We start from the raw sequence: 288358 nt of genomic DNA, 5'->3' as shown, positions 1-288358 counted from the left end.
CCTCTGGCCTATATATCAACTAAGCTGTAATATCAAAACAGTTCCTTTTTCGATGGCCCACGGTTCGGAAGATCGCATTCGTTGGTTCTACCTGTACCCAATAGAAATGAAACAAAACATCCTCACGATTTTACCTGCAAGGTAGTGCATAAAACCTGAACCTGGTAAGGAGCTGCGAATGGATAGATTGGCTTTATTATGGAGCACGCTGGAGCTGGGGTTGGTATCGGGAATCAACACACGCACAGCACAGGATGTGGCGGCTTGCTGCAAGGTGTCTGTAGTTGCTGCTGTTGCCCGACTCCGTACCATTCGTTAAAATGGGCGGTTTGCGCGCCTGATTTTTCTCGTTGTTCGCGTTGTCGTCGTCCTCGACGCTGCGGCGTCGTGATCTTTTGCGTTCGCGCTTCGACTGATTCTGCCCCGCCATGGCGGCAGCAGCCGCGCGAGGATAAATAATGAAAAGCTCCGGAATTCATCTTGATAATGAGAGTAATCAACGGGTTGCCCTGTAATTAGGATCGGGCCTTTTTAGTGGTGCCGATTTGCCGACTTGTTTGCGAAGAGATTCGCGTGGAATACGTGGTATGGAAATGCGACGCAACGCGAGGACCCTTTGGAAAGGGGTCCAAATTTTGTACCTATGAGGAAATTTATTCGACACGGTGAACGAGCGCAGTTTTTACAGAATTAAAAAACTTCGAATGTTTGGATCTGAACATATGGTTGGGATGCGCGACACTCTAATCCGCAGATCTATTCCAATTTGCATATTAAAACAAATCACGGAAAACGGAAAACCTATCCATGTTGGATTGCGATTCTAAAACAAACCAATATTTCAGCTCGCATCAAAGTCACACCAGCGAAAACGTTGACATTCTCATTCACCGAGCTGTTTGCAGAGGCATCAACTCGGCGGCTGTTCGGTTCGGGGGAAAAAATGTCTAAGCTCACACCAAAACGCTATAAAAGAACATTTTAATAAATTGTACATTCCAATTTGCTACGAACCGATCCTGGTTTCGGATTGTGTGCACTATGTGCAACAAAGATTTAATTTATTGACAAAAGTGAGCGACTGGGTCTGCAAACTTTCAATTAACCCGTTCCCGAGCAGAGGAGAATAGCAAATTAATAACTGTGAAATAACATAACCTGTTTTTATATCTTGTTTTGACTAATTGATTTATCTTTATTTGAGAGACTTTCAGCCCTTGGCTGGTTCGTCTCTTTATATCTTGTTTTGTTATTATTATATTATCAAGACATTGCTTCTCCATAACATCTTTTGTTGGACAATCTTATTTTGTTATGATCATGGTATTGGTATGCATTCATCGAATAACATATGAATAATATGTTTTGTTGTAAAACAAGTTTAGTTATTATTGATCCATTGAAATCCTCGAATAATTGATAATCAATAGTACAACAATAACATGTTTTGATTTCAAAACTACATCATTCGAGATTTACATTGTTTGAAGCAATCTGTGATGGAGAGCTTGTGCATATTCTCTCATCAGTTACACTTTCTCTTTTTTGTGGCATTACATACTAACTGTAACAGAGCCGACTTCTCAGCTTAGTATGTCATAAGAACTTTGACAATTATGATCTGTTTTTATTTGTTCCATTTTTGTTTCAGTTACGAATACAGATACAAAGTAAACATAAATCAGCGGAGATAAATTCAAGCGAACTTTTTCCAAAAGAACATAATGCCACGATTCCAATAACGCTAATGAGCCATTTTTGGAGACATTTGATCAATTGGCTTGATTATTGACTTGTTATTGAACCAACAAAACATGTTATTGAATTGGTCTTCCAGGAACATTTTTTGTTATGATATTTGTTATTTTGCCGCTTACGACAGACAAGTCTATAACATAATATGTTATGGTAATAACATAAAACATTTGATTATATCATTTAGTTATTTTGCAAAAATAACGCATTTCATTATGCTGTTGTTATTCCCTTTTGCTCGGGTTAACACACAAGGTGGCTCGCAATTTGAATCTTCAAATAAATTTGTTATAAATTATCAAGTTTCATTGTCATGATTTTATGATAGTATGACAAGTTTATGATGTAGTTCCAAATATAGTCTAAAAGATAGGTTCTTAACATCTAATAATTTGTATATTGTGAGGCAAGTACTATGATATACCATGCCCAAGGAAGTTAAAAAAAGCTCCCGACCGGAACGGAAATCGAACCCTCCGTCTCTGGATTGGCAATCCAAAGCCTTATCCACAAGGTTAACTGGAGACCCCTCAGTAGGATCATGCTGAAAGTATCTAGGTCTAATTTTCGGTAGGTCTAGGATATTTTCGTAAGAAATTCAAATATAACGTTGCAATTTTTTCATCAATTTATGACATTCTCGTAGCATATTTTCCCATAACTTATACATGGCTCGTTACATTATAAATAAATACCTTTCCCCCACATGAAGTACTCCTCGCAGGAATCTCTAGAAAATTGTTTGGAGGAATTCAGCCTTAGATAAATTACTGGAGAAATCACATAGCAGGAGTATCAGAAGGAATAACAAGAGAAATCTCTCGATGATCGCTGGAAGAAACTCCTGTAATAATATCGGGAAAAATCTCTCGATGGATGCTAGAAGAAACCCCTGTAGGAATCTTGGTATAAATCACAGAAGGAATCCCAGGAGAAACCCGGGGAGGAATCCCAGGATGATCCCGGTAAGAATTTCTAAAAAAAAATCCCGTCAGAATTACCTGATGTAATTCTAGGAGCAATCCATGAAATAATCCTTGTTTGATCTCTGAAGAATCGCAAGAGTGGTCCCTGAGAGAATTCTGAAGGAATCTCAGAAGAGACTTAGGTATTCCTGGATATATCATCAAATAAATCTCGGAAGGATTTCCTGAAATTCCGTGGAGAAATCCCTAAGGGAAATTCGAGAAGAATCTATCGTGGAAAAAATCTCGAAAGAAATCCCTGGGAGTATCCAAAAGAATACAGGATAGAATGTGGAAAGAAGTCCCGGGAGTAACTTCTGAAAGAAGCTCGGGAGTAGCCCCTAAAAGAAACATTCTTGAAAGAATCCTTGAATCAATTTCGGGAGGAATTACTGAAGGAGCTGGAAAAAATCAATTAAGAAATCCCGGGAAGAGTTCTGATAGAATCTTGGAAACCCAGGAGAAACGACTTAAGAAATCCTAGGATAGAAAATTTTCCTTACGGAGCCCCATGTGAAATTGTTGAAGGAATCCCGGATGAAATCTGTTGGGGTATCCCTTAATCAAGGAGGAATCACCAAAAGAATCCATAAGTGAAACTTGAGAAGAATACCTGAAAAATGTTGAAAGGAATCCTGTAAGTAATCTCTACAGAAATTCCATTGAGAAAACCCGGAACAAATCAATGAAGAAACTCTGGGAGGCATTCCTGAAAGAACTCCAGAAGAAAGCCCGGAAAAATCCCTGAAGAATCCCTGACAGAGGAATCCTTTCGGTAATTATCCGAAAGGAATCTCGGAAGGAGTCCATAAAAACATCCTAGAAGGAGTCAATGAAGGAATGCCTGATGGAATACCGAAAATATTTTTAAAGTAATCTCGGAAGGAATCAATGGACGAATCCCAAGTGGAGTTACTAACGGAATCAAAAAAAAACCTGGAGAAATCCTTTAAAGCAAAATTGTAATCATATCCTCATTTTTGGTTTTTGATTTTTGGAGATCAAGGTATCTCCTGATTTTTTTTACCTGGTGGAAAATATTTTTCGTTTTTGCAGGAACCATTTTCAACCAAAATTGGGAAAAAATCGATGAAAGAGTCCCTGAAAATGCCAAAAGATTTTTTTAAATAATCGCGGGAGAAATCAATGAAGAAATGCCACGAGGAATCCGTCAAGAAATCCTTGACGGTAACCCAGTAGCCATTTTCAAAAAAAATCCCGGGATAAATTCTTAAAGGATTCCCGTGAAGAACCAATGAAGGAATCTAGAATGGAATTATAGAATTCCGGAAGTAATTACTGGAAGAAATTTTAGATGAATACTTGAAGGGATCCCAGGAAGAATCATGAGTGGAATGCCGGGATGAATCCCGGGAGAAATCCTGGGGCGAATCCCTCTGGATTCTTAGGAGGAATTTCAAGATTAAGCCCGGTAAAAAATTCTGGCTTCAGTCCCCTGAGGAATCCCAGAAGGTATCTCAGAAGAAACACTTGGAGGAACCCCTGGAAGAATGAAAATAATCTCTGGAAAAAATTGTAGAGAAATCACTAGAGTTGCCTTGCAAGTATCCCGCAGTAGATATCCCAAGAGAAGCCATGTAGGAAAATAGATGAGATGCAAAAGTAATATCAGAGGATAGCACAAGGAGACTTTCATAGAAAACTAGCTGTCCCGGCGAACTTTGTCTTGCCAAGCTGTGGTGGTTTGACAACTGTTGAGCTCATAACATCACTGCACTCTAGATTGGTTTCATTTCGGTCGTGTTGATTTCCTTCCCAGCTCATGAAAAATCAGTTCTTTGTCAATTTTCTTACTTTTCTAGTTGATTTTCGTAACTTTTTGTACATATAAACACAGCTACCACGAATACGAATCGAACCATGCAAGAGTCATGCTGATTGGTTCATCCGCTCGTAAGTTTTGTTGCCTCAAAGGGATTTCAAACTCATTTATATATATATAGATTGAAGGGGTTTCATCGGGTCTGGGGATGCTTTGGGGAGGTTTCAGAGAGAGTTTTTCGCTGTTCAAGGGGCTTCATATGGTTTTCAAAGGAAGTTAAAGGAAGAAGAGTAATAAGAGTACAAGGCAGAGGTAGATTGGATCGCAGAGAAAACAAAACATCCTGTTTTCATGTGCATATGATGGTGCGTGTGCGAGAACAGAAAAGGAAGCATGCTTTTAGTTGGAAGTTAAAGCTATTTATAAATGGAATCAGAGTGGAAAGCGTTCGGATATTTCCGAACTGTTTCAATAAGCGCCTATAGATGGGTGGCTAGCAATGGTAGGTATCAATCAAAAGGTACGCGCTCGGAGCTTGTGGATATACGAGTGCTATTTTTAAGCATGTTTTATGTCGGTCCGACAATAGAGAGAGAGAGAAACATGCGTTTTTTTGTGTCATTTTTTTTTTTACGAAACGATTTCAAGCACTCTACAAATCTTTTCGTTGCAGAAAACAACCAATGACATAAGTAAACTAGATTTTCAGGGTAGGTTTCCCTTTTAGAATGCATTGCTGTCCATGTATTTTTTTTTCCAAAGTTTCTCCCAGGAATTTTTCTTGGGTCTTTTTCAGAAGCTTTTCAAGAAATTACTCAAAAGATTCAAGCATTTCTGTTGGAATTTCTACAAAGATTCTCTCAGGAATTTCTGCAGAATTACTCCACAGTCTATCCCATGGCATTTTTGAGGATTTTTTCAAGAAATTCTTAAATAAATACCTTTGGCAGGTTCTCCAGTTCTTCCCGGTATTCTTTCAAAGATTCCTCATAAAAATCTTTGTACCGTTTTTTCGAACCCTTCAAGCAGAATACCCTCTTCAAATGAGTGTAATCAGTACCTTTTAATTTCGCCCTATTTTGCTTATCCTTTGACAGGTACGCATATTTCGACTACCACTTGTAATCTTCCTCAGTGTCAGTTATCCACAGTGGATTATCCAAATGTAATGTTTCTTTTAAAATTATTTAGAAAAGGAATTCACCTCCACTGGGCTTTTCCCTGCTCTTAAAAAATGGAATAAAAAAAAGTTCTCCTGCAGAAGTTTATCAAGCATTTTTTTTTTGAATTCCATAGCTCTTTCACGAGTGTCGGTAATAAAAAGATTTCTTAAAAAGTTTCTTCAGGTATTCCAGAGGCATTCATCTTGAAATTCCTTCAGAGATAGTTTCAGAAATTGATTTCTGGTTATTTTTCCACAGAAACCCCTCCAGATAATTTTCATAAATTTCTTCTACGAAGCTCCAAAGGTATCACCAAGAGTTTACCAGGGATTCCTTTAAATAATCCTCCAGGAATTTCTTTAGAATTTTTAGTATTTTTTAGATTTTGATTTTTTCAGTGAGATCTTCTTCAAAATCCCTGGATGAATTCCTGCAAAAATTTCTTGATAAATCTTAGGAGATCCCTGAAGAAGTTTCAAAAGGAAGCCAAGCAGGAATTTCTGAAAGAAATCATGGAGCCGCAGTGGAAGTTCTCACAAATGAATCTCTAGACTCTAGAGGAATATCTGAAGAAATGCCAAGGAAATTTTTTAAGGATCCCCTGGAGAATTTTTGATGTATTTGTTGGGAAAATACCAAGAGGAACTCTTCGGAAATTTATTGATGGAATTCCTAGAAAAGTCTATTGAGGATTTCTTAGGAAAAATCCAGGAGAAATATTTCAGTACTATTTTTGTAGGATTTTCTAAAAATACTCCTTGAGTAATCTGTGGACGTATTTTTAGAGGAGTTCTCTTAAGAAACGCTGAGATAAGCTTTTGTAAATATGCCTTGAAAAAACTTTTGAAATATTTCTAAAAGATCCGGTAGATATTTTTTGGTAAAAATCTAAATAAACTCCTTACAAAATCCGTTAACAAATTTAAAGAGTTAAATTCGAAAAAGAGTTATATTACGAGAATTTCCAGATTCATGGGAAAATACGCGGAGAAACTGCACTGGAAGTAACATTTCTAGATAAATACCTGCATTATTTTTTGAATGAGTTACTGTAGAAATTCCTAGAATTATCTCTGGTGGTTTTTTAATGGATTTTTCGAAGGGATACCTGTACGAATTTCTGAAGGAATCTCTGGAAGATTTTCTGAACAAACCACTGGAATATTTAATATTTATGAAGGATTCTCTGAAATAATTTCGGCAAGAATTCCGGTGGAAAACTCTGAAGGAATCCGTGCAGAAATTTCTTAAGGGTTTTCCAAAACGAATTAAAAAATGTAATCCCTGGCGGAGTTTAAGACGAAACCATCACAATAAGTATTGAAAAAAATTCTGAAGAAACTCTTGTGCTATTATTGAAATGGAACCCTGTAGATATTTCTTTAAGAATCCCTGGAAGAATTTCGGAAAAAAACTACGGAAGGAGTTTCTGAAAGAAACCTTGTTACATTTAAATTACATTTAAAGATAGAATTTCTGGAGTTATTTTATAATATATCCACAAAACAATTTTAGAAGGAATCCATCGAATATTTCTTAAAGGAATTCTTGAATTTTTTTAGAGGAATTCAAGAAAGAATTTCTAAAGCCATCTCTGGAATAATTTTTAAAGGAATTCTGAAATTTTGATTTTCTGGAGGAACTGCTGAAACTATTTCTGAAGGAATTAGATTCGCTGACAGAATTCTCGCACGGATTTCTGAAAGAATCTATGGAAGAATTTCTGAGAAAAACTATGGAAGTTTTTCTAGAGGAGTTCTTGGAGAACTTTCTAGAGGAAATTCTGAGGAAAACTACGAATTTCTGAAGCAATTTATGAAAGATTACGCGGAAGATTCGCAGTCTAAGGCTGGCTCATTGACATGAAAGTTGTTTTTATTTTCAATTTCCTTTTATTTGTGAATTTTAACTTGAGCTTATTCTTCACAAGATGAAAGATGAAAGAACTTTCAAAACGAATTCGTGGTAGACTTGCTAAAAGGTATTGAATTTCGATTTTTGTTTAAAAAAAAGTGTTAAATATCGGCAACAATAAAAGTGAGAGGTCAAGTTGTTTTTTTTGTTAAAATTTTTGTTAGTTTTTTTGTTAGATTTGTTAAATATAAACCTTTGTTGTGTTAAAATGAAAATAAATAAAATATATGTTAGTAGAATTAGTTTTTCATGCAATTATTTAAAATAAAACCTTGTAAATATTAGTAAAGTTAAAAAAATGATTTGAGAACCACTGCTTGTAATTTAAATTCAAAATTCTATCAAACCCAATGATATACCCCTAGTTTTAAGACTGTTTTGGAAAGGGAAGAAATGTGAACACGATAACACTAATCTGATGAAATAAATTACCATGATGGAAGGAGGGGGGGCGGGGTGAAAGGAGAAGGATGAGAGGAGAGTGAAGAGCGAGGATTTTGAGCGGGAGATGAGGATGATGGGATCCAGAGTAGTTACTATAGGGGACTTGAGTTTGGGATAGCAAAGAAGCCACACGTTTTTTGGAAAGAGTGCCGCCCAAGTGGAAGGAGTGCAGCCCGTGTAAAGAAGTGTGAAGTGCCGCCATTACGAACCCGTGCCAGGGTCGAAAACCGATTGTGACCTCTTCCTAGACCGATCGGCAACGGTCTACGGAATTAGTAAGAAGCCTGCCAGTATTATAGCCCTTCACCCTACGGCGCACGGCGTGCATCTCTATAGGCCATGCATCCCGCCCAAGCGTCGCCACGACGGCCGATATTCAGCGTTCGACCACCAACCCGGAACCCAGCCGAAAGCTAACCGGCGCCCGAGGCGCCGTCCTCTCCGTTCTCTCCGCGGCTCCACACGCCGCGACGACCAACATGTGCTCCTGCAGGTACGTCCTCTCCTCTCCTTCCACCGACATCAACACCAATGGGCCCCAACGATGAACAAATTGTAAAACTAACCCTTAACGACCCAGAATATATGTAGGTTAACTCAACTTATTCTTTTATTATATAAAAGCAAGAGAATTTCTTCTAAACGGTTAATTTGGCCTCCCCTATTGTTCGCCGTTTGTTCAGTTGGCAGGTAGAAAAATCCGCCAACCAGGTTGCTCGAGTTTCCCCCTGGTCAATGCCGACCCTGAGGGACTTCAAAGGTGAGCTGGCCTGGGCGTATGGACGCCGATGCCACAGGACGCGTGGAGCGTCCCATCGGTAGTTACAAAAGCCATAGAGAAATTTCGGAAGAAATCCAAGAAAAGGTTCTAGAGGCGTTCTGATAATAATTTCTGGGGTAATCTGTAGAAAACTTTAAAGAAATTTCTGTAAGAAACTATAAACCACAGACAAACAGACGTAACACTTGCGAAATTTCCATCGACCACGCTTTTAACGATCATATTAAATTTTCATAGTTGTGGCTTTCACAACCAGAGGCGCGCGCATCGTTATGTGTTTGACGTTTCACACTAGCGCCTTCTGTTGACGATATTTCACAACACAGTGATTCGTGCAACTTTTACACCAGGTGATGGTAGTGTGACTGGGCGATGGATTTCCAAGGTGTTACGTCTGTTTGTCTGTGTATGAACTTTCTGATAGAGGTCTTGAAGAAATACTGAAAGAAATCTGTGTATGCTTTGCTGGCAGAATTCCAATAAAAAAATCTCTGCTAGATTTTCTAAAGTAATCGCTGGAAGAATTTCCGAAGAAATACCAAAACTTATTAGGTATATAAGTACAGGAAACTTACTAGAGAAATTTTAAATTTCGATCCACAGTACATCCGCTCGACAAAGCTCACCACCCGTACCTCCTCGGAGTTGGAACACAGGCCGGAAACAAATTTATATTTTATAAACTCTCTGTAGCAGCGTGGCAGCGCAGCGCAGACAGTCGTGCACACTGACTGTAGCAGATTCACGCTCTCGTATGCAAATTAGAAAGCCAACACACGCCCTGACGCCTCTCGTTCTAATTTGCCTAAACAAACATTGATTGAAATGTTGTCGTTTGTCTTGTTTCCGGCGCGAGCCGGGTGGTGGCGGTGATGGTGGCAGTTTGGTGCCATTGTGTATCGGAAATGGGAATGCCGGGTGTGTGGTAAGGACGCGGACAGACTGTGACGAGTGCCGGAGACCGTTCCTGTGGGACGACAAGAATGGCAGTTTGGTCTAGCTGCTAGGATTATTTGGTGAAATTGATGCAGTGTTGGCGATTTTCATTAAGTTTGAGAATTGACATTATGAAAGGAATACCACCATCATCAAACAGATACTTGTTTTTCATCTACTTAACCAAAACTCAACGCAAAATTGAATAGCAGGTACGGTATTGCGTTTATTAATCTTGTAAGCTTCCCTGGAAAATCATTCTTGTCCATGATTTTTCATGTCATTTTATTTTGAGAGATACTGTCATAAACCGCCTTGAGGTGAGTGAACAAATGCTGCGTTGGAACCTAGTCGTCAAATTTTTATCTGCATTTTTAGAGTTTTAAAATTTGTAAGGTTCCAATTCCATCTAGTTTACCAACACTTCCCATCTAAAACCTTGTCATCTGTCATCGTTTTCCGATCCGGTTTCCATCGTTCGTTTCCATGAGACTAGTTGGAGTTGCATCCACACTACTCCCAAACCCCATTTTCCTACCCCAATCAGGATCGGTGCCCATCAGATGTATGGAACCACAAAAATTTTCTCCATTTTCGCAAACTCGCCTCGTTCGCTTTTCGCAGAACACCATTTGCCTGCCCGCCCATCAATGCCAGAAGCCCTGCAGTAGGTAGACGAGACGAACAAGCGAACCACGGACGATCACCGAACGCCAACCAACTAGGCAACACCGTCAGGCATCCGGCGCATTGTACATACATGCATGCATACCCTGAGCACCCCTAAAATGACATATTACGATATATTAATTTATGTATGCAAATTAATCAAAACATAAATTTCCAGCATTTATTTGAGTATCGGTTGCGGTGGTCCTCCTCGTGCCGGCTGGCATCGATGAATCCCGTGTGTTCTTACTCGAGGGCCATGCAGTCAGTGTTAGGGTGAGTCAAACCGTTCGCAGGTATCTCAGGTGTAATTTCCTAGGTGCCCTTAGAAATGGTAGAGATTTTGGAAAACAACGCTTCATGGGGAGGTAATGCTGCAGCATGAAACCCGGCAGAGCATAGAACGATATAAAAAGAAGTGAAAGCAGCAGACCCGTCTCTTTCGAGAGACACGAAGAAGCGACTTTGGCAGTGGTGACCACCCGGCGTCCATTTCGCTCCTCATCCATATGGCCTGTAGGCAGGCGCAGCGTACGTTCGCAATTGTTTGAGTCCACCTGTGCGACTCCCATCCCTAGTATGGATTTGTCTAGGTATGGTCCAGCCACTTGTCATCCGAATACTACCCCACAGTAAAAAAGCGAGCCAACATCTCTGACCCCCATTGTGCGTTGAACCCCATTTTGACAGCAAAAAGTTTGTAAACAGTAAACTTTTCTGGACCAACACTTAAAAAGCGCGTAATATTTTCCACAACAAAAAAGAAAATTTTCGAAAATACTAGGAGAATTATGAAAAAATCTAATTCTCTTAGCTGAAATATGTTACAATAAATAAAAACGTGTTCAAATTAGGCCGCAATTGGGGATGCAAAGAACTTTATTGTTATAGAAAAAATATCACTCGTAAACTACGCCTAAATCAAATGTTTGGCCTGAAACAGATGATGACTTCAAAAACATGGCCGCATCGCAGCCGGTTGGTATGGTCGCATAGCACGCACGCGAAAGCACCGCTACCAGCTTAAACCGAGTAGGTCTCGCTCAAGGCGGAGCGCCTCCCTAAATACCTTTTTGTTGATGTCTTTCACCTACGAGTGCTTGGCCTTAGCCTAGCCACCTCTTCCTCTACCCGCTGCCTGCTGTACAACGAACCACCAGGTGATCATTGTGACTGTAGCCATCGTCTACTCTCCAGTTCGACCTACTTGTTAGGCCAGGACTACAAAAGGTAACGTCGAAAATCGACTTTTTGTTCCGACTTTCGGTACCAGTGGTGTCATCTAGGTTACTCCAAGTTACTCACTGAATAAGCAGCTCTTCAAACAAAAAAACTGCCAGTATGAGCACCCTCGCAAATATAAGAAAAACGACCTTTTTTATGCTTTCATACATATACGGAAATAGTTTCTCAGAAAAATAAGGAATTGATTCCGCTATTGATGTATATTTTTATGTATTGTGTTCACCCAAAAAAATCTCCTGAAATGTCACAACGGGCTCTTTGAAAACTCTATCAAAGTTTCATTTGGAAATTTTATCCAGGCATTTCTTTGGTTTCTCAACTCTTCAGAAATTCCTCCAGTTATTCTTCAGAAAATTCTTCAGGGAATCATTAAAAAATTCTAAAATGTTTTTTTTCGGATGTAGCTCTGAAAAATCCTCCAGGAATTCTTCTATGGATTCCGAAATTCTGATTTTTCTTTGGAATTTTCTCCAAAGTTTTCTAGAGATTAATTATTCCAGAAATTTGATTTTTTTAAACCTTCCCTGTATTAGTTTCCTTATCGTTGCATAAAGTTCTTTGGAAAATACTCGCAGAATTTGTTTCGGGATGTCTTCCATAGATTTCTTTAGAGAATGTCCTTGAGAACAGCTCCCATGCTTCGCTTCAGAATTTCTTCTAAAATTTCCACAGAAATTTTCGTTATAGGACGCCCCATGGCTTCCATGGGTTTTCTTAAAAAAAAACCCTCCTTACATTGTCTCAGGAATCCGTAAGATAATTCTTTCAGGAAAGCATCCACTCTTTAAGAAATGCATTTAACGCATTTCTTTAAGAAAATCATTGGTTCCCCCAAAAATTTCTCCAAGGACTGCTTTCGAAAATTTTCCACAGACTCCTTCAGACATTTTTACACAGAATACTTCAAAAACTCTTCCAGAGAATCGTTTAGAAATTTCCTTGAAGATTCCTTTGAAGATTCTTCCATAAGTTTATCCAAGGATTCCAAGTCTATGGAAAACATCTATGGACTTCTTTCTTAATTAATCCATAGTTTCCTTCAGAACTTACTCCAGGAATGTTGTTTTAAAATTGGTCTTGAAGAAACTCCTTCGGCTATTTTTTTTTGATATTCATCCAGAAAATATGAAAACTTCTCCATGGCTTCTTCAAATGTTCACTTTCCAAGAACTATTTTAGGTTGATTTCTATGGGTCCCTTCTGTAATTGCACCAGAAGTTACTGTAGGAATTTTGCTGAGGATTTGCTTTAAGAGGAAACAAACTATCTTCGTTTAGTAAAAACTCAAAAGCAGTTTTCTCGCTGAAATCTCAACCAATGTTAATAAAAATTTATCACTGCACTCTGGTCACCATCTGGATAACAGTGAAATAATTTTCAATGTCGGTTTTGTTACTTAGAGGAAGAAAACTGCTTTTGAATAATTGATGATTGCTGATGACTGAATGATGGTTATTTGAGCCTTAAAAATGGAAAATTCTCCAGGGATTGCTACAGATTCCTTTGGAAATCATTTCTAAGAAAGTTTAATTTTTTTCTATTGGTTTTATCAGTTTTTTTTTCAGTAATTCCTTTGGGTATTTCTTCAAGAATTCAAACAGAGATTTGTTCAGAAATGGTTCTGAAGATTTCATTAAATATTCCCAGAATGTGCTCAGAAATTTCTGTAGGGATTTATCCAGAAAATCCAGCAGGAATTTTTACATTATTACTTTCTGTGATTCAGGTAGGAATTCTTCTTGAGATTTCTTCAGGAGTTCAAACAGAGTCTCCTTCCATATTTCCTCCAGATATTTATCCGGCATGTCTTCTAAGGGTAACTCTAATAACTTCATTAAGGACTGTTTAATAAATTTATTCAAAAACATTTTCAAGAATTCTATGGAAATTCCTATAAAAATATCTCAAGAGTTTTTTCTAAGGATCTTTGCAGACGCTTATCTATGCGTTACTCCAGATATGTAACATTTTTTTTTTCAAAAATTCGTCCACAGATTTCTACAAGAATAATGTCAAAAGGTTTAAGGAAAAATTGGTTAAGGATTTTTCTTGGAATTTTCCGAAAAATTCTTTTTTTATATTTTTAGGAAATCTGCTAAATGAAGAAATACCTGATGGAATCTGGCATGTGATTCAATCACTTATTTCTGTAAAAGTTTTTGGATTAAAAGTCGGAATTTCCAAACCAAACTCTAGGGGAGTTTCAGAAAAAATATCTGAATCTTTGTGAAAAAATGTATCCTGGAATATCATCTTTTGAACAAACGTGTTGAGGAATTCTTGCAGAAATCCCTGGAGATATTCCTAAAACAAATTCTTTGGAAATGACTGACTGTTAACGATTGTAATTCACGAGTATTTCCCTAGTTTTACGGCTCTTTCAGTCTATTTTAAGCAGCTAAAACGCCTTTTGCATCTACTGTCCTACGTTTCGGTGTGTATTTCACCTTCTTCTGTGCCTTATTAGCTGTGGCGTTTCTGAAAGCCGGGCAGCTTGAGCCTCCCGCTGGGCTCTTGCTGTTCACGGATTTCCTGGAACAAATTAAACACTTAGGAGGATTCGTGCAGCCTTGTGCCTTGTGGCCTTCACCTCCACATCGCCTACAGAGCTTGCTCCTGTCAGGCCCTTTACAGTTCCATGACTTGTGTCCTAGTTCCAGACACCTAAAGCAAGCTCTGGTGGCTCATGTAAGGTCAGTGGGCACAATGACTAGCCCACCTTGAGCTTTCCTATTATAACGGTATTGTTAGAGTCCCTACCGGGCACTTGCGTTGCCGAACGGTTGTTGTGGCTACCTGCACCTTGTGACGCCCTCGGCAAGGAACTCTTCCGCCAAAGTTTTGTAGGCGGCATCCTTGCGTTCCTTGTCGCGCTTCAGCTCGTGGATCGTTCCACTTGCACGAGTACGTCTAATACTTCGTACACGTCGGTTGCCAGTTCCACAAGCCTTGCGTCGCTCCTCATCGCCTTGAAGACTTCCAAGTACCCTTCACGCACTTGGCACCTGCACTCCTAGGTGCCTAGAGGCCTGGTATCTATTCGCTTTTGTACCTCTTGCGGTTTCTTCTTCTCCTTCTTCTCCACTATGCTCCATAGGGCGTCCTCCCCCTGACCCTCCTTAACTGGTGGTTGCTGAAGACCTACCAATGGTCGCAATCGCCTGTTCCCATCGATGTGGAACGAATCCTGTCTTTTCTGGCCCATCTTTCCCAGCTTTTCGGGACGCCTGGCTGGGGTACGACTTTCGGAATTAACAACCGCCTAACCTTGCGGGCACCGTCTGGTAGCTCCTCACCTGACGCCTGCCTCACACGTTTCTGCAAATGCTTGTCATAAACGATTGCGTGCGCCGCACTTTTAGGGCTACCTGCAAAGGCGAAGACCTCCGTCAGGAAAGGCTTCGAATTCTTCAACTTCACGGGTACTGCCACTGCCGCAGTTGCCATGGGTTCATCATGGTCTTGCTGGGCCGCGATCCATAGAAACTGAGGGTTCGAAGAGGAGTGTCGGAAAGTGACATACGAGAAGAACGTAACCAAAAGCCGGATGCTAGTGTCTGGTATCCAGAACTCCAGGAGAATAATAAGTGGTATAAGGAAACGAGAGCAGCCGAGAAAAGAATCCACCACAGAAAGAAGGGGCAGTATGAGGTGAATGTCATTACAGAGATGCCAAACAGTATGGAACAAAATGATATGCGGAAATTTTACTTAACTGATGTCATGTGCAAAAACAGGCAAAATTAATTGGCTGACTAATAAAACCATGATAGCTGTCTGGAGGAGAGAGCGCTTTAACTCTTTGTTCAAAGGTGCTGACGTTCTCACCACTGGCGATCAGATCAAATTTTAGTGAGGGGCCGTACACAAATTACGTCACGCTCTTAGGAGGGAGGGGGGTTTGCAGAACGTGACGACTCATACAAAAAATATGAGGTCCAATACAAAAAGTGTGACATGAGGGGAGGGGGGTTGAAAAAGGTCTTCAGTTAGCCTAGTGATCAAGGCTATGGATCGCCAATCTGGAGACGGCGCGTTTGATTCCTGTTCCGGTCGGGAAAATTCTCTTGACTCCCTGGGCATAGTGTATCATTGTACTTGCCTCACAATATACAAATTCATGCAATGGCAGGCAATGGAAGCCCATCAATAAATAACTGCGGAAGTGCTCAAAGAACACTAAGATGAAGTGAGGCAGGCCAAGTCCCATTGAGGGCGTCAAGCCATAAAGAAGAAGAAGAAGGATCGCAGAAGGATGTGCGTGCGAATGTCTGCATCCTCAAATCGTATGTCAAGTTTCTTGATGATTCCTCAATGATTGCAATTTATCCGGGTAAATAAAAAAGTAACTGTTGCTGCTACCGCACTGCTACGCCATTAGGCAGGTACTTAAATGGACAAAGTGGGAGACAAAGATCGAGTAATGGCGCTTAAGCCTAGTCTTTGGAGCCTGGACATAAGGGTTAAATTCCTGTGTCCCATCTTTGGAAAAAGAGCACCGATGGAGTGACATTAACTTTCTCAACAAAGTCACTCCCAAAGTATTTACTTCACAATTATACTAGATACTTTGCTGAGAGGTTAAAACAAGATGTTCCCGCTCTATAGCTTTATTGTGGCATCAATTTCCACAACAAGACGCTGCACAGTATAGGCCTGGCTTCTTCAATGCTTGTATTACATCTCCAATGTGCTGCAAGTTTTGATAATGATTGAAGTAGTCGATTCTATCATGTTTCAGGATTCTTTCAATGAATGGCTGCGTATGTGTAGATTAGATTAAACTAGACGGGAGTAAGCAGCTGCACGAAATACTTTACCTTACACCCAAACCTGTATTTAGGTTATGGTTCATTTTCTAAATGGATTTCAAGGTTGCAAAGAAGTTTGAGAAGAGGCTATCAGGTGCAAAGGGGAAGGGGGTTCAGGCTTCCAGATGAAATAGGTGTCGTCTTACAAAATAAAATAACAGCCTGAGAAGCCTCAAAACATCAGTTTCTAACTATAGTCGAGCACACCAGGTTTCCAGGCGTTTCAGGGCGCTTCAGGAGGTTTAAAAGGGATTCCACAGGCCTTAAGATGAATTTCACGGGGGTTTCATAGGTGTTTCAAGACTTTTTAAAGCGTTTCAATGCATTTCAGGGAGTTTCAGGACGTTTGAGAGGTAGGAGGCTTCGAAGGTTCTCAGACTAGTTTTAACATAGGTATCATGGAGGTTTCACAGGCGTTACAAAGCGTTTCGAGGCGTTTGAGTACGTTTCAGGGTGTTTCAGTAGGTTTCAGAGGGGTTGTAGAAGTCTTCAGAGGCTCTCAGGTGAATTTCTCGTTTCAAAGCGGTTCAATGCATTTCAGGGCGTTTAGGGGGTTTCAGAGGCTCTCAGGTGAATTTCACGAAGGTTTTATGGGGGTTTTAGAAGCGTTTCAAAGCGTATCAACGCGTTTCATGACGTTTCAAGTCGTTCAATACGTTTCACGGCGTTTGGAGTTTTTATGTGTGATTTAGGGGGCTTCAGAGGCTCTCAGGTGAATTTCATGGAGGTTTATTGGGAAATATAGGCCTTTCAAAACGTTTTAAGGCATCGCAATGATGCGTTTCAATGCGTTTCAGGGCGTTTCAGAAGGTTTGCAGCGTGATTGAGGGGCTTCAGAGGCTGTATGAGTATGAACCTTAGTCATAAAGCTCTTAGGATCAACCAAATAAGTTAGTAGATCTGATTGAATTAGGCTGCGTAAGCATGAATTTCATTCAGATTACTCCAATAGATAACTGAATAAGCTTGTAGGTTTGATAACCTACAGCCGAGGAAGTTCTCGGATACCCGTATATGAGCATTGTGGTGGGCTCAACTTAAAAAGAGCATAGGCGCCTGAGGCTGTAAGAGTATGATCTTAATACATACCGTCTACCCTCGTTGGATTGACCGCATCTAATCTGAACACTTTTTAATTTGACCCCCGCTAATCTGCACATCGTTCAAACTAAAAATGGTTCAAACGTCATTCTGCTCATGCAACGGGGTGAAATGGAACGCAGAATCAAAACAAAACAGCAAAAAAGGTTACCATCAGTGTGTTTTTCGATGCCCACAGGGTTACTAGAAGTTCAAATTAAAAAATTAGCCCCGATGGTTTGCATGAGGTGTCGTTCAAACCAACGGGGGTAGACGGTAATGCTATTATATACAACTAGTAGCTCTCGTAGATTCTATGACCTTTACTAAAGGGAGTTCTTGGAGTCTCTTAAAGAATCATTGAACTTAGCACTGGATAGATCATAGTTACCTGATGCTGTGTGGATGTGATCCTAAGACAACAGATTACGTTGATAGACCCGATGACCTATACTCAAGAGAGTTCTTGGAAGTCCTCAAACAGAAAATGAATGGACCACTTGACAGCACATAGTTACATAGGACTGTGCAAGCATTATATCGATTCATAATGCTCCAATAGATCACTGATTACGCTCGTAGAATAGATGGCCTAAAAACTTCAGGGAGTTTTCAGATGCTTTTGAACTTTTAACTCTTAAACACACCGAAACGCTCCTGAACTCTTAACTCTGTTTTTTTTCGTGAACCAACTTTATCATTGATCTTCAGTCCTCTGACAGCTTCAAACATAATCAAATTCCGTTTTGGTAACCTAACCATAAAATATGGCAGGCGTTAGTGGGCTGGTTACGTATGAATGTACAGCCCATATACGGTTTGGAGGGATGAAAACTGAAGGAACAGCATATAAGACCGTCGAAGATGGCGTTCTACTATAAGCTTGTCGTTGTAGTAAGGTATGGAAATGACCCACCCTAATCTTCCGACTAACTTTTTCACCCTAGCTCTCACATAACACCCTGTCCTGTTCTGCATACTTACTCGATCGGTGTGTGCCGTCCCCTCTAGCTGTCCAAACTCAGAGACCCAATCAACATCGCCAGAGTTTGGTGCGAAGCAACGTCGACGACGACCATCCATGCCGCCGTGCCGTCACGTTTTTCGCCACAAGGGGTGAAATTTTCTCGCTTCCAATTTTGAACGATGGTGCCGATATGCGAGCGACATTTCGCGGAAGTTATTTTCCAATTGGGCTTGGGCCGCCCCGTCGTCGTTGGCGTCGTCGTCGTCCTAGGAACACGTGGTGGGAGAAATGTGACAAAAGCCGGGAGTGAAATTTGTCAAAGCCCCGGAAAATTGCGATTCGCGAAGAAGATGGAAAACGTGTGAGATGCGGTGCCGACGATCGATGTGCGGGTTTTTGGCGGAGCCAAGGATGGGGGAGGGGAGATGAAGTTTTCCAAACTGAAGGAGCAGGAGGGGCGGTGCGAGTTTCACATCATGCGATGTGTGCCTTGAGGGAGCGTGAAAATTTTATCGATTCGGGCAGTGTTGATTTATGGGAGGAAAGCTTGAGTGGCAGAATGGAAATTGTGAGAACTTGCGTCTATAAATAATTTCAGTATTTATTGGAGCTTATTTTCAGATTGAATATTTTTCGTAGGTGTTTTGGAATGTTTTGCAAAAAGATGACTGATTCATTGTTCTTGCGTGTTGTTAGATTTCATATGATGCGCCTGGTCATTTACATTTTCTCCATTTTACATTTGGGGGGATAAGACTAACTTTTTGTGCTATTCGCTAATCAAAAATCAACAAAAATGGAGAAAATTCTAAAAATTGTGGAAATCAAATCTTTTTTATATAACACTAGTTTACAAAATAAAAAGAAAGTAGTGAACTTCTGCCAACGATCAACATTTTTGAAGCACAATAATTGTTTTAGCGCTCATTTCGAAACCGTGCTTCAAAAAATTTTAAGTAGAACAGATTTTGAGTTTTAGCTCAATATCGAGTTTTACAACTTTTTACATACATACATTTATTTGTTCAACATCATTAAGACAAGACATAATCAACAATAGTACGCCACAATACTCGGTTTGTGGCTGCCGCTCTCCATCTTCGGTCGCGCCCAAAGCTCGCCAAGTCACGCTCCACCTGGTCCGCCCATCGTGCTCTCTGCGCTCCACGCCTTCTTGTGCCAACCGGATCCGTTGCAAACACCAGCTTTGCAGGGTTGTTGTCCGGCATTCTTGCAACATGCCCTGCCCAACGTATCCTTCCGGCTTTGGCCACCTTCTGGATGCTGGGTTTGCCGTAAAGTGCAGCGAGCTCGTGGTTCATTCTTCTCCGCCAAACACCGTTCTCCTGCACAATCATCTTATGTATAAATATTGTGTATTATTTGTGTTGAAATGTTATATAGTTTTGCATCCTTCAAATAAAAACATTACAACCATTCCATTGATTCGAACTGCTGCTTCCGAATGCCGGGGAGACGTCCGTACGTCATGGGAACAAACGAAAATGGAATAGGTACAATGCCACACAGACAAACCGCGTGCAAGCAAAATTGAAATTTCAATGACGTTTAGATTTACACGTTTGGTCCACGTTCTTGAATCGTGTATAGGTTTCAACCTCGATGTAATTTTGTGTTTATTTTCATGCTCCAAATATGTGCATGAAAATAAATTTAAAAATACATTTTTGTTTTAACTGTGCAGAACATCGAAATGAATTTCATGTAATTACAGCTAAAAGCGTCATCAAACCACACAAACCGTGTTTCGTTATTTCGTTAAATGAAGTCGTTACTCCCTGCACGCCCGGTAGCCGGAACAATGACATTTTTGTTGATTTTGAGCTGAGAAATTTGTGGTATTATTTATGGAATGGTTAGAAACATTAAAATAAATCGGAGAAAATTGAGTTTACTTTGGAATTTCATACAATTTGTATGTGATAAACAATTAGTGATAAGCTTCGAGCCTCGTTTACTAGAAAGCGTATTTTTGTCACTTACACTGCTATGTTTCTAACCTCTCAATTGTTGAGCACAGGCATTACTTACACAGTTAGCATGACTGCCGGATTTCAAGGGTATTCCAGTTCCGGGGGTGTTGCAGATGGCCTCAGGAGGTTGCTTCTTCACACGGCTTCTGGAAGGGCGAACGGAAAGGTCAAGGAAATATCCGCCATAAGATGGTCTCAGATTCTACTTCACATTTTGCAACAAAAACCTATCACTGTGTATGCTCACTTGCAGTGCATATGCTGATTATTTTTCTTTATCTTCTGTGCAATAGAAATCGAGATTACCACCTTCAAAATCGTGAGGCAAATTGCTAGAAAGAGAGGGAAGATAGGAAAAACAACACGGTGTCCCGTATCACCTTAAGAGGCGTGCCAGGGGTTTCAAGGAGTTTCAGGGATGTCCCAAGGCGTTTCAGGGGTGTTACAGGGGTATTCCAGGGGATTTTAGGAGCGTTGTATGAATTTTAGGGGCATTACAGGATTTTTAAAAGGGCTTAGGGATGTTCTAGTGGGGATTTCAAAAGGTTTCAGGGGTATTCCAGAATGTTTCAGGGGCTTCAAGGGGTATCAGGGGCGTTCCAAGGTATTTCATATGCCTTCTAGGACTTTCAGAGGTGTTCTAGGGAGTTTCAGGGACAATGCAGGGGCGTTCTAGGCGTTTTCAAGGGGTTTCAAAAACGTTCCAGGGGTTTGAAGTGGTATCAGGCATATACCAGGACTTTCCATGGGGTTTAGGGGTGGTCCATGTAGTTTCAAGGGGTATCAGTTGCAGTCCAGTGGATTTCAGTGGAATTTCAGGCAATGCAAGGATGTTCTAGGGAATTTCAGGTGTATCTCAGAGGGTTTCAGGGGTATTCAAAAATTTTCAAATGGTATCAGGGGCTTTCCAAGAGATTTCAGCAGAGTTCAGGAGTTTCAGGGGCATTTCTGGGGGTTTCAATGAGTATCAGAGATATTCCAGATAATGTCATTGTAATTCTAGGGGATTCAGGCGCTTTAAGAGTGCTCTAGAGTTTCACGAGAATTCCAGGGGTTTTCAAGGTGTTTTGAAGGTGTTCTAGGACTTTTATGGAATTTTCAAGAAGGTTTCAGGGGTGTTCCAGAAGTGTTCCTGTGGATTTCAAGAGCGTTCCAGTGGCTTAAATAAGGGGTTTTAGGAGTTTCCCAGTGGATTTCAGAATGTTCCAGGGGTCTTTGGGAGTTTCAGGGTATCCCAGGAGTATTTCAGGAGATCTAAGATGAGTTTCAGACGGATCAAGGACGATATTCTTGCAGGTTACTTTCTACAAGTAACATTTCATTCTGAAATCCCTCCAGGAGTTGCTTTAGAGAATCCTTAAGGGGTTCTTTCAGAAGTACCTAGTCCCTTCAGAAGTTTTTTCAATAGTTCCTCCACTCCTCCAGGAATTCCTTTTGAAACAATTTCAGATCCTTTGAGAAGTCTTCCTTTTAGATTTTCTCAAACGTTCCTCCAGGAGTTCATTGAAAAAAATCCAGGAGTTCCTGCAACAGTTCTTTTGGGGATTTCGATTAGAATTTCTTCAGCTGTTCATCCACGAGTTATTACAGGGGTTTCTCAAGGGGTTCCTTCAGGGTTTCATTCATGAGCTCTTTCATCGATTCGTTTAATTCATTCCAGTAGTTCCTTCCAGAAATTCCTGCATGTTTTCAGGAATTCTTTCAGATATTTCTTCTGGAGATCTTTCTGAGATTTAACGAGGAGTTCCTTCAGGTAGGAATTTCTTTAGGGCTTTCTCCAAGAGTTCTTTCAGTGGTTAATCTAGGAGTTAAATCAGGGATCGTTTCACGAGTTCCTTCAGGGTTTCTTTCGAATGTACCTACATGAATTCTTTCAGAGATTCCTCCAAGAGTTCCATATAAGATTTTGCCAGGAATACTTTCAGATATTAAATATCAACTATCAACAATCAAACAAACAAATCAAATTTTGTTAAGATGTTCCTCGAGAGATGTCTCCAGGAGTTTCTTCACCGATCCTCTCAAAAGTTCCTTCAGGGATATATTTATGACTTCCTCTAGGGACACTTCAAGGAATTTCTTCAGTGATTTCCCCAAAAGTTGTTTAAGGATTTATCCAGGAGTATCTATAAAGGTGTTTCTTCAAGGATTCGTCCAGGAATTCACTCCAACAGTTCCTTCAGGGAATATCAAGCAGGAATTCTTTCAGGAGCTCCTTCACGGTTTTCTTCTTTTGTCTTTAGGAATTTTCAAGGGATTCCTCTACCGTCTACATCCGTTGGTTTGAACGATACCTCACGTAAACCAACGGGTTCATTCTTAGCAACCCTGTCGGCGTCGAAATAAATACACATTGCTGGAAATTTTTTTTGCTGTTTTGTTTTGATTCTGCGTTCCGTTTCACCCCGTTCCACGAGCAGAATGACGTTTGAGCCATTTTTAGTTTGAACGATGTGCAGATCAGAGGGGGTCAAATTAAAAAGTGTTCAGATTAGATGAGGTCAAATCAACCGGGGCAGACGGTAGTTGTTCTATTTGAGATTACTTCAGACACCTCGAGACATTTCTCCAAAAGTTCTTTTAAAGATCCCTGAATGGAATCAAAACAGACCACCGGTAACAGTCAACATTCCTGTGGGAAGAGGATCGAGACGCTACCTACAAATTCGTTGACAACATTCTTCACCATAGAGGAACTCCTTCTCAACAATATGTCAAATTGAAATCTACTTCAAAATCGTTCCAAGCGTAGCATGAATTTTATCAAATTACATTAGATGTCTCTTCAGAGTGTCTTTCGGAATACGACGTTGTTCTATCTCATGTTTGGCAACGGTGTTCAAACCTTTCAAATCATTCGACATAATCAAATGGCTTGCATTCTTATAAAATATCTGTTGGGCTATTGGAAACTGTGTGGTATGAACAAAGATTAGTGGCATTCCCTTTGGATGTCCTTCCCCTAGAAAGTGTCGATGACAATCAGCACCATGACGAGGTGGGTAGAGTGATGCTACCTCATTGATGGGTGGAGCTTTGGCGGAGCAAGTCGCCTGCATAGGCTATTTTACGAAACAACAACAGTGTTGATATTGATATTAACACTCACGGGCTTGGGCGCAACCTCCTGTCAAATTTTCATTCATGAAATGAGCGATCAGCTGATCCGAAACGTCTCGTAAAATGGCTCATTGCCAAGTGATTCTACTGTAGTTTGCAAAGATGGCTGGGAACCAAGGGGCGTGCAACTCTAAACTTTTCATAGTAGAGCAAAATACTAAAAATACTATCGAAATACTAAATACTAAAATTGGAGCAAAACAGATCAAAGAGCCCTGTTTTTTGGTTGCCTTGATTTGGTTATGATGACAAGTCAGAAAAGCTGCTCTCATTGTGATATTTTTTATCACAAAAAACAATGAAGAAACGAGGGTGAAAACATTCGACTGACCCTTCCAAACAGCCTGCCATTTTCTTTATGGACCCGAGGGTTTGAGGTTTAGTCCGCAATTCTCAGTTATGAACTATTCGTGGGTTGTAATACATATTCTCAGCCGTATTGTCAATGCATAGATGCCGCAAGGCCAATAATCTAATTGAAAGTAGTGTTTGAGATTTTTTGAACAGGTACGCTCACCGAGGAACTGCTTCTTTTAAACGAATGGCAGTAAACTGGTCAGTGTTCTGTGATTTCATTTCTAAGCAGGAATTGCCACTCCCAGAAAATGAACAGACGATGCAACTGATCAATTAAGGCTTTATTTAATCAACTATATGATAATAGTACGGTGTTAAGTTGCTCTTCTTTCAGCCATATTCAACACTTCGAAAAGAATCTCTGGATGTCTCATACCCGAAATATCCTCTTAGCTTGCAAGCGTCTTCTTATCACTTTTAGCGTTGATCATTGGAGTAATTATAGTAATAACTGCAATTACAAACTTCGTCATGAAATATATCTAGTAAAACACGGCATATAATCTTACCAATTGTAAAAATTCATTTGCACAACGCATAACACAATCCAAGGTCCGATTCGAAAATTCACATCACTCGTTTGGGCACAACAAACTGACGGTTTGACAGCTCATGGCGACTTATAGCAACATAGCAACCAGGTCAATCGTTGTTGCTTCGATTTGAAATATTACAAATACTAAAAACCACAGTACCACTAGTCAATATTTGTAAAAGTTTAGAGTTGCAGGCCCCTTGCTGGGAACAGATGTTTCCTGTGAGTTATCCCGAGCAGATGAAAATATCAAAATATGAACAACTGAATCACAAAACCTATTTTTATATCTTGGTTTGTTATTATTAACTTATGGAGGCATAACTTTTCCATAATAAGTTTTGTTGGGCAATCTGATTTTGTTATGATCCTGCTGTTGGTTTATTTTCTTTAAATACCATTATAACAAGATGTTTTGTTGTAGAACAAGTTCTGTTATTATTGTATTATTGAGAGTGTACCATTATATGATCATCAATAGCACAACAATAAAGTTTTGCAATCACAACTACACCATGCGAGATTTACAGCAAAAGAAATGTTAACATTTGTTGATTTCCATACAAAAAGTTATTGTCGCGCTTATCTTTTATTAGAGTGCGGCGCCGGTCGTCCGCTCGCAAAGCACTCAGCCGCAGAGCAAAAGTAAATATGTTCCCACCCAAAACAAAAGATCGTGGGTTTTGCAAAGTGAAGGTATTTTTGGTTGTATGTTTTGTTCATCACGGCACAAGTGACTCAGAGAAATGAGTGTGCTTGCTGTCAAACCCCATATAATGGAATAAAATACTTTTAGAATCTGGTGACGCTGTTATGATTAGTAACTGTCGCGCTTATATCAGAAGCCATAGGCAGATTATCGCCATATTCTGATTTTTCTTGAGAAGCATAATATGTTTGGAGTCTATGAGCCATATCTTCGGTGTCTATGAATTGGTTAAGCTGAACTTTTGACACGGAACTAAGAATTGCTTGTAATTTTTATTTCGATTTAGTTCGATCCACTTCAGTGGAAAAAAATGTAGAATTTCTGTTGGTTGTGTTGGTTTGGAAATAAAAAAGAGAACAACCATAATCCGCCATAACTCATAAACAAAATTAATTTTGGAATTATCTCAAGGCCGTTTGGGCCAGGAAGATTGGAAGCGTACCATTCTCTTTGAATGACTGGCTTGTGAGTTATAGCGGGTTATGGCGTTAGTCATGGCTGTTTATTACTTTTTATTTTCAAAATGGAACCAACAGGAATTCTTTTTTTTTCCTCTGAAATGGCTCGAACCTAGGGATTACATACCTACCTTGCGTGGATAAAAAATCTTTGATATGATTCTGATATTATGATACATTTTGCATCCATATTGTTATCAATAACTTTTTAATTTCAAAATTTGTTATTGAAACATTGCCCGAGCAGAAGGGAATAGCAACAGCAAAATAAAATGTGTTATTTTGGAAAAATAACTGAGTAGCGGAAAGAGTTATTTTCATGTTATTTACATAACATATCCTGTTATAAACTTGTCTGTCATAAGCGGCAAAATAACAAAAATTATAACAAAAAAATGTTCCTGGAAGACCTGTTTAATAACATGATTTGTTAGTTTCAATAACAACTTAATAACAGCGGTTTTTTAAAATATTTCAATAACAAATTTTGATATGAATACGTTATTGATAACAATCTGAAAACAAAATTTGCTTTTTTTTTTCTGTTGCGGATAGGAACTCCTCCAAAGTCCCATATGCATTCAATGGGATACGTAACAATAGGATCTATTGTTAAATGTTTCATTCATAATTGAGACGCTATTGTTGTCGCAAGCGATTTATTATCGAAAACAGAGAAAAACAATAGTTTTCGTTTATTTTCCAAACAACTTACGATGAAAAACTACCGTCGTTTTGAAACCCTTTATTAAGTGGTTCATTGTTTATTAGATTAATTTACATTATTACCTCATTGATTGACACATTTATCCAAGTTAATCTAAGTGGGCTCGATGCAGTGAAATCAATACAAATAAAATGACTAAAAATAATCAATGGAATTCTTGATGACTAATTTTTTTTACATTTTTGTCGAAAATGTGTTGTTTGTCGTTGAATTCCACCAGTTGATCCAAAATGTTTCATAAAATGGCTAACACTCTATTACACTCTCTATTTTCGTATTCATACCTAACTGAAACTGGGACAAAAAACAGGTATACTTTTCAAAGTGCTTATAAAACAGAAGGCTGATAAGTTGGCACTGTCACAGTTAAAACGTAATGTCAGTAAGAAGAGGAACTGATGACAAAATAATATTTTCTCTTACAGTTCCTTACGGAATGCTGTGATCAACGAAAATCTCGAATGGTGTAGTTTTGATTGCAAAGCTAGTTATGTTGTAATATTACACAGCGTAACAAAAATTAACTTTTGGTCTGTCTCAAGAGCAAATTTATGTGGCCGCTGAATCCGAATCCGGTCTCAGATTTGCTCCAACGCGTCACAATTTTGAGCTATGCCTCAATTTATATGGCAAAATTTACGATTTTTGGCTTTTCTGACTGCAAGCTATTAAGCATGGATTTTTTTTTTAAGCAATCAAAAGTTAATTGGTCAATTAACATCTAAATTAACGACTCATGCAAAAAATTTCGTTTTACCAAATCGAATTTGATAGTTTTAAGCGACTTATCCCAAGCAAAAGAAAATAAAGAGAGAATAACATATCAAGGTATTTATCTTAAATACTACCATACCTTGATATGCCCTTCATTAGGTGGTAATAAGAGGCAAAATAACAAAAACGAATACTATTTTTTTTTATAAATAACACCTAGAAAATAACAAGTCTTGTTATTTCAATAATGAATGCATACCTAAAATTTCAAGTGCTGTATTTATTATCCCAAAGTTATTGAATAACAAACTAATAATATTTCTTGTTATTAAATGTTTCATTTGTTCGATGACTTCATGATGTAATAGCAAAGCTTGTTTTTTATTATTTTCACTGCTAAACCGACAAATACTACATCAATACCAAAGTCCGCTCAAATACCTCCATCTGTTATTGTAATGTTCTCATAACATTTCGTAGAATAGCGCAGCAATAAAAATTCCAGGTATTAGAGCACATGTTGCTCTTCACATGGTATTTGTAAGGTATGCCCTTCTGCTCGGGATGTTAGATACGATATTTCCCATACAAGTCACCCTCCAAAAGTTGCATGCAAGTTTTCATGCTGGCATAAAATTCTTAAATCTATCAAATTTGATTAGGTAAAACGAAATATTTTGCATGAGGCCGTTAATTTAGATGTTAATTGAACAATTACCCTTTTGATTGCATAAAAAAAAATGTCCATGCTTAATGGCTTGCAGTCAAAAAAGCCCAAAATCGCATATTTTGCCCTATAAATTGAGGTATAGCTCAAAATTGCGACGTGTTGTAGCAAATCTGAGCCTGGATTCGGATTCAGCGGCCCAAAATCCTTCGGAGACACATAAGTTTGCTCTTGAGACAAAAAAATGATGCGCTGTGTTAATGATCAAATATTTGTACAGTATCAATGGCACAATAATAACTGAACTTGTGCTACAACAAAACATGTTATTTAAATGTAATTTAAAGAAAATATACCAAGAGCACGATCATAACAAAATGAGATTGCCCAACAGAACATGTTATGGAACGGTGATGACTTAATAAGTTAATAATAACAAACCGAGATATAAAAACAGGTTTTGTGATTCCGTTGTTATGATTTTGATATTTTCTTCTGCTCGGGTGTATAAATTCACTGTTATTAAGTTGTTATGAAACTAACAAAACCTGTTATTCAACTGGTGTTCCAGGAACATTTTTTTGTTATGATTTTTGTTATTTTGCCGCTTACGACAGACAAGTTTATAACATGGTATGTTATGTTAATAACATGAAAATAACTCTTTACATTACTCAGTTATTTTGCCAAAATAACACATTTTATTAAGCTGTTAGTATTCCCTTCTGCTCGGGATGTAGTATTGAAACTGTCCTCAAGTTTTGCTTTTCACGCTGCTAATAGTTTAGCAGATTTAGTAAGTGCCAGCTGGCATTATACTTAGATGGTTTTCAGACGCTTGCTGAAATCTCTGCCTCTTGGAAAAGCGGCCTCGTGTATCTCTGAAAATTTGTCTTCTATTTATAGAGTTTGCTTGGATTTCAGAATTACATACATTGAATACATATTATGAAAACTTCCTTGATGAAATATTATCTTCCAATGGAGCCTCGTAGCCGTGCGGTTAGGGTCACCAAGCTTATAATCGCACCATGCTATGGGGTGAGGGTTCGATTCCCGCTTCGGGCGTTGAAACTTTTCGTGAGAATAGTTTCTTCCCCGTTTCCACTGGTGCATGCTCCGCTGTCCGTTGTCTAATGTTAAGTTTAAAACAGTCTGTACAGCCGAAAGCTGAAGACGTTGCCCGTGTCTTTTAAACCAAAATCCCTTAAAATTCCAAACGAACCCTTGTTTTCGGTATTAATTTTCAGTAATTTTTAATAAATACACCTCCTTTTGAAATTTTAGCATGAATTGTTTTGCTGGATAAGATGAGCAATGATTCCCCACAAACCCATATAGTATTGCTGAAATGAACGATCATTATGAAAATGGGTGGATAGCGAATTATTGAACTTTGATGATGAAGGAGAATACAGTCAGGTCTTTTTTTACGCGGTTTCTACTTACGCGGCCGCGTAAATGAAAATTTCATACATTTTTTTTATCGTCTTATTTTTGCATGATTCGTCGTGAAATGGTGAAACTTTTTTTACGTGGTTTTTAGAACGTGGTTTTTTTACGCGGTTTCTACTTACGCGGCCGCGTAAATGAAAATTTCATACATTTTTTTTATCGTCTTATTTTTGCATGATTCGTCGTGAAATGGTGAAACTTTTTTTACGTGGTTTTTAGAACGTGGTTTTTTTACGCGGTACGTATCCCCCGCGTAAAAAAAAACCTGACTGACATCTTGATAGAATATTTACATTTACATCAACACGTTTTTTACAATAAATATCTAATAGGGTATGTGTTCCATCATTTATCTCACGCTCCCATATTCATCCTATTCGAAAACAAGCGATTACGGCACCGATTGATTCCATTCTTTTTGTTTTCATGGGTGCTCACTTCTAACAAAAAATACAAAATAAGAAACAAAACAAACAGCGCTTCAATCCTTTGTTTTTCGTAGGATGAAAATGGGAGCTACATGCTTAAGAAGGGAACCAATACCCTATTTATAAAGAATGAAGAAAAATTGTTCATTTGAAGGTTTTCGTTATTGAACGTTGGCGGGTGCACATAACCCTATAACAATCCTTATCATCTTCTTCTACAACTTTAGCCAGCAAACGCTCACCTCTTTCTCACCCTTAAATTTTTGACGCGCAAGCTGTAAATAGCCTCCAGAAGAATGAATCACTTCCCGTTTCGGAACGAAAGAACTCCGTTCCGTCATGAGCATCGCGCGGTAAAGTGACGACGTGTATGTGCTCTGGTCTCCCCCTCTGCTGCTGTTCATGATCCTAATGTTACATTTATGATTTCCCAATCCCGGACCGAAGCGAGACGGTCGCTCCGAGTGAAAACGAATGTGAGAGAGCGGGACAGAAAACCAGCCACCCAACATAATTCTCTGATGTGGTTTCCCTTTTGTATTCTTTGGCTGTCACCATCATCATCGTCGTCATTGACACTCTCTTCCTCGGCGGTGTCCGCCGTGCGCACTGACGACTGGTCGGTCGTTGAAAGAAAACTCGTTTGAGGTTTGTCAGCTGCTGGCGGCGGCAGTCACTCACACCCACCCATACAGAAACAGAACGGAGTGGGTGAAAACGAGCGAGATTTTCGGTGGGATGGGTTTGGGTGAGAACCGTGGGCACTCACTTCCAGTGAGTGGAAACAGAAAGCAACAGCAACACAATTGGTGGGAGGTGAATGAGTGGGTGAAAGCAAACATGAAAACAAAATGGTAGCAGCGGGTGCAGCGCACTCGCGCCACTCACGGTGAGCGATAGCAATCTGTTTTTTGATGGTTTCGTTTTGTATCGTTGTTCGTTGCGCTCAGGTTGACACGCACACATTCGCATGCAGCGGAATGCGGTGGGAAGAGAAAGAGAGCGCGAGCGAACCGTGGTGCAATGCATGCAACTGGTTGCCGTTGGGAGGCGTGGCTTACAACTGGAAACTGGTTATTGTTTTGCTCTGGATTGCTTCATTATCGCTGCATTCGTAGGGCTAGGGTGTTGCTCTGACCGGAGCCGGAGCCACAGAACCGGCTCAGTTCTCTTTTGGTCTTGTGGTTCGTTGCGTGCGTGCGGTGCTTCGCTGCAACTGTATTGGTCGTTTGAAGTACGTTATCGGGCGGGTGTGGTAGGGAAGGCGAGAAACCAATGTGTGGCCGTCGAAAACCAGTTGGCAGGCAGTTCGAGCGATAGTTGAAGTTTAGTTTCGTACTGTTCGCCTGAAGGCTCGTACCTCTGCATATCGGTCGGTGTATCGTGCGTTGCGTTGTTTTTTTTTCGTAGAAGGCAGAGAGAGGGAGTTGGAAGTCTTGCAAGTGGAGCCCGGGTTGTGGTCGGTGCATAATTTCTTTTTGCTAGAGCCGTCGTGCATTTGGCGAGTGTTGATAGTGCATCGAGGTGTGCAAGGCAAACATTGCGTGTAGAGCGGATGCAATTTCTTTTCGATTTTACCGTCGGTACTTGGAACAGATATCGTTGATAGTGAGTGAAGTTACGAGACATGGTGCAGGATTCTCGGTAGAAGTAGAACAGATCGGTTGATAATCTCGGTTGAAGCGACCGTGCCAGTGATTTCGGTGTTTGGTGAAGCTTTGGAAGATTGTCAAAATTGAGAGAATAAAACGAAAACGTGAATCCTCTAGTGAGTTAAGTGGTGGCAGTAGCAGTAACACTAGTAACGGTAGTAGCAACGGCTGCATCGGTAACAGCGGCTTCACATCGAGTACGGCACTAGCGTCGGCTGCGTCGGCGTTTGCAGCAGCGGAAGCACATCACCGGAGGAAGCAGCTGGCCCACCAGGAAAGGATGTTGCTCGACACCCAAAATAACAATAACAATAATAGTGGTGGCTTAGGAGGTGGGCAGCACGGTATGACGGCTGCCAACAGTAGGAATGTGGCCGCTTCGGCTGCGGCCCTACAGGCGGCGGCTGCCGCTGCCCTAACGGCGGCCAAGGGCGCTACGGACTTTTCGATCGCGGCAATCATGGCACTGCGGGAGGGCTCCGCAAGCCGGAGCCCTCTGGAAGCAGTTTTCGTAAGTGGCAAGTTTGTTTTCGATTCCCTATTACGAAAATAGTGAGTAAGGGGTTTTTTTTTTTGGTTTTTATACACAGAAATAAAAACCAAAAAAAAAAGTGAGTAAGGTGTATGTTTCTAGCTTATAAGGTGTGAAGAACATTGGTAAATGGGTGGGGTGTAAATGAAGGAAAAGTTCCAAACGAAAAATTGTTTCCTAAGCCCAGAAGCGGGTTAAGCATCATTTTAAGCAGAAGAACTCGTTATCAATTTACTGATTAATTCCACGCGTTAACAGTTTTTGAAGTTTCAAGTTCTGTTAGATTAATATAAGTAATTATCTTCATTTTGGTGCAAAAAGAATCAAAATCGACAGCAGGAGCGCTGAAATATCGTTCAATGAAATTCAAAATCCACGGTGCCTGGAATTTGTCTACGGCAATCAACAACTTTTTATTACCTATTTGTTATTTAAGAACGTTTTAATGGTGGGAAAAATATGTTACTTTTTTCATTGGAAATTGTTTGCAGAATCTATTCTTTGTATCAAAAAATTGTTTTCTTCTGCTTGTTCTGTACTGATACCAAAGTCGAAAAAAAAAATAAAGTTAGAGGGAGAAAAAAGTTAGAAGCATTTGATCATCCTAGGCTACTTGGCAAATTCAGAGGCTGGAGGTCGGCTTTATACAGTATGCGGCAGGAAAAAATGCGAAAGTGTTTTTCAACTTCAAACCTCATTTTCGTCCATTTGAAGTTAACCAATCTATGTTTCAACGTTACAAGATTTCTAATAGGCTACTTTTCTGACAAATTAATTAAAAAAAAAAACATTTTGGCCACTAACCTTTTCAGGGTGGTGCCTGAATCTGAAGACAATAAAATTTTTCAAACCGCAGAAAAGCACACAGGTCGCTAAAGTTCGCATCTGATAAAACAAAATTTTTAATTTTCTCTACAATATCATCAAATATATGTACTTATTTCATCTGGTATGTGAAACTACATGGCTCTGGATCAGTGTGGTCTGGTTGTTCATCGAATTAGAGCTAATTTTGTTACTGTTATAGTCATTTTGTTTAATGACCATTGGGCGCGCAGTTTATTGATACCCGCTTATTAGGCTCACATTATCTCATGTTAAACATCAAATATGTTTATTTTTATTTTGCAGTGCTAGAATATAAACATTGACTGATACACTGTCATGAAAAAATAGTCATATATATCCCATATTTAGCGTGTAATAGTGCCTTGAACTTTTCGCATTTTTTCCTGCTGCACCCTGGACAGAAAAGTAATTAAAAAAAACGAAGTTTTGTGTTTTTGGACAATAAGAATTTTATGACATCCAACATACATCTCCGATGAATATTACGCTCAGTGTATTATTTTCTCTAAAAGCCCTTCAAATATTCCAACACAATATTTCAATCCAACAAGCCGTTTTTCAGTTATAGTTTTATGAAGAAGAAAATTCGTTTTTTTTTCATACGTCCTTTTTAAAAGTGTGTAAAATAATTAGTGTTGATGCAAAAGTAAATATAACGAAATCCAGCGCAATAACCAAATCTCATTCAAATTTAAAAAAAAATCGAGTAAAAGATGGCAACATTTTTCGTGTTTTGAGCTGCAAATGCTCTGGGCCCCGCATTTAAGAATCTAAGGCTCGATAAAATGATTTGTACCCGAATGAAGTTTTTAAAAATTGAAAGACGCTTGAAATATTGACAAATTTGAGTGACAAAAACAATTAAAAACTTGAACCCTCCATAAAGATTTGAAACGGATCGAAACGTCAGTATAAGAAAACACAACGTTGTTTCTGATCTACCAATCTGACTAAAAGGCCAAAATTTAAAAAAAAAAAAGAAGTACATTTTGGAACAATCGTAATCAATATTCCGAGATTGTGTAGTTTTATGTTATGGTATAATCTTTATCTTTTATATTTTCACAACTGGTGTGATGGTTAAAGCACGTGACTACCACGCCGAGGACCTGGGATCGAATACCGCTCCCGACACAAAATGTGAGATCATCTTTCGGAAGGGAAGTAAAGCGTGGGTCCCGAGATGATTTAGCCTAGGGCTAAGAATCTCGTTAATACAGATAAAAAAATTCACAAAGCTCATGTTAACATATTTATTACTTTTTTTTACCTGAAAAATTTATCAAAATAGATTTTTTGACATTTTTAGCAAAGTGGCCCACTGTGTCCTTTGGGTACACGGAGTTTTCGGAAGAAATGTCAGAAATGGCAAAATGGCAAAAACAGCGTTCTGGCCCCGTGTGCAACGCTTAAGGCGAAACTGGAAGCATTTCCTCACTTTTTGGTTTTTGATTTTTTATTAAATAACGAAGCAATATTTTCAAAATCGGTTTTCGTGCACATGTAGAGTATGGATCAAGGTATCTCCTGATTTTTTTTGTAGTGGAAAATGTTTTTCGTTTTTGCAGAAACCATTTTTGGACAAAATTCCACAAAAAAATGGTTTTTGCAAAAATGGAAAACATTTTCCACCTCAAAAAAATTCAGAAGATACCTTGTTCCATACTCTACATGTGCACGAAAACCGATTTTGAAAATATTGCTTCGTTATTTAATAAAAAATCAAAAACCGAAAAAATGAGAAAATGCTTCCAGTTTCGCCTTAAGTGCCCCACACAATACATAGGTTTGCGTGTGCGTGACAGTAGTTTGACAGATTTCCCATAGGAAAACTGTCAAAAAAACACAAACCTTGACGGAACGGACGCTATGTGTTCCAGGCCTTAGATTCATGTTATGTTGACTAAATGCATGTAGGGTAGAAATCTACTTCGTCATATGCGCTAATTCCCGTCACATCCGATGGAAAACAGCCAATAAATACAGATATTGCAACTCACCTTTGCCAATGGCCTATCAGATGGAAGAAAGAAGATGTAGGCTATCAATAACCAGCCCCTATAGCACTGGAAATCGATACTTACACGAAATTTAACGTTTCAATTTCACTGCACTTACGAGTTGAAATTTCTTTCTCGTTTTGCGTACGACGAAGGCAACTTCTGCAAAGCAGCAGCTAGCCGAATTGTTCTTCATCATCGCTCAATTTTCACTTCGCTAGATTCACTTATTGAACCAACCTTCAATTTACACCCCACAAAGGCTCCGTGGCACTTCTAAGTTGGATTTCACTGCTGTACTTTGAACACAGGGTTGAATTTGACCGACTTTTCCAATAAACACCTATGATCAAATGATAGTTTTTGACCATCCTATGTACCAAAAAGTGTCATGTAGAAGGTGTGCCGGGAATTGAATTCCGGTTGTGCCCGAAATAGACATGTACTAGAAGGAAAATTGAATTCGAGAGAGAACTATTCAACCTTTTTATTTTAGGGAAATGGTAGTCGTTTTACAATATGTTTGACATGATATGAAAGCTAATTTATGAATTTGTCATTGAAACCAAACTGGCCATGAGGCATTGGGCGAGGTGCAAGAATAAAGTCGATCATTTGGACGGTGCTGAGATAGACGGGAATTAGATAAAAAAAATCTACGTAAAATATGGCGAAGGTTTTATTCATAAGGCAATCTAGCGCTCATCACCCTTCTCTCTCAAGCAGACACAGAAGATAGAAATGTTTTGTTTAATATTTTCATACGGAAACGTTTCCGTATGAAAACAAACCTATCCTCCTCGGGAGCGAAACAGAGAAAGGAGATCAAACGTCAGATAGCCTTATATTTAACACCCTGTTGCTCTTTTATCCGTATTATGCTTGCACGCACTCTTTCAATTCAACTTCTTCGTGAGATAGAAACAATTTCCAACATTACAAGAGACCAACATTCCCACATGCCCATTGATGGTGAAACTCACGACTGAACTTCTTCTTCTTTCTTCTTTTTTTCTGGCCAACTAGCACCGTTCGGCGCCAGTTGTGTTTTACGTCGGCTGGGTCTAGGAGCTAAGCCTTAAATTCCGACGCCCCAGGGAGACAGCCACCACACCTGAGGACCCTACATATCGAACCCATCAACACATGGGCCGGGACCTACGGCCAGTGTTGGGAATACTCACTTGGGAAAAGTTATACTCACTTGCTTCTATCTCAGTCCAGAAGCATGCTATCAAAAAATGATGTTTGAAGGGCTTTTAGTTTGTGGTTGAATCTAAAAGTTTGCCGAATAAAGTAAAGGTCGCAGACGCATACCAAAACCGTGAGAGAGCTGTGAGCACAACGTGAGTATAAATTACATGAATTTTACTCACCTCGTACTCACAGTTCTCTCACTACTTTAGTATGCGTCTGCGACTTTTACTTTATTTGGCAAACTTTTAGATTAAACTACAAACTAAAAGCCCTTCAAACATCATTTTTTGATAGCATGCTTCTGGACTGAGATAGAAGCAAGTGAGTATCATTCTTGCAAGTGAGTATTCCCAACACTGCCTACGGCTTTACTTCCTATCCGAGGGAAGACGTGATCACGGATTTTATGTCTCAGAAAATCCCATCGGCGTCGACGGGAATTGAACCCCGACCGACTGGGGTGAGAGGCAACCACGCTTACCACTACACCACCGACGCCGACACGACTGAACTTGAACTTCATCTAATTAGTAAAATGACACACCCAAATGGGTAAAAAATGAAGCATAGTATCATCCCCTAATCAAAGGAAAGCGCTCAACCGAAGCAATCCATTATCATCGCGAGTGTGACAAGCTCAGCTCTCAATTAACAGTAGGCGATGATGGCTTCCCAAACATGTTCCCAGTTCAGCCAGAGCGCCTACTACAAGCAGACTTACTGCTTGTAGTGTAAACTCAGCGCGCTGGGCTCGGCTGTGATTTGTCCGCTTAATTGGTTATCATCTTCATCTTCACGCTTGGAGGCGTTTCCTCGAGAAGAGCTTCAGCTCGACAAGTGATAGATCAAATAAAGCCATAGCATTCACAGCATGGTGCAGCCTCAATGTCTCATTGTTTGTTGATTAGCGAAATGGGTGTCTGCCGGTGCCGATGCCCGTTTGGTGCCGGTTTAGTTGGTCGCGACACCGACGACAACCCCGCTAACTCACATTGCCAACAAAATGAAGTCGGTGTTGAGTTGATTTAGCGAAAATTTACCGGTTTGAGATTTAATTTAAACCAAAAATATACCATGCGCTGATTAACATTTATGAGCTTGGCTATTTCAAGGCTTGGATTCGGAAGGTACTTAACAAATCAGTTCAGTGACCCTCCCCCGCAGTGGGGCAAATGGTGGCAAAATGGACAGGGTGGACTTAAACTGCGGTTATTGCATTTCATCATGTGTCAACTTCACATAATATATAATTAAATTATAGAAATTTATATTTAGAAATAATTTTGACATATCAGGTATAATAAATAGTGTTCACAGAATTTCCATTAAATCCAGAAATGAAAGAAAAAACTTCTTCGATCAAGGATCGAAACATGCAAAATCACATTCTGATTTCGAAATCTTGCACGAAAAAAATAATAATAAAGTGGAACAATTTTTTTAATCAAAGCTGAAAAGCGCATTTTAGACTGTTTAAAATACACCTTTCGACCTCCTGAATAGAGTTTTTGCGACAGATTTTTTTTTTATTCTTAATCACTTAACCTAATTTACAGCTCTATTGTCCACTGGGGCACTACGTGAGCAATTTCAATTGACAGCTTCACTTACATTTTGTACAGCGCCTAGATTCTATTCTACTTTATCGAACTGGTTGCCTTTCTGCTGCTTTCACCTTTTCTACTTTATACCTAGTAGAATGATGAGCACATGATGATGGATTCCTTTCCAGTCCGATTGGGGGTCCATTATGAGTAGCAGTTCGCCGATGTCCAGGTATCCGGGTCCGTTTGAGCCATGGGGCTCAGAAGAGGGTCAGTGTCAGTTGCTCTCGGGGGAAAAGCAACTGACGAAAAATTGCAAGTGCCGGGGCTGGGAATCAAACTCATGACCATCCGCATATGAAGCGAACGTGTGACCAACTACGCCACGGGCCCCGGCTGCGACAGATTTTTGAAAGTCGTCTTATTGGTGAGTGTATAGAACATTTTCTTTACTTTTTTGAAAATTTTCCAAAAACATATGGTGATAGATAGGCTTTGAAATATGTTTTTTTTTAACAAGTACGAGTAAGTACTGATTTTTTCCGTCACGTTCTCTAAAATCATAAATGATCATCGGCTTACCGAGTCAAAAAATGGCGTAAAGTAATGCAATAAGTGTAAAAGTACAAAATATTATAAAAGTATATTTAACTCCAATATAATTTGATTTTATTAGCAAAAATGCTTGCTTTGAAAGTTTTGAAACTTCAGAACATAGAATTGGTATGACGTATAATAGTCTGCAATTTAGGAATATTGAAATCTAATGCTTTTATTAGAGATGAACATCCCTAGTAACATTTTTATGACCAATTAGTCTTGTAGAGGTCTAAAACCATCTACCTTTTATTATGGTTTTATGATGATTTTTAGAACCTCCTCTAGTCGATGTGAATCAATAAAAATGTTACTTGGGATGTTCTTTCCACAAATGAAAACTTTTTCAGAGTTTTACGATTATTGTTCAAATTTGATTTTTTATTTAATATGTAACATTTCATTTTCTTTGTTACTTTTGGGAACGAAATTTTCGAGTTTATTCAATTTCACTTAGGTGTCTTTCACTACATAAGAGCGAAAATGACATCTGAAGGGTGATCAAAACATACATCCTACAAAACATTATCAAATTCTGGGTTTCTACTTCGTAGGGGAATACATAGATGCGTTCAAATATTAACTTCTCCAATAACTTTCAAGGGATCTCAATTTTTTCTATCTCGCGACCCAAATTTGATTGTAGTGATATTTAGGGGCCCATCAGCTCGTAAATTCACAAAATTAGTCAAAAACAGTGATAACACTTCAAATAAATTTGGCATGTGATTTTTGTAATGTAAGTTGAACTTGTAACCCAGACTCTAGAACTGTGTGCATTGAGAATAGTAAGCTAGTCCCAAGCCCTTTTCATTGGTTCCTTGTGCAATTTTGATAGCTCTGGTCAATCACGGAGTAGCAACTACGAATTGTGTGGTATTCTATGCTCATGCTCATGTAAGTTGAACTTGTAACCCAGATATCCAGGACTCGCATAGGATACACGCGTTACATCGTTTCAAGTAGACTAGAACTTCCATTTAGGTAGAATCTATTCAGGTAAAATCTACTTAGGTACACCATGAAGCGCCTTCAAAACCCCATGAAACCCCCTTTTATTGCCCTAGAACGCCTTGAACCGCTTTGCATAGCATTGACACGCCTTTGAATACTCCTGAAATTTACGTGAAAACCCCCTCGAAAGCTTCAGAAACGCCCAGAACCCTTTTGTGTAACTCTCCTGAGAGCCTGATAAATCCCCTAAACAGCTCCCCCCAAACCTTCTCAAAAGATCTGAATTACCTTGACACGTCTCCAAAACCTCTTGGAAACACCGTCAAACTCACCTGAGAATCTAAAAAACCCGCTTAGACCCCCGTGCAACCCTTCTTCACACCTGAAACTCCCTACAAAGCTATCTGAAATTCCACATATGGCCCCCTTTTAAGCTCCTAGCCATTTGTCCTTCTTGCAACCCTGAAATACATTTAGGTAGGGTAGGTTATCATGGATTGTACCAAATTACGGGTTTCTGGAGCAGCGGAATATTTGGCGGATTTTTTCTCTCACATGGAAATGATTTACTAGGGTAAGGTCTAATGTACAGGGGATAGACAAAATGATCGGGACAGGCAAAATTTTCACTTTTCAAAAAATGTTCAACTAGCTGTTACTTTTCGAAAAGTGCATCAAATATTCCCAAATTTTCACTGTAAATTGATCAACTAGTTGTGTATCGGTGGACAAAGTTTGGAAAAGATCGAACTATTCTGCACGAAGTTATAAGCATTTTAGAAAAAGTTAGAATTATCCGATGGCTAACTTTGAGTTGTTATATCTCCGGATTCAATGAACCGAATGCAATGAAATTTTGTCCATTTATGACTTACATAATGAACTCTGAAAACCGTTTGACTTAACTTGAAATTATTAACAAGAGAAAAAGTTATAGCGATTTCATTAATTTTATGATTTTTTAGTTAATTGGTCTATTTTTAATATGCATCTCATTACTCTTTCAATGAATTGCCGCCTATGTTATTACTTTATTTCAAAACAGATCTGTATTCAAGATAATTAGAGGGAATTTGAATGAACTATAATTAGCATCTTGAATTTTGAAACGATGCTGAAATTTAAGAAAATTTGGTGTTTTATTAGAAAAATGATCTAACCGTTTTAATTTTCTTCTGTGTTAAGAATTAAAAGTTAAGTCAAAAGTTTTTCAAAGCTTATTATATAAGTCATAAATGGTCAAAATTTCAATGCATTCGGTTCATTGAATCCGGAGATATAACAGCTCAAAGTTGGCTATCGGATAATTGTACCTTTTTCTAGAATCTTTATAACTTCGTGCTGTATAGTCCGATCTTTTCCAAATTTTGTCCACTGATTCACAACTAGTTGATCAACTTACAGTGAAATTTTGAGAATATTTGATGCACTTTTCGAAAAGTTACAGCTATTTGAAATTTTTTTGGAAAAAGAAAATTTTGCCTGTCCCGATCATTTTGTCTATCCCCTGTACATGAAAGCCATGGGTATTAAGGAAGTGGAACCATTTCGGCAGGGGTACAATTTTGGGCACTATTCTGCTATAACTCAGCCAATTCTGAACCAATTGATACAATTTTTGGAACGCGATGAGATACGTAAAGTATCTAGCCGTGTACAAAATTTGAAGTCAATTGGTTTGGACTTGACTGAGTTATAGCGAAGAGTGCCCAAAATACCGGCCGCTGCCCAAGTGGCTCGCTACTTTACGTATTGTAAAATGGCACAAAGTTTGTATTTGTACTAAGAAGTCGTCCATAAATGACGTAACAGTTTAAGGGGGTATCAGAAGGCCGGCTCCAGAGGCATGTTATCCTCCATTTGGGACATTTGTGCCATCGCCATACATATGAGCCTATTTCATCATTTACCTGAGGGAGAATGGGACAAGGGATGGGAATTGGGAAAGGGAAAGGTGATGAAATAGGAAGGGGTGCCGTATAAGAAGGAATGAGTGCATAAGCGCAACGAGAGCTCATAGCTCATAACACAACGGGGTTAATCAGTGCCCTGAAAAGGACACTGTAAAACGCATAAGCGTTAAAAGAACCTATAGCTCATTGGAGGTAGCTTGCGACGTCATGCGACTTTCAATATGACATTGAAAGGCACGTCATCAAAAGCATCCTCAATATTCATGAAATCATCCAAGCAAAAACTACGTTTGAGCGAGTGCTTTCTTGAAAACGTATACAACTTTATGTAAAAGAGTCACTGTGGACATCCCAAATTGGGAGACATGTGAGTTCACATGAACAGGCATGTTAGCCAGACGAACATCACAGATGTGATAATCGACATTGCGTTTCGAGCATTTCAGAAAGAACGACGTAACCAGATAAATCTGGAACTTATTCCTTCTTTTTACAACGCACGCACCCTTTCGGGATAAAACTACAGAGTAATTTCATGCCATGAAAATACCCAATAGAAAACTACAAAAGTTCAAAACATGTTTGAAAAACTCAAATCCCTCTGGAGAAAAATAGGTTAAAGCTCCATTTGCTCCAGGAGATTTGAAGTAAGCAGAGCTTTTTAGTGCTCACTAAATCGATTCTATAGCTACAATCCTCGGGGTAGAAGCTAAAGATTCGTAGTTATACGAAAGACTGGTTTATCCGAAGATATTTAGAACCTGAACAGGTCCGAGTTCCATTCAGGAATACCTCTTGCGGTCCGCACAGACCGCAGAGGACAAGCTTCTTTCAAAGCAGTAGCTATGGTATACCACAATGAAGGGCGTTGTAATAACAAAACCATAATGAAACGCTCTTGGAGTAGCAATGGAAGCGATTTATCCATAAAATGTGATCGCAACCCATTATTACAGGTTCCCTAGCTTGTTGAGCAGGGACGCCTGAATACGCAAAGCTTGCGAAGGAACACTCCAAAGTGCAAAAAGGTCAAATGGAGAGTCCTCATCTGACACATGCCAATCAGTCAACTCATGAAAAATTCTGCTCATGCAGAGTTGGGTTAGGTGCAATTCTATGTTAAGTTAACCATGAACTGTACTACCTAAGTATTCCATCAAACTGAAGCATCTCAAATCAATGTTTGAGCTACTTCAGATGCCAAATATCAGCGAAAAGATGCTGAAAACAAGAGCTTGCTTGAAGGCATCCATAAGGAAATGTTGAAACATACTGTTAACGTTATGCTTAAATAGAGCATGCTCGAGGCACGACAGTTCATCTATAATGAAAAAAGCAAAGCTGGGTTCACAAGGTAACCTAAACAGAAGTTACCCTACGAAAATGAACTTTTTGAAGTAGATCCACTTTGAATAACCCCGCCCTTATTTAGCCTCAAATTTGAGACTTAAGAAGGGCAACTGATTATCTCGGAGAAACGCAAGGTCCACTGCACCATTGCTCCGGTTAGCGCAGTAAGGGCGTAATACTGTGGAGGACGCCCTAATTCTCCACAGGCTTCGTTTGTGGTTAGGTTTTTATTGAACCACCCTAACCATTCATTCCTTGGCACGGTAAGCATAAAGCCGCATAACACCATGAATTAGGGGTCACCTGTTTAGTGGACTCTTACCACTGGATCAGGCGGTCCGTAGTGTTATTCTTAGCCAATTGAGATAACCGCTACCGGCACTACACAGCTATCTAGGCAGATCGGGAAAAGATGTTAACATTGATGGTCAACTTCCAAACGAACCCGAACAGCCGGCTAAGGGGGAGTGGGAGTCCCTGAAATTGCTACGAACCATGTATGCATGTATGTATATGTGTATGGGAAAATAGGCTACGAGATTAAAGATTAATATTTGACTAGTTCAAACTATGATTTCTTACCCTAATAAACTGGCTCAATTTAGGCACATACTTAGTTTTGAACACCGAATTCGGTAATTTTTTGTTTTGTCAAAATTAGAACAGCTGAATACAACAAAAGAAGGATTGTTTACCTTTTGCATTCGTTTTTACAGTTCAGCTAAGTTCTGTTGATCTTTTTTCATCAAAACAGTACCGAACTTTACTCAAAAATGAAGATTACCCCCTACTTCCTTTGTACGAGTTTTCCTATACTTTAAATATTACTTGTCGCTCATTGGACCCCCCCCCCTCTCGTCCCTCTAAGTGTGACGTATATTTTATGAATGCCCCCTAACAATCTATTTGGGCAGACGCGACTGTTTACCTTAAAAGAGGTTCCAGTGTACTATTTCAAGTTACTATCGCATATCCTAGTCAACCAATGATCGTATAAGATGTTGCATAAGATGTTAAAATGGAGGCGATATCCGTACATTTTACATGCGCCTAAACGTATGCATGCATGCATATGGCGTCCACTTTATTATCTTATGGAACATCTTATCTCTGGTTGCCTGGGATATGTACGTGGGAGTGACAATTTTCATCGCATATGATGTTCTTTTTTGAACTTATTGTGATGTATCTGGTAAAGTCGTATAACAATTTGAATAAGGTGTGGCTACATCACAACAAAGACAATCGTATTAAACATGTACTGCGATGATAATACGACTTCATATGACACCATATCTTATTATGGCAGTTTAACTCGCATTGGTGTATGAATAAATTCACATATGTAAAGGCAAAAATTAACTAATATGCTACATTACATCGCAATAGTTTATAACGTAATTTGCATATGATATCGTTTCAAGTCATATAGCGTAGTTATTGACCTGTCAATGCACGTATATCACCTCAACTTTTGCAAGTTTGGGGCATTTTTGCTGCATCTTATGCGGTGTAACTTGATTTTGTTTTCTCCATTTCTTAAACATAAACAACATAGTTATCCAAAGTTTTGTTCAAACAGCATCAAATTAGGCCAGGAATCATAATACCCACGCTTTTTGCACCATTTCATTACAGAAACGGAGAATTGACCTTCTCACCATACTAAAATTCAGCTCATTACTACAAATCTAGTACTACACTGACCGTGCCCCATTGCATTGTCCGAATATTGGACTAAAATTTGGTTGTCCATAAAATACGTACAATCTAATAGCAGTGGAAGCGCGGAATGGTTTACATTCCTCACAAATCTCCATGGAAGAAAAATGTTTACAAAAGGGAGCCAAAAATTGACCTACAGAACTTCTGAAACGCTACCCAACAGTATTCTGCCTCTTTTCAGTTTGGAGTGCGAATCCCAGCCGCCGTCACTTCTCGCGTACATTATATGTCACTCATTCGTCATCGCCCGCCGCCTCGCTGATCGAAACGAGACAACTTCGCAACGAGTGACCCGGTCGGCCTGCGTTGCACCACGCGGCTCTGTAAATTAATTTAATATAGATTATCGCCATCATTAAAGCAAGAGTTACCACCGTGGTTAGTGTCCCCGGTGTTGAACTCACAATTCAATTATCCGCCCCTGTTGGTGTCGTGCTCGCTCGCTACAAATGCTGCTGCTGCTGCTGCTGCTGCTTTGGCAGCCGCAACTCAGAACGAACACGAATCAAAATGGTTGTCGTTCTTTGAGCCTGCCAGCTCGCTTCTAAGCCCACCAGTAGTGGTGGGGTGCGCACGGGCGGGTAGCAAACCAGCGATTATGCAACTCACCCCCTTGGAGACTCGCGAGCGCGTGACGCCGTGACATCCACTCCACACTCACTACTGACTGCAGTAGCGAGATCGACACACGAATCGAATTGAATGTCCTGAAGCCAGGCAACAGAAATGTCCAAGCTCGGTGCAGTCTTAGAGTGTAGTCTTTGCGGGGTACAATTTTCCAAAACAATTTCTGTCTCAATCAACTTCTTGAACCGACGGCCGACGACGACCGCTGCCGTTGACAACGGACCAAAGTCGCTGCAGGTTTTACCCGGCAGCCCAGGCTCAGGCGGTGCCGGTGTGTGTTGACTGGATAAATATAGACTCCTGTCCGCGCGCGAGGTACAAGCAAGTAGCGCCTCTAGTGGGCATGCAAACCGAGGGTAGTTTACTATGGGTCCCTCTAATAAGTAAATCTGATGGTGGTAATTTCTTCGCCATCAACTTACACTACACATGGAGATACGATTACTGGTTGTTACTGTACCTAGCTACTGCTGATTGCGTGGTTGAATGAGTTGAATGCTGGCAGCTCCAAATGATCAACACATGCAATCAAGAGACAATTGCTCGTTCTTGAGTTATTTTGATTAAAAAACTCAAAGTTTCATCGTCTCTCTCAAAGAAAGCCCCTTCACCCTCTTTGATCCTAACAAATCTATCAACAATACTATTATGCTTCATTTGGACACCATTCAAAATTTGCAATTTATTTTATACATAGTCTATCTCGTAGCTTTTCAACGAGTTCTCATTCGAAACTCCACTTATCGTATCAGCATGCCACCCACACCTGACTTGGTTCAAGTTGAAACTTATAGCTTCAATAGTGCACGCACATTCACGCACTAGTTTCTTGATCAGTGTTAATACTCGCCTCCCGCAACTCACCTTCTTATCCCACAAAGTCAATAATCCACATTTGCCGGCTGCAATTGGGGGGAAAGTGCAACCGGAGGTATTCAGTTGCTTGCAACTGATGAAGAAAACTCCCCTCAATTTCAAAGGAGCCGCTGACAAGGTGCGTGTTCCGTCGCAGCGGTAATGCCATCACTCACCGAGAGAGAAGAACACCGTCCGTCCCGTCCGTTCGTAGGGTGGTATGGTAACCTTGAAGCGGGGGTGCTGGGTGAGAAATGAATGAAAAAATAGTAGAGTTGCACATTGCATCACGTGCAATGGATATCAAGTGGCGCCGCCACTGCCTTCGTAGATACTTGCTGAACGGAGTCGGAGACGGTGGCTCTGTATTATAATCAGGTGAAACCGGCGACGATGATGGATGGCGTTGGTGGCTGCTTTTGCATATTTACATAGCTCTACACAGATCCCCTGATTTGTTCGTGTTTTTTTTCGTCCAGTGTTGTTCGTAACAGCCGACAAACAAACCTTTCAGGTCTGATTGGAGAGCTTTGCGTCTAAGAATAAAAATGTTTCTTTCAATTTTTTTAAAATTTTTCTCAGTGCCCAAATGATTAATATCGTAGCTAATATGTATCACACTTTCAAAATTCAATATTTAGAAAAAAAAAGAAATAAACCAGCATGTTGAGAATGTAGATGATTCTAATCTAACCGACAAGTTTTTTGAAAGTATCTCTGACTGAATATCGGAGATTAAAGACAGCAATCTTCATTGTTGGGAGACCGTGATTACCTACATACATACATTTATTTGTTCAACATCATTAAGACATCAACACAATACTCGGTACCTTTGCTGCTTCACGTTTCAGGCGGGTGTACAGCTCTGCCACCGTTCCAAATGTTCTACAGATGTCCATGTCGTCCGCAAAGCACACAAATTGACCGGATTTTGTGAAAATCGTTCCCCGGCTATTGAGCCCGGATCGTCGCATCACACCTTCCAGAGCGATGTTGAAGAGTAGGCATGAGAGTCCATCACCTTGTCGCAGTCCCCGGCGAGATTCGAATGAACTGGATAGTTCACCCGAAACCCTTACGCAGTTTCGCACACCGTCCATCGTTGCTTTAATCAGTCTAGTCAGCTTCCCAGGAAAGCCGTTTTCGTCCATGATTCTCCACAGCTCTACGCGGTCGATACTGTCGTATGCCGCTTTGAAGTCGATGAACAGGTGATGCGTTGGGACCTGGTATTCACGGCATTTCCTGAGGATTTGCCGTACGGTAAAGATCTGGTCCGTTATCGACCGGCCGTCGATGAAGCCGGCTTGATAACTTCCCACGAACTCATTCATTTTAGGTGACAGGCGACGGAAAATGATCTGGGGTAGCACTTTGTAGGCAGCATTCAGTGATCGCCCTGAGGTTCTCACATTCCAAATGGTCGCCTTTCTTGTGAATGGGGCAGATTACCCCTTCCTTCCACTCCTCCGGTAGCTGTTCGGTTTCCCAGATCCTGACTATCAGCCGATGCAGACAGGTGGTCAACTTTTCTGGGCCCATCTTGATGAGTTCAGCTGCGATACCATCCTTACCTGCTGCTTTGTTGGGTTTGAGCTGGTGAATGGCATCCTTAACTTCCCTGAGCGTGGGAGTTGGTTCATTTCCGTCCTCCGCTGCTGCATTGGCGTCGTCGTTTCCTCCGTCGCCGTGGGCTCCCGTGCCTACGTTCTCCACGCCGTTCAGGTGCCACCTTTCGATCACCTCACGTCCGTCCGTCAAGAGGCCTCCCTCTTTATCCCTGCATATTTCGGCTCGCGGCACGAAGCCTCAGCAGGATGCGTTAAGCTTCTGATAGAACTTCCGTGTTTCTTGGGAACGGCACAGCAGTTCCGTTGAAGTGTAGAATTAGCTCCTAAGTTAAAATACACATTAATACAAACAAAAAAAAAGCAGTTCCGTTTCTTCACACTCCGCTTCTTCCAGGCGGCGCTTTTTCTCCCGAAAGAGGCGGGTCTGCTGTTTGAGGGCTTCAAATTAGTTTCGAGGATTTCGGGGAGCTTCAAGAGAGCTTTCAGGAGAATTACAGAGGAGCTTCAGAAAGATTTCAATGTGTTTTAGTGTGTTTCATGGTGTTGCAGGCTTCTTGAGTTTTCAAAAAGGATACATGGGTCATGAGAAAAGTTTCTGGGTGTCGTAGAGGATTTGAGAGGGGTTTCAAGACGTTTCATAGCGTTTGATGTGCTTTTGGGGAGGTTCAGTGGGATTCCGGTTCGAGGCAAGTTTGGGACATTTTAGAGTACAAAATTTAAGAGGGGCTCAATGTATTTCAGGGTATTTTAAGGAGCTTCGGGGGGCTTCAGGTGAAAACTCGAAAATTACAGGGGACCATCTGGGGGTGTCAGAAAAGTTTCCGAGGGTTCGAGAGGTTTTAAGGGGACCTTAAGAGAGCTAAAGGAAGATTGCTGGGATCTTAGCGGGCTTCAGAAAAGATTCAAGTCCAGTCAAGGCGTTTAAGTGGGTTTCGGGGGTTCTCGGAGAATTAAGAAAAGTTTATAGGAGTTTCAGAGGGGTATCAATGCGTTTCAGTGGAGCCTTAGGGGGTTTCAGAAGTGTTTCAGGGGAAAATTGAAAAAAAAAAACATGTTTGTATGAATCTTTGTGAGTGTAATCCTTCTTCGTAATAGAGTGAGAGATCATCAGCAACGCATAAAGATTCGAAGACCCATGCTCAAAATAGTTCTTGGAGATCATAAACAGTCATTGAACCCACCACATGACATATAACTGCATGAGGCTACATCTTTGTTGTGCTTCAAATGATTGTAAGTTTTTTTTAATCCAAAGCCCTATACTCAATGGAGTTCTTGTACACCCTCAGATAGTTTAATAAGCTCCCCAAGCTTCTTTATTTCTCCAACTTTCAATCGCTTTGCACCCTTTAACTCTCACTCTTCCTCTTTTCTGTAAATCATATTTTAGCTTCACCTTAAGTCCCCTATCTGGTTCGAAAAAAAATGAATACCTAATATTCATATAGTGATGTTTCAATGCTGAGTCATTAGGCCGAATGGTCATCAGTATGAATTGTAATTTAACAGTTATGAAACTGGAAACGGATCTGTTTTTTGCCTTTTTCAACAATTGATGTCAATGACTATTTTAGCAATAAAACTAGGAAGATAAGCCTATGCTTAAAAAAACGAAAAACATGTGATTTGAATATCAACAGTTAAGGTGAATATATGACGAAGCCACAACTCGAATTTTCAAGAGCACTAATCTGAAGAACCGAATGTCGGTTTGCGCTGAAAAGTTGATCGATTGGTAGAGACGAACCAGCCAAGGGCTTAAAGTCTCTCAAATAAAGATAAATCAATCAATTGATCGATTGGTCACCACCAGGGGGTAACCAATCGATCCACTTTCCAGTTTAAACCGACATTCGGTTCTTCAGATTTGTGCTTTCGAAAATTCGAGGTGTGGCTTCGTTAGGGGCCGTCCATATACCACGTGGACAGCTTGGAGGGGGGAGGGGGTTAGCTAAAAGTCCACGCTTGTCCACGGAGAGGGGGGTGGGGGTTCATCAAATGTCCACGTGGACAACATTAACATATAAATTAGGAAACAAGAATCAACAAACGAAACAAATTATGTCGCATCATTGATGAGACTCTCTTCAACAGTTCTTCCATACATTTTATTTTATTATACAAAAAAAAATATGGTACTGATTCACAGACTAATTTGTTTTAAATTATTAAAATTTCTAATTACCGTGATTTCGGGTGAAATTGATCGACGTGAGGGCAATTTTTATTTGTCAAAAATAAAGCATTGAACTTAAAACAATTTGTAGAAAATTACCATCATCTGGCTCAAGGTTTATTGAATGATGAGTTTACATGTTTTACAGATAATTAGTCACATATTTCTGTATTAAATTTAATATTTTCCGAACCTGTGTGTTTGGCGATTTTCAAAGACACTTTCAAACTTTTGTTACCGTAGCTGTATCGCACATGGAATAAATATTCGAATGAATGTTTATAGCTGCCAAGTGTTCGCTAAACCCAAATTCGTCATCAAAAGTTTTATAAATATTGATATTTATGCATAAAATAATACTTTTTCTAATGTAATGACTTGTCTAGTATAGTAATTGCATACTTTTAGGCGTTTTCGTTAGATTTAATAAACTTTTAATTTAAATAATTAAGAATTTACTAAACTTGTATAAGTTTTACAAAGCTTTTCGCATTCTGGGGTAGATAATTCAGATGGAAAATTTATTTCCAGCACTTACCAAGACATTTCAATGGCTGATCAATTTCACCCCGAAACTAAAATTTCTGATTTTTTATTTTAAGTGATATTTATTGCAATAAAATGATTTGTAGTAAAAGTTTCAACCTCGTTGACTGATGAAACCCGTGGTCGTACTTGTTTTGAAGCATTGAGTTTGACCATATCGATAACTATTCAAAAATTAGAAGCCAAAAACTGTGAAAAGTGATCAATTTCACCCGAAATCACGGTACTTAGTTTTCTTCATCGAGGAATATACTGGAGATTTAATATGGAGTGTAGACCATGCAAATGTTGGTGTTTCAGTCAGATTTTTTTTTTGAAGTTCTGTATGAATTTTTCTAAGTTTCATGTCATATTTTTGAGCTACTTCAAAGTTTCAAAATACATGTAGGGATTTGCAGGCTTATCTCAAAAACGTTTTTTGTAGGTTCCTTTAAAATTTAAGATGTTTCTAATGGATATTGAAGTCTAAGCCTCGCCAATACAATTTAGTTGCTGTAAATTTTGGTTTTTGTAAGAATCTAAGAAATATAATCTTATCTCAACAAAAATCTAAGATTTAAAATTACCTTATCTCAACAAAACAATCAGACAATCATAGATTGAATAAATATTCTAAAAAAACACCATCTTCAACCAGAGGCTGTACAGACTAAACATTGAACAATCACTAACATTAGGCGATAGACATTACACGAAAAACACCCAATTTCCGTTTGACGAAAATTTTTCACCAACTGGAACAAGAATCGAACCCACCTCTCACAAACATTAAGCTGAATTAAAAACAATGTTGAAAACTTGTAGGTACCTATTTTGTGCTACTTGTTTGTATTCTATGTAAAGCTATAGAATATTTTTATTTTATAAAGTTTTCAATTATATTTAAGACATGATTTACGAAAAAAAAACTTTTCAAAATCACTTTTTCTATTTTTTTAGAAATGTGAAAAAAAAAACTTTTTTTTTCTGATGTCCACGTGGACAATGGGGGAGGGGGGTAGGGGTCAATGAAAAATCCACGCTTGTCCACGGTGGGGGGGAGGGGGTCAAAAACCATGAATTTTCTGTCCACGTGGTATATGGACGGCCCCTAATCAGATATATTAGAGCCTATTTAGATTGAAGGAAGAACACAATTAATAATTTATGTGTGGTATTGTAAATTTGACTTATTTTCCTCTATATGGGTAAAAATTTGAACCCGGTATAACTTAATTCGCCGTGAGAAAATATAACATTTTTGACCGTCGTATTAAGTATCAATATATTGTTGATAAACGTTAAAAAATTCATTCAATTCAGTTCACTGGTTTCCGAGATATGACAGTTCAAAAATGAGTTGTCTAAAAAATAGTGTTTTACCCGAACGGTTCTAACTTCGCGAAATATTAATCAATCGAGCCCAAATTTGTACCAATGATGCGCATATAATAGGTTGACAAACAGTCAAAATTTGAGATATTTTGATGCACTCTATGAAAAGTTACAGCATGTTGATTTTTTTTGTGGGAGAAAAAAAGTTGCCTATCCCAAACATTTTGGCCATCCCCTGTAGTTGGATTAATAGGCGCCATGGGGAAGTTACATTCCACCTGACACAGGTCCTTACAGGTCATGGTTGCTTCCGACAGTATCTACACCATGGTTTCCCAAACTGTGGGTCGCGACCCCCCAGGGGGGGTCGCCGGCGTTCATCCCGGGGGTCGCGAGGGACAGTAAAATATTTTACTGTAACAGACAACAAATGAGAGAATTTCTATGGGGGGTCGCGAAAACTACGTCAGCTGGCAAAAGGGGGTCGCGCGACCTGAAAGTTTGGGAACCTATGATCTACACCGTTTCGGGCATGCGGATTCTCCCGAATGCTCAGTGTGCAATAATGGTTTAGAGGAAACGGCGGAACACGTTTTGTTCGTGTACCCGCGTTTTCGCACAATGCGTGACCGCATGCTTGCCACATGCGGGGAGGACACAACTCCGGACAATTTGGTCCAGAGGATGTGTAGGGATGAGGTTAGCTGGGACACCGCTTCAACGGCTATCACCCATATCGTCTGGGAGCTACAGAGGAGGTGGCGCTTGGACTCGGGGAATGGCTAGTCCAGATGCAGTACAAGAGGTGGTCCAGGGGTTCGAAGTCGGCTTCGTAGGTCATACCGGTGCCCTGCGGTCTAGATCGACCCTTACAGCGATTAAGTGGCCGCGGAGAGGAATTCCCGGTAGCGGTGCTGTCGTGGCGTCGGCCTACTGGGTTGGATCCGAGCCCGCGGTTGGAAAGGGGTCCCCGGCAAGGATCGGGATAGGTGAGACCCTGCTGTCTGCAACCTTCAGGTGCACCTTTCTTTTGCGGGCAGGTCAGATCGGGTTGCACGTGGGCATCAGTTCTTGATGTCTGCCAAGCAGTTGAGCGCGGGCGGGGTTGACCCTGCCCGCCTTCCGAGGACAAAGGGAGTGGCGAGGACCACTTGGGAAACTGGCTAAGCGCCAGCATGCTGCCGTGATGGACTCTCCAGAGCGAGTCATCGATGTTCGTTGCTGCTAGGCTACGCAGCTAACCTTGAGGGTGCGATGTGCTCTAGCCCCTCTCTGAAGCAATACCTTCTTGGTGGTTCCGGAGAGACGAAAAGATTGGCGACTATAGGAATGAATTTTAGTGGGTCGAGGAGTGAGAAGTCCTGGCTTTTACTAGTGTTGTAGAAGACGGCCTTAACCCCACACTACCCTAACCTTCCTGTTGGGGTGTCTGTTGAGCAGATTTTTCCCCCTATGGTTTAGAAGGAAAAAAACACTCACCACCTGTCGGATATATTTATTTCAGGAAACACTGTGCGATGAGCAACAACTTCAACAAATGGCGCTAGTGTGAAAGTGCCAACGAAATCTGGGATACGTATATTGTTTGTAGATTTTTCTCACCGTGCACCGTTTCGCGAAGAAAGAACGCACAGGTGCATACACAAATTGTTCCAATTCTGGTGCAGACAGCCAGTTGACGTTATTCTGATGGCATGCGTAGGCAGGCATATGTCCTATCTAAATTGAGGGCTGTTCATGGGGGAGAAACAATGTGCGTTTCACAATAACGTTTCGTTCAGATCCAATCCATCCAACAACCGCTGCTGATGGGGAGACGACCCGATTGAGCAGCGATGATTTGCGATGACTTTATTGAACACCACCACCGGGCGTAAGTTGCGGAGGTGCCTAATCAAGTGTTGAAAATCGGCGGCCCCATCACGAAGGGGGTCGAACGCTACGCTGCCATACGCTGCTACCACTTGTGGAGTGGGAGGTGGTGCAGCACTTATAAGTGGTGGTATTCAAATGCTGTGTGGTGAAACGCCAAACGGGTTCGTTCATTGTTTGTATTGTAACATTGGTTTACAAGTTGCTTGAAAGTTAATTTATTGGCGCCGGCAAAACATTTGTTTAATTTGATTAATAGAAATATTCAATTTGCCTAATGTGGATTGCTTGTTCGACATTGGGTGGGCGGAAAGGTACCTACTAATGAATCGAAAAGAAAAACCATTACAAGTTGTAAATTGTTAAAGTAAGAGTGGTCAACACAATTCAATTAATGTTGAGAGAGGGCATGCTTTGGCTCTGGCAGCGGTTATGTCGAAAATAATTAAGTAATAAATTTGACGTGGCAATGAGTGAATTAATTGGAATTTGGAATGGGATGGTCCAGTTGCAGAGGTTAAGCTCCTTGCCTTGTACGTATCGGTTGGGTATTAGCCTTCATGTAGTACATGACATGTTTATTAATGCACTATCTTGCATAAAATTGTATAATTTGAAGCTCAATGCGTATGTTAGCTATGTTGGCAGACAATACAAGTAAATGAAGGAGCCTTGTTGCATATTATGTCCTTCAGATGTTGTAGAAAGCTTCAAATCCCATTTCAGCGTTATTGATTCAACTCATGTAGGTGCATAGTTTTTTCATCCAATATTTTATTCGAAAAAAAAATAATTATCGGATTTCGCCCACTAGAGCAGTGATCAACACGATTTTAGAAAGTTGCATTTCTTATGCTTTATCTTTAAATACCTGCCCCTACAAAAAAAAAACTAAAAGGATCCTGACAACATTTTCCCCAGAGTTTTAAATGTAACTGTTCCACAGCACACTCGAAGCTTAGCAACCCAAGCGAGTTCGAAGCAGATCGCCTCAATTATTTCGCCATTAAGCCATCTCGCGCGGTGGCTGGTTGCTCTCCGCACTTCGTACTGATGAGGTGCAATCCATCAGGAACGCGCCATCACCGCAGACAGCAGCAGCAGCCTGTACGGGATTTCCGCCATCTGTGATCCTAACTGCAAGGATCCCGGAAGGTACCAACACTCTATAATTACTCGCAGGGACATTAGAACATTCGTTGCTGATGCCACCACACTGCCACTGACTGCTGCTTCTGGCTCGGTGTGGTGATAGTGTTCTTTGTTCTTCGTCCGTCCGGCTGGGTGTTATATTCAAATTAGCTCGCTTACGCGTTCTCTCGCGCTGGCGCGGCGTGGACTTGCCAACCAACAACATCCATCAGCCACGGCCAGGGCATGGCATGGCGTCCACGTTTGTCCGTCGTGCGCGGTATACAGAGAAAAGTTTAGGATCTGTGCGGCAGCCACACGCGTCAGATGGTGAATTTGATTAACCTCAATTTTTCGGTGGTGGAAAACCACAAACTCCCTGAAAACCGATGCGCTTGCTACCGTCAGTCCGCACGGCACAGTCTAATTTTTATCGTGTGAACAGGGGTTCTAAAGCAACGAGTCTACTACTGTCTATAGTTATGTGTGAATCATGTTCATGACATAGGATATTTTAACCAAATGTGGACCCAGTAGTAGCTAAAATTTGCTCTGGACGTAAAAATTGCTTGATGTCCCGATTGAATTATCTTCACTAACACGGTTACACACATTCTTTATCTTCTTTACGTACAATACATATTATATATTATCATATACTCAATAGTGGAAAAAAGCCAAAGCCAAAATTATCATATACTCAATAGTGGAAATCCCGGAGTCCACTATTGGGTTGATGGTGTCCAATCCTATTTCAGGTGATTTCAGAATATTTTCAGGGGCGATTCAGGACGTTTTTGAGAGTTTCAAGGACGTTAAGCATTGGCGTAGCAAGCTTTTCCTTTTTCCCAGTCATTTTATTTCTCGAGTTTGTTTAAAACAGTGAGTAAGATAAAAAAAAGTGTTAGTTACATCAATTGGGTTGATGGGGCTTCCGTAATATAAGTGGATGTTGTAGGCACGTTTCCGGGTATTCCGAGGAGTTGCAAGGACATCCCAAGAGGTAACATAGCGTTTCAGGAGAATTTATGGGAGTCTCAGAGGGGTTCAGAAAGGTTTTGGGCACTTCAGGGGGTTTAAGGGGATTCCAGAAGGTATCAAGAAGGTTTCCATAGGATTTCATGCGATTTTATGGAGTATCAAAGGCATTTCGATGAATTTCAGGAGGATTTCATGGAAATTTTAAAAAAGTGCATGGTCTTTTCAAGGGGTTTCAGGAGCAGCCTTAGGGAAGTTTCAGGACGCTTCAGGAGGTTTAACAGAGCTTCAAGTGGTTACACAAAGTTTCTTGGCGTTTGATACGGATAACGGAGGTTTCGTAGGTGTTTTAGGGCTCCAGGGCCTCTCTCAAACGCTCTTGAAGTCCCCTGAAACTTTCTGAAATCCCCTGGAGCACTTCTGAAACGCTTAGAAACGCACCTTACCTTACCTGTCAGCCTGAGTGTCCTCCAGTCTACTCGGTTCATGGATGTGTGTCTCCAGTTCCGCACTCTGCGCAGGGTCCGCATATCGTCCTCTACTTGATCCGATTCTGTATCGCAACTTCTGAAAACCCTCTGAAATTCCACGAATCTAAATGAAACTGCTACGTCAGGTTGCTGGTCAATGTGGGGATGGGGAGAGTAATGTTGATTGCAATCGTTTGTTACTCGCAGACCGTTGAGTCCTGTGCACCTGCACAAGATCATGCGGATGTCGGAGTATTGTTGGTAAATGTTCAATTTTTGGCATATGAGTTCACGCATTGGTGCGTGAATGCCAGGCGTTAAGTGGTAGATTGGGTGAAGATTACTATGAAGCGGCACAATTCGCTTGGTTGTATAACTTGTATGAGTTATATGATAGATTTGCATGCACTGCGAAAGTTGGGAAGAAGGAAACGGTTTACATATACACTGGAACCTCTTTTTATGCATATGGCTGGGACTGCATAAATAAAAAATGTGCATAAATTGAAAAAGGCATAAAAAGAGGAAAATATATGCATAAATTAAGTTTGGGCTTAAATTAGAGAATCTAGTTCGCGAGAACAGGTCTTGCTCCTGGGCAGTTGAGGTGGGGCTAAGGGGGTTTCCAGAAAGTTCCCAGAGAGCCCGGAAAGGGGGTTAGAAGGAGCTTCAGGGGTGTTTTAAGGGGTTCTTCTTCTTCTTTAAGGATCTACATCCCAACTGGGACTTGGCCAGCCTCGCTTCAACTTAGTGTTCTTTGAGCACTTCCACAGTTATTAATTGAAGGGCTTTCTTTGTATGCCATTGTATATTGTGAGGCAAGTACAACGATACACTATGCCCAGGGAGTCGAGAAAATTTTCCCGACTGGAACGGGAATCGAATCTGCCGTCTCCGGATTGGCGTTAACCACTAGGCTAACTGGAGACCCCGGGTTGTTTTGAAGGATTTGAGGAGCCTTTTAAGGTTGTTCTGTCAGGATTTTTTGGTGTTTTCAGGGGCGTTTCAAGGGGCTTTAGGGGCAATTCAAGGGATCTCAGGAGCCTTTAAAGGACGTTGCAAGAGGTTTGAGGGGCGTTTTAAGGTATTTCAGAGTCTGCTCTGAAACTTCCTGAAATGCCTCAAAAAGCTCCCTTAAACCCCCCGGGGACCCCATGTAGCGCACCTGAGAGGCTTCGAAACCATCCTCCGTAACGCCTCTGAATCCCACGAAAATGTTCTGAAACGTCTTGAAATGCCTCCAAAATCCCCCTTAAACCCTCTCGGACTTCATGTAACGCACCTGAGAAGCTCCAAACCCCCCGAAAACTCCTCCGTAACGATTCCGTAACGCCTCTGAATCCCACCTAAGAGCTCTGAAACGTCCTAAAATGCCTCCAAAATCCCCCTTAAACCCCCACGGACCCCTTGTAATGCACCTGAGGGGCTCCAAACCCCCCGAAAACTCCTCCGTAACGCTTTTGTAATGCCTCTTAATCCCACAGAAAATGCTTTGAAACGTCCTGAAAAGCCTCCAAAACCCCCTTTAAATCCCCTCGGACCCCATGTAACGCACCTGAGAAGCTCCCAACCCCCCGAAAACTCCTCCGTAACGCTTTCCTAACGCCTCTTAGTTCCACAGCAAATACTATAAAACGTCCTGAAATGCTTTCAAAATCCCTCTTCGTCTCCCTCGGACCCCATGAAATACACCCCCCGAAAACTCCTCTGTAACGCTTTCGTAACGCCTCTTAATAACGCCGAAAATGGTCCTAAACATCCTGAAATGCCTTCTTAATCCCCCTTAAACCCCCTCGGACCCCATGTAACGCACCTGAGAGGCTCCTAACCCCCCGAAAATTCCTCCGTAACGCTTTCGTAACGCCTCTTAATCTCGCAGAAAATGCTCTGAAACGTCCTGAAATTCCTGCAAAATGCCCCTTAAACCCCCTCGGACCCCATGTAACGCATCTGAGAGGCTCCGAACCCCACGAAAACTGCTTGTAACACTTAAGTAACGCCTGTGCATCTCGCCGAAAATGCTCTGAAACGTCTTGAAATGCTTCCAAAATTCCCCTTAAAGTCCCTCGGACGCCATGTAATGCACCTGAGAAGCTCCGAACACCCCAAAAACTCCTCCGTAACGCTTCCGTAACGCCTCTGAATCAAGCCGAAAATGATCTGAAACATCCTGAAGTGCCTCAATTAAACCTCCTAAATCAAAACCTCTGAAAACGCCTCCGTAACGCCTCTTAAATCAGCCTAAAATGCTCTGAGACTTCCTGAAATGACTCCGAAACCCCCTTAAGATCCACTCAGACCCCATGTAACGCACATGATATCTTCCTTTGCTCTCCTCTGTAAACACTCCTTGTCCACCGTTGCAATAGTTCCCGTCATTATTAAATATTCTAATGCACAATGAGTTGTTTTCCCTCTTTTTATACAGGGCATAAAAAAGGTGCATAAATTGAAAGTGCTTAAAAATAACATGCATAAAAAGAGGTTTTAGTGTACATGTATGCACGAACATACGTTTATACATGTATATGTAAAGAAGAGAGTATAGGAAGTAGATAGAAAGGGACGAACCAGACCGAATCTCATGGGAACTCCTTGAAACACCCATGTAATTGTCTCAAATGTCCCAAAAGATTCTCCTGAAACCCAATGAATACCCCTGAGACTCCTGAGAATCGCAGAAATCATTAAAGGATTGAGCACCGCAATATAGTTACATACAGTCGTTCAACTTGCACTTGCTCGTGATTTTTGGCAACAAATAGCGGTAGAGCGGACCTAGAGTGATGGTTAGAACACTTGACTATCACGCCGAGGATCTGTGATCAAATCCTGCTCTCGACAAACTTACAAAATATGAGTTTTTTTTCATGGAAAATAAGTTAAGCCGTGCGTCCCGAGATGTGCTATAGTCCCGTGCAAATAAGCTCGTTAATATTGCCCGTTGTGAAGATTTATAGATTCTGACGCAAATAAATGATTAAACTCATTTTCAGCGTAGGTGCGTTATAAATGTTTGTTTACAATGCAAAACTATCGCCAAATGTGTACCTAACAACACAGCGTAAAATATTCACCAGGACGCGGTCTGGTTTTATATCTGTGGGCCCACGCAAGAAAAATCCACGCAACTAATTTTCGCGCAGGAGTCTAAACAGGTGGAATCTCCGCAATAAAGATGAATTACAAATAGCTCTGTCAAAGGTACTTCGGGCAACTTCTGCTTGCCTTTTCAATGAACACCTACATATTTTTTTATTTTAACAATTTTTCACCATTTTTCGTGAAAGTTTCACACAATTTACATATGAATTATATTTTTCTCTATTCTTTTCCATCCACAATAAAACTAGAACGAAATGTCATTAACCCGGCAACTAATGTCAGTGAATATCGGTGAATCGGTCCAAAAATGTTGGGCCCGATCTGCCCTCTCTAGTATCAAAATTCTCGGACCGAGTGAACTCAGCTCATCGGTGGATAAGTCCATTTGCAACCAACTACGATCAATGTGTAGTGTGAGTGAATCATTAGTAGGTGGGGCTAGGCTAGATGAACTCGATGAATGTGGATTAATTTGTTGAGAAAAAGTAAATTTACCCTATGGAATCTACATTCTCTTGACAGTTCGTTCATCCCCATGCATGTAAGCTGAATCAATTTTTCTGACCTATGGACCAATGCAATGTTTTACCGTATGACGTTTGAGTGGTGCCGTGTTATCTTGGTGGCCATGGAAACGAGTTCATTTTACGTAAACGCGGCACCGCTCAACATTGATCATTCTCTGGCATAATGTTGTGTTCAAAGTAAAGCATTTGCAAATATTTTATATACTATACTGAGAGTTCTATTAATATATTGAGAAAGCAAAGCTAAATGATATATTTTATTTTGAACTGGTGCAAGTGTACCCCGCTGTAGTGTCGAAATTCTCGGGGAAGTGAACTCGGCACTCACTCTGCACTCATATGTTTTGTAGGTTTTTGGCTCTTCCAGTCTTATAAGTAGCTAAAACGACTATTGCTTCTACATTTCGACGTATATTCCATCTTTTTCAGGAGTTAAGAGGCTTCGGTTTGTTGTTTGTGTAAGTGCTTTGTTTGAATTTAGAATGTCTGTGATCTTTGTATGGCGTCCTGCTACGGCCCATGTGTATCACTATTGAGTTCTTTAAAATAGTTTATGAACGAGCTCACAAAGACTGGGTAAACCATGAATAAAATCAAGATTTCCAAAACCGTTCAGTCAACCAACCTCTGTTCCGCAGGAACATTGCCGAAGAACCAACCGCGCCGTTTCTCGATTGTTAGTTTTTCACCAATTTACCCAGTTTATAACGCCTTGTAAGGCGCGTACACATATGGCTCGGATGGATGCGGACGGACACGCAAAGTCAGAGCCTGCTGCTGATGGGGTCCGACCCAGAGCGTGTTAACGATGTTTACATAACCTTAATTTAGTTTGACGTTTCGAGGTTACGGAGGTCTCTCTCGCTCTCACTCTGCATGCGTACCAGCAGTCAGTAGGTACGATTCGGCATATTCCATCACCGGCCTCGGAGGCCACCGGCGCGGCGGTGGATGTAGCCCCGCGGGAGAAGAGAGCCTCGATTTTGTTTGAACGTTATAAATGCTTCCATTTTTTTTTTTCTTCGGGGCAACAACGCAGCCACTCAATATCTCTCGCGCACAATACATTTTAATTGTTTCACGCCTAATTTACATGTTAATTTAATTAATTCCTCCTGGGCGCTGTTCGAAGAGCGCGCGCGCTCTGCCGTTGCTCAACCCGTTCGCCACCGTGTTCCTTGGGCTTGGGCTTGGGCCATAGAACATTCCACCCAAAAGTGGGCATAAATTTATATGCGCGTTTGTTGTTTGATTTATTAAACATGCGGTAATGGCGATGGCCGCGCTGGCCAGCGCTACGCACTGGATGGGGGATATGGACATGAAATGCCTCAAGCCAGTAATTGGGTACAAATAAACTTTTTAAGCATTACACAGTATATTTCCTTTAAGGTCGAAGGCAAAATGCGCCGTTATTTTCGATAACTCTACAACGCCCGAGTTGCTTTGAAAAATAGACATAACAGTGGAAACATTCTAAAAAACCATACAAGTCGATTGTCTCCACTCTCCCCTGCACCCATTTCAAGTAAAATAATTAATTGCCTGAGTTGTTTAATGCCTCTGTGAAGCAGGGTCACCAGGGGGTGTTACATCAGGCCGCCCGAACCCAAAACAGATAAGGACTCAAATTGTCGACTAGATAAGAGCTAATCGGGTGCCGTGCCACCCATTTTAGGTCGTGTTTTTCTAATCGTTAACCTTTTCCTTTCGTTCATTCTGCAGGGCCTCCCAGCTCGGTGGATCGTCTGTCGGAAGTCGACGACGAAGTGGACGTAGATGTGGAAGAGTGCTCCGATTCGGAGGAAGCGTCCCGGTCCGGTCAGGATCGGCGGGCCAGCTCGAGGGCGACGGCCACGCCCAACAGTGTGTCGGACGAGGAGCGGCTCACACCGGAACCGGCTTCGGTAAGTGGAAAGAAAGTAAGGGACTTTCCTGTACATTACGGTTGTGTTGTGTTTGTGCTGTTTTTTTGGTGTTTTACAGTAGATTTTTTTTTCAATTTTTACTTTATTTCCAATATTAAGAAACAAAAATTTGTCTCTTGAAGATTTTTGAAAAAAAAAAAACATATTTTATACAATTCAGTATTATAATGTCCATTTTATAGGACTCATTTTGGTTTCATAATGGCCAATTTTTCCGAACTGGTTCATTATGCAACTAAAATGAGTTGCATAATGAAAAATAGTTGCATAATGTTCATAATTATGATACTATTATGCAATTTAGTATCATATTTTCTAATATTTTTTTTAATAGTAGTATTTGTATTAGTATTGTATTAGTATTTAATAGTATTATAATGACCGAATTTTCCGTACCGGTTCAGTATGCATACTCATTTGAGTTGCATTATGAACATTATGTAACTCCAATGAGTTGTACAATGATCATTCATAAAATTTGTATTGAACTCGTTCAGTGGCGTAGCCAGAAAATGTCTCTGGGAGGGGTTTTCAACGGTCAATGATGCCTTTTTTGATTTGTCACTTACATTTTGTAAACATGAATGAGCAATTGTATTCGTAGTTTGAAAAAAGCGGCGCAGCCGAAAAATTTTTTCGTCGCAAAGCGCTTTATACTGCAAATTTTCAGTTCCACAAATTTTGGCTCTGGAGGGGGGGGGGGTTTAACCCTAAACCCCCCCCCCCCCCGTGGCTACGCCAGTGAACTCGTTGCAAAACTCGATTTTTAGCTCTATTCTTATTTATCAAATTCGACGAGCCTCGTAAAAAAATCAAATTTTTGCAACTCGTTACATAATCAACTATTAGTGATGTTATAGACTTCCTAGCACACTTTGAAATCTTGATCTTAATGCTTACACTTTCTAGACGAATTATCAATGCATATAGGAATAAGTCTTGTCCATTTCAGGTCGTTAGCGATACCCTAGGACATCGAAAATACACAAGAGTTGAGGCCTTTACATTCGAGTATGTATGCCTCTCGGTATAGTGCATTTCACAGGTTTGGAGTTAACTCTTAAGGACAAACTTCTTAAAATCCCGCTTCTACAGTGCATCAGAACTTCAGACGCACAAATCTCAAGAAGCAAGCTCCAAACAACAGTGTATTTCATTATTCTGTTCTTGCTCACTTGTAATAAGCTTCAAATAAGAAGATCAAGTGCGCTGGTTTTGTGTACGAAGAGATTTGTGGGCACGAAATCGTGAGTAGGTGCCAAAGTCGGCCATTGTGGCGGCCATTTTGGGATTCTAACAAGTCTGTCCTTAAATGTATATGATTCTGTACATCTCAGAGTAGTCCTACATCATCCAAATTATTTTGAAGACTTGGCGTTTTGGCTAAAATGTGTAATGTGCTTTCAAACCAAGAGCATACATATTCGAACAATTCCCGTTTGATTAGTTGCTCAAGTTCCACAGCATCAATTATTACCAGAGGGACTAAGAACTTTTTAGAATTAATGCCTTCACATCAATATTCGAAATGAAGTATTAATTGCAAGCTTGCTATTTGATGAAAACATTCGCGAAATGATGCGATTTGCTTTCGACAACGAATACGTTTTCACCCATCCTCGCTTTATTCAATCAACCTCCAATACGAGTAGCACACGAACGGACTCAACACTGATCAGCATAGTTAACTCTTCCTTTTCGCCGTTGAGCCGTTGCGTTCTAGCCAAGCATCTCTTTTCATCGCTTTCGATGCTTTTCGACAGCTTATCGCGAAGCATCGTTGGCTGGAAGCTTTATTAGTATGGTATCGGTACATGCGAATGTTGCTTCTGTGTGCGTGTCGAGCGTTCGTGCCGTAGCTTCGCAAACCAACCTATTCGGTATGGTTCGGCTGTTCGGGCGAGCGTGTGACGGCCCAGTCAGATGTATGCAAAATCGTTTGTGATTTACATCATGTTCGTTTTGCCACCTCTTTGCTGCTGGTCATCGCTGATCAGTGCACAGTTCAATCGCACGCGATAAATATACAGTTCTAGACTAACATTTGAAAAGGGCGGAACAACCATTGCAAATTCTCACTTGTTCCGGTCCTCCTGGGCGTATTTCAATATTTTTATGCAAACTTCTTCCGTTAACAGATAGAGGGGAGTCAGTTCTATCTGTTACTGGTAAAAGATTTCATGAATAATGGCGGGTAAGCCTAGGAGGGACGGGAGAAGCAGAAATTCGAAATGGCTGTTACGCCCTTTTCAAATGTTGGTCTAGAGTTGATGAGTTGTAATGAGCACTAGTGAGGTGATCATTTGCATCATTGATTAATTGTATGTCAGACTTCGCACAGTTCTTTCTGTGCATACATGTGGTAATACGAAATATTTTACAGCTATTGGCGTATGCAGCAACAACCAAGCTCATCCAATATCATTCAAATTGAGTTGAAGTCACGCACGGAAAAAAATCCATTCCCCTAATCATGAATAAAAAATCATGTTCTTATGATGTCTGCCAACTCATAATATCATAATTAAAATTCATAATATCATGAATGAGTTGGCCAGAAATATGAATAGAAACAAGCATTTTCATAAATTATATTCATGGTCGATTCCTAGCGTTACATTTATCTGCCATATGCAATTATATAAATCGCGCGGTCGTCCAGCGCAGACATGTGGAAAAAGTTGAACCTGCTATTTTTGCAAAGTTTTTATTTGGTTAGAGTAATAAATGTGCATATATGAGGAAATGGAACATCGAAACAGTGTGCCCGTAAGATTCGGCAGGTTGTTGGGAGTTGATTGACTAAAAAGTAAACGCGCAAAAAGTAAACAGTGCCTAGTTTGCGTTTTCGTTGTGCCATCCGTCGTAGCTCCGAGTTTATGTACGGAGGGTGAAGCAAAGTGAGAATCGCGCGTTAATTTTCGGTAATTCTCTCTATTTTTTTGGTTTATCCATCGTTTGACGAGTTCGGAGACTCAGCAAGTGATGTGAACTAGTGAACAATTGATGTGGTTTGGAGGGCATCCTTAGCCTGTTGGATGTAGGTGCCAAAGACAAAAATAATAAACCAGCTAAATATGATTATCCGGTGAGTTCGATCATTGTTGTTCTCTTTTATATTTGAACATTACATATCTTCACTAACAAGAGGCCAACTAAAAAGTGCTGCTTGTTCATAGAAAAAAGGATGATGGATAGGACCCAAAATCATATAAATGGGCTCTGATATCACGTATTTTATTTTCTTATGATTTTAGCTTGCATCGTTTTATTAATCTAATTAAAAGCATTTGGGACCGACGACGACGGAATCATAAAAGTAATTCTTAATTCCATGAATTCCATGCATGGTTCCATCTCCCTTAACCATGATTTTATGAATTTGACTGAGAAACATTGAGGTCCGACGACGACGGAATCATAAAAGTAATTCTTAATTCCATGAATTCTATGCATGGTTCCATCTCCCTCAACCATGATTTTATGAATTTGACTGAGAAACATTGAGGTCCGACGACGACGGAATCATAAAAGTAATTCTTAATTCCATGAATTCCATGCATGGTTCCATCTCCCTCAACCATGATTTTATGAATTTGACTGAGAAGCATATAGGTCCGACGACGACGGAATCATAAAAGTATTTTTTGATTCCATGAATTCTATGCATGGTTCTACCTCACCAAACCATAATTTTATGAATCTGGTGGTAAAGCATCAGGATCTGCATCCAGGTTTATGAAAATTATTCTTGGCTTCATGAATGCTACTCATGATCCCAGCTTATTTAATCATAGCTTCATGATTATATTTTCCATTTTTGGTCGTCGAAAGCCAAAACAATAACGGGTGCATAGCGTTATGGTGAAATCAATCATAAGATCATAAAATTTAATCATGGTGTATATTTATAACATAAAATCATAAAAATATCGGGAAACTATGAGTCATATTCATGGTCTTGGGAATGGATTTTTTTCCGTGCGGCCTTTGGATTATTCTTGGATGCATCAGACTGCTTTCTCCGATTATTCCTAAAATTCCTTCAAAGATTACTTGTCAAAACTCTTCCTTCTGGTCTCAGAGTGCCTTCTGATGTTATTTCTGCGGTTTTTTTTTTGTGAAATTTCTGTAGTGATAACTTCTTCAATTTCTCTACCAAAACATTCCGGAACTCACTCAAGGATTCATCCCGGAAAGTATTCAACTCATGCGATGTCTCAAGGAATTTCTTCAGGGATTCCCTTGGAAATTCCTCTAGAAATTTTACCCACAAACCTTCCAGATAGTCCTCCTAGATTTTTTGCAAGGATTCCTCTAGGTTCTTCTACCAGCGATTTATGTTGAAATTCCTCTAGAGATTCGAGTTTGACAAGGAAACGTTAGTCAAATAGTAGAAAATATTGATCTGGGAGTTCAACTGCAATAAGTTTAATCCTTTGGAGACAGATTGGTCACATTAGCCCAGCCGAGAAAATTGACCTTTAAAAACTTGTTCTAGACCAGCGAGGTTGCATCCAGAAAGACGAAAATGCCGTCTCCAATAAGCATGAGCATACATGACCGTACAATTCGTAGTTGCTACTCCGAACCGAAATTATCTTAATATGAACTCTTCGAATTTTCTCATTTAAAAATAGTATGAAACTAACTCACCCACTTATTTGTGTCCGTTTATCTATCCATCGCTGGTTGTCTGGATTACTTCGGGTACCAGCGAACCCAGATGTTTTGTAGGTGTTTATGGACCAGCTTAGGAGACTCCATAGGATTGTTTGGAATCTCACGAAGATCAACTTCTGGTAAACCCGACGAAAAAATGTCCTTATGTTTGGACCTCCACATGATAAGGCCCATATGACAAGACATTAGCATCAATGGACAGGCACTTCTGGACCTGAAACATCGCCGACTTGTTGGCGCCCTGCCACAGGTCTCCGGAAGTGTGATGCTCTCCGCTGGATGAATTTTCACCAAATTTCGTTTCCGCAGCACTAACTGAATATCTTGTCTCGTTAGTTATTGCCAATTTTGTTAGAGATCACAGTCAGAAAAACATTTTCGCCGATATTCGGACTTCTTTTGTCTCCGACATTCGCAACACGAGCAATAAAACTACTGTACGAAACAAAAATGTCAAACGAATGCACTTGACCACGGTAGCGTTCTCGGGAGACGGTTCGGCTTTTGTTATTTCTGTCTTCTTCCATAAAAAAAGCTATTTCGGCCATATGTGTGTCGTATTCAGTTCAACAAGCAAAAATAAACTAATATTAACATTCATAATCGGTATTAGCTGACATCTATGCAAAAAGCTAGAATTAGACAAATGTCTTCATGTCAGACGACATTGAGTTGACCCTTTCTCATGTTTATTGATCTTTTTTCTACCGCTCGTATTATGTGTAAGAGGTAACGGTAGCGCGCAAGTGTAACAAAGCAAGCTGACACCCGATTGCGGCAACGAAATGAAGGTAGTGAAAAGTGTCGAATGTTTACAAGACTGATTATTGTCCATCTTACGCATTTGTTAGACGCGTTTGAGTGGTGTGACGACGCAGCGTCAAACGCTCGGACTTAGGATGCCAGTGAACCTGCTGTGCTCTGCTAGACCAGTGTGGGCTTCCTACCAAAACAAGTTGGGAATAGTAAAAGGTGGATTTTGGGTTTGATTAAGCTTCTGCCGCTGAGGATCCAGGTCTGCGTGTAATAGCTGTAAGTGGAATAAACTAGTCAGCAGAATCAAACGTGGGTGTTTGATGGAGCATGGGATGCTTGAAGAAGTCGGATAGGGCATCGTTGCGCAGCCCGTCACCCACACGAATAAAGTCGTTCTGATCGAAGAACGGTTACAGTCACATCCCGACGATTTGGCAACTCTTACCCTTTGCTGCTTAGATCCAAAAGTTCATCAGTGAGCGGCTGTCGTTGCGCTAGACGTCTCAGATGAACCTATGGCGTATAGTGACCTGATCGCTGTGGCCTAACGTGGCGTGTTCTTGCAAAGATCGAAGATATCGTAAGCAGAACGTAGTAGTGAGTGACACGACGATGCTTTGAAAAACTGCTTCTCCTGCTGGGCGAACAGTTCACCGTTGGAATCGATTTGAATGAAATTAAAGGCAGCAGCATCCGCATCTCATTGCTGGAAGCTTCTGCGCCTTAGTCGGTCAGAATGAAATTCGGCCTGTTTGTCAAGTAGACTGACAACCAGGCAGAACAGTTACAACAGCGCCAGCGCTTGCACTAGAGAATGTCTACCAGATTTAGCTCTCGTGAGATGTCCATCTGATGGATTGTCGACGCCTGAAACATGCGTATAAACTGTATAAACTGTTCCGCTGTTCAAAGTTCAAACCGGGCGATAGAATAGTGATTGGACAACGAAGTAACTGTGGACTTCACCGGATGCAGCCGAATTGATACACTATGCCAAGTTTACTACATACACTTCCTTGGAGGTATCGGAGATGAAATGTAGCTGGGGGCAGGAGGCAGTGCAGCTCATCTTCTTATTATAAAATCGTTCACACTTGCATAAACACTGAGGAGCATGCCATCCCTGGCTGGGAGTGTCTGGCGCTCGGAAGGGAAACGAATCGTGGGATACGAACTTCAACTATAGAACATGTGTAACGTGTGGACGATTTCCTTTCATTCCTGTTGAAGCTTGGCCGGATGCATTGAAGATAATTTACAACACAGCGGCTTCAGCGCCAAAGAGCGCTGCATGATTTACAGATTTGCAACTGTGGTCGATAGTGGGACCCGCGCGACCAAGTGGGTCGAAGATTTGGGCGATTTATGACACAACGTTCCGCTGTCAATGTCGCAGCCGGCGTGGTGGCAGTTGCAGCCGTGGTGCAATGGTTCTCGGTTCCCATACTAGAATCAGTGTGGAAACGGCAAACCTAAGTCTTCCATTTGAACACCACTGAGAAGTTCCGGAACGTTCGATGCCCACTTCTTGATTGTAAACCCAGCAGTGTTGAGCGAGCCTAGACGTCGTCACTTGTTCCCGTACTTCAATCGTTGATTCTATGTTGTCTGCTTCATCCTGCAGGTAATCAACGTAGCAATCGTAAAAAAACCGGATCTACAACAGCTGGATACAGATGTTCATCATCGTGTGCCATATGCTGTAAAGTTGTCGTAGCGAGATACGAAGTAGACGCAGTAATGTAGATCACAGTCTGCAATTCGTAGCTGGAAACCAAATCAATGGAAATTTTTGCGGAAACGAATTTGTAGAAATGTTCGATACTCAGGGAAGTGGAGCAGCTACCGATATACTTTCTCCATATCGGCGATGACGGCAACGCAGAAGAATACTGGTCTACATGTACAAGTGGGCCGACCAAAAGCATGATGTGTTTCTCCGGACGGCCTTTAGTACGATGTCAAAAACGACTCTGACCTTCGTCGTCCTACTAGACTCTTTGAAGTTGGCATGGGTGGACTCTACCCCATTAGGCATAATGCTGCTTGGCAGCATAAAGCCATTTGGCACAACGGTCGTTTGGCATAACAAGGATTATACACATTCTTCCCAAGAAGGCTGTTGCCTACTCTTCAACATCGCTCATGCCTACTCTTCAACATCGCTCTGGAAGGTGTGATGCGACGAGTCGGGCTCAACAGCCGGGGAACGATTTTCACGAAATCCGGCCAATTTGTGTGCTTTGCGGACGACATGGACATTATCGCTAGAACATTTGGAACGGTGGCAGAACTGTACACCCGCCTGAAACTCGAAGCAGCAAAGGTCGGACTGGTGGTGAATGCCTCAAAAACAAAGTACATGCTGGTAGGCGGAACCGAACACGATCGGATCCGTCTGGGTAGTAATGTTACGATAGACGGGGATACTTTCGAGGTGGTGGAGGAATTAGTCTACCTCGGATCCTTACTGACGGCTGACAACAACGTGAGCCGTGAAATTCGGAGGCGCATCATCAGCGGAATTCGGGCCTACTACGGGCTCCAGAAGAAACTGCGGTCGAAAAAGATTCACCCACGCACCAAATGTACCATGTACAAAACGCTAATAAGACCGGTGGTCCTCTACGGACACGAGACATGGACCATGCTCGAGGAGGACCTACAAGCACTCGGAGTTTTCGAGCGACGCGTGCTAAGAACAATCTTCGGCGGTGTGCAGGAGAACGGTGTGTGGCGAAGAAGGATGAACCACGAGCTCGCTGCACTTTACGGCGAACCCAGCATCCAGAAGGTGGCCAAAGCCGGAAGGATACATCGGGCAGGGCATGTTGCAAGAATGCCGGACAACAACTCTGCAAAGCTGGTATTTGCAACTGATCCGGTTGGCACAAGAAGGCGTGGAGCGCAGAGAGCACGATGGGCGGACCAGGTGGAGCGTGACTTGGCGAGCATTGGGCGCGACCGAGGATGGAGAGCGGCAGCCACAAACGGAGTATTGTGGCGTACGTTGTGGCGTACTATTGTTGATTATGTCTTGTCTTAATGATGTTGAACAAATAAATGTATGTGCATAATAAATATATGCAGTGTGGTTGACCAACATTCGCTGGTTCTTCGAGATTCTACATGTGTCCTAGCTGTGGATATTCAACCGACTGCGCTCGACATTTAGTAGTAGACACGATAGTCTGCAATTTCCTTCAGGTATCGAAGGACAACTATTGAATACAAGTTCTCTTTTACTGACCGCGCAAGACCATCAAAGATGTTCTCTGTTTCCCAGAACTGATGGAGGGTGGCTATAGGAGATCATCTTCCGTAGAAAGGTTACAGATCCGAGGGGTATCGTTGTGTTGGTTGGCAGCGGTCTCAGCGACAGCCCCTCCCAAATGCCATTTCAGCCAGCCTTGGACGTTCATCTCCAAACTGAAGCTGCCGACGGCTATGGAGCTACGTAGGTATTACACCCCATAACAAGGTTTGTCCTCACTGGAACGTGAGACTGAGGGTCTGCTAGGACAACCTTCGAGATTTTTCACTAAGAAATGTTGATTGGAATGGTTGGCAGGCGTGCCGAAGGATTCTTGAGGATAATGAGCTCCTCGGTATTCTTGAAAAATTGTTTGCATTGCTGCTTTGGCCGGTGAGATTTTTAATCGATTCAAGCCTGAATTTCAAGGTGAGCTTCTCAATTTTTTTCAGCAGGTACACTTTGCAAATACGTGAAATTTTTTTGAGGGAGTCTTCTCAAGTTCCTTTGAAAACTTATGCTAAGATCTTCAGAGAATTTCTAACAAAATTCGTGACTCCATTGGATATTTATGCGTAGAATTAGTCAGGGATTCATTGTTTAATACTTGAATTATTATTTGAAACATATTTTTGTGTGATTTCTTGAGGAATGATTGCTAAACTAATGAAGGCTTCGGATATTTAGAATACTTCGCAAATCTTTTTGTTTTGTAATAGTTTTTTGTATTTCTATCATGTAGAGTTATAATTTTCGTTTATATTGTTAAAACATTAAAACCATCAAATTTCCAACTATATTTATTCTTTGTATTCTTCTTTCCACTTCTTCTCCCCCAGAAACGACCAACGATCGTCGGGTCGTGCAACTCGGACGATCTGCGGCCGGTTCAGTGCCATCTGGAAACCAAGGAGCTGTGGGACAAGTTCAACGAGCTGGGCACCGAGATGATCATCACCAAAACGGGACGGTAAGTGTCTCAAATACCATACTGTATTTCATCTTTCCGTGCTAAACGAAGTGACAAAACCAACAAAACCAACGCCGCTGCAGCATTGATCCTTATCCTGGATGGGATAAGGGTTCCCTCTTCGATTGTTGAGATCGCATTCGAGAGGGATTAAGTCACCCGAGAGCGAGCAATTTATCGCCTTTTCGACTTCTTCCACTTTCTCCGCGTTGCGTTGCGTATGCGGTTCTCCCTGAAGCGTAGAGAGAACAGTCGGAAGAACCGAAATTAAAGAAGGACCAGATAATGAGCACGCAGATAAATATCTAGACAAAATACAACTATTACCCCGGAGGGATTATAAATTAGAAGACATTAGTCAATGGTGTATAATTTTCACTTAAATTAGGGAGGTTGTGCCCTACTGACGACTCTGATGCGAAGATGCGCGGAGGCTTTCACGGAGGTCTCTTCCCGGGCAGTGATGCCAGATTTGCAGATGATGGAAAGTACAATGGACCAAATCGCCTGGAAACGGTGCTTGTGTGACATCGGTCCGGGGCAGCTTCCCACGTGATTCAGCGGAAAATTGACCCATCAATGCGGCGGCGATCATGTTGCGCGAAAAAAGCTTTCTGATCAGCTGCGGTCGGAGTGGGCGCCGGGCATTCGACGACCTACCCAAGAGGGGGGAGAGTAGCTGTCATCGCGATTAGCAAGCGTTGATCTGGTGGTAGACGGCCGCCGTCGGCGGCGGGTGATGATGACGATGATGGAGGGTGGTAGCTTTCGCGCTTTGAACCTCGCGAGCGGTGAACAATTAACGATCGCGCCGCCGATCTATTGATCCGATCGATTGTTGGTTTTGGTGCTCGCTTCTTCGGTTGGGCGGCGTCGTCGTCATCGAGTTGAAAAGCGGCTTCTTTTGGAGTTAAGTTTTCAATCAAACGCTGCCGTTGTTGGTCATCGCCGCTCGTGCTTTTGGTTGAGCTTGATCCGAACTGAGAAAGGGAGGGCTTCAACTGATTGGCCAGTGTCGATGATTTTTTTCTTTGTGGGGTTGAGTCACTAATAGCGCCACTTCACGAGGGGTTTCAATTTGACGAGTGGGTTTGTAATGGCTATTAATTTGCGCCTTCCTGTAATAAGCTGGACAGGTTGGGTAAGCTAAGCAGTAGGAGTTTTACGGTAGGACTCTAGTGTGTGGGATTTTTTCTCATTTGGAAAACATAAAACCAATTGCCACTTGCATCAGTCTTGCGGCTTTGCGGTTTTAGTCAAAATCTAGGTGACCTAAATATCAAACATTATAAGGTTCACGGGGTTAGTCTTTTGTTTTCAATTCTGCTTGTCATAAAACTAGCATCAAGACGGGATTGGTGGTCTAGTGGCTACCGCTTCTGATTCGTATGCAGAAGGTCTTGAGTTCAATCCCTGGCCCGTCCCTTTCATCCTATTTTGTATCTTTCTATCCACTTTCTCTCTCTCTTCTCTACATATACAACTCTTGTATATTCATATGTTCATAGCCATCGCTAGAATCAGAAACGAATTGCAAAAATTCGTTTCCCTTCCTTCCAACTTCTATAGCACAGTGTTTATAATGCCTACAAGTTATGCAACCAAAGCGAACTGTGCCGCTTGTCCTTCATAGTAATCATCACACAATCTCTCACCTTACGGACACTATAAATATCCCCTATCCATGGATCGCATCACCGACCCAACGGTGACTCCCAGATCTCCCATCCTTTTCGTCTAACAAATACCCCACACTGTGCTGGTTGTGGGGATGCAGAGGTGATCTCGGTCTTTAGTAGCAACAACCAGAACACTCTAACATTCCTTTCCTTTTCCAACTGACTATAAGGACGTGGCTGGCGCCGTTATTTGATCGTTTGATCGTTTGACTAGCATCAATCCTGGTGGTGCGGTTATCGGATCTCGTCTCAGTGTAGGAATGTAAATTTTGTTTTCAACAGAGGCCTCCAAGATTTCATCCTGAAATTGCGGGAATTCTTCTTGGAGTTATCAAGGGGTTCCTCTAGAGATTTATACAGAAATAAAATCTTGTATCTCGTTATAGTAAATGGATGACGTGCGACTATGTTCAACACATTCTAACTCACGATTGAACGGAGTGATTATCTGTAAGATTTTGTAAACTATGTTGTTTATTGTTGTACTACATTGTCCATTTGTAGATCCTTCGAAAAAGACGTAGAGCATAAATCCGTTTATGATTACGCGAAGACTGGAAGCTGAAAATCCCCGTAACATTTCTACAGAAATTCCTACTAGTTTTCAGGTGATTTCTTAAGGGATTTTTCAAGCATCCCTCGAAGAATTTCTCTAAAGATTTCTTTAGAGAGCTTTCAAGGAATTTGGACAAACATATCTCTAAATATTTTCCAGGGAATCCTAAAGTGATTCTTCAAGGGAGTCCTTCAGGCGTGTATCCTGAAATTTCTCCGGGAAACACAATAAACCTCATTGAGAGAGTCTTTCAGGAATTCCTGTGGATTCCTCCTGGAATTTGGCTGGGGATTGCTTTAAGAGTTCCACTACAGGTTTGTCCAACAATTCCTTCAATGATTTCTCCAGAGATTGCATTAGAGATTCTCCAGGAACTCTCAGGAATTCTTCTAGGGATTTATCAAAGAATACCTATATGGACTCCTCCGATGATTTCTCACGGAACTCGTCAAGGGATTTATATCGAAATTCTCCAGGGATTCCTCTAGTGATTTGCGTAAATATTCCGCTTGGGAATTATCCATAAATACCTCTATGGATTTTTCCAGGGATTCGTCTAAAGATTACCCCAGGAACTCTGCATGAATTTATCAAGAAATTGCTCTGGAGATTTTCCCAGGGATTCATTAAGTGCTCATATAGAGATATATTTTGAGATTTCTCTAGAATTCCTCTGTGGAACACTCCAGGAATTTCTCCAGTGATTCTTCTAGGAACTGCTGGTTGGATTTCTTTAGGGGAATATTTTTAGAGATTTCTCCAGAGCTTCATGCAAAGCTTCCAGTGGGAGTATCTTTAGGAATGAATCATCAATCCTTGACTTTCTATTATTCGCTTGAAACAAAGCCATTTATTTCCGTAAAAAGTACATTTAAAATTTTTAACGCAATGTTCTCTGGTTCCTTCAAGGGATCCTACAGCTATTGCATCTGCGCATTACTCCCGGGTTTCTTCTGGGTTTTATTATCAGAAATCATTCCTGGAACTACTCCAGAAATCAGATGATTCCTCCATGAAGTCCAGAAGGAACTCCATATGGAACTTCAGAAGTAACTTATGGAGGCATCCCAGAAATAACTCCATTAAAATGCTTCCAAAAAACTCAAGGAATTCTCAGAAATAACTTCTGTTAGTTTACTCAATGAAGTTTCGATAGAATTCCCACAAGGAACCCAGCAGGATTTTCAAAAGGGTCTCCCGGGGGATTTCCAGAAAAAAAAACTCCTGGAAGATCCTGGATGCACTCCAGAGGAAACATTAGAAGGAACGTTTGGAGGATTTCTGAAAGAAACTTTTGGAGAATTTCCAGAAATAATCGTTGAAAGATTCCCAGAAGGAAGTCCTGGAGATTTTAGAAAGGCATGCGTGGAACATGTTCTGAAGGAACTCCTGGATACTTTCCAGAAGGAACTCCTGACTGATTCCCGGAAGAAAGTAGTCGAAGTTTTTCGAAAAAAGGATAAGAACATCTAGAAGAAATTCTCAAAATTATCCAGGAGGGAACTCACCAGAAGCTCTTTGGAGCAATCCAAGAACGAATTTATGGAAGGATTTCAGAAGGAACTCCAGAAACAATTCGAAAAACTATTGTTGGAATCCCAGAAGAAACTCCTGCAGTATTTCTGAACGAATCTCAAAAGAACTTGGGGTTTTTTTCGACCGTGTAATACTCGCTGCACAATTCTTACAGATTTCCTGAAGTAATACCAAGAATCTCTGTCAGATCTCGTTATAGAATTCCAGAAAACTCATGGGGTAAAACTTCTGGAAGACACCAGAACAAACTGCTGGAATCTCAAAAAGAATTTCTAGATGAATTTCAGAAAAAAAAAATATGAAGGAACTCTTGACGAAAACCCCGTAAGAACTGCTGAAATGCAGAAGAAGCGTATTGGTGAACCTCAGAAGGAACTCCCGGAGCAATTTTAAGGGAACGAATCCCATAAGGATTTTGAATTCCTGATGGAACTCTTGTAAGAATTCGCGTAGAAACTTCAAGAGGAGTTTAAAACGGGATATTTGTCTTCGCCAGTTTCTTGGTGGAGATATACTAGGGGTTGGAAACTTGCTCAGATATCCAAATAAAAACTTCGCTTGAGTGTCAAGACATAACCATGCGTAGTAGATTTCCGATGCAAATTTCAGAAATATTCTTTGAGGATACCCAAAAAAAAAACCTCAGAGGAAACTTAAAACTACTTCTGGAAGTATTTCAAGAAATTACATAAAACAACCCCTTGAGACTTCCTGAAGTTATCCTTGAAGAAACTTCTAAAGAGATCCATGAACGAGTTTTTGAAGGAAACACAGAAGAAAATCATGGAGCTATTTCTGGTAAAGTTTCTAGGAAACCCAAAATTACGTAGAGCCAGAAGAAAAATCCTAATTAATCCTCCTAGTGGCGATGGCGCCTTTCTCGTGCCTTCGAAAACCCATTTCTACAGAACTCAAGTGACATGTTGATGAATGTCGCGCTCTCATCCGTTTAACAAAAATCCATTTCATGACACCAGAAATCATATCGTTTATCTGACTTTTGTTTTTTGAGTCTTGATTTCTGTAATACAGCCGCCATCTTGAATGTTGATCCGCCATCTTGAATTTTGGGTCGACATTGTAGAATTATTGGTCCCCAATGTTGATTTCCGAACCAAATTCGTCACCCATGGTTAAGGTTACTAAAATCGGAGCAGTTTTATGTGTCGCATGATAGAGTTTGGTTCAGTTATGGCCAGTTCCGCCTTCGCTGATCTGGATCACTAAAAAGGCCATAACTCCGGAACGCCTTGACCGATCCGGATCATTTTCAATAGCAAACAATGGGGTAAAATTCCGGCTCAAATCGTGTTAAAATCCAAAAAATCGGCCAATTGGAAGTGCTTTAAAAGTGAGTGAACTTTTTTGTGCACAGCCATACCCACATACATACGAACATACATACATCATCACAATTCGCCGAGCTGAGTCGATAGGTATATGTGACATTGTGACTTGACCTTCCGAGCCTTTTATAGAGGATTCGTTTTTTGAGTGAACATAGTCTTTCAGTACACTTTAGTGAACGGCAAAGGCAAAAAGAAGTTATTCCAGCTGGCACACAACCACGCAACTTATTGATCAGAATGAAGATTAACATGAAGAATCCGAGTTTATGCAACTGTATTAAAAGCTTGACTGAAAGTCTTCTTCGTTCTTTATACCTTAAACAAGCTTCTAACACCTGCAGATATTGCCAGCCAACCCAATCAACAGCAGCACAATAGACTTGTAAGACATTTCAATTAGCATAATGTCAACGCTTCCTCATCCATAACTCTCTGAAATAGGAAACCTTCTCCACAACTCCTAAATGTGTGTAACACAATCCCGGCTAATTTAATCAAGATAAAGACAGCGCCCATCCTTCGTGGGTCCAGCTCATAAATCCTCAAACTTCTATTTGGCCCCGGTAAGCAAACACCTTTCCTCCGAGTGGCATGAGCGGGCACATCACCATAAAATCATCTGAATTAGATCGTAAAATTTGATATCGAACGTCCGATCGCACACACACACTCGCCACAACGCGATCGATGAGCTGCGCTTTGTCTCCGATTTTGTGTCCCCACACGATGTCAACACCCTGCTCTGCCCGGTATTGCGAGTCTCGTCGAGAAACACGGGAAAGAAAGACAAAAGCGCTCCTAATTCCTAATTCCAACCCAAAAGCGACTGAATGGTTCTAATTTACGACCGTTTACGAGTGCGCCCGTTTGGCGCAGGATTGCGTTTCCTCCAGTCGTCCGTGTGGGCCGACCGTGATTGGAATTTAATTGTCGAGAAGAAGCCAACTAATAATAATTTACCTTATATTGGAAACGAACCCGGTGGAACCCCTCATGGCGGGAATTGGACGGAGGGAGCGAGCGACGAATGATTGACAGATTAGCGCATTCACATGTTCCGATCCCGGGCAGAAGAGACCCGCACGTCGCGTCGGAAAGAATGGAATCGTGTTCGTAATAGTGCAGTCAGTTCTTTCAGCGGTGTCTACGGTGCTTTGCGGTTCCGAGTGTTTTCAGCCTAGGTAGCACCGCAACTGTCAGCTTGAGAAAACTGATTTTACAATGCGGAAAAATTGAGTGGACCAGCTGACGAGGGGTACCATTTTTCTCACCTTTCTAAAATTTCCCTTCGGTAGGAAAGGGTCTTTCTCCAGGCAGAGGTCCGTCCCTGTAATGGGACGTCAAGTTTCCGAAGGAAGACGGCGGCGGATTCCCAAGAAAACACCAGTTGGTGCAGGTTCTCACATCTAACCTCAAATTAAGCACTTATCGATTTGACACTTTGACTTATTCAATTTAATTCAATTTTCCATTTGTTGGCGGCCATTGTTCGCCGCAGTACCCCTCGTTCGCGGAACGAGGGGATTAAAGGTGTTTTTCGTTTCAAGTCGCGCATTTTGGGTGGAGTGATTGTTTTGCGGCGGTAAACAAATCGTGTCTTGGTCGAACCATTTAATGAAGACGACTGGGACCGGGTGTTGCGGATCGTCAGACCAGGAGAGGAGCGAGACACTCAAGGAGTTCCGTTCCTGATTTAAAGCCGTTTTGGGCAAGCTTTGTGCGAAGAGAGCTTGCCCCGGCAGACAGAGGCTGTCTCATTGCTGTCAGTTTCGTTTCATTCGTCCGCGGCGACCACGATGCAGCCCCCTACTGAACCCCTACTGAAGGCTGTGTGATTGTGGTTTGCCGTTTTGACAGTCGGCGTAATTGAAAAAGGCCGTCTTGTGTGGGCTGCAGTCGGTGGAGGATCGTGAGGCTACAAAGACAAAAGCGCCCTTTTTGGTGTAGGTTCTGGTGGAAGGTAAGCGTAGCAGTTCATTTGATACGTTTACGTTCCTAGTTTCTGAAATTCTGACGAGGAACAGTAGTGGTCATGTCTCAGGTGGTCATTAGCATTGGGCAAATCTGGCTGAGACATCGATTTTTGTGAATCGATTCGAATCGGATTAGCAGAAACGAGATTAGCAGTCGAGTCAAGTACAAGACACTGAAGACGACCTTACATTTGAGGTCGAAATACGTATCTGTCAAAGGATGCAAATTCTTAGTGGAATTCAAAGGAACAGTACTTAACGCGATTTTCTTTTTATTTACAGATATTCCCCTAACAAGCCCAGGTTAATCATCATCAGAAACGATTCACCGATTTAATCGAATGCTTTGAATCGGTGTTTTCACATCAATTCGATGTTATAAAGTAATACATAACTATGAGAGAAACTCCCCCAGAATCTTTAAAGAGACTCCTGCAGAATTCTGAAAAGTTTCTTTAGAATTATGATAGATATTTTAAGAATGTTGGAAATAATCACATCAGAATTTTGAGCGACTTTACCTAGAAAAGGAAGCAAGACTCTTCCGTTATCTTGGTAGAAATTCTCTCTGAATTCTAATAAGGATTTTCCTAGAATCCTGAGAGAGATTACTCCATATCTATGAGACGGATTGTCTCAGAGTCCCGTGACGAATTCTCCCAGAATCCTGTGATAGATTGTCTCAGAATCCTAAGAGAAGTTCTCCTTTGGGGTTCTCCCAAAATGTTCCCAAAATGTTCCAGAAGAGGGGTTATCCCAGAATCCTGAATATGATTTTCCCAGAATCCTAAGATGAATTCTCCCAGAATTCGGAGAGGAATTCCAAGCGCGGTTCTTTCACATTATTGAGATAAATTCATGTAGATACTGAGAGAGATTCTCACAAGAAAAAAAAAGATTTTCAGAATTCTAAGATGAATTCCCCAAGAAACTTAAAAGTATTTAACCAGAATATGGAAAGCGTAGCTTAGAACTCTAAGTAGGATTACTCCAGAATTTTGAGAAAGATTCCTTCAAAATACCTGGCGGGACTGCCACAGAAACCTGATATATACTCTTATATAATTCTGGAAGATAGGATTCCCCAGAATCCTGAGAAGAAGACCTCCAGAGCCCTTTGAGTATTTCTCCCAGAATTCCCCTAAAATATTGGGTGGATTCTTTTAGAATGCTGAGAATAATTCTGGCAGAATCCTGAGAGGTATTCCGCAGAATTCTACGAGTGATTTCCTCAGAATCATGTGAGGGATCATAAGAGGGGTTCTTCCAGATTCTTGAGAGAAATATATCTATTATCCTACGCGGGTTATTTTCCGAAAATCTGATTAGGATTGTCTCTGGAAGGGATTACTAAAACTTCTTGAATGGATTTCCCCAGCATCCTGAGAAGGATTCCCTGGAGTTCTAAGAGGTATTCCCACATAAAATAGAAATTACCGCAGATTCCTGAAAGGCATTCCCCCAGAACCTTTGAAAGGATTCCCCTGAACTCCTGAAAGGGGTTGTCCCTGAGAGTGATTGCTCTAGAATACTTTAAATAATTACACCAGAACCTCAAAAGAATTCTCCCAATCGTGTCAGGGATTTTCCCTGATTACTAAGAGGGATTCTCCCAGAATTCTGAAAGGGATTTTTGCGAGCAACTGCTCCAGAATACAGAAAACAAAATTCTACTGAGATTCTCATAGAATGCTGAAAAGGATTTCTTTCGAACCCTAAGAGGAATCATAAATCTATGCGAGGGGTTCTCCAAAATCCAAATTTCTCTAGAAAATTCTGCCTACAATCTCGTGAGAGATTCTTCAATAAGTAATAATTTTGAAAGAAAGGGCCCGAGAATCTCGAAAAATATAGCCCCAGATGCCCAAGGATTTCTCCAGAATCATGGTCCCAGAATCCTGACGGGAATTTCCCCAGAGAGCCGAATTTTCAGAGAATCTTGGGAAGGATCTTATGTAGAATCCTGTGTGGGATTCTCTTAGAATCCTAAGAAATATTCCCCCAGAATTCTAAGAGAAATTTCGCTACAATTTTGAGAATGCTGAGTATGATTCTCCAAGAAGTCTGAGAGGAGTTCTTGAGAATGTTGAGAAAGATTTCCTCAGAATTATGAGTGGGATCCTAAGCGAGGGTTTTCCTGAATCCTTAGAAGAATCATCTCAGATCATCCAGAAATTTCTTAGAATCTTGAAAGCGATTTCACCCTTGGTAGAGAACCCTGATAGGGAATACCCCAAAATCCTGCAATGAATTTTCTTAGAATCCAGAGATTGCGGAGAATTTTGATAGGTATTCCTTTATGATACTGTTGAGTAAAATTCCTCTAGGATTTTAACCCTAAAAGGGATACCTGGGGTCCATTGGAGCTCGTCTTTCATGGAACACACTCAGCGAAGTGACGAAACTGAGGCCATGAAGGTATCCCTTTTAGAGTTAAAGGGTCTCTTCCTTAATTCTGAGGGTTCCTCTAAAAATATGTGAGATATTCCTTCAAAATGCTGAAAATTATTACATCATCATCCTGAGAAACCTTATCCCAGAAAAGAGAGAAAAAATTTTTCCAATAGGAATTCTTCCTGAATTCTATTAAGGATTTCCATAGAATCCCGGGAGAGATTACTCCAGTTTTCTAAGATGGATTCTCTCAGAATTTAGTAGGAAATCATCCAGAATCCAGAGGGATTTCCTTAGATTCCCGAGATGGATTCCCCCTGAATCCTGTGATGGATTGCCTCACCCTGAGAGAAATTCTCCTGCAGTATTGAAAGCCACCCCATTAGAATCATGAATCAGATTGCCCCAGAACTCTTAGAGGGACCCTAAGAGAGGATCTTCCACATTATTAAGGGAAAATCATCAAGAATCCTGAGAGGGATCCTCAAAAAAATGTTCGGAATCCAGAGGTGGACTGACCCTAGGATAGGATGTGACACCTGCAACTTCTCTGTCTAATTTCACAGCTTGCTGTCTTGTTTTTCCGCGTTGCCATGATTATTGGTCCCCAAATTGGTCTCTTTTGGGCTGACTAGTTGTCGTATCCTATCCTAGGACTGACCTAGAAACCTGAGATATACAGGTATACCTTGATTTAGTGGACGCTAGATTTTACAGACTGTCGATTTTATGAACTTCGATTTTATGTACATTTTACCTCGATTTTAGGTAATTTTTTTAATGGTAAAATTCTACAGTGCATTCTAAACAAAGAAATTAAATATTTGTGAATCGAAAGAAAAATCGAAGGTAAACAATCAATTCGGTCGATTTCGTGGGGCTTCAACATCGATTCAAAAAATTGATTAATCAGAACAAAAACATCTGTGTGGAGTGTGCCAGTCTGCGGCATGGACCAGTCTAATACTCTTGCATACTACGGGCATTGATCGCACGTTCAACACACTAACGAGTGGCACACAGTCAGTATCAGACACGCGAGGCGATCGGTTGTGTGGCCCGGTCGGCGGTGCTGCATGCTGGGTGATTGTCGGTGGATTATCCAAGTTTCACATTGGCGAACCTGCCAGGATAATTTTCAGAAAAAGAATCGGTAAAGCTTTCCACAATCACCCAGTGTTCGCGAACATACGCTCCCAAGAAGGGCAGCAGCATCCGAAGCTGCGCAACCCACTCCAACCATCGCATCAGAACCGTCACCAAGCATCGTCACGAGGCTCGCACACTCACCCGAGCCGACGGAACATCAGCGAGCAGCAGCGAGAGAATGAGTGCCGTGAGATCCTGCCGTGAGAGCAGCAGCGAACCGCACCGCCGCAACCGTCATGATCATCATCATCGACTCTCGTCGTCGGCGCCCTGTAGGTAGCGCGATGATGGTTTGTTCCACACACGTCGCGTGGGTTCTACGCGCGCGTAGAATATTCCACGTGGTTCTGGAATACCACATGTTTGGGTATAAATATGCGACCCGTTCCTAGTAGCGAGTCAGTTGTAATCCGAAAGTGACAAGTGATAAGCGTTCGCGTGGCTTAAACAACGCGAAGTGAAATTAGCCAAATAAAAGTGAAGTGTAAATAGTAATAGAGGAAGAGAATAAAGTATTAAGTGTAGTGTTAAAGTGATCCAGTGTTTGAACCCTCCCAGTCCGAAATTCCCGTTCTCTTTCCGCTGTACTATATCCCAATACAGTCCAGTGCTTCGTGCCTAAATATTCTTGTGTTCATTGCCGAACACAATTTGGTCCTTCGAGCCGGATCAGGATCCGGTAGTGTGTGAAAGCGTGCCGCGTGGCTTGAACAACGCGGTAGTGTGTTGCCTAAAAAGCGTTCCGCGTGGCTTCGACAGCGCGGCAGTGCGTAGTTTAGAAGCGTGCACGTGGCTTCAACAGCGTGCTGTGCAGTGAAGAGCGTGGACGTGGCTCCGACAACGTCCGTATCCGTGTCGGTCCGCGAGTGTAAACCGTCGTCGCGTAGTGATTTTAGCCGTCGTTCCGGAATTCGTGTGTTACTTATTCTATCCGGTCCGACCAGCGCGTCGATTTTTGTGATACCCCGAGTGAGTCCGCCGTCGCGTAGTGCTACCTTTCGTCACTTCGGGCATTGTGTGATATTTTCCACCCGTTGTGACAAGCGCGTCGGTCTCCTGCCAATACGTGGTTGATTTCACCGTCGCGTAGTGTTTTGTGTCCGTCGCTTCGGAATCGTTAAGTGATTTTTCCCTCCGTGGCGACACACGCGTCGGTTTCGGTGATTGTAACCGGTGAAGCGAAGTTTCCCGTTTGTCGCCGTAGTGTTGAGTGTTGCTGCCACCGCTTCGGACTCCGTGTGCTACCTCCCATCCATCGCAACAAAGGCGTCGGAGTTCCTGTCCACATCCCCGTGTTACTGACCCGTGAAGGATTACATCAGGATGCCAACCAAACGGACACCGATGAAGAAGGTGCCTGATTCTGCCGAGTGTGAAGCCCAGCTTGAGGCGCTAGTCCACAACCGTGGATTAGCACAACGCAACGTGAACCGAATCCTAACTACCCTCAAGCAGGCCGAAGAGGATGGAAGCGAGCTAAGGCCAGCCCAAGTGAAAGTTTTTCAACGGAGTGTTGAGACCGAAAAGGCCGAGTTTATCAGGTTGCACCAGGAGATTGTTGCTCAGTCCTCAGCCGACAAGCGTGATGAGCAAGATGAGCACTACCTGCGGTTCATGCACCTGTATGAGGAGGTTTCCGTGCTGCTCGAGAGTTCTACAGAGAAGTTGACCGTGCCGCCAACTCAGCAGCCACCGTGTGTAACCAACCAACAGCCGATCATCATACAGTCTCAGTCCTTTGGTGCTCCATTGCCAACCTTCAATGGTCGTTATGAAGCATGGCCACGCTTCAAGGCCATGTTCCAGGACCTGATGCGGCGTTCGTCAGATTCGGACACTGTGAAACTATACCACCTTGAGAATTCGTTGACAGGAGATGCCGCTGGTGTCATCGACCTCGAAACGTTGCAGGACAACGACTACCAGCGCGCATGGGACATCCTGGAGCAAAGGTTCGGTAATAAGCGGCTAATCTTGGAATCTCACATTGTAGGCCTCCTAAACATGAAAAAGATGACTAAGAGGTCGTCGAAGGACCTCCGAAGGCTCATCGATGAATGCACCCGCCACGTGGAGAACCTCTGCAAGCTTGGTCAACCGCTTTCAGGAATGTCGGAGCTGCTCGTGGTGACCGTACTCACTCACGCATTGGATGACCAGACCCGTGAGTTGTGGGAAGCTTCAATTGACCAGACGGAGCTTCCAGAGTACGAGCAGACGATCGAATTCCTGAAGCAACGCTGTGTCATCCTAGAGAGATGCGAGGAAAGTGCAACCAGCGTATCCACAAGCATCAAGATCTCCAACCAGAAGCCACCTGCATCTAAGTTCCTACCTTCCATGACATCAAATGCAGCGTTAGTGTCGTCGATGTATATGTGCGACTTCTGTGCCGGACAGCACCAAAATTTCAAGTGCTCCGTGTTCCAGAAGCTGTCCATGGATCAGCGCCAAACCATGGTGAAGAAGCTAAGCATGTGCTTCAATTGTTTGAGAAGGGGCCATCATAGCGTAGCGTGTTCTAACAGCAAGTCATGTGTGAAGTGTTCGAAAAGGCATCACACGTTGCTTCATTTCGAACGCAACAGGAATCCAGCAAAGCGTGCGGATACAAGGAAGCCTTCTGGAGTCATCCCAGTATGTACCACCCTAGTAAGCAGTTTAGCAGGCAAGGACTTCCAACCAGTGCGGAAACTAGTGAACAACATCGACGGTTATCTACCGAAGGGTAGGCAGATAAGCAGTTTCATCCACAATCCTGAGCAAGTTTTCCGGTCGCGATTAAGACCACCGCCTTCCTTTGAGAGACAGCAGCAGCCAACGACCACTGGAATTGGAACTGCATTCCAACGGGCGGGAGTATGTTCGCGAACATACGCTCCCAAGAAGGGCAGCAGCATCCAAAGCTGCGCAACCCACTCCAACCATCGCATCAGAACCGTCACCAAGCATCGTCACGAGGCTCGCACACTCACCCGAGCCGACGGAACATCAGCGAGCAGCAGCGAGAGAATGAGTGCCGTGAGATCCTGCCGTGAGAGCAGCAGCGAACCGCACCGCCGCAACCGTCATGATCATCATCATCGACTCTCGTCGTCGGCGCCCTGTAGGTAGCGCGATGATGGTTTGTTCCACACACGTCGCGTGGGTTCTACGCGCGCGTAGAATATTCCACGTGGTTCTGGAATACCACATGTTTGGGTATAAATATGCGACCCGTTCCTAGTAGCGAGTCAGTTGTAATCCGAAAGTGACAAGTGATAAGCGTTCGCGTGGCTTAAACAACGCGAAGTGAAATTAGCCAAATAAAAGTGAAGTGTAAATAGTAATAGAGGAAGAGAATAAAGTATTAAGTGTAGTGTTAAAGTGATCCAGTGTTTGAACCCTCCCAGTCCGAAATTCCCGTTCTCTTTCCGCTGTACTATATCCCAATACAGTCCAGTGCTTCGTGCCTAAATATTCTTGTGTTCATTGCCGAACACCCAGTATGAGCGCGATTAGTGTTTTCGAAAGTGTTTAATAAAGTCCTTGTGAAATGAGTGAGCGTGAAGTGAAAAGAAAAAAGAAGCAGATCCGAACCTTTGCAGCAGCGCAAGCATCAACTGTAGCTTTACGGCTGACGTGTTCATTTCGGTATTTATAATATTGGTGTGTGTGGACCTCGGTTTGAGTGGTGATTGAGGGTGTGTGGCGGTCGCGTTTGCGTGGTAGTGGCTGGCGAATATGCCTGCACTGCTGCACCGAAGTACGTCGGGTGTTTGATGATTTGTGGCAAGCGTTTTTTTTTTTCTGTTTGCTTGTGTATGCAAACGTGTGCATCTGTAAATGGGCATGCTGATGTTACCCCTCAAATTTCCGGCGCATTATAAGTAGTGATTATGGTAAACTGTGTCCTCAGTTGCCACAGATAAGAGGAAAAGACACGGAGAAGGTAAGATGAATTGGTCCATACAACCAACGGTTCCATTTTACTTTGATATAGGTGGAAAAGCACCTCAACCAGAGGATTGACTTTGAATTGGTCACTTGTTGTCGGAAATGGAGAGCTTGTTATGTTATTTTTTCGTCGTGTTGTGGGGAGGAATCAGAAATCAGTTCGCACGCTCCGCTGTGTGTGTGAATTTGTGGGTTTGTGTGTGCAAGTGAAATAAATACATATTTATAATCATAAGTATTGGTGCCAAAGCCTTTTTTGGTATGGGAGCTTGCACGCTAACGTCATCATTGTCTCCTTCTCTTTCTTTCCTTCAGCGTGAGTCCATAAAGCCGTTCTTGCCCTCAAAAAAAATTGAGAGCAATGTTTACAAATCGTATGAGAATTCGATGAGGTTATGTTTTAGCTGCAAGCCTCTATTTCTTGGATTAAACATTTGACGGGCTGCTGTGAAAATTGACATTCTGTTGGGAAGTGGTTGTTGTGAAGTGGCATTCAGGCTTCCATTTGTATTCTCTCCGGCGAGTTTTCTTGGGAAATAGAATGCATGTATATGTACATCGGACAAGGCCAGTGGATCTACTTTTCGTACTGTATGCTAATGTTGTCTGTTTTTTTTTTGTTGTTGATGGTTGTAATTGATAATAATACACCATGATTCCCTGCTTGATCTGAATGACGGCTCGCCCCGAAGGAGGTATTATCAGACAAACTTTTTCATTCAAAATGGTTACGAGTTTCCAAAAATGATGAAATTTTGGATGTTGATCCAGTTTTGGATGATTTCGAATATAGAGTGGTCTGGACACCCTTATGTCTAATTTAAACTGTTTTAAATTGAAACGAGCAATTCACTTGCAAACTTCTCAAACATGTTCAATCCAATGAAGTGATGTGTTTAGACTTAGAAAATGACTTGAGTGTTAACTTGACTGCTTTTGAACGCATCTCAAATGGAGCAATGTTTACTTTGTTCAATTCGTGCGGTACGTATGCTAACTGAATAGTAAATTTCACGAGCCATTTTTATATATGAAATTTTGACATGAGGTAGCATCCTTACCTGTGAAAATCAATATCATCATCAACATTTTGTCATGCTGTCACTTCGTAAAATGGCTCAATGAATTCATCCCGCTTGACAGATATTTTCCATGCAGCTCCCATGAATCGTGGGTTTAGACGACGCAAGTGAGATGATTTCGTTCGACGTGAACGAGAAAGTTCAACATGTTCAACTTTCGTTCAAGTCAAGTGAGATGAATGGCGGTGTTTACACGTTCAATTCGCATTCAATGGGACATTCCCCATTGACTTGAATCAAGTCACTTGCACCATGTATACCAGGCATTGAAGAACCCACTTGTTATCTAGATTGCGGGTGCTGATCCGTTTAAGTTGTTTATAAGGACAGGTGCGGTGCTGGCGGGTGAGTGGGTTTGATATGTTTACAGTGATCGGTCTCGATATTGTGTTTTTCGGGAAAAGGTGGGAGTGAGTTTTTTTTTTAATAAAACAGGAATATGCTCTCGATGCGTTGTTCTAGATTTGGAAGATAATTGAGATATGTCCTGGTAAATTTCCATACAGTGCTAAAGGAGCATAATTTTTCAGCCGTGATGGATTTACTGAAAGAAAACAAACTAACGTTCACACGAAGATTGGCGACATTTTGTTTGTATATTTATGTATCACTAATCTTTGTGATTTCATTAAGAAGAACCGTGTACTGGGAGGTGGAACACGTCCTGTGTTGTTTTCACCATCACAGGTGCATGGACTGATGTTGTTAGTGCTGCCGACAAGGATCGGTATATTCGCCTCACTCCATTCATATTCACTCCTCTTTGCTGAAGCGAGTCGAGAAAGATGCAGCAAACGGATCGTCGTGATCAAACACGCAACCCCATCACCAGTGGGAAGCGATGAACCAGCTGCTTGACATGAATATTCGTTGCCATTCGTCGCAGTTTGGATCGCAAGCGAATGAATGAATGGCGAATGGTGAAGAATGCTGGTGAGCGATCGAAGCGGCTATTATCATAAGTAGAAGAGAATTTCTGCATGTAATGCATACATTTTTACTGTATTTTTGTTGAAATGTTAGATTAGCAAAGAAAATAATTCGTAAACATCAAAAATTCGTATGCACAATATCAATCGCATCACTCACGAATCGCATTCGCTTGCGATGCGAATGTGGACGAATGAGTAATTTCCGAGTGTGGCTTCCCACCGTTCGCCAGAGTTTGTTGCCGTCGCTGACAAGCATACACACGAACTAAAGCGACAACCGTTCGCTGCTGACTGTCTTCGAATGTGGAAGAAGATGAAAAGTGGAAATCAGGAACCCTGGCTGCCGATGATGGTTCACTCCGTTGAGGACAGTTTTGTGAGAATTTCTTGATAACGTGTGTCGTTGTACGGCAGTCACACGGCTATCCCGGGTGTTGTACTGCAAATTTGTGTGGTGAACATCGAGTAAAGCGGTGTAGTCAGGAGCTAAATAAAAGCTTATTTCCCGTAGCCTGTAACAAGGTGAGTTTCGATTGATTTCTGATGTAAATCCATTTATTACACTTTTTACCACTGGTTTACTTACTATCTTAATGCCTTTTATGCAGTTCCCCCTTAGATCATACTACTCAATGCAAATTTCATGCGTTAATCCAGGCTTAAGCTCATGGTTTCCAAAGTTATTGGTTGTGCACAACTTTCAACTGTGAGATTGAAAATAAAGAGGTGTTGAGAGACATGATAAAACCATGTTGCGGAGATAAGGAGAGCATCTTAATGTATAGTTTCGAGAGGGGTGACTGCTTGAAAACTAAAGGGATAATTGAAGACGGATTTTGTCCAACTCAGTTCTTTGTACATTGCCTAAGGAAATGACATGTTGTTCGGGACGACCATGCATTATATATTGTCTAAGGGAAAGGCAAAAGCGTGTTAATCGGGATGACCACGCAAGCGTTTAAATGGCATGCTGTTCGGGACGACCATGCTATGTTTATTGTCTATTGGAAAGGCAAAGGCGTGTTGATCGGGATGACCACGCAAAAGTTGAAATATGGCATGTTGTTCGGAACGACCATGCTTTGCATATTGTCTATTGAAAAGGCAAAGGCGTGTTGATTGGGATAACCACGCAAGAGTTGAAATGGCATGCTGTTTGGGACGACCATGCATTGTACATTGTCTAAGGAAAAGGCAAAAGCGTGTTGATCGGGATGACCACGCAAGCGTTTAAGTGGCATGTTGTTCGGGACGACCATGCTTTGTACATTGTCTATTGAAAAGGCAAAGGCGTGTTGATCGGGATGACCACGCAAGCGTTTAAATGGCATGCTGTTCGGGACGACCATGCTTTGTACATTGTCTATTGAAAAGGCAAAGGCGTGTTGATCGGGATGACCACGCAAGAGTTAAAATATGACGACTGGCATAGCTACCGAAACCTGTTTAAACCATACTTAGCAGTTTGTTTAGTTTACCTTACGGCCTGATCCGTGTTTTTGGCTTTCACTCGGGAATCATTCGTCTGATTCACGAGAGATAAGCAGATGGTTTGTTAGATTTGAACAGGCATGTATAGATCGTGAATTATGGGAAATGGCCGCTACTGTTCTTGGGGTGATGGGGTTGTCTGGCTTGAGAGCCGACTACACCCACAGGAGACATCCTTAATGGTGGTGTCCGGAAACATGGGTATTTCATAGATGTACTGCTGTTTGAAGAAATCAGTCTGTTGATAAACCTAGTATCAAGGTTCCTGCAACGAACGACTGTTGATTTTGTTTTTGTGTATTTATCGCCAGTGACGGCAGCATGCCACATACGATCGGATGGATAACATGGCTGGCAGCATATTTATTCGTTTCCAATTCGAACTTCAAATGATCAACGAGTGACACGATTCATGAGTGACCGTATATCCATTTATAACAATAATGCTTTCGTGGAGTTCTCGTTACTTTCTGTGTTAGTTCAACATTACAGCATCTGCATATATTGATGAGAGTGGAATGGTGTTTGTATGTTACGATTTATCATCGGAATATGTCAGTGGATATGCACAATGTTGTATTTGTGAAGGGCTCCGACGGGTTCGTGTGAAAAAGAAAAAGCGATGGATTTGGGTGGATCACTTGGGGCAAATCTTTTGCTGCATCTTCCTCGACTCGAATCAGCGAAGAGAAGTGAGTAAGAATTGGATAAGGCAAATATACACTGAAAAAATAATTGCAAATATTGTATGCATGTGTCGCACACATAGATTTTTACAATTTGTCAAACATATAATTAATATGTGTATCGACACAAAGATAACCCTTTTTCATGTGTGGACACACATAATGTTTATAAGGTCCATCGATTTTATGTGTAATCCAGCGTGGAAATCGAGTATGTGTGCGCAAATAAAATTTATAAATTAAATCCATGGATGCTTTCCAATAAAAATGTGTGGAATTTTTGCAGTGTACGCATCACTTTTTATAGAGAAGAGGGAGGATGTGTGGAGTGTGCCAGTCTGCGGCATGGACCAGTCTAATACTCTTGCATACTACGGGCATTGATCGCACGTTCAACACACTAACGAGTGGCACACAGTCAGTATCAGACACGCGAGGCGATCGGTTGTGTGGCCCGGTCGGCGGTGCTGCATGCTGGGTGATTGTCGGTGGATTATCCAAGTTTCACAACATCGATGTTGCGAACATCGATTCAAAATTGCCCAACGCTAGTGGTGATAGTTCATATCCTTCCAAGCTTCATTCCAGCGATGACCTGGATGTGCTCGTACAAACTACTGTTGTGCAGTACCTATTGTGTACGAATAGGCCTCGTACTGTGCTTCAATTGAGACTGGTGACTAATCCAGTGACAAACTGGTTCGGTGTTTAAGAGCTCTACACCCGTTTACGTCATTGAGACGGACTGAAAGTCCTTAGATTTGAAAAAGAGCTGATTATAAAAATCAAATTTAGTATTCTTCGGCAGTCTAGTTGTGATCGCCTAACTCACACTGTATCTTACAACACCTGCACTACGACGAAGGTCCACCGCATTGCTCACGCATAAAACCAATCAAACCCACCTCACAGAGGCAACAACTCTACATCCAAGTGACTGCACCGGTTTCTGCGTAGGCAGTAAGTGACGAACCTTTCACAACTTCAAAATTAATATCGCTTCGATAAATAATTACCAAAGGCACCTCCGCCCTCTGTGCCACCATCCGCTCCGCATCCGAATGGGCCAGTAGTGCCAGAGCAGTGTGCCAGTGTGGAACCCACTCAAACCGCCCAGAGCAGAGTGTTAATTTTTACGATTCACCACTGCTGGCTGTTGGCCATCATCTCTGCTGGCTGGTTCATGCTCATCGTCATCGTCGTCGTCATCGTCGTTGGTGTGGAAGATCTCCGTTTCAACCAACCCCGAAGCGAAGAAGAGCCCAGCCATGATACGATGCACACCACAAGGCACCCCCCGTGGATCGTGGATTTCAGATCACCCCGGTGGTGGTGGTACTGGTGTAGAAACCTGCCACAGGGTTCTTGAATGGGTTTTTCGTGTGTTCGGGTTGGAATGCTGACCGACGGACCGCTGCTGCTGGCTGACGAAGTCTTGGTGTTTTGTATGTTTAAGTCCAATAAAGCAGCCCTCAACTGGAATCGAATACGCCCGGCAGGGGTCCCATACCTACCTATGGGCAATCGTGTTGGTACCCCACATTGTCATTGCGTGTGACATTTCTTGTAAAGGTACTAACAACAGTCCCGGCGGCATGGTTGTCTACCAGCCAGCCAGTCTCGGTCAGGTATTGACAGTTTCATAGGTCCTCGTTGTTGCGCTCTCTATGGTGATCGAGATTATTTATGAGCTCTCCAGCGGCTAGGCTTGGACGCTGTTGATTGCGCTCTTACACACTGTCAGCAGCAACGTGCAGCACTCATTCAGCTGCACAACATCAACACGTCCCGGCAGTTGCTCGTTGTCGGTCGATCCATGTTCGACAAATGAATAAGTTGACTAAACAAAACGTTTTTTTTTTTTGCTTTTTCTCCGTCTACTTTTGACCATCCACCCGATCGAGGAATTAATGAATGTACAAATTAATCAGAGATAATAACGACCCTGATATGCCTCCGTGTCTGGTTTGACGATTGTTATTTGGGGGAGAAGCGGCAAAAACGCTCCGTGCGGGGCTAAGCTGCCCATCGTTCAAACTGAAACTGGTTCAAACGTCATCCTGCACTGGAACACAGTGAAACGGAACGCAGAATCAAAACAAAACAGTTTGTAATGTAACCAGGTATTCTTCATTGCACGAAACTTTTTGACAGATCCCAAATCATTTTGACAGATAACGCATGCGCGAAAAAAGAAAAAAAAAACAAGGTCGACTCTGTCCTACTCATAATGATCTAAGCAATGTCAAATCGTGTGCAGCCGATTCCTAAATGTTTAAGTTAAAAACTAGCTCCGTTGGTTCCAAAAAATAACTTTAGGTTGATATATCTACATTAGTATGTTTTTCTGTTGTTAGAAAACATTGCGATTTAGATGTGTTTATGTATTATGTTTCCAGTTCAAAACCGAATTAGCGACATTTTTTCTTTTACTTGCGCTGCCTTTGCCTTGCGTTAAACACAATGTCGGAAGTGGGGCGCTGTATTGTACACCTGGTACTCTATACAGCGCCCCACTTCCGACATAGTGTTTAACGCAAGGCAAAATCAGCGGAAGTAAAAGAAAAAATGTCGCTAATTCGGTTTTGAACTGGAAACATAATATGGTAACCTATCATGGAATCAAACATTTTTATGTCACAAATGTTGCCTAAAACCATCAAAACCTCAAACGTCTTTTAATTGATGTATAAAAACTTTGGATTCCATAGTTTTCTAATGAATGTGGAACATGAATATTCTATTCGAACGTATTTCTGATGTCCTCAGATGTTGATTTCAACCGTTTTGGTGTCGCTACAGTTTACGTGCGGGCTTATTAGCACTTGCACATCTACCAATAAATTGAAAATATTTCTGATTGCCGCGATCGTTCCACCAGAGCGCTTGTGTTAGCTATTGTGGATTTACCGGCTACTTGTATTCTACCGGTCGCTTCAGTATGGCCTCCAAAGTAGCCGTTTTATAAATAGAGTAACTTTAAAATGTTTTTAAACCTTTTTTTGTATGCGCTATTCCTCGTTGCCACTAGCTATTCAGCGACATTCATTTTTTGACAATCAAGTTGATTTTTATATGAAAACGGCTACTTTGCAACGGCTACTCAAGTAACCGGTAGAATACAAGTAGCCGGTAAATCCACAATAACTTTGACGTTTACTAGTGTACCGTCTACCCCCGTTGGTTTGAACGACACCCTCATGCAAACAAACGGGGTTTATTTTTTAATTTGAACTTCTAGCCTTCTGGTATCCCTGTGGGCACAAATTTCCCAAATGGAGGAGAACGTGCCTCTAGAGCCGACCTACTGATACCTGATCCCTGTGGGCATCAAAAACCACACTGATGATAATTTTTTTGGCTGTTTTGTTTTGATTCTACACTCCGTTTCACTCCGTTTCATGAACAGCATAACGTTTGAACAAGTTTTAGTTGTGCAGATGTGCAGATTAGCGGGGGTCAAATTCAGATTGGGTGCGATCAAACCAACGAGGGTAAATGGTACACGTTGCTGAATATGAAAAACTGAAGTAAACAGTGTTATTCAGAGCGAAGAGTAAACAGTGAGCGTTTGTGCGAAAAAGTCGGAAGTTTTCTTACCGGGAGTTTGTAATTCAGCGCAAAGGGTAAACAATGCGAGTTTGCGAAAGATTTTAAAGTTTTCTTCTGGGGAGTTTGTTATTCAGCGCGAAAAGTGAACAGTAAACGTGTGTCCTGAGAATTTACTTGCCGACAGTTTGCTATTCGAGCAAGTGGAGCAAGATTCAGATGTTTCCGTGCCAGGAGTTTTTTCCTCGGCGTGAAGGGTAAACAGTGAGCAGGTGCGCTGAAAATTCGGAAGTTTCTTTGCCGGGAGTTTGTTTGGCCTATCAGTGATTTCCACACACCAACACAGTCAGTCCAGTTCTGATGGAACAAGGAAAGTGACGGTGACTCAATGGATTACTGTACGAATTTATACTGGCCTGCTTACTCTCACACGAAATTTGACGTTTGAGCGGTGTCGGCACCTTTATGTCAAATTTCCTGTGAGAGTAAGCAAGCCAGCTTAAATTTGTGCAGTGGACCATAGAGCGCACGCTGACTTGGATCGCAGTCGGCCTATCAAAATCAGCGATTTGCTTACCATTGACAGTGACAGAGTGCAACTCTGGGCGTGCTTAGTGAGAATGGTTATGATCAGCTCCATTCCAGCTGCCACTTCAGAATCTCGGCACCGTTTGCGACCAGCAATGCAAAACTAGCCGTGAGAACCTTAGCACTTCTGAAAGGAGTCTTTCTAGGAGCCTTCCCTTTGAAAGAATCTAGTTGAAATATATTTCCGACCGGGAGTCGGAGGATGTCCGAAATGAATTATGGAGAGAAACCTACTTGTGGTCCGTTGCTCCGACACTGCGACGCAATTTGGCTTGAAGCTATTAAAATCCGGTCGAGAAACGTCCGGAATAAACGTTAATTCTCGCGTTTAGTATCATACAGGCGTATCTACAATGATCGATTTCTCTTCATCGATTTTCTCTTCGGATTATTCCGGGATTTTTGCTGTCATAGCTCGATGTGATTTTGATAAGTTATATAGATAATTCTAATGAATATCGCACGAATAGCTCAAAGTGATATATCAGTTTTTGTTCTTGTCGAAATAGCTGAAAATTTCTACATAAGAACAAGTTCAGCTCTTCTGCACGAAATGGAACACATACACCCAATATTAGTGAAATGCCTTGTGCCCCTTTCTGAGCTGTGGAAACGAAGAACCGCATGCTCTTATTCCCACGTTATTTACAACAGCGAGCCACAGTTGAGTGGTAAGCATCGCCGCCTGCGAGTCCTAAGGTCATAGATTCAATGCTGGATGCTGCCATTTTTTTTATTTTTTTTTCTAGAAAAAAAGTGACAAATCTTGTCTGCTATTGTTTTGATCTTGTAATATCTTAACGAGCTATTATTGAGTAGTTCACCATATTATGCTATATATGCTATTATTTCTGTTCTTTTACCTCTTATTTCAATCAAACCAATATCAGTTTTTGCTCTTCAGTAATTCAATCAATCATAACTGAATATGCTATTCATCAGATTTTTCCACCTACTCGGGAAGCGCGAGAATTGGTAAGTAAAACATATCCAAGAGACAAATGCTTGTTTTCGAAGTCAGTTATTGCAGAAGTGCCTTCAGGAATTAATAGAAGTTATTCAAGAAACAATCTCGCAGAACTTATTACTTCAAACGGTTTCTGGAGAGCTCCAGTAGCCTTTTTTAAACAAATTCCTCAAGGGATATTTCCAGAAGTTTAAATATTTGCCTCCAGATCTTCTAAGAAGTTAGTATAAGAAGTTTTTCCAAGATTTTGTATTGATTTTTTTAAAGTTCAGTAACTCCTCTATGACATCGTCATTATTCTATGAGATGTTCATCCAAGGATCCCTCCAGAAACGCCCCAAAGAATTTCAGAGTTTTTTTTTTCAGAGATGTTTGGAGGAGGATTTCATTCAGGGATTCCACCACGTGAAGTTTCTTCAGGGATTCCATCAAGAGGAGTTTCTCCAAGGATTAACACAAGAGAACATTCCTCAGAAATTTCTCCAGGGGTAGTTCTTGTAAGTATTCCTCCAGAAGAAGTTTCTCCGGGAATAGTTATCATTTGTATTCCTCTAGGAAGAGTAGTTTCATTCAGGGATCCCTTAACGAGGGACTCTTTCAAAGATTATATCTTCTTCGTGGATTTCTCAAGGAGTATCAGGAATTCCTGCAGGAGGAGTTTCTTCAGGATTACTTCTAGAAGGAGTTTATTCAGACATTTTCTAGGAGAAGTTTTATGGATTCATACAAGAGAACTTTCTTCAAATATTTCTCCAGGAGGTGTTCTTCCACGAATTCCTCCAGCAGGAGTTTCTTTAGGGTTTCTGTTAGGAACAGTTCCTTGAGGAGTTTTTTCAGGTTTTTCAGATTCTTTCAGGAATTTCTCCAAGATGAATTTCTTCAGGATTTATTCTAGTAGGATTTTCTTTAGGAATTCCTTTAGGAGGAGTTCATTAAGACATTCATTCAAGAGGACTTTCTTCAGCGATTCTTCCACGAGGAATTACTTCAGGGATTCGCTTATGACAAATTTCTTCAGGATTTTTTTTTCTATTAGGAGTTTCTTCAGGAAGGAGTTCATTTAGGAATTCATTCAAGAGGAATTTCTCCAGAAATTGCACCACGAGATGTTCTTTCACGAATTCCTCTAGCAGTAGATTCTTCATGGTTCCTGTTAGGAAGAGTTTCTTCAGGAATTTCTTCAGGAACTGCTCCAGGAAGAGTTTCTCTAGAAAGAGTTCTCATTCGTTCTTCTAGGAAGAGTTATTCCATTCAATGATTCCTCCAAGAGGACTTCATTCAAAGATTCCTCCTAGATTTCTTCAGAAAGTCCTTACTCATACAAGAGGATTTTCTTCAGAGATTTTTCCAAGAGCTTTAAGAGAACTTTTTCCAGGGATCCGCAATAAAGAGTTTCCTTAGGTTATCTTTTAGGAGGAGTTTCTTCAGGAATTCCTTTGGCAGGAGTTCCTTTTGGGATTCATGCAAGAGGACTTCCTTCAGTTTCTAGGATGCATTCTTTCAGCAATTGCTCCAGGAAGAGTTTCTTCAGGGATTCCTCCATAAGGAGTTTCTTCAGGAATTTCGCCAGAAGGAGTTTCTTCAGGGGTGCCTCCACAGGAAGAGTTATTAGTTGTGTTCTTCTAAGAGGAGTAGTTCTTTTCAAGCTTTCTTCATGAAGAAATCAGTCAGAGTACATGAGTATTTGTTAATCCTCCTGAAAGAGTTCCTCAATAAATCGTTTCTTGATCCTACGTGCCGATAATTCAGAAAGTTCCTCAAAAGTCGCATAAGGCGATTTCTCCTGATACTTCACCAGAACTCCAACTTTCGCAAGAATTCCAAAAGAATCTCCAGCCGTTAATATCCAGCTCCTTCAGAGGTATCAAACAGATCATCCTTCCAATTCCTGAATAGGTTCGCATAGAAACTCGAATGGGCCACTCCTGGAGAAATTCTTGGAAGAAATCTTGGAAAAAAAATTTTGGACAAAGGTGTGAGGAACAGATAGATGAATTCCTGAAAAAAATCTGAAGGCACTCCTAGGGAGATACTCTTAGAGAAATTCATGGAGCAAGAAGCATTGAACTTTGGGTGAAGCGATTTTTGACGAATTGAGTCTGAAAAAAATGATATTTCATACATTTTTGATTGATAATAATCTTTAAACTTTCAAATTAAAGTTGAAATAAGTTTTTAAAAAGTACATAGAAATGCATTTCACAAACTGAGCGTTTCTATCCATGACGCATTTCACACGGATCCTCATTTACTGCCTCTGCTTTCCGTTCACCCCTCATTCAGACGTTCGTTTCTCGTCGATGACTGCTCGCGACTCCGAATATGTGCCTCCGGACACAGAGGATTAAAAAATCCAGCTGGAAGCTGATCCCCGCAATCGCATTGCCATTTGCATAATTTACTACTTGTGAATCGATAATGTGAAATTTTATTCCAAAAACGTTGGCCATAATCCCCCCCGTTCGCGCTCACTCGCTCGCCCGTCCACTGGCTTTTGTTATTAAATATTGTGTTTTCTAAACGATTCGTGGTCACAGCTTACCACCCAACCGACCGACAGCCAGCCAGCGATATGAATCATAACTCAATCAAGACTTCGGGTTTCTGGCCTGCACCACACCACAAGTTGTCTATGGATGGACTGACTGTTGGAGACGGTCGCGAGGTTGTAGGTCGACGAAATCTCCCGACGCATTCGTTATCACACAAGTCCAACCGCGTCGATGTAGCGCAGAATGACGGCCGGCTGTCCGGAATCCGTGCTTTCCAGCGTCATTCATTCATAAATGTCCGTCGAGTCAATGTTTCGGAATCGCGTGATTCAGCGGGTTTCGTTGGCTGCGTTGTCGAAGTGAGCAAGTCGTGACTCTCTGACATCGACGACTTTTGATTGGGCTGATTAGGATGCGATTAACACGTGTTAACCCGCGGAAATATGCTAATGCCCTCGGGTGATGGACGACGAATGGGCTGGTGGTAGAACTCTGATAGAAGTGGCATAAATTTACCAGAAGATGAACATATTTTGAACAACGATTGACAGGGTGGAAATGATGTGATATGATATGATGACTGACAACACTTTCCAAACTGTTGAATGGCATTTGTTTGATTTAGAAGAAGTTGCCCAGCTGGTTTGGAAAACTTATCAATCTAGTCTTGAAAGCCAGTCAGTTCAAGAGCATTGTAGAAGCTGATGTTCTGCTGTCAATGAATTCTTTAGTTCACTGTTTTACTTCCCCTAAGTTCTTATTCTTGGCGAAGTAGAGGGACTTGGCCCTGGCTTCAATTCTCGACCTGTTCCTTTCCTTCCTACTATGTATCTTTCTGTCTACTTTTTTCCCTAGATTTACTCAAACAAAGTGTCCATTGTCTTGTCACTACTAGAACCAGAAACGAGTTGAAAAAATATACAGCACAGTGTCAATTTAAGCGGGTTATGATACGTCAGTAGGTTATGCAACCATCAAACTGTGCCTCACCATCATCAGAGTAATCAACACACTTTCTCTGGCCAGCCAGGCATCCACGTACCAAACGTGAACCCTCTGCCAAACAACCATCTTGACGTAGTAGGCGTCATTCTCGCCCGAAAATTGAAGATCACCAACACTCACATATAATGAAGATGCCTGTTAGTCTAACCTAGCTGCTATCTTTGGTTCCTCGTGTGAATGTAACTGGTCTGGCACAACTGGAGTAGCATCAACGGGAAGTCAATCTGGCTCAAGCACAAACTAGAGCGATGATCACTAGGTAGATGTTATTTGGTTTCTTAGCTTATTGAGAATTATATTGTGGGCTGCTGTTCCTCTTATACAATCCTCCAGGAAAGTTTGAACCAAGTTTCCCGGCAAGATCAGAGTTCAGTAGTTTTTGCAACAAGACAAACATATGTTGGCAGTGAGTCTAGACATCTGATACATGGCCTTATGATTCTCTCATGATGCGGAAGTGAAAACTACTCCACGAGACTCCTATAGCTGATGTTTCTACTAAAGAGGATTCTAATGACTGACACATGGACTGACACCTCTATTGTACCAACAAAACTATAAAAATAATTCGGAAATCGTTTGCTATTACACAATGCATTATCAGACAATACCTGATGTATGTCTACAGAATGATAGATTTTCGGCTTCGTTTACCAAACAATGCCAAAATTACCACCAGGAACACATCATTTATCGTTCAATATCGTCTGCTTTCACAACACCAACAACAACAGCAGCGCAACTCGTCCGAAATCACCCAAATCATTAAAAACCATTTCCCGGCGGTAGCTTTTACGACCAGCTCTACGCCTTTGCCGCGTTGTTGCTGTGCTAAATACACACACCAGGCATCCCATTAACGGAAAACTTTTTCCATCACTTGCTGATTATTCTCGGCAATGGCCTCCCACACACGTTCGCCTCACAATTAGAACATTATCGTTATTTATCGCACATAATCACCTGGGCGATAAAATTGTCAGCACCATTGACTCTGCGCTGGGAGCAGCAGCTATTGCTGCCGTGAGTCGTTGTCGTGGTAGAAGTAAAACCTTAATGCAAAAAAATCAGCCCCCACAAGCAAATACAAATAACTAAATTCAACAATCAAATGACTGCCAATCGAGGGTACCCCTTTCTGCTGGCTTCGTGCAAAACCTTCCCAGTCAACAGTCAGCAGAGGCACACACGTGACATTAGGTTTGCGGCGTCGCGCGCTGTGCGACATACAAGTAACCAGCAACGACGAAAAACGAACGCCAACATGCAAAACGATCATTAGCAGGTCGTCGTCGTCTTCGTTTGGGGCAACACTGGACTGGCTGTGACTTGGTAGAACTCTGATGGGGAAGGTCATCAATCTACCGGGTGTCAGCTGTCAACAGCCGGAGCAGCAGCAGCAGCAGCAAATTTTGCCGCGTGAACAAGAGTTGCATAAAATTTTGATCTGCTTTCGATACGGATCTAAACAACTGTTCCTACTGGTGGACACAGTTCGCCCGCCAGGTTGTTTGCGCCTCCGCGCAAATAGCGTGCTGGTCCAATTACCTGCGGACATTGTTGGGCTGTGTCGGTTGAGTGCGAAGTTCGCTTCTGGGAGGTAGTGTGATTTATCCGGATGACAACTTAGATAACTATTTTACTAACTGAACTTAATTACTTCGTCATCCATGGATTGTTCCAGGATGCAGTTCACCGAAAGATTGCTCCTCATTTTACCGGTCAGACTAAGGCCTGAGTGTCCTCTGCTGTACATAGTAGTCATCTCTATTCTACTCGGTCCATGGCTTGTGTCTCCAGTTCCGCACTCTGCGAAGGAACCGCAGATCTTCTTGTACCGGTCGGACGACTCTCGAGAACCATTTTAGACGGGTTGCTATCCGACATCCTGATGACGTGACCGTAGCCTCCCGATTTTCACGGTATGGACGATGGTTGATTCTCTCAGCAACTGATGCAGCTCGTGGTTCATTCGCCTTCTCTAGGTCCCGTCTTCCATCTGCGCTCCGCCGTAGATGGTACGCAACACCTTCCGTTCAAAAACTCCAAGGGCGCGTTGGTCCACTGCACGTAGGGTCCATGTTTCGTTCCCATAGAGAACTACCGATATAATCAGCGTTTTATAGTTAGTTAACTTCGAGTGACGGTGAACTTTGTTCCATCGTAGACTTCTGTGGAGTCCAAAGTACGCTCGATTTCCTGCCACAATGCGTCTCTGTATTTCACTGCTGGTGTCGTTGTGGGCGGTCATCAGTAAGCTCAAGTACACGAATTCTTCAACCGCCTCGATTTCATCACCGTCGATAGAAATTCGGGGTGGCGGGCGCGATGATTCTTCCCTGGAGCCCTTTGCCATCATGTACTTTGTTTTCGACACATTGATGACTCCGATTCGGCTTCATTATTTGGTTGGATGTGCGTTTCTGCCAGCTGAACGGACTTCGTAAAAATCGTTCCAATCGTGTTTATCCCCGCTCTCCTTACTACACTCTCTAACGCAATGTTTAACTGCAAGCACGAAAGACCATCACCTTGCCGTAACCCTCTGCGACACCCCTCGAAGGGACTCGAGAGTGTCCCTGATACTCGAACTACGCACTCGTACTCGTGCATAATCTTCCATAGCTGGTCTCGATCGATTGTATCATACACCGATTTGAAATCGATGAACAAGTGATGTGTGGGCACGTTGTATTCGCGGCATTTCTGCAACACCTGACGGATGGCGAACATCTGGTCCGGGGTAGCGCGTTCACCCATGAATCCAGCCTGACATTGCCCCACGTACTCTCTTGCAATCGGTGATAGACGACGGAATAGAATTTGAGAGAGTATCTTGTGGGCAGCGCTCAGTAGTGTGATCGCGCGACAGTTCCCACAATCCAACTTGTCGCCCTTTTTTGTAGATGGGACACACGATATCTTCCATCCATTCCTCCGGTAATATTTCCTTCTCCAAAATCTTGGTGATGACCCAGTGTAGTGCTCTCACCAGAGCTTCTCCACCATATTTTAGTAACTGGCTTGGTAGTAGATCTGCTCCAGCGGCTTTGTTGTTCGGATCCAAGGATTCCTTCAAATAATCTTCTAGTGATTTTCAAAGAAATTCTGAAAGGAGTGCCTTCGTAAATTCCTCTGAGAAATCCTTTCTTGGATTCCTTGCGATATTATTAAATGAATTATTTTAGCACATTCTACAGGAAATTATTTCAGAAAAACCTCTACGGATTCCCTTGAAATTTTTTTTTGGAATATATTCCAAGGATTTGTTCATAAATTCCTATAAAATTATCTTCAGAAATTCTTCCAGATATTACTTTAGAAATGCTCCGGTAATTTCTTTAAAAATTCATTATGAGATTCGTTAATAAGTTTGTCCAAGGATTTCGTTAACATTCCTTCCAAAATTGCTCCACAGGTTCAGAAATAATTTCAGGAACTCAATTTAAAATTCTACGAAGGTTTCTCTCAAAAACTCCTCTAGCGGTTTCTACAGCATTTCTTCCAGGGATTTCTTAAGAAATTTCTCCACAGCTTTCTTCAGATATTCACTCAAGAATTTTTCAAGAACTCTTCTAGATAGATTTTCATGGGTTTGTTTAGATATTTTCCTAGGGATTCCTCATGAGAATCCTTTAGAATTTTCTTCAGAATTTCAGTCAGAGATTTTTTCATTAATTCTTCCAATAGATTCTTTAGACAATATTCCAGAGATTCGTACAGGTCTTTCCTCAAGCTGTCCATCAGTAGTTGCTCTAGGGATGCCATTTTTAATTCACGCAGGATTGTGTGCATGAACTTTTTCAACGATACATCAAGAAAATCCTGCAGCAATTCCTCCAGAGATTCTTGCTTTATTACTTCCTCTGAGTTCCTGATAATTCCTGTGATAAATTATTTAAAAACCCTACAGAGATTCATTCGGAGATTCTTCCCAAAGATTCTCCAAGAATTCCTTTAAAAATTTTGTCAAGAGTTCCTGCAGGAGCTGTTTCAAATATACCTTGAGCGGGTTTTGTTAGAAGTTCTTCTTGAAACTGCTCTCACACTAATATCTGAAACATATCTTAACTTCTAGAAAGAAAATTATGAGAAACATCAGAAGGAGTTCGGGAACTAGCTTCATAGAGAAATTTCTTGAGAAGTTGAGGATCGAGTTGAGAAGGGATTCTCGGAGATATCTGTGGAGAAAGTTCTGAAGAAATCTTTTTAAAAATGTTCGCAGAAAGCCCAGCACAAATTTCCAACAAAGGTTCTGATGGATTTCCAGAAGACATTCCTTAAATACTTTCTAAGAGATCCATTAGGGATCCATCGGAAGATTTTCTGAAGGATTTTTTGGAAGAACTCCTGGAGATACCTCTGAAGGAATCATTCGTAGAATTTCTTAGACATTTTTTTAAAGAATTATTACACAAACATCCCTAAAACTTCTGAAGTGAATCTTCCAGAAACGAACAAAGAAAAATCCTGGAAGAATTCGGTAGAGAACAACTGAAAAGATAAAGAAAAGTATGTTTGAAAGAATTGGAAAACTTTCTGGAAGTATTCATAGAAGAATTTCTTGGAAAATTCATTAAAAAATGCCAAGATAGATAGATTCTAAGGTAACTGCTACAGGAATCGCTGAGATAATCTTTGGAGAATTTCTCGAAGTATCTCCGGTGAAAAATCTGAAAGAATCCCTGAAGAAAGATATGAATACATCCAAGGAAAATTCCTAGAGAATCCCTGTAGGAACACCTGAAGGGATTTCTGGAAAAACCTCTAAAAGAACGCCCAGAACAGTCTCTTGTGAATTTCCTAGAGGAATTCCTGCGGGAATATTGAGTAATATCTGAAAGATCCTCTGGAGAAATTCCAACAAAAACATCTAAAAGTTTTCATATTTCTCCTGTAATTGCATTTTCTGAGGAAATTTTGGAAAAATATCTTAATTTCTAGAAAGAAAATTATGATGAACATCAAAAGAGTTCTGGAACTAGCTTCATGGAGAAATTGCTTGAAAAGTTAAGGATCGAGTTCAGAAGGAATTCTCGGAGAGATCTGTGGAGAAATTTGTACAGAAATTTTCTTAAAAAAAAAATGTTTGCATTGCCCAGCACAAATTGTAGATAAAGTTGCTGGTGGTTTTCTTGAAGACATCTCTCAATTACTTTCCAAGAGATTCATTGAGGATCCGTCGGAAGATTTTATGAAGTAATTTTTGGAAAAACTTCTGAAGATTCCTCTGGAGATATCCTTAGAAGTAGCTAGTTCTAAAACTAGCTTCATGGAGCAATTGCTTGAGAAGTTGAGAATCGTGTTGAGAAGAGATTCTCGGAGACATCTTTGGATTTCGAAGAGATTCATTGACGATCCCTCGGAAGATTTTTTGTAGGAATTTTTGGAAAAACTCCTGGAGATACCTCTAGAGGAATCCTTAGAAGACTTTCTTAAACATTTTTTTAAGAAATTAGTACACAAATATCACTAAAACTTCTGAAGTAAATCTTGCAGAAGCAAAAAAAGAATAAATAAAAAAGAAAATCGCGTTAAGTACTGTTCCTTTGAATTCCGCTAAGAATTTGCATCCTTTGACAGATACGTATTTCGACCTCAACTGTAAGGTCGTCTTCAGTGTCTTGTACTTGACTCGAAAAAGAATACTGGAAGAATTCGATAGAGAACAAATGAAGAAACTAAGGATTTTTTTTTTTGAAGAAATCAATAAAACAACTGAAGAGCTTTCTGAAAGTATTCATAGAAGAATTTCTTGGAAAATTCATTAAAACATGCCAAGGAATAGATTCTAAAGTAACTGCTGCAGGAATCGCTGAGTGAATCTTTGGAGAAATTCTCGAAATATCTCCGGTGAAAAACGTGTAAGAATTCCTGAAGAAAGACATGAATTTATCCTTGGCAATCCCTGTAGGAATACCTGAAGAGATTTCTGGATTTCAAGAACAGTCTCTTAAGATTTTTCTGGGGAAATTTCTAAATAAATGTTTGGCAGAATTCCTGAATATATAGAGTAATATCTGATAGATCCTCTGAAGAAGTTGCTACAAAAAATCTGAAAGTATTCCTGTAAAAAATCTAAGTTTCTCCTGCAATTGCATTTTCTGAAAAATTCTTTGGATAAATTCGTGGAGAATTCTAGATAACTAGAAGAATTTATTTAGTAATTTGTAGAATTAACCCTTCGGGAAATCCCAAAGTAAACCTGCTGGAGGAAATAGTAGTGACAACCCTAGAGGAATTTATTCAAAAATGTTTGACATAATATCTTGAGAATTCCCAGGAGGAATTCTCAAAGTAAAACATGGATAGGAAGGCCTTCGAAAGACCTGGAAGAATCTTTGGAGGAATTCTCGCTGATTTTTTTTTCCAGGAAATCGTGCGAGAATATTTGAATATGTTAATGTAAAGAGAACTTAAAGAAATATCTGGCAGGTTCGCTAGAGGTAATCGAGGAGATAAAATAATGCGAATCTTTAGAAAAATTCTTGCTGAACTCGTAAAAGCAATTTCTGCAAAGATGCCCCTTCCGCGTACTAGTAAAGGGGAGCTAAAATGTGGGAAGCTTGTGTAACCAGCTCTGGTTCCATCATATTACAATGCTGTTCATATCGGTTCCAAGCAATGCACTCGTGTCAAAATAGCAGTATTCTTAGGTGTTTTCTGGGACAAATTGTTTAGGGCGAACTCCTGACTAGGAATCTTTCGAATCTAGTCGCGTATTTGCTCTCTGTTTGCTTTTTACGCTCACAACCAAGGGGTTGGTCACTCGGCACATTGTGCCCGGCACACATGCCGGCACAATTCGGCACACATGGGTACAACAATAAAATCCAACGTTGCTCTATAGAATCAACCTGTCAAAATACTCACGATTGAAAAAAAAACCGTTTATTTACATTTTTATCAATTATGCTGGGTTGGATTTTGTTTGTAAACACCAATCAGATCAACAACATTCGACAAAAATTGACAGGGTGCTTCATTAGCGCAAAAACATTCAAAGAAAAAACCTCACTGGGCACGTGCGGCACACCTTCGGCACGTTCGGCACACTTGGGCACACACTGAAAATTATCCGGCACAGTTTTGGCACACGCTCAAAAATAATGGCACAAACGAAGTGTGCTGAATGGCCAACCCCTTGCTCACAACAAACTTCCGGTTAGGAAGCTTCTGAATCCAGCTGTGCGCATTTGTTCACTGTTAACCTCTGTTTACTTCTCGCGCAGAATATTATGCCTCTCAAGAAAAAAATAGAATATGGCGATTATCTGTCTCTGATATAAGCGCGATAGTTACTAATCATAACAGCGTCATCAGATTCTAAAAGTATTTTATTCAATAATATGGGGTTTGACAGCAAGCACACTCATTTCATTGATTCACTCTTGCCGTTCATCAAAAATACATTCAAAAACATCTGTCACTTCGCGAAACCCACGTGGTTTTATTTTGGGCGGGAATATGTTTTCTTTTGTTTTGCCTTGCGACTGTCACTGCGGCCGTATGCCTTGCGGGCGTACGACTGCCGCCGGACTCCAATAAAAGATAAGAGCGCGACAATAGCGAATTTCCGGCAAGGAATTTTATGTATCTGGCCACACACACGCTCACTGTTTTCTTTTTGCACCGAAGAACAAAATCCCGGCAAAAATTCTCCCGAATTCAGCTCTCGCAAGAAATCTTTAGAATCTAGTCGTACACTCGCTCTCTGTTTGTTTTACGAGGCGTTCCAGAAGAGCTTATTACAGCTTAAGCGTCTACTGATAGTTGATCTCGTCCATTTATTTCGATAAAATCGTATGTAATTTTCCAAAAGATACTACATAATTAATATCATGACGTAATGTAAAATAAGGTTTAGAAAACTGTAAATATTTAGATGTATATAAACCATTATGATTTAGAGATAATTCAATTATTTCACCGTAGAATAGCTGGAAATAGTATTGACGATCAAACACAAAGCTAAATTGTGCAGGTGGCGCTTTTCTAAAACGGTGAACTACGAACCCTAGACTGATTTACTAATGATACAAATGGAAGAAAAGTGAAATTATTGCAGATTCTCATAACTTTCCTGCAATGTATTGACCATAAATATGTTATTTTTGCTTCCAAAGTTGAAAATTTTGCGTTACCTAACCTCACATTTGTTCGCCAATAGCACAACTGAAATTCACTTTCGGTTTTGTTGTTCTATATACTTTCTTGCTAGTCGTCTCCTATGGCTTTTGACCGAGTCTCGTGTCAGAGTTGACAATAGAACCAACGTTGACAGTGTTGCCGTGAGATGGGACCTCGTCGCAACACTATATTAAAAAACGAGGATGTTCAAAATGTGTGAAATGAAAACTCAAGCACAATTACTGGAGTCAGTAAATTTCTCGAACAGCTGAGATAAAACTAAATATTTTTGTTGAAAACCAATCTAAAAAAGACAACATTTATTTGAGAGTTTTCGTGTTTATATTGCGTAAAATTTACACTCAGCGAAGTAAACTAACAAAAATCATCAAAATACCTTATGAAATTTTGCCATAACTGATTGATCATGCTCATTATCATGTGCACTAATGACATAAGATAAACTTATGAAAAGAACAGACGCTTTAGAATATTGTGTGCCTAAATGTGTATAAAAGCCAAGCTGTGAGTCTGTGAGCGACTTTATGAAATTCATTCTAATTGTTATGATTTTTTAAAAGGCCATTTCATAAGTTAGACTTTATGATAATCTTAGGTTTATTTGGCTGAGTATAGATCAAATTTCGATAAAATTGTGGTATATTTTCTTAACATTCGTCATTTTCTAAATACATGAAGTATGTATTAAAACCATCGAAAATAGAGCATCGAAGAACTTTCCAGCAGCTGCCATGAACGATTCCTTCACAGACCCACAACATGTCTTAAATTTTCCACTTTATTACCGATTTTTCACTGTTTAATTAGAAGCCAAGTCTCTCCTTGTCTCCTTTCAGCAACGAGACCCTCCACATTCTCAATAATGTGTATCGACTTTGACAGCTGTTTGTTTACTTTCCAAAACGTTGCGTTGTTGCGTGGCTGGTCGCCATTGTGTTGCTCCCAAAGACGATGACGACGACGGCTATAGAACCGACGTTAATTAAGAAGCCCTTTCAGAGAGAAGAAAAGTCACACAAAAACCGCAAACTTAAGGCCAATGTGGCAGCAGCAGCGCGTCAACAGAATAAACACAACAACTACCGTGAGGAGGGTTGGACAGAAAAGAAATGGAAGAAAAAATGATTTATTTATGGTCTCTTCCAAACAAACTTCCTCCTTATTCAGGTAGCTCACACTTCGTGTGCGCGGCTACATGGCAACATTAGCTACGTCGGGTTGACGTTTCGTCTTTTGGTCTAGGAAAACGTTGAGAAGGGGAAGTTTCTCGGAAGAAGCAACCGCAGCAGTCATTTACACTGACGGACGACGAAGACAGCGACCGAACGGTTTTTAATTTTCTATTCAATTTTTGACAGTTATTGTGTAAAATGGGGCGTTCCTTTTTCCTATTCGAGAGTGCGGGACCCTCTTGGGAACGGTGGCATCTGCTGCGAAGGAATTTTGTTTTGTGGCCCAATACAATCCGGATGGCTGTTGTAATTTCGGTGATTTGCGTGACGCGCCACCACCTAGGGAAGGGTTTAATTCCCGGTAAGTACCGTTCAATTATGGTGGCTTTTTGAAGTTTTTTTTTAAGTTTGAAATATAAAATGGTTGGGATTTTTTTCCTAGTGGTTTTGTTTGAGCGGTGACATTTACCCGATCAAAGAAGGCGGTTTGAGATCGATCGGTCACGCCACGTCACATGACGCACCACTGACTGCTGACTGGCAACCCTTTCGCTTTCCTCTTGAGAATCCCTTTGAATTTAAGGGGTGGGAAGGTGCAAAGGGACGCCCCCTCCTGGGTAATTCCTAGCATTGCCGACAACTGACGAAGAAATGGAAAACCGATTTGTGTTTAAAACGTTGATTGCTATTCAAACACGATGGCGGCACTGTGCCCGCTCTCTCGATGCAATGCGCAGCAAAGGGGAGCGACACTACTGGGGAGGAACACTAAAATGCATCAAAACGATGGACGACGTAATTTAAACTGACAAACGACATGCTGGATTTATGAACGAGCGTCAATGGGGCTCAGTGCGGTGCTTTCGGTGCTTTGGCAAGAAACGGTGGCGCAAAAAGTGGAACATTTATGGGGTAGCCCGGGAACGGTGCGAAATGTTTTCGCAGCGAGCCAAGCACGTACATATTCGGTTTGACAGCTTTGGTGGTCGCCATTTTTTTCGCGCGTCGTTGGCTGACAACCCCCGCATTAAAGTTTGCGCACCGCGAGAAAGGGGCGATACACACATGTGTCCAAATTCCCAACCCGCGAAAAGAAAAAGGGCAAAGCGTGAAAACTAAAACAAATAATTGAAAATCGAACGCGGTGCGGGCGCGGTGGGCAAGCCGAAGCACACACGGTGGGTATTAAATTTTAAAATTGAAAATAAATTCTCCGGTTGCATTGCGACATTGGACGAATTTCGGGCGCTGGCGCTGGCCATGGCCAACGACGAAACCCCAGCCAATTGATGGCCATAAATTTTCCGTGCGAATCGGAGCTCTCCTGTTCGGTTTGGAAAACAATAAAACAAGCGCTAAATGGGATGTCATTTGTTGTTTTCGGACAGCAGCGTGGAAAAATGGTGTGCACTGTTTACCGCTCTTTTTTCGCTAGGCTGTCCATGACGAGCAGCCAGGCGTTCTTTGTCTATTCTGTCGATTGGCGGCTGACGTGTGAGATCGTGTTTGAGGGGAAATCGATTTTTGTTTCCGGTTTGGTGTGTCGAAACTTAAACGGAAGCTCTGAAGTTATATTTGGAGGCTTTAATGTGATAAAAATACAATTAAAGGACTTAACATCTTAGAAAAGCTATTGTTTTTATTGAATTTTACTATTCAGTATGATATTATTATTGCTACACATTTTTTACCAAATTAAAATAAAAAAAAAAAACTAGAAAAAGTTTTTGCTTAAAATGCACGGTGAAAAATATCTACTCAAAATAGGAGTTAAATACAAAGGGCATCCATTTTTTTTATCTAATCGAAGTAATCCATCAAACCCCATTCATATCAGGAAAGCAAGAACAATACCACAGCGCAGAAGGCCATGGATCAACCACAACCAAACGTCTCGGAAAAAAAACTTTAGAGAGTAATGTCAGGTGGAAATATAAGGGGATTTCCGGGAGGAGTTCTGGAAACCGTTGAAAGAAATTTCCGAAGAAACTACTGGAAAATCCTGGTATAAAAAACCCTGGAACAACTTCTGTAGAAGTTTATAAAAAAACCGAAGAAACTTTGGGAGAGTTTTGTTAAAGTCTTCGGAAGATTTCACCAGAGAACCTCTGGAAGAAATCCCGTGAAGTACTACTGCAGAAACACCTTGAAAAACTTCTGAAGAAATTCTTGGAAAAAAAAAACTCTAGTAGACATCCCAAGAACAACTCTCAGAAGTTCTGAAAGAAACTCTGGGAGTAAATCCGAGAAAACGCTTTAGAAGAAGTTTTGGGAGAAACTCCTCGAGAAATTCAGAAAGAAATTCCGACAAACCTTTAGGATGAATTTGAAAAAAAAATTGGTTGAAATCCCATATGGAATCCATGGAAGAATCCTGGAACGAATAGATTTCCGAAAAACAAAAACAGAGAGGTTTGTCTATTCGCCTCATCAACCACTCAGATCCGAAGCATCAGGTGATACCCATGGCCACAGTACTCCTCATGGCTCCCATGATAGCAGCCGACTCCGTCACTTCCGAGTTGTTTCTACTGCTAAGCTTCTTCTGGCACGCTTTTCCGTCGAGGACCTTATGCCATTCTGCCATCCTGCCATCGACCGTCTTAGAGCTCAGCGTAGGACCCTTACTGTTGGCGCGAGTTTCTTCCGGATTAATGAAACACATATCGAAAGCAGCGTATTTCACAGCAGCTTCACTGTCAGCTCCTGGATCAGCATCGGGTTGACCAAGTGTGTCGTTAGTCCGATTGCTTCTAGGTGATCGGCGAGATGCTGAACTATCACTCCGAAGCTGATAAAACTCGCCAGCCGATCCGCTTTTGGTGGCGCTGTATTGCGAACCTTCGCTAACAGCATGCTGAGAAGTCGCTCTGGCCTGCCGTATAGCATGCGCAGTGTCTCCACAATCTTTGGGACGGATTTCGGCAGAAGTAGTCTGATCCTTACCGTCTCCAGGGCCTCTCCTTTCAGGCACTTCTGTAGTCGTACCAAATTCTTCACGTCGGAAAAGCCACATGCCTTCGTTGACGTCTCGTAGCTGCTGATAAACATTGGTCATTATTCCATCCTGCCAGAAAACGTTGGCAACTTCCTGGACAGGAATTGCCGTGCGGACATCTGCTCCTTCGTTGGTTATCGCTGCCAATTCTTCCGCCCGTCCTTGCCTTTTCCACATTTTCCAACAAAAATTTTCTTCCTTTCTCTCTTCTTCGGAACATTCCGAACTTTCTTCGCTGCTTTCTTGCTCCTCTGAGGAGCTCTCCTCTTCATCGCTGGAACTTTCTTCTTCTGCTTTTTCGCAGCTTTCCACCTCTTCAGCGGACTCTTTTTCTTCTTCAGAACTCGCGCCTTCCGACTCAACAACTTCCACCACTTTTTCATCTTGCTTTTCACCTTCTCGGGTTCGGGAACCCCTGATCGACCGAGTGGCAACGAATCTCCGCCGCGCCCCATAAAAAAAAACTCTCCGGCAGACTCGATGGACCTCCAACCGGTTTCAGTGTCAGTTTGCAACAAACTTTCGGAGTCGAATGTTTGTGGTACGCTCTTCTCGGATCTTCGAAGTCTTCCACTGCTTTTCCAGGCTTTCCATTCATCGACTTTTTCTTCTCGTGTCCTTTCCCCGGTTTCATTTGCTCCGATTCCGCCATCTTCCTTGTTCCGCTCGAGCTTCTCACTTTACCGCTTCTAACAGCTTGCTCCAGCTCCTTTTCACCATCGGCCGCTCCTGTATTCCGCTTCAGATGCTCTTCCATCTTCGTTCGCATTTGCTCGAGATTCCTCTGATGGGCTTCTTCTTCGGCGATCTTCTTCTCCATCTGCGCCTGTTTGAACTTGAGTTCCATCTCCCGCACCTCTTTCTCCAGCTGCTGGCGCATTTCGAACAACTCTTGCTTCATCTCCAGGCGTTTCCGGTGCAAAATCTTATCCTTCTCCATTTCCCCCTTTTGCTTCGCCTTCTCCACTTCGAGCTCTTTCAGCCCCTCTTGCACTTCAGCAAAAACAACACCTTCACTTTCACTTCCGGTGCACTTCTGACAGTACCAAGAAACGTCCTTGACATCAGCCATGACGCCAACACAGCCGAAGAGGCCACTAAATACCCTTTGCGGCTCCTCGTCATCAGGACAGTCGCAAGCCGCGCAATTCAAACTCTGAGCTGCAATTAATCTCTAGCTTTGCTCGAAATCTAATTTTCCTTCTCATTACTAAACCACTTTTTTCGTATCTTCCGTAATCTCGTTTGTTTCTGTTTATCTTTTACATTTTCTATCCCCCAACATATGTACCTGCTGACAGCTATGCTCAGCTCATGGTTCATCTATCAACCGGTGTTGTCATGTGTACCGCATGTTGCGCCCTGGTTGCGCTGCCGAGTGGTACGGAGCTGTGCCAACACTCACAATACACGATCATCTACGAGTATTGGTCCTCTAACCGCCTCTTAGTACCTCAACGACTATTGCACTCAGTTGCATCGCTTGTTGGCACCTCATTGAATATCGTCCTTCCCATCATCTCTTGGATTGTACCGCCTCGTCGTTTCCAGAACTCCACGATGGCGTCCCTGGACCCATAACATATGTTTACTACTTTAACCCAATGTTTACTATTCGTATGAAAATCCGTGGGGTTAGGTTTGAAGTGAAAGTCTCTACAAACGTACATGTCGAATTAGAAGGCGTATTTCCTGCAGCACAGCATTATAAAGGGTGATACGGTCAAAATTTGGTCACACATTTTTTTTCATAACTTTAGACTGCGTACACCAAAACAGCTGACTTTTGGACCAGTAATGCTACATTATATGTAGCCTATACCATACAATTTTCATCAAAATCGATTAAGTGTTGGTTGATATATAGATAAAACCATCGACCTACCTTTTTAAAATTTTGTACAAAGGCGCTCCATAGTAAATTTTCGAAAATTTAAGGTTAGTAAAGCACAATTTTGATTATGGAACTACCAGTACTGCTCCGATTTTTATCAAAATTTTATAGTATAATACTATTATGAAAATATGTTCTTAGTAAAATTTTGAGCCATTTTGTATGAATACTTTCAAAGTTGTAGCAGTTTGAATATGAAAAAAACTGACCGGGTGCCACTTAAGCAAATATAACTTTGTAACGGCTGGATCAAATTGAATGAAATTTTTACACAACATTTTGATATGCATACTTTACATACAGAAAAACTTTCATTGAAATCGGTTAAGTATCTCTGGCTCTATAAATAAAACAGTAAAAATGTGCGAATCCTCTTTGCACAAAATTTTAAAATTGCAGATCTCAGGGTTCAACAATATCTCCGCAAATACTAGACCGATTTTAATGAAAATTTTATGGTACAAGCTACATATAATGTACCATTACTGATCCAAAAATCATCTGTTTTGGTGTACGCAATCTAAAGTTATAAAAAAATTGTGTGACCAAAATTTGACTTGACTTGACAAAATTTGACAAAATTTGACCACCTAAACAAATATAACTTTGTAACGGCTGGATCAAATTGAATGAAATTTTTACACAACATTTTGATATGCATACTTTACATACAGAAAAATTTTCATTGAAATTGGTTCAGTATTCCTGGCTCTATAAATAAAAGAGTAAAAATGTGTTCTTCTTTTTCAATCCTCTTTGTACAAAATTTTAAAATTGCAGTTTTCAGGATTCACAATATCTCCGCAAATACTAAACCGATTTTGATGAAAATTTTATGGTATAAGCTACATATAATGTACCATTACTGGTTGAAAAGTCAGCTGTTTTGGTGTACGCAGTCTCAAGTTATGAAACAAATTGTGTGACCAAATTTTGACCGTATCACCCTTTAATATATCTCGGGTTAAGTTATAAAAGAATCTTCATTGTTCCTGCAGATAAACACCTATCTATCGCTGTGAACTCTCTTTGAAGGCCCTTTCAAATGAAACGCGCAGCTCACATATCCAATATCCATTCGATGCCAAAGTGTTTACCGCTTCTAAGTTTGTTCAAACCAATCGAAGTAATCCGTCAAATCCCACCCATATCAGGAAAGCAAGAGCAACACAACAACGCAGAAGGCCACGGAACAACAACAACCCAAACGAAATTTGGATTCGTTCCATGGCCTCCTCATTGTTGTAGTTGTTGCGATCTTCGTTCCCGTTCCCAATCTCGTTCAAACAAACGCGAGTACGCGATCGAGTGAGCGTGGTTAACTCTTTTATCGCTTTATTGACACTACTGAACCGAAGCGAAGCGAACCGACGCGACGACCGATCGACGATGGCGATCGCCGGCGATCGCGCACAGCACACCATTCATGTGAGTGTATGGTGGACAAATCCCGTCAATAAACCGATAAAGCGATGATTCCGCATTGGACCAATGAGATTCCCGAAATAGTCTTCGCCTTCGTTAGTTCGTTGCAGTGGTTGTCGTTGGTGTCATCCGTCCGATCCGATCGCTGATCGCTACGAGTCAGACAGTCAGTGCGCAGCGCGCAGTGGAAGAATTCGGAGGCTTAAACGGCCTCATCGCGATCGATTATGATCGATCGTAAAAATTCAATTCATACACAAATTTGTCCCGAGTCGTGTTGCGACCGAAACGAAGGATCCGTCTGGTCGTCGCTGCTGTGAATGAAAGATACCTGGATGCTCATTGTCGATCGATTTCGGATGAGGGTAAAACGACGGCTGAACGAAGAAGCTTGGCTGAAGCGATGCTCGGTTTGTCGTTCACTACTTCTCAACCGAACATTTTTTTATTGCGCTCAATTGAATAAATTATGACATGGTAGAAAATGCTAATGAATTCATTTCTTGTTCACGCTGGTCGCGCACTTCTTCACTGGTAAATAGTTGAAGGTAGAAGGAAGAAAGTATGCGTGCGTGTAAACGCCTTCACGGTCACTACTGGTGAGGTCCTATATGGCTCAATTTTTTAGGACTGTCAGTTAGTTGGATTATACCGGCGACGGATGGCAGCTGGAATCAGGCGATGTGCGATCAAATGAGGATTGGAATGGTTTGTTGTGTGGAAAGGTGAAACAAGCAGACCAGAAGGGTACCATGAAATGATCACGGAGTGTGGTCAATTGCGGACATTGTGGTAGTTTGTTGTGCTGAATTGATAACTTTGTACGTAGCTCAGGTAAAAATACAGGTTGCTTCAGGAACTGCAGAGTTCACGTAGGTACTTGAAGAAGACATTTAGTGTTGACGATTGACGTTGCCTTTCATCTGCCGGGCACATGATTCAACAACTTTTTTTACGAGGAGGGACACACAAAAATTTGAGTTATGTTTATTGAGTAACATTAGATCATGGTGTTCTGTACTCTCCCAAAATACGCCACTTGCAATGTTCTCTTCAAGCATTCAGTCCGTTTCCTCGAATTGATGCGTTTCCATTCCGTAATTGATTTATTAAATTAAGCAAATCCACTGACGATCCATCATCATAATAGCAAACTATTAGTTCTCTGTCCCATTCCCATTCTCCAAACGTGCCCCCATCGACGCGTCGTACGTCACCGGGGCCACCAGGGATCGACCAACCATCAACCAATCCACACTAAACCTGGCAACTCTCCTACACCCAGACGGGATTAGATAAATTACACAATCAACTGAAGAGGTGTATTCTCACCATAAATAACCACGTACTTAAGCCGGGGCTCAGCCACTTGCCCTCTCCTCATCCTTCCATCCAAGCAAGCGGAGGAGGCTGCGCGGCGAAGACGATCGTCGACGTTCTGGAAGCTGGCTAATTCTTGGCTTGCTTCGATGCCTCTTTCTCCGCGACGACCGCATCTTCACGCGCGAGCCGAACGACGAAGGGACGCAAGAAAAATGATTATTTTGACATTTCAATATAAATATACAAATACAAGAATAACTGCGCTCATTTGTTTTCCGTCCACCACCGTCGACAATGATTTCGAGTAGGGAACATCGGCTTCGGCGACCGCGATCACTTCACGGCGATCAATGACGACTATCTCCGCCGTGTGTGCGCGACAATGGTTTCGGGAGAACTCCCTGAAGCGCGTGAGTGCGTTCGTCGCTTCGCTTCGGGCAGGAAACTCAAAATGTAATCTTATTATCGGAAGGATTTTGGAATTTTTCAATTAATTATTATTTATTTTGCTGGCTGCTGGTGGTGCTGACGCACCCGCCGTTCTCCACCGGTCGGTCGTTATTCCCGTCTTTCCGAACGACTCGAGAGTTCGATTCGAGCTCTCCAACAAAGAGCGCAACAACCCATTTGTGGAACGATTTTTATTGCTACAACAAACACCTTGACACCCAGCGGGATTCGATCGCACGCTGCTCGGCACCCGATGTGTGTTCGCCTGCTTCGATTGCTCGAAGCTCGCTGCTTGCTGCTACACATGGACCGAAAGAGGATAAATATTGTCACCTCGAGACGAACGCCCGCAACGAGTGCGAGAACAAAAGGCGAGAAACCTGCCGAGTTTCGAAAAAGCCAACCAGCTGCGATGCGGCCATGTTTTTGAAGTCATCATCTGTTTCAGGTCAAACATTTGATTTAGGCGCAGTTTACGAGTGATATTTTTTCTTTAACAAAAAAAGTTCTTTACATCCCCAATTGCGGCCTAATTTGAACACGTTTTTATTTATTGTAACATATTTCAGCTAAGAGAATTAGATTTTTTTATAATTTCTCTAGTATTTTCGAAAATTTTCTTTTTTGTTGTGGAAAATATAACGCGCTTTTCAAGTGTTGGTCCAGAAAAGTTTACTGTTTACAAATTTTGCTGTCAAAATGGGGTTCAACGCACAATGGGGGTCAGAGATGTTGGCTCGCTTTTTTACTGTGGGGTAGTATTTGGATGACAAGTGGCTGGAAAAAGCTGACTCCCGCACGAGAGTGCGGTCGTTCGCCACCACCACCACCACCGACCGGACCACTCCGCAGGAAGCATGCAAAGAATACCGGACAACCGTAAAAATATGGAATTATACTTTTCATTTTTTGTCCTCTTTAGGTTTGTTCTTATTTTACTTCTTGTGTTTTTGGTTGAAAACCCCGGACTCCGCAGGGAAAAATGTGCTCATATTTATCACTTCTTCGGGCATGACCTGCTGCGGAGAGCGGATTCCGTGTAGTTCGGGTAACGCTCGCACGACCACACGCAAAAATCCGATCGATCCGGAAAGGTCGAATACCCCGACCGACGAGATTGACGAAAATTGCCGGTTGCCAAGCAACCCGACGACAGAGGTGCGGAAATTTAGTTGATGCCTCCTAATTGGTCCAACCCTGTTGTAGCCGCCGCCACCTATGATGATGAACGCCAGATACCCAACATACCAGAATAAAACAGGTGGATCTGTGTGTCGTGTGATGTAGGCCCGGATCAGAAACAATCGCCGGCGACGCTTCGTTTATGACGTGTTGAAATGGTTTGTCGGTCCGGGTTTATAGTTTCCGGCAGCAGCAAGCGTGATGAACAGAGATTCAGCGATGCCGCGCCGGATCGGTTGATTTGATACACTGTGGCGGCGGTACAAACCGGGCTAAATAGTGCGCTTTGTCGAGATTGTTGTTCTCACGTAATTAGTCGGTGAGCCGGCTTTCCGGGTGTTTCTAGATTGATTCGGACGCGGTGAATGACGATGTGTCGTGTCGTGATCGTGACCCTGTACTTTGGACTATAATTTGAAGTTATTATGTATTCTGGGTGGTAAATGAGGTGTTCCAAAGCGATGTTGAAGGGTAGGCGTTAGAGTCCGTCAACTTGTCGCAGTCTCCGGCGAGATCCGAATGAACTAGATACCGATCAGGCTAAGGCCTGGGTGGCCTCTGCTGTACATAGTAGCCGTCTCCATTCCACTCGGTCCATGGCTATTTGTCTCCAGTTCCGCACTCTGCGTAGGGTCCGCAGATCGTCCTCCACTTGATCGACCCACCTAGCTCGCTGCGCACCACGTCTTCTTGTACCGGTCGGATGACTCTCGAGAACCATTTTAGTCGGGTTGCTATCCTACATCCTGATGACGTGACCCGTCCATCGTAGCCTTCGCGGTGTGGACGATGGTTGGTTCTCTCAGCAGCTGATTCAGCTCGTGGTTCATAGGCCTTCTCCAAGTCCCGTCTTCCATCTGAACTCCGCCGTAGATGGTACGCAACACCTTCCGTTCGAAAACTCCAAGGGCGCGTTGGTCCTCTGCACGTAGGGTCCATGTTTCGTGCCCATAGAGGACTACCGGTCTAATGAGCGTTTTGTAGATAGTTAACTTCGTGTTACGGCGAACTTTATTCGATCGTAGAGTTCTGCGGAGTCCAAAGTAAGCACGATATCCTGCCACTAGATAGTTCACCAGAATTTTTTACGCAGTTCTGTACACCGTTCATCCTTGGTTGCTTTGATCAATTTCTTTTCCATATCTCTGTATGGCCAGGCCATACGCCGCCTTAAAGTTGATGCATTGTGATCCGATATGCACGGTATTTCTGGAAGGTTAATACCGTATAATGAAGAACTGGTCCGTTGTCGACCGGCCTTCGATGAAACTGGCTTGATAACTTCTCCAGCACTTATTCGTTTTAGGTGGTAGACGACGAAAGATGTTCTGGGATAGCACTTTGTTGTCGGCATTCAAATTGATGATTTCTCTGAAGCTCTCACAATCCAAATGGTCACCTTTCTTCCGAATGGGGTAGATTACTCGTGCTGTCTACTTCTCCGGTAGCTGTTCAGTTTCCCAAATCCCGACTACCAAACGGTAAAGGCGAGTGGCGAACTTTTCTGGCTTCGTATTGATGAGTTCAGCCGCGATAATTTCTTCAAAAGCTGCGTTGAGCTGGTGAATGGCACCCTGAATTTCCCTCAGCGTGGAAGTTGGAGCATTTCCGTTCTCTGCTGTTGTCATTTCTTACGTTTTCTTGCCTTGTCTCCCCTGCTTACGTTCTACACGCCAGTAAGGTGCTTCTCGAAGTGCTACTTTCACCTTTCAATTATCTGGCGTCTCCCCGTGAAGAAGCTCCCGTCCTTATCCCTGCCGATTTCGGCTTGCATCACAAATCCGTTGAGCGTTGAGCTTCTGGCAGAACTTCTGTGTTTCTTGGAAACGACACAGCATTTACATTTTCTCATATTGTTTTAGATCAAGTTTGGGCCGAGAATTCAGAATTACTCCATCAAATTGTCTAATTGTTCCAACAACATCCTCTGTTTGTAGACGTGGTAATTTGATTCAGTTATAGTGGTGTACATTTTGGAAATATCATTTCAGCGATCCAACTGAGAGCTGTGACCATGTTATATGCTACTCATTAGCACTGTAATGCCATCTGATTCAGCAACTCCTGCTGCTTCAACGAATCCTCACCTTCTTTATTATGTAGGTGGAATCTCGCAATCTAGGTGGAGTAGCCGGCGTGAGGAAGAATACAGTTGTTGATGGTCGGTTGTAGTAGATCTGTGCCACGCGATAGTTTCCCATTCCACTTGAATTAATGAATGTGTTACCATCTGGATTGAGCGAGGAACGAGGTTTAGTCTGCATTTTAAATGTCATCGCCTCCATTTTCTTTTCAGCGGTCTGTGTAGGTCAAACCACCCCGCCAGAAACAATGATTTAGGAGTTCAAAGGCTCCCAAAAAAAACTGACTGACTGTTATTATTTATTTCAATTTAAATTCGCTGAAATTGTTTGACTCGTCATTCTCCAATTGAGAGACGATAGTGGATGGAACGACTGTGCTAATTGAATTCCATTTCGACTGAAATTATTGTGGTTCGTTGGTTACCCGAGCAGGAGAAAATAGCTGAAGAATAACTAACTCAGGTATGGAAAACCGAATACCTACAACCTGAATGAGGTATTAAGTAGCCCTGCATAAGAGGTAAAATACCTAAAATAATAACTGGGGGGCTGTCCATAAACCACGTGGTCATTTTTTTGGGACTTTTCAACCCCCCCCCCCCCCCCCACCCCGCGTGGTCATTAGTCCATACAAAAAATTTTATTTGTCCATAAAAAATGGTCATTGGCCGAACCCCCCCCCTCATGACCACGTGGTTTATGGACAGCCCCTGGTGTGTATTCTGTGCATAACGCGTGAATAATGACATCAGGTATGGCAATACCTAAATAATAATCGGAGAATTTTCCATACAAATAGCAATTTTTCCATAATTGAATAATACCTCAAGCAGTCCTCAACACCAAGCCAATAACTCGTTGAGGTATTTCATCAATACCTACAAAATACCAAAATAAGTTATTTTCAATACCTGGATAACCGACCAATAGCTTCTCTTGGTATGATACCTGGCTTTGGTATGCTCCAGTTATGTGGCAGTTATTCATTCCTGCTCGGGTAACGAAATCGGCTCAACAAGTCTCGTTGCCGCTGAAGTCTGCATTAATGGGCATACACGAAGTTTGTGGGAGAACAAGGCACTTTTTTGGGGGGAAACGTGTGACTCCAGTTCCAGAAAAATTCCACAATCGGGAAGAGGGGGCGTATCCGGACATGGTTTTCAGAAATGATTTACGAGATGGCGAGCAGTGGCGGTGAATCACATTTCAATTTTCCGCCTAGTACCGGGTCGAAAGAAAGGGAATTGTATTCATCACAGCAATGGGAGAAGCAGAAAATGGCTTCTGAAGAGACCTAATGAAGATATTTGTGTGAATGTGGAAATGATCTATTGCAGTGGCGGAAACGGTGGCTCGATCGTGAAGTTTAACTTGGGAGATTCTCAAGCTTCAGTGGTAGAATTTACGAGAAATTTTACAGAAATAGACAGTTTTCAGCGCCAAGTTTAGCCACCGCGCGAATTAGCTGGTCATTAGATGCGCTATTCAGCGCCTTCGGACTTGACAAGACCTTTCCGACCGAACCACGCGGCAAAGTCTATTTACCATCATAAATTTCCCGAGCAACGGCAACGCATTGACCTTTTGAGAGCGTCTTTCTCCACAGCCCTCGACTTTGGTGTTCTTTTTTCACATGTTGTTGTCCATCGAATAGGAGAATCTACTTTCCGCCTTTCACCAAGAGTGCGCACTGTTCCGGCGTGTTATGGTGGACAAAATTAACAAACATGTTATTACCAGAGAGCCCAAACACGCGCAGATGTGCGGTGTAAAGGAGTCTCATCTCTCATATGGCATCAGAGGTTCGCAAGTTGATTCGACGGGATCGCTCTCCATGGCTGTGACCAGTGCTGCGAAATGTCATGATCGGAACGAGATCTATAGATTTTTTACTTTTCTTTTAGGATGTCAGTAAGCTACAAAGCAAGGAGTTAATGCACACATCCAGCAAATATCATTCGCGATCACGAAGACAAATTTCGTTCGTTTGAAACAAAAATATTCATGTTTATTCGGTAAACTGATAAAATGTTTAAAACTAAAATTTTAATTTTTAAAACTAACTCAATTACACATTTATTTCGACAATACCCATTGAGGAGCATCCCGTTCCACCGTCGAGAACATAAACAAAACTCACAAGTTCCAGCTGCAACATCAAACAAGATTTCCTCCTGCAAAAAAAGCAAGGTTCACCGAAAATCTGCATGAAATCCCGTTGTTTTCGGGAGCGTATGTTATCTAATAGATGTAAACATGATGTTGCCATTGAAAGTACAACACGGGAAAGTGGGTTTTTATAGCGAAGGAAATGACTTTATAAATTCAATGGGAAAACAAACATTTCCGTAGGGCCGGCCTGCCATAAAAAAAAAAAAAACAAAAATATTTACATTTATTTCTAACATCATCTGTCAGAAGATGCATTTTTGTTTCAAACATGGATTGCATTTGCTTCAAATGTGACGTTCGATTTGCTCCAAACAGTTTTATTTTTCTGGCCTCAACAAATTGACAATTTATTTGAATTTACCTAAAATATTTTTGATGTTAACATAGTTTTTTTCTGCGTGATCGAAAATTGTTTAAGTTTTTTTTTTTCTGTCAGTAAGAGTTCCAAATACCTAATCATTAATATAATGTATTGTGACATTTGCACCCATTTAGACTCGGTCCAAATTCATTATCATCATATTCGAATTTCGCAAACGACTTCGCAGCGGCTAACGTAAACAAGTTCGCTTGACAGTTCATGGCAGGGTCATCTGCTTCACAATACTTACATGAAATAAGTTTGATTAGTGTGAAAAGTAGCTAGGAAATTTGATTGATTGATTTGACTTTCAGCCCTTGGCTGGTTCGTCTCTGTCGAGCTAGGAAATGATTATTCACCGGATTTTCAAATTATCACAGAAGTCGAAACAATGATCATAAACCCAATACTTACACAGTTTGCTGCTCAGTGTTGTTGCTCTTGACAGAACATGAACTGAACACTTGCACAAACCCTGGATAGAGTTGCTAAGATTATTATATCCATTGCCCTGGCAAAATTCGCTACTATCCACAATTCTTGATTACACCAACGAACCTAACCTCAAAATGACTGACAGATCTCAGGTCATTTTGACATATGCAACATGAGCATGAAAAGGACGACAACAAGATCGATAAAGTAGCATATATGATCCGTCTTTTTCGTGCACGTGTGCGGTCTGTCAAAATGACCTGAGAATTGTCAAACATTTCCATGGCTAGCTTGGTTGGTGTAATATGAAGAATTACGTTGATCAAGATACATGACCATGACCAAGTCTATGCAAGCATTTAGAATTAGAAAGCGTCCTAACTTGAAACAGATTTCGATCTCTCGTCACTTTACCTAGGGTATTATTTTTTTTCCAACAGCCACTGGATCACTTTGCGGTCTTCGACAAAATTGTTTGGCATATACTGCCGTGAATCGCAAGTCAGTCCCATATGTAAAAAGTAGGCATTGAGAAAATGGACTCTGAAGTTTTCAAACTCAACTTCTATGTGAAACCTTGTAAAACTTTAAAAAATTGTCATGATTTGAAAACTTCTGTGATCATCATGAAACATTCACAAATTGTTTCATATGTGAAAACGTAACTGTGAAAAATATAAAATTAAATAAGACAGTGTTCGGTTTTGTACTGCAGGGTACACAAGTTTATAATGGGACTGACTTGCGATTACTTTTCATTATGGGACAATCTGACTCGGTGTTGTTTTTCGATTTTACTGAACAAACTACATATTTTTATTCACACAGCTGGAAGATTATTCGAAGAAAGATCGAAAACTGCCAACAACTCAATTTTGCCCAAAATGCGACTGACTTGCGATTCACGGCAGTATAGTCACCTACAAGAACACAAAAGGTTTTACTTATTGAAATATAGTCACCTACAAGAATACCAAAGGTTTTACTTATTGAACGCTTACAGTGCCACCTAGCAGCAAAAAACGAAAGCTCATGATTTGCACGTACATTTTGCCAAGTTTTCACATACAATCTTCAAGTTTGTTGAGCGTCCCCTTGGACTTAATCGATTTTGCTCAAGTTTTGAATGTAGCTTCTGGGAGTTCAAGGCAACTGATTCAGGAGATGAGACTTGACATTTTTACTTTCATGTTTTGTTTATAAGTGTGAACCTTAAATATTCCGTATAAAAAAATGATTGACAATATTCTACCGCTGATGATTTTAAAACTACCCAATTCTCAAAATTATATTCAGTAGTTGAATAATGATATATATTTCCCTTTACTGACATTTATCAGATTTGCTGTTATGTCGGAAACATACCAAAACAACTTGAAATTGGCATATAAACAGAAAGATGGATTGTGAGAAAAGGAATGTTTCTGATGTGGGTTCAGCAAGGGGCTCGGAGTCAGTTTGGCTTTCTTTTTCGCAGAATCGTTACTTGTCCCGTGGCTTAGTTGGTTATAGCGCCGGTCTTGCGAATACGGAGTCGTGGGTTAGAATCCCACCAGAACGCGATTTTCTTCACAAATTCATCTCTCAATTTGTCAATTAGCAACATTGTGTGCCTTCCAATCACAAAAGGAATTGAAGCTACGAAATTGGCGAAATTAAAAAGGTCGTTCCAAAGGGGCTCAGCAGGTTTCAAGGGCATTCCAGGGTGTTTCAGAAACGCTACAATGGTTCTCACACAATTTCAGGAGGTTTCAAGGCCGTTTCACGGTGTTATAGGCTGTTACAAAGGATGCTCAGGAGGTCCCTTGCGTGTCCTTACCCTAGTAAGCATCGGTGACAGCAAGTATCATGACGAAATGATCCGTGGCAGAGCAAGTCTCGCATTGCGAGGTCTCGTATCATGTCAAAAGATTCTGCTGTAGTTTGCTAAGATGGCTGGGAACAAATTATTCCAGTGAGTTACACAATATTCACATTAGCGATCCTGCCAGAGTGCGTCCTAATTTATTACCAGTCAATTTGATGGTAGGTAGAATCACTTGGCATAATACGGGACCTCACAATGCAGGCGATTAGGTCTGCCAAAGCTGCATTCCTCAATAAGGCAGCATCACATGGACCATCTCGTCATGATGCTTACTGTCACCGATGCTTGCTAGGGGAAGAACACGAAAGGGGAATGTCACTAATATTTATTCGCAACCCACCGTAAAGATATGCCTTCTAGGGGGTCTTGGGACCGTTCCAGGAGGTATGAGAGGAGCTCGGGTGCGTAATGGGCATTCCCGGGAGTTTCAAGGGATGCAACAGGGGATTTCAGGAGATTTCAAAGAGTTCCATGGGTTTAGAGGCGTTCGTTCCGAAACCCACTGAAATCACCTGAAACTGAAACACCTGGAATCCCCGAAATTTCTTGAAGTGCATCTTAAAACCCCCGAAAACCACCTCCAAATCCCCCTGAAAAGCTTTTAAATGCTGTGACACTCCTCTGAAAACCCCTTGGAACTCCCTAGAAACCCCTTTAACTCCCTGAAACGTCTTGAAACCTTTTGAAACCGATCTGAAAATCTCCAGAAACTTCCTACTACAAAAAGTGTATTTATATTTATTTTCATCTGAAATGTCAATGTAAATATTTTCATGGATGATGATTTATAATTCTAGCTGAAATTCTAGTTATTTTAAGGTTGCAGACAAAATTTCATTACAATGGAATCACTAGAAACAGAGATTTTGATCCTCAAACATGATTATTTTGTAGGGGAATCGGCTCTGTCTTTATACTTATTTCTCGCACTGTATTGGATGCTCCATAATCCCTTTCCCTAATTCCCTCGGAAACCAAAACCCTCCTGAAACCGGCTGAAGAGTTTTGTTACACTTTGAAACTCATCTGAAACATCCCTGAAGCCCAACCGAAACTTCCTGGAACCAATGTGAACCCCTCAAGAAACCTTATGACTTTTTCCAGGATTTCTCCGGAAATTTCTTCTAGGATTCTTCTTTGAATGTTTCCCGAAATGCTCATGAAAACTCCAGAGATACCTTCTCTCTCTTTAGAGTATAGCATCCATACTGAGCCAAGTCCTGCTTCATAGCTTTGTATTCTATGACTATTAAGTGAGAGCTTCTATCACAATTGTTAAAAAAAATGGTCGCGGTGATGGAAATGCCCAACACGGAATAAAAAAGTGAGAGCTTCCTCTGTCAAGCTATGTAGGTAAGAGGGAAATAGCTGGGTAAATTCGAATAAAGAAATGGAAAGTATTCCAACAGGATCCCGATTGAAGTTATAGGAAGAATCCCATTACAAATTCAAGGAAAATCTTAGAAAGATTCTCAAGAATAATTTTATTAGAGATCCTAGCAGGAGTTACCGCAAAAATCTCTGAAGAGTTCTGCAATATATTCATAGAGGGATTTAAACAAGCATCCAGTTAGGAATCCCAAAAACCAGGACCTTTTCCCCTAATTTGCATCTTTCTATCTACTTTCTCTGTCTTCTACACATACATGTCATGTATATTCGTACGGGATTAGCCACAACAAGAACCAGAAAACAGATTAAAAAAAACCGTACCCTTCCAACTCTCGTCATGTAACGCCACTTCACAGTAATCTTCACACAATCTATCACTTTACGCCTGGCATGCATGCACCAATGCGTGAACCTTGTGCAAAAAAAACATTTTCCACCAACATTCCGACATCCGCATGACCTTGCAATAATCACTTTCCTCCTCTTTCCCAAATTGCTGCGTCAGCAAGTGCCATTCTCGCTTAAACATAGAAGAAGCAGCTATCTCAGTGGTTCCTTGTGTGAGTGTGTAGCTGATCTGGCGATACTGGAGTAGCAACTGAGGGCGGTCAATCAAGCTCAAGCTCGAAACAAGTTCCGGTACTATACGGAGAAGAATATCTGGACACCTAGAGCGATTTTTGGAAGAATCCTTGTAGATATGTCAGAAGGATCTTTTAAAACCTTTTATATATAAATTCCAAAGGGAATTTCTGAAATTCCTTTGGAACAATTTTTGAAGAAATCACTGCTATAATGTCTGAAGCACTTATTGGAGTACTAAAAAAGTGTTTAAAGATAGCAATTTTCTTGAGAAATTACTAATAAATACATTTATGAATGTTTTTCTCAATGAATGAAGTCAAATTTTTGTAGAAATCTCTTGAAAAAAAAATTGAAAGATTTCTTGGAAGAGTGAAAAAAATCATTGAGGAATAACTGCAAACATCGTCTCCCAAACTTGGCTCTCGCGATTCATTCTGCTTTTTAATGAACAATGAAAGCATGCCTGCAAGCAGTTGGAGGGTCGCAAAATAAAGCTTGGGAAGCTATGCTCTACAAAATATGTTGATGGTTTTTAGAAGAATTCTTAAAGAAATTCCTTAATAAAATTCCTGAACGATTTTCAGAAAAAAAAAACAAAATAAATCGGAGAAGACATTTCTAGAGATATCTTTGGAGGAAATCCTGGATGAACTTCTGAGAAAATAAATAGAGGAATGCCAGAAGAAGCTCCTGAAAGAATCCCTCAATGAATTAAAAAAAAAAACCTATGGAGCGATTTCCAAAACAATCTTTGGAGGATTTCCAGAAGTCCCTGAATAAGTCTTAAAAATCTCTGAATGAATTTATGAAGGAAACTTAAGAAAACATGTTGAAGGTATTTTAAGTTTTTGTTTTTTTAAGAAATGAATTGAAGATTTTCCGAAACAATTATCCGAGGTATTTCCGGAGAATCCATGAGTAATTCTTAAAAATATTCATGGAATGTTTTATAAAGGAATCCATGATGGAAAAAAGAGGAATCTCTAGAAGAATTTCTTGGGGCTGAACATGCAGGAGTTTGTGAAACAATCTATGCAAGCTTTATTTAAAAAAATCAATGAAGAAATTTCTGAAAAACTCCGTGGAAGATTTTCTTAAAAATTTTTTGGAGAATTTTCTTAAAGAATCCATGCTACAATTTCGGAAGCAATCCATGGAAGACTTTCTAAAGAAGTTCTGAAAGAAATTTGGGAAGGAACCCAAAGATTAATATTTGAAGGAAATTTCAGAAGAATTTTTGTTCTCTGGGAGAATTTCTTATGAGTTACCTGTACTATTATTTTTTGAAAATCTCAGAGGAAATGCCCAAAGGAATTCTAAGAGAAACAACCCATGAGAGATTTTCAGGAAGAATCCTTCGAGAAACTTCTGAAGGAATTCCTGGAGAAATTTCTATAAAAATCTCTGGAGAGAAATTTCCGAATGTTTATTTTTTACTCTTCAGATTTTTAGAATGAGTATCTAAAGGAGCTTAAGTAGAAATATGTAAAACTTTCTAAAGACAACTTTGGAGAATTTTTTGGAGAAATCTCTAGATGAATTCTGAAGAAATTCCCGGAGGTGTGTGTACAGTAATTCTGAGAATTTTTGAAGCAATTGATTCGGGATTTTTAAGGAAATCATTTGGACTTTTGTGGAGAAATCTCTTGTAAAATTGGAGGAGTTTCTAAACCTGTTCCTGAACAAAAATATCGCTTAAAAAAGAATCCGACGAAATATTTCTGAAAAAAAACTAGAGTAATCTTGAGAAACTTTCAAAGGAATCGCTGGAGTAACTCCTGAGAAAAAATTGGAAGATTTTCTTAAAACCTCCAGTAAAACAATTTATAAAGGGAATCCCAAGAGAAATTTTTAAATATTTCTGATTGGTGCACTATATTCTCGAAAAATTCCTGATAGAATTTGTGAAGAAAGCAATGAAAAAATGTGTTGAAGCTATGCATGCTTTGAATGCAAGATTTACTAAAACATCTTTGTAAAACTCGAGTAAATTCCGAGTGTAGGTTTTTTGAATAACATCCTTCATAGAAAAATCAGAAAAAATCCTTTAAGAATTTCTGAAGCGAATCTAAAAAAAATCTTTTTATCAATTCGGAACATAAAAAGTGTGAGTGAATAAAAAAAAAAGAAAAGGCTTGAAAATGTGTCCTAAATTCCGTGAGTTGAGAAACACTGGTACCACTCCAAGTCAACTCAAAAACGATTTTTCTACCGACCTAACGAGGGTCGTAGGGGCAATCCGAGCCCCTATATCTACCTACCAACAAGCCACTAGCATAGGGACATGCCCAGACACAATGGCAATGGAAATTTCACATGTGAAAAGGACCACCCACGAGATCCCTACTGGGTTGCCGTTACTGTATCTGCTGCTGCGGCTAGATTTAGATGAGGCAATCGCTCACAGTCAGTTTAGCCTGCACCAGACCAGCATCAGCAACGCAACGCAACAACGGAAGAGAGTAGCTGAACGCTGTCCGGGGCAACAATCGAAGGCGATAAATATGCAAATCACTATCATTAAGTGGCTGCTGAATGGAGGTTGGCACAACACGGCGACGACGACGACTACGACGATCGATCTGCCTACTAGCTACCTAGACCTGGACTGGATTCATGAATGGATCTCGTCCAGCCACGTTTGTCGAGTCTAAATCGTAACATTATGCTATTTGGCACGTTCGATATCCTCCTGTGTGAGCTTATCTCTAAGACGGACGGAGGCCGGTCGTGAGAATTGGATTACTGAAACTCATACACGTGAGGAAATAACGCACCTATGGAAATGGGTTTAGGCTGTTACCTGCGGGTAGCAGTGGGCGATTTTGCATGGAAATATCGATTCTTATAAATGGTTGTATTTGTCCCTGGAAACAATACTAATGAACTGCCATCACTGTCCGTGAAATAGAAAATGGTGATTCAAGATGGTATCAGCTCTCCAAGCACATATATTCGATCGCACAACGCCCAATACTAGATCGTTCCCCTCTAGATCACCTACCGACCAACCGACCGAGGTCGATCAGAAGTCGTAAAAAATTTGTTTCGTATTAAAATATCTCGCCTCACTTGACTTAATTCCACAATACGTTATCGACATCTGATCACCGAGCCGGACGAACCGTGGGGAATGGAAGGACGGTCTTCAGGAAGGGGTGCCCCCGAAAGAACTACAAGGCAATTTAGATAGCGGCGGTCAGCCGCAGCACAACGGTAGTACCTCTGCCTACATTCAGCTCTAACTCTACGCACAGTCCTCGGTCGGTCGGTCGATCGGGGTTCGGTGGTGTGGTGATGGTGTTTGTTTCCATTGCGAAGCTCGCTGGTAATGGGTGCTGTTGGGAGATCGTTATCGCCCGAAGCTCCCCGGGCTGGCTGACCGACCGGCGGACGACCATCGAATGTGGACGCTGTTCGCTCGCTCGCTACTCACTGCTCTGAGCGCCCATCATCGCGCTCAGAAGGGCAATAAATGTAAATGCGGTACTAGTCTTTAGCTGTTCCGTTGCAACTTTACATGCATTCCGACAAGGTGTGTGCGAGCGAGCGAGTGGCTGCTGCTGCTGTCTACTCCGCTGAGCTGATGATGCCGCTGGCTGCCAAACCGGGTTATGTTGTTTTTTGAAGGCACCACGAAGGCATCAGCGTAATTTTGAAGCGTGTTTTCGAAATGGACGTTAACACTTCTAAAACAAGAGATCGCACTCTCCGCGCGCTGGAGGTTAATGAGTGTGGAATGAATTTCGCGTTTAATTGATTGTTGAACACACGTTAAAAAATAGTGCACCCAACTATTGCGAGACGAGAGAGATCGAGAACGCGAGCGGCCCAGCCAGCCGAGGCAGATGAGTGTGAATAAATAATTTAATTATTGCTAAAAGGTGCTTGTTCGCTTAAACAACTCTATTTAAATGAGACTCATTACCGGTTGCCAGTCAAGATAAGCCGGCTGGATTATCTGGCAATTGAGCGAGCTCGTGAGGCGCTGTTGTCCTTTTGCGGCGATGAGCCGTCATAAGTAAGCATTACAACACCGGTAATGAGTCGGGAGGCACCTCTCGGACAGATAATGTACATCCTAGTTTATGACCCATTTCGGACACTGTCGAACTGCATTTTGCATTAAGTTGGCGATAAGAGAGCGCTCGAAGTCACTGCAGCGGAACGTGTCTAACTCCTGGAAGGTTACACGACTTGCCCATAGCCATCGATGTCCATGAGAGATCATTACAATGTTTTAAAAGGAAAACTACTGCACCAACGTTTTTTTTTTCTTGTGGAACTTGTTGGATAAATAGGATTAAGACTTTATTACATATTACTGCAGCAATCCCTGGGAAAATGTGTGAAGTTTCAGAACTACCACCTTCACTTTCGCTCCCGAATTTCTGTCGCTATGGGCTTTAGATGATATCGACGATAGAGCTCCCGGTTGGAGATCCAGTTGTGAGGCCACAATGCACGAATTATAGACCTGCAGCCGTTGAGTGTTCTCCAATGATACACACCAGGCTTCACTGGCGTACAGCAGCACAGATTTCACGTTCGAGTTGAAAATTCGGATTTTGGTGCGTCGACTAATCTGATTGTTTTCCATACATTTTTTAAACTCGCAAAGGCAGCCATCCCCTTCTTGATACGTGCACCTATGTCGATATTGGTGCCGGCATTGGCCGCCATTTAGCTACCAAGATATTGAAAATTTTCAACATTCTCCACTGCTTATCCAGCTACTTCTGGTAGAATTCCAAGGGAAAACTTCTCTCGGGATTCTGAGGGAATCCATTACAGGATTCCGGGAGAATCCATATCGGGAATCCCTCAGGATTCTAGAAGAATTCCACTGAAGATTCTGAGAGAATCCATGTCAGAAAACTGGAGTAATCTCTCCAAGAATTCAAGGGAAATCCTAATAGAATTCAGGGAGAAGTCCTATCCCAAGTAACAATTATACTTTTGTGGCAATCCTGAAGTTATTTCTGAGATTGAATAATAAAACTTAGCAATAAAGCTCTTTGTTCTGCAAATCCGAGATTAAATAGGCATAAAATATCCATAAGACTAATCTGGCCCACTCTTCAGGAGATCTTCAAGGCTGCTTTTGAAGACTGCTTTGAAACTAGTTGTATTTATGTACTTACACTGATGATTGATTATAAGAACTTCATGAAACTTTAATAAGAATAGCTTGAGGCATGTTGATCTTTTAGCTGTCTTTCTCAAAAGTGCTAATAGTGCATAATAAATGAAATCTTTTACCTAAGCATTATTCAGATGCGAACTAGTTTTGTTTCATGGATGAAATGTTAAATGAACTGTGAATTAATTTTCATCAAATTGAAATGGCTAAACCATTAAAATTGCCTGACAGATCATTGATGACAGGGAATCAAAATTGTCCGTGCCATACCCACTTTGTCGTTGATATGCCACCCAAAACATACGAAAATAACAAAGCGCCTCAAAAACAATATCATTCATTAACATACGAAGACATAAATTTCCTATAAAAACAAAAGTCTACGCCACTTTTTCAATTCTTTCTAAACATGGCTGCCGTTCCAAGCGAACAAAAGTCATGCACCGCCATCAATTGTTATTACCTTTAATCCAAACCACCTCAAAACAATGATGGAACCAAGTCGCCTTGCATGAAATCTCCAACATTTATTGAAGATTGATTTTACTAGTGATAATCTTAAGGCAGATTTGTTCATCTTAAATGAAACTTATTCGTTTTATTCAAGAGTAACAGCCTTTGACAATTGTTTGTGGAGCTAGAAAGTTGTTCCTGTACATTTTGTGTCAGGAAGTGCCGATTATATTATAGTTTCGTGTATTTAATTAGTGCATTACTAAAATTTACTAGCATTACACTATTTAGCATGAGCATGCGAAGAGTCACAGTAAGTACCCATTTCATTTTTGATTCAAGTTGCTGTGGCCTGTGTGAGTAACTGGCTGAAGGTGGGACGACACCAGCAAGCTACTCGCATTTTTGATTGGCTATAAAATGAATATTTCGTCGATATGACTACTTTTGAGCACCAAAACGGCTAAATTAACAGTGAGCAAAAATGTTTGAGTGTTTATATTTGCATAAGAAAGCCAATTTGTTGCATAATTTCTTATTTCAAATAATAAGATAGTTCGTTGTTTTATTATTCCGCTTAGTTCTTGTTCCAGGGTAGAGGCTCTAGCTCAAGAATTGAAAGCTTTAAGAAGTTTTTAAAGGAGAACAACTCAGATGAATTGTACTTTAATAAACGAAGCATAAACTTTTAATAAAATTGGTTGATGTTATGTGTTGAAAATAACTTTAAATACGTCTTAAAACTTATTATAAGATTAAATGCCTTAGTGAATCAAGTTGTTTTATGCGCGATTTTCATAATTAACTTGAAGACAACTTAAAAACCGCATGCGAACGGAGATTATTTTCTCTTGATAAAAACAACTATAAATGTTTCATGAATTCTTCATGCTATGATAAAGCTTCTATAAAAATAAACAAATCTAAAAGGAATTTAAATTGTTACTTGGGATTGGAAAAGTTTTTCTCTCTTCTTTGGGATAACGTCTCTTAGGATGCTGGTGTGATAATATTCAGCATTTTGGAGGAATGTCTCGCAGAATTTTAGAGTAATCCTCAAAATTATGGGGACTCTTTAAAAAAAATCCGGAGAATTTTATCTCAACAGTATTACATGGGAATACCTATCAGAATTCTAGGGAATCTCTGGATTCTAGGGGAATTCATATCAGAATTTTGAGGTATTCCCTTTCAGGATTTTTAGAGATTTCTGGATGATCTGGGCTGATTCCTGTAAGGATTTTGGAACACCCTCTCTTAGGATCCCAGCATTCTAAGGAACACCTCTCAGACTTCTTAAGAAACATACTCAGCATTCTCAGAATTGTGGCGAAATTCCTCTCAAAATTCTGGGGGAATATTTCTTAGGACTCTGGGGAAATCCCACACAGGATCACTAGAATCCTTCTCAGGATTCTGCGTAAGATCCTTTTAAAATTTTGGGGGAATATCACTAAGTATTCTGCTGGTATTCTTCCTCTGCAAATTGGGCTTTCTGGGGTAATCCCGGTCAGGATTCTAGAGAAATTTCTCTCAAGATTCTGGTAAACTTGTCTCATGATTCTGGAGAAACCCTTGGGATTCTAGGGCTATATTCTTCAAGATTCTATGGCACTTTCTTTAAGAATTCATATTTATTGAAGAATCTCTTACGAGATTCTGAGCAGAATACTCTAGAGAAATTTGGATTTTGAAGAATTCCTCGCATAGATTTTGTGATTCTTCTTAGGGTTTGGAAGAAATTCTTCTCAGCATTCTACGAGAATCCCAGTAGAATTCTGTTTTCTGTGTTCTGGAACAGTTACTTAGAGAATCCCTCTTAGTATCAGGGAAAATCCCTGACAAGATTATGGATAAATTCTCTTGAGATTGCTATTGTAATAGTTTAAAGTATTCTAGACCAGTAGTCACCAAGCTGCGGCCCGCGAACTGATTTTGAAATGTATTAGAAAGTGGCCCACTCATTGATTCTTTAAAGAAAATCCGACATTTCACCATATTTGAAAATTTTCATGACAATGAAAATTAACTTCTGAAATGTTGTCAATATCATGGAAAGTTTTTCAGAAGAAGTGAAATTTTTAAAATTTTACAAACTGTCAAATACTTTTTAGAATTTTGTTCCGAAAATATTCGAAACTTTTGAAGCTTAAATAATGAGTTTAAGTTGAATTTCACAGGTTCTCTGCCATGAATTTTGGACTTGTGGCAGAACTCGTCATAAGTAATTTGTTTAATTCACGAAAATAAAGTTAAAATAATTTCTATTTTGTTTTCATCGGCGAAAAAAGAAAAGTCTTGTTTTACACAGCACTTTTACCAGGAAACTATTCCAACATTTTTTACAGAATTTTTGCCTACACTTCTTAAAAGGAAGTGTTGCACAAGCTTTCGGAATTTCGCTAAAAACTTCAGGGATTGGGCAAGATACTCTTCATTCCCCTAGCAATGCTTTTGGGAATTTATCTTAAAATATCTATTCTAAATTGGCTACAAAAACTTCCACACATTGCTCAGAAAATCATGCCTGCAGGTTTTTCTTCATGGGCTTCCTAAGAATTTACGCAAGAAAAACTTCAAAAAAAAAAATCATCCAAAATAGTATCTTCAAGCAATTTTTCAGAATTTCTTCCAAAAACCCTGAAATCTCTACAAATCATTCTAAAATTTCTCAAAATTCACAAGAAGTCACAGTTCCAAGATTTTTTTGTAAATAAAGGATTCGATATACTTTTCAGGAAACCCCTAAGCTGCAGTAAGAAACTCCATTCGGAAATTTGTCAAAACTAGATCCAGGGGTTTAACAAGAGATTTATTCGTGTGCGTGTCTAGGACTTCCTCAGTTCTGAACTTATAATATGCGCTATAGTTACGCTGTAAATTTATCCACAATATTCCTAAAGAGGTTCATATTGTTAAAGCCATCATCGCTATTTCTTATATTTCGTATTGCTTTTAAGTAACAAGTCTGAAATAATTGGCTCAACATTATTAATACCAAAAACTTTAAAACCAAAATATCAGGCTACATCGCTTGAAACTCTTGTTTATTATTTCCTACGATTTTCAGGATTTTTCCAAGCGAAATAAAATCTTCTTATAACTCCAGATTATTGAGTTCTTAGCACATGTTCAATATTAAAAAACAAACAAACGAATGGATTGTGTGTTGAATCTTGAAATTTTTTGATAATGAACTCTTGAATGGCTGGTGGCCCGCAGTCTCTTTTCAATATTCAATTTTGGCCCGCAAAGACCATTAGGCTGAGGATCACTAATCTAGAGGAATCACTCTAAGAGTTCTGGGACAATACCTTTCAGAAGTTTAGGAAAGTTCTTTCAAAGAATCTAGGGGAATCTGCGATAATTTTCTGTTTTGTGTGAGAATACCTCTCAGAGTACCAGCGAATCCTTCTCAGGATGTTGGGGAAGTCCATTTTATAAGTTTTCATAATCCCTTCCAGGGAAAATCCTTATCAGATTTTCGAAAAAATCTCTCTTAGTTTTCTAGATTAATTTTTCTCAGGAATCTGGAATTACCCCTCTTTTGACCCCCCTCAAGATGCTGGGGAATCACTTTCAGGGACATTTATTGAGGAATAATCTTAGGAATCCGAACATCTTTTTTTGTGAGAATCTCTCTCAGTATTCTAGATGAATTTATCTCAAGAATGTGGAAGAAGCACTCTTGGAATTCCTCTCAGGATTCTGGGAGAATTTATCTTGGGGTTCTGGTATAATCCTATTCAGGGTTCTGGGATAATCCCTCTTAGGATTCTGGAACATTTTAGGAGAATCCCAGAAGAAAGCTTCTCTTAGGATTCTGAGACAATCTATCACAGTATTCTGGGAGAATTCCTCGATATAGATTTTTCATTCTAAAACGAAACTTTTCGCCTGAATTGCGTGATTTTTTTTTTCGAAATGGGTTATTCTGGAGGAGGCCTATTTACGCCAATGCACAATGGTCCACGAACCAGATTTATGAGGAAAGATGCATGCAGCGCCTTCAAATGATTTTTTAGGCAAATATGGTCTTCTACAAAGTTGTTCCTAAAAATAAGGCCCTTTTTTCAATATACATGAAAATTAGGGTGGTCCACATTTTCAAAGCAAATGGTAATCAAACTTTTTTATTTGCAAGAATAACTGTATACATTCTTCGGGAAAGTTGTAGATCTATCAATTTTGAGCAAGTTTGCCGAATACACTTTTTATGTAGCTTTAAAATTGACCGATCTAGAGGTATTTTTCTGAATAAGCTTAGGGTGATTCAAGAAAAACCGGTTTTCTGGCGCTAACTTTTTCAGTTTCGATTTTTCATCAAAGTCGCCCAAGAAACACTTGTAGAGCATTTGAAGACGCGTCGTTTCGTGCGCTGAGATGATCGTTATCTCTTTTGGTTCAAAAGTTATAGGCATTTTTCGTAAAAAATCATAGTTTTTTAAAAAGGTGTTAAGACGGGTTGGGGCAAACATAAAAAATATCTTTTGCCCGCATTCAAAAGAAGAAATGTTGTTATAAAACATATCAAAAAATTAGAGGGGTGTTATTTTTGTAACTCAAGTGAAAAATACTTGACAAGTGCCTATTTTTTCTAGAAAATCATCAATATCTTTTGAACGGAATGACGTAGCAACATTTTCAGCGCACGAAAATGTGCGTTTTTTAAAGCTCTAAAACTGGTTCCTAGACAACTTTGATGAGAAATTTGAAACAAAAAAGATAAAGGGTTTAAACTGTTTTGACCAAATTTGGAGCATTTTCCCATAGGGTGACGCTAGAACAAATCGTTTTATTGCTTTATCTTTTTTGTTTCAAATTTCTCGTTAAAGTCGCCTAAGAACACTTGAGTTACAAAAATAACACCCCTCTAATTTTTTGATATGTTTTATAACAACATTTCTTCTTTTGAATGCGGGCAAAAGATATTTTTTATGTTTGCCCCAACCCGTCTTAGCACCTTTTTAAAAAACTATGTTTTTTTTACGAAAAATGCCTGTAACTTTTGAACCAAAAGAGATAACGATCATCTCAGTGCACGAAACGACGCGTCTTCAAATGCTCTACAAGTGTTTCTTGGGCGACTTTGATGAAAAATCGAAACTGAAAAAGTTAGCGCCAAAAAACCGGTTTTTCTTGAACCACCCTAAGCTTATTCAGAAAAATACCTCTAGATCGGTCAATTTTAAAGCTACATAAAAAGTGTATTCAGCAAACTTGCTCAAAATTGATAGATCTACAACTTTCCTGAAGAATGTATACAGTTATTCTTGCAAATAAAAAAGTTTGGTTACCAATTTCTTTGAAAATATGGACCACCCTAATTTTCATGTATATTGAAAAAAGGGCCTTATTTTTAGGAACAACTTTGTAGAAGACCATATTTGTCTAAAATATCATTTGAAGGCTCTGCATGCATCTTTCCTCGTAAATGTGATTCGTGGACCACTGTGCAATGCCACAGTGGGCAGAAACGGGCTCGTAACCGGAAACAATAAGTATAAGGTGAAATAGGGCAAAATGGGCCACTTATAATGTTCAACACTGCATAAACTCGTCCTCAGTCTATTCTGTGAGCATAATAATACCATGTTCGTCAATTTATTTACAAAAATCAGAGGAATGTAAAATTATGGAAGTATACCCATTGAAAACGACTAATTTAGGGTAAAATGGGGCAAAATGAACCCCTTCCCGAGGTCTGCACAGGATGAAACCATCACCATTCGATTTATTGGCCCATTTTTCATGGAAAATGCATCAGTTTGAGTTTCAAAACCAGCGGCTTCTAAATAAGTCCGGTTACGGGCCCATTTCTGCCCACTGTGATGGTTGTTATACCGTATAATTCGACGGTCAATGGACAATGGACCGAATCTTCACGGTCAAATTGACGGGACCTCCATTTCGTTCAAACCCCCGAGAACCACGATCGGGTGATCGACATTTCTAGCTGTTCTAGCAATAATCATGGGGAAAGGCATGTTTTTGGCTCTCATGAAATCCGGTCGATTTTTGTTTTCAGGCTATGCAGCGTACGTTACACGTTCCCATTTCAATTGCTAAGCTGTGTGCAGCTTAGAAATTCATTATCACTCTTTAGCCGCCCGTTAATGAATCAATTTTGCACGATCTTGGTTAGATATAGGTAGATGAGCGAAATCGCGCGCGCGATCACCACCGGCGCCGCGGGCTTTTTATCAAGAGCGTAAGTGTAGGCGCATGTTCGTTGGTTGGTACCTCTACGAGTGAGAGTGAACTCACCTCGGCTTTGAAGGCTTTTTCATAGGTACACATCGAAGTTACCGATTAGCAACAATCGCCCCCGGGATTAGGTCGCTTCAGAGGTATGCAACACGGCGCGGCGATACTTTCCACACTGTGCGTCGACAGGGGCGCCAACGGGGGAGCCGCGTTTTGCGCTGTTGTACTTTTTAATGCTCCTGGGAATGCGTTTGTGCCTCTATTATCTTAACGATGGCTATGATTATGTGCAGAATGATGTTCCTCCGCCCCGGGGCAAATGATTTCCGCAATAAATAAGAATTGCAGTAAGGTTTGCAACGGCGCGCTGCGGCCGGCTTTTTTGTTGTTGTTGCGTTTTATTGTGTTGAGCTGTTTCCCCGAGGGTTGACGGTGCGTGTCCTGCGAATTAAGACCGCGAGCGGGGCCCCTTCTACAATGTATGTGCGCTTTTATTACCTCCACCGACCTTGAAGCGGTGTGCGAGGGGCATCATTGCGCGCGAAATATCTATGCGCATTGTTCGACTGATGAAGATGCAACCAGAGCAGCGAGCATTCGCTCGTGGAATTCGCCGAAGGGTCATTCTGACCTCCCAGGTTGCAACCGTTCGTTATTGATACAAATTCACTCTCATCTGTCAGCAGCTAATTGATCTACAGTCGAGACTCTTATAAGATCACTGGTCGGGGGGCGCAATAGGAATCCGCTTAATAGGAGACTAAGAGCTTATGGGATTTCGGCATTTTGGGGGTGTGGTCTATTATCTCGGGTGTGTTAAGAGTTAACGCAATACTTTCTTCGGCAAAGTTTTAGGGCTTGATAAGATCTACCATTTAGAACTTTGGTTCATATGATTAGTTGGCAATTTGGCCGCTAGAGGGACCAACAACAATTTGATGCTAAATTGCACTACGGGAGCCATATCAGGTTGTCAAGCAAACGTTACGATATGCGACAGCTCAAGACCCTGATAATTTGGAAGGATAGTGTCTTCGGGAAAGTTGTTGGGTACGCCAATAACTTACTGACGATGAGTTGCGAAGTTCGAAATTCCTCCACTGGGCGGCGCTAGTGAGCAAGTAAAATTTCAAAACCTCATATCTCAGAATCCCGATAACTTAGGAAGATGGTGTCTTCGGCAAAGTTGATCAGTATGACATGAACTTACATAAAAATAAACACTTGTTTCGCAATTCTGCCACTAGGCGGAGCTAATGGACATGCAAATTTTAGAAATCTCATAGCTCAGAATCCTGATAACTTTGAAAGTTGGTGTCTTCGGCAAAGTGGATCAGAATGACAAGAACTTACATAAAAATAAACACTTGTTTCAAAATTCTGCCACTAGGAGGCGCTAGTGAACTTGCAAATTTTAGAAATATCATAGCTCAGAATTCTGATAACTTAGGAAGTTGGTGTTTTCGGCAAAGTTGATCAGTATGACATAAATTTACATAAAAATAAACATTTGTTTCGCAATTCTGCCACTAGGCGGCGTTTACCGGGTTTTTTCGTCTTTTTTCGACTTTTTTGGCGGTTTTTCGGCTTTGCATGTTCACTTACGCCGCCTAGTGGCAGAATTGCGAAAAATTGTTTATTTTTATGTAAGTTTATGTCATTCTGATCAACTTTGCCGAAGACACCAACTTTCTAAGTTATCAGGATTCTGAGCTATGAGATTTCTAAAATTTGTATGTTCACTGGCGCCACCTAGTGGCAGAATTGCGAAACAATTCTTTATTTTTATGTAAGTTTATGTCATTCTGATCAACTTTGCCAAAGACACCATCTTTCTAAGTTATCGGGGGGAGCGACACTAGTTTTGCTGAGCCGAAAAACAGCCAAAAATATCGAAAAAAGACGAAAAAACCCGGTAAACGCCGCCTAGTGGCAGAATTGCGAAACAAGTGTTTATTTTTATGTAAGTTTATGTCATTCTGATCAACTTTGCCGAAGACACCAACTTTCCAAGTTATCAGGATTCTGAGCTATGAGATTTCTAAAATGTTTTTGTTCACTAGCGCCGCCTAGTGGCAGAATTGCGAAACAAATGTTTATTTTTATGTAAGTTTATGTCATACTGACCAACTTTGCCGAAAACACAAACTTCCTAAATTATCAGGATTCTGAGCTATGAGATTTCTAAAATTTGAAAGTTCACTAGCGCCTCCTAGTGGCAGAATTTTGAACCAAGTGTTTATTTTTATGTAAGTTCTTGTCATTCTGATCAACTTTTCCGAAGGCATCAACTTTCTAGGTTATCGGGGGGAGCGACACTAGTTTTGCCAAGCCGAAAAACAGCCAAAAATATCGAAAAAAGACGAAAAAACCCGGTAAACGCCGCCTAGTGGCAGAATTACGAAACAAGAGTTTATTTTTATGTAAGTTTATGTTATACTGATCAACTTTGCCGAAGACACCAACTTTCTAAGTTATCAGGATTCTGAGCTATGAGATTTCTAAAATTTGCATGTTCACTAGCGCCGCCTAGTGGCAGAATTGCGAAACAAGTGTTTATTTTTATGTAAGTTCATGTCACACTGATCATTTTTGCCGAAGACACCATCTTCCTAAGTTATCGGGATTCTGAGATATGAGGTTTTGAAATTTTACTTGCTCACTAGCGCCGCCCAGTGGAGGAATTTCGAACTTCGCAACTCATCGTCAGTAAGTTATTGGCGTACCCAACAACTTTCCCGAAGACACTATCCTTCCAAATTATCAGGGTCTTGAGCTGTCGCATATAGTAACGTTTGCTTGACAACCTGATATGGCTCCCGTAGTGCAATTTAGCATCAAATTGTTGTTGGTCCCTCTAGCGGCCAAATTGCCAACTAATCATATGAACCAAAGTTCTAAATGGTAGATCTTATCAAGCCCTAAAACTTTGCCGAAGAAAGTATTGCGTTAACTCTTAACACACCCGAGATAATAGACCACACCCCCAAAATGCCGAAATCCCATAAGCTCTTAGTCTCCTATAACGCTCACCCCTGTCTAGTAGGAGTTCGTTTAATAGGAGTCCGTTTAATAGGAATTCGTTTAGTAAGAGACTCGACTGTACATGCTCTTTCGGCATACCGCTGTCAATCAACCGTCCGTCATTAACTCGAAAACTCTGTTAATAATGCTCCGCAATTTGAGCGCAATTGTTTTCCCGTGCGCGCCGAATATGTGTCAAAAAAGTTACCCTCATTCTTTCGCACCCAGGTGCGATAATTTGCGATAAGCTCGAGTGACGATTTGGAGGAAAAATGTTAATGCACTCCACGCACGGAAGTTCACTTGCCTTGCCTGGCTCCGGTTTCGTTCGGAAGTGAGGAGCGAGCGAAGGAACAAAAACCTGGCTAATTCATTACCGCACTCGCGCGCGGACCCCCTTCTAGGTCGGTCATATTTTTATTCTTTATGGGAGAGCTCATCTACCTTCGGAAAGGCGAGTCGTCGAGTGAGCCCAACACAACCGGGAGAGATAGCATCAAAATTGACCCGAAAACCAGACGGAAATGACTTTGGAGTTTTCTCGCGGTGTTGGTTGTCGAATCGGTTCTACTTAGGTGACGTCACCACAGTTGAAGCATTTGACATTGAACAGTTTTACACAATCGTCCAAATTGTGCAATTGGTATTTTATATCGCATTTTATGTACCAAGTCATTATTCTGAACACGTAGTTAGAAGAAGGCTCTCTTTACATTCATTTTGTACATAATTCATCATTGACATAATACCAATGCTTATCGGGTTTCGACTGTTTTGATATAGAACTTTGGGAGATGGCTTAGCAGTCTTGGAGGAAATTGAAAACTAGTTGTTTAAATCTTTCCCGACGTTTCGATCCGTTTGGGATCTTTTTCAAGGGTTCTAAAATAGTTTAATCTCGTATTATAAAATAATGTTACATTGGTATAATTTGACTTCAAGTTACCGATTTGCTACTGTTTTTTTTTGTCAAGATTGGTTTTGTATAACGTGAAAATGTCATATGAAAAAATGGTCTGTGTTTGGAAGAGTCAATAGTTAATTCTAGATTTTCGTGGTCACGTTTTTCTCAGTGTACTCACTTCGACTTATCATTGGTACAAAGAGGCTACAGCCGAAGCGATAACCGCGCGGGTGTTAAGCAAGACAATGCTGACGGTTCGATTCTCGGTCGACACCCACAAAAACCTCATTCTCTCTCTTCCTTACCTTCGTGGTACGCCCGTTAGGGATGACTTCGACAAGTGGGGGGAACCGTACATGATAACTCCATTGGTAAGCGTTCCACCAGCTGCCGCCTTAAGTTGTCCTCTGTTTCCTGGAAGATTGCGTTCTGGCTATAGTACTGTAGACGACCCGTTGGACTCAAGCTGCCGAATTTGGGAGGGGGGCAATTCAATTTGCTGTTGATCGGCCCGCCGTTTTCTCTGTAGGTTCTGGAGACCATGGAAATAACGGAGTCCCACTTGTCCGCCCCCGAACACATCTTTTCAACAATGTTGTCCGGAGTGATGTCTTACTGCATACTCGACCTTTACCCCACAAAGCGTAGGCATTCAAAGCTTGTGTCCATCTCTTGCTGGAGGAATCCTATTCCCTCTGCCACTTCAACATACACGATGTTCTTGCAAGTCGTATGCTACGTCGCTCAAAGCACTCTTTGTTCTTCGCCACCATTAGTGCTGTAGGTATCATGCTCGCTAGCACTCATACCGCATTCTTCAAGATCATGTGGTTTTCACAGACAAAGGCTCATACATCAGCTTGTGGGTACTCTCGAGCTCCTTACGTGTCGATTGACCACTAGCGCTCTCGATCACGCGGCGGCACTGGCGGTGTCTCGACCTTATCCAGTCATCCACTATGTCAATTGCGTGCGCTGCTGTCAGCTACACTTCCTATATCGACTCGCCGTATACCACGAGGGTAATATCATCGGCAAAGCCGACCAGCTTTACGCCCGGTGGAAGTTTGAGCAGCAATACGCCATCATACGCCAAGTTCTATAGTATGGGGCCCGGGATGTAACCCTGAGATACCCCCGCGGAGATGATGTAGCTTCTCTCGCCTTCCTCGGTGTCATAAATTAGCGCCCTGTTCTGGAGGTAGCTCTCCAATATCCGGCATAGACCAACCGGCATTCCTAGATGGTGTATGGCGCACTCGATGGCGGCCTAGTAGATGCTGTTGAACACATTCTTCACGTCTTCAGCGTGACGGCTGCGCAATAGCGCATTCCCTTCGTTACCTTTGAAACGTTATGTCGGCCGTTTCGGTTACAGTCCTAATAACGTCCATCGTCAATCGATCCTTCCGAAAGCCGAACTGGTTATCCGAGAGGCCAGAGTCATCTGGTTTCTCGGTATAGACCTTCAGCCTCGATAGAATTATCCATTTCAACAGTTTCCAGAAGGCAGATAGGCAAGTGGTTTCCCGGGTTTAAACATTTGAACCAGCCTTTTCCACGTCTCCGGAAATTCGCCTCTGTCTAGGCACATCTACATAGCCATTTTAAACATGTCTGGGCTTGCCTAGATGGCCGTCTTGATGGCTGCTGTCGAGATACCGTCACAATCTGGAGCCTTGTTCAACTTAAGCGATTTCGCTATTGCGGGGCAATCTCGCTGTGGTCGGTTTGACCAACGAGGACGGTGGCCCATGGTCTTGTATCGTGGCGCGGGAACAACGTTTCCATGATCTTCTGCAGCATTTCAGAGGAACGTCCTGAAGGTACTGACGCGCCTTTCTTTTTGGCCATCACTTTTCTGTAGGGATCACCTCAGGGGGTCGTGTTGGCTGTCTGGCAGAGATTTTTGATGTACGCCTGCTTACGCCCTTTTGTTCAGTGTTCATTTAGCTGCCCTGTAGACCTTAGACCTTACTTCGCTTCATTCTACCCTCATCGGTGCGAACTCTTTGCATCCTCCTTCTAGCTCTTTGACAGGACGCATGGAGTTTTGCTATTTCTGGACACCACCAGTATACCGATTTGCGTCCATCTCTGGGAAGGGATCGCCTTTCCATCTCGCAGTCACATGCACGGCTTAGGGTTCCGACTAGATCATCGCAGGATAGATCGTCGCTCCACAAACGCCGGCTTATCGAAGCGCAATGTCAGCCATCCCCGAAGACGGTCGATGAAGTAGAGCCATAGCTTCGAGTAGAGCCCAGCCTCTCGCGTTAGCCGAGCGGCTGCCCCACCGATGGCCACGTGACTGAATCCCACTCCACTAGTGCACTTGATAGCGAATCTAGTATAGGCGAGAATCAGTCTATCGGCCACCTAAGGGGGAGCATAACAACTGCAGTAGTACACCCCGTTGATCTTCGCTATTGCGAAGCCCTTGCACGTCACGAAAAATATATCATGGACCGGAAAACGACCGGTTGTACAGATCGCCGTTAGCTTGACCTTATCCGCATCCCAGTTCCCATTAGGGACTGTCCATAAACTACGTAGACTCTTAGGGGGGACGGGGGGGGGTCTGGCCAAAGTCTACGCTCCATACAAATTTCGAAAATTTTGTATGAACTTAAATCTTCGGAGAGGAAGGGGGGGGGGGTTGGTATAAGATTGTCCAAAATAAGCCTACGTAGTTTATGGACAGTGCCTTATTGGGAGGGATTCGGTGTGGGTCCCATAGTAGTAGTTTGACGTCTGTACTTGACTCCGAGACCAACTGCCACAGCAACTGTTGTGCGGCTTACAGTGGTTCAGGTTTAGCTGTCTAACCTGCATTACCGTCGGTTGATTCGACCTCATTGCGTGCCTGGACATTCAGGCCCGCTAGTCGATCACGGGGCTCTTATTCGCCGGGCAAATGAGGCATTTTTGTGAAAAGTTTCACTCTCTGGCGATGTAGCCTTCCACTTTGTAGAGTTTGCTTCTGTCAGGGCCTTTTCACGACTTGTGCCCATGCTCGAAGCACGCCTCTGGCGACTCGTAGATGCAGAGCGGGCACACAGATCAGCCTACTCTGATCTTGCCCTAAGACATCTTGCCGCCTGCAGTCGCCTTGTACACCTCCCCTACTGGGAGGTTGATCGTGGCGATCTGCGTGCCTGCCGTGCCCTTCCGCAGACCAATCGTTGCGCTTGATAAATCCACCTAGCACTGCTGTACTGTTGCTTGAACGCGGCTGCATGCTCCTCTGCGTCGATGATCTCGTCCAGGTTTCTACATTGGAGAGTCGCCTCCGCCGTTAGGGCTCTCACATGCACCTTTTCGCCCAGTACCTTCTGAGCTTGTGCCTTGTAGGAGGTGCCCTTCTTGGACACCTTCTTCTTCAGCACTGTTGTTACATCCGCGCCCAGGGTTGAGAGACGATTTTCGCCTCGCATGACCCTCAGTACCTCGGCGTATGTATCTGCCTCGGTTTTAAAGACCAGCGCATCGCTTGGCTCGCGTTTTCGGGCTGGCTTCTCTTTTTTTATGCCTTTTCTCTTTCCGACCGTAATCCAAGGTTTCTTTTTCCATTTGTTCGATTGGTCACCACCCCTTGTAGGGTTGGCCTATTGCCTCTAGGGTTCCCCCGCCCCTCGCGCGTTTCGCATCCGACTTGGCAGCCTGGTTACTCGCGCTGGCCGCCCCCTTCTTCCTCTCCGGATCTCGCCCGTCTCTGCCGGACGCTTCTTGGGCGAGACGCGGCAGGTTTCGACTATGCAGCTCGACCCGTAGGGCGGTTTGACTTCTCCGCTACGAGCTGTATGGTTTCGTGCTGCATCGTCGCGTTGCCAGCAAAGTGGGAGTTGTCCGTTTGGGTGGACCGCTCCTCCCTGCTAGTCCACACTCCGCTTTTCTACCAGGAGATCATACTTCTTCTTGACTAGAGCCATCGATTTGCGGAGCTTCAGCAGGCCCTGTTTCAGGTCCTTGCTGATGGTAGTCCGCCCGCTCTTGTAGCTCGTCCAGCTGTTCGGGATCTTTGGTAGTCCGCTCCTGTTACGCTTCCTCGGCCGGTGCTGTGCTGCCTCGTGCTCCTCCTGCTGAACCTCCTGCCATCTGCTCGCTGGTGGGATCACCAGCCTCTCGTAGTTTCCTCGCGCAAACGGGTTCAACACCGTTTCATCTGTTACTCCACTCTCGATCACATTTTTGTTGTTGATGGATTTCGAAGTCACGTCTGTTGGGTACCCCTTAGAGCCGCTATCCCTCACTGCTAATTAAGTAGTCACTAATGACCCTGGAGGTTATCTATGCAAGCATGGTGGCTACCCGAGGGTTGGCCTAGGCCTTTATACACACTTAATTTGGAATACTGTGTTCGGTAATTTTTTGACGAAAATAGAACAGCTGAATACAGCTATACTGCATTGTTTACCTTTTGCTCCCGGTTTTGACAGGTGGTGTACTGAACCTCAGTAAAATCGATTACCGAAGCTACCGAAATAGTTCTGCTGTTCTATTTTCATCAAAAAAAGTGCTCAACAGGCAATTCAGGATTGAGTGTGTAAGGACTGGGCTCAAAGCCGGATCAGCGCTAATCAGGAGTATTCATCTGAACCTACTCGTACCCAGTTAGTTGCCTAGGCTGGGTACAGGTGAGGAATGTACTTTAAGTCCACGACACGGTTTTATGGGACGGAAGACAGCGCCGACCTAGGCTCCGACATTAGCGCATCGGCCGTTTTAGGTCTCTGTCACGCACCTTACAAAGACGATAGAATGCCGTAACTACCAGTTCACTTGTGCGTAGTTAGCTAAGCGTGTACCGTCTCAGTTACCAATTACAAAGAACGACCATAGTATGCCGTAATCAGGAACTTACTAGAGTCATTCCTGATGTGCCCGAGGCACTCCTATCTGGACTGTGCCGCATTACTTGTACAGAGTTGCTTCCGGATGTGTGGAATTTCTGAAGGGACAACTACTGAGACCCCGCCACGCCTAGGAGTAAGGGGCTGTCCATTTATTACGTAAGGCAATTTTTACGATTTTTCGACACCCCCACCCCCCCTTGTAAGATATTTTGTATGAAAGTCCAAATATTTTTGTATGGCGCGTAAGATTTCTCAACCCCCCCCCCCCCCCACTCCATAAACCCTTACGTAATTTATGGACGGCCCCTAAGCCTGAGCAATTCGTTTACCCCGATGCTCGGCCACCTTTCAGTGTTAAAGCTCTGGTAAGTCCTGGGGGGGAAATGTTTCGTCAAGCCCCTGGACTCCTGTCCCTGTAGCCCGTTGGTCTACTGCCACCTTTCGATCTTCGCACGTTCGTCTGTCACGATGCTCCCTGCATATTTCGGCTCGTGACACGAAGCCGTTGCGGGAAGCGTTGAGCTTCTAGTGGAACTTCCGTGTTTCTTGTGAACGGCACAGCAGTTCCATTTGTTCGTTTCTGCTCACGGAAGGGGCGGGTCTGACGGTTTCGCATTCAAGTGTATCGTTTCACGTTCTGCCGAGTCCCGTGCCACAGCATTACCGCTCTCAATGCGTTCTTCTCCTGCAGCTCATCATCGAACCGATCGTTCCTTCGGTTCCGTTCCTCATACCTAACGTTGCTTGCAGTTGGGTTGTTGAGCTCGCCCGCGGCTGGCAATGCTGCCTCACGATTCGACACCCGCCTCACCTAGACGACACCCGGTTACTTCAGTCGTTCTAGATTCAACCAATTCAGGGGTGGTTCACCTGATTCCATCCTAAGGAGATTTGCATTGTGAAAATAAGCGTCAGAAGGATTGTGAATTTGATTGAGTTAGTGGAATTGAGTTCAGGGGACGGACATTTTCAAGTGATTCCGTAGCTTGGAGGAAAGAAGCGGCTGTGTAGCGAATAAGGCGTCGTGGGTTCGATTCCCATCAGAGCATGTATATCTTGATTTGTTTATCAAACACGTGTTTCTGTTGTGTACATGGGTATCAAAGCATTTGAACATTGGAACCATCCAATATTACTTACCTGACTCCCGAAACGTGGACAGTCACGCATATTCCGGGAGTCCTACATTGATTTGGAATCCGTTTCACCTTCCAACCGTTAACTGAAGTGACTTCAAATCATCCTCGCATCAGGTATCGTTTCACAGCCCATTCGCACCTGCTTTCCAGCACCACGCGCGTTCGTCACCGAGAACAACAACCTTTTACCGCTTTTGGATTAGCATAGATTTGCGTCGTCGGGCGGGCGGTGAAACTATCCCACAAATCAAGTCATTACCGGAGTACACCAAGGTGCGCGTTTTAGTTGTCCGCTGCTCTTAATCCCCCTGTTGAAAATCGGAAATCTGCACCTCACACCGTTGCTGGCTGAGCTGGCTGGGTGAGCTGGCTGCTAAAGCACTGCCACGCCTACCCAAGCCAAGCGTGGCGCGGGTGCGACGCACAAAGACGCTTCATCGACTTTACGTGATTCAATTTAATAACTCATTCCAGGCGACTCAAACGAAGGCGACGACGACGACGATGAGGACCGAATTGCCGGGCGTGGCGACTGCTGGCAAGTGAGCTTGAGCTCGCAGCGAACCCCGAGAGGCGGATAGAGATATTAGATCCCGGCACGAATCGGGTGGACATTTTATTAAATTAGATTTATGACCCTGCTGGGGGAGCTCCTCTCCAACGTCGTCGCCCAAAATCGGGTTGAAAGGGAAAACTCACCCAGTGCTTAGAATGTGGGTTGAGTTGGGTGCGATTTCCACCTGCATATTTCGGCAATGCGTGACACCGACAGGAAGAGTGGTTGGTGACGAAAATCTGGGAGATTTTTACGACGCCGATAAGCGCTCTCCGGGTGAGAATGAGTTGCGAGAGTCGGGTTATGATTGCTGTTGTTGACCATCGGGGCGGCCGGCCGGCGGGTAACAACGGGGAGTCGTAAATTTTCCCGGTTGGCTTAACGTTTCAGCTGACAGTCATTTCCGCTTTGGAACTGTTATAGTGCCGTCGTCGTGCTGATACGACCGACGCACGGCTGGGTCGGCCATGTTTGAGGAATGTGACCTCCCCAGGCGTGGAGAGGGGAATAGCTGCGTGTCAATTGCTGTGATATTCTTGATGGACCGATTTCGGCAGGTAAAAATAGGGATTAACATATATGCACTTCAAAAGTAAAAGATATACTCAAAAAATCATTACAAGCTTGGGTAAAACACTTTTAGGAGCCCAATTTCTGGTACAAGAGCCCTCGATGAGCTCCTTAGTGAGAGTTTTTACACGGACAAACAGACGTCAGTGTTATGGTCTATTTGAAATATTTGATTGATAATTGACCAACTGGCCACCCGTGGCGCTCGCATCGTTTTTGTTTGACGTTTGCCCACTACCGCCACCTACTTGTCAATCCATTTAGCATTGGACGAATATGTTTGTGAGTATGATTTGAATCGAAAACGTTCGAAGTGTTACGTCTGTTTGTCTATGTTTTAACTTTCAAATAGAATTCAAGCCTATGAACGCATTAAACGTTGAGGAAGGAAGCAAAGAGTTGATAAATGAAGTTACGCCCTTATGATACTGAACGTGAAAGCTCATTCCGAATGGCCCTTCATCATACAAATTAAGTTGAAGGTCACCCTGACTACGCTCGGGGAATTGGGTTAAGCATTTCAGTTATGCTTTCAATTCCTGTTAAAAGATGTAATTATCCTGTGTTGCTCTGCATCGCTGAATTTCTAGTTTTTTTTCGGGTTCGTATACATACTAAGGTTATGCAATCGATCACAGTTGTTACGTCATTTGATTCCAAATGAGATAATGAAACATAATGGAATATATGTGAAATTAACTTGAATTTTGAAATACAATAACATCTTTACTTTTGTTCAAATGTGTCAGAAGGTTAAAGCGCATGCGTTTCATGCCGTGGACATGAGATCGAATACCATTCCCAACAAACTAACATAAAGTGAACTTTTTTTTGAAAGTAACTACCCAAGAAACAAAACTAGTTGAACAACAGTTTCTTCTACTGTTGTACTGTAAACATGTTTGTTGGGTTATACCGAGGTTGACCAGTTACAGGCTGAATGACTATCCTACTGTATAACTTTGTCAGTGGAATATCTTTGAATATTTGGAATAACTTTTTCGGTTTCTTTTCCTCATGAAACTATGTAAGAGACCACTTATCAAAACGGACACCAAGTTCGTCTTCCAACTTTATTGAGAGATTCCCACCCAGAATTAACCAGAAAGTTACGCTCCAGCGCCCCGAGAGATAACAACAAACGGGCACCACCGACCAACCGACTCACCGCTCTAATCGCTTCTCAACCACCAATTTGCACATGATTTTCCTCTTCTCGCCAGAATGATCACACACGCATGCAAAGGCTTCATACCTACTCCGTATCTACTTACGCTGCTGCGCTGCACTCATAGTTTGCAATTTCCCCCTCGTCTTTCCCCGCACTCCTTCCTGATCAACAATCGCAAGTGTTTGCTGAAAATTAACACTGCAAGTCATTATCGCGATCGCAAACCTGTGAACAAGAGAGTGAAACCGAGCGTCCCCTCGGCAGCCGTAGCCGGTTTTCGCGCGCTGCTGTTGCTGCTGGTGCTGCTAAACCGATTACCGGAATCGGATCGGATCAGTTATCAGGTGCGCATCCGTAGATACAACAACTAAATATAGCGAGCCTATAGTCTCCGTGCGTCCCCTTTTGCGTTTGCGATCGGCGTATAATTTTGCGTATGATCATTCGAATGGATCGTATCGCACTCACACAACCACAGGTGGCCTAGTGGGTCAATTCAATACAGAACCTTTGAAAATGACCCAAGTCGGAGGGATCCAACAGCAGTAAAGCACACGAAGAAACACGAATCTTTAAATGCTTGATTTTTTGTTCATTTACGCTCATACGGCGTACTACATTTGTGTTTGTAGCGCCGTGTACTAATACTATACCAAACGGCTCTCATTCAGGCCAAGTTTGGTGACGGTCATCTAGCAGTGAGTGTCATTATTTCTACGCCGGAGCGACAGTAACGTGCGTTGGGCTGCTATTGAGGTGCGTTCGTCACTAAGGCGCTGTCCATAAACTACGTAGACTTTTTTTTCGGCCATCTCAGACCCCCCCCCCCCCTCCCCCCTCGTAGACTTTTGTTCACACAAAATTTTCGAAATTTGTATGGAGCGTTGACTTTGGCCAGACCCCCCCGTCCCCCCTAAGAGTCTACGTAGTTTATGGACAGGCCCTAATGTGCTTGCAAGGCAATATAGAGACGGTCGCTTGTACTGTTGGAGAAGGAAAAAATGTAGATGTCGAGGCTGTTATGTGATGAAATGGTGATGGTACACGAGACTGGCGGATATCATGAAGGTTCGGTAGTTTCGTATTTCCATCACTGAGCACAATCCCGATAATATTGATGACAAGCACACATACTCGAGGCATGATATGCAAGTTTGTCATTTTATATTTTTTTCCACAAATCAACGCTTGAGCAGTTTTGAACAATCAGTTCTATCAATGTCGTTCTTCCTAGTCATTTTTGTTATTACATAGACAACTACTCCCCTGGGTTCTCTTTTAAATGTTTGTTTCAAACCAGAAGACAGTCCTGTTCTTGATTGATCATCCCCGGTCAACCCTTTTTCTCTCAATTTTCTCCCGACACACCGCGCAATAACTTATCGTTGTCACCATCTGCGCTTCAGTTTGGAGCGTTCAGCCGCGTCCGGCTGGTCGTATTTCATCATCAGCTGACAGGAGCTGAGAGGAGTACTACAGCTACAAAACCATTGCTGCCACTAATTATGCAAATTAATTTCCGATTCCACTTTCCGTTCATCCACTCGATTAAATTAATTTCAATTTTTCTCTTCATTTTTCGTTAGAAAATCATCCTCCCTTCTTCCTCCGGTGTGGTCCCACCTTTGCGGCAACCGCTCCTTTTAGCTCTTAATTAACATTGAAACAAACGATTACGAAGCATGTTTTCCCCCACCGAAGTCGTCGTCGTAGTGCTGCTTAGGCTTTCTCTCTCTGCCGGGTTGTTGTCGGGGGCTAAAGTGCACTCGGATTGGTGTTTGGTCTTTTTCGGTAAACTGTGTAGTCGGTAGAGCAGACAGACACCAGCCAAGTCTCGGTCTCGGTCGGTGCGAGATGGAAGGTGGAAGTAGAACACGAATTTTTGAAATAAATAACACTTCTTCTAACAACTAGCCGGTTGGTTTGGTAGGTATGTTGTTCGGTTTACCATCCGTGGCGAAGGAATTTATTACGGGCAAGTCACGACACAATCGGGGATGGTTCACCTGTGGATAAAGGGGGTCTTTCTTATGCACTACTAGCTGTTCCAGCAAACATTTAACTACGAAAAACTAGAAATACACAGACATTCATAGATTTTTTTTGTCTGTATTAACGAGATTTTTAACCCTAGGCTTGTTCATCTCGGGACCCACGTTTTACTTCCCTTCCGAAGGAAGAACCCACATTTCGTGAGTATGTCGGGAGTGGGATTCGATCCCAGGTCCTCGGCGTGATAGTCAAGTGTTCTTACCACCACACCAGGTCCGCTCCACATTCATAGATGACAATGAAATAAATGAAAAAAAAAACGTGGTTCTGGTGGGATTTGAACCCACGTCTCCCCAATTTGCTAGACAGGGAGCGTTAACCGACTTCGCCACGGAGCTGTTGTGCTGTGGATAGGCAAACGGCCTCGATACTGAACATAACATGCTCGAATTGTTGTTCGATGGCCAAATATAATGACAGTTCTCTATTAAGGTATGCTAGATCGCCATTTTTCACCCATACATAGAAAAAGTTATGAAATCTCATCAAACTCTGTTCATAACTACAGGGGATGGCCAAAATGTTTGGGATAGGCAACTTTTTTTCTCTCACAAAAAAAATCAACATGCTGTAACTTTTCATAGAGTGCATCAAAAAATCTCAAATTTTGACTGTTTGTCAACCTATTATATGTGCATCATTGGTACAAATTTGAGATCGATTGATTAATTCTTCGCGAAGTTAGAACCATTCGGGTAAAACACTATTATTTAGACAACTAATTTTTGAACTGTCATATCATGAAAACCAGTGAACCGAATTGAATAATTTTTTTTACGTTTATTAACAATATATTGATACTCAATACGACGTTATAAAATGTAATATTTTCTCACGGCGAATTAAGTTATACCGGATTGAAATTTTTACCCATATAAAGGAAAATAAGTCAAATTTACAATACCATACAAAAATTATTAAATGTGTTCTTCCTTCAATCTAAATAGGCTCTAATATATCTGATTAGAGAAAACTTGAGAACAGAAGTGGAAAATCTTTGGATATCAACACTAAAATTTATTGACATTGATGTAAAAAAATCACATTTTTTCGAGAAAAATCCAAAAAGTGTCAATCCATGATAACTTTTTTCAACGTTTAAAAAGTACCTATATTTTAATAGTTTGTAAAGCATTTACATATTGTTAGTGTACGTTCAAAATTTCATTCAATTCGGTTCACTGGTTTCCGAGCTACGACACCTCAAAAATGAGTTGTCTGAAAAATAGTGTTTTACGCGAACGGTTCTAACTTTGCGAAATATTAATCAATCGAGCCCAAATTTTTACCAATGATGCACACATAATAGGTTGACAAGCAGTGAAAATTTGAGATTTTTTGATGCGCTCTATGAAAAGTTATAGCTTGTTGAATTTTTTTTGTGAGAGAAAAAAAAGTTGCCTATCCCAAACATTTTGGCCATCCCCTGTATTTATTACTATAGATGCAATGGAAGATCCAACATACCTAAGAGAACTGTTATTATGCTTGGGTTCGTAGGTAGTCTCAGAGAGTGTTGGAAGTGGACATCTTAGGACCGAAAGAGGTGGAATATTTGAGATGTAAAACGTAATATTACGTCAAACTTTTATAGCACATTCAACAACAAACGTGTACAAAAACACTAAAAATAACAACACCTGTCTTCCGTATAAGAAAGAATCCACCGCGTAATCAACGGAGAACAAGAACAGCCAGGCGATCGAGTGGAGTGGATCCGTCGAGCGCAAGTTATCGAGCAGAGGCGAGCGAGCGCGCGCGCGAAGATGATTAAATTAACGTGATAATTTTAAGGTCCCGGTTGTAATTTATCGGATCGGACCCAAACGGTCGGTGCGTGCGTGCGTTGCGTTGCGTCCCGATGGGTTCAGTTCATTAATAGAAATTTTATCGCCCTCAATAAATAATATTTTGTAATAATTTTGCCTTTTGGCAGGGTGCTCCATAAGGTGGAAGTTTTGTGTTTTTTGTTGCGTTTGAACCGTTTGGTGTTTGGAGCAACGAGCTTACAGCTGGGCTCGAGCGAGGCGGCAGATGACATTGATTGTGTAATGAAGTTCCCGCTTTTCGGAGCGCACGGTGCATGTTCGAGGAAAAAATATTTGACAGGAGCGCCCTAGATGGAAATGAGGGCCTCTCGGGAGGGTCACAAATTTGAGGCAAAATATTAAGTTATTATGAATACTGTCGTATATCACGCTTCTAAAGGTCACCACAACTACGGTTGCACAGTGAATAATTGCAATGTTTACTCTAGGTCTTGTAAACTAAAATTTAAATTATGTAAAATTGTGTTTTACGGCGCGTAGAATCACACTGACCGATGCTGGATGTTATCCGTTATTGAATTAACACGGTCAAGTAATTTCATTAAAATAACAAGCTTCAATGAGCATATTTCGTATCGTGGAAATTACCAACTTGCCATCAGACAGTGTATGACCTGTATAACTACATCACAAACTATGATCAAGCAATAATTTACCAAAAGTTCTGAAGGAGAACTTCTCAACCAGCCTGCTTCTCAGCATAGTGTACTAAGAACACTTTCCCAGTTACACCTGACAGCTGTCTTTGTGACTTGGTCCGTTTTTGCATTCGTAAACAACAATGTGTTAAGCACAATCTAGCTTGGTCCCCAACGCTCTGTGTTAATGTATCATACAGCGTCGAAAACTTATGCAATCTATTATCACCTTATACCTGGCATCCACGTACCAACGTGAACCCTTTGCCGAACAATCATTTCCCACCAACACTTCGACACCCGCATAAACGCAGTGTTATACACGGTCTACCGTGGACAAGCGATTGTAATAAATAATAAACACATTTCTTCCCTTTTCTTCATTTACCGGAAAACTGACGTAGTAGGCGTCATTCTCACCTCAAAATGGAAGATTACTAATACTAACACACTGAAGATGCCTGTTAATCCCAGTGGTGTCGTCAAGGTTACTCCAAGTTAGTCACTGAGTAACCAGCTCTTTAAATTAATCTTATCTAATCTAATCTAATCTAACACTTGCGCAGCCAGTACAAGAAAGCATCCTGGAAAATAATCAGATTAGATTACGCCCGATTATTTTTCTTGTCAATATTGATGATTGCAGCATATCAAAGATATAACACAAGCATCAAAGCGGCCAGGCCTACTGCGCAGCGTTTACCGCAAAGATGATTCTTTGAATTGATTCGATTTCAATAAACATTCGTTTAAATCGGATCACTTCTCGAATCTACAGGGGAGGAAGGATGCGTGGACATACCGTACCAAACGCTCCGAGATGAATTTAATTATGGTTGTTGTTTTGTATATAGATATAATAATGATAAATGAAGCATGAAACGCTCTCACCGAATTTTGTTAACTCATCCGTGGATCCGCTTGAGGAAACTTGTGACGTCCCGTGGCCCAATGTAGATAACCGGATTTATCCATGTGGTATCTGGTCAATAATGTAGTAATGCACGAGGTCACGTCACAATGTAAAAACGATCCGATTCGGGCAAACATAAACTCGTGTGAGTAACCAGCTCTTTAAATAAAAAAAAACTGGTTTATTATGAAAATTAAACAGCTCGTAAATTTTAGATCGACTGAAAATTGTGACAAAAATTTGAAACCCCCGAACATTTGGTGACAGCTGAGTAGAGCCGGCTCAGATACTAACCAATCAGGCAGATTTTAAGGCATATTCGTTTCAAATTTACTTGCATTTACTATAAATCATACCAGTCACTCTCTGCGGCCACTATGTCTGCTTGTAGCATTGACGGTTGTCTCTCTCAGTACTCACTTCAGCAGCTAACAGATGATCGTTGCGGGTCGTTCGTCATACAGCAAGCTGTGTTAGACTAGATTGCTTGGGCGTGCTACTCACATCCCAAGGATCTGAGTTCGAATCTTTCTCGAATCCAAGTGTTTCTTTTCTTTGTTTGACAGTCATCTGCAATGTAATTTTTAAATCGCACAATGATTTTCATCATATATAACGAGGTCCTTTTGTTATATACGATCCGTCATAATTTTACAGGTTTGGTTTATACTGTTTGGTTGTAAAGCACATTGATTGGCTTTGTTATTGTTTGAATTCTTCGAATCATGAATATGTGTCCTCTAGTTACAATGAACAACCTGAATTATACAGCATGAATTGAAAATTTTAATTCCATAACAATATTGAAATTTCCGTCATGACGCTTAATCATTACAAAATGACACTATGAAACTTGCAAATGTAGCGATGAAAGAGCCAACTTGTTCATCGTCATGAGAAGGTCACGACCAATACCAGCGCTGCTTTTAGAATATTTTCAGGAAAAAATTTCTCCATGAATTTCTTTTAGAACATTTTTCATGAAAATTCAGGTGGGAGTTTTTTAGAAAATCGTCCTGAAATTGTTCTGGAAATTATTCAATAATTCCATCAGTAGTTCCTCCACATATTTGTTTAAAGAAATTACAAATCTTGCAGCATCTTGCAGAAAACTCTTCAGAGATTTCTTTAAAATGTCTTCGGAAGGGATTTCAAAAATCCTTTTGAGAATTTCCTCAGAAATATCTTCAGGAGTTCCTGTGGACATTTCTTCACCACAAAGCGGACTCCCTCGGAAGCACCCATAGAAATTCTTTCATAAGTAAAAAAAAAAACAAAAATTCTCTAAGGATTTATTTGGAATTTCGTTTCGAAAATTTTTCAGAGAAAGTCTGGCGGGAGTTTTTCAGAAAATCTTCCTTAAATTCCTTCGGAAATTGGGTCGATAATTCCTTCAAAAATTCCTTCACAGATTCTTAAAAAAAATCTTTTAAGGATTAACACGAAATTGTCTTCCGAGATTCTGTCAGAAATCCTGTCAGGATTGCAACAGAAATTTTATAAAGTTTTTTTTTCTAAAATCTTGCATTTTTCGTTTCATAAATTTCTCCATCATGATTTTTATACAGAAGGAAACCACACAGCAAACCACAAAAGATTTTCATTAAGAAATTCGCTAAGGAATTTCTCCAAATGTCAATTCATTAATTTATCCAGGGATTGCTTTGGAAAATTCTTCAGAGATTGATTTAAAAAAAATCAGAAGGGATTTCGGAAAACCTTCCGAAAATTTCTTCAGAAATTTCTTCAGGGGTTCCAGCAGAAATTTCTTCTCCACTAAAAGGACTCTTCCAAAAATACCTACAGAAATTCCGTCATGGATTAAAAAAAAAACAAAAATCCGCCAAGGATTCATTTTGAATTTTTATTCAGAGGTTGTATTGAAACGGTCTACTTATGATTGACTACATGAAATATGAAAAAATGAAAAATTCAATGGTATCCCATCAGATCAAACCTTTTTTGATCCCATTTCAGGACCCAAATAAGTGTGTAAAAATTTGGGCACGATCGGTTATGTCTACGTTTTGCGCATCGCGTTTGAAATTTGTATGGGGTTTTACAAAGGAAAACACACTTTTTTGCATTTCTCTCAGCTCGAATTTGTCTTAAAGCATGTATCCGATAAAGTGAGAACGTAGCCTAGGGTGTCCTGAAAAAACTTTGTCAAAGACCGCGAAGTGATCTGATGCTTATGAAAAAAGTTAAAGCGTTGGCATTGCTTGGCGAAACAGCATGATTTTGTTGCTATTGTTATTCCTTTACATGTTAAAACATAAACACATGCAGGCGGTTCGTTGGTTATAACTATTTTCACAAGCATCGGATCGCTTTGCGGTCGTCAACAAAGTTTATCAGAACATCCTAGGCTATCATTTTACAGTATCGGTTAAAAAGGTTCAGACAAACTTTTTCAACTTATGACAAAAATGCAAAAAAGTATGTTTTCCCATACAAAATCCTATACGAATCTCAATTGCAATGCGCAAAGTGTAGACGAAACCGATCGTGCTCAAATTTTTCACAGAAACGGAACCAAAAAAGCTTTGATCTGAGAAAACGGATCCGATGACCCACACTAGTGTAATAAATTTGAAGCTAAAACATTGGGAGTGACGTTGCTAAGAATATTAATGTCACTCCGTTGGGGCTTCTCTTTTTCCTGGGATGGGACAAAGGTATTTATGGTATTAATCCCTTATGTCCTGGCTCGAAAGCCTTGGTTTAAGCGCCATAGCTCGCTCTCTGAAACGAGAAGAAAATATAACGATCCCTTCCGCGACTGGAAAAAAATGCCCTGTATTATAAACCGACAAACTACTTAGAACCATAACTGCGAGTCTATTATGGAATTTGTAAAGTTTCCACAATTTTATCTGAAATTAAGACAGTATTTTGTTTTAAATATTTGGTGGGAATTCTCATATAGAGAAAGCTACACCTAAATGGTATGGTATGGTATAGGTGCGTTGATCGATTAGAAAATTCACCTTTTACTGTACAATATTTGGAAATTTCTCCAGAGATTCCTTCAAAATCTCCACTGGGAATTCTCTATGAAATTTCACAAGTGTTATATACCTTACAGGTATTATTTCAGAAATTCCTTTTTATGAATTTCCTAAGATATGCCGTCAATGATTCCTTGAGAATTCCTTCAAATTCCTCCAGAATCTTCATTTATGCAGTTATCTTTATAAAACTCTTTAGGTATTCCTTCAGAAAATCATTCAGAAATTGTTCCTGGGATTCCTTTACGGATTGCTTCAATAAATCTTCCAAGGACTATTCGAAAATTTTCTTCAAAATCAATTTAATTCTAATCATTTTTTTTTTCAAATTCAGTCCTCATTTAGTTCGAAGTCAATTCAATCCAATTCAATCTAGATCCAATCTAAATCCTTCTTAATCTAGTACAAATCAAATCCAAATCCATTGCACATCCACTTTAAAGTCAACCCAAAACCAACTGATTACGAATCCAGTCTAAATCAAATCCATATTCAATCCAAAACCAGTGCACAAAATAATACAAAATATTCAAAAAACCTTCAATTGGTTCCTGCAGAAGTTTTACTAAGAATTACTTTAGGAAATATTACAAGCGTTGCTTCAAAAATTACTCAATAAATTTGTCACAAATTATTTTAGGGATTCTTGGGAAATTTATTCAAGGATTATTTAAAAAAATCCTCTTTACATTTCTCCTGGGATTTCTCATTAGAAAATTTTCAGAAAATCTTCCCGAAAACATTTTCAGAAATTTCTTTAGAAATTGTTCTGGGAAACTGCCCAAGTATTCGCCCAAATATTTTTCCACGGATTCTTCTAAAAAATATACCATTGATTTATTCGAAGATTGTTTTTTTTTTCTGGGATTTCTGTAGAAACTTCATGGGATTACTATAGAAATTCCATTGGTGATAACTCCACAAATTGCCCAAAGAATTCTTTCGAAATTCATGCATGAGTTGCTTCAGAAATTCCTCCATGTTTTTTTTCAGAAACTTCTCCATGATTGGCAGTGGAAATTACTCCAGGGATTCTTTCCAACATTCTTCCGAAGATGCCTTCAAAAATTTCTCAGTAGTTCCCCAAGAGTTTTTTTCCTAGAAGTGCTTCAGAAGTTTTCATAGTGATAGTGAGAAGTTTTTATAGGGAATCTTTTAAAGATTTTATAGAGAAATTTTTGAAAAGATTCCCCAAGAATATAAATATAGTTTCTATCTAGAACAAATTAACGGGTTCTTTTACAAGAGATTCTTTCGGGGTTAATTCCAGAAAATTTTCCACTGATTCCTCAAGAAACTACTCAAGTTCCACAAACCTTCCTAAATTCAGAAACATTTCCAGTGACTCTTCCAGAAATTCTTAAAGAAATTCTTCGAGGGATATTCGTATTATAAATCCTCCATAAATTGCACCAAGAATTCCTTTTGATAGTATTGAAAATACTCCAATGATTCCTTCATTTTTTCACGGGGATCCTTCAGAGATTTTTCCAAGGATTCTTACGCAAATACTAGCGGATTTTTTTTTTCAGAAATTTTACCTGCGATTGTTGCAGAAATTTATACAGAGATTCCCTTAGTGCTTTCGCCGGTCATTCTTTCATGTATTTTCTCAAAAAATGCCTCCAGGATTACCTCCAACGATATCATTAGGAATTCCTCCATAGATTCTTTCAGAAAGTGCTGCAAGTTAGGTTTTTTGGGAATTTCTCCAGGAATTTTTCTGTTATGTATTCCACCGGATGTTTTCCAAGGAGTTTCTTCAGGTATTCCTCTTTTGAATTATTCGGGATTTTTTTTTGGATTCCTTCATATGTTGCTGTTCTTCGATAACTCTTTCCTGATTTCTTTCAATTTAATCAAAGAATCCTCCTGTTATTCCTTCTGATGTTTCTTCAGGAATTCTTCCGGAAATTTCTTCAGAGACTTTGTCTCTAAAGAAAAACTTCAGGAATTTTGGCATGGATTTCTTAAAAAAATGCATCCAGAAAGTGCTGCAGCATTGCTTTCAGGAATCGCAGCGGTTCCTTCTAAGATTTCTCCAATGACTTTTTAAGAAGTTTTTCAGTGCCTAAAAAAATTGATGTCCTTTCCATGGGAACACTGGGAGCTTTGAGGATATGCTATGATGGCAGCACTGGAAACATCTATCTGATTTTTTCCTTGTGTGAGAGTACCCGAGCAGGAGAAAACAGCTGAAGATTACCAAACTCAGGTATGGACAACCAAATACCTACAACCTGGATGAGGTGTTAAAATGCCCTGCATAAGAGGTAAAATACCTCAAATATTATCTGGTGTGTATTACATCAGCTATGGCAATAACTAATTAACAATCGGCGATGGCGAGTTTTTCATACAAATAGCGATTTTTGCATAATTGCATAATACCTCAAGCAGTTCTCAACACCAAACCAATAACTCGTTGAGGTATTTCATCAATACCTACAAAATACAAAAATATTTTTTTTCCATACTTGGATAACCGACCAATACCTTGTCTTGGTAGGATACCTACACTGCAAATTTTGTTTGCTGGTATTCATCAACTTTTGCTGATTTTTGTTTGTGCTGATTGCGTTCAGCAAGTTTACTGAATATCAGCAATTATTTTTTAACTTGCTGAACCATCCAGCAATTTTGACAGTTGATTTTTATGTGCTGGAAGCATTTCAAAAATTTTGTTGTGTAACTTTGGTATGTTGCAGTTATGTGTCAGTTATTCATTCCTGCTCGGGTAGCTAGTCTGGCGACAGTGGAGTAGCATCTACGGATAGTCAATCAAGCTCGAGTTCAAGAGTATTGTTCGCAGCTCCTCCCATTCAAAGACGCCCCACGCCCTCCAGTTGACTTTCCTTAACGTCCAAGTCTGGTTGCCGCATATAGAGCAATCAGAAGGATCAATATCATCCCGAGCAGGAACAAATGACTGCCATATACCTGGAGGATATCAAAGTCAGATATCATATCAAAACAAGGTATTGGAAGGGTATTCTGGTAATAAAAATGCTGATTTGGTGTTGTGCAAGTATTAAATTACTGACAAACATACCTCAAGAAGTTCTTGGATTATGGGCTTTGTGGAGGGGGGGGGGGAGGTTTGGGAGATGGTCCTGCTTAAGATATGAATCAATTATTAAAAAATCACTATTTGTATGGATAAAGCTTTGATAGTTATTGGGGTATTACAAGACCTGGTATTATCAGAGGTAACAGATATTTTTCCTAGAACTAAATTCAACTCAAAACCTGTGTAACACTGTAAAAAACAAATACATTGCTCACTTCTTTCTTCGATACAACCAATTGCTGCAGATATTGTTATCTACAGGGATAATGAGTGGTGGGATTATCTGTGATGTTGTTGTTGTTCAGCAAGCATTCATTAGAAACACAAAAGCTATTATTTTAAGAATTTTAGGTGTTTGATATTGCATACTTGTGATTGGTGTTCTAGTGCTTTTTGCTCGGGATTAATTCACTCAAATTGCCCACGATGGTGTTCTTTACTATTTCAACCACTGTACCCTGCCGGCATTTAACGGGTCCTTTAACTGGCCACACAACGGTTAAACATAGTTCTCTGGCATCAAAAATTGAAAAATTCTGAATTTCGATTCATTTTTGGATGGAGATTCCGATTATGAACCAACTGGATGCCCTTAAAGAACCCAATTGTTGACTCAGGATTGTAGTTGTAACTGGTTGTAACGAAGCCAAACGAGGTGCACGATATTTGAACGCCACGAAAGATCTGAAGGATGTTTTTGAGGAATAGTTGAAGTTCTGCTTGCTTTGCATCTTGGTAAAATTTTGTAAACTGAATAAAAAGTAAAAAAAACAGCATGTTGATTCTTAACTTAATTTTGATCAAAAATGACATCAATTATTCATGTTTAATTGAAGCAACTTCGAAATGTTGTAACGCAATGCGTCAATTTATCGTTTTTATCTGGAAACATACATCTTTCTCGCAAAGAGATGTCCGAAACTTTTCATCTGGTTAAGTTTCTGACATGTAAATTAAATTAAAAGAATAAAGAAATATGCTGCCTTAATGGTTCGAAAACAACACGTAATGAAGGCATGTTTCTGATAAGGTACCGTCCAACACGAAGCCATACATCAACCAACAGGCAGGGCCTTCTCTAGGAACTTTCCGTTCATCGTCACTCTCTCTGTCTTTCTCTCGATCTTCAAACCGATAAGCGATCGCATAATTGATTGTTAACAAGAAGATAAGATAAGACCCTCTGAACCATTGACAGACAGATCAACGGCGAACAAACTTGCACTTGTAATTAACACAACTCATCGGATGAATTTTTAATTACGAGGCATTAATCCTTTTTGGAGCGACATCCACCTGCTCCACATCGCGATCGTGGTGCGGCTTAAACCAACCTACGGTTCCGCTTCGAAAGCAAAAGTAGGAAACCGCGCTACAAATGGCCTTGCCAGCGGATCCCATCGATCATCTTCCGCTCTCGATTCCACCGGCGACGACGACGAAGACGCCTCGAACAGCAGTGCTGAGCGGTGTGCGAATTGCACGTACCTGTACCAAGTACCAAGTAAAGGTGCAATTTCCTCTCGGATCCGCGCTTGCAACAACCAACGACTGGACTGCTGCACTCAAGCGAAAAAGTTGGGCTCAAAGCAAAAGCCTAATTAGCATAATTTGCGCCCTTGCAGAGAAGACCGACTGCGACTGTGCGCACTTGTGTGGTGTGCGAAGTGCACTCGCTCGCGTATACTTTTTTTTTTACATTTTAATCAACACACAGCCCTGGTCCAACGAATTCGAACGGACGCGGGTCCTTTTCCGAGCAGCAGCAGCGAAGGGCTTCCCTACCTCTCTGGGGGTCCGGCCGAGGAAACATACACGCAAAAACGGCTACGCTCAAAAATGTGTTCGGCCTGCACATTTTTAGTAAACATCCATGCCGCACATGACTGTGTTCGAAACACACATTTTTTTAAAATTGCTCGTACGCTCATATGAGCATGTATTTTGCAATAATTTCGACATGGCAACCTCACTGGGTTTATAAACCACCTTCAAATACCGAAAAATATTGATATTTTGCAAAAATGTGAGCGTGCGAGCAATTTAAAAAAATGTGTGTTTCCAACACAGTGCCTGTGCGGCATGGGCGCTACTCAAAAATGAGAGCTTTTATTTTAGAGAGTATGGCTGCGTCGTGCGAAGAAGAGCACCAGGATCAAAAGCTTGTGCCGCCCCAGGAGCTGCAGCCAGCCCAGCCGCCTCGAGAGGGGTCAACTTCGGGGGTCGCCGCGCCGCCTGCCGTTTGCTGGGAAATTACAGGGCGCTTAGCGATTGCGCCACTAGGTACTGCTGACGAATCCAGCTGCCACCGTCGCCGCTGCCAGGCCTCGGTGCGGTAATCCCTTTCCGAATGGAGTGACTTGACCTGCACTATTCGGACTCGGTCGGACACCACACATGCAAATGACCTAGTTGATGTTGAGGAAAAAAAAACCGCGCACCATATCACCCTTGATATCGCCGGTTGACGTGTCAACATGACAAATATTATTGCGCGCGCTTGTTTGTATGAGGTGCAGACGAGCATAAAAAAATCGCAACTGTCCCTTCAATTATCGTTCGTTTGTCAACGTAGGTTACGTTGCTCGCCTCGTGTCGGCCGTTTTGCAAAACAAAGAGAAAAGTGGGTTCGTAACCAGCCGACTGTTGGAGGACGAGTCAAGAACAATGCCTACATTCGGGGCTTGACAGTTCTAATTGTGATCCTTTTGTAACACTGTCAACATCGCAGGTTAACTAATTCACTTCATTGAAAGTATTTTTACGCTCAATTGACAGAAAAGCTGGCAATACGAAGAGTCATTTTTAGGTATCGCGAGGCAGACGTCGTTTTGGCATAGGTCCAGGTTTGTGCACGAGCAGAACCACAACTCCAGGACTCCAGGCTTACTATCGAGAAATGACTCTTGGAGCGCTTCCACAGTTATTAATTGAAAGGCTTTCTTTGCCTGCTATTGAATGAATTTGTATATTGTGAGGCAAGTACAATGAGACTCTATGCCCAGGGAGTCGAGAAAATTTTCCCGACTGGAACAGGAATCGACCCGCCATCTCTGGATTGGCGATCCATAGCCTTAACCACTAGCCCAGATAACCAGTCATCGTATAAGCTGTTGCATAAGACGATAAAGTGGAGGCCTTATGCGTGCATGCCTCCATTTAGGCGCATGTAAAATGTACGCATATCGCCCCCACTTCAACATCTTATGCAACATCTTATACGATGACTGGTTGACTGGGAGGCTAACTGGAGACCACGTATACTGCTCACTGATTGAGGCCGTTGCAGGAGTCCTTCGTCGGCGAATATCAAGCTGGGTTTCATGAGGACCGATCAACAATGGATCAAATTTTACTCTGCGACACATCCTAGATAAAATTCAGGAGTCAGACTTGCAGACACAGCATCTCTTTATTGCTTTAAAAGAGGTGATCCGTACACCTCTAGAAATTATTTAAGGCAGATAATAGGTTTTCTGACGAAGCTGATTAGGCTGATACGCGCAACGCTTACTGCGTGGATTCCGGAGTAAATCTCCGGAGTCAGACCAAGGCCTGAATGACCTCTGTTGTAAATAGGAATCGTCTCCAATTTGCTCGGTCCATGGCTGCGTGTTTCCAGTTCCGCACTCTGCGAAGGGTCTGCAGATCGTTCTTCACTGAATGGACCCACCTAGCTCGCTGCGCACCACGTCTTCTTGTACCGATCGTGAATCATTTTAGTCGGGTTGCTATCCGACATCCTGATGACGTGACCCGCCCACCGTAGCCTCCCGATTTTCACGGTATGGACGATGGTTGCTTCTCTCAGCAGCTGATGCAGCTCGTGGTTCATTCGCCTTCTCCAAGTCTCGTCTTCCATCTGCACTCCGCCGTAGATGGTACGCAACACCTTCCGTTCGAAAATTCCAAGGGTGCGGTGGTTTTCTGCACTAGTCCATGCTTCGTGCCCATAGAGGACTACCGGTCTAATCAGCGTTTTGTAGGCGAACTTTGTTCGATCGTTGAGTTCTGCAGAGTCCAAAGTAAACTCGATTTTCTGCCACAATGCGTCTCTGAATTTCTCAGTTGGTGTCGTTGTTGGCGGTCAGTAGTGAGCCCAAGTACACAAATTATTCAACCGCCTCGATTTCATCACCGTCGATTTAAATTCGGGGTGGCGGGCGCGGTGATACTTCCCTGGAGCCCTTTGCCATCACGTACTTTGTTTTTGACTCATAAATGACTAATACGATTCTCCAGGCCTTATTTTTAGTCGGATGTACGTTTCCACCATTGTTTCAAATTTCCGAGCTATAATATCTATATCATCAGCGAGTTCAAGCAGCTGAACGGACTTCGTGAAAATCGTTCCACTCGTGTTTATTTCCGCTCTCTTTATTATTCCCTCTAACTAAAGTAATGTTAAACAGCAAGCACGAGAGATCATTAACTTGCCGTTACCCTCTGCGCGAGTCGAAGCGATTCGGGAATTCGTATTCGTGCATAATCTGCCATAGCTGGTCTTGATCGATTGTATCAAAAGCCGATTTAAAGTCGATTAATAAGTGATGTGTGGGCACGTTGTATTCGCGGAATTTCTGCAACACCTGGCGGATGGCGAACATGTGGTCCGATGTAGCGCGTTCTTCCATGAATCCAGCCTCACGAACTCTCTTTCAATCGGTGATAGACGGCGGCATAAAATTTGAGAGAGTATCTAGGTAGGCAGCGCTCAGTAGTACGATCGCGCGATAGTTCCCGCAGTTCAACCTGGCGCCCTTTGTTTTAGATGGAACACACGTTGTATTTCGGACACGGTTGTTAAAAACCAAAGATGACCAGGGACCTTGACTTCAAAAGAGCCATCAGGAGAGCTGGTTCGGCCTTCGTGGGTAGTGTCATCTGATAGAATTCGAAATGCATAGTTCTCCCACCGACAACGGCAGTTCATTCACTCGCTGTGTGGATTCCGGAGTAAATCTACATAAGTTATGATACTACAAATTTTGGGCCTTTCCGAAGGGAATGCTGGCTGATATTTAGGAACTACGGAAATTTGAAGTTCGAACTTTGGCCTGATAAAATAAGCAGTTCAGTCTACGGTTGGCAGAATTCTGCTGAAATTACCACACGCAAATCCTTTAAATCCTTGTGGAATTCCAAAAGACATACTGGGGATGAACTTTGGTATGCCTTTGAGGAAGTTCGATGTTCGAATTTATTTGTGATTCCGGTGAGCGTTTCTATTAGCGTTGGAAAGTAATAGTGGTGTTCTAGGAGTGAATATCGTCAAAACTGTTGACACGACTGTTGGAGGAAATCCAGAAGTAAATCCTGATGCAATTTCTTATAAATTTGTTGATAGAATTCTTTGAGAAGTTTTTGAGAAATTCCTCAAGATAGTCCTGCATGATTTTTTTTAAAGAAACTCTTAGTAGAACTCCATGCGGAACTCCTGGAATAATTCCATAAGGCATCCTATGAAACAAACTCATACAGGATTTCAGTAATAAATTCTAAAGAAAGATCTCCATTAGAAACATCTGAGAGAGTTTCAAAATTACCTAACGAAAGAATGGCAGAATAATGTGCAGACAATACAGAAGAAATTTCTAGATAAATTACGAAAGGAGTTCTCGGAGGAATATAGCAAGATTTTTTTTTTTTGAAGAATCCCGAAAGGATTGCCTATATGAATTAGGAGTAAAATCAGAAAGAACTTCTGGAGAAATCTCTAATAGAATTCCTGAACGATCCTGAAGGAATTCCAAAAGCAATCCTGAAAAGTATTCCGAAACAAATCTCAGGATTAATTGCTGAAGCAATCTAGGAAGGAACTTCTAAAGGAATCACGTAAGAATCACGAGTAATCTCAAGAGCAAATCCTGAGAAACTATAGGAGGAATTTATAACAAAACTCCTTGAGAAATCCTAGAAAAAGATCCTTGAGAATTCCCGGTAGAATTTATTTTAGAAATCTAGGAAGAAGTTCCAGGAGGAATCCCTGAAAGATTTTCTGGAGAAACCTAGAAGAAACTTCTGATAAATCTTAGAGGAAAATGGAATCCCTGTAGTAATTCCGGTAGAAATCGGTGAAGGTACGTTTGGATAAATCTTAGGAAGAGCTCCTGAGAAAATCTCTGAAGTGAAAATCCTTAAAATAAAGAGCTCCTGAAGGAATTCCTTAAGGGATTCCAGGAGGGACTCCTTCCGAAATTATTTTAGGAATTCTAAAAGGAATTCTCGATGAACCCATGAAGAAACTCTTGAAGAGATTCTAAGAATCTCAAAAGAAGGAATCCCCAAAGAAACTTCTTGAGGAATCCAATCCGGGATTCCTGAAATAATCTCAGCATGAACACCTTAAGTACTCCAGGAAGATTTTATCGGAGGAATGCCAAGAAGAACTCCTGGAGGAATCACAAGAGGAATATCTGGAAGGATCCCGAATGAATTTCTTGGATGAATCTTACAAAAAATTCTTGGATAAATCCCTGAAGAAACTCATGGAGAGTTTGGATCTAATTCCTGGGAAAATCTCCGGAAATAATTTCTGAAGGAATCTCGAATGAAAATCCTGAAAGAAGTCTGGGACTTTTCAAGAAGTAACCCTTATGGGATTTTATAGGGAGTTTTTTAGAATTCCCCAAATTAAAAATTCCTCCATCAGAACCTTCCGAGATTACTCCAAGAGTTCTTTCTGTGATTCCTCTTGGAGTTCCTTCTGAGATTGCTGGAGCAGTTCTCTCGAAGGTTTCTCATGAGCTTCTTCCAGGACTTTTTTCTTCGGGATTCCTCCTTTTTCGATTTCTCCAGGAGCTCTTTCTGGGATACCTCCAGATGTTCCTTTTAGGATTCCTGCCAGAGTTCATTGTGGGATTCCTCTAGAGTTTTTTTTTCTGAGATTGACCAGGAGTTCCATCTAGGTTACCTAGATGAGTTTCTACTCATATTCCTCTGAAAGATCTTTCTGTGACCCCTCGAAGAGTTCTTCTTCCTTCTTCTGAGTTTCCTTAAAGAACTCTTTCTGGGATTTCTCTAGAAGTCCCTTGTTGGACTCATCCAAGAGTTCCTTCACGGGAAGGTATGACTGGAGGTCTCCTGGAACTCGTAGAGGAATCCAGAAATACCTGAAGAAACCCCAGGAACAATTGCTGGGGGAATCGCAGTAAAAATTCCGGTAGGAATCTCGGAAAGAATTCTAGGAGAAATGTTTTAACGAATTCTTTAAAGAGTCCTTACCGAAGGAAATCTCAGAAGGAATGCCTAGAGGGATCCTGGATGGGACGTTTTTAAGGAATCGCAGAAGAAACTCCTGGAAGAGCCTCAGAAATAGCTCCCACAGGATTCCGAGAAAGAATTCCGGGAGGAATTCCCGGAAGAATTTCTGGACAAATCTCGGAACAAATGCCTGAAAGAATCTTGGCAGAAATATCTGGAGGATTCCCTGAAGTAGTTGCCCGGAAATAATTTCTGACAAATCCTGAACGAAATTTCTGGACAAATATGAGTGAGAATGATTGGAATCCCAGAATGTATTCCTGAAAGAATTCCTAGAGAAAAACCGATAGGAAATCATGCAGGAATCCCAGAAGGAGTTGCAGGGAGGAACCCCACCAGCAAGTCATCATTTAGAACACTTATCAACACACGCTAATCCACATGTTGAATTCAATCACATTGCTTCATTTTGTTTCAGTAAAAATTTGCCAACCGCGTAGTACGAATCGCAACTTCAGTAGGCTTGCACGATAGTTCCCACAATTCCACTAGACTCCGGTCTACGGATCCAGCAGAAGACCCATAGTTTGTAGATGAAGACAAAATTCGCGTTGTATAAACCACTAATCCTTCAGTCTGCCCTATGCGGCCACGAGACTTCGACATTGAAGTTAAAGAAGTTGTCGTTGATGTCATGATTCACTGTATTCCAGATGAGTTCACGAGATTCGTTGACGACGATTTCTTTAATACCATGCCGGTAGCGGCGAAGACAGTCTTCTATGAAAAGGTTGCCAACGCAATGCTTTGATGGTAGAATTAGCGGAAACCAGGTATCGTAGGTCACGTTCTCCGCAGCAACGTAGTCGTATAGGTGCCGCAACAATCCAAATTCACAAGAGTAGGTATCAACTTATCCAAGCTACTTTTCTGACCTAGGGGGTAATCCCGTTGATTCGGATTTATAGGACTTTCTCGTTGTACGAGTTGCAAAATCTTCCGTTCAGGGCTGACCAACTCAGCTAATGAAGGTGGACTACGAAGCTTTTATCGGGGGTTTTGCGATGTTGAAAATGAAACATAAAGCGTAGGCTACGGTGCTCAGCATCCTATTCCACAACCAAAGTCCACTATTGGGGAACGAATGCAAAATGGAACAAGGTCTGATGTCTTCGGTTATAGACGGTATTGTCTCTTCTGGGTTATGTTTCCTCTGGATGCCACAGGAATTCTGGTCCGTTGAACCACTGGCTTTCCGGACTGAAGTAAGGCTCACGGTTTCATTTGTTTGCCTCATCTGATGGGTGCAGCTTGGACGGCCATGCATCAACTTTCATGGTCTCCAAAATCTCCCCGACTCTACGAAGGGTTTGTAGCGCCTGGACTCCGAGCTAATCCACGCTCTTACTGTCGTACAGCCCGTTCCTAGGAATTCCACTCTGTCCCAGCCAGCGCCATAAGTCTTAAATTATCACTTTTTTGTAAATAATGAAGAGAAACTCAATTAGTCAGTACTTGCAGACCAAAGCATCCCGAGCGCGCTTTCGACTTGTTCAGCTGATTCAAGATACAGCTTCTTACTGTCTTCTATGACTGTTTCTCCGAGTACTGACAACCCTTTTGCTGTTCGACCTCCAATTACCAAGATGAAAGTCGCCGTAACGATGTAACGGTTGCACTTCTGCAGAAACCTTTTCCGCTTTGTTTTCGCTGCCAAAGCTGTCGAGAGAGTCGTCTACATAATGGCTCGTCAATATCCCTTCCACAGCTGTTGGGTATTGCTGCTGGTGTTCCGTAGCATTTACCAGTACGCGAGGCGACGATGATCGGAAGTTTCGCTCTACAGCAATCGTAGAGAGTTTCTATCCTCTAGCCGAATGGCCACATGATATTTGTTCTATATCGCCGTAAACCGTGATGGAATACAGTCGAAAGCAAAACAGTACAGCTAGCCGTTAACAATGTTAGTTGGTCCGGACCATGCAACAAGACACTGTTCAGTGATATACCAGAAACTTTTGCTGCATCCGCGTCCCATAAAAGACGCACCATCTCAGGATTATTTAGGTTTCTTACGGCTCCTTACGGTAGAAACCAGATAGTCTTTGCGTCCGCAGTCTCCATAGAGCAGTCGAAGTTGCTCCATCCTTCGTTGAAGGCACTGATGTCTTCGCAACGCAACGCCATTCAGTAGTTGTCCGATAGTTCGATCTCGTCCACCTTCCACAGTAGACTTGTATGCGGGTTAAGTTAGGCTTCCGATAGTAATTTTAGTGTTACTTGAGAGCGGCGGCGCTGCAGTAATTCGATATCCTCATACTTCGCTGTTAACGATTCCACTGCTTCTACTTGTAAAGATGCACATTCTGCACAAGTTGTGCTCTGAACTTTATCAAAATCTCTAATTTTCGTTGTTTCACTACATTTCAATTGCTTGACGATACTTTCGGCTGCATCATATCATCAGATCAAATTGTATATTTCTCCCTAATGAACTTTCGTTCACTGTGTGTTGTTGAACGCACAATAGGCCACCCACCACGCAAACAAAACCTACCAGCTCGCTGGCTGATGGTACGCTGAGTGCAAACAAGCTCCGCACGCTAAAAACCTGACGTGCATCACTTTTTTGACAGCTGATCGCAAGATAAAGTCAGCGCAAAGGTACTCCGAACATATGAAAGGACCGAGAGCAGTTAAGCCTTTTCTCCCAACTGCCGCCGACGAAGACGAAGCAGTCAACGGTAACCACCGACGGACCGCCGCGCCGAACCGAAGAGTGTCGGTGAAAATTGGCCGATGGCAATTTTCAATTACTATTCCGCATACATTTAAGTAGTAGCAGTAAACGATACTCTCGCTTTCTTGGAGGGTTTTTGCTTCATTTCCCATCCAGTTGGTTTGTTGTGTGCCATTGTGTTGCCTTCCTAAATAGAAGCCATATGCAGTTGCCTTCAGGGGCTTTTTGTTTTAAGTTGCGAATCGATCGAACTGCTACCGAGCAAGCGTCGGCAACGCTCGGACAATTACGATGATTGAAACAATCAACGGCCTGCTTAGGTTGAACGTCGGCTAGTGTGACTGTTCACCGCATGAAGGCGCCTCGGTGCGGTCAGTCAGTGGTGCCAAGTGTGTGAAAACTGTGCAAATAGTGACATTTAAACGAACAGCTTAATGATTATAGTTAAGGGAAATTATTGTAGTTTTATCGTGAGATGGTATTAACGAACGAGTTTTCGATCTGCTGCGGGTGAGAAATTTTTCAATAAGGATACATTAAGACGATGGATAATGGTACAAGAAGCAAAACGACGGAAATTGCAAACAGTTTCGTAAAAGGCCGAGTAGATCGGATTCGTCCGTCACAACTTTGTATGACGCGAACGGATGGCGGCATCATTAGCGGTGTTGAATGAGCTGGGAAATTGAAATTTCTTCTGAGCTACAGTAACCCTTCTTGTAAACACAAATTCCACATCGTTGTTCTTCTCTAATTCTACCGCCGAAGAACACACTGCACTGCCGGCAACAATGTTTTTTCGTGGGTCATTGATCTTGCTCGCGCATCTTAAAACCACCCAGTCGGAACTTGTTAGCCGGAGTTGTCCAACAAGGGGTTCACGTTTTATGGCGCCATAATCTTTAAAAACTCAGTTCAAACGAGCATAACGATTTGTAACGCGCACCCGTCAAGACCGAACCGAGCCGAGCCGAGAGAGTCATTCCGTAACGCTCCGGTAAACTTGTAGTTATTTGCGGAATGTCCAACATGTACGGTGACGCCATTTTTCCCCCTTTTCGATGAGATGTTTTGATATCTCGCAGATAATCGGAACGTTTCTGTCAAATGCGTCATCATCCTCCACCCGGTTCACGGGTGTTTTTGTTATTGTTTGACATGTCAACCGACGCGTCACAAACGAGCGAGCGAGTGGTCGACGGTGGCGCCACCTTTTCGCAAGCGCGAAGCGCACCCCCCGGTACCCACTCGGGTGTAAAAAAAACGTCAAAACCGCAAACATATTACCGAGCCAATCACGTTTCAAACGGGAGAAAACATAAATAATCATTGCCGTATCGCTTCTGCACTGCGCCATGAACCGGCTACGACGAGAAGCGACGCGACGATATCCAGCACCCAAACAGCAGACGCCATTAGGCGCTTATCGGGGTGAGGGGCTAGCCGATGGCCCACCACGGGATGATTGGGAGAAGGGCGCGGCGCTGGCGTTGAGGATGGGAAGCGAAAGCGAAAAAGGTGCACCTTAAATAATCATAAATTTAACACTTTTGCATCCGCCGGAGTTGCAGTTTTCGCGCAGTGTGCGCAACTGTGCAGGCGAGCGGGGGAACGGGTAGGAAATGCTTCTCCGATTTAATGAACTGTGCGACTTACTTATGTTGAAAGAAAAAGTTATTAATTTTGCCCCTTTTTTATTGTGCATCCCAGCTTAATCACTCAGATGCAGACGATCTTAACCAGCCGTCGTTTATCGCGAAAAGATTGTGCCCGTTTGATTTGTATACGGCGGCTGATTAACCATGACAGCTCCCACCCGGCGGCTGCAAAAACAGTTTTAGCCAAGGTGCACACCGTGTGTAAATCATACGGGCGCGGTCTGGCGCGATCTGATGCTGCGCGTTTCGAACGCAGCTTGTTGAGAATCTAAGATAAGCGCGACAATACCGACACAAACAGACATGACGTTTAAATGACTGCTCTGAACAATTTACTAAAAAATACGCTAGTATCTTATCACTTGATTAAGTTCATTAAATCGAGAATAATTAACTTTGACCACCAAAAAGTGCGTGGTTTTTTAACAATTCCTAATTATCTCTGAAGCATGGTTCCGCTACCACCTCTGATCTGAATCAAAGTGTTTCAAGGGGGTTCAGGATGTATCATGAAGCACCAGTGGCACTTCAGGGGGGTTCAGGGGCGCTGAAAATGGCCTCAAGGTTGTTTCAGAAGGTTTCAGGAGTGTGTTGGGGGAGTTCAAAGGGTACCTGGAAATCTCTAGGACCTTTTAAATGGATCTTAGGGAGGTTTAGGGGTTTACCTTACAGTCTTATGAGCGTTTCAGGGAGTCTCAGGAGATTCCAGAGGGTCTCACGAGTTTTCAGAAGGGTTCATGGGGTCTCTGGGATGCTTAAATACCTAAGGGGTGCGGACTCAACTGTTTCGGTCATTCAATTTGATCGCGTATTTCTTCTTCAAGTGCTTTCTGTTGTTCAAAGTGCACGCATAAACTACTCCACACAAAGCTTAAACAGATCAATCAAATCAAAAGTTACAATAGAACGTATATATTCAACTGATTTGATCTTATACGGGTTTAAAAGAACATTTTTCAAATTTGGACCAATTTTTATACATAGTTCAGTGAAATGCACCTCGAAACGACTTTAGGCGCCCATGAACTGCTCAGACCTTCCCGGAACGCCCTGAAAAGTTCTTGAAAACTCCTGAAATTCTCTGAAATTCCTTGAAACACCCCTAGAATCCCATGTTGTGACGCCCTTCAAATGGCTCATGAGACCCCCCTGAATCGTTCTTAAGGCCCCTTGAAACGTCCCTGACACTCCCAACGAAATCAGTCAGAATGCTCTAGGAAAGCTCCTGAAACCCCCTCCCCCTGAAACGCCACTGAAGCACTTTGGAACCCCCTATTTTAGGCTCTTGAGAGACTTCTTGAAAATCACCATAGTCCCGCTTCATCGTTTTTATCGTCGTATTGGAAACACTGTTTTTTTCTGGATTTTAAAACGCCAAACTGTGTTTAAAAACTGTTTTTTAGGATTTTTGGCAGAAAGATAACATTTCCGGAACATTGAACCAAATAGTGCTTGTTTAGTTCTTGAAGAAATCACAGAACTGCTTCTCCATGAATTACAGAGAAAATGTTGGAGGCTTTTCCAAAAAAAAAAGGAAATTTTATGGATTATTCTATCGAATTTTCAAGTGAGTGATTAACAGATCCGTTGCTGGCAACTCTTAAAGTTATTTCCTTATTATTCCCAAAATCAATTTTTAGCTGAAAAAAGCTGAAAAAATTATTGGAGATTCATGGTAGGTCAGGAAAGGTGTTTTTTATAATTTTTGAGAAAATGTACACTAGGGCCCACATAGCCGAGGCGGTAAACGCACGGGTATTCAGCATGACCATGCTGAGGGTGACGGGTTCGATTCCCGGTCGGTCCAGGATCTTTCCGTAAAGGAAATTTCCTTGACTTCCTTGGGCATAGAGTATCTTCGTGCCTGCCACACGATATACGCATGCAAAATGGTCATTGGCAGAGGAAGCTCTCAGTTAATAACTGTGGAAGTGCTCATAGAACACTAAGCTGAGAAGCAGGCTTTGTCCCAATGAGGACGTTACGCCAAGAAGAGAGAGAGAGAGAGACACTAGACATTTTGAGAAAATTTTATATCCTAGTTTGGTGAATTTACTAGTTTTTCAGTTATAAATCTGATGATTTTCTGGCAAATTTTGTAAGAAAAAAATATTATATTGTATATTGAATTACAAGTACTACGTCCTGAAGATGTACTTGTTGGCATTGCCAAAAATTCGGTGCATGTTGCCTTGGATTCTTGATAAAACTTTACTTTTGGAAGTTTTTTTTTGCGGAGCTGCATGACTTCCATTATTCATCATGGAAGAATCTCAAAATGAATCCTGATATCTTGGATATTTTTATACTACTCCTGTTGAGTTGATTGTGTTTTCTGCTGAAAACTCTTGCAACGGTTTCGTGGAGGAGTTTAAAACGGTGGACCCAATAAAGGAATCAGGAGAGAAAATTTTGGAGGGTTTTTGGTGTTTTTTGCAGAAATTTTGTAAAAAAATCGTAGACGCTTTCGATATCCTCAGACTAAGGATATTTTTCTCTGAAATCTTTATGAAAGTTGAAAAAAATTTAGAAAAATAATCAGATCATACGTTTTTTAAGAATGTCTTTATCTCTAAATAGGCGTTTCATACTTTTTTATCTTCTTGTCAGAAATAAATTCTTAAGTATTTCTCTTTAATTCTTTGGAAATTTATTCACAAATTCATCATGGATTTCCTTCATAAATTGCACCAATAAATTTGTTTTTTATCATTCAATTATTCTATAAATTTCTGAATATTTTCAGAGACATCATGCTTTTTCTTAAGGATTTTATCAAAATTTCCACTACAAATTATTCTAAAAGATTTACCAGAAAAGCTTTCTTCCTTTTTAAGAAAATATTTCCGTTGTTTAAACAGGACAAAGGCACTTCAAAACAATTATAAATAATCCTCGATATAGTTTTGATAAATGACATAGCTTTCAATTTTAAAGAGATTTGTGTAAAAAGATTGAAAAGTGAAAAACAAAATGTGACACTTAAGGTGAAAGTACTGGTTATTACTTGAAAATTCAACATTGGTATCCCTGAATCACATGTATTGCTGATTTTGCGGTTTTCAAATCGATACTTCTGTAACGGCCGTGAATGTCCGAAGAATGACCCTTTTCATACTTTTTTTTATTCTTTGAGACTGTTGGGTATTCAGAAGAAATTTGACATTACATTCAGACGATAAAACTTAAAAAAAAAACTAATTTGAAACATTCTGGGATTTTCTCAAAAATTTCCGAAAAATTCGATATAAATATAAAACAAACAAATGTTCTTTCATTTTTTTTCCAAGATTTACTCAAATTAATGACAACAAAAAACTTAACTGAAATATTACGGAAAAAATTTTCTTCAAGAGTTAGTAGACTTCCGTTTTAACATATTTGCAAATATTCTGAAATATTCCATAAGAAGTTAAATAAATGAAAGTGGAGTTTCTGAAATGTTCCATAAGAAGAAGTTAAATAAATAAAAGTGGAGTTTCTAAAATATTCTGGAATATTTATAAATACTTTGGTCGATGTTATCTTGAAAAAGAGAATCTGCTTTTCTGGATATTTTCCAATAAGGTAAAAGCATTTTTTTTTAATTTTTTAGAATTCGTTCAACTATTTAAGATAATTTCTTTTCAATTTTTTCCTTAGTGGGTTGAAGTATCGTCTGGAACTTTCTTAAATATCCAGCCTTTTTTTCCTACAATAGTTGATTGAGGAATGCTCAAAAAAATGTTTCCACGTTTTGCAATATTTTTGATGAAAAAATAAACAAAGTTTCCTTTTAAATAAAAAGAAAATCGCGTTAAGCACTGTTCCTTTGAATTCCACTAAGAATTTGCACCCTTTGACAGATACGTATTTCGACCTCAACTGTAAGGTCGTCTTCAGTGTCTTGTACTTGACTCGACTTCCTTAAGCTGTTATCTGAAAAAGTTTGAAATATTTCCAAACTTTTTTTAAGCATTTTATCAATTATTCTCGGATACATTCTTTATACAGAAGAGGAAGACTTCTTGTTGGAAGCTTTAAACTTAGTAATGGATTCCTGCAATATTTTATATTTTTTTTTCTTTTTTTTCATTTTTTTTCTAAAAAATCCTGGATTTTTTCTTTTTGTTTTCTAAAAAATGCTGTATTGTTTTTTTCAACTGTAAAAGATGTTCCTAGATTGTAAGATTTTTTCCGGCAAGGTACACAAGTGTCTCCTTTCTTCGCTTCGATTCGAAGGAACTTTTCGTTAATTATTTTTTGGTTTCCAAACGTTTCATATAGGTGACAAAAAGTAGCATTGTACACAATTTTGAATGTGTGGCTCGCGATATTCTGAGATTTTTTGGAGTGGCTTTCCCAGGGAGAACTTGTCTACCACATCCAAAGGGTCTGCTTGGTGAAATGAGAAGAGGTAATTGTTGCAGCAGCTTCAGATCTTGTTTATTTACCACTCCACTGTGTTTTATATGTGGGCAAGGATGTTGGAGAAGCGTTGACTGCGGCACAAATTCAGCATAACTCAGTGAGCTGTCCTAGTAGATGCATTGCATGTGAGGAAAAAAAATAGTACGTCACGGTAAATTTCACAACCCTTCGTACGAGAGTTTCCTAATAGGTACGTAATATACTTTGCTTGTCACACTTTCGAGAGCTCCCTTATAAGCGTGACGAACTTTACGGTTGTCACCAGAATAACCAATCTAAACCACCAAACCAAACCAAATTGGATCATATCCTCCAGGCATTTTAAAAAGTTACAGTCGAGTCTCCTATTAGACGCTGCCACCCACTTAACGCCCACCCACACGCCCACCCGATTAGAGTACACTACAAGCTTCTCACATTCCAAAAATGATCTTAATTGGTTGTGAGACAACCTGGAAATTACGGTGGGCGTAAAGTGGGTGGCAGCGTCTTATAGGAAACCCGACTGTATGGTTTTTCGTGAGGGGTATCAGTAGACGGGAGTCTACGGGGTATCGAGGATTTTCTGGGAGATTCCAGGGTATTTCAAGACATTTCTGTGAATTTCAGAGGGCTTCAAAGTACTTAAAGGCGTTTCGTGAGGCAACAGGGGGTTTCAGAGGGTTCCGGTACGAAACTCACGGAGGTCTTAGGGTGTTTCAAGGTGCTCCGAAAAGGTTTATGGGTTCTTTAGGGGGTTTTATGAGTGTACTCAATGCATTTCATCCGATTTCGAGAGGCTAAGATGGTTTCAAGGTTCTTCAAGGTGCTTCAGTAGAGTTCTCGTCTAGTTTAGTGTAGTAGTTTAGCCAGTACATGAAAGAATCCTGGAAAATTACAGATTTCAATCTGTCATTTTACTTGTCTGAAAGTGTTTGTAATGTATGAGAAATGCATTTACAAAAAATATGGCTTCGTTTCGATGGGAGTGACTATACTAGGAAAGTGATTGTACACTCCATTGCTGCTTGGTCCTTCGGGGATGGACCATAGGAATTTACTCCTCATGCTCTGGCTCATATGAAACCTAGGCTTAAGCGCCTTTGGCCACCCGTTCAAGGTGCTTCCGTAAAGTGTTTAAGAGAGCCTCAGGCATTTGAAGACGTTTCGAAAGGCTTCAGTGGGCTCCAGTGGAGTTTGAGGAAAGTCTGAGGGGTTCGAAGGCGTTTTGAGGGATTTCAGGTGGTTTTAAGGGGCTTCAGTAAAACTCCGTCTGCGGGGGACACAGCTGGTTTTCTTAGGGTTTTCAAAGCAATCTTGAGGATTTTAGGTGGTTCCAGTAAAGTTTAAGGTGAATATATGACGAAGCCACAGTTCGAATTTTCAAAAGCACAAATCTGAAGAACCGTGGGTTGCTTTGCGCTGAAAAGTTGATCGATTGGTCACCACCAGCGGGTTACCAATCGATCAACTTTTCAGCACAATCCGTCTTTTGGTTCCCCAGATTTGTGCTCTTGAAAATTTGAGGTAAGGCTTCGTTATATATTCACCTTAAGGGAAGTTTACGGGGTCCCAGGGGCGATGTTTTAGGGGTTTCAAGACGTTTCAAGGCGTTTCGAGAGGAATCAGGGAGTTTCATGAGACTTCAAAAAGCTTCTGTAAAGTTTAAGGAAATTTTACGGAGACCTTAGGTAATTTTCTGTGAGTTTCTGCATTTCAGGGTTGTACTCTCCTTATTCGTATTACAGCGAGATATCCTAGCTACATTTGTTGATTTGATGACATACATCCAAGAGAATTTTTGAAGACCCCTTAAGTTATTGAACTCATTGCTTGACGGATCATAGTTGAATGAGGTTGAGTTGACATAAACTTTGTTCCTAATGCTTCAAACAATCACTAGTTATAATAGTAGATTAGGTCTCTAGATGACTTATACTCGAGAGAGATCTAAGGGACACCTCACCCAAGTGTAATTTTTAAGTCATATAGACTAGAAGAGGTTATTAGAATCATCATAAAACAAATTAAAAGGTATAAGGTTTTATGACGGTCCTGAAAACCTCTACAAGACTAATTGGTAATCAAAATATTGCTTGGGCTAGAACTCCCTCTCACTCCAACTGTAACCCACCTTAAAAGCCCTTCATTTCCCTCTTCTACATAACTCTTTCTGGTAAACACCACCAGAAGTCTGCTCTAAATGCAATACGCAGTTGTGGGTTCAAATCCCACCAAAACTTGATTTTTTTTCAGAATTTTATTTCTTAATTTTCCAATTTATCAACATTCTGTGTCTTATTTTCAAGTTTTTCCTAGTCGTAAAGGTCTGTTGCGCCAATTTGAATCGACCGGCATTTTGCAACCCTTCTTTCAGGGGCTCTATTTAACCTCGCTCTCCCCCTAGCGTGGAGCGTGCTCTGCCTACCTGCCTCGCAGTAGACGCTCGTCTCTGCTCTGCTCTGTAGTCAGCCAGTCAGCCGGAGGCAGAGCGCCGCAGTTCTCGCCGCTGGTTGACTGGGCTGGCCGGTTGGGTGGCTTGGCATGTGCTGCCTCGGTGGTGTAGTGGATGTAGGTAGACTACCAGAGAGGTAGGTATGCAAAACAATCTCTTGGTGCGAAAAAATCGTAAACTAGCGATAATAAATAATAAATTAATTAAATTCCATCAACATTTTGCCTCTTTAGGAGAGGTGTTATCGATGCTGGTGGCTCGCTCGGTCGGTCGGTCGCAGCGCGAGAGGAATAACAAATATTTGCTGGGGCTTACCTTAGGTGATGGTAGTTAGGTTAGGATGCGCGACGACGATGATGGGGTGAGCAAAAATGGATGCTGGTTAGTGGAGGTGGGTCCCTCGTTTGGGTGGACCCCTCGCCTGACGCCTGACCTGAAGGTAGTGGAGATGGCACCACTGGTTCTGGCAATCGCAGCAGGTGAGAACTAAACGAGTTGTTGTGGGCAATCACGTCATCTGATGCAGGCTTGAAGAAGTTTTGTTCGCTGTAGGGGAAGATAAAATAGAGATCATAGTACCTATTCTTCGAGAATTAGAGCTCTATACGGGCGGTTCCGTTAAGTACTGATAGCGTTCACTAAGCAGCACTAGAGAAAAGTTATCTACTACATAAGGGTTAACTGAAGAGCAAGGATTCCGCGAACACATATGTAGGGTTTTTTTAAGGGTTGGACATGAAAAAATCAGAAGTCCGGAGATGACTATATTAGTTGCTCTTACACAAAAAAATGACCTCCTTAAGGCATATTTAATGGAGATCAATTGGTTGGATAACAATAATGACGCCAGCAACGTCAACATTCTGGTTGTTGTAGGAAAGGAACGATATATAATTTATTCGCTCACTCGCCCAATTCAGATCGTGACATCTGATCACTAAAACTTTGCTTAGTTTATCCGGACCTATAAGTATGTACTGGGAGAATTACTATACGGTCTACGGTCTGCCAAATGTTCAGCAATCTTGATTATTCGTAAAAGTCACATGACTTTATAATGCAAAGATAAACGTGTTTGTGACGACAATATCTGGAGATCAAATATCTACCTACCTGAACGCTCCTGAATCCAGACAGAAAGAAATTCTTCATAACTGTAACACTTATCAAATATCATCTAGGAATTCCTAAACAATTTCAACTCTCCATTTCAGAGAGACCTCCGTCAACCAAACAAACAAATCGCTAATCAACCGTTTCCCGGTTTCTTCTCATTCCAGACGCATGTTCCCCACCGTCCGGGTGTCGTTCTCCGGGCCCCTCCGGCAGGTGACCCCTGCCGACCGGTACGTGGTCCTGCTAGACGTGGTCCCCGTCGACAACCGGCGCTACCGTTACGCGTACCACCGATCGGCTTGGCTAGTGGCCGGTAAGGCCGATCCTCCTCCGCCACCGCGGCTGTACGCCCACCCGGACACCCCCATCGGTGCGGATGCCCTCCGCAAACAGGTTATCTCCTTCGAGAAAGTCAAACTCACCAACAACGAGATGGACAAGAACGGCCAGGTAGGTTATCCCCGTCCGTGCAGGAATTGTGCTGTAATTTGATACGATCTTATAAATCACGGTCCGCGACCACGACGGACGCGACGAGCGAGCGTGCCAAGAAGCTAACCGAACGAGCGAACGAACCAAAACGTTTCCAGTTCCAGATCCAGTCAGTCCTCGCGCGATCGTTTCGTGATAAGTTCGGCATCATTAGGTCCCGCTGCGGAGCCAAACATGCGCTTCGACATGATTTACACGATTCTCTGTCTGTCAAATTATTTCAACCTGACTTAATTCCCGCGGGAGATGGCGGGCAGTGGCGTAGATGGGAGGGTAGGTTCTTCCTGTGATACAAAAGCCTATCTCGACAAGCGATTTACACGTACACTCCAAAAATATTAGCATTAGGGGCTGTCCATAAACCACGTGGTCATTTTTTTGGGACTTTTCAACCCCCCCCCCCCCCGCGTGGTCATTAGTCCATACAAAAATTTTTATTTGTCCATACAAAATGGTCATTGGCCGAACCCCCCCCCCCCCCTAATGACCACGTGGTTTATGGACAGCCCCTTAGGGGATTTTTTTTTATTACCGAACAGGTTTGGACCGAAGCGTCTCCGATTTCAATGAAAATTTCACCAGAGCTAGAGGTCGTGGATATATGATCAAATTTGGAATTCAAAAAAATCATAGTGGACTACTTTCCCGAAAAACTCTAGATGAAATTTCACAATTTTCCCAAATTTTTCAAAATTCCCCAAACTTCAAAAAATCGTATCTCAAAAACTATGCATCGTAGAACAAACTTTTTTTAGTGAAATCGACGCCAAATTACCTCAGCAATCCTATAAAAATACATTGAGAAAAAAGTTTCTCAGAAAATTTTTCACCATAGAGAAAAAACGTCTAAAAATGCTGATAAAAGTACCGTCTGTATCATAGATTATTTTGAACAAAATTTTTCCTAGCGCAAAAATTATTGTTCTTCATTTCGTTCTTTGACGCCAAAATGGAATCTCTTACCGTTTTAGAGATATAGCCAAAAAACCAACGGCCAGTCGCTATATTTTCATAGGAAGCCATCAACAAAAGCGACCGTTCACTTGTTGCAACATATTTGCTTTGCGGCGAGCAAATGACATACGCTAATTGCAATGTAATTTTGACACTAGCGTGAATCGGAGTGCACTGACAGCACATATATGGCACTTTAGTGCCTTTTAAATGCAACAACTTATCAAATTTTGAAATTAATGGATTTGTAACTAGAAAGCGTTGCAAATAACAAGTTTACAACGAGCAAACGCATATTTCAACGTATTTTTTTTTTTTTCAATCAAAGCAATCATATGCCGTTAGAGATGAGTGGATATCAGGTAACTATAACGTCTTTTTACACATGTAAAGCTTTGTTTTGTTTTTAAAGAGTTTTTGTTGCTTAAATGATCATTGGTATGTGGATTCGTCTATACACCATAAAGAGACATTTTCCACTCAATATTTAATAAATAGCATGGTCTGTGCATAATGTGTTTGTATAATGGTACAATGTGGTTTAGAAAAAAACACTAATTTAAATCTTAACGGAACTTTAAAAGATATATACCATGGATGAGAGGAACAAACATGTACTCTCTGGAGCGGATCTGGTGTGATGGTTACAGCTCGTGACTGTCACGCCGAGGACCTGGGATCGAATCCCACTCCCGACATACGAAGGGAAGTAAAGTGTGGGTCCCGAGATGAACTAGCCTATGGCTAAAAATCTCGTTAATACAGATAATAAAATAAACATGCACTAATTAGTACGGGCAGCAAATTAAATTTTACCATGCATACAACTTCTTAACGCGCTAATAAAACATTATTGTTGCTTCAAACCAAGCTTTTCCTGTTCTAAGAAGCGACACAATTCCAACAGTGACGATAATGATATTCAGCAATGGTTAGCAAAGATTAATACCGAGCTCTGTATAGAGCTACTGAGTTGACAACAGTTGAGACAGCACGATACGCTGGAGGATCGATCATTACCGTTAAAGTAAGTTTTGACATTGATTAATAGAAAAAAACACTGAAATGTAAGATCCAAGCCCGTGCCCAAGGGGAGGGTTTTTGGTGTTAAACCCTCCCCATTACCAACGCTTCATACACTAGGCGCCCCTCCGCCTTTTGCCGAAATTGGGAAAAACCCCTCCCTTGGCGCCACTTCTGTGCACGGGCCTGGTAAGATCAATCAATTCATCACTTTTTTCTAACTAACAATTTGTTGTCAAAAAGACTTAATCAGTTTTCAGAACGAGCATGACAAACCCATACTACTACCCATAATATATTCGAATCAACCAATAAGTCGGTGCACGGTTCGAATGATTAAAATATTGTCTAAAATTGTTTAATGCTCTAAGATGTCAAGTAAATGTTTAATTTCAAGAAATCCTCTAACGTCCTCATTTTCATTCACAGCCTGTGTATTTACGAAGCTTCATGGGTCAATATTGGATCCTTAACTATCTATATCTTTTGAAAATTTCTAGAATGCTTTCGTTATTTCTGAACGAAGCAAAATAATTATTATCAAAAAATACTACACAACTATGCATTTTTGTTACTTACACAGTTAAAAATGTTATATCATTTAACCTGTAACAAAAGGACCTCGTCGTATCGCACACATTTTTCCATCAGTTTATAAATTTACAGCTTGCTCTCAGTATGAAGCTTGCGTTCAACATTCCATACAAGAAATTGTTTGATGTAAAATTAAGTTAAATGAGATAGAAATTCGTATGCAATTTTTTTTCGTTAGGTATGATTTCAAATATTTTGCTGAGTAGTAACCATTCTCCGTTAATAGTTTTCTTTGTTTTCATTGTTTTCTTAAATTGAAATGGAAAACATATAGGGCATGAGTGCTATAAGTAATTTTACGCTCACCGGTGGCATTGGCTCGTTGTTAACTTGTTATTTGAAATACATTTTAGTTAGAAACCCGATCATTGCAAAACATGACTATTTAATGCATTCAAAAGGCACTCAAGTGGTATATTTGCGCTATCAGTGCACTCAGATGCACGTTAGTGTCAAAGTTACGTTACAATTAGCGTATGTCATTTGCTCGTTGCAAAGCAAACATGTTGCAACAGGTGAACGGCCGCTGTTGTAGAATCTTGAAGATGGCTTCCTATGAAAATATAGCGACTGGTCGTTGGTTTTTTGACTATATCTCTAAAACGGTAAGAGATTCCATTTTGGCGTCAAAGAACGAAATAAAGAACATTAATTTTTGCGCTAGGAAAATTTTTGTTGAAAATAATCTATGATACAGACGGTACTTTTATCAGCATTTCTAGACGTTTTTTCTCTATGGTAAAAAATTTTCTGGGAAACTTTTTTCTCAAAGTATTTTTATCGGATTGCTGAGGTAATTTGGCGTCGATTTCACTAAAAAAAGTTTGTTCTACGATGCATAGTTTTTGAGATACGATTTTTTGAAGTTTGGGATGTTTTACAAAATTTTGAAGAATCGTGAAATTTCATCTAGTGATTCCCGGAAAAATAGTCGACTATGATTTTTTTGAATTCCATATATGGTCATATATCCACGACCTCTAGCTCTGGTGAAATTTTCATTGAAATCGGTGACCCTTCGGCCCAAAGTGTTCGATAATAAAAAAAAATCCCCATTAGTTATCTACTGGCATCCGTGAAGCTCTTGAAATCTACAATGTCATTTATAGACACAAGGGATATTCCGGGTCAGCCAAACTACCTTGGAGTTCAGAGCTTCAGGTCTACACTCATAGCAGTAGTTATATCTATTATACTGAGTAACGTTGCATAATCAATCGCGCTTACTGGACCAATCTGAAGTCTACTTGATATTATTATAAACCTTTGGGACATTCAGGGTCGTCCAAACTGTCCTTTAATAAAATCCTTCAAATCTAAAAGAATAACTTTATGTATTTTCTCCTAAATAATAACATTGCAAAATCTGCTAAGATTCGTGAAGCTCTTGAAATTTCAAATATAATTTAGGGACAGTATAGAGATATTTTAGGTCAGCCATACTACCTTGGAGTTTAGAACTTCAGGTCTACACTCGTAACAGCAGCCATATCTGCTATACTAAGTAACGTTACATAATCAACTGTGGTTACTGGAACAACCTTAAATCTACTAGACATTATCATTAACTTTAGGGACATTATGGGTCGTCTAAACTGTCCTGTAATCTTCCAACCCAGGGGCTTTTCCTTGCTCCTAATAAAAAAATAAATAATTATATAAAGTCATTTAAATCTACAAGAATAATTTCTTGTGTTTTCGTCATAAATAAAAGTATTACATAATCTACCGAGATTCATGAAGCTCTTAAAATCTCAAAGAGACGGTATAGGTATATTCCAGATCAGCCAAACTACCTTTGAGTTCTGAACTTCAGGCCTGCATTCGCAACAGCAACTATATTTGCTATACTGAGTAAAGTTAAATATTTAACCGTGGGTATAGGACCAATCTGAAGTCTACTTGATATTATTATGAATCTTTAGGACAGGGTCGTCCAAACTGTCCTATAATGAAGTCTTTCAAGTCTACATAAATAACTTTGTATCTTTTCACCATAAATAATAGCATTGCATAATCTGCTGGGATCAGTGAAGCTTTTGAAATTTCAAATGCCATTTAGAGACATTATGGGAATATTCCAGGTCAGTCAAACTATCTTGGATTTCAGAACTTCAGGTCTACACTTGTAACAGCAGTCGTATCTGATATACTAAGTAACGTTGCATAATCAATCCCGATTACTGGACCAACGTGAAGTCTACCATATATTTTTATATACCTTCAGGACCCCAGTTGAAAAATAAAAGTTCAAAAAATCGTCAACTGCCAATTTCTCAACAGAATTCAACCAAATTTTGAACACAAACTCGCACTATAATACACTATAATTTTGGTAATATACGGGATCAAAATTTTCTTGGACTTCTGGACGGAGTAAGGCCGGTCGGTCACTGGGTCAAGTCGGGTAAAAAAGAAGTCAAGTACGATTTGCACCCCCGTTACTTTCTTCTTAACGAAGTTGTTCAATGGAAGTTTGCACATTCCGTTGCCTAAGGCTGCGGCCAGAGTGGACGCGTCACGCGGCGCGACGCGGTGCGGCGCGTTTTTGACGCGGTTTCCAACGCGGCTTGATAGCCAGAGTGAACGCGGTGCAACGCGTCTGTTCGTAAAGTAAACTGAAAAATTTTCGTAATTTCCGTCACCTTTGCACATGAGTACATGTTATCTGATGAAAAATTTCCAAGAGATATGTGATTATTGTGCTCAACCTAAAATTAAAAATAAATCATTTATCTAAATTTACCCTCAAATGCTATTTACTTCAGATGATTCAGAAGAGATATACATTTGGGACAATGGTGATTCCCTAACCTCAAATCTACCCGTCCTACAGGTACAAATTTTGAAATTTTATGAACAAGTGAGCTTGTAGTCAGAGTTACCACAGGGTTGTATACGTAAAAAATGACGCCCCTTGTTTTATTTTTAAACAGCAAGGCAATGGAACAAGTTTGTTAACTCAAAAATAGTGTATTTTTATTTTGAAACTATTTTTTAAGCTTACACCCTAGTAGAATACTTGGAGATAGTAAAATAAACGAGAGGGTATCAACCCTTTTTGTGCATGAAACATGGGTAGGGCTTATGTGAAAGCTCTGCTTGTAATGGGTGTAGAATGACAGAGATTTCGATTATTTCCGTTAAGTCTTTAGTCATAAATTTGAAGAAATTACTGATTTTGTTTCGCATAATAGGTGAAAAGTGAGGTTACGAGACGCCACCGTATAATAAACATGTGGTATTATTCATGTTAATATTTTTTATATTCACATTTGAATACATTTTAAAAACCATTTCGTAAAATTAACGTCATGGTTTGGTAAAAACGGACGAAATCCACACAAAAATACAAAATTCTCCGCGCGAACCGCGTGACTTCCGCATCAAAAACAGTGCATGCACTGTTTTGTCGTGCGTCGCGCGGCTAAACGCTTTCCGCTTCGCATCATTCCGCGCGCACTCTGGCATGTTATGATTGTTTTCCTTGTATTCCAATGAACGGAGTTTTGCCGCGCGTCGACGCGCGACCTGTCAAATGCCGCATTGCACCGCGCCGCGCCGCGTGACGCGTCCACTCTGGCCGGCACCTAATGGTAGTTGATGTTGCTACAGGATCAAATTCAAGATTTTCCGATAGGTTTCTCTTGAGTTCTTGAGATATTCAACATTTCTGAACCAACCAAGTCAACATTTGCGTTTATTGTTTTCAAATGAAATTAAACACGAGATATTGTTCCCTTATTGACCCCATAGGTCATCGGAGACATCTTTAGAACATGTGTTGCCCTTGTAGTACTGTTAATATTTCCTGAATATCTCCATGGATTGTCTGAATCCGTCCTTACAAAACATAAACACTCGAAATAATCCCCAAGGATTATTTTCAATTTTTTTATCGCTCTTATTTGCACCAATACTTGAAAATCTGTACAATGTTTGTTACATCAACGAACTGCAGACATTTTGAACGAACTGATTGAAGTCATGCCTTAACTACAGATAACCGTAAATGGACTACAGTTAGCGCTATTTGCATGCGGAAAACAACGGTTAGCTTCATAAACCAATACTACATCGAACAGGAGTAAGTAAATGCCTCGACTAGATTCCTGAGTACCCGGAATTGCCTGGTTGAAGTCTGTCCTTGACTTCATTGAGCTAATCTGTAATTACATGTGAAATAAACTGTAGTTACATGTTTTACCTATGTGGAACCTCTGTGCACTGCATAAACATATATTCTATCATGTGTCAATAAAATGATCTCGCACAATCATTCCTAGGAAAATGTGAAGACCTAAGCGAAGTCATGCCTTGACTTCAGAGAACCAGAAATGGTAAACAATGAGAGTTTTTTGAATGCGGAAAACAACGGTTAGCTCCAGAAACCAATACTACATCAAACATGAGTAGATAAATTCCTCGACTAGATTACTGAGTACCCAGGGTGGCCTGGCTGAAGTCAGGCCTTGAGTTCATTGTGCTGTAGATATACTGTAATCACATGTTTTACCTGTGTGGAAACTCTGTCCACTACATAAACTCATATTCTATTAGGGGCTGTCCATTAATTACGTAAGGGAATTTTAGCGATTTTCCGACACCCCCTCCCCCGCTTGTAAGATTTTTTGTATGGAAAGCCAAATATTTTTGTATGTCGCGTAAGATTTCTCAAACCCCCCCTCCCCCTATAAACCCTTACGTAATTAATGGACAGCCCCTTATGTGTCTATAAAAAGGTCTCGCAGAACTATTCCTAGGAAAATTTGATGACCTTAGCAAAGTTATGCTTTGACTTCAGACAACCATAGATGGACAACAATGAGAGTTTTTTGCACGCAGAAAACAATGGTTAGCTTCAGAAACCAATACTACATCGAACAGGAGTAAGTAAATGCCTCGACTAGATTCCTGAGTACACGGGATATCTTGATTAAAGTCAGGTCTTGAGTTCTATAAGCTGTTGATGAACTGTAATCACATGTTTTGTCTATGTAGAAGGAATTGACTTACTCCAGTTCGATGTAATATTGGCTTGTGGAGCCAACCGTTGGGTTTTTGCGTGTAAAAAAAAAACGCTCATTGTTGTCCATCTAAGGTTCCCTGAAGTCCAGGCATGACTTCGCATGGGTCATCAAATTTTCCTAGGAATAGTTGTGACACTTGATGAAATATGAACTTATGTTGTCGATAGAGATTTTACGCAGGCCAAACAAGTGATTACAGTTTATCAACAGCTCATAGAACTCAAGACCTGACTTCAATCAAGGTATCCCGTGTACTCAGAAATCTTGTCGAGGAACTTATTTGCTCCTGTTCGATGTAGTATTGGCCGTTTTTTCCGTGTGCAAATGATTCCTATTGTTGTCCATTTCAGGGTTTCTTAAGTCAAGGCATGACTTCGCTTAGGTCATTAAATTACCCTAGGAATAGTTTTGAGAGGCCTACTCATGGTGGAATATGAGTATGGACCTACATGGTGGAATATGAGTTTATGTAGTGCACAGAGTTTCCACACAGGTGAAACATGTGATTTCAGTTTATCTACAGCTCAATTAACTCAAGGCCTGACTTCAGTCATGTCGTCCCGGGTACTCAGGAATCTAGTCGAGGCATTTACTTACTCCTGTTCGATGCAGTATTGGTTTATGGGACTAACCGTTGTTTTCCGCATGCAAATAGCTCTAATTGTGGTCCATCTACGGTTATCTATAGTCAAGGCATGACTTCAATCAGATCGTCCAAAATATCTGCAGTTCGTTGATGTAACAAACAATATAAAGATTTTCAAGTGTTGGTGCAAATAAGAGCGATAAAAATAATTTGACATAATCCTTGGTGATTATTTCGAGTGTTTATGCTTTGTAAGGACGGATTCGGACAATCCATCGAGATATTCAGGAAATATTAACAGTACTACAAGGGCAACACATGTTCTAAAGATGTCTCCGATGACCTATGGGGTCAATAAGGGAATAATATCTCGTGTTTAATTTCATTTGAAAACAACAAACGTAAATGTAGACTTGGATGGTTCAGAAATGTTGAATATCTCAAGAACTCAAGAGAAACCTATCGGAAAATCTTGAATTTGATCCTGTAGCAACATCAACTACCATTAGGCAACGGAATGTGCAAACTTCCATTGAAAAACTTCGTTAAGAAGAAAGTAACGGGGGTGCAAATCGTACTTGGCCTCTTTTTTACCCGACTTGACCCAGTGACTCACCGGCCTTACTCCGTCCAGAAGTCCAAGAAAATTTTGATCCTGTATATTTCCAAAACTATAGTGCTGTGCGAGTTTGTGTTCAAAATTTGGTTAAACTCTGTTGAGAAATGGGCTGTTTGCGAACTTTTTTTTCACCTGGGGTCAAACGGGTTAAGGGACGTCCAAACTGTCCCGAAGTTCAGCTCTTGATAGTTACAGTAGTTATTCTCACAATGAACTGTAACAATACCCCTGGCATTTCATGAGTCATTCCAAGATAGTTTTGAAATATTCCTGATCAACCAAACTACTTCGAAGACCATAGCTTCAGTTGTGATAATAGCTTTTGCCAGTACGTCAAGTAGTGTTACATCCACTGTATTTACCAGAATAGTTCAGGGAACAATGAGCGTTTTTATATATTTTTGGGATATTATGGGCCATCCTTACTGTTATGGAGCTTAGTTATTAAAAACAACCATGACCAAGTAACATGAGTATCTAGTCTAACCCACCCAGATCCGTGAATTTCTGTGTAACTCAGAGTCATTCCAAAATACGTTTGAGATATTTCAGGAGTACTAAACTTTCCTACAACTAAGTACTTCTAGCCAAGGGGAAGACATGACGAAGGTAGATCTTGAGCACAAAACTGAAGGCAATTGTGAGACGCGGCCGAGGATAACGACTGCAGCCACGAACCGAGTGTTGTGGTGAAGAAGTAATAAAATAGTGTCAACGATTCCGAATGTTCCGAAGCTAGGTCATAGTCTCTGATTGTATTCTGTGAGCTCATAACTCTATATAGCCAAAACAGAAACTTCAATTGCTGAAGATGCTAGATTTTTAACATCATAATACTTAGTTTAGATGATCTCAGCCGATCTGTTGATGTCCATTGAACATTCAGAAGGTTTACTGGACATGACAGATTACATACCGTAGCTTTGTATGATAAAAGAAGTTACCGTTACACCCGTGGCCTTTAGGATCTAAATTCAAGAACAGTTTGAATGACCTAGGATATCCCGACTGATCTGATACTCTCTTTTGAGCTTTCAGAAGACTAGCTGGACAAGATGGAATACAAATCGTAGCTTTGTATGATGAAAGAAGTTACCATTACACCCGTAGATTTCTGGATCTGAACTCTAGAACAGTGTGGATGACCTAAGATATCCCGACTGATCTGATACTGTGTTTTGAACTTTCAGAAGACTAACTGGACATAATAGATTGCAAATTGTAGCTTTGTATGATGAAAGAAGTTACCATTACACCCGTGGACTTCAGGATCTGAACTCAAGAACAGTTTGGATGACCTAGGATATCCCAACTGATCTGATTCTATCTTTTGAACTTTGAGAAGACTAACTGGACATGATGAAATACAAATCGTAGCTTTGTATGATGAAAGAAGTTACCATTACACCCGTAGACTTCAGGGTCTGATCTCAAGAACAGTTTGGATGACCTACACACCAAAATTTTTGAAATGCTTCCAGCACGAAGAAAAAATCCGCAAAAGAAATCGCTGAATTTCAGCAACATTTTTGCTGAATTTCAGCACAACTTTGCTGATCAACTGTCAAAATTGCTGGATGGTCCAGCAAGTTGAAAAATAATTGCTGATACTCAGTAATTTGTATTGCTGAATGCAATCAGCACGCAAAAAATCAGCAAAGTTTGCTGATAATCAGCAAAACTATTTTGCAGTGTAGGGTATCGCGACTGATCTGATTCTGTCTTTTGAGCTTTCAGAAGACTAACTGGACATGATGGAATACAAATCGTAGTTTTGTACAATGAAAGAAGTCACCGTTACACCCGTAGACTTCAGAATCTGAACTCAAGAACAGTTTGGATGACCCAGGATATCCGGACTGATCTGATACTGTCTTTTGAATTTCCAGAAGACTTACAGGACATGATGGAATACAAATCGTAGCTTTGTATAATGAAAGGATATAACAACACACCCGTAGACTTCCGGATCTGAACTCAAGAACAGTTCTGATGACAATTAGGATATCCAAACTGTTCTGATACTGTCTTTTGAACTTTCAGAAGACTTACATTATAGATTGCAAATTGTGGCTTTGTCTAATAAAAGAAGTTACCGTTACACGCGTAGACTTTAGGATCTAAACTCGAGAACAGTTTGGATGTTTTAGGATATCCAGAAAAAAGTATTTTGCATCATATTCTACCCTTTCTAAGCTGTTGAGCACCAAAACCATTTCTGTGGTAGACATGGTAGAAAAATCTCTAATAGCGCTTGGAAAAATGTCGGCTTCAAAGGATTAAACTAAATATTCCTGTGTTGTAATAGTGTTCTAAATGCCCGGAGAAGCATCTTCAGGAAAGTGGAACACAGAACTTGTATCGAGGATCTCCCGAAAAATCACCTTGCTACGCCACTGGTAACACGACGACAACGCGCTCGTTTAACTCGTGCCTACCAGCACAAGAAAATCGATGAAACGTAACACCCACGGCAGTTTCGACGACGGCGGCGACGACGGTCCCCGAAATTCCCGGAATCCTAGATGGAACGACGATTCCGAAAAAAAAGAGCGATTGCTGACGACTGACGACGAAGGAGAGCATTCTTCACCGTCAATTTGCTCCGAGGCGCCGCCGGCCGGCAGCCACCGGTTCTCGATCCGTATCGGTACCTCTACTGGTAACCGTGGCGACGCCAAACTTCATATCTGTCTTTTGTTTTGACAGATGACAAGTGCATCGTGACATGTTTCATTAATCTTTCGGGATTTCATGCGGGCCCTAGTGTCTGTTCCATCTTGTTCTGACTCATTTCGGATCGAACAATGCAACCCACAACGCACGGACATGAAAGGCCATTGACGGTTGAACGGAAAAATTATGAAGTGCGATGATCGTTTCATGTTATGAAGGTCATAAAAACAAACAATATTTTAATGATGGTACCGTTGGTGTTCCGCATCTCTTGTCTTCCGCTACTCCAATACCGTGCTGTGCCACGTTCTAGGAGAAAGCGGTTGGACACCATTCTGATAGGCCCATCAGAAAAAAGGGGTTAATTTCCATAATTTCCCAATAATCATATTTTTCGTCGTCGGTGGAGGCGATGCGCGATGGCCACGTGCGGTCCACCGAAAATCGATATCTGTAGCAGCGCTGAGAACAATGCAACGGTCCGAGAGTGGGGGAATTGTAATTAGAACCATCATAAAGACAATAATTTATACTTCATTTAAGGAATTCCGTTTTGGTGGTTTGACAGAGGCTAGAGAAGGCTCTGGTCGAAGAATACTTCTTGGCCACAGACAAACAGGCGGAACTGTTAAAAGAAGGTTGAGCTTAGAGCAAGATTGACCACTTAACTTACCGGTCAGACTAAAGACTGAGTGTCCTCTGCTGTACGTAGGAGTCGTCTCCATTCTACTCGGTCCATGGCTGTGCGTCTCTAATTCCGCACTCTGCGAAGGGTTTGCAAATCGTCTTCCACTTGATCGACCTACCTAGCTCGCTGCGCACCACGTCTTCTTGTACCGGCCGAATGGCACTCGAGAACTAGTTAACTCTGGTTGTTATCCGATAACCTGATGACGTGACCCGCCCATCGCAGGTTAGTTCTCTCAGTAGCTGATGCAGCTCATGGTTCATTCACTCGGTCTTTTTATTACACCCTCTAAAGCAATGTTAATAAGCACGAGAGACCATCACTTTGTCGTAACCCTCCGTGAGATTCCCTGATACTCGAACTACGCACATCACTCGATCCATCGGCGCCTTGATCAATCGTATCAGTTTATCCGCCATAGCTGTTCTCGATCGCTTTTATCATACGCCGATTTGAAATCGATGAACAAGTGATGTGTGGGCACGTTGTATTCACGGCATTTCTGCAACACATGGCGGATGGCAAATATCTGGTCCGTCGTAACGCGTTCACCCATGAATCCAGCCTGATGTTGCTCCCGAACTTTCTTGCAATCGGTGATAGACGATAGACGGTGGCATAAAATATGAGAGAGTACCTTGTAGGCAGCGCTCAGTAGCGATAGCTCCCGCAATCCATATTGCCGGCCTTTTAATAGATGAGACACACGATACATTCCATCCATTCCTCCGGTAGTACTAGCTCCTCCCAAATCTTGGTAATGGCCCAGTATAGTGCTCTCACCAGTGCTTCTCCACCGTATTTTGGAAGCTCGCTTGGTAGTTGATCTGCTCCAGTGGCTTATTTTAGTTTTCAACCGGCTAACCTCCCCCTCAATCTCTTGGAGGTTAGGGACGGAAGTCCTTCGTTTTGTGAACGTACTCCTAGATCTGTTAGCATGCCACCTTCGATGCTTGCAACGTCGCCATCGAGGTGCTCATCGAAATGCTGCCGCCACCTCACGCTCACTCGTTGGAAGATTCCCGTAATTGTCTCGGCACATGTCGGCTTATGTCACAATGCCTCTGCGCGAACGGTTGAGCTTCTCGTAGAACTTCTGTGTGTGCTTAGCGCGGTACAGCACTTCCATCGCTTCGCGATCTCGTTCTTCCTGTTGGCGCTATAACGTGCCTCATTCGCCCTCGTACGGTGTTGCAACATTCTAGCCCATGCTGTATTCTTCTCGTTTCCTCACTGTTGACATTCGCTTTCGTACCAGTCGTTTCTGTGATTCGGAATTGCGAAGCCTCGTGATGCAGCCGAAGTACTACTGTACATTGTTTTATTCAATTTGCAGACCAGTGCTTTGTTGCGACCATCGATGAAGCGTGGTGGCTGCTCCATTTAAATTTCTGCGTTCAACTCGCCTACAGGAACACCTTCAGAGTGTCCATTTTCTTTGGCGACCAGGGCAAATAGATACCTGTGCGAACTGTATGATCTCGTCATAGTCTAGCCCAGCTTTGTCTTGTAGACCGACAGCCTCTTGGTGAGGCAGGGGGTCCTCTGAATAATAATCATTCAGCTTCGTGGTCATTGTTACGCTTCCTCGGTTTGGCGCACCATCATCGGTGAAGCCTTCAAAATTGCTCGAATTGTCCTCGTTGAACCTACCTGGTAGTAGGTGCTCCCATCCACTGCGCCCCAACACACCTCGGTCAAAGGTTATGCAGTTAGTCGTGAAGGGAGGTTAATCAATGTTACTATTAATGTATCGCTCTCATCAGTTGAATCTTCAGAATCGTCTTCCCCGTCATAATTTCTAATTGGGATCAGAAAGGCTTGTCCCACTGCACCCATCCCGGCTCGCTGGCTTCAGCAGCTGCCTCGTCCAGGAAGATTACCTCATGGCTCTTCATGGTCGTCTTCTTCTGCGCGTCGTACAGACCTTTTGTCTCCTCGTCAAAGCCAGTCAAGATGCACTCGAACGGTTTTGGATCCCACGTGTCGCTTCTATTTCGGAATCTGGACCATGGCCTTCATTCAAAAAATACGCAAGAACGACATTGCCGTGGGCAGCATAGTTGTCCCATGTTAATAGGGATTCCCATAGAACATGGGACAACTATGCTGCACACGGCAGGACAGATGTGGCTTTTTTCCACTCCAGGCTTCTTTGGGCGTCATCGTACAGCTGGCACGTTGCGCCATGTCATTTTGCTTGGGTTTTTAGTCGTTCGTGGTCTCGTGACGGATTCCTCTTGCACTGAGGAATTGTCAGCCTTTGTTTGTATTTTCCTTACCATTATCGGATGGACTTCAACTTCTGTCCGTGTTGGCGCTCCGCCATATCGTGAAGGTATCTGAAAGCACTCATTACTTCATCCTCCGAATTTTGTTTCAGGAAATATACGAACTGGCACCGAGTTTTATCGTTGATGAAGGTGATATAGTAACGATTACCCCCTAGAAAGGTCTCCTCCAATATGGGTCCATTTCTGTCCGAATGAACCAACTGCATCACTGCCAAAGCTCGAGATCCTTTCATGCCAAATAATAGCTTAGCCTGCTTGCCAATCTTACAGATTCGACAAACCTTCGTATCCTTCTCGTTGATCCGGATTCCATCATCTAAACCGTTTGCAGACTTCCTAATGTTTTCTCTGTTTACGTGATCCATTCGTTTGTGCCACAGCCTCATGCTTCCAATGGATAAACAGGCCAATGCAGTTTTTGGTTCACGGTACGCCTTGTCCAAATTGAATGGATTGTTCACATGGCAGCCAGTGCCCACGACCTTGCCATCGGTATTTAGCAGCTTGTATCCTTGGTCATCAAATAACCGTTCTGAACAATTTTACTGATTGACAAAATGTTTGCGGCCCCATCAACTGAACGGCTCTATTCGCAACACCGTCCTTGCTCTTCTAGCACGCCGACTAACCCTTCCCATACCACTAGCGGCGATGTCCTTCATACCGCCATAAGCAGCCTGTAGGGTGTGAATAATGGTTAGTGACATTCCCCTTGCGTGTCCTTCCCTTAGTAAGCATCGACAGCAAGCATCAGTCAGTGTGTTGCTGCCTTATTGAGGATTGGAGCTTTGGCGGAGCAGTCGCCTGCATTATTGCGAGGTTCCGTATCATGTCAAGTGATTCTGCTACAATTTGTTAAGATGGCTGGGGAACAGATTGTTCCAGTGGGTTACGCAATATTCACACAGCCATTACCTTACCGCATTCGTTGTCCAAGCTTTCCAGTAGGTCCTTGCAGGACATCATACGGCTATCTGACGTTTGATCACCTTTCTCTGTTTCGCTCCCGAAGAGGATAGGTTTGTTTTCATACGGAAACGTTTCCGTATGAAAATATCGAACAAAAAATTGCTATCTTCTGTGTCTGCTTGAGAGAGAAGGGTGATGAACGCTAGATTGCCTTATGTGCGATCAAGCGGCTGAATCAAAAACCCAAATGTCTACTTCTCCCAAGTGGACCCGATAGTACCATGTCGCCAAAACGTGTCGCCTTTTCGTGCTTCCCTGCAGTCCTTTGCGATGTGTCCGAACCAATTGTTTTCTGCATTTTGGACCCATCGGTTCAGTAGGCGGCTGTTTCTGCTTAACGCTTTTATCCTGCCGTTTGTTGGTTGCGAAGGCTTGATTGTTTTTCCGTTGCTATGGTGGTACTCAAATCCCTGTTGAAGGCCAATCAGTCTTGTAGAGTTTTTGATAACCGTCATAAAACTTTATACCTTTTATTTTGGTTTTACGTTTATTATAAGAACATTTTCTAGCCAATTTGTCAAAAAAGATGTTACTTGGATCATAATCTTCCTCTTGCAGAAACTTGGTTTAGTCCCCGGTGATGGCCACGCCGGAAACTTCCAGCGCCATAATCATGGACTTGAACTGCTTTGGGAGACCAGCAAGTAGCAGCAATCCGACCCACAGTGACAGAATATTGTAATTCAACGAATTTAGTTGGTTGGAAGTAGTCACAACTACGTATTTTGCAATGCTGGTGCAGCTTTCCAAAGTCAAACAAAGCAATTTGTGTAGTTGTCCTACACTCAGCGAAGTAAACTATCGAAATTCATCAAAATACCTTATGAAATTTAGCCATAACTGTAAAGTATGGATGCCATAAGAATACCTTATGAAAATTAAACATGCTTATTATGATCTAACTACATAAGATAAACTTATGAAAAGAGCAGAAAAATCGTAAAATGATGCAGACTGGAATCGATCCATGAACGTCGAGATCACTGAGCCGTGCTCAACCCACGCGGCTATCGACGCTTGAGAATATCGTGGTGCTAAATGTGTATAAAAGCCAAACTGTGAGTCGATTTTGCGTCATTAACCGTCCTTATGAAATTCTATCTAGCCGTTATGAATTGTTTAAAGACCATTTCATAACTTAGACCTTATGATAATCTTAGGTTTATTTGCCTGAGTGTACTTGCCTGGCCAATCCTTTGTCCTCGAATGCTTGCTCCAAACGATCTCAAGGCGATCTGCGTACCAGAGTCCTTCCAGCTGCAGATATGTCTTCGCTGCAAACTTCCGTGATGACCAATTCGCCCTTCCGGTCAATCTTTCGAGAGCAGGAAGGCTTGATCCGCCGTCGGAGCTTCCAGTGAATCCGCTAGGTTGAGTTCTGGAACATGAAGTCGCCTTGAATATTCTTCTATCTGGCTAGCAACAGGTCCATAACCTGTAGAAAACAGCTTGTAGACGAGTGTCTTTAGTGATGGTTTACATTTGTTATGTCTTCCAACAGATACTTATGACATTTTTGCTGGAGGAAATCTTCTTCGATCTTGCAACTGGAATTTGTAAGTTGTGTTTATGTTCTTGACGACGAACTGAGGGGCTCCTCAATAGGTATTTATGGAATCAGTTTTTTATTGGGCTTGTTTTAAAAATTTAAATTTTGATTTTATTCATTTCGTCAGTTTTGCGAGTTAACATAAATATGTTTATTTCAAATGAACGAAATGTGCCTCCGTGAACTATCTACTTAAAGGTCAGAAATTCTAGGATAAACATCTTAGACAACTTTTTCAATGTTACAAAGAATCTCTGAAGAAGTGCCTGTACTGGCTGATTACTGAGGCTTCTCCTTCTTCTTCTTCTTCTTCTTCTGTATGGCTCAACATTCCCACTGGAACTTGGTCTGCCTCTTTCCAACTCAGTGTTCTTTGAGCACTTCCACAGTTATTAATTGGAGGGCTTTCTTTGCCTGCCATTGCATGAATTAGTATCTTGTGAGGCAAGCACAATGATACATTATGCCCAGGGAGTCGAGAAAATTTTCCCAACCGGAACGGGAATCGAACCCGCCGTCTCCGGATTGGTGATCCATAGCCTTAACCACTAGGCTAACTGGAGACCCGATTACTGAGGCTTAGTCGTTTCCAATTTGACTGTTTCCAGAATTTCAAAATAAATTCCAGAATAACAGTTCTGCGTCCGTTTGTCTATTCTCCTTCAATTAATAGCCCAGAACAACAACGGTGTCAAACGCGCCATTTTCGGCTATATTTTGGATTCTAGCTAGCCTACATGGCCAGGAAGAGGTGCCAGGCCAAGCCGGTGGTCATAATTTGTCGGCTTTATCGAGCATTTCTTCCGTTTTTGACAGCTCTCACCAGGTTTCCGCGCTCGCCCTTTCAGCCGATAGGGACACATTAGCATAAGGAATTAATCCTTGTTTTATACCGCTTTCGGCGTCTCGCTTAATGCCCGAATGTTCGAACGGGAAGGTGTGCGAGAACTAGTTATCCTAATGTTCCTCCATGTTCTTCATTTGCATTAAGGTGAGTGATGCCGAATCCACTCTAGTGTGCTCTAGTTTATTTCCAGTCAACTCTTCCGGCGGCCGTCGGATGCCATTTTCACGAATTAACACGTCTGCGCTCTGTTTTGGGACAAGGGGTCGGTCGGGTGATGCATCCACTCACTGACTGAACTAACTGTCAACTGTCAAGATGGCGGCTAATTAGCGCGCGTAACGCTACCTACTAGTGATTGCCAGACTTGTCCCAGCTATCAGCGGAAACCGGTTCCCAATTAATTGAGCAATCCAGTTCCAATCGTAGGGAGCTCTGGCTGGACGACATGCTGCAGCGAGCGGTTATCAATCTTCACCTCTTCTTGAAGGTCTTCACTCGTCGTCAGTCGGCGGGAGTCTGTGTCGAACCACCATCATTATGTGGACAGAAATGTCACACAGCGCTGCTGCCGGCTGTCACGTACCTCAAGATTGCGTGTTCATTGACAGGTTATATAGCGCTATTTTTCCTCAAACAGTCGGAGAACTGTTGGTCATCGTTTGTTGACAATCGTCTCGATAGTTTAGGCTGAGGTACCTGACCTCTCAACAGTTTATCGAGGGGTGAGACAATTGAAAACTAATAAATCACGATGAATTACACAAAATTACAGATCCTGATAATCAGATCTGAAAAAATATCATCCATAAATGCTCATTCAAACAAATTGGTCACACTTTGCTGTAAGCGATACCCTCTGAAACACTCGAAGCCGAAGCTAGACAAAAAGATACCAAAGAAGATACCTGCTCCTTCCACTCCTAACCGATACATCAATAATAGAGATATGAACACAAACCGAAGGGGTGTGGTCCGGTACGTACGGACGACGACGGGATGATACACACGCTTGCCATCCCATCTCACGCAACTTGCAACACCCTGCGGCTGCGGCAACACCTAGCCCAGCACCGGATTAAAAACGAATCATAACCTCAAACGCACAAACAAATGGGAGGATTTAGCTCGCTAATCTAAAACAATCTTTCTCCCTCGGGGAGATGTCATCCGTTTGTTTGTGTAAATTTATTTCCACCTCGCGCTGTTGTTGTGCCCCTCCCTATAGCCTTCCCGGCGTTATAGTCGTCGTCGGTGTTTGTTTTTGCTACAAGTATTTTCTTGTTTCCTTTTTTGTGTGTCATCCCCTTCTACCCAACTCACCCAACAGGAGTTCGGATCTTGCCGGCGACGAAAACGACCGAGGCGAGGGAGGAATCGTTATTAGCATTGTTTGCACTTTTTGTGTCTCACCCTCATCCTCACGGGTCCCCCTGAACGCAGAGCGGCAATTCCCTGAAATAATCTCGAGACTTTAACTTTGTGTTGTTGTAGGTACATAACCTCACAACTGGTCCAGGGGACCCCTCGACGGATGGCGGCGGCGGAGTCGAAGCAATAGAAACAAAAACCTCCCGACCCGTCCCGACCCGTCCCGACGACGGTACAAGGTTCAATGTCGAAAGGAGGTTAGGATGGTTGTTCTAGTCTGCTGAAAAAGGGGTTCACCCTATATTTATATGGCCCTGAGGAGATGGCAGCCCTTGTCGGGGTTGCCAGCTCCCGCCCGCGTTAGGCGATGATGAAAAATAGAAGACCAAAAAAGCAGCTTTAAACGGATGGAGTAAAAGAGGGTTTTCGGGAATACTTAGGGATGATCTCGTGTCGGGTGTAGGGTGTTACATACTCACGGGCTGACGCTTCTGTGGTGACCATGGACGTAGTGAGGAGGAATCAGTTGGAAATAGGCGAGAAGCAGAATACTTTTAAGTATGTGTTCGAAAGTTTCCCACAGATATCTCTATGAATCCTTAAATGTCATAATTAATCTGAGAATTTGTCCACCCTCCTCTCAGTTTTTACACATGCATGGCTATCTTGGAATTTCTACACAATTTTTTCGGAAGTATCAACAGATTTGGAGGCTTCTTGAATATATTTTTAAATGTTTTCATAATTTTCGTCAGAGTTTTTTATGGAATTCTAACAAATACTTTATATAGTTTTTTTTGTGATTTTTTTTATATATATATATTTTTATATATTTTTGTTTAAGAAGCTTATTCATTATTTCTTGAATTTTACCAGACTTTTGTTAGTAGGTACATAAACAAACTTCATATTAACTGATACTGATAAAAATTCTACCAAGATTTGCCTGCAAGAACTCCAGAGTTTTAAACGAAAAGCTACTACATTTTCCCCACGGGGTTTCCCAATTGAATAAAATAATTCTTGTATCAAGAAACCTATTCTCCTTTTTCCTGAACCTTTCAAGCTTATTTCAAAAGTTTCCTTTTCCAGGAACTTGTTGATATTTTTTGTGGAATACTGTCGAATCGATGGATTTCAAAATGATGAAATATCTTCTGACAGCAGATTACATTTCGATCAGCTTCAAAGCTGAAATATATTATATTCCGAAATAAAAATGTCTTGGAAATGAACCAGCTTCGGGCTCAAAATCTCCCTAATAAAGCTAATAATAATAATAATAATAATAATAATAATAATAATAATAATAATAATAATAATAATAATAATAAAAATATCTAATAATACAATTCCTTTAACCTACATTTTACATTTTTACCTACATTTTAGTTTCTTCACCTTAAAAGGAACTATCTCCCCAACAGACTGGTTTTCACTGGTCGTGTGTCTAAAAACACTGCAGAGCTTTCAGTGTTGCCAGTTTCACTGAACTATCACCATAATTACCACAACATTTACCTACCTTTAGACTTTTCACTGTATTGCCTATGAAATGCATTCATAAATTTAGTCTATGATAGAAGCTCCCATGCATCCACTCCCCCCCCCCCCCCCACAACTACTAGATTGTTCGCTCAGAAAACGTCTTTTTCAATCCATTTAAACTTTCCCAAAAATTTGTCCAAGAATTTCTCCATGGGTATTAAAAACGTTTAGGAAACGCTTCTATCTTCCAGATCTCTTTTCAGGATTTCTTCGGGGTCTTACATCGAGGATATCTGCAACAATTAATACCTTTCCATGAGTTTTTTAGTCAGTTTCTTTACGAGTAACAGGCAATCTGATCTAGAGCCCCTACAGATATTTTCTTCTCGAATAACTGCAACATTCTGGTTCGGTTTTCGGATGCATTTCCTCATTTTCTGTTTTTTTCTCTTAATTTTTAATTAAACTACGGAGCAATATTTGAAAAATCGGATTTTATACACATGGTGAAAAATGTTTTTCCTTAAAAAAAAAAAACATTTTAATAAACTTTCGAAAAGAATTGTTTTGTGGAAATTTGGTCAACATTCTCCACTAGAAAAAAAAAATTAGGAGAAATTCTCCTCTAAATGTGTATGAAAACGGATTTTGATAATATTGCTCAGTTATGTAAAACAATCAAAAACTAAAACATGGGGAAATGCATCCAGTTTCATCTTAATAATTTTGTCAGAATGTTTCCTTTGAGTTTCTTTCATAAACTGGAAGGCTTGGTAGATCTCCCTCACACATCCAGTATCCGTGCTAATAGTTTTTCCAAATAAAACCGTTGAAGAACTCTTCCACATCTGTCGGTATATTTCACAAAGGGTTCCTTCATCAGTGCTTCCAACAATTTTCTTATGATTTTCCAAGAAAACACGCCCTTGTCCATAAAAATCCATTCCAGTGTTTGTTTTGATTTGTATCAGAAAATTTACTGAACCCCGTGCTGAAACTTATAAGCAGTTTATCCATATATGTACCTAAACGTTTGGACAAATCTAGTATTTAAGTTATTAAAATTCGTATGATTTTTACCACAGAGAACAGGCATCCAGGCTAGAACAAATTTCATTCAGAAAGTTGTGTAAGGATTCGAATCCTTACTTGAGTGAGAATGCAAAGCAATACACGATGAAACACGAGCGTCGCCAAAGACCGTATTGCCATAGTCGGTGGTGAATTGAAACATTTCAAGTGGTGAATTTCATTAGTATAAGAAACTAATCGATTGCAGCGCCACACTATTGTCACTTGTGTTGCCGATGAAATATTCCTTACACAAAATTCAGATTGGACTTGGATGTCTGATCTCTCCATGCAATGACAATTTAATTTCACTCAAACTTAATTTGTATTTCAGATTTGCTGTTGAAAATATTTAAAGCATTTCCATAATGATTTTTTATTAAATTAACTATTTGCGAGAACTTTGAAATTCTCTACAGAAATGACCTTAACCAGAAATTCGTGGCGGATTTATTTTTAGATTTTTAGTATGCTCCTTGGCAGAACCCCTGCCAATTCCTGCAAAGATATGCTCAAATATTTTCTAAGATTACACACTCAGAATAATTTTAAGAAAATATCCAGTTGAACAGGTATATTGGAAGACTCTTTTTCTGTCAATAATGGAATGTATTTCTGTGGATTTTTTAATGAAACACTTCACATTTTTTTTAAATTTTTACTTCTTTGCTTACTATTTTACTTACTAAGAAACTGAATAAATTGCACTAAAGTTGCTGTTACTGGTTTAGGAACAAATCGTGTTGCTTGAGTATCACTTTTCGTCGTCTTAAATCAATTTAAACGTGTTTTAGAAGATAGTTCTTTTTAGTTCTCGATTTTGTGAATTTTTGTTTTTAAACATCCCTCATTCATTTCATTTATTTAGTTAACATAAAATTCATGATAATACTGAATCAACAATTTGCCGCCATAATACTCGATTTGCAGCTGCAGCTCTCCAACGTCGGTCACGCCCAACACTCGCCAGATCACGCTCCACCTGGTCCGCCCATCGTGCTCTCTGCGCTCCACGCCTTCTTGTACCAACCGGATGGTTAGCAAACACCAACTTTGGGTTGTTGTCCGGCATTCTTGCAACATGCCCTGCCCACCGTATCCTTCCGGCTTTGGCTACCTTCTGGATGCTGGGTTCGCCATAAAGTGCAGCGAGCTCGTGGTTCATCCTTCTCCGCCACACACCGTTCTCCTGCACGCCGCCGAAGATCGTCCTTAGCACCCGTCGCTCGAAAACTCCGAGTGCTTGCATGTCCTCCTCGAGCATCGTCCACGTCTCGTGCCCATAGAGAACCACCGGTCTTATTAACGTCTTGTACATGGTACATTTGGTGCGGGGGTGAATCTTTTTTGACCGCAGTTTCTTCTGGAGCCCATAATAGGCACGACTTCCACTGATGATGCGCCTTCGTATTTCACGGCTCACGTTATTGTCAGCCGTTAGCAAGGAACCGAGGTAGACGAATTCTTCTACCACCTCGAAAGTATCCCCGTCTATCGTAACATTGCTGCCAAGGCTTGTCCTGTCTCGCGCAGTCCCACCTACCAGCATGTACTTTGTCTTAGACGCATTCACCACCAGTCCGACCTTTGCTGCTTCACGTTTCAGGCGGGTGTACTGTTCTGCCACCGTTCCAAATGTCCTAGCAATAATATCCATGTCATCCGCAAAACATACAAATTGGCTGGATTTCGTGAAGATCGTACCCCGAGCCCGGCTCGTCGCATAACACCTTCCAGGGCGATGTTGAATAGTAGGCAGGAAAGTCCATCACCTTGTCGTAGTCCCCGTCGAGATTCAAATGAACTGGATAGTTCACCCGAAATCCTTACGCTGTTCTGCACACCGTCCATCGTTGCTCTTATCAGTCTAGTCAGCTTCCCGGGAAAGCTGTTCTCGTCCATAATTTTCCATAGCTCTGTGCGGTCGATACTGTCGTATGCCGCTTTGAAGTCGATGAACAGGTGATGCGTTGGGACCTGGTATTCACGGCATTTCTGGAGGATTTGCCGTACGGTAAAGATCTGGTCCGTTGTCGATCGGCCGTCGATGAAACCGGCTTGGTAACTTCCCACGAACTCATTTACTTTAGGTGAAAGACGACGGAAGATGATCTGGGATAGCACTTTGTAGGCGGCATTCAAAATGGTGATCGCTCGAAAGTTCTCACACATTAATTTGTCGCCTTTCTTGTGGATGGGACAGATTATCCCTTCCTTCCACTCCTCCGGTAGCTGTTCGGTTTCCCAGATCTTGACAACTAACTGGTGCAGACAGGTGGCCAACTTTTCCGGCCCATCTTGATGAGTTCCGCTGCGATACCGTCCTTACCAGCCGCTTTGTTGTTTTTGAGCTGGTGGATGGCATCCTTAACTTCCCTCAGCGTGGGAGTTGGTTCGTTCCCGTCCTCTGCTGCACCAACATAGTCATTTCCTCCGCTGCCTTAAACATCCCTACACTTTTCTATTTTTCATGGAAGCCTATTTGGTATACCGATTTTTTTGAGACGAAAACATTTTGAGGTTTTATGATTATTATTGAATTATTTTTATTATCATTTTTTTTTTCATGGAAATTTTTTTTTCGTGTATCTTTTAGAAATACCATTTTAGTCTAAAGCTCTTTTAGTATGAAAGAATGGTTGAGGAGAAAATTTAAATACGTTATTTGTTGCGATGAAATACAAAAGAAGCAATGACAGCTGAAAGGTGACCGTAACATCAATTTTGCAATGGTTTTAAAAAAATGTTAATAAGGCATTCCATGAGACAGATGCAATCAGCTGATATTTTTTGTTTACCATGTATTTTTGACATCCGATGGTCGGGGTGACAGTTGAACACAAAGGAATTTGTCAAGCACTGACGAGACTTGACGAAACTTTGTTAAGTAGCACCACAGACAAACAGACGTAACACTCTGATAAGTCCCATCGTACACCAATTTAACGATTTATTTTGAAATTTTATAGTTGGTCAACCGGCCATCCGTGGCGTTCGCATCGTTTTTGTTCGAGTATGACGTTTGCCCACTACCGCCACCTAGTTGATGGTTGGCCAAACTGAGTGAAGTGTGGAGTTAAAGTTCTCCAGCTTGTAATTTTATCGAAAACTTTTCCGAATACACTGAAGGACGCACATGCATACCAATCTAGTGCATGCGTAACACTGCGTAGAACTAGAGGATCACCCTTATATTGGGTTTCTCATTAATGTTTAGACTACTGTGATAATTTGAGAATCCACTGAATCATCATTTCCCAGCGAAATTTCACGCTAATCAAACTTATTTTGTTTACCTGTTGTGCATCCGATGCCCCTGTCTTGAACTCAACCGAACTTGTGTATGTCAGTCGCTGCAAAATCGTGTGCGAAATGCGACTGTGATGATAATGAACTTCGGCCGAGTCTAAATGGGTGCAAATGTCGCAATAACTCCCCCATGACTTTTGTAAGCATATGCAACCCTTACAGTATTCAGCAAAGTTTTAGATAAAATAGCAAGGTAAAAGTCATCCTTACGCAGATACTATCTTTTAATAGCATGCTTCTGAACTGATATAGAAGCAAGTGAACGTATTTTTTTGCAAGGGAGTGTTCTATTCGCTGGATATATAACAGGGCCCATATAGGCGAGGCGGTAAACGCACGGGTATTCAGCATGACCATGCTGAGGGTGACGGGTTCGATTCCCGGTCGGTCCAGGATCTTTTCGTAAAGGAAATTCCCTTGACTTCCTTGGGCATAGAGTATCTTCGTGCCTGCCACACGATATACGCATGCAAAATGGTCATTGGCAGAGGAAGCTCTCAGTTAATAACTGAGAAGCAGGCTTTGTCCCATCGAGGACGTTACGCCAAGAAGAAGAAGAAGAAGAAGAAGAAGAAGAAGAAGAAGAAGAAGAAGAGAAGATAACAGTTTAAACTTATTTTTTATGCCTGTAGACAAAGGGATTCCAGCATATCGAATGGCGCACGAACCACTGGCTTTTTTACAATCGTAATCAAGATCCTTTAAACATTTGGAAAAGAGACATATTTTCGAACCTAGTGGTGGTTTTAGACTATGTGGGAAGCAAAAATTACGATTCCGTTATGCTCTTTTGAGAAATGTCACACATTTCACCCTCTCGTTTGAAGCCTCATAATTGTACGAATTAAGATCACTAGCGCTGGCTTCGAGATTCATGTTCCGGTAGAAATGAAAAAAAAAAAAACTCAAGCTAAGGTGATACGGTAGACCGTGTTATTTTTACTTTTTTCCGTCTCTTTCATCATCATTCGCCTCGAGACTTGGCGGATGCAAATATCAACTTTCGGTGAACGGATTGAACTGAAAATGTCGTTAATTGTTCATTGCATGTATTCAAACAAACGCTCAATTTTTCGAAACATTTCGTGCTGTAAGATCTCAGATTTTCAACTGTTGAGTGTAATGTTTAATGGTTCTGATGACGCCCCGTAGAGCCTTAAGCTGTTTCATTTTGAATAGTTCGAGAAAACAAGGATTTTATTCGGTATTAGATAAGCTTTGACATTTATCCCGATTAGTCGAGTAGGTGTAAAGATAGTAGGGAGTGATTTGAGAACTTTATCCTATGCCTAAGAGAACGTCCGTAAATTACATCAAGCTAAATTTGATCATTTCCAAATCCTCCTCCATCTGTGTCACACTAGTTGAATGTAATCCCTGACGTTTTCGTTTGGGTCGACATTTTTATTGAACCCCCTTCCCCCCTTCAAGCGTGACGTAATTTATGAACAATCTCGAAGGCAGACACCCCGCCCATTCTCTTATGTCACCCCGCCCTCGGAAAATTTTAGTCGGAATTAAAGATTTTTAGAGAATGCACAATTTTGAAATTTTAAGGTAAAACTAGAGTCGCACAAAAAAATTCTTAAGAAATTCGAACGCAAAATTTAACCTAACTGTTTGGGTATTTTTCCAACATATACATTTATTATTTATCACCCCCCCCTCTGGACGAGTCAACGAACACTGTGATAAAAGAAGAAAACGGGATTTATTCCGGCCTAATGTTTATTATGCGTATGGTATATTATACCTATCATTTTATGCCGATTTAGATAGCACGCAAATCTTCGGTTTACCCATCCGAAATCAGCCCAAGACTCACCTGTCCCCGTAGTTAAAATAAAAAAAAAAAACGCTGGTCTACATGGAATCGTAAGGAATATTTATTTTAGATAAATACCTTCAAAAATTTGCTCAGAACTCTCAATACTTAGTGGATTACTTTCATGATTTTGAAAAATATTTCTCCAAAAATAGCCTAAATGGATCCTTTGGTAAATGTATAATATCTAGTGGTTCCCTATTTGGCCATAGTGGTAATTTGGAAAGTTTTAAAGCTTTGACTTATTATGAAAGCTTTAGTAGCAATAATTTAAACGTATCTTGTCATTAAAACTCTTGAAATGATGCAAAATTTTGAATTATCTTAAATAACCACTATGGCCAAATAGGGAACCACCATGGCGATAACTGGTACACTCAGCCTACAACTTTTTAAGCAAGGGGATTTTTTTTTTTATTTTTGTTTGGGATATAGATTTCACATACATTTTGTATGGGATAGAGATTTTTCAAAAAAATCATCTGACATCCCTGCACCCAACAAACATTTTTGCTGTACAAGAGTGAAACAAATCACTCTTAAGGACAGACTTGTTAGAAACCCAAAATGGCCGACTTTAGCACCTACTCACGATTTTGAGCGCACAAATCTCTTCGTAAACAAAACCAACGCGCCTAATCTTCTTATTTTAAGCTTATTTCAAGTGAGCAAGAACAGAATAATAAAATGCACTGTTGTTTGAAGCTTGCTTCTTGAGATTTGTGCGTCTGAAGTTCTGATGCATTATTGCAGTGGGATTTCAAGGTGTTTGTTCTTAAGCAAACTTCAGCTTAAGAAACTGTTACTCAGCTAGTTCTGATACTAGACCAGTGTGCCAACTCCCAGGAATATTTAATGCAGATTTTTACAAAGATTCCTGAAAAAGTTTTAGTATTAAAATGATACTCGATAAAACGGCAGTTGGGATTTTTTGTGGTTTTTCTCCATAATTGAAATAAAAGTGACATTCTTTAACTTGGCTGCATGAAATGTGTCTTATTGCCTATCCTAAAGATCTATCAGATATCTCATCTAATTATTTTTTCCTTTAAAATAATGCACCTTCCTAAGCTGTCGTTTTGTTCTCTTACAGATTCATTCACCAAGATCTGCACAGAGAGGCGCACTGGTAAATAAATACTTTATAGCTATCCTTCCAAATTAATTTAGATGAGAATCTTTTAGTTTGAAACTAATAAGTCACACGAAACATAATCGCAATAACCCTTCAAGACGCGTGCCGTTGTAAAAAGTACAATACTACCGAAAAACCTCTCTCATCATATACAGTATGAGCGCGGTGAAGTTTTAGGCTTAAACAGGCGCGCGTCCTGAAAGGTTAAGGCCAAATTTTTCAGTATTTAATAATCCATATTAGATTAAACTTACTCCTGAGGTTAAAAATCATTTTTATTGGGGATAAATTCTTCGAGGAATTGTTCCAGGCAGTCTCTCAACAAGGTAGTTGTACAGGTACCTTTCATTAATTGTTCCTGGTGCCAAACTTACAGGAATCCGCCCGGTAATCTCTCGAGAAACAAACTTGAAATCTAGCCATGTGGAAGATTTCTCAATTATTTGTTGTTGTTGATACTGTTGAAGCTTACTTGGTATAAAATTTCAAATATTTTGCTTATTTTTCTGGCTCAATGTTGGAACGTTTTGTTTCAGGACTTTACATTTCCAACTTTCTGAGAGAATCCCGTAAATAGTTTCTTAAGAAACCTCTAAAGGAATTCCTGAAAAAATCGCTTGAGTAATCTCCCAAGAAATCGTTAGAGGCATTCCTAGAGAATTTTCTGGAAAGATTCATGGAGTAATTCCTACATGATTGTTGGAAGAATTACGATTGAATTCTCTGAGAAAATACTGGTTAGAATTTCAGATGAAATTCTTGAAAAAAAAAAGTTTTGCGGGAATATATGGAACAATTCATAGAAAAGTCCCAACAGAAACGGCTTGAAAAATTTTAGCATGAGGCTTCAAGAAATTCTAGAATAATCTTCGCATGAGTTCCGGAAGAAATCGCTGAAAAAATTCCCTAAGCAAGTGATATTTTTCTTCTTCTTCTTCTTCTTAATGGCTCGACGTCCCCACTGGGACTTGGCCTGCCTCCACAGCACTTCCCCAGTTATTAATTGAAGGGCTTTCTTTGCCTGCCATTGCATTAATTTGTATATTGTGAGGCAAGTACAATGATACACTATGCCCAGGGAGTTGAGTGAATTTTCTCGACCAGAACAGGAATCGAACCGTCTTCGGATTGGCGATCCATGGCCTGAATTACTAGGTTAACTGGAGACCCCTAAGCAAGTGATATTCCTGTGAAACATCGAGAAAATCATGGAGGATTTCCTGCGAACCCATGGAATAAGCCTTATAGGGAAATCTATAGGGGAATGATGAAAATTCTCTGAGATTCCAAACCCATTTTTTTTTCATTACCCAGTTATAAAATTTCCGAAAATCCTCCTCACTACACCCCCGTCTACAGCCGTATAATTTATGGCCGGCGTTTTTATTGAGACATTCCGGATAATTAGTATGAGGGTGGTACCCTCTTCAAACTGCTGCTCGCAAGTGTCACCCTCGTCAGGCAAATCGGATTGTTCTTCCACCTCCTCCTCCTCCTCCTCCTCCTAGTCCTAGGTGTGGTGTGGCGGGAGACGAACATATAAATTAATGTAATTTATACCCGGTTCTACGCTTCCAAACTTCACTACTGTTACTGCCTGACGGTGCGTCTCGTTGCTTCCCTCGTTCCCGAAGGACCCCTGCGCCCGCGCGCGCTCACACACATGAACTACACCGAACAATGTTCTAATTGAAACGCTCGACTGAATTTGGGACAGCACCAGTTTCGTCCCCCAGTTCGGTCGGCTGCTAACGGTCAGACGGTCAGCAGTGTTCCGGCCCCGGTTCTGGTGTGACCAGAAAATCAATCAAACCGAAGTCGGTCGACTCGTCTCTAGTCGGTGCGGTGGACACTCTCGATAACAGATAGTTTTCAGTCACATTTTAACACGTCTCTGGGCTCTGGGGCGGCGCTCATTCCTCTCCTCTATCTGGTTGGTAATCGGAAAGGTTGAATCTTGATTCAGTCAGTATGCTCCGGTTAACCGGTCACGGTCCAGTGGGTTTCAACAGCATCATCGTCCCAGTAGCATCCTTTCGTTGCTGGAAGTAACCGCAAGAGATCTGGTAGTCTCATCCCAAGTTCGAGATGGTTACAGTGGTGTTTCTAAATTATTTGACAAATGGGCTGTTTTTTTTTGAGTTCGAACTTTAAAAGTATTTGGAAAGAACCTGATATGATGGTTAGAACGCTCACCTTTCCCTAACGGCAAATTCACAAAATGTGAGTTCTTCTTTCGGAAGGGAAGTAAAGCGTGGATCCTGAGATAAACTAGCATAGGGTTAAAAATCTTATTATTACAGATAAAAATCAAAGATATCAAAGCAGAAGACTGCAAAGACCGATATAAGTCACACAAAACAATGATACAACCTTTGACCGCTACTGTACCCAACCCAGACCAGGTCGGACGAAAAATGGCCCTGGAAAAAGATCAATTTGTCAAGATCCTCTCGTCCGACAGCCTCGCCCAGACAGACAGCCTGCGTACCACCATTATCATCGCCGAAACTCAACTCGTCGTCGGCACGGTAGTTAAGTTTTGCACGAAATTTTCACTGTGTGACCATCCCCGCCATCAACAGCGTATTTTATGCTTCGTACCTAATTTATCAAACTAACACCTCGCGCCCGCTCGGTTGTTCGCAAACACATCTTCACTCGACAGACGACTCAACGACGACCAGCCAAACGAGACAGCGATATCTGCTCCTGCTGCTGCTGCTGCTGCTGCTGCTGCTGTGTAGACCACCGAGACGAGAGCCATTTTTATGCTAAACACGCTCTCTATGTATCCTGCTGATTGCTACACAACATACAAACACCCCCTTGGCGTCGGTGGGTGGTAGCGTCCACCCCACTTCCCCTCCCACACAGACGTCGTCGACGTCCAACCCGACTGAGCAAGTGTTGGTTTGAAGACATGCGCTTCAACGATGTTCTAATCTTCGCACACCAACACCTTCGCAACGCAACGGAGGGGGTCACCATGGTAACGATCCGACACCAACACTAACCAGGCAAACACCACACCATCCGATCCTGGAGGACACGACGTTCGTCGGTCGCCGAAAAAGGATTACCTACCTAACAAACTCCGGAACGGCGACGACGACGATGAAGCTGACGACAAATCGATTCTTCCTCGCCTTTCGTTGAAGCTTTTCACAGCTCATCTCCATCGTTCCGTTCATAGTCTTCGTCCTTGTCCTCCTCGCTCGTTTCACCTAATCTGGCAGAAGACATTGTCAGCATATAGAACGGTTCATTTTCAACATCTTTAATTACCAAGCCCCCTCCATCCAGGAGGGGCCTTGTCGCTTGTTGGTAGCATCCGTCGTCGACGTCGTCCTTGTCTTGGTCCTTGGCTGTATTTAGAATTCGAGGCATGGTTGGGTCGGTCCTAGTTTGAGCGGTGTTTGTCAGTTGGTTGGTTGGCTGATTGCTGCTAGGCCAACAGCTAATTTGTGACTATTTACGTTCTATGTCTACAGATAGGTTCTAACATCATCGCATCGCCATCTCACATCGCCATCTCGCATCTCGTTAGTAGGAGTGTTTTGGGGCATACAGTGCTTTACGAAATTATATGAGTATCTTGGTGAATGATAACCCAAAACCTTATTACATGTATGATTATGTTTTAAATTGGTAATACACTCAAACCTCCATTTAGGTCGAATCCATTTAGGTAAAATCTATTTAGGCCCCTCCATTTAGGTAACGTTACCTTAATGGATTCTGATTGTGTTCAGAGTAGTTGGAGTGTTTTAAATTAGGGATAAGGTTGGTTTAAAGGAATTAAGTTGCAAGTGGAGTTCAAAGGAATTCAGGGCATGCTCAGGGGAGAGCAATGAGAGGCGATGGGGTTGGTTTGGGACTGTTTAAGGTTTCCTAAGAACTTTCTTGAGCAACCTGAATCGTTTAAGAAACGCTTTGAAGCGCCGCTGAAATCTCTCTGAAGCTTACTTAATCCTTATGTGGCCGACAGGGTACCCGGGTACCCAGCGCCCTTTTTAAATGGGCACGGTGTAAAAAAAAGCAAAAAGTTTGTCGGACACATAACGGTTAAGAGCTGTGATCCAAAATGTATTTTCAGAAACTGAAAGCCCCCTTAACCCCCCTCAAAATCCCCTGTAACACTCTTGAGACCCTCCGAAACCCCCTAAAACGCCTATGTGAAGCCTCCAAAACCCGTCAAAATCGTGTGAAGCTTCCTAAAACGCCCTCGAAATCCTCCTAAAAACCCCTCGGACCCCATGTAACGCCCCTGAGACCCTCAGAAACCACCGAAATCTCCTACGTAACGCCTGAGTAATGCCTCTGAAACTCGCCAAAAATCATCTGAAGCTGTCTGAAATGCCTTCAATATCCCCCTAAAACCCCCTCGGATCCCATGTAGCGCTCCTGTGACCCTCAGATACCCCCGTAACGCCTTCGTAACGCCTTCATAACGCCTCTGAAACTCGCCAAAACCCTCTAAAGCTTTCTGCCCTCGAAATCCACTTTAAACCCCATCGGATCCCATGTAACGCAACTGAGACTGTTCCAAACTATCCGAAAATACCCCTAAAGTCAACCCGGTACAACACCTGTGACAACGCCCCCCTCTCCCTCCTGAAATTCCCATGAAGTCCCTGTGAAACCCCACTTGGCCCCCTTTAAATCTCCAGGTCACTCGCCCTTCTTAAACTTCATTGCAATCTTCAATTCCATTTTAGAAACAAACTGAATCCATTTAGATAAAAATCCTATTTAGGCAGTACTGACTCGTCACCTAAACGGAGGTTTTGGTGTAGCAGAATGTCCTAATATTGACATTTAAAAATCATAAAAAAATGCTTTTTTGGACTAGAAGTTTACCTTGACATATTCGATTTTAGATAGCCATCTTGGGTGTTTTGGTCGTTATTTTTGGACTCAAGACATCTTTCCCATTAAATATACCCATATTGCATGGATGTAGAGCCTAAAACACAATTAGCTGCCATCTTGAATTTGGAGCCGTCATCTTAGATTTGAGACCGCCATCTTGGATATTCTGGTCACCATTTTTGGACTCTAAAAATCTTTCCCACACCATATATACCCATATTGCTTGGTTTAAGGGCCTAAAACTCCATTAAACAGTCGCCATCTTGAATTTTAGGCCACCATCTTCGATTTTCTGATCGCCATTTTCATCTTCCCTATACTAAATACACTGCCTATGATCGCATAATTGTCCCATATGAATAGGAAACCCAGCAAATATGGGATTGATATGCGATCATGGGTAGTATACCCATACTACATGGTTTTAGAGCCTAAAACTTCATGAAAAAGTCGCCATTTTGAATTTGGAGCAGCCATCTTGGATTTTAGACCATCATCCTGGATGTTTTGGTCATCATTTTGGAGTACAGACATTTTCCTCATAACAAGTATACCTATATTGCATGGGTTCAGGGCTCAAAACTACAATAAACAGTCGCCATCTTGAATATTAGGCCGACATCGTGGAATTTCTGGGCTCCAGTGTTGATTTCTGCACATAATTCGTCAACAATGCTAAAGGTTACAAAAATCGTCGCAGTTTAATGTGTCGCATGATGGGGTTTGGTTCAGTTCTACTTATATACGGCCAGTTCTACCGGTACTGGTCTGAATCACTGAAATGGCCATAACTTCGGAACGCCTTGACCGATCCGGACCATTTTAAATAGCCAATAAAGCGGTAAAGTTCCGGTTCAATTCAAGCTGCAATCCGTAAAATCGACCAATGGAAAGTGCTTTAAAAGTGAGTGAACTCTTTTTGCGCACAGACATACATACATACATACATACACACATACAGACATCACCGCAATTCGTCGAAATGAGTTGATCAGTACATGTGACATGACCCTTCGAGCCTTTTCACGGAAATTTGTTTTTGGAATGAACATGTAGCCTTTCGGTACACTTTGGTGCACGGGGAAGGGTTCGTTCACTTATTATGTGATTGTTAAGAATTTAATCTAGCCTAGTTTGGGTAGTGGCTACGGTTAGGATAGCTCAGATTAATCTTCAGCACAAAAAAACAGCAACGATCAATCTTTGCAGACTTATGCAAAATGGTACAGCCCAAGTGGCGTTAGTCCAAGAGCCTTACTTTCGTAAGGGGAATTTCTATCTAGGAACCCTTGTGGATCCGGTGTTTGCTACTTTCAGTAAAAATGAAATGGCAAACTCACGTGTCATGCCTCGAGCATGTGTGCTTGTCAACAACGCAATCGTTGCTACACTCATCTCTGAACTAACTACTAGAGATGTTCGGTTCGGTTTATTTAACGCATGATGAACCATCCCCTACGGATGCTTTCAAACAAGTCATCGCATACTGCACTTCAAAAGGCCTTCCGCTAATTGTTGGCAGTGATGCTAATGCTCACCATATAATCTAGGGCAGCTCATACATCAATTTGAGAGGCTCCAGTTTGATGGAATACTTAAGTATCTTGGATTGCTTAACATAGGAAACCGCCCAACCTTCATGGTATCTGCAAGAGAGGAAGTGTTAGACAATTGGCATGTGTCAGATGAAGAACCTTTATCTGACCATCGCTACATCTTGTTTGAACATGTGAATGTTACTTCGCAAACTTTACGTTTCATGAACCCCCGGTCAACCAACTGGGATCTCTTTACCGATTTGGTTGCAGCCAAATTTCATGGATACTCACCATTCATTGACGCTCCAAATGATTTCGATGATGCCGTTGATACTACAACGGCCTTCATCATGGTAGCTTTTAAAGAAGCTTGCCCTCTGCGGTCAGTGAAGATCACAAGAGGAACCCCTTGGTGGAACTCTGAACTGGCGAAGCTCAGGGAACAATGTAGTAAGAGTTGGAACAGACGACGTTCTGCTGGATCGGAGGCTTTCAGGTCGGCTCGCAAGGCCTACCAGAAAGCTCTTTGATCTGCTGAACGATCCGGCTGGAAGCCTTGAGTGAAGCCAGTCGGTTGCACAAAATCCTTGCAAAATCTAAGGATTTTCAAGTGAACGAACTTCGTTTGCCAAATGGCGATGTGACTTCCTCTGATGATGAAGTTCTGGAATATTTATTCAGTACACACTTGCCGGATATGTGGATATTACATCTTCGGATGAACCTGATGTCTTTTTTTGTAGTTATGATTCTTTAGCTTTGGCTCGGAGTATCATAACTTTAGAATCGATTGACTGGGCACTAAATAGCTTTGCTCCTTTCAAATGTCCTGGGGCAGATGGGATTTATCCTATTTTGCTTCAGAAGAGATTTGATCATTTCAAACATGTTTTGAAACAACTACATGTTTGCAGTTTTGCTACGGGGTATATTCCCAAATCCTGGCGGGATATAACTGTCAAGTTTATTCCGAAAGTGGGTCGTGCGTCGTATGAAGAAGCAAAGAGTTTCAGACCTATAAGTTTGATCTTTTTTCTTCTGAAATGCTTAGAACGCATTGTTGATCATCACATCTGTGATGTTCATCTGGTCAATGTGCCTCTTCATGTGAACCAACATGCTTACCAATTTGGAAAGTCCACTGTGACTCTTTTACACAAAGTTGTTTACGATTTCGAGTAGGCATTCGCTCAAAAGTAATCCTGCTCGGGTGTTTTCTTAGATATCGAGGGTGTCTCTGACAACGTGCCTTTCGCGATGCCATATTGGAAGCCGCACGGGGCCATGGTACAATGATTTCCATCTCTTCTCGACATGGCGTCAAGCGGCGAATAGGAAATTGAGTGTTTGTGGATGCCCCCAAGTGGGAGTCTTGTCGCCGCTTTTGTGGAATCTCGTAGCAGATACGCTGCGCTGTTGAGGCAACTCAACAATAGCGGTTTTCCTACTTATGGTTTTGCCGACGACTACCTAACATTGTTAGTCGGTATGTGCATCAGCACTCTTTTTGACCTGATTCAAAACGCTCTTCAAGTTGTTGAGGGTTCGTGTCGCCAATATGGCCTTTTGGTTAATCTGAGTAAAACATCTATTGTTATTTTCACGGAAAGGCGAAACCGTAATGGCGTTCGACCTTTGCGTCTCTGTAATTCTGAAATCAATGTGACTGAACAGGTAAAATACGTTGGAGTCATTCTTGATTCCAAGCTGTAACCGTTTGGTTACAAATTGTGGATTTTTGTTTTGTATTTAATGTTGTTTGTTGGACCCTTCACGTTTCTTGTGTAAGAACAGTAGAAATACCACAGTAGTGATAGGGTCCCGTACCGCTGTGAATTCGTTGTCTGCTACCAATTACAAAACATGGCTGAAGAAATGAGCAGTAATGAAATAATGAGAATGACGGGAAAGGGAGAATATTGTAAATGAACGGCCATTGCTTAAAATTTGCAGAAAAATCAGGCGTCCGTGTGCTTAAGACGTGTTCCTTTAACAGTGCAGTGGTTGAACCAGTTAACCCCCCCCCCTTTTACTGGCATTTGCTAGAGGAATCGTTGGGGAAGATACCGCTCAGGTAAATTGAATACCCTGCACTTTATTTGAAGTTCTTTTTTTATAATGTATCCGTCCATTAGGACCTCTTTTGTTGGACCTTTTAATAGGTTCCACCGTCCAGCACACGGGTCGGCCCGCGAAGCCGTAAGGCTTCCGCGCCTAACTCGTAAAGGAGTTACGCCGTCCGCAATAGGACGATATCTCGGGCATAGGCCCTAAAAGCAAAGGAGATTTCCCCTCTCGGCCGTCCAAGGTGGTTAGTCCACGGCCGGCCGATTGCGTCCAAGAGGGAAGACGCCTGCATCCCCCCACCAGCAACGCCCGCTGGTCCGTCGGCCGAGTACCGGCCCTAGACACCGCTCGCCTTGCCATCCGGCGAGATTTCCGGCCGCACAGCTCGACTGGAGTCGCTGTGTCGGCCACCGAACCCAGCACCATCAACGCAGCGGTATGTACCGGTACCACCGAATATAGAAATAGGCCACACTTAACAAATTAACACAAATTTTATTACACAGAACAACACGCACACGCCACAAATAGGACTTTTAATAAATTATACTAGTAACGTGAAAGCTCTCTGTGTTTAGTGTTTTTGTATCGCGAACCGCCCTTGATTACCCGGTAGCTAGCCAACCCTGGGATTGCCGGAATCTCTTGTGTCCTGAGTCGGCCCGGCACTGATAAATTACCGATTCGTTTCAAAGCTTTCCTGGACACCTCACATTGAGTTCAGAATCAAGAAAGCTTGTATGGCCTTCGGGCAATGCCGGCGAACCTTTGGTACAACTTCGGGTCCTAAACCCAAGTATATCAAATGGATTTATACAACTGTTGTTCGTTCAATATTGGCTTATGGATGTCTTGTGTGGTGGCAAAAGGGCGAAGTGAGAACGGTCCAATCAAAATTAGGCCATCTCCAAAGGATGTGCTTAATGGCGATGTCTGGAGCGTTCTCTTCAACTCCTACGGCAGTGCTCGAAGTTCTCTTTGACGTTTCCCCACTACACATTCATCTCAAACAAGAAGCACTTTCTTGCACTTACCGGTTACGGGTACTCGGTCTACTAGGGAAACTCCTGTGAACCGCACATTAACACACACCACGTTGTTTTCACTTTTGGTGAATTGGGACAAAATTGTTCTTGCTCCAAGTGATCTTACAATTGTTTGTAATTTTACATATAGGACATTTTCCACGAAATTCCCTTCCCGGGAAGAGAGGACATCTGGTTATTTGGAGAGAAGTATTTCAGACGGCATCGTATGTTACACTGATGGCTCCCTTCTCAAAGGTCGAGCAGGTGCTGGTGTTTAATCTCGTGAGCTAAGGCTGCATTAGTCTTATTCACTTGGTAGACACTGCACCGTTTTTTAGGCCGAAATTTTTGCTCTTATGTGCGGAGTGCAATCAGCACTTCAGCAGCATGTTATGGGCAAAGTAATATACTTCTGTTCAGATAGCCAGGCTGCTATTAAAGCACTTGCTTCGGCCAACTCTAGGTCGAAGATAGTTATCGCTTGTCGAACTCAAATCGAGGAGCTGAACTCAACAAACGCTGTTCACCTTGTATGGGTACCTGGCCATTCTCCCATCGCTGGAAATGAATTGGCTGATGAGTTAGCTCGCACTGGAGCATCACATGACTTCATTGGCCCTGAGCCAGCTATTCCGGTATCCAAGTGTTGGGTAAAGCTTCAGATTGACACCTGGGCTGCCACTCAGCACAACCAATACTGGAATAGTTTGGAGTCATGTCGTCAAACAAAATTGTCTTGTACTGAGCCATCTCTAGGGGTGGCAAAGTATCTAACAAATCTGTCAAAGCAGAATTGCAGCACGCTGGTCAATGCATTGACTGGTCACTGCCGACTCAGCTATCACATGGCGAATATTCAGTATGCTGATTCATTTGCCTGTGATAGCTGTGAATCCGATTATGGAACTTCGTATCATTTAATATGTAACTGTCCAGTTTTTACGCAACTGCGTTTCCGAGTAGAGTACTCGGAAAACACTTATTAAGTGAAACTAACTTCAGAAACCTGAATCTTCAGGACGTTCTGTTGTTCTTGACCCGCTGTGGTAAAGAGCTATAGGCTCTCTTTACGCTTTATGCGTTATCAGAGTGTCCTTTTCAGGGCGCTGTTTGAACCCATTGTGGTACGCTTGTGCGTTATCAGAGTGTCCTTTTCAGGACGCTATGTGAACACATTGTGGTACGCTTTTGTGTGTATGACGATCCTATTCCCTTACCTGTCCTTTCCCCTGTGCTATCCTTTTCCCTTCCCTCCTCCGTCAGGTAAATAATGAATAGGCTCGTGTTCATGACGATGGCACAAATTTCCCAAATGGAGGAGAACGTGCCTGTGGGGCCGACCTACTGATACCTGAAGGATGTTCTTTTGAATCAGCTGCAAAGGTTTCTGTTACTCGCAGTGATCACTGTATAGCAGTTTCGAAAAAAAATGAGTGAAATATTTGGAAAGTGAACACTTTGGTCTTTCAACTTTATAAACTTCTCTGGTAATTACTCCCTTATATTGTCTGCCTATTTTTCCTTTTAATTCATCTTGTTCTTTTTCCCCAAAATGCTTGTGATCCCACCATTACGCAACTCAGTATATGGATCAAACCCGATTAGGATCGAATCTATTTTCGTGGCAGCTCGCGTGGGACCAGCAGCCTCGGGAACATATTATTTCCGGATTAAATTATCCGCAAATGTTAGACAGCTCCTCAGCCTCTTTCACGCTTCTGCCACCTCCGTTAGATGCTTTAGGTAGGAGGCGGGGAGTAGCTATCACCTATTTGGCGCATATACCATAAGCTGTACCCATAACTACCTATACTAGAATAGACGTGGTGATGCCGACGGATTATCGGTTTGAATTTTAATTACCACATTAGCTAGGTGGCAGCCGCACCGCAGTCTCTCGGTGGAGCAAGTTCGATTTGCATAAATTAGTGACACATATGTGTTGAAATTAGCGCGCGATCGGTTTTATGTGTGGCTGGGGCTGGGGTCAACGGATGTCGCTAATGGCGCTGTTAGTTGTCGATTACAGCTGGGGGTTGGGGGATTGTTACAGATTGTTCTTCCGGTCGAAGAAGGATGAGGGTTTCGCGTCAACAACATCTTATCAAACAATTCTTTCTATCCCATTCCAGATCGTGTTGAATTCGATGCACCGCTACCAACCGCGCATTCATCTGGTGCGGCTCGGTCCAGGCCAAAACATTCCCAGCTCGCCAAAGGAACTGCAGGAAGTCGACCACAAGACGTACGTCTTTCCGGAGACGATTTTCACGGCCGTCACGGCCTACCAGAACCAGCTCATCACCAAGCTCAAAATCGATTCGAACCCGTTTGCCAAAGGATTCCGAGACTCGTCCCGGCTGACCGATTTCGATAGGTGAGTTTGATGAATATAGCGTCTTTTATAAAATGGGGTTAATTCTGGAAAGTCACACTTGAAACCGAATGAAATCTCCTTCCCCCCTCACACGATCATTGACATTCCCCAACTTTGGTTTTGTTTCAGTTTCCCGGGAATGTAAGTATTCCAGTCGATACTCTGGGAGTGCCAGATCTCCACATGATCCGGCCACCAAAATTCGTAAATATGAAAATACATGCACTTTCCGATACTAATTTCTTCTCACTAAACTAAAATGAGCTTTACACTCGCTGCTAATCGAAACAATTTGCTTCATAGTCATATGCCACCGCCAAAGCAATTCTTTCAAACTTCTAATTATGCTTTATCTGATGCTAACTGGCATTAACCTTGCACATACAAGAAAAAACTAAAAATCCGATTTGAATACCCAGTGGTGACAGGACTCTTCTTCTACATATGAAATGTATTCAAAATGCTCAAAAATATCAAGCTGAAAAAATTTGAAGTATAGTTATTAAGAAAAAAGATCTGAACGTATCATAAAACCGATGTTTTCCTATATGCCCGATACAGAGAAGGCTTTAAACATTTGTTTTCTTTATTCTTTTGGTTTTGTTTGTGTTACATCTCAAATGGACGCTAAACGTTTCTTGTTGGAGAATAACTGGGGAACTTGTGCTATGAATTTGAGCACTAGGGAATTTCGGAAAGTCTCAGGTGCATTATATGGAGTTCATGTAAGTTTTGCAGGGATTTTGGAGACATTTAAAGAAGTTTGAGAGGCTTTTCAGAGACCCCATCACAATATCTTTAAAAAGGCCCCTGAAATGCTCTTAGATTTAAGGGCGTTCTTGAAAGTCCAAAACACGGCCCTGACCTGAAATGCCTCGAAACGCCCCTGATACTTCCATAATTTCATTGAAACGCCCTTGAAAGCATCATAACCAATTTTAAATTCCTTTGAAACCTCTTTGGGCTCCAGAAACCTCCTGAGACTCACCTGAAACCCCTTAAAACACCCCTAAAACCGCTAGGAACGCCCTTAAAATGTTTCTGAAATCCCCTGAAACTTTCTGAAATGTCATGAAACGCCCCTCAAACTCCTTGTAACGGTCTTTCAAAGCTCCTGAAATCCTCTGGATGGCCCTTAAAACCTCTTGAAAAGCCCCTGAAATCCCTTCGATGCTATTGAAATGCCTTTGAATTTCCCGTAATCCCGATAAAACGCCAACAAAACCTGACAGAACGCACTTAAAAGGCTCTTGTAGCGCCTCTAAAGTCCCTTGCAACCCCCTTGGTTGGCTTTTCTGGGAACTTTCTGGAAACCCCCTTAGCCCCATCTCTAATGTCCAGGAGGGAGACCTGTTCTCGCAAACTAGATTCACTCTTTAAAGCCCAAACTTAATTTATGCACAAATATCCCTCTTTTTATGCCTTTTTTAATTGATGCACCTCTGCCATGTGCATAAAAAGAGCTTATAGTGTACTAAATAAGCTGTTATCGCCTTTGATATCTCACAGCTTAATTCTTCGAAGTCATTTGCTATCAATAATAAAATTGAATAATATTGAGAAACAATTGGAACTCATTGGCGTGATACTCGGAAAAGTTTCTGGTGGCTTTCAACGTCTGAGCATCTAAGCTGAGAGACAAATGAAACCGCTGGAGAAAACCCTCCACAGGAATCCTTGGAAAACCTATTAATTCCTGAAGAAATCTCCGCACAAATTCCTGGAGGGTAGTCCCTTGAAGAAAATTCTGGAAGAAAATGTCAAGCATTCTCAAAAGAGACTCTTGGAGTAATTCCATGCTCATTAGCAGGAGAAGTCTGAGAAAGGTTATCTGGAGGTTTTTCAGGCAAATATCCTAAGAAATTCCTGGAGGAGTTCCTCATAGGAACCTGAGCAGAATTTCACGGGAAAATACTGAAGGAATCTCTAAAATCATCTGGAAAGAGAAATCTGATAAATATACGTGAAGAAATAACTGGAGGATCCTCCAGAGATTTTGTTTTAAAGAGAAACCACCATTTTTAATTATGACGACACCGATCTAAGTAAAGCACTATCCATTTTTTAATTTTTTTTTGGTAGAGTTGCCCTTTTTTTAACGGCGCGCGTTCTGAAGGGCGAAAGTTTTCTTCAGAAATTCCACCAAATTTTCTAAAAAAAAATTCACCAAGGATTCCTTGTGAAAACTTTCCACAGATTTCCTGACTAATTTCTTCATGGATTTCTTTAGAAACTTATCTAGGAAATCCTCTAGAAATATCTCCACTGGTTCTTTTGAAAAATATTAAGCTCCAACAGAAACTCTTTTAGTATTACCTTAGTATTTTTTTTTGAAATTTGTCTAGGGATTCCTACAGAAACACCGTTACAGATTACACCAGAAATTTCTTCTCAAGAACTTCTATGAAAAAACTATAATGGAATGCTTTCAAAATTGCTACGTTTGTACATTTAGAAGTATCTCTTAGGATTGCTTTTAAAAAGTCATCCAGCTCCTTCAAAAAATCTTCCCGGGGGTTTTTTTTTTAAATCTTGCATGGATCACCTTAGCAATTTCTATTGGGTGTCCTTTATAGAATTTCTCTAAAATTCTATTAGAAATCCATTTGAGCTGCTCTCGGAAAATTTTACACGGAATTCTTTAGAAATTCTTCCAGCGGTTTTCTTAAAAAATCAGAAACTTAGACGATTCTACATTTTTTCATATTTTATTACCGATTCCTTTGGAAAGGGTAACTTCTGAAATTTCTCTTAAACTTCTCCAACGATTCCTTAAGAAATCCCTACATAAATTTCATCAAGAATCACTATTCGGATTCATTAAGAACTTCCTCCTAGAATTCCTTTAAGAAATCTTTCACGGTTTCCTTCAAAGCTCGTTCTTTAGAAATTTTTTGTGGATTACTTTAAGAAATTCCACCAGGTATTTCTCCTTCACACATTATTTCAAGAATTGCTTAAGAAAGTCTTCGATGCATTTCATTAGAAATTTCTCCAGGAATTCGTTCAGAAAAACTTTGACGGATAAGTTCAGAAAAATCCTCCACAGATTCCTTTAGACATTTCTTTAGTTTTTTTTTCAGTGTTTTTTCATGTGATTCTTTTGAGAAGTCCCCTAGCGATTTCTTAAAAAAAAAATAATTCAAAAATTCGTTTAGAAATTCATACAGGTATTTTGAACTTCTCCAGGAACCCTTTCAGGAATTTCTCCAAGGATTGGAAAATCCCGAAGGGATGTCCTCAGGAATTCTTGCACGATTTCACCAAGTTATTTCAAAGAGAAAACTTCATTTGAAATATTATGTTATCAAGGATGACTTCTTCTACCATCCGAAGTTGTCACCTATTTCCAATTTTGCAATGCTTATCACAGCACCCTACCACTTTCCTCAGGTGGTGGCTTGGAAAGTAGCCATAATAAAAGGTAGCAGATACAAAATAAAGCAAATGAATAGAGTAAGTTTGAGTAAGATGCAAATTTACTGAACAAGGTTGCAACCATTCATTTGTAAAAAATTACATTCATTTGCTATTATCTCAGTTCAGAAGCATGCTATCGAAAAACAATGTATGGATGAATTGAACCTTGTAGTTTTATCTGAAAGTTCGCCGAATAGCTTTAGGGTCGTGCACGCATACCAAAGTCGTGAGAGAGCTGTGAAGGCAACTCTCCACGCGGTGAATATAAATTTCATTCACGCTGTGGAAAGTTGCCTTCACAGCTCACTCACGACTTTGGAATGCGTGTGCGACCCTAAAGCTATTCGGCGAACTTTCAGATAAAACTACAAGGTTCAATTCATCCATACATTGTTTTTCGATAGCATGCTTCTGAACTGAGATAATAGAAAATGAATGTAAATTTTTGCAAATGAATGGTTGCAACCTTGCAGTAATACAGTTTTTATGTATCTAATTGACCGATTAAGAAATATTTTTCTGAATTAGCTTAGGGTGGTTCAAGAAAACTCGGTTTTCTGGCATTAACTTTTTCAGTTTCGATTTTTCATCAAAGTCGCCCAAGAACCACTTGTAGAGCATTTGAAGACGCGTCGTTTCGTGCTCTGAGACTTTTGGTTCAATAGTTACAGGTGTTTTTCTTTAAAAATCATAATTTCAAAAATGTGACATATCGGGTTGGGGCAAATATTAAGAAATTTTGTTATAAAACATAAAAAAATAGAGGGGTGTTATTTTTGTAACTAAAGTAAAAAATTAAAAAGTGCCTATTGTTTCTAGAAAATCATCAATATCTTTTGAATGGAATGACGTAGCATTATTCTCCGCACACCAAAATGCGCGTTTTTGGAAGCTCTAAAAGTGGTTCTAATACTACTTTGACAAGAAATTTGAAACAAAAAAAGATAAAGAGAAAAAACGGTTTGTTCTAGCGTCACCCTACCCTATGAAAACTATGGGAAAATGCTCTAAATTTGGTCAAAACAAGTTTTTCGCTTTATCTTTTTCATTTCAAATTTCTCATCAAAGTCGGCAATTATCTCCAACAGGGGATGTTCTGATGGGTATTTCGCATTCCTGAAACCATGCGGCGATAAAAGCGCACCTTTAGGTGCGTACTAAAACACGTGTAAATTACTCCGTTTGACGCGCACTCTTTCTGTCACCCTCTCTGTCTCTCTAACCGTGGCGCGTTCCATTTTACGACGCCTACTGCGCGTCGTCTTCCACCTTTGAACTATCTTCGCAGGGATGTGCGTTCGGTCGGTCGCTCGTCATCTCATCAGTCTCAGCTCAGTCAGTAGCCTTATTGGCAATTTCCCTCGGAATGTGTTCGCCCTCCTGGCGGCGGTACGACGAAACCGAGCTCCAGAAGAGCTGTCAAATCTTGAACTGTCACGCCCTTGTCGAATTTTCGACGAAATTTGCACGAGTAGCCGTAAAAAAGATTTTAGTAGCCCATTTACCCCTCCGACTCTCGTCGTCGGTACTCGCACTCAATTTGTTCCTGTTCCTCCTATCCCGCCGGAAGATGACGATGATGACGCCGATAAAAAAGGATGTCGTAAAAGCCGTCATGCAGCCGGCGATCGATCCGTCGCCGTTTGGCTGGGATATTTCACCCGCGGCAACGCCACCCTCCGGGCGCTGACAGCCCCATCTCGGTGCGCGGTGCTTTGAGGGGGACATCGGGGTGAAATAGATTCCGCTTATTGAGGAAGAGTTTCGATGTTGCTCTTACTTCCACGATTTCAATAACGTTTTAACACCGAAGACTTTTGTTCGCAGATTCTCAATAGTGCTGCATACAGCACGGTGTTCATAAAGACATTTTACACAAAACATTTCAGCAAAATTTTAATGTTCTGGTGATTATCGGAGTGGATCCAATGAGAGTATATTACAGGTGAGGAAGAAGAAGAGATGGCTATGTATTAGTAAGCAAAGAAAAATGTAAACACAAATAGTGACGTCACTATTTGACACGCGTTCTTATGGGAGCTCGCTTTGCTTGTAGTAGTGACATGTTTTGCACCAAACACGGATCTCACGCACACAAAGCATCTCTTCCACACCTCCATTATACTCTCATTGGAGTGGATCGTCTTAGCCCTGTGAGACTGACTCACTCCCGGCTTTGGGCTCATATCTTAGCTCGAATTTTCCTCGGAGGCAAGCATCAATATTCCCGACACCACCACCTCTGAGCATTAGCGGTTCGTTCGTTCGACCCGTCGCCGGTGCAGAGTCCCTTGTGCGATTGCTCCCCTGTAATTACGTCCGGTATGCCGCATTCAACTGCCCTCTCCACCTATATAGGATCCCCGCCCCTCCTGCCTAGCTATCACTTTGATAATCATAAATATAACGCAACATTAACAGTCGTCATCTCCATCTATCCATCCATCCATCCAGAGCGGTCGAGAGTTTGTCCCGATCATAATATTCGCACCACAACAGGCACGGGGAGAAGGGGAAAAACTGCACTTTGATTAATGGCGAAAAACTAACGCCGAAAACAATTATTCCGCCATAAACCATTTCCCCTGCGGAGGACGACGCGACGAGCGAACGGTGAGTCGAGTCGTTCTTTCTCACACTGACTGGCTCCATAGTAGAGCATAACCGGCTGGATCTAATGCCGTGCGCAAGTTTGCTGGTGGGGAGAGCACCACAATAGTGCTCCAGGTAACAAGATTTACGAGCTAAATTAGCGTTATTGATTGCACTCTTCATCCCGTACCTACTGGCCCGTACGCGCCGAGGCGGGGTCAATCGCATGTGAGAGGATTTAAGTTAGAACATTGTTGCTCGCCCCACAACGGCGTTGCTTGGCGGGCGGCGTGCTCAGCGTTCGATCCAGAGTCAAATTAGAGAGCAATAATGGAAGCATGTAAGCGGATGCACCACATCAGTTACCGGGGCCTGGTATGGGATTCTAGAAAATTTGTGTCTTTTGTTACATCCGGAAACCGTGAACCAAAACGAACCTATGCCGTTTATACCGTTCTCTGCAATCTACAACCGAATTAGCTCGTACAGAAACAGTGCTCTGCATTTGACGACCGGATTTACCAATCATGTCTTCGCTCCCCCACATTGTTCTACTTGGTGATGCAGTAGGCGTTATTATTGCCTAATAAAGAAGGTCACCAGCACTTAACTCACTGAGGATGCCTGTTAGTACTAAGCAGATATCCGCTTATTATATGAATGAGTGCGGCTGGTCTAGCAGTCCTTCCAAATGTTATTGATTCCAATGGAACTTATCTTATCTTGTTTGATTACCCGTAGTTTCTACTGAAGTGTCGTCAATTCCGCTATGCTTAAACAAGGAACCAAGGAGATAACTGATTGCAACGTCTATACATTCTACTAAGGTGACAATGCTTAACATTGCAAACCACTACCACCGCAAAAACGAAAACGACATTACTCTCTACTCAACACTCTACCCATCCTATACCCTGAGTTTCTACCCTATCCTCTGCCCTACCCGCTACCCTAATCTCTATTCTAACCCTTTACCTTTATCCTCTATCTACCCTTTAGGAGTGATACACAAATTATGTCACGCAAAAATCGACCTTTTTCAACCCTTCCCCCCTATGTCACATCTTTTGTATGAGACCTCAATATTTTTTGTAAGGGTTGTCACGTTGTGCAAAACCCCCCTCCCCCCTTAGGGCGTGACGTAATTTGTGTACAACCCCTTACCATAATCCTCTATCCTTTCATCTACCCTTCTACTAATCGATCCTTATCGACAGATACCCATATTGCATAATATTATTGCTCAAACTATCATTCCATGGCTACCATATTGGATTATGATCCGCCATGTTGAATTTCAAAACCGCGTCAAATATCGATTTTTGACTTCACTCATCGAGTCCGATATCTGACCCATATTTCATGGCAGCATAGCTCATACCACCATCCCATGGCCACCATCTTGGATTTAAAAATGGCCTCGGATATTTAATTTTAAGATCTCCTTATCGATCCCGATAAATAGACACCCATATTACATGGTATCCGAAGCAGCATTGCTGTTAAATAGCATACATTCTGGAGATTTGGCCGCCATCTTGGATTTTTATACCAAAAGGTTTTTTTCATTATGATGGCAACCACCGATTTTCAAAATTTTTGCATCAATTGAAAGCTGAGACATTTACACATAACATATCAAAAAATTAGAGATGTCCTTTTCTTCTTTCAAAAGTTATCATGCCAATCATCAACCAAACAGTTTTGAAGACAAGGTGTAAATAGTGGGTCGGTCTCAGCGAGAATTACCCATATATGAATAGAATATCTAGTAAAATTCAAGAAATCTGTATAAACTTCTTCAGAAATTCCTGCTTGAATTACTTAATGAATTCATGCAAGAATCTCAAGAGGAATCCTTAAACAAAATCCTGGAGATATTACTTCGAGATTTTCCAATCACTGGAGAAATTCCTAAAGGAGTTCCTGGAGTACTTCGACATACTTGTAAGAATTCCTGAAGGAATTTTTGTTTAAAAAAAAACCGCTCGGAGAATTCCCAAAAGAATCACAATAAACACAATAAACTCTAGAAAATTTTGAAGATTTTTTTAAAGAAAGTACTGGAGGATTTTTAAAACGCAACCGTTAAAATTTTTAAATCTATGGAAGACTTTTTTACGAATGTTTTGGATAAATGTTTAAAGAAGGAATACCTGGAAGAATTTCTTAAAGTATCCCACGTAGAATTTCTGAGATTAACGTTGAAGTAACTTCAAAAGGAATCCGTGTAAGAAGGTTTGAAGAAATTCCTGGAGGAATTTATTTATTTGAACATTGTACAATTCTTGATGAAATTCTTCTACTTCAGTATTCATTCATGCTTTTGTTATATAACTACTTATAAGTTGAAAATTCGCTATTTTCAACATCCTCTCATCTATTGGAAGCTGCTTCTTTTTTGGGCTCTTTCTGAGTTGATGAAAGTATTTATAAATGCTTGCAAGGACTTGGCCAGGTGTGTGGAGCTGAATGGGTCTATGACATTGTAGATAGTAGCGACATCAGCAATGTCAATTGATATATTAAACTTTGCAACTCCATCCAAGATTTGTGCAAGTATTCATGCTATGATATGCTATGCTATGAACAATTCCTGATGAAATTCATGGAAGATTTTCTACAGGAGTGCTTTTTGAAGAAATACTGAAAGAGTTTCTGAAGGAAACTTTGTGATATTTTATAAAAAAACCCGAATTAATCCACCTAGCGGTGATGGTGCCTTTCTCGTGCTTTAAAATATCCTTTCGACAAAACTTAAGCGACATGTAGATGACATTGACATAAATACAAAATTAAAACTGCTTAATCTACTCAATATGGATACATTTTATAAAATGCTATAGCATGACATCCGATATTCAGACAATATAAGACAGTGGTTCCCAACCTTTTTGAGGTGGCGGCCCCCACCAAAACATCTGTGGCCCAATGAAATGTTTTAGGAAAAAAATATGAATTAAATGAACGAAACTGACTTTTTTTTTTGATACTAGGGTATATGTACCATTCCTTGGCCTAATTTGCAAGCCGCCTTGACAATGTTGACCATAACTCATGAATTAATAGCACTAGAAATAATATGTCGACCCTATTACACACTCTAGGCAATGCATGTTTCACCAATTGGAAGTAAACTTACGTAAATATTCAAGATTGTACTTAATTAAGTTGAAAAGATTCAATGCGATGGTATGCAACGTTGGTCTATGGTACACAAATTGGCCTATTAGTGGATACAACGTTGGCCTATTGCTATCTATGCACTAGAACCACTAATTATCCCATTTTTTTCAATATTTCTACTGAAGTATTATCTCTGTTTGTTCACCAATCTTACTTTTAAATTATATTTTCGGAGCCAAATTTTCAAAAAACTATAAATAAATCACTTTAACTAAAGTTCTTTCTTAATTTAGTAACGAAAACAACGCAACCCTATTATTGTGTTATATTTTTACAGTCACCGCACACAAAATCTTTCTTCCTGTTTGTTCTTTCACTTTACTGATGGGCCAAGATTTGGGTACATAGTGAAAAAAATGTCCTCAATATTCGGCCCACATTCAATTTGTAAAATAGTTATTATTCGTTGAAAACAAATACACAAGTTCAAAATAGCGTCTTTGACCGTTGCATCAAATGTTCAGTTATTGAAAAGTCAATTCGAAATGTTTCAGAATCATGAGATTTATGTTCATGTGTATAGACCACCCACTAAGCCGAAGAATCATGGCGTCTACAAAAGCTAAACAAATTGACATTTTCATTCAATTTTAATGTTCCAAAGTGCCAAAATTGAAACAAAATGTTACAGTTGTTTGGCGCATGGCTTTTCCGATATCCAGTTATGCGTGTTTGTTTGAGTTTTTGGTTTACATTGAGATAGGCCGAACGAGGGGACTATGCCAACGAAGCATCCCGATACCCTATGACGTAGCCAGAAATTTACTGTGAGGGATTTTCGATGTTCAATATCTAATACGTTTTTTTATTCGACACTCATATTTCGTAAACAATAATGTCATGTACGTTCAATTTGAGTCATAGCTGAAAAATAGCGGCGCAGCATCGTTGATGGATGACAATCAATGTTGTTCAATTTTTACGTTTATTTGTCTGTGAAGCTATTTTAAACGGATTTAACACTAATCAGTTGTGCGTAAGTATCAATATATTCAATATTTTTGATTGGTCATCAATATTTTGTGAAATTGAACAATTTTGTTTGATTTTTAATGTTTATTAGATCAATGTCACCCCCTAGAAGGGGTTAAGTTGGGCCAATTTTAATTAGGCTACAACATCGTCAAAATACATTTTAGAGCATTTATATCTACACTAGTCCTGAGTTATACCTAAATGAACGAGTATACGAAATTTAATGTTAATTTAGAGCTAAAATATTGTTGTAACGACTTATAAAAGGAAGGACTATGCAATTTAGGGCCAATGACACCCCCACTGACGGTACCACATCCATGAGTTAGGTTAAAATTTACATTTTACTACCCGGATCCGGTTCCGGGTAACTACCGGTTGTACCAAATATGGCCTGACACTATTTTCTTGTTAACTGTTCATCGGGTTACCAAAAACGCTGCAAAATGATGTGTCGCATGCATGGTATGACAATTCCGGCGGGACACTCGGAACCGGTTTTGGAACACTACCAGTTGTTTCTAATGTGATCTAAGGCTACTTTCTTGCTAACCGTTCATCAGGTTATCGCAAAAGCTACGATTTGATGTGTCACATGCCTCGATTTGGATCACTTTTACATATGGCCACTTCCGGCCAGTCAAAACCGATTCCGAAATATTTGCTGGCCGTTCATTAGGTAATCGAAAAAGCCGCTCTTTGATGTGACCCATGTATGGGTTTGGTTCACTTTAAGTTTTGACCATTTTGGCAGGATACTTGGATCCGATTCCGGAACATTACCGGTTCAGATATGGTCTGAGACTATTTTCCTGCTAATTGTTCATCAGGTTATCGAAAATGTCGTGGTTTGATGTGTCGCATGCATGAGTTTGAATCACTTTTATATTTGGCCTCTTCCGGCGGGATACCCAGAATCGGTTCCGGAACCCTACCGGTTCAGATATGGTCTGAAATTATTTTCCTGCTTACCGCTCATCAGATTTTCGAAAATTCCGTGGTTCGATGTGTCGTATGCACGGTTCTCTTTTATATTTGGCCTCTTCCGGCGGGACACCCAGAACCAGTTCCGGAACACTATCGGTTCAGATATGGTCTGAGATTATTTTCCTGCTTACCGCTCATCAGATTATTGAAAATGCCGTGGTTTGATGTGTCGCATGCATGGGTTTGATTCGCTTGTATATTTGGCCACTTCCGGCGGGACTCTAGCGGTTCAGATATGGTCTGAGACTATTAACCTACTAAACGTTCATCAGGTTATCGAAAATGTCGTAGTTTGATGTGTCGCATGCATGAGTTTGGTTCATTTTTATATTTGGCCACTTCCGACGGGACACCCAGAACCGGTTCCGGAACACTACCGGTTCAGATATGGTCTGAAACTGTTTTGCTGCTTACCGCTCATCAGATTATCGAGAATGCCGTGGTTTGATGTGTCGCATGCATGGGTTTGTTTCACTTTTATATTTGGCCACTTCCGGCGTGATGTCCGGAACCGGTTCCGGAACATACGGGGTGAGGTATGGTCTGAGACAATTTTCCTGCTTACCGGTCATCAGATTACCGAAAATTCCGTGTTTTGATGTGTCGCATGCATGGGTTTGTTCCACTTTTATATTTGGCCACTTCTGGCGGGACACCCAGAACCGGTTCCGGAACAATACCGGTTCAGATATGGTCTGAGACTATTTTCCTGCTTACCGCTCATCAGATTATTGAAAATGCCGTGGTTTGATGTGTCGCATGCATGGGTTTGTTGCATTTTCATATCTGGCCGCTTACTGGGGTACCGTTCCGGAACACCTAAATGGCCATATCTCCGGAACGGCTAGACCGATCCGAACCATTTTCAATAGGAAACAATGGGACCAGATTCCCCGTCGAATGAACCGTCGGTCATTAAAATCGGTTGAGGTTTACTGCCAAAAAGTGATGTGAGTTTTTTTGTCCACACACACACACACACACACACATACACACACACAGACATCACCTCAATTCGTCGAGCTGAGTTGATTGGTATATGTGACTTGACCCTCCGGGCCTTCTATCAAAAAGTCATTTTTGGAGTGAACATATAGCCTTTCCGGTACACTTAGTGTACGAGAAAGGCAAAAATCAGTGGAGAGATTTCAGAAGGAATCTCTGGATGTTTGCCAAGGAATAAATGATGAAATTACTGAGGAAGTCAATAGAAAATTTAAATGATTTTTCAAGGATCCCTAAAGAATAAATCCGAATGAATTTTTTTTTTTAATAACTGACAATTATTCAGTACGGAACCTTCGTGTATATTCTTAAGCAATCCATGGGAGATTTAGTATGGGTTCTCAAGAATGCTCTGTCAAGTTTTCGTAGAGATCCAAGCAGTAGAAGTAAAGATATAGCGTTTTGCGTCTCGCTCCCTTATGAGCGCAAAGTGTTATTTGAAACTTTAAACGCGATTATCTTGGAATCGTGTTTTCCCAAAAAACGTCGATGAGGTGACTACGATTGCAAAATCAGTTCTCGCCCGATTTTAACTATTTTTTTTGAATATTCGCTCCTTATGTGCTCATATCGGTGCTCTGATTTTTTATGCTTTTGTTTGGCTTAAAAAAGTGACTGTTTTGAAAAAAAAAAAAATCGTCCCCGTTTGCAAAATAAAACATGTTTTCGTTATTCCAATCGTTCAAGGACACCACAAGGTCCTCTAGTAATGTTTTATTTTGGGTTTGTGCTATCAGTTGAGCCGTTGGACTGTAATCATAGTCACGGCAAGCCTCTTTAAAGAAAAAAAGTTTTACAGAAATTTTTATTCACAGTTATATATAATTTGTACTATTATTTTTATGTTCTCAAGCTGATTTTACAGATTGGATGTTGTTCTTTTCATGACGTAAAAAGAGATTTTTTAAAAATATATCTATATACATTTACAAAATTTCAAACTTTTCCTTTTTTTACACATCTCAATATCGATAACCCCTTAAAGATTTTTTTGAGAAATTTCGGGAGGAATACCAAGCGAAATTCTGAAAGAACTCCTAGATGCATTTCTTATGTAACCCATAAAAACCCGAATAAATCCCTAGAGCATGAACTTTCAACGGGGTTCAAGAAGATATTTTTGGAAGATTTTCAGAAGCCTCCCGGAAAAATTTAAAAATGAATTTCTGAAAGATTTTCTTGAGGAACCCTTAGAAAAATATCTAAAAAAAAAATCCCTTGAGTAATTTCTGGAAAACAACTTTCTGAAGCAGATAAATCCTAGGAAGATTGTTCGAAAGAATCCGTGAAGGAATTCCTGTTGGAATTTCTGGAATAATTGTTGGAGAAGTTTCAGTGGGAATTCCTGGTGGAGTTTTCGGAATATTTTTTGGAAAACTCTCAGAAGAACTTCTGAAAAAGGAATCTCCGAAGCACTTCCTAGGACTCTATAGAGGAATCGCTGGGGATATTTCTGAAAGATAACTAGATGAGTTTTGCAGTAATTTTTGGAATTATTTACAGCCAGCCAGTCTTGAGATGGTGGTGTGGCACTCGATGCTCGAGCACTTCGAGTACTTGCATGTCCTCTTCGAGCATAGTGCGAGGTGCTACGAGGTCTCGTGCTCGTTGAAAACCACCAGTTTTCTATCAGTATTTTGTAAATGGTTTATTTGGTGCGAGGATGAATCTTTTTCCACCGCAGCGTCTTGTGGATCTCATGATGGTAGATCCGACTTCCTCTGGTAATGCACCTTTGTATTCCACGGCTAACGTTATAGTCTGCCGTTAATAAGACCCGAGGTAGACGAAGTCCGTCGTTCGTGGTTCTGCCTGACAGTATGTACTTTGTTTTTGCCGCGTTCACCATCAGTACGACCTTTGCTGCTTCACGTTTCATGCGGTTGTACAGTTCTGCTACCGCTCCAAATGTTCTAACAACAATACCCTTGTCATCCGCAAAACAGAAAAATTGATCAGATTTCGTAAAAATAGTATTCCAGCATAACATCTTCCAGGGCGATTTTGAACAGCAAGCCTGAGAGTTACCTTGGCGTAGTCCTCTTCGAGATTCGGACGAATTAGACAGATCGCCCGTAACCCTTACGCAGTTTTTTACACCGTCCATCGTCGCTTTGACCACGTTAGAGAGCTTTTCGGAGAAGCCATTTTCGTCTTTGATTTTCCACAGCTCTGTGCGGTGGATACTGTCGTAAGCCGCTTCTATAAAAGTCGATGAACAGGTGAGGCGTTGGGACCTGGTATTCGCGGCATTTTTTGAGAACTTGCCGCACGATCGAGATATGGTCCGTTGCCGAGTGGTCGTCGAAGAAGCCGGCATGATAATTTCCCAGAAAAACTCTTTTATTTTGGGTGAAACACGACGGTAGATGATCTTGGATAGCACTTTGGAGGCGGCGTTCGCCGCAGTGCTGCTCTCTATCACCTCACGTCAAGATTCTCTTTATCCTTTTGTGACTCTCATGACTTGACATTTCCAGGACAAGTTATGTTTTTTTTTTTTTTGGAAATAAAAACCAAACAAGAAAATGTTTCTGTTCACACTTTTGTATTGCGATTAAGAATAACAAATGCTTCATTATCTCTTGCTCCGCTTCTTCCTGCAGTTTTTGACAAGTGTTTGATTCTATCATCCTATGTTTGTTTTGCCGGCCTGTGCTTTCTAGTTGACTTAGCTGCCGTAACCGCTATAAAAATGGTCAACGCGTTACCGAGGTTCCGCTTTCGTCCGTGTATGAATGCACCAAGAAGAACATTATCAAGTTGAATGTCTTGCTCATCATAATCAACACCTTGGAACAGCTTGAAACCAGTTCACAGGAACGAAGGATGCAAACCGATCCTCGACACCTTTCCGTGTCCGATCGGGTCGGCTTCGCTGATGATCTACCAAGCACCCGACAATTATTCTAATTTGATGATAGTCGTATGAAATATCTCCTTCCATTCGCCGCGCTGCTGTCGAATATTGTCGAAATATCCGTGATAAATGACAGCTTACTATGCGCGCCGCACCGATCCGATCCTCTCTCAATCTCCGGCGCGGCGCAAGAGTGCGTTCCGGAGGCATTCTCCTCCGGAGCACGTAATTATTTCAATTGCACTTCATTGACCGTCATCGTCGTCGCGTCATCAAGATCGGCATAAGCGAATGTGCATTGGCCCCAAGGATGACAGGCAGCGGGTGCGTAAATGTGGCAACATAGCTTCACGGCAGTGTAATTACCCTGCCCTGGCTGGACCGAAAAAGGGAACCGAAAAGTTCCAAATCGGCACGGATGCGGACGCGTCTCGCTGTCTGCCCCGGTTTACGGCGCGGCGGCGAAGTCGTTTCGCAAAATCATAAATTATCGCTCCGGAACGCACTCTAACTGTGGCAATACGTCTTCATATTCTGGCAGCCGGACTCGGCCGGAGTGCGTTCTGGTTCATTTTCCGACAGGCATTAAAATTCATCAATTTCGTATAAATTATCCTTCCACGCCGATGCTGTGTGTCGGGAGTTTCGAAAATTTTTATCAATCATTACTTCTGGGGTTTGCTGCCGTAACTTCACTTGCACATTCGGCCCAATCGGTTCCACCGGCGGCGGGGGTCGTCGATGGAGCGAAGTGACGGACGACGACGATGATGGGTACACCGATGGAAAACATAATAATTTGCGTCGATTCCTTCTGCCATCTCGAGTGAGAGCCCGGTCAAACCACGTCGTCCCTCCATCGCATCGAGGGGTGAGGAATGTCCGCGCGCTCGCACCGCACACGGGGTGGAGGACGCGGGACAAAAGCGTCCCGAACAATTACGGCCACTTTTAGCAGTCATTTAGTTTGGGCCTTGCGTTAATAAACAGTTTACGTGAAGGATGCCGCTCTGTAATCAACACTTTTTCGGAGTTTCTGCGCGGCTTCGGCTTCGGCACCACACCACCGCAGCTCAGCCGCGGTCGAAGATAATAGAAGAACACCACCGCCTCTCTGTTGTTTGTTGCTGCAGTGCGCGAACTGATGGCCGACTGCATCGGATCTGCTGAACTGCTGACTGCCGGTGATGATGATGATTGGAGGGTGGAGTTTTTTCCTTGAAGAGGGTCAAGGTAGTCAATAGGGGGTGGGGGACGATTGGAGGTAGTCATAATGAAATTAACTTTCTTACACATGGTATTGGGTCCTATCTGCTGGAAGATGATCAACCAGGTTGAAGCCAGGGATGAACTCGGGCAAGGTTGAAGTCAGTGGTGCTCGAGCCCGTATGAAGTTGAACATCAATATTAACTTCATTTTCGATCAGTCACAGATAGCTGTGTAGTAGCGATTTTCTCAATTGGCTAAGAATAACACTACGGACCGTCTGCTCCGGTGGTAAGAGTCCACTTAACAGATGACCCCTAATTCAAGGTGTGATACGGCTATTCACTGGCGTAGCCACGGGGGGGGTTTTAGGGTTGAAACCCCCCCCAGAGCCAGATTTTCTTGAACAAATTTCCAGTATAAAACGCTTTGTGATGAAAAATTTTTTCGGCTGCGCCGCTATTTTCAACCTACGGCTCAAATTCATTGTATATATTTACGAAATGTGAGTGTCAAATACAAAAAGGTATTATTGAACATCGAAAACCCCTCCCAGAGCAAATTTCTGGCTACGCCACTGGGCTATATACTTACCGTACCTAGGAATGAACGGTTAGGGGGGTCTTATAAAAACCTAACCGCTAACGGAGCCTGAGGAGCACCAGAGAGCCCTCCTCAGTAATTTGTCCTTACTGCACTAACCCGTTCAATAATGCAGTGTTCCTCCGATACAAACAGCTGTCCTTCTTTAATCTCAAACTTGATGATAAGTCAGGACAGGATTAAGTAGATGTTGTTGAATAGTTTAAATTTTCTCCTAATGGTTTCGTATTATGCGATTTACACAGTAGAGATGTTGGGGTTCATTCACAAATGTCATAACGCCAAAATTGGCCATTTTTGACACCCACCCACCCCTTCGTAACATTGTTTATATGGGAAGATTTTTTTTTTGTTCGAGCTGTAACACCATGAAGTACACCCACCCACCCCCTCCAGCGTTATGACATTTGTGAACAAGCCCTTGCTGTTGCGAGAGATGCTGCCGAATACCGAATCTTTCAGCAGAAGGGAAAATAGGTTTATTTTCCGATGATCAGCTACAAAGCTGTAATGTGATTTTTATTAACAGATGGTCCTTACAATCTACCTATCGAAACTTACATATTCGGTGTCGTAATGTGTGAAACGGAATAGTTCCTAGCAGGCACCTCTTCACTTCAGCTATGCAGACTTACTACTGATCTGAGTATTCCCAGGTAACCACTAAGCATTTGAATAAGCCGTGTATCAGCCCGTATTACGCATTTAAACTGCTTGCTGCCCTACATGAGCAGTTCGAATGCATAGCTGCCTTGAGTTAGCATAAGCTGTGCTGCTCAAAAGCTTTCGGCTGTTAATTAGCATTTCAACTGCTTGAAGTGGTTTCACTTGGGAGCATACAGAATGCTTTTCAACTGCTCTTTAAATGCTAGGAGCAAAAAGGTTGGGAGATATGTTACGCATTTAGCAACACATTTTGTCTCTCTCTTACAGAGCCTATGCTTCTGTTTACAAATTTGTGCATCTTATTTGTTTCTTCATTTTCCCCTACTCATCCAAAAGCACCAAAGAAAACATTACTGCAGCTGGATTGGATTGGAAAAAATCACCAATTATTTATCATTTCGTCGGAAAATATGTGCCGAATAGGTGGATGCTTTGGTGGATCACAGGATTGTTTGAAAGAGGGAAGAAGAAGGGATCGTAATGCTCTACCACAATGAAATATCTCAATGAAAACAAGTTTTGGATGTTTAATCTGAAGCTGTTATCGAATCATTCTTTATATTGGCGATTAAATCAACACACGCCACCGGGACAGCTTTAGCATCGTGGATCAGGAGCAACAGAATCCGAAGCAGATATGATTAATCAATCTCCGGATCGTAAGTTCAAACCTACATCACTACAAAAATCAGCAAAAAAGTATCACCTAGCACCGGCTGGAATAAGGAAGGACGATGAAGCGGGGAAGCAGGTTGAGAGAACGAGAAGCAGACGTCAATCTATTTTGGATTTTTTTTTTGCTCGACGAGGCGTTACGCTTCTTTGACATTTCGTCACGACGTTCCTGAAGGGATAGCACTAAGACAGCCCGTTATTTTGCCAAAACCTGCTGTGAGGTAGCACTATAGGCGCATATACGGTTAATTAGCATTTAACGCCTTGTCGTAAAGGCTACTATAATGCTGAAGGAATGCTATTTTAAATGCTTACTGGTTACTTGGGTTGTTCTTTAAGCTATATAATCGTGAAGGTTACTTGGGGGTGCTACAGTTGCAATATTGTATACTAGCAATATAAAACATGTTCAAATTAAAATGCGCAACTATGCGCAACACAGCCCAAAGCTAAAAGTCTCTAAAATAAAGCGAATTGAATTGAAATGAATCGATTTACACAGTGTATACTGTGTATTAGTGTGGGTCATCGGAATCGTTTTCTCAGATCAAAGCTTTTTTGGTTCCGTTTCGGGTCCTGAGTATCTTTGCGCATTGCAATTGAAATTTGTATGGGAAAACATACTTTTTTTGCATTTTAGCCATAAGTTGAAAAAGTTTGTCTGAAACTTTTTAACCGATACTGTAAAATGATATCCTAGGATGTTCTGAAGAACTTTGTTGAAAACCGCAAAGCGATCCGATGCTTATGAAAAAAGTTATAACCAACGAACCGCATGCATGTGTTTATGTTTTAACATGTAAAGGAATAACAATAGTAACAAAATCATGATGTTTCGCCAAGCAATGCCAACACTATAACTTTTTTAATAAGCATCAGATCACTTCGCGGTCTTCGACAAAGTTTTTCAGGACACCCTAGGCTATGTTTTTACTTTAACGGTTACACGATTTTTCGAGCTTGTTATGAGAGAAATGCAAAAAATGTGTTTTCCCATGTAAAACCCCATACAAACTTCAAACGCGATGCGCAAAACGTAGGCATAACCGATCGTGCCCAAATTTTGCACACTTATTTGGGTCCTGAAATGGGATCAAAAAAGCTTTGATCTGGTGGGATACCATTGAATTTTTCACTTTTCCATATAAACGATGACCCACTCTACTGTGTATAGCAATTGCAGGCTCGTTTTGGGTCATCGGGTAACTTATAAAAGTATATTCTGTGTATCCTCGCCTTCGACGTTTTCCGATCGATACCGATCTGGTTTTATTCATGCTGAGTGTTCATTATTGTTCTGTGATTGTAAGGAGTTTAATCTCGCCTAGATGGTTAGTGGCTACGGTTAGGGTAGCTCAGATCAATCTTCAGCATAAAAGAGCGGGAACAATCAATCTTTGCAGACTAATGCAAAATGGTTCAGCCCAAGTGGCCTTAGTCCAAGAACCTTACTTTCGTGAGGGAAATTCCTATCTAGGAAACCTTGTGAACCCGGTGTTTGCTACTTTCAGTAAAAATGAAATGATAAGCTCGTGTGTCATGCCTCGAGCCTGTGTGCTTGTGAACAACACAACTGTTGCTACACTCATCTCTGAAATAACCACCAGAGATGTATGTTCTATTCCAATTGATGTATCTGTTGGAAACCTCAACAGGAAATATGTCTATTGTTCGGTTTGCCACATGATGAACCATCCCCTACGGATGCTTTCAAACAAGTCATTGCATACTGCCTTCCATTGTTGGCAGTGATGCTAATGTTCACCATATCATCTGGAGCTGCTCAGACATTACCTTGAGAGGCTCCAGCTTGATGGAGTATTTAAATAGTACAGATCTTGCCTTTTCAATATAGACAAACACCCAACTTTCATGGTATCTGCTAGAGAGAAAAAGTTGGACATAACGCTTTGCTCTAGTAGAATTAGTCACGAGTTGTTCAAGTGTCAGATGAAAAACCTTTATCGCTACATCATTTTTGATCATTTAAATGTTACTTCGCAAACTTTGCGTTTCTGGAATCCCTGGTCAATCAACGGATTTAGTTGCAGTCAAATTTCATGGATACTCACCAATCAGCCGTTGATACTAAAACGGCTCTCATCATGGAAGCTTTTGAAGAAGCTTGCCCCTACGGTTTGTGAAGACCCCAAGGGGAAACCCTTGGTGGACCTTTGATCAGGCCAAGCTCAGGAAATAATGTAGAAAGAGTTGGAACAGACGACGTTCGGCTGGAGTGGAGGCTTTCAGGACATTTCACAAGGCCTACCAGAAAGTTCTTCGGTCTGCTGAAGGATTCGGCTGGAAAAACCTTTGTACAAATGTTATAACGAATAGAACATTGAAACCTCATAAATGCACATTTTATTTTCCGTATCGGGCCCCACGTCTGGGAACTTAGATACGAAATACAAAATGGAACATTACAAATGCACAGAACACAAACATGCAACACATAACATTAATTTGTGCCCAGTCATCCATATGGATAACGAAGTCCGAACCCAGGATGACGAGGTTTCATAATTGTTCTTGGTCCATCAGTCATCCTAGAATTGTATTTTGTTTGGCAGTTCGCCTTTTAGTTTGCAGCATCTCTTGCTGCATTCATAGCTTTTTTTTTGGTCTAGGAATTTCTAATCCTAAGGGGGCATCCTGATTTGGGCAACAACGCAAGACCGTCTACAATTTGATGTCCGTGTTAGGGGACGGCTTGAGCAGGGATGCCACATATACAGATTTTTCTGTAATCATGCAGATTTTCTTGCAGCTTTTTATACAGAATTCTGTATACCAATACTACAGATTTTTGAAAATGATACAGATTATACAGATTTCTCAGAAACTTACAGGATTTCAAACAGATTTTTCGCGAAATATTACAGATTTCATACAGATTTTTGACAAAAAATGGTGATACAGATCATAAAGATTTTTGAAAGGCAAAATACAGATTTAAATGTGGCAACACTGGGCTTGAATGTTTTGTACTGGTTCGCTCCTGAAATGTTTGGAGCGCTACAAATGCACATTAAAATTCAGGGACGGATGTACAAACCACAGTATAAAATAGAAAATTAACTGACAAAATGCTCACAGCAATTTACAAACGTAACAATGTTTCCAGTTTGAAGTTGAAGTCAGTCGGTGAACAAAATCCTTGCAAAATCTAAGGATTTATAAGTTAACGGAATTTGTTTGCCAAATGGTGACTTCACTTCCTGTGATGGGAAAGTTTTGGAATGTTTATTCAATCCCCGGATGTGCGGATTTTACATCTTCGGATGAACCTGACGTCTTTTCTTGTAGTTCTGATTGTTAAGCTTTAGCTCAGAGTATCATGAAAAAGAATCGATTCAGTGGCCGTTAATAGCTTTGCTCCTTTCGAATCTCCTGGAACAGATGGGTTATAATAAGAGTTCATTTTAAGATTTCTTCAGGATATCCTTAGGGGGTTTCCTCGAGAAATTCCTTTAGGGATTCTTCCAGGATTTCTTCCGAGGATCGCTCCTGAAGTTCTTTCAGATTGTAGATTGAGATTTTTCCAGAAGGACTCACGGATGTCTCCAGGAGTTACATCAGAGATTTCTCCTGAAGCTCATTCAGGAGTTCCTTCAGGGAATCTTGTAGGAATTCCTACAATAATTTACCTAGGATTATAATCAGGCACATCTTCAGGATATTCTTGAGGGATCTTCAAAGTAGTTTCTATAAGAATTCCTCCAGGATTTCCTTCTAGAATTCCTCCAGGGATTTTTTAAGGGATACCTCCTGCAAATATTTCCCTTTACCGGAAAAAAATCCTTTGAGAGATGACTATCGTTTACGACTGAAACTTTCGATGAGCGAGATAATTTTTCGGCAATAGCAGTCTGAGTGGTTAGCAAACACAGTTTTTGCTCCTACGTCCGACGTTTCGGTTCTTTATTGAACCTTCTTCAGGGGATCTAAAAATTTGGTGTTTGAATATACATTGATTTCCGATTCTTTCCCTCAATGTGCCCCATTTTTCCCTACTTACAGGAGTTTGTATTTTTGTAAACATGTGTAGTGGCCTACATTTGGTTGTCTGTATTGTGTCTGTAGATGGTTTGTAATGGCGTCTTTGGTGCTGCATGTGTGTCGATTTTTACGCCCGACACTGTGTTTCGCAACTTTATAGCAGCTTAATCGCACAAAGCTTGTTTTTTATCGCTTCTGTGATTTCTATCTGCCTACGCTTTTTTCTTGCACCTGCACTCTACGCTTTCGAGACTGATATTGACATTTTCAATCTTGTGTGAGTGGTGTTTCGATTATGTTGAGAGATTTCGCTGAAAATCCTCCGAGGATTCCGCTTGGAAATTCTTCGGATATTTCTATCGGAATTCCTTCACAAATTTCCTGCAGAGATTTCTCCTGTAACTTCCTCGGGGATTCCTTCTGGACTTCCTTCAGAGGTTCCCCTGGACTTCGTTAGAGAATTTTTGTGGAATTCCTTCGCGAATTCATCCTGAATTTTTTTCCGGAAATTTCACTTAGAATTCATTTGGAAATTTCTTCTGGAATTCTTTCGTGGATTCTTCCTAGATTTTCCAGAGTTTTCTCCTAGATTTCCTTCAAGAATTCTTCCCGCAATTCTTTCGAGGATTCATTCTGGAATTCCTATGAAGATTCCTCCTGGACTTCCTTCGTGGATTCTTCCTGAAATTCGTTTGGGGATTTCTCCTCACTTCGGGGTTTCCTCTTGAAAATCCTTCGAGTATCCCGTGTCGGAGAGCACCCGACCGAAGTAGTGTTCGACCTCCACACGACCTTGCCTGAACGTACCTCCAAATTTCCTTCGTCCAATCTAGCTATCCAATTTCGGTATTCCTGGCCCGTATCCGTCCTCATTCAGTCGTCATCGGTAGACCTTCCTCATCACATGCAGCAAAAACACCACAGGTTCACACGAAAACACTTTATTAAAGAGAAACTACACAATTTTATTACAACTTAAACTACGAACATTTATTCTAAAACTAAACACATAACAAATTAAAATCGGACAAGGGTTCGCCCCTTGCGACTGATCGCGACGACGTACTGAGGATCAACTGACTTTTCTAATTCTCTCTGCTCTCGCTGACCGTCGATGACCATCCACTCCTTAGTGGTAGTGGACCGTACCGATGTCCACGTAGATGTTAAGCGGTTCACTACAACGACCGCAATAGCAACAGTAGCGCAATTCGGCCCGTGGAGTACCTGAATGTAGCGAGCATATCCAGCCGTTGGCGGCATCCGTAGCAATATATGATGTTGTTCGCAGACATTCCGGTTGGAAAACCTACGGAGGTTCCTCGCAGAATTCCTTCAGGGGTTTCCCCTGGGATTTTTGCAGGGATTCATACTGTCATTTCGTCGGATATTTCTCCTGGAGTTTTTCAGGAATTCCTCCTGGATTTCCTTCGAGGATTTCTCCTAGATTTTCTTTGGGGATTTGTCCTAGATTTCCGGGGTTTCCTCCGGGAATTTCTTTGGGGATTACTTCTGGGCTTGCTTCGAGGATTCCTCCTAAAAATTCTTCGGGGATTTCTCCTGATATTCTGTTGGGAATTCCTCCTACAAGGTATTCCTCCTGGAATTTCTTCGAAGATTCCTCCTGAATTTCCTTTGGAGTTTCCTCTTGGAACTCCTTTGGTGATTCCTCTACGAATTTCTACAGAGATTCCTCCTGGAATTCTTTCGGCGATTCCTCTTGGAATTCCTTCGGTGACTCCTCTTAGAATCCCCTCAGCAATTTCTCCTAGAGCTCCTTCAGAGATTCATTCTGGATGTTTTTCGTTGATTCCTCTAATCTGGGGATTCTTGCTACAATCTCTTTGGGATTCCTGCTGGAATTGTTTCGGGATTTCCTCTTCGAATTTCCGTTGCGATTCCTCCATGAATTATTTCAGGGATTCCTCATGGAATTCCTACGAGGATTCCTCCAAGAACTCCTTCGAGGATTACTCCAAGAAGTCCTTCGGGGATTCCTTCTAAAATATATCAGGGGGCTTCTCCTGAAATTCCTTCAGGGATTCCTCTTGAAATTAATTCAGGGATTCCTCATGGATATTTTATCCTAGAAATCCTTTGGAGATTCCTTCTCGAATCCATTTGAAAATACTTTCTGGAATTCCTTTGGGGGTTCCTCCTGGAATTCCTTTGGTGATTCATCTTAGTATTCCTTTAAAGAGATGAACCAGCCTTGGGCTGAAAATCTGTATAATAAAGTAATAATAATAATAATAATAGAATTCCTTTGAAGATTCCTCCTGAAATGCCTTCAGAAATTCCTCCAGGATTATTTTTGGGATTAATTCGGGATTTCCTTCTTGAATTTCTTCGGTGATTTCTCCTAGAATTCCTTCGGAAATTCCTCCTGGAATTCGGGGATTTTTCCTTGAATTTCTCCGGGGATTCCTTTGGACTTTCTATGGGAATTCCTTCTGCAATTTCTTCGGTGTTTCCTCTCGGAATTCCTTTGGTGATTCCTCCTGGGATTCCTGAAAGGGTTTCTCCTGGAATTCTAGGATTCTTGCTAAAATTGCTTCCGGGATTCATCCTGGAGTTCTAACTGAAACTCCTTCGGGGATTGCTCTCGGAAATCCTTTGAGATTCCTGCTCTAATTCCTTTGGGATTTCTGCTTGAATGCATTTGGGGAATTCTTCCTGGATTTTCTTCTGAAATTCGTCGAAAATTCCCATCAGGGAGTTCTTAAGAAGTTTCTGCAAGGTTTCATACATACATTCCACGGGTTCCTTCTGAAATTCCTTCTAAGATTCCTCCCTGAAGCCATTTGGGGATTCCTTATTGTAAATAGTGCGATCTTATTTTCAAATTCGAAAGATTCAAAAAGTTCTAAGAAAACAACAAAAACTGTAGCAAAAATGATATTTTTTTGCCCTTAATTTGTAATGGAGTCATGCAACATGCACTACACAAAGGATACGGATAATGTCACAAAAGGTCTAATCACTGGTCGCAGTGACGGACCCGAACAGAAATTAAAAATATAGTCGGCCACAGGTCTATTCCTCCACTACACATTCATCTCAAACAAGAAGCACTTTCTTGCACTTACCGCCTATGGGTACTCGCTTTACTAGAGGAAACTTCTGTGAACCGCAGTTCAACACACACCTCGTTGTTCCCACTTTTGGTGAATTTGGACAAAGTTGTCCTTGCTCCAAGTGATCTTACAATTGCTTGTAATTTTCCACATAGGATATTTTCCACGAAAGTCCCTCCTCGGGATGAGTGGACATCTGGTTATCTGGGGAGAAGTATCTAAGACGGCATCGTATGTTACACTGACGACTCCCTTCTCCAAGGTTGAGCAGGTGCTGGTGTCCACTCTCCTGAGCTAAGGCTGCATCAATCTTACTCACTTGGTAGACACTGAACCGCTTTTCAGGCTGAAATCTTTGCTCTTATTGGCCCTGAGCCAGTTTTCCGATATCGAAGTGTTGGGTTAAGCTTCAGATTCACATCTGGGCTGCCACTCAGCACAAACAATACTGAAATATTTTGGAGTCATGCAGTCAAACAAAATTGTATTGTACCCGAGCGGAAGAAAATAACAAGTGAATAACATATCAAGGTATTTATCTTAAATACTACCATACCTTGATATGTCCTTCATTAGGTGGTAATAAGAGGCAAAATAACAAAAATGAATATCAAAATTTTGTATAAATAACACCTAGAAAATAACAAGTCTTGTTATTTCAATAATGAATGCATACCTGAAATTTCAAGTGCTGTATTTGTTATTCCAAAGTTATTGAATAACAAACTATTAACATTTCTTGTTATCAAATGCTTCATTTCTTTGATGACTTTATGATGTAATAGCAAATCTTGTTATTCGGTTCTTTTCACTGCTAAACCAACAAATACTACATCAATACCAAACTCTGCTCAAATACCTTCAACTGTTATTTTGATGTTCTCATAACATTTCGTAGAATAACGCAGCAATATCAAGTTTAGGTATTAGAGCACATGTTGCTTTTCGCGTGGTATTTGTAAGGTATGCCCTTCTGCTCGGGTACTGAGCCATCTCGAGGGGTGGCGAAGTATCTTACAAATCTGTCAAAGCAGACTTGCAGCATTCTGGTGAAAGCATTGACTGACCACTTCCGACTCAGCTATCACATGGCGAATATTTAACAAGCTGATTCATTTCTATGTTATTGCTGTGAATCCGATTATGGAACTTCGTATTATTTCATATACCTATAACTGTCCAGTTTTTGCGCAACTTCGTTTCCGAGCACTCGGTAAACACTTATTAAGTAAAACTGAGTTCAGAAACCAGAATCTTCAGGATGTTCTGTTGTACTTGACCCGCTGTGGTAAAGAGCTTTAGGCTCTCTTTACGCTTTATGCATTATCGTAGTGTTCTTTTCAGGCCGCTATTTAAACCCATTGTGGTGCGCTTATGCGTGTGTGACGATCCTATTCCTTTACCTGTCTCATCCTTTTTTCATTTTCTTCTCCCTCAGGTAAATGATGAATAGGCTCGTGTTCACGGCGATGGCTCAAATTTCCCAAATGGAGAAGAGTGTGCCTCTGGATAAGCTCAGCCATGGCTATATAGACCCTATATGGCTAAGGTACATCGGGGCAAGTTGAAACAGCGGGTAACCATGATGTTTTCTAATGATGATAAATAGTTAGATCGCCATAACACTTAGTTTTTGATTCAAACAATATTTTAGCGAAGGAAAAAATTTCAAATTGTATTGAAATCAATTTTAAAACTTCGTGTTTCAACTTGCCCCGGTGTACCTTACCCTAATCAAGTAAAAATATAACCACCCAGTCTTGCAAAAGCTCCGAATACTGTTGTACTTCCCATCACACATTTTCGCAACTCACCCCTCAGGTGCCGAACTTTTGCTTTGATCTTGCCGCCTTGGCTGCTGCTGCTGCGATCAATTCCGCGCAGAACTAGGTGGACAATTTTCCCTTCATGACCACGGCCACAGTCACTGCTGCACTTATGTACCTACATGCAAATTCACGCCGCAAACGGCCTTAGTCCTCACTTGTCCGCGCCTCGTACGATTGTGAACACCGCACCGCTGCCGACGACCTGCAGAGTGACGAAGGAACCTTTTTTGTCTTTTCACCGACACTTACACTTAATTATCATATTATCATCCAATTTAGCATTCACACTGGTCACTGGGAAATCACATAGCATAGTTCTCTGGTGTTTCTCCCGTTTTCTCGCGGCTTTCGGTCCGTCGTCGTTTTTAATGTCCGACCGCTCTAATAGCCGCTGAAAGGTCTTCCCCCGATCCTCTTCCGGACCTGATGAAGGTCCCCGGCAAGATTGTGAAGATCTTCAACACGGAGCAGAGAGAGAGGCGTGCGAGATGATGATATGGTTAGGTGTGAAGTCCGAATGCCACGGCAAAAAATCACGCAACCTTTCCGATTTTTTTTTCCGTTTTTGTTTCATGTTCCCGGGAAACGATGCACCGAAGTCCCTTGGCTGCTCGGTCGCGGTCGATGAAACGTGATAAGTATCCCCCGAGGGTAGCTCCGAGGAGCTCGTCACTCCGCATCGTCATCGTCAGATCGTCGGTCGTCGTCGTCGTCTTGGTCGTCATTCCCGGAATGAAGACTTCGACGAAGGAAAATCGATCTTCCGTGGATGGGTCGTTTTCTCAAAAATTTCTGTCGCTGCTCAGCGCTTTGCTTTGGGTTCGTCCCGCAGTCTCCTCCTTGCACTAATTGCTCCTTCTATTAATGTTGCTTAATATCTTTTTAATAGATGGATTCGCGTTATCCCGCACGTCGGTCCAGCCCGAAGGGGGATGATCCCGGGGGTGATTTCATTCATGTTTTCCTCTCTATCTATCTGCGCATACCGTTCGGTATCTTTCTGGGTCTCCGCGGCAACCGGCAACTCATCGTTTCAGAACAGTTTTCAATTTCACACGATCATAAATAAATTAAGAGGAACCTGTGCGCTCGAAAATGCCTCTCCTCTGTTCTGATTCCCTCCACCCCGCGCGGGTCCAAGACCTCCAAGATCCCCGGCAGAAGATTCATGTCCAGAAAGTTGGCCGTGCAACATATCATCATCTTCGTCATCATCGTCATCACCACCACCTTCCCGGTCGTCGTCGTCGTCGTCGTCCTGCGGAACTCTTTTGCTCTTTCGCTGCTGCTGCTGCTGGACCACAGCAGCAGCGCGATTCGGACGGACGGAGTCTGCTTGCCTGCATCCAGCAGACCGAAACGGACCGGCAGCAGCCAGCAGCATCCAGAGCAGAGCAGAGCACCCAGCCCGAAGAAGAGAGGTGTTGTTGAAGCGCGTTTTCATCAAAAGCCAATATGCCGCCCTGTAATTTGCGCCGGTGCCGCGCGTGATGATATTAGCCAAAGGGTCCAGCCTCTCTTTTTCATCGCAGCCAACAGCCACGCAACGCAACGCGCAATGCACGCGGTAACGATGGACGACGGACGGAACGACGACCGAATACCTAGTGGACGGCCAGCAACCGGCAGACTGTAGATGGTCGTGGTCTTCGTCAACCCGATGTGGTCGTCCGTGAGGAAAATCTCACTTTTCTCTCTGTGAATGAATCTTGCATGCTGCAGTATACTAGAAGAAATTGGGTGCATATGGTGAGAAATATTTAATAAGCGGACTTAACTATACATAGCATTGTTCTAGCAATGTGACAATTAGTTAATTATTTATTTGGTTGGAGTTTTTCATGAAAGCTGCCCAATGATGAACAAGCTGATTATGTTTTTTTTGTCGTGTCACTAGTGCATCTTACCAAAACAAAATATCTGTTTCTCGAGAGTCAGAATACATATGACAATTTATAGACTAACTTTTGAAAAGGTTGTAAAAACCCTAATTAATTCATCTATCGGTGATGGCGCTTTTCTCGTGCCTTCAAAACCTCATTTCAACAAAACTCAAGTGACATGTTGATAAATATCGCACTTTTATACGTTTAGCAAAAATCCATTTCATGGCACCAGAAAACATATCGTTTATCTGGCTTTTGTACGCCTTAAAGACACAATCTTGAATTAAGAGTCGCCTAAACTCCATTAAACGGCAACCATTTTGAATTTGGAGCTGCCATCTTGGATTTTAGACCGTCATCTTGGATACTTTGGTCGCCATTTTTGGAGTTCTGCTGGCCTGGATCTCTGGAATGGCTATAACTTCGGAATGCCTTGACCGATCCGGGCCATTTTAAACAGCAAACAATGTGGTAAAATTCCGGTTCGTTTGGAGCTATAATGCGTAACATCGGCCAATGGGGAGTGCCTTAATAGTGAGTGAACTTATTTGCGCACAGACATACACATAAACATACAACAATACAGACATCACCTCAATTCGTCGAACTTAGTTGATTGGTATATATGTGACATGACCCTCCGAGCCTTTTAACGAAAATTCATTTTTTGAGTGAACATATAGCCTTTCAGTACACTTTGGTGTACGAGAAAGGCAAAATCATTGCAAATTTCTCTCGTTTCTCTTGAGCGGATTTTCTTATTATTCATGTAAACTTTAACAGGTAGAGAAGACTCCCCTCTGATAACAAGTTGGTTTAGATTTCGTATGTGGGTGGCATCAGCAGCAGGGATGCCAGATGTGTCTTCAATTGAAGCCATTTGAACTTCTGTGAAGACTTTTATTTTTGTGAAGACATATTGAAGACATTTCAAAGAATATGAAGGCTTTTGAAGACTTTTGCAAGCTGAAAAATATCATTTGTTATGTTTATCCAAACCAATAATCCAAATATTTGGAAAAATTTCAGATCAAATGCATTTAAATATTCGTTGACACACTGGAACCTCTTTTTATGCACAAGGCTAGGGCTGGATAAATTAAAAATACGCATAAATCAGAAAAGGCATAAAAAGAGGGAAATTTATACATACATTAAGTTTGGGCTTCAATGAGGGAGTCTAGTCTACCCAGACAACCAATTTGCACGTATAATGAAGTTTATGTTCATGTTATACGTACTTTTATGCGTTAAAGTTACATCGCATAAGATGCAGTAAAAGTGCCTTATGCGTGCAAAAGTGGAGGCACTATACGTGCATTGACGGAAAAATAATAACGCTATACGACTTCAGGCGACATCTTATGCGATGCACGGTGTGCACTATTGCGACGTAATATACCATCTTATGCGACCTAATAATATTCGAAAAAAAAAAACAATTCTTGTCACCTCAGTATGGAACTAAGAACCTTTGGATTTTCGAGCCACACTTCACACTTAACACCAAACATCACTTGTGAAACACACTGATTAATTGTCATGATATTCTAACTCACCTTCGTGTTTGTTGGAATGCACTTGGTTCCCCTTTGCTGTACGTATTCGACAGGCTATCTGGATCTCATACTGACGAAGCGTGATTTCCCGCACAGTTATCACTATCCCTTTCTTGCTAGCATTACCAATTGTTATGAATCAGGTCAACAAAACAAAAACGATGACTTTGTAACTAGTGTTGTTACCATAATGATGACTGTTAACTTTCTTGTAGCTTTTTGGTACTCCAACAGCACCTCTTTCATTGTTATCACATATCACATCGCAATATACCAACGTTCACGATTCTAGCTTATGCTAGATAGAACGTATAGAACTTTATACGATGTACAGCGTACATCCTTATGTGATTTCTAGTTGTCTGGGTAGTTGGGCACTTGAAGTGGGGGTTTCCCAGAGAGCATTTTTGGGTTTCCAAGGGGCTTCAGGGGCGTTTTAGGAGGTTTTTCAGGGGATTTGAGGAGCCTTTTAAGGGCGTTCTGTCGGGATTTATTGACGTTTCAATGTGCATACTGGAAATTCAGGGGCCTTTCAAGGGTGTTTCAAGGGGTTTGAAGGGCGTTTCAAGGTATTTCAGAGACTATTCAGAACAATTCAAGGTGTTTCAGGAACATTTTAAGGGCATTCCTAGAGGTTCAAGGGGCGTTTGATAGCATTTCAGGTGCGTTTTAGGGGTTTATGGAGCCTAATAAAAAAAAAAGTTCAAAGCTGTTTCAGAGGCATTTCAAATTGATTAAGATGATTTCAAGGGTGTTTCAATAGGATTCTGGAGGTTTCAGGAGCCTTTCAAAGCAAGAACATCTTTGAATCCAAGGGTATTTCAGGGGCGTTCCAAAAGATATTGTGATGGGGTCTCTAAAAATCCTCTGAAACTTCCCGAAATGCCTCCCAGATCCCCATAAAACCCCATCGGACCTCATGTGACGCACCTGAGACCCTCCGAAATTTCCGAAAACACCTGCGTAACGTTTTTGATATGCTCTGAAACATTCTGAAATGCCCCCGGAATCCTCTAAAAATACCCTCGAACCCTATGTAGCGCACCTGAGACCCCCTGAAACCCCCAAAAATCCCTTCGTAACGCCTCTGAAACCAGCCTAAAATGCTCTGAGATTTCCTGAAATGACTCCGAAACCACCTTAAGACCCACTCGGACTCCATGTAACGCACGTGATATTCTTGGAAACTCCCGAAAACGTACCTGTCATACCTCCAAAACCCGTCGAAAATCTTCTGAAACTCTCTGCAATGGTTTTGAAAACTCCTTCATACCCCCGAAAACGCCCTTGAGATCTCCTGGTACCCCGCTGAAACCCCTTGGGACACCCTGAAACTCCCCTGTAACCTCCCTTTGCTCTCCTCTATAAACACCTCTGACCGCCGTTGCAATAGTTATCGCCATTATTACATTTTCCTAAGCACAATATTAGGGGTATTCACTAAACAGATTAAATTGCTGCGTAAGCCACGATTTTCTGCTTATTTGAAATGTTTCATGATTTTGCGAATGAAATAATCAAAGATTGCCTTGGTGATCGCGACGTTTAATCAGTTTAATCAGTTTACGCTGTTAAGTGAATCCCCCTATTGGCTCTGAGTAGCTTTCCCTCTTTTAATGCAGGGCATAAAACCATAATTGATCCACCAAGCGGTGATAGCGCCTTTCTCGTGCCTTCGAAAACACATTTCAACATAACTCAAGCTACATGTTGATGAATATCGCACTTTCATACGTTTAACAGCCCAGACAACCAGTAATCGTATACGATGTTGCAAAAGATGATAAAGTGGAGGCCATATGCCTACATGCCTGCATTTAGACGCATGTAAAATATGCATATCACCTCCACTTTATCATCTTATGCAACATCTTATACGATCACTGGTTGACTGGGAGGAATCTATTTCATGACATCAGAGATCATATCGTATATCTTGCTTTTGATTTTTGAGCCTAAAACTTTTGAAAAACAGCTGCAATCTTGAATTTTGAGACACCACACCCATATTGAATGGTTTTAGAGCCCAAAACTCCATTGAACAGCCATTAACCATTTAGAATGTTGAGACGGATATTCTTGTCACTATTTTTGAACTCCGGTTGTCTTCCCCATACCAAATATACTCATATTGTACGGTTTAAGTGCCTAAACCTCCATTAAACAGCCGCCATCTTGAAGTTTATGCCGCCATCTTGAATATTTTCGTCACTATCTTGGATATTTTGATTGTCATTGTTGGACTCCAGACTTCTTCCCAATACCATATATACCCATAATGCATGATTTTAGAATCTAAAACTCCACTAAACAGAAGCCTTTTTGAGTTTTGTGCTGTCATCTTGAATTATAGACCGCCATCTTGTATATTCTGGTTATCATTTTTGGAGCCATACTTCTTCCCCATAACAAATATACCCATATTGCATGATTTCTGGTCTTAAAACTCCATTAAACAGTAGCCATCTTGTATTTTGAGACGCCATCTTGCATATTTTGGCCGCCATCTTGGATATTTCAACCATCATTTTTGGTCTCCAGACATCTTTTCAGTACCAAATATACACATATTGCATGGTTTTAGAACCTAAAACTCATTTAAACAGCAGCCATCTTCAATGTTGAACCACCACCTTGGATTTTGAACCGCCATCTTGGATATTCTGGTCGCCATTTTCGGAGTCAAGGCTTCTTCCCCATATCAAATATACCTATATTGCATGGTTCAGGTCCTTAAACTCCATTAAACAGTCGCCATCTTAAATTTGGAGTCGCCATCTTGAATTTTAGATCGCCATCTTGGATATTCTGGTTGCATTTTTGAACTCCGCACATCTTCCTCATACCAAAAATACACATATTGCATAACTTTAGAGCCTAAAACTTTATTGAACAACCGCCATTTTGAATTTGGAGCCACCATCTTGAATTTTGGGCTGACATCGTGAAATTTCTGGTTTCCAGTGTTCATTTTCGCATATAACTCGTCAACCATGCTAAAGGTTACAAAAATCGCTGCAGTATGATGTGTCGCATGATGGGGTTTTGTTCAGTTGTATATACAGCCAGTTTCACCGGTGCTGGTTCGGATAACTGAAATGGCCATAACTCCGAAACGATCCGAACCATTTTTAATAGCAAACAATGCGGTAAAATTCCGGTTCGATTCGAGGGTACAATCCGAAAAATCGACCAATGGAAAGTGCCTTAAAAATGAGTGATCTTTTTTGCGCACAGACATACATACATACACACATACACACATCATCTCAATTCATCGAACTGAGCTGATTGGTATATGTGACTTGACCCTCCGAGCCTTCTATCGAAAATTCGTTTTTTGAGTGAATATATGTAGCCTTGCTCACTCACTTTCTCACTAGTGTACTCACTGCGGTGTCCGAGAAAGGCAAAAAAGGTGCATAAAATAACATGCATAAAATAGGGTTTTAGTGTAAAACCTAACTTTAGAGCAGTAAAAGTTGATATACGATTCAATTGAGATTTAATTGAAATAGGACGACCACCATTTCTTGGGAATTTGAGGATATATGCTGAAGTATTGAATTAATTTTAGAAGAGCAATTATTTAAAGAAAATAAAATTTTCAGGAAACAACTAACACATTCCATAAATTGTTTTAGAAAACTTTCAGATCAATCAAGTATTTGTTTATTTTATTATTAATTTCATTCAAGGACTCTTCTAAGTTTTATCAATCATTCTAAAAGATGTTATGTTTATAATTTCTTTGCGTTTTCCTCTAACAACTCATCTGAGTATTCTCCTTTAGTTTTTTATAAAGCTATAGAAACAGGGTTTTTTTAGTATTACCGAAAGTATCACCACAAGAAAGCCTGTTAAGATTTCTCAAGCAGTTTTTCAGGAATGCCTCCATAAATTCCACGGCAATTCCTTCAGGATTTGATCAGAAATTCCTCCAGAAATTCCTTCAAGAGTTTCTCGGGAGCTCTGCACGAGTTCCTCCAGGAGATCCTTGGAAATTCTTTCAGGAGCTTGTCAAGAATTTCTTCAGGAGTTCCTTGGCAATCCCTCTAGGAGATCCTCGCGAATTTCACCAGCAGTTACAAGAAAACTCCTCCCGGAGTTTCTCGACTTGGGATTTTTCGACAGGAACTGGATGTAATTGCGTTTCAGTCTACTGAAGATAAGAATAAAATAAATCGTCAGTAACATTAGACTGAGATAGCCGTTTCGACGCAATAACATTAATAAACCTCTTAATTCAATTCCATCCGGAGTTCCTCTGGAATTCCTTCAGGAGTTCTTTGTAAACTTATACAGGAGTTTCTCGAGAATTCTTTCGGGAGTTCCTCAGGAATTTCTTAAGGGGTTCATTAGGAATTCCACCAGGAGTTTGCACAATGCTTCTTTAGTCGTTCCTCTAGAATTCCTCTAGAAGATAGTCTGGAGTTCCTCCGGGAGTTCCTAGGAAATTCCTCCATGATTTCCTCGGAATTCCTCCAGGAGTTCCTCGAGAGTTCCTTCAGGAGTCCCTCGGGAATTTCTCCTGAAGTTCTCCGAGAATTCCTCCAGAAGAATTCTTCCAAGAGTTCCTCGGGAATTCTTCCACGAATTCCTCAAAGATTCTTTCAGGAGTTCCTCGGAAATCTCTTCAAGATATTATTGGGTATACCTCTAGGAGATCCTCGAGGATTCATCCAGGAGTTTCTAGAAAATTCTTCCATGTGTTCCTCGGGATTCCTTCGAGAGTTCCTCGAGAAATTCTTCATGAGTTACTCAAGAAGTTCTCCTGGAGTTCCTTGGGAAATTCCCCCCGAAGTTCTTCGGGAATTCCTCTAGAAGACCATAGGGCATTCTTCCAGGACATCCTCGAGAATTTCTCCACGAGGAAATCTCTTGAAGAGATTCTCGGATATACCTCTTGTACTTCCTCGAGAATTCCTTCAGGAGTTCGTAGGAAATTCTTCCATGTATAAGTTGAGGAGTTCCACGAAAATTCCCCCAGGAGATCCTCGAGAATTCCTATAAGGGTTCCTCGAAATTTCTCCAGGAGTTCCTCGAAAATTTGTCCAGTAGTTCCTCGGGAATTTCTCCAGAAGTTTTCCCAGAATTTCTTCAGCAGTTCTTCGGGAATTCCTTCAGGGGTTCCTTGGGAATTCCCACAGAAGTTTTTTGGAAATTCATACTGGAGATCTACGGGAGCGTTCGGGGGTCTCCAGTTAACCTAGTGGTTAAGGCTATGGATCGCCAATCCGGAAACGGCGGGTTCGATTCCAGTTCCGGTCGGAGAAATTTCTCGACTCCCTGGGCATAGTGTATCATTGTACTTGCCTCACAAAACTACAAATTCATGCAATGGCATGCAAAGAAAGCTCTTCAACTAATAACTGTGAAAGTGCTCAAAGAATACTAAGTTGAAGCGAGGCAGGCCAAGTCCCAGTGGGGACGTCGAGCCATAAAGAAGAAGATGAAGATCTACGGAAATTCCTTCAGGAGTTTCTCGTGGAGTTTCCTGGGAATTCATCCTGGAGTTCCTCGGGAATTTCCCCACGGAACTCCTCTAGGAGATGATTTGGAGTTCCTCCAGGAGTTCCTAGGAAATTCCTCCATGGTTTCCTCGGGATTCCCACAGGAGTTTCTCGAGGAGTTCATCGAGAGTCCCTTCAGGAGTTCCTCGGAAATTTCTCCAGAAGTTCTTCGTGATTTTCTTCAGAAGTATTCTTCCAGGAATTCTCGGGAATTTTTCCACGAATTTCTCGGAGATTCTTCCAGGTTTCTCGAGAACTCCTCCAATAGTTCCTAAGAAACTCCTCCTTGTGTTTCTCTGGATTCCTCCAGGAGTTCCTTGGGAATTTCTCCAGAAGTTCATCGGAAACTCCTCTTGAAGATCGCAGGGCATTCTTCCAGGAATTCCTCGGGAATTTCTCCACGCAGAAATCTCTTAAAGAGATTCTCGGATATACCTCGGACTTCATCGAGGATATCTGCAGGAGTTCCTAGGAAATACCTCCAAAAGTTACTCGGAATTCCTCCAGGATTGTCACGAGAATTTCTAAAAAAAATCTTAGAGAAATCCTCAAGATTTTCTAAAGAATTCCTTTTGGAGATCTTTGGGAGTTCTTTGGGAATTTATACAGGAGTTTCTCGAGATTTCTTTTAGGAGTTCCTAATGAATTTGTTTAGGGGTTCCTTAGAAATTCCTCCAGGAGTTTGTCGAGTACTTCTTCAATAGTTCCTCTGGAATTCCTCTAGGAGATCGTCCCGAGTTCCTCCAGCAGTTCCTAGGAAATTCCTCTATTATTTCCTCGGAATTCCTCCAGGAGTTCCTCGAAAGTTCCTTCAGGAGTTCCCCGGAAATTTCTCAAGAAGTTCTTCGAGAATTGCTCCAGAAGTATTCTTCCAGGAATTACTCGGGAATTTTTCCACGAATTCCTCTGAGATTCTTCCAGGAGTTCCTCGGAAATCTCTACAAGAGATTATCGGGTATACACCTCTAGAAGTTTCTAGGAAATTCCTCCATGTATTCCTCCAGGAATAGCTCGAGCATTTCTTCGGGGGTTCTGCAGGAATTCCTCCTAGAATTCCTCGGGAATTTCCCCAGAAGTTTTCGGGAATTCTTCTAGAAGATCGTAGGTCATTCTTCCAGGAGTTCCTAGCGAATTTCTCCACGAGGAAATATCTTCAAGAGATTCTCAGATATTCCTTGGGAATTCCTTGGGAATTCGTCCAGAAGAGCTACGGAAATTCCTTCAAGAGTTCAGCTAGGAGTTTCCTGGGTATTCATCAAGGAGTTTTCCGAGAATTTTTTCAGCAGTTCTTCGGGAATTCTTGCAGAGACTCCTTGAGAATACCCTCAGAAAATTCCTTCAGGAGTTCATCTATGGGTTTACTGGTAATTCAACCAGGAATTCCTCGGGATTCTCTACAGGAGTTTTGAGGGCTTACCTCAAGAAGCTCCTCAGGAATTCCTAAAGGAATTGCTTGGGAATTCCTCCGGGAGTTCCACGAAAATCCCTCTATCATTTTTTTTGGGAATACATCAAGAAGATTCTCAAGTCATCTTTTAGTAGTTTTCCAGAATTTAAACTGAAAGTTTTTATGATTACCTTCAAGAAATCCTCGGGTGCTACTGAGGCTTAGAAATTCTTAAATTCTGCTGCTAGAGAACCATATCACATCTATAATTATAGTTTTCACTCGGTTATCTATTCCGTGGCATCTTCCACCTTCGGCTTACTTCAAACGCGCCTCAAAATTCCCATAACTGACCGCCATTAGCTGATGACTTGAGGTCCATTCGTTGTCGGTTCGTCAGACAAAAGTAGATCACTCTGCCACCGCTCTTAAATCCTTGGCATCATCATCCATCAGGGCTCCAATTACGAATGCCATGCATCACGCACATACCTCAACCAACAGTCAACACAGCCCTCGGATCGCCGCGCGCGGCGTGGTGCAATTACTACAAATGTCTCCACACTGTCCCATTAAGCTGTCAATTGCCGTCGACGGACGTAGCTCAACACTCCGAGGTCCGAGATTTCCGCGTCCTCTATCCACTGTCGAACGCAGCCGGAAAGGTGTGAAAAACAGCACTTTTCCCGCATGTAGATACCCAGTGCATAACGTGCGCTCCAATGACTCGTTTAGCAGCATGTATGTGAGTATGTGAGTATGTGCGCAAGTACGCAAGCGAGGAAAGAGAACCGCTAAGCATAATTAACGCATAATTTGAATAAATTGTGAACATAAAAGCTATTCGACGTTCCAACGCCTAACTCGTCGGGCGAGACAACGCTACGGCAACGGCAACGGGAACTCTTCTTCGGCAGAGGGCTTCAATTTTTTGCGCTCCTTTCCTGGAGCTGCGTTCCGGAGCGGGAGCATAAAACACTCCTTTTCGATGTTCGGAGAATGCATGGAAAAAAGTGGGTGCAAACGGGACGACGGGCAGCTTGAAAAATGCTCATGTAAAATGCACCCGGGAAGCATGTTCGGTTCAAGTGTTCCCCCTTTTTGTTTTGATCATCGACCCGGAGTGTGCGGTGGACTCGCAGGACCATTAGACTGGAGGGGGTCCGGTTTCCAAAGCCGGTTCTCCAGTGTTGTGGAGGGTAGCGTAATTTTTAATTCGCAATTACGATCAAATTATGTAAAACATTGATGTTCATTGTTGCTTGTAGCTACATGCTTCGGGATACTACCGGCAGGATGCGATATTAGAGAGTACGGAGGCCGAGGATAATTGATGTTAGAAACACGCAGAGTGACCGGAGCTGTGAATTGCAAGTCATTGCATTATTGGGAATGCAGTTTTTCGTAGAAAAAGTCCAGTAATCTTTGTTACATTTTAACTGTTTTTTGCCTTTCTCGTACACCAAAGTGTACGGGCTATATGTTCACTAAAAAAAAACAAATTTTCGATGGAAGGTTCGGAGAGTCGAGTCACATATACAACTCAGTTCGACGACAAAGATGATGTATGTATGTGTGTATGTCTGTGCGTGTGTCTGTGCGCAAAACAAGTGCACTCACTTTCAAGCTACTTCCCATTGGCCAATTTTACGGATTATAGCTCAAATCAAGCCGGAGTTTTATCGCATTGTTGGCTACTGAAAATGGTGCGGATCGATCAAGGCGTTCCGGAGTTATGGCCATTTTAGTGATCCAGACCAGCACCGGTTATATATAAAACTGAACCATATTCTATCATGTGACACATCAAATTACGCCGAATTTTGTGAACTGCCGAGTTGGCAGAAATCATCAATGGAAACCACAAGACCACGATGTTGGCCAAAAATTCAAGATGGCGACCTAAAATCTAAGATGGCGGCTCGCAACTAGAAGAGGCGACTGTTTCATAGAGTTTAGGGTTCTAAAACCACGCAATATGGGTATATTTGGTATAGTCCAGAGTCCATAAATGGTGGCCAGATTATTCAAGATGGCGGTTCAAAACAAAAGATGGCAGCCCACAATTCGAGTTTTGGAGTTTTGGGCTCAAAAAACATGCATTGTGGGTATATTTGGTTGGGAGAAAATGTGCGATGTTTTAGCCTCTGATGTTTACATTTTGTGTATATTTGGTATGGAGAAGATTTCCAGAGTCCAAAAAAGGCGACCAGAATATCTATAGTGGCGGCTCAGAATTCAAGATGGCGAATGTAATAGGGAATTCAATTCAGGTATATTTGGTAAGAGAAAGATAACCGAAGTACAAAAATGGTGACCAGAAGATGGTGGCTCAAAATGCAAGATGGCTGCCAAGAATTGGAGATGAAAACTTACATACTTAAGGAATCTTAGGTTCTAAATCCATGCAATATGGGTATATTTGGCATGGGGACCAAAATATCTAAGGCGCCGTCCACAAATTACGTAACGCTATAGGGGGAGGGGGGGAGTCCGGCCGAGCGTTACGGTCCATACAAAAATTTTAGGGTTTTCATACAAAAAAGCGTTACGGAGGGGGGAGGGGGGGTCAAAAAATGCCGATTTTAGCGTTACGTAATAAATGGATGCTGCCTAAGAAGGCGTCCCAAAATTCAGTTTTAAGGACTTTTGGGCTCTGAATCCATCCAGTATATTGATAATTTAGCTTGATTAAAAAAAAAAATGACGACCATAATATGAGGAATTCCACGGAGTCATGTCAGTCGATCCTGAGCGACCATTTCAAAAATATCTGAAACTTTGCACAGTTTTTCAATTTCATCTAAATCGCCATTTTTCGATATCAAACCTTCATATTCACTCACGACTAACTTTTCAAAAGGGTGTATGCGAAAATAGTTCAAAAATATTCTAAAAGCTGTACAGCAAAAACGGATTGTTCGATTGTTATGAATTTTTCAGCAAAGTTAGATAACTAAATGATGATTCCTTAGAAAATATACACTGTAAAAAATTTCTTTTTTTACTATAAAAAATATGATCTTTGTCACAAAAACTCAAATATCTCAGAACCCTATCTTTTTACCAACGTCAATTTTTTAGGGAAAATGGCCCATTATATCAGCTATCTACCATAAAATTTTGGTGATGGTAAACTGATAAACAAAAAAGTTATGACATTTCAAACATTTCACAATTTTTACATTTAGTTACAAAAAAAAATTTTTTTCTGTGTAAATTATTTCGAGAACTATATTTTGATGCTGATTTTATTGTAAAGGCTACCGGATGAATTAAACAAGTAGTTTTCATGATATTTTTGTTTGATTATTTATAATTACTATAGTATCTATTTGAACCTTAGACGCGATCCAGTGTTGTGATCAAAAATATTGAGATTGTCATACTTTTTATTGTACGTGACTGGTGAAAAAATCCCTTGATAGTGTTGAAAAGCTGTTGATCATAAGAAAAATGGAATTAAACTTATTTTGAAGACGAAAGCTGCATAATAAAAGTTTTATATATACGCGTATACGTCTAGTTGATCTGCAAAAAAATACCTCTTAGAGAACAGACTTTATGATCGGAAAAATGCGAGTAACTTCAACAACAACAAATGCATGAGAGGTACATACCACAGACAAACAGACGAAACGCCTAGAATAATATTCGTGAAAATCCATCGCCCAGTTCCCACTACCACCACCTGGTGGAAATGTTTCACGAAACACTGCGTTGTGCAATATCGTCATCAGAAGGCGCTAGTGTGAAACGTCAAACGCAAAGAAAAACGATGGGCACTCTTCTGGTTATGAAAGCCACAACCAAGATTCAAAATGATCGTTAAAGGCGTGGTCAATGAAAATTTCGTCAGTGTTACGTTTGTTTGTCTGTATACATACCATGAAAATGCTCACGAAAAAGCAAAAAAAATACTACCGCTATGGATATTAAAAATTTTATAGTAAATTTTTTCTTCGTCCAAGCAAACAACACCAAACTAGTCAGTTAAAACTAATAAGTGATTTTGTTTATTATAATCTAACGAACAACATGAACAGTCGCTTTCTCAAAGGTCTTCAACTCAACGCTCTCTTGTAGACCGTTTGTGAAAAAAAAAATGTTCAAAAGAGTTACGAAATCTCATAGATAAACTGAAAGAGACTGGTTATGCCCAAATTGAATACAAATTTACGCATTTGCACGTCCTGCCGTCTAGACTTTGACAAACGAGCCATCTGTATATCATCGGTAAAGCAGGGCGCAGGAAGTTCGAAAACGACAACAACTGAGAAATTGCCAGAAGTGCTAAGTGCAGAGAGTCATGCCACCGTACCATCAGCGACATCTGTTTAAACAATTTAATCACCCCTTTTTTCAAAAATGCTTTGAAATATACTTCAACATCTATACCCATTTCAATATTTTTAATGTTGCAAAACACGCTTTCAACATTCATCTTGAAGAAGAGGGAAAACACTTGTCCTCAAATGTAACAGCAAATTAATCAATAAACGACTAATGCGCGGAGGGCGTGATAAAATCGGAACAGTACTGTACATATAATATACATAATACATAATAAAAACAGATTGTTTTACTCACGCAAGGCCATTAACAATAAAATCAGCATCAAACTGCGCTTTCCGGCCGAAATAATTTACACTAAAAAAAAATTATTACTAAATGTGAAAATTGTGGAATGTTTGAATTGTCATAACTTTTTTGTTTATTAGTTTATCATCACCAAATTTTTATGGTAGATTGCTAATACAATGGACCGTTTTCCCTAAAAAATTACATTGGTAAAAAGATAGGGTTTTGAGATATTTGAGTTTTTGTGACAAAAATGATATTTTTTAATGTTAAAAAAAGATTTTTTTTTCACAGTGTACATTTTCTTAGGAATCACCATTTAGTTATCTAACTTTGCTGAACAATAAAATCTGCATCTAACTGCGATTTCTGACCGAAATTATTTACACAGAAAAAAAATATTTACCAAATGTGAAAATTGTGAAATGTTTGAAATGTTATAACTTTTTTGTTTATTAGTTTACCATCACCAAATTTTTATGGTAGATTGCTAATACAATGGACCGTCTTCCCTAAAAAAATTACGTTGGTAAAAAGATAGGGTTTTGAGATATTTGAGTTTTTGTGACAAAAATGATATTTTTTAATGTTAAAAAAGATGTTTTTTCACAGTGTATATTTTCTTAGGAATCACCATTTAGTTATCTAACTTTGCTGAAAAATTTATAGCAATCGAACGAACCATTTTGGCTGTGCAGATTTTTGAATATTTTTGAACCATTTTCACATACACCCTTTTGAAAAGTTAGTCGTGATTCAAAATAAAAATTTGATATCGGAAAATGACGATTTAGATGGAACTTAAAAACTGTGCAAAGTTTCAGTTCAATAGAAAATCATGAATTAAAAAATTTCCTTAATTTTGATGCTGTTGCTTGGAATCGCTCATATGCAAGATGGGGGTCTAAAATTGAAGATGGCGTCTGTTTCAAAGAATTTTAGTTTAGAGCCAAAAACTCCTTGAAACAGTTACCATCATAGTGGAGCGGACCTGGTGTGATGGTTAGAACATTTGACTATCACGCCGAGGACCTGGGATCGAATCCCACTCCCGACAAACTCGCAAAATGTGAGTTCTTCCTTCGGAAGGGAAGTAAAGTGTGGGTCCCGAGATGAACTAGTGTAGGGCTGAAATTCTCGTTAATACAGATAAAAAAAAAGTTACCATCATTCAGTATAGGGATAAATTGGTATGGGGAAAACGTATAGAGTCCAAAACTGGCGACCAGATTGTCCAACATGGCGGCTAAGATATCCAAAATGTTGGCTGTTTTAAGGAATTTTAGGCTGTAGTACAATGTAATATGGGTACACAGTAGACTGGGTCAACAAAGTCGATTTTTTGGAACAAAGCTTTTTTGATTCATTTTAGCGTCCAAAGTAACTGTGCAAAATTTGGGAGCGATTGGTTGCTTCCCCGTATTCCACATTGCGATTGAAATTTGTATGGAATTTAATATGGAAAAACGTGCTTTTTTGCATTTTTCTCATAAGTTAAAATTTTTCGACTAAAACAATCTAACCAATGACGGTAAAGTATAGCCTAGGATATGCCGAAAAACTTTGCCCAAGACCGCAAAGTGATCCGACACTTGTGAAAAAAGTTATAACGTACAGATTACCCGGTGGTGCTTAACATTTAACATGTAAAGGAATAACATCAATAATAAAATCTCAATTTTTGGCCCAAGTTACCAGGCGAATAACTTTTTCCACAAGCGTCGGAGCACTTTGCGGTCTTCGGCAAAGTTTCTCGGCATATCCTAGGCTTTACTTTAACGTCATTATTTACATGGTATTGAACAAAAGAATTCAACTTATGAGTAAAATGCAAAAAAGTAAGTTTTCCCATACTAACTTCCATACAAATTTCAAACGCAAAGCGGAATACGGGGACGCAACCAATCGATCCCAAATTTTGCTCAGTTGTTTTGGATGCTAATATAGATTGAAAAAGCTTTGTTCCGGGTTGATACGATCAAATTTAAAGTTTCTCCATACAACGTTGACCCACTCTAGTACACAGTTCTGTTCTGACTTTTTCAGTGTCTTTGCACGACATACCCTAATTTAAACTCCTTCCGGGATTTTTCCATAAATACCATCAAGAATTTTGCCTGGCATTCCTTCAGGGAATTCTACACGGAGGAATTTTACACGGAATTCCTTCAGAAATACCTCCTGGAATCCTTTGAGGGACGTCGCCTGGCGTTCCCTGAGGATTTTTCTAGACTTTCTTGAAGGACTCCCCCAGGAACTTCCTCAGGGAATTCCTCATGAAGTTTATCCGAATCGCTTTGATGGACTTTTTTTGTGATTTCCAAGGCGCTCCGTCAGGGATATTCCTCCAGGAGTTCCTTCAATGGTTTCTCCGGTAATTCCTTCAGTGATTGTACCAGGTGTTTTTCCAGGAAGTTCATCAGGAAGTCCTTTAGAGTTTCTCTCTGAATTCTAAATTTTAAAGGAATTCTTACATGAAATCCTCCAGAGATTCCTTCAATGATTCCTCCTCGAGGATTGGTTCCGATTTTTCCGGAGAATGTCCGCGATTTGTTTTCGTCGTCACTGGAATCAAAAGCAATTGAACAGAACACTTGAGGAACTACCATGGGCTTAGAGTATCTCGATGACAGAGCAAGTCTTTTATTCCATACTACGGGAAATTTCCATCTCTATGTGCTTTGTATACTATATGAAGTACTATAACGAATCAACAGCCGGTGGGGAGATAAGATAGTATTTTACCAACGATGATGTGAATACGCGGTGCGAAAACGCTATTACTCACTGACTTACTACGCACTGGTGGGGATAGTCTTAATGGCCACAGAAGAGGTTTTGGTCCACCTGTAGGGTCACAACTAGTTTAACTTCTCCCACAAGTCTTGGTACTCTACTTCCACGTTCTGCCGGGTTCCTTGCTGTAGCACTACCGTCCGCGGTGAGTTCTTCGTCTCCAAAATCGCTCTGCACTCCTTGTCGAGGCATTCGTTACGTCGACACCGTTCCTTCTATCCGATGATGCTCTCGGTTGAGTCGTTGGTGGCTGTCTTATCTATGCTCCAGCAGTCCTGTAATGGGAGCACAACGGGATCACCCTCGGCTGTCAACGTTACCTTGCGCTTCTGTACGTATGACGAGGCGACATCTCGTTGCTTCAGGTCGCTCTAGGTGGTACCGTGGCGGTCGCCGGTATAACGGAGAACTTTGGGCGTTGTTTAACCAGGTCACAGTTGGTGTTACCACGATTGATCCTGACGTAGATATTGTCGAAGTTGGGTTTCCGAAGTGGGAAGTGGGTTTCCGCCTGCTGTTGTGATCTCCAGGTGTAACGGCAAGAAGGGCAGTGTTAGGAAAAGTGCTACGTATGACCATGTTCTTGGAAGCGACGAAATGGATGAGTCGTAGGCCGCTTTCGTAAGTCAGCTGTAGGGCACTGAACATTCCATTCGTCGGTCTGAATCCCTCCTCCTGACCAACCTGAGCGGTCAAGTCTCTTATGATGATCGATCTTGACGTAGTGGCTTAGGCAGCGATCGTATTTGCGTTCGAGCTTCGCGTAGAACGCGTCCTAGCCATTATCGGAGCTTCCGGAGTGTGGACTGTGTACGTTGATGATGCTGAAGTTGCAGTATCGGACCCTGAACTACAACTTGTATATCTTTTCGTCGATCAGCCAATGGGGCACGTTCGGTGTAGTACTAGAATTGAAGTAATGAGCTGAATTTTTGTATGGTGAGAAGGTCAATTCTCTGTTTCTGCAAAGAAATGGTTCAAAAAGCGTGGGTATTGTGATTCTTTGTCTAATTTAATGCTGTTTGAGCAAAACTTTGGATAACTTTGTTGTTTATGTTGCAAGAAATGGAGAAAACAACAACACGGTTACTCAAAGTTTTGCTCAAACAGCATTAAATTAGGCAAGAAATCATAATACCCACGCTTTTTGAACCATTTCATTGCAGAAACGGAGAATCGGCCTTCTCACCATACTAAAATTCAGCTCATTACTACAAATCTAGTACTTCACCAATCTGTCCTATTACCGATCACGCGCTTCTGCATTTTGCCTATAACGATGTTTCCAGCTCGCATGTGTTGCCACGACTCTGGTAGATGGTATGATTACCTCTAAACGTTTGCAGCACCATTGATCCTGTCGGCGAGTTAACGGGTGCTCCAAATGAAGTTGGGAGATCGGTAGTTCCACGTACCGAGATTCTAATCGCAAGTCGCTAGGGTCGATACCGTTGGACTCAATTCGTAGGGTTCTGTTGCTGATTTTCTGTTATGCTTGCAGGGCCGGCCATCAACTTCCTGATTTCTCGAGGATCATAGTGCACAGTTGAGCTTAGAGTCCTTCCCTGGCACTTGAACTGTCGTGAGTCGCTCCTCGTGGAGAACAGATGCTCAGGTTTGCAGAAGCAAACTCCCCTCCCAGTCGGCCTTCGACCAAAGCCCGATCATCCCTGAGGTTGCTCGCTGTTTCCAGCCTGTACCGCGGAGTAGTAGGGATTGGAGTTGCCAGGCAGAGGCTAGGGATCTCAATAAGATCTGCATAACACAATAGCCGTGTCGGGCATTAATATTTTCATTATAAAATCACAGATGGCGATACTGTTAGTTTACTGTGAGTGTTGTGCGAGTGAACAGTGTTGCCAGTTTGATCTTCCGTTGAGCACTTCAGAATATTATTTACTGGATGATGTAAAAAGAGCGCATATTCCAGGAGTACGTGACGGTCGTCACTTACACACTGGAGAGGCCTGCGTGGATCCATGCTGTTATCTCATTGGTTCTTAGTGAACATGTAGGTGATCTGACAATACTGTAGTTGCAACTATGGGTGATCAATCAAACTCAATTTTAAAAACCCATATCTTTAAGGGGTCATTCAATTTTTAATTGATCTAACATTTTTGTTCAAATGTAGTTACATGACTAATAGGACCTGCTTTATTGAAAGTTTTGGAAATCCACGCGAAAAGATTTCATTGACAAACTCTATCTTCCATCAGAAACTCACTTCAACCTGCTTTTTCAAGAGTTGGAATATCGATTTTCCTCTTTTCTTCCTATCCCAACAAAACCCGAGCTGGGTTCTTATCATCACCGGAATGCTCTACTTGCACCGCCCTAGCCAATCATCCCCGGCAAGTAGCAGCCGAAAGCTTCTCTGCATTCCCTTCCTGTATGCCTTTACCTGCCAGCCCTCTTCCGACCGAGGAAGGTGTTGAAGGTCGGCTGAAAGCGCTCCGATGAAGGGTTCCGACCCGGAACAACTGGAAGAAGAGCTTATGGGTGAAAATGGATGCGGTGCTCCCTTCATTTTTTGTGGTGGTGGTAGTGCTGATGTTGGCACTGCACAGTGCACACGTTGCCTGCCTGTCTGGTCCGGTAAGCGAACGTGGAAGGGCCTGCCTAAAGACAAAAGCGGCAACCTCAGCTCCAAGCAAGCCAAGAGCGCGCAGAGCACAAGTGTGTGCAACACTTTCCGATGGTGATTCGCTGATTAAAGGCTTTTTCCTCTTGGATGCACTTCGGCCATGCAGTTGCTGCTTGCGGTGGGGAGTTCCGAGGGATTCGGGGTGAAATGCGCCTCAGCAGAAACAGTTGTTTCGGAACGCAAGTTGATTTTACCGAAAGTGATATACAAATGTTATTAAATGACGCTATCTGAACAATGGAACATTACAAATGTGCATCAACATCTAAGCGTTACATGGTAGCTTCAACAGAAAAGCCGTAATGTATACAGCAAGCGATACATTGCGAAGATGTTACCTTCGGCGGTTCATACAACCCTTGATAAACAGAGGTGACGCGTTTCGGCCCGCTCCCTCCGAGTTGTGGTTGCTTCTGCCTTCCTTTTGGCTCGGTTTGGCGGCGGTGATCTGCTGACCGTCCGTGGTGGTGTTGATGATGATGATGATGGCGAAGATGATGATGATGAGGCGGCGGCTCAAGCATAAACGAACCGGAGCGGTGGTGGTGCATCATCAGGGCAGATTTCTTCACACCTCGTGTACAACAAATTAGTGGGTCTCGGACATCAGAGAGGATTGAGGAGGCTGTTGGCGGTCTCCCTCGCCCGATGAGATGAGGGAAGGGGCTATCAACGCTAGTGGGTTTGCTGTGTTTTTTGATCGCGTGATTCCGGCAGGAGTTGGTGCTCTGGATTGCAACGTGGAAGTGCAACGTAAGGATTTCTTGCCGATATGATGCGAGGTTTGCCTTGGGTTGGAGATTATTGATTAATATGAAGTTTGAGATAAATTGCTCTCTTTATCGAGGAAGCGAATAGATTATAAATTAATTTTAGTCGTGAAATTATGCCACTTGGCGTACCAAAAACGTTCAGATGAGTTCGACGGTTCCATGGTAACCGGTCTAGCATGTAGATCATAGTAGCTTTCGTATCGTGCACGCCCGCTCGCAGCTGAACCATGTCCTCCGATCAATCATCCCGTCATCATCGTAGTAGTCATAGCTGTTGCCAACAGACTGCTCCGCCTACTTTGAGCTTTTTCCATTCGCAAACGGAACGCGGCGGACCGCGGAATGTATGCTTGCGTGCCGTACACTTCTTTCACAACTCGCTGATTCCATCCGCTTGAGCTTCGCGTTGCCATTACTCTTCGTCTCATTATCATTTTATAATTGCTTCACTAGAACTAAGAAAAACAGAAAACGCCCCGACTCAGATCAACCAACATTATACATTGAACATTTTTTTCCATTTCTGTTATTCCAGGGATCCCATGGATGCACTATTGCTCGAGCAACACCTCCGCTCACCGCTGCGGCTCTTCCCGGACCCGTTGATGGCGCAGTTTGGGGCCACTCCTGATCCGGACGGCGCTCAAGCCGCCTTGCTGGAAAAAGCCCGTCAGCACCTGCAGATGTGGGGACGTGCTGCCCCCTACGGAGACCTCCTGATACCGCAAATGTACCAGCGACCGAACCTTGGAGCGCTAAACCTCGGGCATCTCTGGCAAAGCCAGTGGCCTCAACAATTCCCACCGGGCTTCCTTCCAAACGCTGCCGCCGCAGCTGCAGCAGCAGCCGCTGCCGCTCCTCCTCCTCCTCCGCCCAGGACTACACCACCTCCGCCGGCTCAGACCATGACCAGTCCGGCCAGCTCGGCCGGATCACCCTCACCAGACCTGCGAGCCAAACACTTCACCCGCTTCAGCCCTTACCAGATCCCGCAAGCTCACCACCACCAGCCGCAAGGCATGCCTCCGTCTGCCTCATTACCGCATCAATCGCCCTCTCCGAGGAGTCCTTCAAACTAAAATGCAGAGGCCAAGAACCCAAAGTCAGGGTGTTGTTGGTCAGTCGTACGAATTATCATTTTTTTTTTCATTATGAATCATTAGATGAAACGCGGCTTAGAATACTACATGCATACTTTCGGGCGTTTCTTGCATGTAGTAATTGTATGTAACTATGCAAACAATGCGCCTGAAAGTATGCAATCATTTTTCATGATACAACGATAGCATGAAATGAAGGATATTTGGCATAACGCGAAAATCGACCGATCAAGAATAAATAAAATCATGATAAATCGTATGATGTTACATCAATGCTCTGCTCAAAACCAAACAGAGGCTTGCCCGAATCTCTACTGTAAAAAAGAAGCAAGGATTTCTGAGTGATCAAATCGAAAGAAAAACAAGAAATATCACGACACAGTATTAGCAGAGCTACTGGTACTAGAACCTAATCTCGCAACTTCACTTTAGAATCTCACTCAAGTGTGACTCACCTGTAAATAGTCATCAATACATCAATACATAAAATCACACAAACACACACACACACACACGTAGGACAAACGTAGTTATTTATTACTCTCTCTCATCGACACATCTTATTCATTCGGATCGCGTAGCGTTCGAAGTAATGTTGCAATCTTTGTTCGATCTGTTTTCATCACTAATCACACGAAAAATAAAAAAGTACTGAACAAATGTTCGGAATTCAGAGCTGCAAACAGCAGGATCTCCTGTAGATATCATTCAGATCGAAACGCATCACCAAGTTGGGAGAAGACAACAGAACAATAAAAAAAAAGCCCACTATACACTTAAAAAAACGCTCTCAAATGCAAACAAACTTAGCTGTTTTATAGTTAAACGAACGTACTTTTACTAAACATGGAAAACAATGCCAACAATATGCTACTTTCCTGGAGCAAGGGCGGGACTTAGACACATTTATCTATTGTACGCATATGTATAGAGTTAAGAGAGGAAAAATGCAAATGTATCTTAGAATGTTGAAGAAATAGCGAAAGCGACACACACACTGGATAATAAATGTTTAATCGTATTTTTGTGTTTTGTACATATGTGATCATAATGTTTTAACGGAAAATTTAGCAAACGAAAGGGAAATAGATTAATCATAAAACACACGGGGATAAGAACGATTTAAACAGAAGGAAATTGTAATCAAATTTTTCACACAACCTACCTACTTATGAGATGAAATAAAAATGCAAATGGATCTGGATTTAATGTTTAATAGCGGGATATGTTTCAAAATTACATAATCAAATTTGCTTTGGAAAAATAAATCGGAACGCTATATGATATGACACAGTGGAAGCAAATAAATGTATTTGATAAACGAAATCGATGTTGTATAGACGAATTCAAGCAAATAAACTACACACACAATGATTATATTAAATGCAGTGAATTATATGTTTTGCTTTAGAAATTACATGATGACATCCCAAATATCACGAATGTTTCTAACGTTTGAATGTTTCTAATGTTTGAGAGTCGACTATGGAGACTGTCCACTCATTTTTATTCATCCATCACATTCATTTAGAGAGCCAAGCACCACTGAACTGATCGATGTGGCTGGCTTTGGCTCCTCGGAATTTCGCTCGCCTGTGTCATCTGAGATCCGCTGTTTTCTCTGATCATTTTTCTCTGCTTTCTGCACGCAGATTACACTCGTCAGTGGCGATACAGACGTCCTTGATTGTAGTTCATTGATCTTCTACGGTCCTCAGCATAGTTTTCCAATAGCATATTGAAGGACTTTCTAACTGATACGTGTTCAAGTCCCCTTCAGTTGTTCTATTGTTGAAAGATCCGGCTTATGCGCAGTCAGATGCCTTCAATATGCAGATGATGGTCAAACAAAATGCGGAATGGAAAGTTGGAAGTCGCAGCCGTTCAAGGAATCCCGCAATTTTCCGGAACCGATTACGAATCCTGAAAGTTGGGCGTTCAAGTCTACCTCGAAGCTTCAAGGCTGCAGGTGCTGAATAATCCACCAAGTTTTTGGGCATGTCATGTCAGATGAATCTTTACTTAAGAGGCTCGTCTCCTATGAGTATTTCAGATGTATCGTGTAAAGTTCCCGATGATTTGTTAGCCAAGAAGTCAATCGACAAATTAACGATAATTAGGAATAAAATCGCTCATCTGCAGCTGAAGGAATTTTGCTACATCCTCTGGGAAATAAATTGACGTCCAAGCTCCAATATGAGTTAATTGAAACCCAAGCAACACACATGTCACTTCAATTCTTGGGATTTGCGCTAACGTAAGAACCTCGACAACACTAATAAGACGCGACGCGAGACGGAACACAACACTTATTATTCTTACAATGTGATTATGTAATTTGTAACACACAATTGTAACACACATGTCATACAAGAGTTACGGCAGCGAAAGTTTTGGTTGTATAGAAGTTAATATGACGTAATTATAGCATTGTGCTCATTTTGTCATACAACCACCATTTGCGCTGCCGTAGCTCTCATATGACACACGGGATGCTTGGGAAAGCGATTAGTAGAAGCGTTGAACATGGTAAATATCCACGACGAAAACGCAACAGTTTTTACTTATAAGCAACTAAAGCAAGGAAGCGAGAAATTCAACGGAAAATGTCGGGGAACGAACCAAGGTCAGTTGATAATACATTATGAACGGCTTTGCAGTTGGCACTTCAGATAAAAAGAGATACAGTGAGAAGCTCGAATTCTTGTAGCATTCGAGGACTACTGACTTCTGCAAGCCGCAAGCGTCTGCTCCACATGGTAAGCCAGTAAAAGACAATTGGAAAGGATATCAATGGCAACGACCTCAGCGAATAAAAAGGACTCGCGATTGCAAGTCCACTTAGTAGTGGTAGGTACGTGAAATTGTCAATCAGTCAACTTCGTCGGGAGCACCCGCAAACTTATCAATTTACTTAAGAGCCGGGGTCGATGTCGTAGCGCTACAGGAAATGTTTTCTCGTGATGGACAATATGACAATGTTCAACATCACATGATTGAGGAATCCTAAGAGGAATTTCTGGTGAAATCTCTGTAGGATTTTCTAGCAGAATTCATGCAGGGTTTCATGGAGAAATCCCTGTAAAAATTACAGGAGCAATCCCTGGAAAATGACTTCTTGGTTGAATCCCTGGAAAATGAATTCCTGGTTGAATCACTGGAAAAATCTCTGGAGGCACCCATGGAAGAATTCGTGGTGGAATTTCTTGTACAATTCCTGGAAAAATGACAAAATAAATCCCGTGAAGAATTTGAGGAGGAATCCCTATGAGGAATTCCTGGAAGAACCTTTGTAGGAATTGCTGGAGGAATTCCGGGAACAATTTCTGGAGGACACTGTGGAGGAATTCCTAGAATAAGCAGTTATTCCTAAAGAAAGTCCTGCAGGTATTGCTGGAGGAATCTTGGGGGAATCTTGGACGAATTTCAGGAGAAATTTCTAGAGGAACTCTTGGGAAAATTACCTGAAGAAGTTTTCAGAGAACTCCTGGAGAAATCCCGGGGAACTCCTGGAGGAATTCCCGAGGAAATTCTGCAGGATTTTTTGAAAGTTTCGTTCGGAGTAATTCCTGAGAAACTCCTGGAAAAAATTCAGAACAGCTGCTGAAAATAATTCCGGAGAAACTTCTGGAGGAATGCCTAGTGATTTTAGAATTCTGAAGAGAAGCATGCATTGTTGCTGGAAAACTTCTTGGAGAACACCTGGAGTAGGGGTCCTGGAGGGAATTTCCAGAGTATTTATGCAGTGATTTCCGGAGCAATAATGGAGAAATTATCAGAGAAATCCTGGGGGTACTCTACCACAAACAGTGCACATAATTTTCAAGCAGACGCGCTGTAGTTCACCGGGTGGCAATTTTCATTCACTCGCCTGCATATTCATAGTCAGCTGCTCGATAGTCATTATTTGTCAACTGAATGAAAGTCAATGAATATTTGTAAACAAGTTCCATAGTGTTAAATTGCTGATAAAATATATCCGTTTCGATTACATTTGATGGTACTTTACACAGATCTTGTCCCATTTGATTGTCGTGGAGCGTTTTTAGTGGGAATCGTACCCATAAACGTAGGTAATTATGAAGATGTTTCTCGATCGGCTTCATATTCAATGACCACGAAATGACTGACTGTGTGAAAAGGAAGAGCGAAAATGAAAATGTTTGTTTTGAATATTGAGTGCAGAAATAATCAAATTCGTGTTGTTTTCAGTCAATGACTTTGAACATTTTGCACCCTGACCACAAATGCTGGAGGAAATCTTGGGGTACTTAAAAAAAATCCCGTGGTTAGATATACATTAGACCTGTTCACTTTTTTTGACCTACCCGTGTCACATCAAATTATCAATCCACATGCAAAAACAAGGCTTCAGTCCAAAATTGAGCCAAATTGATAAAGGTTTAGAGGTGTATCAAATCAATTTTGTGTTTTTTCGAGCATTTTCACGAAAATGTACTTCAATATCCAGAAAATTGCACCAAAAAGGAACCGAAAATACCGTTAAAATATAGTTAGAACAATACTCTACAACTTTGCCGAAGACACTACGGTGTTTAAATTGCGTATTTCGAAGTTATTCAACAATTTTCGTAAGAAAATCACCAAAAAATACAATAATTCTACGATTTTTCATGTAAAAGTCATGTAATTTTACATTGTTTTAGGTGACTAATTTTATGAGCTATTGCTCCTATGTGTTACGAACATTTCGTCCATACATCATTTTAGTGTAGAAATTCGTTTTCATTGACTAATTATCAAAAGTTTGTCACGTTGAGACTAAAAATTGTACAGAGTTGCCAGCATAAAATAAAACAAAGTTACCCATGATTTAAACGTCATTACACTTCTTTGTCCCATCTGCATCAGTTTAAATTTGATGCAGTTGGTTGAGCACGAGATTGTGGATTCAAAGATTCAAGGTTCGAGTCTGGAATAGCATTTTTTTGCGTCTCGATCCTGCTATAAGTTAATGAAACTACGCACTGCATCTCTTTGCAATTTGGAATCATAGCATTGTTTCGGAACCGTAGTGGATGGTGAGAATGAAGTTTCCCTTCATCGTGTAGTTGTGCTGATTTGTGGGTAGATAGATAACAAGTAAGCTCCACCCACAGTTGTCTGTAAAATGTTGCATCCAGAAGCAGTTCCATCATCGTATTGAATTGTTTTAGCTAAATTGATCATTATCAAACAGATGGTCAATATTTCGCCCAGCTGATATCGTCGACACGATTTATTGTCAACAAGTATAAACTAAATATCTAGCTAGTCCTCAAATGGGCTTAATTGGCAGGTCCCGATCATTATTCTTTGGGAGATTGCGTGTAAGTCATGGCAGATCCATCATCCTAACTGCTACAAAGAAAGAAAAAAAAAGTTTATCATGTATTTGAGCTTGAACCTGGGACCTTCTGATCCGCAAGCTCGAGCCTTAACATCTGCACCATTTCTGATACTTAAATCTAAAGACATTAGAATACGATGGCATGACGTCTTAATCATGGGTAACTTTGTTTTAATTCGTGCTGGTAACTCTGTGCGATTTTTAGTATCAACGTGACATACTTTTGATAATTAGTCAATGAAAACGAATTCCTATACAAAAACGATGTATGAACGAAATGTTCGTTACACAAAGGAGTAATCGCTAATTAATTTAGTCACCTAAAACAATGTCAAATTACATGACTTTTATATGTAAAATCGTAAAAATTTAGTGTTTTTTCGTGATTTTTTAACTAAAATTGTTGAATAACTTCGAAATACGCAATTTTAACACCGTAGTGTCTTCGGCAAAATTGTAGAGTATTGTTCTAACTATATCTTAACGGTATCTCCGGCATCTTTTTGGAGCAATTTTGTGAATTTCTGAGTAAAATTCTGTGAAAACGGCTAAAAAAACACAAAATCGATTTGATACACCTTTAAATTTTCTTCAATTTGGCTCAATTTTGGACTGAAGACTTGGTTTTACATGTGGATTGATAATTTGATGTGTCACGGAGAATCGGAGAAAAAAAGTTTCAAAGTGAACAGGTCTATGATCCATTCTTCGAAATACTAAATATGAAGATCATTTGTATGCTAGTGGACGCATAAATAACAACACATAGATATTCTCGTAATATAATAAGATACGACAGAAATAATCATGAAAGATTCACACCGATAAGGTAAAGAGATATAAGAGTAGAGCTTGTAGAGCTTTAAGGTCTTAAATCCAGAATAGTTTGGATGACATAGATCACCAAGTGAATGTTTTTAAGTTATCAGAAATGCACGAAGATGCTCTAAGAGTAGCGTATATTATTTTTTGCGTGTTTTCGCTACAAAAAAATATCTAGAGATATACAGATACTGCGACCCCTTCAAAATACATTGGAGCCAGTAGACACACAACTAGCAACACATAGAGATACTCGTAATATTACGAGGTGCAACAGACGAAAGGAAACGTCCATAAATTACGTCACGCTTTTAAGAAGGAGGGGGGGGGGGGTTCAGCAAAGTATGACGACCTATACATATATATATATTTTAGAGGTCTCATACAAACAGTGTGACATAAGGGGTAGGTGGTGTTGAAAATGAGCATTTTTTTCCGTGACGTAATTTATGGACGTTCGCTAATAGTGAAATAATTGAATGGCAATTGAGATTTTTTGATGCACTCTATGAAAAGTTACAGCATGTTGAATTTTTTTGTGGGAGAAAAAAAGTTGCCTATCCCAAACATTTTGGTCATCCCCTGTATACCTGGTTGATGCTGAGCCAGTGCGAGCATAGAACGACAAAAGCAGCCAAACGAATGGAAAAGCAACACAAAGCCGAGGGTTCGTCGTCGCACAGCGCGATTCCACAACCGGCGGTCATTAATCATTTTGTAATTAATGAAAACAAACATATATCATCCTCATTAGTTAAAAAACATATTAATAAAAATTATTGATGATGATTTTCGATATTTGTTGAAACTGAGCCTCCGCTCTAGAATGGTGTGGAACGGTGGACAAAGCCACGGTTGGCCCCGGAGGCAGCCGCAGCAAAAACGACAACGAGACAACGATAAATGCACAATACGATAGCGTTGCAGCAGCAGCAGTTGGGACGAATGGAGTCGCGAGGGGGATTTTGTGTGTGGCGTGGCTTATAATCTGTTGATTGGCTCCGGTGCACCGGAATGCCAAAACCGCAAATGTTGTGCGACTTTTGATTTATAAATTGTTCGATATGGTTTTGCGGATATGGAGATTAAATTTGCGCAACTTTTTTTTTTGTTTGGGTGGAACAGGTTTGGTCGACAGCTTTGGTGACCGTGTTCGATGAGATTGAGCACCAAGCTTGTGCATGATAATTTATCAACAAACAGTCAGAATGAAAAACCCCAAATTCTGAAGCTTTCTATGAAATATTACAGCATGTTGTCTGCCTCCTACCAGTGAGCATCTCGTTACCGATTTTACGACCGGAGGAGATCGGTGTGCCTGATTTGCACGGCGCTTAACCCAACCCGGGCTCATTAATTACCACTATCATAATGAGGAAAGTGTTAATGGTTCGCTGTTAGTTCGTTAACTATCAGTGAACAACCGGAGTGGCCACAGCGCGACGAAGGAAATAAAATCCCACACACCCATGCATAAAATAACGAACTCATCTCTAGTTAGACCCCGGTGGTGGGCCTCGATGCGCGGAGGTTACATCCTTCCCTCATTTGTACCTGGTGGTATTAAAAAAAACTGTTTAAAAATTATCCATAGATATCTTGGTATGAAGCAGGGCAAACCTTCCTATAACTAACGCGCGGTTATCAAAGCGTAACGGAAAATCATAAAATTCAATAATTTATGTAGCTAATTCCGTGGATCTGCAGCCCTAGTTAATCGGAAGTGATGAGCGACGACGACGCAATGGCGTCGAAGAGGGCTGTTGCGAGGATTAAGGTTTTTGCGACAATATATATGGTCTAAATGATCGTCCTCTACTTGATCGACCCATCTAATTTGCTGCGCACCACGTCTTCTTGTTCCGGTCGGATGACTCTCGAGAACCATTTTAGTCGGGTTGCTATCCAACATCCTGATGACGTGACCCGCCCACCGTAGCCTCCCGATTTTCACGGTATGGACGATGGTTGGTTCTCTCAGCAGCTGATGCAGCTTGTGGTTCATTCGCCTTTTCCAATTCCCGTCTTCCATCGGCACTTCGCCGTAGATGGTACGCGACACCTTCCGTTCGAAAACTCCAAAGACGCGTTGATCTTCTGCACGTTGGATTTATGATTCCTGCCCATAGAGGACTACCAGTCAAATCAGCGTTTTGTAGATAGTCAACTTCGTGTGACAGCGAGCTTTGTTTGATCGTAGATTTCAGTGGAGTCCAAAGGAAGCTCGATTTCTTGCCATAATACGTCTCTGAATTTCTCCGCTGATGTCGTTGTCGGCGGTCACCAGTGAGCCCAAGTACACGAATTCAACCGCCTCGTATGTGCTGGTGGTCTTTGTCATCGCTTGACCCGTGGAAGCATGAGGTAGGAACTTTTGAGGACCAGAGCTATGTTGGACGCTCTCCTTATCGACTCACCGTTTTGCACCGTGGATGAATTCATAGAAATTTCAGAATTTCGAAAAAAAAAACGAATGCATTCTACGGGCAAGAAAGGCAGGCTGCCACCCACTTTGATGAGCTGAATACTGTTAATTTTCCGACCCCACGGGGAGTGCGCTCGCTTACTGAATGCTGACTGACTGACCGGAATCGGTCCGTAGCAAGCTGTGCGAAAAGCTAATTTTTAGCTCACATACTCATCAACAGGTGGAGATCGTTGACAGGATAGGAAAAAAGTTGTAATATATTTTTTGACGTTCCATTGTTGACGCGCCGTTACCTACTGTTGTTGTTTTCGCTGTTCGTCATCAAGCGTCACCATCTCCGCGCCGCACATGGCCCGTTAACGTTGTCATCATTAGCTAGGCGCGAGGTGGCTTCATTATCCGCAAATGTTGATGTTTATTATGGACGACGCTGATTGCAATCGGTGTGGTGCGCAGGGGAAGTCGGGTGGGCTTCAGGTGAGGTTGGGTAAGGCTGTGGGAGTCGTCGTGATCATTACCTGTATTTCAACGAAGATGATAGCTCTGATGTGCATTTGGCTGGGTGATAATGTGTGAATGTTACGTATACGTGAAGAATGGCTACAAATTGAAACTACATCTAGATGAGAGAATTACTTTCCTAAGTAATGTACAAAGACCGGGAAAACAATTTAAAGACATATAAAACAATGATGACAGAGCACTGCAGTGAAGGAGTTCCTCGAATATTTGATGCATGGTGAAAACCAATAATTCTAAGGAAAATAGGAAAAATGTGAAATTCATAAGAATAAGAAGAAGAAACTCCATCTAGAAGAAGTGAGGAAATGGAACTGCCCGTAACATTCTCAAGAAAACAGGAAGTTCTACTAGACGCTCAACGCATACCGCAAGGGCTGCATCCGCGGAGCAAACCTAAATTTACAAGGATAAGGACGGGAGTCTCATGACAACGAGCGTGAGGAAATTGAAGGGTGGAAGCAGCACTATGATGAGTACCTGAACGGCGCGGAGAACATCGGCACGGTGGACCAAAGCTAGAGGAAACGACAACATCAGCAGCAGAAAACGGAAATGATCCAACTTTCACGCTCATGGAAGTTAAACATGTCATTCACCAGCTGAAAACTAACAAGCCAGCTGGTATGCAGGAAAACTTGTAGTTAGAGGGCACAGAATGTTGCTAATTGACAAATTGAGAGATGATTTTTTGAAAAAAAAAAAAAAAAACTGCGTTCTGGTGGGATTCGAACCCACGACCCCGTATTCGCTTTAACCGGTGCTTTAACCAACTAAGCCACAGAACCGGCAATAATTCTGCGTAATAGAAAGCCAAACTGAACCCGCGCCCTCACCATGAACATTCCTTGTTTCAAGAACCATCTCTCTTTCGGCTTAGATGTCAATCCACAACACACCCGTGTTTGTGCCCAACACTCAGCGAAACCAACGAAATTCATCGAAATACCTTATGAAAATTTGCCATAACATAAAATTATGGATGTCATAAGAATACATTATGAAAATTGTTCGTTCTTGTAATGACAAATTTCATAAGATAGACTTATGAAAAGAGCAAAAAATCTTAAAATAATGCAGACTGGATTAGATCCACGAACGTCGGGATCACTGAGCTCGTATTTTATCCACACGTCTACCGACGCTTGAGAATATCATTTTGCCAAACAAGTATAAAAGCCAAACTGTGAGACGATTTTACTTCATAGAGTGGCCTTATGAAATTCATTCGGATCATTATGAATTGTTTAAAGGCCATTTCATAAGTTGGGCCTTATAAAAATCTTATGTTTATTTGGCTGAGTGAGCGATTCCAAGCAACAGCATCAAAATTAAGGAAATTTTTTAATTCATGATTTTCTATTGAACTGAAACTTTGCACAGTTTTTAAGTTCCATCTAAATCGTCATTTTCCGATATCAAATTTTTATTTTGAATCACGACTAACTTTTCAAAAGGGTGTATGTGAAAATGGTTCAAAAATATTCAAAAATCTGCACAGCCAAAATGGTTCGTTCGATTGCTATAAATTTTTCAGCAAAGTTAGATAACTAAATGGTGATTCCTAAGAAAATATACACTGTGAAAAAACATCTTTTTTAACATTAAAAAATATCATTTTTGTCACAAAAACTCAAATATCTCAAAACCCTATCTTTTTACCAACGTAATTTTTTTAGGGAAGACGGTCCATTGTATTAGCAATCTACCATAAAAATTTGGTGATGGTAAACTAATAAACAAAAAAGTTATAACATTTCAAACATTTCACAATTTTCACATTTGGTAAATATTTTTTTTCTGTGTAAATAATTTCGGTCAGAAATCGCAGTTAGATGCAGATTTTATTGTTCAGCAAAGTTAGATAACTAAATGGTGATTCCTAAGAAAATGTACACTGTGAAAAAAAATCTTTTTTTAACATTAAAAAATATCATTTTTGTCACAAAAACTCAAATATCTCAAAACCCTATCTTTTTACCAATGTAATTTTTTAGGGAAAACGGTCCATTGTATTAGCAATCTACCATAAAAATTTGGTGATGATAAACTAATAAACAAAAAAGTTATGACAATTCAAACATTCCACAATTTTCACATTTAGTAATAATTTTTTTTTAGTGTAAATTATTTCGGCCGGAAAGCGCAGTTTGATGCTGATTTTATTGTTAATGGCCTTGCGTGAGTAAAACAATCTGTTTTTATTATGTATTATGTATATTATATGTACAGTACTGTTCCGATTTTATCACGCCCTCCGCGCATTAGTCGTTTATTGATTAATTTGCTGTTACATTTGAGGACAAGTGTTTTCCCTCTTCTTCAAGATGAATGTTGAAAGCGTGTTTTGCAACATTAAAAATATTGAAATGGGTATAGATGTTGAAGTATATTTCAAAGCATTTTTGAAAAAAGGGGTGATTAAATTGTTTAAACAGATGTCGCTGATGGTACGGTGGCATGACTCTCTGCACTTAGCACTTCTGGCAATTTCTCAGTTGTTGTCGTTTTCGAACTTCCTGCGCCCTGCTTTACCGATGATATACAGATGGATCGTTTGTCAAAGTCTAGACGGCAGGACGTGCAAATGCGTAAATTTGTATTCAATTTGGGCATAACCAGTCTCTTTCAGTTTATCTATGAGATTTCGTAACTCTTTTGAACATTTTTTTTTTCACAAACGGTCTACAAGAGAGCGTTGAGTTGAAGACCTTTGAGAAAGCGACTGTTCATGTTGTTCGTTAGATTATAATAAACAAAATCACTTATTAGTTTTAACTGACTAGTTTGGTGTTGTTTGCTTGGACGAAGAAAAAATTTACTATAAAATTTTTAATATCCATAGCGGTAGTATTTTTTTTGCTTTTTCGTGAGCATTTTCATGGTATGTATACAGACAAACAAACGTAACACTGACGAAATTTTCATTGACCACGCCTTTAACGATCATTTTGAATCTTGGTTGTGGCTTTCATAACCAGAAGAGTGCCCATCGTTTTTCTTTGCGTTTGACGTTTCACACTAGCGCCTTCTGATGACGATATTGCACAACGCAGTGTTTCGTGAAACATTTCCACCAGGTGGTGGTAGTGGGAACTGGGCGATGGATTTTCACGAATATTATTCTAGGCGTTTCGTCTGTTTGTCTGTGGTATGTACCTCTCATGCATTTGTTGTTGTTGAAGTTACTCGCATTTTTCCGATCATAAAGTCTGTTCTCTAAGAGGTATTTTTTTGCAGATCAACTAGACGTATACGCGTATATATAAAACTTTTATTATGCAGCTTTCGTCTTCAAAATAAGTTTAATTCCATTTTTCTTATGATCAACAGCTTTTCAACACTATCAAGGGATTTTTTCACCAGTCACGTACAATAAAAAGTATGACAATCTCAATATTTTTGATCACAACACTGGATCGCGTCTAAGGTTCAAATAGATACTATAGTAATTATAAATAATCAAACAAAAATATCATGAAAACTACTTGTTTAATTCATCCGGTAGCCTTTACAATAAAATCAGCATCAAAATATAGTTCTCGAAATAATTTACACAGAAAAAAATTTTTTTTTGTAACTAAATGTAAAAATTGTGAAATGTTTGAAATGTCATAACTTTTTTGTTTATCAGTTTACCATCACCAAAATTTTATGGTAGATAGCTGATATAATGGGCCATTTTCCCTAAAAAATTGACGTTGGTAAAAAGATAGGGTTCTGAGATATTTGAGTTTTTGTGACAAAGATCATATTTTTTTATAGTAAAAAAAGAAATTTTTTACAGTGTATATTTTCTAAGGAATCATCATTTAGTTATCTAACTTTGCTGAAAAATTCATAACAATCGAACAATCCGTTTTTGCTGTACAGCTTTTAGAATATTTTTGAACTATTTTCGCATACACCCTTTTGAAAAGTTAGTCGTGAGTGAATATGAAGGTTTGATATCGAAAAATGGCGATTTAGATGAAATTGAAAAACTGTGCAAAGTTTCAGATATTTTTGAAATGGTCGCTCAGGATCGACTGACATGACTCCGTGGAATTCCTCGAGTGTATGCTAGATTGGAATATCGTTGACTATAATATGAGCCGTGAAATATGAAGACGTATCATCACCGAAATTTATCTTGAAGCTGCAAAAATCCGGTCACGATTATCCAGCGTCACGAGCTCAAGAAACAACAGAACAATGCGTTTCAATATCCAACGATTGTCAGCCGAAGGGGTTGTTGCACAGTACCATTAGAAGCTGGATGAGAGGATAGGAGAAACCAACGAATCTGGAGATGTCAACAGTTTATGGGGGCTTATACATGAAGCAGTGACAACAACAGCGCAATAGGTGATTGGTACCGGTCAGTGACGGCAACGTGATGGCTTGTTCGACGAGGAGTTCCAACGACTGACGAACGAATAGAATGCCGTCAGAAGTCGAATGATTGTGGCCGATACCCGGCTCAACAGGGAGCGTTACAGGGTGGCAAGAGCAACATCAAAACGAATCCACCGCATTAAAAAAGGCAGCGCGAAGAGAGTGGGATTGCTGAAGCGCTGGAAAGCATGGACAGGAACGATATGCAACTGTCAATGGTAAGTGGCACAAGACTGCGTCAGTGCCCACCATGAAAGACAAAACAATAATGGCAGTCAGTTGGAAGGAGCACTTCGAAGATTTGTTGAATGGGGTAGCAATGAAAAAGCACCCAGAAACATGATTACCATAATGGATACGGTCAAGCAGTGGAACCACCAACACTGGATGAGGCTAAGAAGGTCCTTAAGGAGCTGAAAAACAGCAAGGCTGCTGGGAAGGACGAGATCCCGGTCGAATTTCTTAAGCACGAAAGCGAGCAGTTACATCAATAAATCCACCAGATCAATGTAAAGATTTGGGAGGATGAAGAATTGCCTACCAGCTGGTTGGATCGCCTCATATGCCCAATCTACAAGTTCAAAAGACTGAGACCGATCAATGACGAAGCAAATGTTTAACCTGCGGATGATCCTAGATACATTTCCGGAACATAACTTGCAGACTGACCATCTGTTCATTGATTTTAAAGCAGCGTACGATTCAGTGCAAAGAAATGAGCTTTGTCACATAATGTCAGAACATGGTTTCCCGGTCAAACTTATCCCACTTCTGCAAAGAAATTCCTTCTGAAATCTGACCTACGACTCTTTCAGAAATATATCTTGAGATTTTTTTTTCTTCGAGGTATCCTTCAAGAAGGATTTCTTGAGAAACTCCTACAAAGATTCCTCTAGGAGATTTTCCAGGGATGTTTTGAGAATGTTCAGAAAGTCCTTCAGGAATTCTTCCAAAAATTTGAAATTCCTTTGGGAATGCCTCAAGAGTACCCTCCACCGATTGTTTTGAGAATTTTCATTAGGATTTATTCGGTAACTTCACCAGGGATCACATTTCTAAATTTGTATAGCGATTTCTTCAGAAATCTTTGGAATTTCTCCAAGAAGTTGGCTCAAGATATTAAAGAGATTCCTTTGAGAATCCCTCCAGCAGTTTTTTCATGAGCATACTTAGTGATTTCATCAGGAATTATTACAATAATTCCTCCAGGGATTCTAGAAGGTTCAGACTTGTCTCTAAGGGACCCTTCTCAGGAATTTACCCAGGGAAGACTCTTTCGGAAATCTCCCAGGGATTCCTGTGGAAATTTATTTAGGGAATACACCAGGAATTCCTGTAGGAATTCCTTCTTAAATTCCTCCGGACATTTCTTTTTGAATATATTTAAACAAACCGGTTAAATAATTACTGAAAGAACTTCAGTTAGACATGGAAGGCATAATGTAGACTTTTAGGTGTACAATATGTATATAGTAGTTTATTCGTAAAGTCGATCAAATCTTTTGAAAACCAAATCAAATCATGTGTTCAAAGTCTGATTGAACAGGAAGCTTTTTAATTGAGATGGATGTAGCTTTAGACCAACCAAATTATTTCTTTAAATATGTTCGCCCACTCGATCACAATACGCCATTACAGTGCAACTCGAAAATATTTCTCTGTGGTATGCAGACAATCCAAACACATATTTGCTTGCATCCTGTCCGTGAGAAGATAACTTGTTGTTAACATTTTACCGATGGAAAATTCACGCTTATGGTGCACAACGTCAGCATGGTGTCGCTGAAGCTGGTGTGAGACGCGACTGCTTGATGGTTAATTGAACAGATTTTGCTGCAATCCGCAGCAGTGAAACCCAACTTTGAAGTGCCACAGAGCTTTTGTGAGATGTGAATTGTTGAACCAACAAGTAAACCTGGTGAAGTGAAAATTGAACGGCGATGAAGAATAATTCGGCAAGTTGATGCTTTGGTGTGGTTGCCTTCGTCGTACACAAAACGAGAAAAAAAAATTCAACTCGTAAGTGGAATGAAATTGAAACTTGCACTTTTGCCTAATTATTCCTTTTCTAGTGCTATAGGGGCTCGTTATTGATAGTCTACATCTTGTTGTTTCTATCTGATAAGCTATGGCAAAGGTAAGCACATACCGTAATCCGGGGTAACATTGATCAGAATTTTCTATCTTTCTTGAATGATTCTCTTGTTAAAGCAAATGTTTTATATTTTTAAAAGAAGTACTGACCCTCTGAGTTTGTGCTAAGCTACTTGAAAAATTATTGTAAAACTTTAAAACATGTTTAAATAGGTTTTTAAATCTAAATTCTGATTGTGTTGATTTGGGGTAACATTGATCATGTCAGTGATTAATGTTCATTTGTGTTGAAAATACCTTTACTTACTAAATTCGGGGTCGCTGATTTCGAATATGTTGTCCAAATTCATTCAAATAATGTACTTTTTAAGTTATTTTAGGATTAAAATCCTCTAAACCACGAATAACGCCTAAAGGTAGGCAATGGCTTAAGGAATTGATAGACAACTTTCAATAAATCGTATATTTCACTGAAAAATAGTATTTTCATAAAAGTTTCGTTAATTAAATCCAACTCTAGTATATTTATGCCACAAAGTTCAGCCTATTGGACGCAGTGGCTTAATTTCCCCAACAGGGGAGGTATAAAAAAAAAAAAAAACTCTAGTATATCATATTGGAGTAATACAGTGATTTCGAACCTCATATTGTTTCTAGTAAGGTACACCGGGGCAAGTTGAAACGGGTGGGGCAAGATGAAACACGAAGTTTTGAAAAAGATTTTAATACAATTTGGAAATTTGTCCTTCGCTAAAAGATTGTTTGAATCAAAAACTATGTGTTATGGCGATCAAACTGTTTATCATCATTAGAAAACATCATGTTAACCCGCTGTTTCATCTTGCCCCACCCGTTTCAACTTGCCCCGGTGTACCTTATTCACGCCAAGCATGAATGTTTGACAGTGTATCTCATTGCGTTACGAAACACAGTTATGGAAAAATCGATTTAAATCAATGTTTATGAAATTTAATTTTCATAAATTGCATGTCATTTAATAGCTAAATGATAGCAGATTACGATATACCATTCCATAGTAGAAACTGATTCAATGGAAAATGCTTGTTTGAACATTTCATGAGGCGGGTCAAGCCGATCAATGTTACCCCGCTGATCAATGATACCCCGGATTACTGTATTAAGATATTTCCCGTCTGATACAACGAGTGGATTTCTACCCTTCCACTTGCGGACCTTAAAAAATGTGTGATAAAAATAATCTCACATTTATCTGGAATATCTGGAATATGAAGCCAAGGCCGAATAGGAACAATCAGTAGTAGTAGTGGAAGTTGCTACTAGAGTTTCGTATTGCTCACGCATGCATAAATGAAACAGCGAGCCTCCAACCAAAGCTCGTCCTATTTTTTTTTTTAATCGCTATGTGACTGAAGGCACAAATCTACGAAACTGGAGGATTGCCCAAGACCGATGCACGCAGAAGGAACGCTACTGTTACTACAATGCTGGAGTAAAGCTACGCTGTAGACATCAAAATATCAAAAGTAACAACTGAGCAAGTCAGGGCGCAAATCCTCGTACAGTATGCGGCAGGAAAAAATGCAAAAGTGAATTACATTTTTCATTTTCATTTTGCAGCATTTGGTGGGGCAATAAGAGCGCAAGTCCATCCAAAGCCGAATATCAAGGAGGGGTAATGGCCGTAATAGTCCGTGCGGACCACATGGACACCATCGGAAGGGTAAAGGTATAGGTTGGGGATAGGAATTGGACTAGACTTGAGACGCAATAATGCAAATAATACCGCGAAATTTATTGAAACATAGGTTTAAAACATTGAATTCAAACATGAAATACTTTCAAACGATTAAGTATCCAATAATGAAATAAAATCAACTTTCTTTTTTTTTGAAAGGTTACTCCCCGGTCGCTGAATAGTGCTGAAGCCTCTAAACTAGGCCTTGGATAGGAAAGAACTTAATCCTTTTGAAGCAGTACACGGATGGGGTGGCATCCAAGAAGACACTGTTGCAAACTGACTCGGAAGGTTGCAGTAGAAAGTGTGAAAATATGTTTTTGTAGTAAGGTCTATGTAGTCAGTTAGGTTCTCGTCAATTTAACAGTTATTTGTCGTAGATTCCAAATTTAGATAGTGTTACTACACACCAAATTTTTTGAAACGCTTCCAGCACAAAAAAAATCAGCAAAATAAATCGCTGAATTTCAGCAAATTTTTTGCTGAATTTCAGCACAACGTTGCTGATCAACTGTCAAAATTGCTGGATGGTTCAGCAAGTTGAAAAATAATTGCTGATATTCAGTAAATTCGCATTGCTGAATGAAATCAGCAAATCAGCAAAGTTTGCTGAATA

General features: G+C 41.3%; 1 protein-coding gene and 1 long non-coding RNA gene across 2 annotated transcripts; one reads left to right on the top strand and one right to left on the bottom strand.

Annotated features, from left to right (window-relative positions):
- Positions 1-60939: 60939 nt before the first annotated feature.
- LOC115255405 (T-box protein H15-like) lies at positions 60940-270450 on the top strand. Its single transcript, XM_062850500.1, has 7 exons — positions 60940-61072; positions 70625-70755; positions 180872-181157; positions 209183-209218; positions 220865-221109; positions 221239-221250; positions 269871-270450. Exons 2-7 carry the CDS (start codon positions 70733-70735, stop codon positions 270412-270414), a joined length of 1146 nt encoding a protein of 381 aa, XP_062706484.1. The 5' UTR covers positions 60940-61072; positions 70625-70732; the 3' UTR covers positions 270415-270450.
- Positions 243140-243535, bottom strand: LOC134289075 (uncharacterized). Its single transcript, XR_009998254.1, has 2 exons — positions 243307-243535; positions 243140-243232 (listed from the first exon to the last, which is right to left on the bottom strand). It is a non-coding gene; the product is annotated as an uncharacterized LOC134289075 (long non-coding RNA).
- Positions 270451-288358: the final 17908 nt, after the last annotated feature.

This window comes from Aedes albopictus, chromosome 2 (genome assembly GCF_035046485.1).
Source record: "Aedes albopictus strain Foshan chromosome 2, AalbF5, whole genome shotgun sequence".
Lineage (NCBI taxonomy): Eukaryota > Metazoa > Arthropoda > Insecta > Diptera > Culicidae > Aedes > Aedes albopictus.
The sequence above is the reverse complement of the archived record's forward strand: the minus strand, read 5'-3'. Positions and strand labels throughout refer to the sequence as shown.

Coding starts and splice junctions, on each gene's coding strand:
- LOC115255405 (XM_062850500.1), top strand. CDS start 70,733: ATGATCATCACCAAAACGGGACG. Junction 70,756..180,871: donor ATCATCACCAAAACGGGACG/GTAAGTGTCTCA, acceptor TTCTCATTCCAG/ACGCATGTTCCCCACCGTCC. Junction 181,158..209,182: donor AGATGGACAAGAACGGCCAG/GTAGGTTATCCC, acceptor GTTCTCTTACAG/ATTCATTCACCAAGATCTGC.